Source organism: Rousettus aegyptiacus, unplaced genomic scaffold (assembly GCF_014176215.1).
Source record: "Rousettus aegyptiacus isolate mRouAeg1 unplaced genomic scaffold, mRouAeg1.p scaffold_m13_p_11, whole genome shotgun sequence".
Taxonomy (NCBI): Eukaryota; Metazoa; Chordata; class Mammalia; order Chiroptera; family Pteropodidae; genus Rousettus; species Rousettus aegyptiacus.
In genome coordinates this window covers 23,949,600-24,237,957 of record NW_023416286.1, presented here as the reverse complement: position 1 = coordinate 24,237,957, position 288,358 = coordinate 23,949,600, and the positions used below count along the sequence as shown (strand labels likewise).

Sequence of the window (288,358 nt, the reverse complement as noted above, 5' to 3'; positions counted from 1 at the left end):
CACTTCCTGTTTACAACACTTCTTGCTATAAAAATGTTGTTCTCCTGATGGTAGGAGACATGAGACCATTTTTACATCGAAAGGAACTTTCTCCCGATCTTTCAACATTAGCCTGTTAGAATAACCATCTCTAGCTTCAAACTGAAGTTCCCCGTATTCTGCAGAGGTCTCTTCATTCCTTGTTAAGAGCTGTCATTTATTACCCACTTGTTTATAACTAAAAATGAAAATAGCAAAGTAGTAACAGTCTGCTTGGAACGTGCTAAATAAGTTCCACATCATTTCAAACATCTTCTGGTTTTATTGTGTAATTTTAGGGATAATGTTTTCTTCTCTTTTACAGAAAAAGCAGTTATCTCTGTGAATCTCTGTTGACCAGTAACTTTTCATGTCTATCCATCATTTTAGGTTAGAGGGAAAAAAATGGCTAATTTAGAAGGCTTTGTATTGTTAAATTCTATTGCTTTACGGTTTTGATGATAGTTTGTGCATCACAGGCAGATTAATTTCCTGTGATACTACCTTTACAACACATTCCTGCTTAAATGGTTCCCTGTTGCTACCATTCCTCATTGAAATTCCTCCTTGATTACCTTAAGAATAATATCTATCAACTGCCTCAAATTTGTTTCTACTGCTCTCATTACAAACTCCTCCAACCAGCACAATTTCCTTACTGAGTCTCACCTTCTCTTCACCCTACACTTACCTACAAACACACAACATACTGATTTTTACCTCTCAGTCTCCACTCCTTTATTCAATCAATATTTATTAGCTTTCTACAGATATTTAAGGGAGGGTCCCTGCCCATCAGTAGCTTACACCTCTAAGAAGGGAGATGGGACAGCTAGGTGATTCATTACCAGAGTATGACAGGCACTCTACCAAGGGCATAGGTAAATCCCATTTCAAGGTCCAAGGAGAGTCAGAGTCCTGAATGCCCTTCACCATCTCTGCCCCGCAGCATTACATTTTCAATGTCTGTTTCAAGTCCTGCCTCATCCATGAAGTTTCCATAAACAGCACCTGCCTCCAGTGATCTTTCTCTTCTCCTAATTTGTATTATACTCCTAATCAGCAATAAGGAAATCTAACTTTGTATGATAGGCTGTATTATACTACTTTTAGTGCTTTAATGTGGGTTGGCCTCATTTCCTCAATTATTTTACACACTTAAAGGCAAGGATCACGTCTTCTTTGTTTACCTCACTATTCCTATCATAGCAGATAATTATTAAAGACATTTGTATTTTATCTAAGATTATAGTATAATGTACCCATGTCCAAAGATTAGGTTTCAATCACTTCTAAAAAAGTAAGACAAAAACTTAATAAATGGACTAAAAATTTTTAATGGGAAAAATTTTCAGTTTATAATGGAAAAATATAGATCATATGTGTTTAATTATTTTTATTAAAATAATTTGTGTACTGAGGACCTACCATGGTCTAAATGCTGGTAAGGTCCAAATGTTCCATGAGGCAAGCAAATTGGCCTGCTTTGAAGAGCTTCTGTTCTGGGAACTCTCCAAAAGGGACAAAATCCTGATCCTGAGCCTGAGGTCACAGAACCACCTGATCCCTGAGTTGGAGCCACAATCCACAATAAACCAATTTAAGAATGTCTAAGCTAAGAATGTATATTTTGTCCTTTGTAATTTTTTCTCCTTTTTTAAAAACTAAGTCTGATCTAATATGTAATGTGTCAGCTCCGGCCTGGATCACGGCCAGTGGCTGCACAGAGCACACGTGAAAGTGTGGTCTACATCCCGCCATTATTACCCAACACTCCTCAGGATTTTCCCCAGCGAAACATAGAAATGAGTGGTTCTGAACAACTTACGCCCATAGCGTTTTGTTCCAATTTGACCATATTAATAGCTCATTGTGGCCCCTGCATTAGGCAGCAACCTCTTTGATGAGTTACTCATAGCATTTCCACCAGCCCAGATCAAGGGGTGACACCCAAAACACCGAGAGAATTCACCAAAGACTCCAACTGTGGTTCTCTGTTTTCCCTTCTGCTCTCTGAGGATCCATTTCTCTTAGAAGAAAGAAAATGATCTGTGTTTTCCACTTAAGCCAAACTGCCAGACAACGCCCAGGAAAAATTTGGAAGCAGGAAGGGGGACTGAAGGACTGGGGAGAAAGAATATATACTCCCTTCTGTCAGAAAAATCCAAACACTGTTGCTCAAGAGAGCTGGGAAGCTCAAAAGCAATGGGACAAAATATGAAATTCATTCATGGGCAGCCAGGTAATATCGTACCCTAATACAGTCACAACAAATGCTCTTGTTACTTAAATAAAAATAAAGTAACACAAAAATGTTTGGCCAAGGAAGTTCAGTATACGCATGATACTGCCAGTCAGTGAGTGCTAGGCATATCTTTTAGTTCTGCACTGTCATGTTAAGAGGTCAGTTATGCAGAGAGGTCTTGACAAAGAATTTCATTGACCTCGCAATACATTTTATGTTTCTGCTCAGAAATGTGTAATGTCTGCGATTATGTGTCAGCCACCAGAGAGCTTCAGAATACTCACAAAACAGCTGCAGTTATCCGAGAGGAAATCAGTCCGAAAAGAAAACTGGGGCTTTACTGCCCTCTGCTGGACATCCAGGCTAAGGACTATTTCTGCGTTCTTTTAGAAGGAATTTTTTAGTACTGTGAATAGCTGTGTGTGGCTAAGAGAACCGTACTTGAAATGAGCGGTCTCGAGCAAACAATGCTTAATCCATGCCATGTATACATGGCCCTTGTGACATATTGAATAATTCAGTGCACATCAGCTACACATGACTAAACTATTATTAAAATCAAGGAGCGATTTTTAAAATATTTATTCCTTTCAAGTAGTTCTTATACATTTAACAGAAAAATTTCATCAATGTGAAAGATGCCTACTGATATTTATTTATAATATTAAATAGCACACCATATGTCAAAAGAGATGGTGACACCGGCATTCACACTTGAAAAGCTAACGCTTCTATTTCATAGGTCACAACAGTATATAATATTATGTATGTTCGTTATATATAGATATTGTTTTTGTTTTTGAAGCTAATACTTTCTTTAAATGTTCTCTTTATGCATAAATTTTAATTTGTTAGAATTATTTTTGAATTATTTTGAAAATCTTTTTGTGTCTGTGATCATGCCCATATAATAGCAGTGGCCCGGACACACGAAATGCAGCCTGTGAAGGCCTTCTATTTTCAAAAAAACTGAAAGTGTATCCAATATTCAGTCATAATAACATTACTATAAATACAAGCCATTGATCTCTGCTTTTATCCAAACCCCATATATTTGAGAGACAAGCGAAATGTTCACTGAGTCCCTTCTCTGCCCGAGCATTATCCCAGATAAACTCACAACGCTGCAAGGTGCACAGTGTTAAGTATGTCTAAGCTGAGATAACAGTCTCAAAAGACACACGCAGAAGGGGCTGCTGGCATTAACCCCATGGCCCAGGCTCTAGAGACAGGATCTCACCTCTACCTTAGACCTTTCTCAGGTGGAGAAAAGAAAATGGAGAAGAAAACATCTAGAACGTTACCCTTGATGCTTCTACTGACATACGCATGACCTGGGACAAATTGTCAACTTTCCAAGCCTCAGCACTTACCTCTGCACGATGGGAACAGTATGAGTCCCATACCTTCCTCACTTTATAGTTATTTAAATGAATTGGTTCTACTAGCAGATTCTTGGTACTGAGAACTTACTTTAGTTAGTGTCTTTTGATGGGGTTGTTTAGGAAAACGAGCCTTTGACTCTAGAATTAGACGGAGCTGGGTACAAACCGAAGCTCTGCCTCTTGCCAGCAAATAACCCTGCGCAACGCCCAGCCCAAAATCCCTGGCTGCCAAATAGAACGGTAACAACCATCCTCCAGTGTTTTTCTGAGGATTGAATTAGTCTGAACCATGGTAAATGCTCAACAAATGTTTGTTCATTTCTATCTCCCCAATTACCCTCGAATGTGATCAGTTCTTCATCTAGCTGAAGAGTTTAAACCCAGCTGGAAAAAGGACTGGATTCCACTCACAGGTCCTTCCAGTCCTTTATCTTTAAGACCATCCACCACTATGCAAATTTTTTATAAATGCTAGGAAGTAGAGGAAAATATGTAAGAGGCCATTTCTATGATCCCCCTTGTGATTACAGGAATGGGAAGAAGCTTAAAGAGCATCTAGTTCAATTCCATTTCTTTAGGTAAAACAAATGCTGGCCCAATGGACTCACCTCAAGAGAGAGCCAAGATCCTGGCCCACTGGATTCCAAAGGAAATAATGATGCAGTTTTGGCCCAACAATAGCCAAAGCTTCTTGAGGCAACCACCACTGGACAGGCTAAGTTATAATATGGAGTTGGTAGGTTGAGCCACCCCTCAAACCCCAAAAGGCAGGATTAAAATCAAAAGAATCAGGTGGTGAGGGAATTCCTACAAATGGGCATCATAAGAGGGATTTTTTTTTTTATTGAGGTAGAAATAAGCCTATATTCTTAAATGCATTTAAAAAAAAAAATCTGCAGGATTTATGTTTTGTGTTGGGAATGTGAATATATTACCAAAAGCTGCTGGTGAGCACATTAATGTAAAACTAACTAAATAAATTAAACCATGAGGTCTGAAGGAGAGAGAAGAATTGCCTTTGGCACAACTGTGAAATAGATGATATTTAACCACAGAAATGCCCCATCTCTTGGCATATCCTTGGCTCCGCATCCCCTGTCTTTGGAATGGTGAAGTATTGTTCATCTTGTCACATCATAAATTGCCTTCTACTGCATTTTATTCTTTCTTGAATTCATTATAGTATTAAAGAGCCCTGCCTACGATCTGTAATGTAATATTACCACGATTTAGTTCTCTCCAGCATTCAGCATCCTCAGCATCCTGTCTCCCAGAATGTATTACAAAGATATTTCACTGTGAACTTAGTTGTCATTCAGAAATAAATGCAAGTAGCATTTTGTTTGACCTAATTAGGCTGGAATGGAACTTTGATCTGTCTTCCAGGTTTTATAATGGGTGACCTATCATGTGCTGATTCTCTTTCCTTCCCTGATTCCCAGCAAGTACCACCTCCCAAACCGCACCCCCACCCCCGCCCCAAGATTTCACAGGTTTTCTCATTACTCTTTGTAGTGAGTTTATTTGCTCTGGTGATTTGTGTAGTAGAATCCCTGCCCTGAGAATGATTTTGGATTTGCTAGTGCTGATTTATTTATTTGCCAATGTCATGGCAGCAGCTCTAGGCATTTGCATTAGAAAACAGAAATTATTACCATCACATCTTTGGTGTTGTGCATGCACATACATACGATTATGAATGAAGATGAATTGCCTTTCAAAAACCGACAATATTTTTTGGTAGCATCTTGTGTCCATGTGCTTTTTGAGTAAATGGTAATATAATGTATGACTTCTTTTAGGAGTATTGACTTGTCAGTATAACCTGTACAAACCCAGCATTTTCAAGTACTACTCAAACATGTGTTAAGAGGAAATATTCCACCACAGAGAATAATACATAGACACAAATATAAACTGAGTTAGCATATGTGTTAGGCATATCTCTCCTTAAATTATAAAACCAGAAGTCAGTCCTGCTGGAGAAGTTCATAAACAGATAGACAACATTCCTGCATAACTTATAACTTAATGGCACATTTGACAAAGCTTCTGTTAATACCTAGGAGTAGGAAAATATGAGTGTGCCAATCCAGGACTTTTATAAAAAGAGACTTATTATGCACTGCTATTCTCAAGATCCATTCAAAAGACCACCTTAGAGAGGAGTCTGTTGCAATAAAATAGTCACTTGACCCTTTGAATGGGATCCCAGGAAAGATCTTTCAAACATCAAATGTCACTATACAGCCAATTTGCAAAATAGGAATTTCTTATATTTTGTATCCTCTCGTGGTAAAATAAAAAGCCAGGAAAGGCAGTAGGAAGGAAAGTCATCCTTTTTTCTCCATTTGCTTTTAAACACGCTAAACTTTTTTTGTAGTAGAAATATGGAAGTAGTCTGGGAAATAAATCCTAAGAAGCAGAACTACCTGAATCATTTCCAAACATTTTTCTGAAATTGTGAATTTTCTCTACCTAAAAATTAGGTCGAATCAAGAAGATACGCTCTTTGGGGCTGGTTAGACTCTCCTCTTTGTGTTTTCGCAGTTCTGGGGGCTAGCATCAGGTGAGTCATTATGCTTGGGTTATACAGCAAGAGCCCCAAAGATCTTCACCTCATGAGAGAGAAAGCGAAAATCTGAGCTGAAGCATGAGAACCAGACATTTCTCTGAGGTTTGTCTATAAAAACCAAATTCTTTGTTTGAAATAGCAATATGTAGAATATTAATTAAGCTGCTAGCTGCTTACAATTTTAAATTATCTTATAATAAATTAAATTTAAAAGATTTTTTTTTTATTTAGTTAGAGATGGATACATATAGTCAGTCATTAGTTTCCACTTATTCTCAACCTTTGTTTTGCTTCTCAAATCTTTCATGGAATTTTTTGGTACATTTAGTCATGATAAACTATATATTCCTGTGATAGAAAACTCCCCTCCAAAATCTCAGAGGCCTGACACAATAAAGATGTGTTTCTCTCTCAAGTCCAATGTAGGTCAATGAGGGCTCAGCTCCACCTAGTTACTCAAGGACCCAAGCGATGGGCACTCTCACATCTCAACACGTGGCCCCATCGCCAAGCCACAGGAAGAGAGAACATGGAGAACCCAGCCAAGCAACAGCCCAGAACTCACACAAATGACTTGTTCTTTCAGCCTTAACTAGTAAAAATGACATGGCTCCAACCTAACTAGAACAGAAGCTGTGACATGTGAGTGAACACGTGGATATTCAAAAAGCATTGTCTCTGGCACATCTCAAATCCTTTTTCTGAAGGCCAGAAACTCTCACACTATAAACACTCAAAATCAGGCTTAGTACACTCCAGCTTTAAAGAGACAGACTGACATGAAAATTCCTCCTCCTTCTACCTGCTTCCTGGCTTCAGAATCAAAAGGCAATAATTAAATTGATTTTTGTTTTTCAAACAAAAACAGAAAGTAACATTGCACTTCTCATTAAAGAGTCACTGATGCGAAGAGAAAGAGCTCTTGCTTAGAATAAACAGAATGATCTGAACCTAGCTTTAGCCTTTATTAGGCAAGATACTTAACCTTTCTGTGCTTTGGTTATTTGAGCTTATTATAGGGATTGTCCTAACTAAATTATAACTTCATTGAAAGGAGGGTCCATATCCTAACGTATCTCAATACCTCCCGTAACACCTCGTAAAACACCCTGCCCAAGAGCTGGGCTAATTTACAACTACATCAGAAGTCCTTTTTCATCCTAGGCATATCTTCTCATCAGGGAGAAGAGACAGCATCTGTCTGGCACTGACTTTCATATAAAACTGCAAGTTGTAACCATATTTTTGATGTTTGAATTTCAGTATTCCTGATCCTGTCAAGTCAGCTTCTGGCTGCGGCAAACTCTTATTTAGATTATGGCATAAGGCTTTGATTAACAAGTTAATCTGAAAGTTCTTCCGCATTAACGAAGCTCTTCCATATTAACCAAGAGGATAACTTTGACTGGTATATTTGATCTTCTTTAAAAGGAGATAAAATGTTCCACTCATTGTACTTCATATATCATTCTAAAAACCTAAACAATTTTGCTTGTTTACCTAATCATATCTAACTTTCCCTACTTGGCTTTTAAACCTTATTTAATCTGACCTTACCCTATAACCTCATGGGAACCAAGGCTTGCAAAGGTTTCTATGAAGAGGTAGCATGTTTTGAACTAAACATGCCTGCCTTCTCAAAGAAATAATTTGGGGAAGTAGTAGAAGTTTTAAAACATTTCTGACATTCTTACCCTGCCCAATCTTGAATCTGGACAAGCTTGTGACTACTTAGACTGATGGAATATGGTAGAATTTATCGCAGGTGACTCGATGAGTCATAAAAGGTGTTGCAACTTCTGCTTGCACATTACAACATTCATGCATGGAGGCCTGAGCCAACATATAAGGACGACTATCCTAAAGCCATCGAGCTGTGAGAAAATCAAAGCACATGGATAGGACACGCGTAGGTGCTCCGGTCAGCAGCTCCAGTCTTTGCATCGTTCCAGCCCAGGCACCAGATGTGTGAATGAATGAGTCTGCAGATGATGATTCCACCCACCTGACTCTTTAGTCTTTCCAGCTGAAACCCCAGATGTCATGAACATAAAAAAATGGTTATTTTAAGCCTCAAAGTTTGGGTTGTTTAAACAATAGAAATTTATTATCTCACAGTTACGGAGACTTGGAAGTCCAAGATCAATATGTTGGCAGGGTTGGTTCCTTCTGAGTGTTGTGAAGGAAGGATCTGTTTTAGGACTTACTCCTTGCTTATAGATGACTGTCTTCTCTCTGTGTCTTCAGATTATTTTTCCACTGTACCTGTCTGGGCCCAAATTTTCCCTTTACACAAGAATCTAGCCATATTGGATTCGCACTCACCCTAATGACCTTATTTTAATTTGATTAATACTTTAAAGACCCTGTCTGCAAATATGGTCACATTCTCAGTTACCAAAGGTTAAGACTTTAATGTATGACTTGTTGGGGGTGACACAGTTTAATTCACAACAGGCTCAGAGACAATTTACATATGGAATTGTATATAAAAGCATTTACATATAGTACTTCTGGGATAGTAAAATCGCTTAAAAGATTGTGGGTAGGGGAAGGGGGTAGAAGAGCGGTAGATAGGGGAAAGGGAGTCAAATATGTGGTGACGGAAAGAAATGTAACTGTGGGAGGTGAACACACAATGTACATATATATATATGCCTTACTGTTAAAACGCACAGCTGAAACTTACCGGATTTTGTTAACCAATATCACCATAAAATAATTAATTAATTGATTGATTTAATTTTTTAAAAATATTGTGGGACCAAGTTCCATCTCTTTCATGTATAGAAACATGTACACATATATATAACATGTGTGTGTTGTATTGTGAAACATGAATGGACCATGAGGGCCTTATGCTAAATCTAAAAAAAACAAACTTAGAGAACTGTGAAATAATATCAAATGACCTAAAAAAAAATGCATCGAAAAAAATAAAATACTTGGGAGAAAATTTAACCAAGAGATAAAAGATCTGTACTCAGAAAATTGTCATTAAAAAAAGAAATTGAAGAAGAAACAAATAAATGAAAGCATATATTGTGCTCAGGGATAGGAGGAATTAACACTGTTAAAATGTCCATAGTACCCAAAATAAGCTATAGATTCAATGCAATCCCTATCAAAATGCCAAGAAATAATCCAAAAATTTATATGGAACCATAAAAAATCCTACATAGCCATAGCAATCTTGAGAAAGAACAAAGTTGAAGGTATCACACTACCTGATATCAAACTACAAGGCTATAGTAACCAAAACAGTATGGTACTGGCATAAAAACAGACACATAGATTAATGGAATAGAACAGAGAGCTCAGAAATAAATCCACATTTATACACTCATTTAATATGTGACAAAAAGGCAAGAATATATAATGAAGTAAAGACAGTGTCTTCAATAAGGGTTGTTGGGAAAACTGGATAGATATCCCCCCCCCAAAAAAAAGAAGAAAGAAAGAAACTGGACCACCTACCTATACTATATACAAGAAGAAACTCAAAATGGATTAAAGACAAATATAATACCCAAAACCATAAAACTAAAAGAAAGCATAAGCAGTAAACTCTCTGACATCGCTCTTAGTAAAATTTTTCTGCTATAATCCCTTGGGCAAGGAAAGCAAAAAATAAACAAATAAACAAATGGGACTATATCGGATTAAAAAAGGTTTTGCACGGCAAAGGAAATCATCAACAAAATGAAAAGACAACCTTCTGAATTGAAGAAGATATTTGTCTATAATACTTCTGATAAGAAGTTAATATCTAAAATTTATAAAGAACTCATACAACTCAACACCAAAAAAAAAACAAGCAATCCAATTAGAAAATGGGCAGAAGATGTGAACAGCTATTTCTCCAAAGAGGATGCACAATGGGCAACAGACATGTGAAAAGATGCTCAAGGTCACTAACCATAAGAGAAATGCAAATTAAAGCCACAATGAGATATCACCTCACACTTGTTAGAATGGCTATCATTAATAAATCAGAAAACAACAAGTGTTTGTGAGGATATGGAGAAAAGAGAACCCTTGTACACTGTTGATGGGATTGCAAATTGGTACAGACACCATAGAAAACAGTTTGGAGGTTCCTCAAAGAAATAAAAATAGAACTACCTTATTACCTAGCAATTACACTTCTGGGTATTTATCCAAAGAAAACCAAAACACTACTTTGATGAGATTTATGTACCCCTATGCTCACACCAGTGATATGGAAGCAACTTAAGTGCCCATCAATAGACAATTGGATAAAGAATACGGAATATTAGTCAGACATAAAATCATGAACTCTTACCATTTGCAATGACATAGATGAACCTAGAGTATATTATGCCAAATGGAATAAGTCAAACAGGGAAAACCAAATACCATATGATTTCACTTATACATGGAATCTAAGGAACAAAATAAATAAACAAACAAAACAAAAACAGATACAGAAAACAAACTTGTGATTGCCAGAGGGGAGGTGGGTTGGGGGCTGAGTGAAGGGATTAAGAAGTACAAATTGGTAATTACAAAACAGTCATGGGGGTGTGGAGTACAGCATAGAGAATATAGTCAATAATATTGTAATAACTATGTATAGTGCCAGGTGAGTACTAGACTAATCAGGGAATCACTTCATAAATTATATAAATATCTAACCATTGTGCTATACACCTTAAACTAATATTAAATTAAATCAAATTTTTAAAAAAGTGTTACAAAATCAACGACGGACCCAAAACCTCAGATTTGAGAAGCTCATGGAACACTAGGCAGGAATAAATAACAAAACATACACATGCATGCACGAACACGTGAAAACCTAGGCACCTCGTATTCAAATTACTGAAAACACATCACAAACAGGAAATCCTGAAAGTACCCAGGAAAAAAAGAGTTACGTTTCCACTGGAGACAACTCTACATGGGTTTCTCATACTTCTGAACATCTCACATAGTGAGACATTGATTGAATTATTTCCAGATTATTTATACAAGAATGTTTGTATACAAAACAGCCTTATAATATAGAAATGATGTTCTTTTCAGAGCAAATAGAAGGTTTACTTACAGTCTTATAAGATACTGTGTCTCTCTCCAGAACAAAAGGCAGATATTTTTACTGCCCATTATAAAAGATTTGGATTCCCTAAGCTCAGGGTTCCTCTCCTATAATGCAGTCTACCTGGAACCATTTCCATCACCCTTATAGGACTTGGGGGCGAGGGGAACACATACAAATATACTGGTGTTCGTGCTGCTTTCTGTGCCATGACTAATAAAGTTCTTTGGTTCTCACTCAGGAGCCTCATGTCTCCTACTAGCTTCTATGAACCTGTAGCCAGCTAAATTTTCGGCTTGCAAGTAGTGAAATCCTAGACCCTTTGTAGTTCTTTACAGTAAAGGAATATTGCAGTAGACTTCTCATCAGAAAATACACAGCACAGAATACAATGGAGTGACATCTTGAAAATGATGGGGGGGGGGGTGGAAACTGTCAATCCAGTGCTCTAGTCCCTGTAAAGATATTTTTTAAAAAATGAAGGAGAAATAAAGACTCCTACAGTTTCACAGGGCCACATGAAAACTTGTATCCAATGAAATGGCAGAAGCGATATGTGTCACCTTCGGGCTGAAGCTGTGGAAAGCCTCTGCACAACCCTTTAGATGCTCTCGCTCTTCATCCAAGAACATGAAGGCCTTGTATGGAGTTGGTAGACAAAAGAATTAAAGCAGCATGAATTTTTGGGTCATCACATAAACCGCTGCTCTGGAAAGTTACCTGGTCCTACAGAGGATTCATATAAATTGTTTATGTGTCAAGCCACTGGGAGAAATAAATTAACACAGGAAATTAAAAACTTTGTAAAGTTTTCTTTTACCTAAAGCTCTCCCCATATCTTCAGAGTAAGTTCTTATATACCAAAGGGAAGAAAATTAGAAGGCAATGATAAAAAAAAAAAAAAAAACAAACTGAGAGAAAATATTTTTAAATTCTAGTTCGTTTTTTTTTTTTCAAATATGTCAGCAAACGTGAGGCCACCTTTGACTCCAATATAACTGGCGTTGATCAACTGATCATGTTCGTGAGTGTGGCCATGATACCAGGGCAACCTGTGTATCCTCATTCGTTTTCCTGTGTCAGAACACAATACTAAAAAAGTAAAGTCCCTAACATGATGAAAAGCTCTCTAATTCACAATCAGTTGAAAACGTTTGGGGCCCACTGCCAGATAGCATTCTTATGCTGGATCTTTTTCTCAGCACCCTAAATTAATCAGCTAGAATTCCCTTTTAACTGCCAACCTATTCAGGCTTTCGAAATGAGGAGGTTTTCTTTTAGTAGGAGATCTGCCTCTCATCTTAGAGATGGAACCATGCATTTTTTTACTTCTGAAAAGCAGAGTTTTTTGATACAATAAGCTCAGAGGAAGGTAAAAACGAATCCCAGACAACTTGTTTCAGGCAGGATATATGAACGCTGAACATAGATCAAGGCAGACTCCCATAGCATTGACTGTCACCTGATGAAACCCTCAGTAGTCGTACCCAGGCCTGTCCCATAAGTAATTCAGGGCAAAATAAATTGAGAGGAAGAGCTGTTATAAATAAATGATTGAAGTAATTAAACCTGTTGATAAAGAAAAGTTTCATGGTCCAGGAGCAAAAGATTTGGCACAACGTTTCAAAACTGAAGAAACATATATTCTTCTGGTATATCTCAAATTCTGGTTTGGAAAAACATAGTACACTATTCGAAGGTCATCATAATTCTGAAATACCCAAAATGTAAAAGCAAGACAGAAATACAACACTTTAAAACACTCGTTTCAAAAAAATTAAGTGACATGAGAGAGGTTTTCATTTATTTATTCAAAAAACATTATTGCACATTTATTGTACACCAGGTTTTAAACTGACCCAATTTGTGCAATGGATAATATTTTGAGATACTACTATTTTGTCATCCCTGCATTTTTCCTTTTCCCAGTGTAGCAAAGCAGGTATTCCGCAGAACGTGGGCTCCAGAGTCAGACTGCCACGGTTCACTCCACAGCGTATCCTTACCAGCTATGTGACCTTAACAAGTTGCTTAATTTCTTTGTGCCTGAATTCACTCATCTGTAAAATGAGTGATGATGCAAGAGCTAATACATGTAAAGTTTTAGAACAGCGTCTGTAAGATAATAGGGGCTCAGTTTTAACCATTATGATTTGCTGTCTTTCTTCCCTTACCTGGGCCTAAGGGCATCAATATCTCAGTATATACCAGTGGGGGGCTCTGAGTGCTTAGCTTGCCCATGGATCTGAACCCCTTCGAGGACTAGCCTCCTCCCAGGGCTCCACCCTTGATCAGAACAGCAGCTGTAACACGGCCAGGGCAACGGTGCCACCTCCTGATTACGGTCAACCCTGCCTTCGGGGAACCCTCCCCGAGGGCACAGCTTGTCAGTCATGCCGTCTCTTCTTTAGGCAGCCAGAACCAGAACTCTGTCCTACTTCTCCCTGGATCAGGTCCCCCTGTGCTGCCAGGTGCTTAGTGGCCTCAGCTACTTCTGGTACAGAGTATGTCCTTGACTTGCTCCATAAAAATCATAGTTTGACCCATTTCCTATAATATCACTGCAATAAACTAAATATTTGCATCTCCCCAAAATTCCTAACCCCAATGTGATGATATTAGGATATGAGGTCTTTGGGAGGTGATGGGTCATGAGGGTGGGGCCTTCAGATGGGATGAGTGCCTTTATCACCCCTCCTTCCATGTGAAGACACAGCAAGAAGATGGTTATCTATGGACCAGGAAGCGGGTCCTCGCCAGACATTGGGTCTGCTGGCACCTCGATCTTAGACTTCCCAGCCTCCCAAAGTGTGAAAAATAAATGTTATTTAAGCCATTCAGTCTCTAGTATTTTGTTACAGCATCCAGAACAGACTAGGCTCCTATACTAGCTTCCTTTCCCCTTATAAAAAGCCTCTTCACTTTCTAGTAGTGTGTTAGAGCTGACATGCTGGCTAAGGAGAGAGAGCCAAGTATGCTAATCTCTTCAGGAATGAGATGTTGGTAGCTTGAACGTGGCCATGGTGAGCATATTTATTTATACCTCAGAAATTCAGCAAATGCTACAAATCAGAACTTTTTATTTTTCCAAGAGCTAGTTTACCAACATTCCACTGTCTTTGCTTCAGATCTAGAGACATAGAATTCTCCCAACTCCCCTTTTCTGAAGGCCTTAGTGTAGGCCACACCTGGGCCTCTTGCTTAGTTTGGAAGAAAGGTTAGACAGTTTCCTCCTGGATTGGCCTTTCATGTAATTTCAGTTTCTTCTCCACACTGCTTCCAATCTTTCTAAAACACAAATCTCATCTTATACTCAAAGTTGAAACTTTAACATGACATTCAAAGTCCTTCTAATCTGCTGCTTTTTTTTTTTTTACCTGATTTTATCTTAATTTATATCCATAACCTCATATCCTTCCATTTTATTCCGGATCACAAATATCCTAAACTGCTTATTATTTGATTTCGTATACTTTCAGGCTTCTGTTCCTTGATTTATACTGTTTCTCAACATAAAATGTCCTCTGCTAGCTTGAATGTGAGCTCTTTTCTGAAACTTCCTCAAACTGAGGGCAAAATGACCCTTTCATGTGACTCTTCTCTCATTCTTCTATTAGAACACTAGCATCATTAATTTCAGATGGTCGTACTTATGTTTTAGCTTCCCTATTAGATTTCGCACTCCCAAAGGGGACAACTATGTGATGCATCTTTCCATCTACTAGACCAAGATAGTACTCAGCAAAGTATTGGAGCCCAAAAAGATTTTGAATGAATTAACGAAGATCTAGAAGAGGCATTAAAGAACGATATTGAGAAGAAAAGTTCATCTTCCTCTTCCCTTCCTGAACGATTCCATTCAAAAGCCATTATGCAGGGCTGAGCAAGAAAGAAGTCCGTGCCATCGACAAGGGGGGTAGATATGCAGCTTAAATGGCCCAGAGGAGGGTGTCAGAGCCTAAGCAAGGGAAAGAGGGTATCTGAGAAATGGGGCACGAGGGAAACCTGATGCAGGTGTCAGATCTCAAGTGAGGGAAGAGGGACAGCCACACAGAGATGTGCTCAAAGACAAAAGGCCAACTCAAAGGGGCTCACACTAGCAAAGGCTAGGAAAAAAATGAAACATCGAATAAATGATAGTAACATATTATAATGCAGTGAATGAAATAGAAAACCATAAATCCATACTGATACAAATAAATATATGAATTAATTAAAGTTCGATTAGGAATGTAATATTTTCACAGACTCAAATGACCTCCCCACAAAGTACTTGTTAATTCTGAAGGAAAAAAGACTAACTTTAGAGGAGAAGACTAGTAGATACTGTATTAATCAAATGATCAAACATTACCAGCATTGGAACAAATTGAAATTGTGCTTCACCTGATATTATGAAATAAGAAAAACAGTGTAACTTGTGTGATATTTCTTCCAAAGATATATATCTTGAATGTAATCATGAGGAAACGTTGGACAAATCCAAATTGATAGACATTTTACAAAATAACTGGCCTATAATATTCAAAATGTTGAGATGACGAAGGCCACAGAAAGAATGAAGAACATTTTTACATTGAAGAAAACAAAAAAGAATGACAACTAAATATAACATGAGATTCTAAACTGGATACTTTTGCTATAAAGAATATTACTGAGACAACTAGTAAACTTGAATGGTGTCTACAAATTATATGATAGTTACTATATATCGATGTTACTTTTCTGATTTTTAATGACTATATTGAGGACATGTAGAAAATGTTTTTATTTAGAAAAACTGTACCATAGAATATTCAAAAGTGATAGGGTATTATATCGGTAATTTTCTCTCAAAAGAATCAGGAAAAAGGTTCTTTGCATTGTGCTTATAACTTTTTCATAAGTTTTAGAATAAAAACACTAAGAATTGCACTTATACATAAATTCTTCCTTGACACTGATAATTAATCATTGCTAGAGAACCAACCAGCCACATTTGTTCTATGTGCATACTATGCATACTAAGGATCAGAAATAAAACCTTTTGATTTTCTTTTTCTTTTGGTACATTTGAAGTATATCATTAGCTGTAATATATATATAATGTTTATAAATTTATATATATTATATATAAATATATAATGTTTATTAAGTAAAAAGTATATATATGTATGTGTTGTCTATAGGAAAAAGTATATACATGTTAAATTTTTCTAGTTAAGAGAAAGAATTGTGTTTTGGTTTGGTTTCAGTGCTATTACTTTACAAAATATTAATGATAACAGAAAATGTTAATTTCTTTTCAGATCTGATGCCCTCATTAGATCTACATTTGGCTTCTGTGTTTTTGTGAACAACTGGTAAAATTAGTTGAGTTACTCTTGACTCGTGTAGTTTTGAAATCGAAATGGAATGTGTAAAAGCAGTCAACCAGAAACATACATACACACACCCTCATAGGGGTCAGACATAGCTGAATGGTAATCAGACACAATGCAAGGACAGGCCAATCATCTTCCCAGAAAGTAATATGGCCACCTCTGTTTTAATGTTCTATTTCCTTGATTGAAATATGCTTTTTGTAGTTTAATACTTCTGAAATAAAGATTAATTTTGCAATCTATGTCAAAAGAAATTTACCATCTGCAAGATATTATTATTAACCAGTGTTGTAACCAGTTTTTATTACCTATACACATATGAACATAGCCAAATCTCTTAGAATAGATGACAGAATTTTCAGAGCTAGAAAAGCTTATTGTGAATTCTTGAAGGATTGTTTCTTAGGCTCCAAACATCTACCCACCAGAGGCATCAAGTTGTTTGTTTTTCAGAAATTCATCAATCAAAGAAGGAAATGGTGAAACAGAAAATTTAGACATAATATTCTTCAATGTGTCTCAAAGGAACAGCAGCCATTAACTCTCCCGGTGCTAAGGAGGTCCAGAGCAAGAGTGTGAGTTAGAGAGAGATGCGTGTCATCATGACATTATGCATCACTGCAGGTCCTAAAAAATGATTCAGAAGAAAACTTAGCCTCTGAATATGACATAGGTTTAGAATCAAATTTCAGGATACAAAACAAATTTGCATAAAGAAATGTATGCTATTGTAAATTTTAAAAATTTTTCTACATTTAATACATTTTAATCTATAAAAGCTGTGTATCTTTAAAATGTTGGTGTCGCCAAATTTTCAAAAAATAAAAACACCGGTTTCATAGATAATTTTCACTGAAACAGTGACAACTGCTAATAGTATTTTGCCTTCGAACGCTAACAAGTAATATGAGCAAAGATAAGGAAGTACAGGATCTAAATCTCTCATTTCTTTTTAATTCTTGAATTAGGGACTTAAAACTCCACCACTAAAACCTAGCTGAAAATTTTTTTGGGAGGAAATGGGCTTGAGAAAATTGTGCAAATGGCTTAATGTAGTTACCTGTTGCTTTTCTGTTTCAGTTCACAATTACTCTTCCACTTTCTAACTCTTCTTTTTTACTTGTGGCAGTAAAAGACTAGGTAAGGTACAAGATCTAATAATGTTCTTTACATGTAATTAACACTCAATAAATATTTACTGATTATGTGACTAAACATAGCAATTGAGTTGACTCGGTTCATCTACACAGGAAAGAATGTATATTGGTGCCTAAGAAAGTTAATATTAGCTCTCCCCTACACTACTTCTAGCTTGAAAGATTTTCCAAACTCCATTTTCATTCTATTTATGTAACCTTTAAGAGCCTTACTATAGGACTGCTCAAAGCTCTGTGAAAAAAACGGATCTTACAGATCCTATTCAACTATAAAAGAAGCTTGTCAGTTAGAGAATTTTATTCTTAAAATAACAAAACACCTGTCTTTTTTGAAAGCTAACCTATAAACCTATTCCTTTTTAGATTATATTTCATTATGCCGTTTTGATAAGAATTCTGTTTTACTACACTCTAGGGTGCCAGCATAAAGAGTTGGGTTGAAATAAAATTGTGATTCATGGACTAATGAAAGTTTTGAAACGTCACTTCCAACATGACCTTTATCTTCATTCTGGCACTCTCACTGAAGGAGCTAAAGGTCATACCTGGCTCAGGCAGTCTATATTTTCTCTCCCTTCCACCTTCTACATGACAATATTTATGAATGTACAGCAGATGTATATAAATAAATACAAATTTGACACAAAAAGGGTCATCTTTGACCTCTCCAACTGACCCACCTGCAAAGGTGCCCGGTGTCAACATACACTAGCCACTTGCCAGTCACAGACTTCTCTAGTTTTAGACTTCCTCTCTGATAAATGTGACAGGCAATCAAATTCAACAAGGAATATTTTTGACCTTTATTCTTTCTTGCTGATAAAATTTGTACAAACCTGAAATAAAAAAAGGCTTTGGCCATGTAGATGCGGTACACAAATGCTGACTTCTTTTTTTAAAAAAAAAAAAAAAAAAAAAAAGATTCTATCTTGCCCAAGTCCATAGAGCAGTTTGAACACAACCCTTGAGTTAAAGAAATCCTGAGACCCATGTAGGACTCTTAGGTGTCTACTGTGCAATAAAATTCTGTGAAATCAATAAGCATTAAGAAATAATGGACCATCTGGGTACTATATTAAATTAAGAGGTGGATAGAGTATAAGACATAGAATCAAAAGTCCTGTTCTTGAATTTCAGTACTGATTTCAATTAAGTTAATTAGTTATGTGACTTTTGGCAAGATATTTAACTTCTTAATCCATAAAATGAAGAAAATGTAAGTATACCTAATAAAAAAAATAATAGTAACAACAATAACATACTTATACTTACCTCGCAGGATTATTTGGGAAATCAAGTTAATAATAATAAAGTAATAATGTTTGTGCAATAATTTGTAAATAAAAAGTACTGTATGGATGTTACTATTATCATGGTAATGTTAAATAATAAGCAAGAAGTCATCATGTTTTCCAACCCCACAAACATACTGTTTCCTCCACAAATTCTGCATACCAGGAAACTTTCCACAATACAACCCCTAATGGCCACATTGCAGGATTTTATTACAGGGAATACACATGGTCCAAGAAGACATTCTCCACAATAGCAAATTCATCATTCTAGGAGGTAGAGGAACAGAGTCTTATATAGCCATGTATAATACCATAATTAGGTTACTTGAAAATCACCTATCTTTAGTGCCATTATTTTACTGGGTTCTTTTAGGACTGTCTCTAGTTCACTGTAAACTTTAAAACTGGGGGATAAAGATAATATGCACCATACACAACTTATGGGAAATGTAAACAACCAATTTTCTATATCAGCTATGAAGTCCATTTGGATCACCTCCAAGGACCCAAAGGTGGAATAGCACACATAAGCTTGAGCTACATAAATGAAGACTAAGTTCGAGGGTGAAATTGTGAATTCCTAATTGCCGGAAGTGTTCAAGCAGAAACTAAATAACACTCTGTAAGAAATATTACAGGAGAGAGTTCCATTTTGGTAAAAGATTAACTTACATAATCTTAAAGGCTTACAGAGTCAGTCTCTATGACTCAAAGATTTAGCTGGTTTAATCAGTTTGTATAACAGTACACTGCAACTAATGGAGTGAATAATAATTATGTAAATTAAACTAAAAATATTTCAAGATGCATTCTCTCAGACCACATCTCTTGACATTTTCATAATCTGAATACAGTTTCTGCTTATTTCCACAAAGACAATAATTTTAAAATTTCATATCAATCATTAAAAAATATGTAGTATGTAATTATTGTCATCTCTTGCTAATTGAAATATAGTGGAGGGAAATAAGGAGCCTTAAAAAATAATTATGTCTTTTGGCTCAGTAACTCCAGAAATTTTTCTTCTAGGAATTATTCTAGAAATTATTAAAGATATTCACAAAGATTTACATGTAAACATAATGAATTAGAAGTTATTTATATTAGTTAAAATTTTAAATAACTTCAATGTCAGACTTATACATATTTGTATAATATGATAGTCTTCAGTCCATTAAAAAATATTTTACAAAACTTTATTAAACAAAGGCAATGCTTGTGATATATTAAATTTTAAAAACAAGTTTAAATCATTATAGACAGTGTGACCTCAAATTTGTTTTATGTAAATATATAACAATATTTCTTTTTTTCCTTTGTATATGCACACACACACACACGCACATACACAAAGGCCAGAAGAAATGCATCAAAGTATTAATGATGTTAGCCATCTCTGGGTAATAAAATTATGCATGAGTTTCGTTTTCTTCCTCATTTTTTCTAGAATTTTCCAATCTTTCTACAATAAACAAGTAACATTCTCTAATCAGGAAAATTATAAATGTTATTATTTTCTTTTTTAAAGTTATTCAAATAAGTCCTTCCGAATCTCATAGCCATCATTCAATTCAATAAATATGTTTCGAGTATTAAGTTGGTCTGGTATGCAAAGATGTTGTTTTTATCATCTTAATCATTACCATCAAAATAAGGTATGAACGATGGAGATTTTAAAAATGTTTATTATATACTTCGATGAACTACTTAATTAAACATAATTATTGCTAATGACTGGGTTGCTTAGTTTAATTTACATATACTCATTAGAGAATTAAACTATGTAACATAAAATAAGATACTTGATGTCTTATTTCCCACTGATTCTATGTCTTGCACATAATAGATACTCAATATTTCTGTCTACAACCATGCCACCCTGAACATGCCCAATCTCGTTTGATCTCAGAAGCTAAGCAGGGTCAGGCCTGGTTAGTACTTAAATGGAAGACCATCTAGGAAGACCAAGTGCTGTAGGCATAAAAACAGAAGCTGTTTGTGGCATCCTGACTTTTCTCAGAAGTACCTTGAGAAAAGGCAAGTACATCACAAGAGTGTAGTTGAGCTGCCCCTTCTGAGGGCTGGTGTCAGGGTGGCCCGTTCCACCCTGCCGCCTGGCATGTGGCACTCTTCCTCGCTCCTGTGTGTTGGTCGGCCTTTGGCTGCCCATTACTGGCTACACAAGATTGGCAGTGTCTTCTAGAGAGAAGAAATACCAAATTAAACAGATCTAGAAAATATATGTGGATAATAATCCACATCATTAAATTCAGTTGTATTTGTTTCAGATAATTATGTACAGAGTTGGAAGGTATGGGGAAGTAAATCTGCTTATTTAAAAAAGCCTCAGTAAACTTTGTTGAAAAATTAACAAATTAGGCGGGTCTTTTTAAAATAATAGTAGAATGTCCATAACAGCTCCATGACACTTCTGAAGAGATACCTTATATTGAGTCTCACTGTTGAGGCCCAAGTGAAAAGCTATCAGCCAACCTCAGCAGAGATAAAACACTGAGTTAAGTAATGGTTTAGGGGAAAATACTCACCAGCAGTCAACATATCCTGTCTCACTAGATTCACCTAAGTGATCTGAATACTTTCTTAAGGAGTCAAAAAACAACTTAATACGCAGTTTGTTTGTTTTCTCTCTCTCTAAGAAGGGATACTTTCTATCAGAGCTGATGGGATAAAGATAACATAGAAAATAGGAAAAACTGGCCTTCCAAAGACACCACTAAAAGTGAAAAGCCTTACTGCTATATGCAATTGGTTTTGAAACCCTCATAACTGGAAGTTAGAAATGTTAGAAGTTAATATACCATTCCAGGATAAGATACACCCCTGATGTTCAGAGATGTTTTCAAGGTGAAACCAAAGCCTATAAACAAACAAAAAAGTCATATCAGCTGTGTTAGAAATCTTATTCATATAAATCCTTCATTGCTTAAAATGACAGACCGAAAGCAAAGCCACATGTTGCTTGCTTCACTGCCCGTTGTGGCAGCTTTTAAATCCCTGCCTTCCTAGGAAGTGACCTCATAAGAAAATCTTATAACACTGTCATGTGGGGAAATCCTTATAACATTTGGGTTAATGTGCTTACACCATAGGAGAGGCTTCCAAGAACATTCAATAATCGGAAAGTCCTAAGGGGACTTGATGTTAGCTGGGCCGCGGAGGGATTGCTGTCAATGCACATCTGGGATGTTTTGTGGCATATCGTGTAGCAGGCCACGTGGCTTAATAGTTAAAATATAGGGCTGAAGGTTACGAGAGTTTGGGGATCATATAGCAACTGAGCTGTTGACCGACGAGCTGACCCTAGACAAGTCTTGACCTTGTAGTACTTCAGGCAGCTTAGCTGTAAAATTGGGCACAAAAGCCAGACTTTATCAAAACCAGGTGTTCTTCAGCTCTGCCCTTCAACTAATATCCCTTTTTAATGTGGCTATCAAGTCTCAATTTTTCCATATAGAAAGGCAGTGGCATACTATAGTAAGACTCAGGAAAGACAAATAAGGCCCGAGAATGGTAGCCTGACTCAGTCTACACCCCAGCACTCTCCTACCTGGTCAAGTATGTCTGTCAGAGAAGCTGCAGCAGCTTGCACACTCTCAGGGTCGACAGTTCTGAGTAAGTTAATTTCAGAAGCATTTCTATGTGTCCCTGTGAGAGGCCTTTAAAGAGAGATAAGTCATAGAAAAGCCACAAATCACAGCATATAGATTCACACTGCCCCTCCTTAGCTTACCGCTTTTCTAAGTTATAGGTTCATCAAAGAGATAGCTAATAGATGCCAGCTTCCTCCACTTGAATACAACAGAATCTCTTTTAACCAACTTTCTCTTACTCCAACTCCCTCAGTTAACCACTGCTCTCCACTTCCTGTGCAAAACATGCCACACAATGCATTTCTTGCTATGGAACACTCTAGTGTGTCTGTTCCCTTCCCCTCCATCCCAGGTGCTATTTGGTTACGTGAGTCAGTTGAGTTTGTGCTTATTTCCATAAATATGTATATGTAGGTAGATGATGATAGATGGATAGATAGATGATAGATAGATAGATGATAGATACAACCACATGCATTTTTTCATGTCAAATGACTTTGACTATTGCTTAGTCAACAAATGATCAATCCTAATCTTGTCAGAAAGAATAACTTCTGAAATATTTTATTATTCTCCTAATTAGTGTTCTCCAAACTAGTGGAGATGCAGGTCTGTGTTTTCTGACTTCCCTCCCATTCAAGTGTCACAGCAAATGGCCCTTGCAGATCTCGCCTGGGCTATGGACCGAGGGTTTCAGGAAGCAGAAGCACACCCCTCTTTAGATCTCACTGGAGCCAGATAGTAGAGAGACTTTCTGTGGGGCCGTCAGCCAGGCAGAAGGCAACCCTGCCATGGGGCAAAGCTTCCTTTAATATAACGGCTCCCCTCTGCTCAACACTCGCATTGCCCTGGCAAGTGAAAACCAAGGCCCATTCATGCCAGATCCCTGCTGCAGGGAAGGAAGCCACAGCCTATTCCACTGGGCCAAACACCCATAATCTCCCCCTTTACTGACTCAAAGTAATCAAGGGCAGACTGTAACATTCAAAAGTGGATGGTTGACTCTCCTATCCCGGGCAGTTGGAACCACATATTTCATTAGAAAATGCAGTTGACTCCAAAACCCAAGAGTTATCCATCTGCGCTCTCAGTCAGAAATATAAATAAACAAAAGGATCATGCATTTTACTAATCTCTTTGAAAATTGTTGACTCTTGGCTGCTGGTGGGTAAATGCTCTCTTTTTTTCTTTCTTTTTATTTTTGTGTCAATAATGGCAAAATATGACAATATTTTGAGCTACAAATCTCAGCCTGAACCATTGTTAGAAAGGAAAGAATTGCCTCTCAATGCTGGTGATTCTTTTGGAATTTCTAAGGCAGTTAGACATGAAAAGCTAACTGTCACTCTTCATAGATGACCCAAGAGGAAGGAATATTCTGGAAAGTAAAAAAAAAAAAGGAGGGTTATTGGGCAAAACTACACTGTTCATAGGTTTTTGCCACTGCTTCGTGAAGAAGCCCTACAGAAATATAGAACAAGTAACTGCAGGAGGGCTTCCATCAGACACCATTATGCCAGTCCTGGGAGATGCAAATGTACAGCACAAAATTTGGAACTAAAAGAAAAAACATTTATTCGAGAAACATTGACATTTACAGGTAGTTACATTTTTAGCAGTTCTTTGAGCATCTGATCACGTGCCAGCTGCCTCAAGTAGTTTGCTGCTCCATGAGAAATCTAGACCCAGAGAGTCAAAGATATTGTAACAGAACCCATGATGACATTTCCACTGAAGACAGCAGAACATTGGGGTGGTAGAAATAATAGTGCTTGAGAAACTCAAAATTCTCCTTGAAAATGCCTCATTTGTTTCTCTTTAGATGTAGTCATTGACTTTTTCCAGCTTGTCTCAGGCACGACTTTAACCCAGGTATTTTTCATGATGCCAGATCATTTAACCAGAACCTGGAGCATTCACCCAGCAGACGCTGTCTCGCAGTATGAAGGAATGAAATGGACTCTGTCGGTTCTTTACAGGGAAGAATTGGGTTTGATGATTTTCGCTGTGCCCTGCACAAAACCAAGTACATCTTTAAAACTGTCTGGGAGTTTGATCAACTACAAGTATGCATCGGTTAAAGTCTTTTGACCCATAGTTAAAAAAAAAAAAAAAAAACTGTCTACGACTGGAATCTAACTGTAGGAAATTTAAGGACACTGCATAAACTTTGTGGAGAGTTTGAGACATCTGGGTATCAAGTTCTCAGCAAAATAGTCCCCCTCTTCATTGTCCACCAGGCTGACATTCAAGGATGAATGCATTGAGGTGGCTCATTCTAACACGGACTGCTATTATGGTAGGTTAGTCAATCCACCTTAACAATTCACCTTATACTAGGGAACCAATTCTTTCTGGGTCACATTTGTACATTTGAAAACCCCAGGACTGCTAGATAATAATGCATCATAATGTGTTGCGTATATTAGCTGTATATAGTTGGGACATTTGATAAACTTGTCAGCCTTTATTTTTGTCTATGACCAAAGGGCTTTGGACTTTCGGAGTCTCAAACTTTAGAATGAATAAGAATCACCCAGAGAGTCTGGTATGCATGCAAATACAGTAGGTCTAGAAAGAAGCCCAGACCTCCTGTGCTCAACAAATCCTCCAGGTGATTCTGACACCCATGGGCTGTAAAACACATCTGTGGAAACAGAGAGACAGTGTTCCAGGAACACCTGGATTCTAAGCATATAACACACTAGTCTGTCCCAAGTAAACGGATCAACTAGCTCTTAAACTCAGAAAATATCTTCTCGCACCAGAGTAAATTGAGTTAAGGTGACAAATTTCCTAAAGAACCAGTGATATCGATATGACTGTGACATTTATTCAGCAGCCTAGGCACATTCGCAGACACAGACTGCGACGGTCGCACGGCACTACTATTTAAATTTAGGGAAATGGAAGATATTTGAAGTCATTTAAAGAGTCAAATTTTGTCAAAACAATTTATGGCACATACTTTCCCCTACATGGTTTATAAAATCCTTTCTATCGAAAAGAAGTTTATGATGGACCCACCCACCACATCACTGCCTACCACCAGTTAGTGCACTCTCCGCTGCTCTGAGGTGCCCTGGTTGGAGTTCACTGTTGACTGCCTAGTGCTATGTCCAGTAACAGATGATGTGTATATTACAGGACAGCCAGACTGGTGTGGGCTCAGAAGGCACCTGTATGAAGTTTTCAAAAGAACAGAAATAAGTTTTACTAGATGTGACAAACCTTGTAAAAGTTAAATAATGTCACACTTTATATGCATTTCATTTAATACAACTGAACACATGGAGAGCATTGAGGATGATATTTAATTTTTTCCATATGTAGATTTAACACCACACGAAAGTTGCAGTCCCGGATCGCTAATTTTCCACCATGTGGTAGCCATTTAGTTGAATTTTTAAAAACACTTACCGAATTACAGGTTAGGGTTTCAGAGGCAGCAACTACGAGTAGGTATGGGGTGTGTGGTGTCCCTCTGGCTTAGTCCTGGGTCTCACAAAGAAGCAGTAAATCTTGGAAGTATTTTTATGACAGCACTTGCTGGTTTTTATAAGAATGAAATTTGAGTTTGCCAAACCATATGCTAATGTACTTCTAAAAATAGATTTGATTACTGTGACTTCTTCCAATTCTGACCATTTTTAGCCACCTATGGAAATACAAGGCAGTGTCTAACATTCAGCCCTTTTAGAACATGTGTGGATTACACGGCTTTAAAAGAAATTCCTACCAGCCATTCAAAAGTGAGCTTAGCCCAGTTTTAATTGCTCACTCTTGAAAAGTGACCTCAGATATCTCATTTAACTTCTTCGATGCTTGTGTATATTTATACCTTTAATCAAGACAATAATATTGGCCTTCATTTTTATATCACAGAAAAGAACAGAGTTAGACAGTCAAATTTGAGGAAAAACACCTCCCAATACCAACTAAAGTTTATCTTCTACAAACACAGACAAAGAAGTTGGATCTTTCAGAGCAGGAAAAGCTAAGGATCTCTCTATTCATTTTTGTCTGAGTCGAAAACGGCTTTGAGTAACTAAATCAACTTTATGAAGAAATTCTTGGAAAGTGACAAAACCCCATGGCAGGGTACGTGGGTCAGTAAGTAAAGACATAAATCATTCACTACCAGCAGCAGCATTAATGTGATAAATGCACATGAAGGTACTATGAAAACTTTAAAGCTCCAGCCAAATGTTAGTAATTATTATTAATCCATTGAGACTGACCAGAAACCTGGAACTACTAGCCAGAGCCTACATCTGGATTCTATGGTCAGAAACAAAGATAACGCACTGTACACCTATTTGATGATTCATGTCTATCTCGTCCAGAAGAAAAACTACCCTTTCAAAATCATTAACTCCTGGGGAAACATATTTTATGTCCCAGAACCAATTATAGTTAATTCTCTTGAGTTCAAATGGTTTGGGACCAAATCTATTTCACACATAACTGAATACTCTAGACAACTTACCCAGGAAAACTCGAAATATATACATGAAACTCTCTATGGGGCCTCATAACACAGTGTGGGCAACAAGCATAGCAGTCCAATTTTCTAGCTTGAAAAATTAGTGGGAGCAGCCGTGAGAGCAGGGGGCAGAGGCATCGTCCAGACAGAACAACTGCATGCCAGAGTTTTGAAATGATCTCCGCTATCCCTCTGCAAAAGTCATATACACTTCTACTCAAGTGAAGAAAATGTAGCATCCTCATTTTCTATGACTAATCGAATCTTTCTCTCAAACCTTCATCATACCAGGTTACCGAAGAAGCGTTGAAGAGAAACAGTTTCAACTTTCTATTTAATGGTGTCTCAGTCATTTATAGTTCAAATAGCAACTAGCAGCACTTAGCAACCGACTCTGTCCTTGGGGTGTAAATATTCAGTCTCTCCAGTATCCACAGTGCTGGCCTGTGGAGAGGGCCATATGCAATATAAGGAGAGGGCTTTGGATCAGCACGGGTCTTCTGGATCTTTGCTGATTTCTGCTGCAGAGCCACCAGGCTGACATGTTCCCTGGTCCCTTGACATTATTTCTGCTAAGATATGCCTGAAGAGGTTGTGATTTATTCTCTTGTCTCGGTCAGCACGTGGTGGGGCTGCTGACCCTTCCTCCATCCCCATAGTCTCATCCATGGCCACCATTTATCTCCTGAAGGATTATTTTCTCTATGGCTTTTGCAGTAGGGTCATCCCCACTTACCATAAAGAGCCCTGAAAGCAAGGCTCTGGCTATAAACAGAGCTAGTGATCATCTATTTTTCCAACATGACAAATAGGAACCCAGAGTGCTGACTCTAGCTCCCTCTGCCCACCCATGCTGCTTTTGTTCTGTGATAGCAGCCCCATGTTATTAAGGGCTTGCCTTACACATGGTCTCCCTACCAAACTTCAAACAGAAATCAAGAAAAAAGTCCCTCTGCCTTTGGATTTCCCCTCAACCTAGCTAATGGCTCTTTGGTGAGATTTCAGCCCAGAGAGAAAGAGCCATGAGTCTTGCATCTTGCCTCCTGTTTACCCACCTCCTCTCTTCCTTCACCTGCTGTGATTCCCAGGGTGTGCTATAAAGGCTCTCCACTTTTCCTACAACAGGAACTACTCTGATGTCATATTCTGATTCTCTCTACCCCATGAACTACAATAAAACTCTGTGATCAAGTGAGATCACAAATATCTTAGTAGAAGCTAAAGATATTTAGAAAATTCATTTCTACTTCTCCAAACCCTGGCTTTTTAGCCTGCGGTAGAATCAGAAATCTTATTACAGGTATCAAAAGCAGAACACCGCTTCTATAACAATCTTAATGCTTGCTGAAGCAAATTAATTCCTCTGAATGGAAAAGAAAACCATAGTGACAGATTTCCAAATATTATCCTCATTACAGGTAGAAAGTCAAAGATTACAAAAGAAAAGGTGGCAATTGATTTCGACCCCACACGCAAACACAGAAAATCTTGTTTTCCTCTATCAAAACAGTCCCCTCACACACACACACACACACACACACACACACACACACTCACTCACCTAGTTACTCTCAGCTGCTTTGTGCAACCGCTGTTCATAAGTGGGAGATTGTATTATGCCTTCCATCCAATATGATGTTATCACTGACAACAAGGCTATGGCATGGTGTCTCTAATAACCAATTTCATGACACATCCTCCAGCCATACACTCAATCAGATTTGATTCTAAATCTAATTTCTTATGGTCCTAAACTTTTCACATTCTAATTCTAAACTGTTACATTCCCATTAGTGTCAGACTTTAAGGTTGCTTTCTCTTTCTTTTTTCATAATATGCCAACTGCTCTCAGAATTTTCTGAGCAAAGAAGCATAAACACAAGCAAATAACTTTTGACATAAAGTAAAATTACAGGAGTTTATAGCTAAACCCCTTAGTATTTCTAAAATATCTATACCTCTACTCAGCAATATAGTTTGCGTTCTTAGATTATAGCAAGTTTATTAATTACATTACATTTTCCACCACAAGTACTAATAATAAGAAACTGTAAAGAGAAAAAAAATGAAATTTATCATCAAGAGCAGATTTCAGAGTTAAATTATCTAGATGATATCCTCAAATATGTATCTCATTCTGATAGTCACCTGAATTTACAGATAAACTTGGTGTAAAGCAGAAAATTAATCATTTGTCTTTTACGAAAGTAGATATACATAATTTTGGCCAACTTAAATAAAACTTGGAGTGAAAGGCTTTCTAAATCCTGTTTAACCCCGCCAAAAATTGCCCTCCTAGTATACCTAGTGCTAAGATCTTTATCGCTAATACTGCTCCCCACGAAAATAAACCAGGGCTCTTTAAAGAAATGACTAATTTCAAGGCTAGGGTAGAGTGCTTTAAAATAATAATGGGAGCATCACAAGGGCACCCGAGGAAGCTGAAGGATCATCCTGTGGGCCAAATCTGGGGTAATTTAAACATTAAAACAATCAATGGCAGTAATGAATTATAGGCCAGTGAAACGTAGAGTTAACTAGTCCAAAAAAATAATAAATAGATAAACAAATCAATGGGAAAGAAAGAGGGCTCTTGCTTATAGAATGCTGAATGTTGATTGGTAAATGTGGAGGGAATGGTGAAAATAGAAAACTATCATTTTGTAGCCATCACAGTAAACTTTAGTTCAGATGCAAGTTACCAGTAAATATCAAATCTCAGAGGAATTTTCATGAGCAGTAGAATATTTGCTTGGTCTCCCCCAATAGCTTTTTAGTTGCAAAGGGGGAAAAACAGTGTAGGGATAAACTGGAAAATATCTTAACCAGGTGATCAAAATTTCCATCGACATATAAGGGCAGGTGGACATTGTGAACCTCCAGGGAAGGATACACTTCACTTCTGGCCTGAAATGCATCACCTGAATAAACCATGCAGAAGCCATTAGACAAACCCAAAATGAGAAACATTTTCTTTAAAAAAAAAAAAAAAGAAAAAAAGACTATTCTTCAAAATGTCAATGTCGTAAAAGTCAAAAATAAGACATGTAGACAGGGTTCTGGTTAAAGGAGACTAAGGAGACATGACTATCTCTTCCTAAATGCGATCATGTACTGCAGGGGGAAAAGGGTTATGAAGGACATTATTGGGTCGATTGACAATATAATAATATGGATAGTGGATTAGATAAAATTATTGTGGCAATATTAAATATAGTAAAGTTGATAACTGTGTCATATTTAAAAGAATATCCTTATTCTTTGGAAATACAAACTGAAGATTTTAATGCCACGATGAATGCAATTTACTCCCAAATGGTATAGGACAAAAACATAATTTAAAGTATACACACAAATACACATGCGCACGAAGAGAGAAATCAAATGATAAAGTGAATGGAACAAAATGTTAGCAAGTGGTTAATCTGGGTAAAGGGCATACGAGTGTCCTATATACTATTCTTATTTTCATAACATTGGTATAAATTTAAAACTATTTTTAAATAAAAGTTTTTAAAATTTATCTTTCTCTTGTTTGTATTTTAAACTTCAGTAGCTTTATCATGACCTACATTTTCTGAAAAAAATCGAACTGGACCGTAAGTAAACAAGATAAACTTCCTAATGCTTTTATATAAACTTTAACAAGAAACCAAAAAAGCATTAAAATTAAAAGATAAATTAAACATTTGAAAAACAAACCACAGATTTACATATAAAATCATGAGTCCTGATTTGATCAGAAAAGAAAAACTAAAACATAATGTCAGAAGAAGCTAAAATATAACATAAAAACATAAACTGTAAAACTAACAGAAAGCATAAATGTGTAAATAGCTCTTGGACAAAGCTCACATTTCTTCGCCACATGGATTAAACATGAAAGCGCCATATTCTTGCTTAAATGATCAAGGTTCCTTTAGAAGTCTGTGACAAACTCTCAAAAGACTTTCTCAGATAAAAGTCAGCATTCACTCCATCACTTTCACAAACAAGATCATCCTCCACAGACTGGGGAAGTGCCTCTCTCCAAGCAACAGTTTTCTAACTTTTAATGTCACTCTCAAGAGCCTTGCTGGCACCATATCTCCCATGAATTATCATCAGCCCAGCACACTTCAATTATCCATTTAAAATACAAAAATCTGCTCTACTACAGTGTGAAGACTATGAAGGCATAAGCACACTACAGGCTGGTAAGTTTCAGATACACAGCATCCTTATCTAGTGACATAGCTTCTAACTTGATTTATGCTAACACTCAGGGCCATGCCCAGCCTACAAGGGCCCTTCTAGGACTAGACAAAGCACCTCGAGGGGAAGGAGCAATCCTGCAGCACTTCAAGATTCTGTCATTTGTTGGGTTCAGCTAGGTGGTTTTGCTGTTCCATGTGATAGCAGCTGAGACTGCAGTCATCTGGGATTCAGGGCTTGAATATCCAAAATGGCTCACTCATACAAGTGGCACTGGTGCCGGCTGTTGGCTGGGGGGTCTCTAACAGAATATTTTGGTTCTCTTCCACATGACCACTCCACACAGCTTGGGCTTCTCACAATATTTCCAAGAGTGAAGGTCTCAAGAGCAAGCATTCCAAGAGGAGAAAAATGGAAGCCTCTTAAGGCCTGGGCTTAAAAGTTCCAGAATGTCATTTTACTGCTTTCTAGGGGTCAAATCCATCACAAGGGCAACTTGGATGCAAGTGGAGGAGAGATCTATATTCTGCCTCCTATGTGAAGAGCAGCAAACACATGCAGAGAAATGAGGGGTGTTGGGGACCATCTCAGCAGATTACATTCATACGGCATAACTGATACCTGGCAGTCCTGCTAATATCAGCTTCCTGGGATACTGTTGTGGGTTCACAGTGGAATCAGGTTCAGTCCAAATTCTCTCAAATCACCTGATCCTTGACCTTATTTTTCTGGCAGTCCTGGGATTCCACATCCATAAACCGTAAAGAAGAGCTGAGGTCTACTTACTCAGTTTCCTGAAAACCGAGCTTCGAATTGATCTCCCTATACATTTTAGTTATCCAGGGTACCTGTCTTATCTTCTCCCTAAGGTCTTCTCATCTACCAGTCCTTATAAATTAGTATGTCAAAAACTCACATTCATATGGCATAACATCACATCCATAAATTTCTGCCTTCAATGAAAGAGTTATACTTCAAAGGCAGACATCATTAGTAAATGGTGGAATTTCATTACATGGCTAAAACTACTATTTTGCCAGTAAAAATAAAACACTCACTAGTAATCCTTCAGAGCTCATCTTAACTTCTTATAAAATACAAAAGATAAGGCAGAAAAGGAGAAAAAGATGTTTCCAATCTGTGTTAAATCTATTCCCATTATGAGTAAATCACTTCTTCATATTTGTCAGAGTTTTCCTGTAATTGCATGGCACTGCCTTTGAGTAATCATTGCCTAATAAATAGCTATAAATTACTCCATTTTTTAGTAGTGAAGGAACAAATGCTCAGCAAATAGATTCATTGTAGATGATAGCCATTCTCAGCATGGCTCTATGAGGACATGGCTAGGTCCAAGTCAGTGTGACAGAAACCCTGCAGACCTGGCCTGGTCTAGCTCTAAGGAGAATGAACCCCTCTGATACAGCAACCTTCTCTCCCAGTGGAGGAAAATTATCCTGCAATATGGTCGTGCTGGCCACCAAGAGTGCTTGGACGCTCAGAGAAAAATTTGATGTCATCTGCAACTTTAAACAACATCTACTTGTGAGCACCTGACACAAGCTGTAACAGATGATTTCAAAATTCTGGAGTTGAGAGGGTGACAGCAACTACAAAAGGGATTTCCTTATATAGAGACCAAATGTAAAAGAGATATGCAGAAAAAAAATAAAGAAAAAAATATATGCCTGAAGTTAGAAGACATGAGTAAAGTATGATTAATATATTCTTATAATAATTTTCAACAACAAACTGAACATTACATATGTTGCTATGTTCTGTGTCTTGCTTAATCCTCATATGTCCCACTCTTTAAAATAAGTCTGACTTTGTGTACTGCTTTTATTTTTAATGCATTTTCACATTTTCCTCATGAAGCCCTGAGAGGACATTGGGACAGGGATTTTTACTCCTGTTTTACAAAAGAAAAGCTGAAACCACAAGTCTTCTTAAAATCAGGCCGAATGGGAAAATATATTTGCAAGCAATATCTCCAATAAGGGCCTAATATCCAAAATATACAAAGAACACATATGACTCAATAACAACAGCAACAAAAAAAAAGATCCAATCAAAAAATGGGCAGAAGACTGGATCAAACACTTCTCCCTAGAAGACATACAAATGGCCTATGAACATATGAAAAGATGCTCAACATCGCTAGCTATTAGGAAAATGCAAATCAAAACCACAATGAGATATCAATTCACACCTGTTAGAATGGCTATAATCAACAGGACAAGCAATAACAAATGTTGGAGAGGATGTGGAGAAATAGGAACATTCATATACTGCTGGCAGGACTGTAAATTGGTACAGCCACTGTGGAAAACAGTATGGAAGTTCCTCAAGAAACTAAGAATTGATCTACAGTGTGACCCAGCAATCCTTCTACTGGGTGTTTACCCCAAAGACTTGAAAACTCATATCCGAAAAGGTATTTTCACACCGATGTTCATAGCAGCATTATTCACAGTGGCCAGGACACGGAAGCAACCAAAGTGCCCTAAGATAGGTGATTGGCTAAAGAAGCCGTGGTACATATATGCAATGGAATATTACTCAGCCATAAGAAGAGATGAAATACTGCCATTTGGGACAAGATGGATGGAACATAGATGATCATGCTAAGTGAAATAAGCCGGACAGAAAAAGTTGAAAATTACATGATATCACTTATATGTGGGATATAAACCTAAAAGCAACAAATGAGCAGGACAAACAGAGACTCATGGACATGGACTATAGGCTAGTGGTTACCAGAGGACTATAGACTAGTGGTTACTAGTGGAGTCGGGGAAGAGGGGGTAGGTAGACAGGGTAAAGGGGGTCAAACATAGCAGAGTAGGTAAGAGTGAAGTGGGTAAAGGTAATCAAATATATGGTAGCCGAAGGAAACTAGATTTTGGGTGGTGAACACACAATAGAATATGTAGATGTCAAATGATAATGTACCCCTGAAAATTATATGATTGCTTTAACCAATGTTGACCCAATAAACTCAATTAAAAAAAATCAGGCCTCTAAAATGAGTTACTGTTGAAACCTCTCCTTAAGGACCATCCTAAGCAATTCTAGCAAGAAAGTAAATTTACACACATTCGGAGTTTGCTTTTTCACTATGTTTTATTATACACTTAAAACAAAATACAAAAGCCATCTTGGAACAAATTAAAATATATTTGCCTAATGTAAACACTGGGAATTAGGCCGACCATATTGAGAGAAAATTATTGTGTTTAAAAAGAAAATATTATCTTTAACATAAATTAATAATCATTAAAAAGTGCAAGATGTCATCACTACCATTAAAATCATTTTGTGAGATAAAAACATCTTAACAGGCAACAAGAAAGAATTCACTGGTCACTTCTCAGTGATAGCAAATAATTACATTTGGTGATGAGATTAAGTAAAATAGTAATCATTTATTTTATTAAAAATGCTGCTGCCACAATCTGGACAATGTAATTTTAGAGGCAGATAATGCACTTTTAGTTTCTAAATTAATCTTTACAAAGACTCAGAGCCCCCCATGGTGTGCAACATGGATTTATATTAATGATCTAGAGGATACCTGCCACCTAGCCAAATGAAGACAGGCATAGAAAAGGAAAGGGGTCTGAGATTATCAGCATGGTGTCAAATTGATTAATTTTGCCTAAATCCTGGCAATTGGAATATACTAGCAGGATCCAAACCTGCTTTAAAATATATTCTAAAAATAAAATAAAATAAAATAAAATAAAATAAAATAAAATAAAATAAAATAAAATAAAATAAAATAAATAAAATAAAATAAAATAAAAATATTCTCACTGAAACAACCCACTTTGGCCAACAAGGTAGAAATGAATTCATCAAGTTTGTGTTGCTGCAGCCACACTGTGTAAAAACAGAGCTAACACTTCCTGTGTTCACCTACAACATTTTCATGGACTTAACTTTTTTGTGTTTTCAAATCCAACTTCTATATCTTCTATGAAAGCATTTTACATTTTACTTGTCACTCTCTTTTCTCTAAAAGCAGGGAAACAACTTTGTGAGAAGTAGTAAAATTATAATAAACTGGAAGAAATGTTTTGTATAAAATGCTGGTAACATTTAAATTGCTCCGGTGTAAATTCAGGCCTGTGCTGGCACCATCTCATAGATCACAGAGGAATGGTCGGTGAAGTTGATGGGATATTGATTCCAGCAGGAAAACAAGGGCTATAAAACAAAAGATGATTAACATGAAATCATTGAGTGAAGCAAAGTCTTAATAGACAGAGAGTTGTTAAATAAAACAGAGTGGGTAAAGGAAATCAGCTCTCAGATCACTTATACCAGAACTCCTTTTCATTTTATATTAAAATTCTCCTATGTGTTCTTACTTATCTGTATATTATCAATCCATATTTACCCCGTAAGAAACATCCGAAATTAACATATGAGGAAAAGTAACCAAATGTGGGACATATCTTCAATCAGAGAAGCAGCAACTCAGAAAGTAATGGCAATCAGGGCCTTAAAAGTCTATAAATACTGTCAGAAAAGAAAGTTTTTCTTTATTTCTTTCATTTCACAAAGTCCCGCTAATGTTTTGCTACTATACACCTTGTGCAACTTTTTAAAATAAATGTTGCTGCACTGCAGTTTTACAGGTTGATTTGTTGCTTAAAATATGCAGTACTCAGTGAACAGATATATTTCTAAAATATTCTTCAAGTAAATTTCCAGAGCCAAGTAGTTTTTTTGGTCCAAGTCACTCTGCAAAGGAAACAATACTTCCCATTTCCTCCACCCCTCCAGATACAAACACCATCACTACCGCCACTACCACAATTTCTGCTAAGATATTCTGAAGGAGCTGCCTTTGCCTAGAAAACCAGGCATCGCTGAAGCATTACTGGTTTTATTCTATTAAAAAAAAAAAGAGGCAGCTTTTTTGAATTCGTGTCAAATTTATTAGGGGAGTAACTACAGAGTTTTCTGTGTCCAGTCAACCACCGGATATTAGGGGATTAAGGGACAGCCTTAGCGCTCCATATGCCAGCTTCCATAAGCGGAAATGCTGATCTCAATTGAACAAGTTTATGTTCTTGCTAAAGGAAGAACTTTTTTTTCCCAGAACACCTCAAAGGGCCTCCAGTACATTCAGATAAAAAGTAAAAACAAGAAAATATTAAAATAAGGTTTGCCCACCTCAATAAATATTTGACAGAACTATTGATAAAGGTAAAATAACCCTTGGAAAGCTTCTAACCATTTTCATACTCTGTAAAATATCAATGACTAAAGGCATTTTTTGAGATTAGCAAGAGTAGATGAAAGCTAACTAGATAAAGGCAAGTATAAGCCAGGATGTAATATAATTTGCCCCAAGATTTCTCTTTGACTCATTTCACTTGAGTTTCCCCTTGGCTGCCGAGGAACTGGCATAAAACAACAAACTCAAGATTCATTCTTTGTACACAAGCCTCTCTGATTTAATTTAGGGTGCCACATATGGCAAACAAAAATATAAGATGCCTAGATAAATTCAAATTTCAAAAAACAAGGAATAATAATGAACATATCCTGTGCAATATTTGGTACATACTTATAATTTAAAAAATTATTCAAATGTCCAACAAACATATGAAAAGATGTTCAACATCCCTAGCTATTAGGGAAATGCAAATCGAAACTATAATGAGATTCCATCTCGCACCTGTTAGAATGGCTATAATCAACAGGACAAGCAATAGCAAATGTTGGAGAGGATGCAGAGAAAAAGGAACCCTCATACACTGCTGGTGGGACTGCAAATTGGTACAGCCACTATGGAAAACAGCACGGAGTTTCCTCAAAAAAACTAAGAATTGATCTACCGTGTGATCCAGCAACCTTCTAGTGGGTGTTTACCCCAAAGACTTGAAAACTCATATCTATAAAGCGATGTTCATAGCAGCATTATTCACAGCGGCCAGGACATGGAAGCAACCGAAAAGCAACCAAAGGGTAGGGGATGGGGGAGGAGTGGGGAGGTAGATGCGGTAAAAGTGTCACATATAGAGGGGTAGAGGGAGGGTGAAGTGGGTAAAGGGGATCAAATGTATGGCAGCTAAAGGAAACAGGACTTTGGGTGATAAACACATAATAGAATATACAGATGTTAAATAATAATGTACACCTGAAATTATATAATTGTATTAACCAATGTTACCCCAATAAACTTAATTTTAAAATTATTCGTTGTTGACCCTAAATTTTATCTGGCAACCTTACCCTAATTTTACACTCATAGAGTTTACACTGTATTTTAGAACTTACTCCATCATCAAAGGAAATATGACAACTATCAGAAATAGAAAAGCTGGAAAAGTCCCAATCTGTAAATAAGAAAAATGTACATTTACGAAATGAAAGCCCTTTATAATTTTATAAAGTAGAATACCAATATTTCTCAAGTGATCGTGGCGGGAAAGAAAGAAGGAAGAATTAAAATCACTGAGGAATATTTTCCCTCAGATTAAAACCACTCTACTGTACAAATATTATGCAGTACTTTCCCATTTTTATTTTAATCTTAGAGGCCATGGTTTGAAGCACAAAATCTGGAGCGAGACTGACCCAAGTTTAAACCATGGCTCTGCCACTTAGTAGCTATTTTCATCCTTGCCCAAATATTTAACCTTCCTACACCTCCCATTTTTCATATATAAAATGAAAACGATGATACCCACCTCATATAGCAAAGGTAAGCACTAAAAGAGGTAGCACCTTTTACAATGCTTAGACATTATCTGACACACAATGAGCCCTTGCTAATTGAATGCTATTATTCTTGTAGTATGCAAATTGCTTTTACCATATCCATTAACCAAAGATAAAGCTCCCTGGCAATAATAGTCACAAAAGATCTTTTTTTCTATGAACAGAGTTTGCTGGAATACAAGAGAGAAGAGCCAGCTGTCATTTGTAGTCTGCAGAACGTCTGGCTCTGCAGAAGCATTGAATCTGAAAAAAGTCCAGAGTCCAGGGAAAGTCAAGTTCCTCCCAGAGCCATTCCTCCTTTCTGGGCTGAATTCCTCCTCCACTCCAATGGACAGAAGTAATTAGTTCATCCGATTTCCATGTATTAGAGCTCCTTTTATAATTTTATTCTAAAATTTGCTCCGGGTAGTCAGAAATAAGTATTTCAACATGACACATTCCTCCAGATTCTAAAAGGATTCCCTGCAAGCTGGCTCTGCTCTTAGAAGTCAACGTTGCTCACACCTGATCTCCCTGTTTCTTTTCTTCCACATAAATATAACAACAGAGTTGGCCAAGTCCCGCTCTCTTCCACAGCTAGGGAGCTATGTGATGGCAAGGGGGGGGGGGGGTCATCGCATTGCCCGGAGGTATTCAATCTGCACAGGCAAGCCTCTCTAACCATATACCCTGAAAGCTTACATTGCATTTTCAAGGTTATTGCCTTATTAGAGGAAATAGGACAGCTGTTTTCCTGAAAGAAATGATGGGGAAGCCCAATTTGTGAAACGTGTTTCATTTCAAAGTTTGAGGCTTACAGGCAACAAGGAGTTAGCAGAAACAATTTTTAACACAATTTAAACTCGCTGTAAATACGGAGTTTCTCTTAAGGATTTCTACCTTTCTAGCATGCTTGAGGAAGTGGAGGACTCCTTGTAAAAGCCTTTGCTGCCTACAGAGATGGCAGATGCCAGCACTGTTAGAATTGATATAAGCTGTGGGTACTTTGCTCCCCTGGGACCCTGGCGCCACACGGATATTTTGCACCTGATCACTTTTAAACCTTTAATAAATTTTTAGAATGATACCACTAAATAACAGATAGATAAGTATATAGCCTCTTGAGTTTTCTTACAAAAAGAGAAAAATAATTTCCTAGGATTCGGGGTTCTATTTTTTTAAAAGGACTCCCATCTGCCAAACTAATTAGCAGAAAACACCCCATGTGGACCAGATGCATGTCCTTTGTTCTCCTTACATTCCTAAGATGTCCTTTCAGACAGCATGCTTTCCCCTGACGCTTCTCTTAGAGAAGAAGATAAATAACTGAATGGTAAACTATTCACATGCACACCTAAGTGGTGCATGGCTTGTCATCCTACACATTCCTCACGGAAATGCCCTCTCCCCACACCTTCTACTAGCCCCATCTTCAATAGGGAAATGGAAAGAACTAATGGCGATAGCAATTCTTATCCTCTCAGTTCTATCCTCTTGCCTTTCCTCATTGTATCCAGCTACCCTGCTCACGTCTAGGGGACTAATCCATCACTCCTTCAAGTACATACAGTAGGAAGTGAACAACAATAAACACACCCATTTCTTAATCATTGATATTTAATTTTTACTACCTTCAAAAATCAAGATCAAAGCTTTTTAATACAAAAATGATATCAGAATGCTAAGAAGTCAGCCGTCAAATGCTAAGTTCCTAGTATTTGCCAGGCACAGTGCTAGACAATAGGCGTGAGCAAGAATCAAGATAATCAGAGTCCCTGTTCACATGCAGTGGCTTATCTAAATGTCTGAATTCTAGGATTGTCCAGATACATAAACAAATTAAATCACATGAAGTTTCTTTGACTTTCATGTAACTGAGATGCAAAAATACTTACTATTTGAAAATATTTTTTTGTTACCTCCTTATATTTAATGAATCGTGCCTTTCAGATCAATACCCAAAATTTAAAGAAAGACTTTTTTAACAGAGTCGAGTAGGGAACCATCCTAAGTGATAGACTATTTAGAATAGCTCCCTAGATACTCTATCACCAAGTATCTTCGTGATAGAATATCCCTGAAATAGGCTGTGAAAACAGTACAGGTGACATGAGCAACAGTCCTTAGCCTCTCTAATCAGAAATACAAGTTTGGTAAAAAGAAGTGAAAGCTGGGAAAATCTCCAGAAAGAAGGCACATGTCTAATCTTATATGTTAAAAAGATAGACTTCGGAGTGCTGTAATGTACTTTATAAGGCCAACCCAAAAACAGAAATTTTAGGCATGACCCAGACATCTAACATAGCTAACTATAATCCCATGGCTGCCAGTTCTTTGGGTTCCACATTTAATTGCATTAAAGAGAATATATATATATATATATATATATATATATATATATATATTCTTCCAAGGATGACGTTGTCTAGAAGGTAGACACTTCAGAGCCTCCTCATAGCTGCCTTGCCTTCAAAGCAAATTGGTCCATCTAGTTTACCAGCCGTTAGCTCTGTAGCTGACTCAAAGCGAGAAGCCTTCATCTGAGACTAGCAGTAATGATCATGCTGCACAGGATATCAAAATGCAGTGAGCTGAGTCACCATATTTAGGTTAGGAGGGAGAATATGAAACCTGAGAGCTAAAACACTGACTTTGATTTTTATCCCATCTTAACAATATGCAATCACTTGTTTGGAAAATATTTAGCAGAGCATGTTCTAAGCACTGTGCTGGGCACTGGGAATGCAACCCCCAATGAGACACAAGTCCTCAAATGAGACACAAGTCCCTGCCCTACTCTGAGCACCAACAAGTACAGTAAGGGTTGGGATGGAGAAGTATAACAAATTGTAACTTGATAGAACCAATCGGTCAGTCAGAAAAATAGTTGCTCAACTTTGAGCCCGCCTTAAACACCAGCACAGCGGGGGAGTTGCTGGATTCATCCATTTGTTGCTCGCATATTACCGAGTGCCTACTAGTAACCACATCCTAGATGGTATGATCTGGGAGTGCAGCAAGAAGGCCTCCCTGGGTAGCCTGAAACTAGTTAGCTTACAAATCCCATGCCCAGACCCAGCCGCACAAAGGTGTCTCACCGCATTTCCCAACATTTGGCCTCCATTAGCCACCTCCAGCCACACACTCACCAGGACTCATATTCCCAGCCACCTGCAAATCAGAAAAATGTTGTTCTCACTCAGTCCCCCTAAACCAATTTAAAACCATATGCATTTGTCTCCAGCATCAGCCACAATCAAATGGTAAGTAGGCAACATGGATTGTACTTCCTTATGTTTTTCTCTATCTGCTAAAACATCAGAATCCTGCCCCATTTCACTCCTCCTAAACTGGCTGCCCAGGGCTCCGTGTGTCTGCAGCCTACGCTCTCACTTTCTTTTCTTTTTCCAGACCTCTTTCCCCTACTCATTTCCCTTCTTCCTTTAGTTTCCTTAGAAAACTGCCCAAGGTAACAGCAAGTAATGGAGATGAAATTAAGGAATTATGCTCGACTTCTTCAGGTCACACATTTGCATTTACCACATGCACTCCCAGCAAGCAAACTTCATACTGTGTTCCATAAGTGTTGCCCATTTTAGCGCACCACGGGCAATAAGAATTTCGGAGGAGGACTAGAAGAAAAAGTAAGTGTGGCAGAGGCAGTAGTGTTAGGAGCTAGGGGTGCCCACTCTAGAAGCAGGCAATTTGGGCTGAAATCTCTGCTCCACTGCTTACTCGGTTTGCCTGTTTAACCTCTCTGTGCTCAGTTTCTCCTCTGTGAAGCCGGAACCAGGACATCTAACCCAGAGGGTTGTTGTAAATGTGCTAAGCTGATATACATACATAAACACACACACACCAATAAATGTCGGTCATTATACTTCTATCAGCAAGATTGCCTATAGAATTTGTGGGACCTGGTACAAAATGATAATTCAGGACCCCTTGTTCAAAAATTATTAAGAATTTTAAGACCTTGACAGTAGAACTTAAATCCAGTTCAGGGCAAATGTACAGGTCATATTACCACTAAGTCAGCCCTGACTATCACGTCTAGGGCAAAACTACATTCCTGACCCTTAGATCTATAGACTTTTTTTTGGTGATTATTGAGAAAAAGCTCTGGGAACTCATCTTTTGCTTGTCTCTAGGAGAGGGGGCACTGGCAAGAAAAATAGCTAGCACTTATCAAAATACACATAAAATATATTAATACCAAAAAAAAAAAAAAAAAAACCTAGAGTAGGTTTTGCAAGTGGCAATCACTTGGACAACTTCGTGATGGGACAAAAACAGCATCTTCCAATATTCATTAAAACTGTTCCTCCATGGCAAATCTTACAATAAATCCATGTCAGTCATTCACTATGAACTCCTGCAGACAAAAGCTTTTGCTAAATAAAAGGAATATTGAAATAACAAAGTATGTTATAAGAAATTTGACTTTCTTCTGAGATTAAAAACAATGAAGCTCTTTAAAATCATTTATTTGTAAAGCTATATCCTTTACTATTTAATTTTGTGGTTTAAATTACCTGTCAAGTCATAAGAAAATAGAGCCCAGATCCAGAGCTGAATAAAACAGTTTTACCTTCACATGCAATTATAGTTTTTAAATCTTTTTCAACTGTTCATTTTCAATATCTTTTCATTTTATCACTTATAATCAATTCTCAGCAATTCACTATACAAAATTATCAAATGGCTTCCATTTATGTTAAAGATCTAAATTATGATGAAATAAGACTATGTGATCAATGCAAATGGCATCCTTTAGCCACTCCAAATCGCCAGCTGTAAATCATGATATGACAGTATCTATCTGGAGGCTGAATCACGGTTACCAGTCCACCTTGTTTAGTACCAGATCACAAAATCCTCATAAATCATAGTCCCTTTTTCTTTTCCTTCCACTTCACAGCTCAGTAAAAACACATTCATTTTCCAAACTCCTCATTTCCAGCAGTGTTCATTTTCAACCTTAATTTCCTGGCCGATCTATTCATTCAGATGCCTTTTTTGGAGGTGATATTTGTCTGAATACACTGCAATAGAGCCAGAAATCTTTTTAGAGCTCTTCTCATCTACCATATAACCTCTGAGAAAAGGTTAATATATCTTTATATATTCTTAAGTTCTGAATCTCTTCCTATTCCATGAGGTTAATATCATATCTAGGTAATTTCAAATCACTTGAACTATGGCTCTGTGCCATGCCCCTTAGCTCTCTCCTATTCTGATTGACAATAATAGTGTTATATTAATTTTCAGGCCCCATAAATAAAAATAGCTTACCTGGAAATTTTTTAATATATCTTTTACAATTTTTAAAACTACACTTTAAAAAAATCCACTTCTGAGAGAAATGATTTTAAAATTTAATTCTGAAATAAACTTTTAGTACAATTAGTTCAGAAATTTAATGTCCCATGATCTCAGAAAATTCTCTTAGAAGCTACTTTTAGTAATAGACTATTTTGACTAATAATAGGAAGAAAATACACATTTAACTTCTCGGGCATTATTCTCTTGGATGGTAGAAGTAATAATTGAGCTAGTTTTTAAATCTTCCCAAGTACACTGCAATTTCTTTGAGTTTTTCCACATTACCTTGAATGGTAGTGACAGAGACAAGACTCGAGTTCATTAGGAGAATTGAGACCTGTCCCGTATTCATTCGTAACTCCCTCTGCCCCCTTTCATGTAGTGGTATTACAATGACTGTGAGAGTGTTTATATTCCTGAATTCCAGGCCACTACTAACAACAAAATGAACAGTGGCCCACAGCCATGCAGTGAGGAACACACAACTTGGAGGAACAGTGGCCAAGTGAGGGACCCTGGCCTGTTCAGGTCACATATAAACTCACAACAATGAACTCCACATTCCTCAATCTCACTTGACCCTTGCTTCAAGTAGGACACCTCCAGAGAAAAAGACACAATACAATCACACTTACCCATAAGGAAGGGGTTCTTCCTGCTATCACATAACAGCTACCGCACCCATTAGCAAACTTTTGATGTAAACATGTTAAAGGTAGATCTACACCTTTACCGTCTTTCAATAGCACATTTTCATGGTACAACCCAAACTATTGTCATCATTTCTACATTAAAAGCAATTATCGATTTTGCTCAATGCATGTTTAGGCCTTAATAACATTGCTAAAATTTGGAAAACAGGTAACACAGTTCAATTTACATGTCCCCAGGTTTAAGGCCATCCGCAATATCCCTTAAGGAATCAATGGAGGGGTTATTTTTAGCAAAGTGGCTTTTCCAAATGTGGGGCTCCAGTGTGTTTGCTTACTCTCTCCAACACTGTTATAAGTTTACTTACTAGCTGAGGCTAGCTAGAGTGAGTTGTTCTTTAACAGAATAGTGGAACATAGTAGTTGTTTTTTCAATTCTCTCAGAATTCCTTGGGTCCTAGGGCCACCCTTATTTTCTATATACTTTAACTTACGGAACTCTGTCCTTCGTAATGTAACTGTCTCAGGGAACAGCACAAAGAAAACACACGGGATGTATACATCATTTAGAAGGTGAATTCACAGCCTGCTCTAAGGATCAGGCTGGCCTTCTGCCAAACCAAGTCAGGTGGAGAACTCCATGACACAGGCCTCACGAGCCGCATGCTAGAAAGAATTTTGAGAATCGTTCTCCAGAAATTCCTGGACAAACTTAAATATTACCTGTAATTAGGCACAAGATAACAAGTTTATATTAATAATTTTTTAAAGGAAGTACAAGTTTTATAATACCTTCAACGTTTCTGCTATCTTAGAGAACCGAGAAACTGAGTTTACATACTGAACTAACAGTTTAAATAACTAAACAGTACCTAATATAAGCAACTGGTAAAAAACACTAATTGTACTAAAATATGGCATTTCAAATATATTTCAAAATGTGACTCTGAGTGAATAAAGAGTGGTTGCTCTTTTGCTATGATGACATTTACAATTAACCTATTAGCTACATAAATTAAAATGATCAAAACAATTCACCTAATACTCTAGCCCTAATAAAAATAACTTTAAAAATGGGTATTTCTCTCTTTATGTCCATCTATCTAATTACAAGTATAAAAATGTACTTTCATTCACTCAAAAATATTTACTGCATACCCATCACTGTACTGGTAGCTAGAAAAATAGAGATGAGTAAAACAGACATGGTTGCTGCCTAATGGAGCATACAGTCTAGTGGGGAAGACAGACATTCAAAAAATAATCATACAAATAACATACAATGCTAGTCATAATCCATGATAAATGCTAGTAAGGAGAAATATGCATGAGAAGATATAACTAAGGGACCTAATTCAGATGGCTGATAGGAGTGGGGAGAATATTATGGAAGAGGTCCTCAAGGAGTGACATTTTCTAGACATGAAGGATGAGTAGTGGTTATCTGAGCAAAATGTAAACAAAAGACTTTCCTACACAGAGAGATCAGCACATAGAAAATCCTGAGTCAGACGAGAGCTTGGCTTGTTCAAGGAACCACAACAAGGCCAGTGAAAGCAACAGAAGCAACATAAAGCCAGAAAAGTAAAGTGGGAAAGATCAAAAAGGGATAACAGTCACACTAAAAAGAATCTTTTATTTTATAGTAATTATAATATAATTATAATGGCATTGTTCTACAATGTCAGTCAGCTTGTTTCTAGGCCTCGGGTGACTCTGAAAACACTTGTTTTCACTCTTCTCTGGTCTGCTGTACTAGTTTTCACTAGTTCATCTGTTGACCAGTATATTCACTTCCATAACAAACCACCATACACTGAACAGCCTAAGACAATAGAAATTTATTATTTCACAGTTCTGGAGGCCAAAAGTCTGAAATCAAGTTAACAGCATGGTTGGTCCCCATGTGGGGACTCAGAATGAAACCATTCTGTGTCCTTCTTCTAACCTCTGGTGGATGCTGGCAATCCTGGACATTCCTCAGCTTGTGGCAACATAACTCCAATCACCACATGGCTTCTCCTTGTGTGTCTGTCTCTATCTTCTAAGTTCCCTCTTATGAAGACACCAGTCTATGAATTAGAGCCCACCCTAATCCAGTATGGTCTCATTTTACCTTGATCATATCTGCAAAGAACCTATTTCCAAATTAGGGCACAGTGACAGATACCAGAAAGAATACAATTCAATCTACAGTGGAAAACTATTGAAGGATTTTTACCAGAGAAGTGACAGGATCATATTTGCATTTGAACATCACATTGCCTATTGGGTAAAGAATGGATGGGAAAGAGGCTAAAATGGAAGGAAGATGCTAATGAAGAGAATATTGTGTGTTCCCTTTTTGATAATACAATAGAATAAATGTTCTGAAAAACGTCTCATCATATAAAACATATAGAAAAACCAAAGAAATATAAAAAATTATTTTAAATATATAACTGAGGCAGAAATAATAATATAATTAACTTTCGAATCACTGCAGGCATTTCTGATCAGGCATTTACACCAATCTCTGGGCTGTAGGCTTATATGCTGTTTAAGGAACCATGGGCAAGGCATGATGTCAACCCAAAGAAGGAGTTAAAATTAAGATCTACAAATAAAGCCAGGGTCCCCAAGGTTAATTTTAAAAGCATGTCTATCTACTGACAAAAAAGAGAATGAAGAAAAATGTCATTCTAGGCCTGGACTCAGGGTGAAAAAAAAATAAAAAGAAGTTTTTCATGATAATTACCACAGGACTGACATACTCAAAATCTGGCTTTAAAATGATACTACATTGTAGGTCCAAGAAAGTTCAATCAAGAAACTATTAAGTAGTCTTGAGTTAGTTATACCTTGGAATGCCCAAGAGACACAAACACAAATTATCTCCAGAAGGATGCACCCTTAAAGTAAACTTTGCAAGATTCATGCACATAGAGCCCCAGCATTAAAACATGAGCTCAATCCAAAATATAAAAAACTATATTTCAGAGTTAACAGAAACAACCAACAGAATTAAACCACCAAGGACTTCAGATATTAGAAATATGGAATGTAAAATAAGTATTTTCAGTTATTGAAAAAAATAAAATCATGAATTAGTAACAAAGTACTATTTTTAAAAATCAGGATAATTTAGGGGGAAAAACAAATAAAACCTCTCAAATAACAAATGTAATCACTAAAGTTAAAAATTCATTGGATCAAATAAACAATCATACAGGGTTGAGGAAATAATGACTTATAAAGAAATTATCAAGAATGAAGCTCAGTGACATAATGCGATGCAAAATATGAGAGAAAGGTTAAGTTACACAAAGAGCAACATGCTAAATTTAACAATTGTCTGATTTATGATCCAGAAGGGGGAAATAAATAAAATAAGGGAAGCCAAACACTCTCAAGCAGAATAGAATCTTAAAAAGTAAAAGAAACCCACATCTAGGCATGAAGGGAAACTGCAAAACACTAAGTAAAAGGAAATATCTTAAAAATAGCAGGAGGTAAAATAGTTGACTTACATGGAATAATAGTTGTATGAAAAACATAGTTTTCAAGAGTAACAACAAACCCAGAACACAGCGAAACACTATCCTCAAACTGCTGAAAGAAAATAGTGTCCATTTCAAATTGTTGACCCAGCCAAATCATTATCTAATAATCAGGGCAAAATTAATGCATTTGGAGCAAACAGAAATCTGTGTGTAATATAATTAGACCCTCACTAGAGGAATTACTTTTAAAAATATGTCAGTGAGTGGTAAAATGATTCCAAAAAATAGGTCTGGAATGAAAGAAAGGATAGTAAATAAAAGGACAAATATAAACATTTATATGTAAAATAATGATGTGAACATGTGAGAAAAAATATGGAATTCAAATAATGTACAAAAATACTATGTAAGACAGAAGGATATTGATCAGAATTAGGATACTGTATTTGCTAGGGAGAAGAACATAAACTAATTATGGATTTTGTTAAGATTTAGGGCATGTAAGCAATGAATAGAAAAGCGTTTATAATTTCCAAACCAATTGGAGAGAAAGAGGAATTTTTTAAAAACACATTTTAGCCAAAAGAAAAAAAGAAAGCAGGAAAAAGTGAAAATATAAGAAAAGTGGGAAAATGTAAAGTACAAAATCAGATGATAAAATAAATTCAACTACAAAAGAAAGCATATAAACTATAAAAGAGAGCATAAAAATATAAAACATAAATGGATTAAAATCACCAATTTAAGAATAAAACTTCAAATCTTATTTTGAATTCAGCTGTAAATTATTTGTGAGAGATATATTTGAAACAAAGTCCCCTCCTCCCAAAAAAATCACTAAATTTGATAAAAGGTAGAAAAAGGGGATGAGCCTTTGTCTAGTACCTACTGTAATACAGGTTAAGTGATGTACTCAGAGTCACATGAGATACTAGCTTGCAGAAAAAAATCTTTCGAACCCAGCTCTGTCTATTAGCAAAGACTTGGCTCTCTCTAGCTAACATCAGCCCTATGAGATAAAAGTGTCTTTTAGGTGGGGAAGGTGGTACTAAGAAAGTCCCATGAAAATCAAGTAACAAGTGAAAAGAAAAGAAAGTGAATCTCTACTGATTATCCCATTTATTGGTTCTCAGTATATTCAGTGTTTGTGGGGCTATAAACTCACAGGCCGCTGAATCTAGAAATGTTTAAACTATAAATTCCTTTGTTTACTCACCACTTGTTTTGTCTGGTCTTATAATTTGAAGAACCTCAGATTATATTCTTTTTTTATCTTTTTATTTTTCAGAAAGGTTTACATAAGGAGTTCAAGCTATTTGGTAAGAAATGGTCTAGCCCACTGGCTGGTGACTAAATATAAAAATCATTCAGGAAAATTGAGAAGAAAGAAGCTGACATGTTTCTACAGAGAACTCATCACTAAGGTGGAAACAATACTTTGCATCTCTTCCTCCTCTATAAGCCATATTGGCTTTAAAGCATTAATATGCTTTAAAGTCACATAAGAGTTAAATAAATATACATAATGGGGAGGTAGGGACAGAGGGGGAAAAAGAAGGACTGGAACGTAGCTTGACAAAGCATGTATCTAAATCCATAATGTAAAAAAGCTACGGTCATGTGATTTTCTCTTTTGGTAGCTGACACCTTGCCTTTTTAACAAGGCTTAATTTGGGGGAAACAAATTTATTAAAGTAAATATAAATTTTAATCCTTTATTAAAACGCATGTATAGTTTGATTCTGAATTTATAAAATTTTATTTTTTGCCTGTCTCTCTTACTAGCTAGTTGTCCTTTGTCCTCTGTGTGTGTATGCGTGTGTCTGTGAGTATGTACATGGTGAAAGAGAGATTTGGCCTGATGTTCACCTGATTTGATGATTTATTATTTTAAAGTAGTAGGATTTGGGGTGATAAAATTTGTTCTCATCTTAACCTTTCTGTGTTGTGTGAAATTTTTAAAATGAGAATGCACCTTTAAAGAAAATCCTTTAAAAGTAATTCATGCTTACTGTAGAACATTTGGAAAAGAAGTAGCACTCCCAATTCTATCACCGCTACCATTCTGTTGTGTTTCCCTCAAGACTGATTCCCTCAAGACTGAATATTCAATCTGGACTTCTGTTTTTTACATAACATGTTTTCCTGTGTCAACGACTATATCAGGGCATTGAAGTGGAGACTCTATTCCAGTAGCTCAGATAATAAAGAGGTGATGGTGATCTGGACTGAGGTGACAGGAGTTGAAATGAAAACAAACAAACAAATATAAGAATCATTTATAGATAAAACTGATGGAACGAAGTGATGGAATTGATGTGTATTTTGAAATAACTTTTAAGTTTTAAGTATGTTTTATCTTCAAAAATCTGAAGATCCACATAATTTTATGATAAATTGAGCAAAGAACACGAGTATGCTAGTTTCTTCATTGGAAGAACATGAAAGTTTCTTATGAAGTCATAATTTGAAATTTTGAGTTCATGTGCCAGCATATTTATCTAAAGAGTTAAAAGAGTAGGTTTATGGGAATTGTATTTTCTAACAACTTTGCCCAACAATAAGAATGTTTATGTTCCCTTCTAAGCATCATATAGAAACAATAGGACCTAAAATAATACAAGAGAAAAAGCTTTGGCTCTTAATCAGAAACTTCTATGGCATATTTCTGTCTTCACTACATAACAGTGAAGTCTATTAAAAACCCAAACCTGAAGCAAACTCAACTCCTCATGTTGCTTTAATAATTGTGTTGTGAGGGTTTTTGCTACATACTTGAAATGCACTATATTTTCATAGCTAACTGGCTGATTTATGAAGCAACACACATGTGTTCTTTTGCTTCACAAAAGCAACCAAAAGCACATTTGGATATTATTAAACTGAAAAGATAAAATATTGCACAAGTCTGAAGAATTAATTTTAAAATGTTTCTTTAAGATAAACAGTGTATCAACTATATCTTAAATGTCATCACTTTGGATGACCAACTAAGCAGATTTACAGACAACTGCATGGCTAAAAAGGAATTATTTCAGTCTATGTGTCAGAAGCTATTACGTCCAAAGGCATGGGCATCATCTTCGTCCACCTGTAAGCAGTGGAACCCCCACCGATCACAAGAGAGATAGACATCACGTGATGCATAATTCTCAAAGTATTTTCTCATCTTAAGATTGGCTCAAAAATGACCTGTTTCAGGGGGAAATAAAACCCTAGCGATCACAAGTAAGAAAGAAGGAACTGTCAGCATTCCATCCTTCAGACTATAATTCAGAGTTGTTATGCAGTCACATGCTGGTCTTATCAGAACTCTGCTTTCTAGCTTTTCTTTACACATTCCAACCTATCCTCACATACTTTGAGTTTTTTTTTTATATATATATATAAAATAAGAACTCTAAAATATAAGCATTGGTTGCTGTTTTATACTTTATAAACAGGTCCATGACATTCAAAAATTAAATTACGCTGGCATGCATTTGATTAATCTGAGGAAGTCTCCACACCTGGCCAGCCCCCAGCCCTGGCCAGGCAGCCATGTGGCCCTGGGAATGGCCCCTTTGCCAATTGGCATTTCCCTGCAGGGCTGATGCAGCCACTTCAAAGCCTTCCGAATTCTCAACTATGGCCTCTTGAAGAATTGCAGAGTTTGGCAACTTAGGCCACAGAGGTCTGCTCCCCTGGGTACCTGGAAGGGGAGGCAGGCAAGCTCTCCTTAGGATGAAGGAATAGAAAGGAATCAGCACAATTCACTGATAACCTTTCTCCTCACGTGGAGGTCGTTAAAAATCAGCTCTAATCAACACATCCTACAGTTTCTCTTGAGGATTCATTCATTCATTCTACAACTACTTTCTCTTGAGGATTCATTCATTCACTCCACAAATATTGAAGCTCTACTGTGTACCAAGCACTACCTAGATTTTAAGATAGACAGTGAATTAAAAAAAAAAAACTTTTCTCATGGAGCCTACATTCCACATTTTGAACAGCCTCTACTGCCAAAAGGAATTCATTTCTTCTGCAGCATCCAAAGAGACACTGTTGCACCCTTTAAAAGAAGTAGACCCAGGAGAGGAAATTAGAGCTCCTGGTTATGAATAATGACAAGGACTATAGCTGCTGCAATGTGCACTCCTTCACCAAAGCTGGATGTCTCTAGTCTTGGTAAACATATAGCTTTACTTTTCTTCAAAAAAAAAAAAAAAGTAATTAGAAGATGAATAATTTTCACTGCTTAGAGCTAAGCATAAACAATCGGGCATTTATCTTATGCTTAGCCATTCTGTTTCTTAAGAGGAGTTACCTGTGTTCATTACTTTGGAAGAAAAAAAATTGTATCACAGATGTTGGGAAAATAAGCATTGTATTAGTAATAGAAAACCACAGTAATGTGAAGAATCATTCTCAGAAAGACTTTAAATCCTCTCTCACCTTCCAGCACATGGGAGGCCCAGAGATCTTTTAAAATATCTGGGAGAAGGATGGGTAATATCTCTTAGCACCTTCACTCTCCCAGGAACTCAAGATAAAAGCTAGATGCTAGGGCCCCATCTTTCAGCAGTTTCTACTCATTTGCAAGAAAACAATGCTTTCTTTCTTAGGTAAAGAATATGCCTTATATCCACTATGACTGAATTAATCTTGACATCTGGTGGGGGATGGAGACTATAGAGACAAATTTGAAAGAAAAAAATATTTTATTTTATAAGCTTGATTTGAATATAAGCCTTATATTCCAGTTGACTAAATCCAAGAATAAGTTTATTTTACCAAAAGTGGCAAAAAGGGATCAGTTTTTAGGGGTTTTTTTCCTAATTACATGGCTCACCAAGAAAATAACAATGAGGAAAATTTTATCATAGAGCTGGATCCTACAAAACCTAGAAGTAAGGAAACATGAAAATTAAGAATTACAATCTATTCCAACTCTCCTTTTCTTTTATTCCCTTCTCTTTTTTAAAACTATCTACATTATATATTCTCTAAGAATGAGCTTTCCTTTTGTGAGAACTTAGCCCAAATATTTCTATTAGGAAACTTTTTTCTACACATGAATGTTGTATATTAATATAATGTTTATTTCTGTAGTCTGCAGACTTCCATAGGTCATTAAATTAAAATTTTAAATGACTCATTTGAGATAGCAAAACGTCATTCTTCAACACATAAGCAAGAAGATTAAAATCACTTTGCAACCTTGGTCAGAAATATCAACATTCAAAAACGAGGCTGACTGGAGAAGCAACATGAGTATTAGTTAACTTGATCACAACCCACAATCTGTGAGTCCAGAGTGGAGCCTTTGTGTAATTCACAGGGCCCTATGTAAATTTGATTTAATTCCTGATAACCCAGAATCTCCAGGTTCATTCTCAAGCATAACACATAACACCCTGATTTCTTGACCTTTGCATAGAACTGTACCTGAGCAATGGGGAAGCACAGCATTTGCTTGGGCACCCTCAGAGGACATACAGGAGAGCATAGCCTTCCTATGGTAAAGGACTCAAGAAGCACTTCTCGACTCTAACTGTGAACAAAGAAATCTCCCCAGAATGTCCAGAGCAAGAGTCCTCCCAAATTCTTTACCAACTCATCCTAGGGGTTTGATGGATGCCTTCTGTTCAGTGTCATCGAGGCTTCCTCCACTCAGCAGCTCTGGCCCACCGCCTGCTTCCAATTTCACACACACCTGCTAGGCACTCCATTCTGGATGCACGGTCCAGGATGTAGTAACCACTTATCTCTCATTAAAATGGGTCAAGAGTAGCAGGTCTGTCCATCAATAATAAGTGTTAGAAGTAAGTAAAACATATGGAATGAAATTATCTCATTGGGCTGAAAATATATCTAACACTCCATTTTTTATTCCCTCATCATTTGTAAGATAGTAGGTATTGAACATGTCTTTATGAATTGGTTGCTATCCAATTATACCCAGTGAGTCAAATCATATTATGCATGAGATTTGTTCACAGAGTCATAAAACTGGCTCTGTGACCAATATAACCAAGTAAATGAGTGTCACATATGCTTACCTCTTTAAGCTCTAAATATTTTTTTGCTTTTTTCAGAAGCAGAAATTAAACCACACAAGAAAAGCAAATGCATTGCTTTACAGTAACACCTTGTTAGAAGTCCAATAGAATATGATTCAATCTCATCTACCATGTTGTTTACCAAATGTAACATGATAGATTGTGACTATTTCACCATCCTCAAAAAAACAAACACTTCCCTCCATTGGTGATATTCAAATTAATGTATCATAGAATCTAAAGGTATTTTTGAAAAGTCAGAGAACATTTTGAACTAAGTAAAGATAGTTGGAATAAGTATGTGGCTTCCCAAGAGCACGCTCTCTCTCTCTCTCTCTCTCTCTCTCTCTCTCTCTCTCTCTCTCTCTCTCTCTCTCACACACACACACACACACACACACACTCAAATGGCAAACGATGACCTAGAATGGTAAGCTTAGTGTTTTTATTACTTGATTTTTTACTTGAGTTTGTGTATTTAGGTTGCATTATAGATGTGAATAGAAAGAATTCATCTTTTATAGATTTTAAAATATAATGAATACAGATTCTGCTCTCTAAATAATCATGTAAGTATATCATAGTGTCTATTATTTAACAGTTTCATTTAAAGTCTCATGCATGAAAATGCATATCACATCATTTAAAAATTTACTGAAAGTACATTTTTATGCATTATTTCTAAATTGCTTATATTACTCTGAGAGTTTTAAACTAAACCTCCTTCCAAGAAATAGATTAAGATAGCATTCTCCTCATAAGCAAATTAGCTAAAATTTCCAGAGATGTTTTTTCTTTGCAATTATATTCTTATATCCTAATTTTTTAAGTAATTTGTTCTAATTTATTTTTTTCAGAAGCAAAGGTCATCGTGACACAATACTGAGACAAGAGATTTCATGGCGAGTCCTTTTTAACTGAAATTTTTCTTGAGATAATTATAGATTCTAGTGCAATTATAATAATAGAATGAGATCCCTTATATACTTTTCCCAGTCTGTTCCAATGATAACATTTTGCAAAACTGCAATACAATATCACAACCAGGAAACTGATATTATTCAATCCCACAATCTTATTCTAACTTCCCCAGTTATACTTTTGTATGTGTATGTTTATTAAGTCTGATACAATTTTATCATCACAGTAGATTTATATATCTACCACCACAGTCAAGATACTATATAGTTCCATCACCATAAGACTCCTTTGTAATTTTTTATCTTTCACTTGACAGGCAGCTATGTTGTAGTAAATGCAAGACACCAAAATGTTACCTGGTTTTCACATATTCGGTTATCACCCAAATGTGATTTTTCACAATAAGGGTCTATTTTTCAAATCCATTTTTCATAATCTGCCATCTCAGGAGGATCAAGAACACAACTGCAATTTTTTAAATCAAATCTTATTTTTAGCTGCCCATACTTGCTGCACTTCATTGTCAGAACAGAGAGAACGGGAACATATTTAAGATGGCAAAACTCATCAAAGTCCCCAGCCTGATAAACGCTAGAGTCCCCAGCAAAATGGATAACCACAGTGCATATATTCTTTTGCTTTTGGTCCTGCTGCTTTTCTCCCTATCTTTGATTCTATAATCTGTGTTATTCTATCCTCATTCTTACCTATTTTTAGGAAGATACTGACAAGTAAAAAAAAAATTCAAAATTTTCTATTTTGAACTCCTGATATCAGAAGAATTTGAAGCCAACACCAGCAACTGACACAGGATAGAGGATATAGGTAATCAAAAAAAGCAGAGAAAAAGAGAATGATGAAAGGGGAATGTTATCAATAGCCATCCAAGTAATCACACCTTCATGAAGCAAGGAAGATTCTGGTACAGATGCAATTTTTCAAATAGAAAACACAGAGGAAACCAATCAGAACTGAACATGTATGCAAAATACAGCTTAAGAACAGAAACAAAGATGTTTGCGTGCTGAAGCTAAACAATGAGCTAACACATCACCGACTCCTCTGCTGTCACAGGCAAAGCTAAGTTCAGGGTATGGGGTGTGCCATCTCTGCATCGAGGGCATTTCTACACTTTGCAAGGCCAGGACAGCCAAGTCAGGGTTATGGCACCGCCTTTCATCCTGGGAGGCAAGGCCATCTCTGAGTGTTTCAGGCATGCATAATAGACTCCATTCCTGGGATTTGCCAAAAACGCTAACCTAAAGGGCTATTCTTGAAGTTCACTGGCGAGAAATACCTATTTCCCTGTAAGGAAAAGGGCTGGATAGTCCCACCACAGGTTCTCTGATTTGGACCTCACACAGGATGCAATCCTAGGAGAGCTATTCTCTCAGTCAGTAGAAATAACCCAAAGGAAGTTTAGCCTCTGATATATTCATTGCTTAACTTCAATTTCAACTAATTATACCCCTCTGCATCTCCTTAATTCTATTCACCAACTAGATCAGCGGTCTCCAACCTTTTTGGCACCAGAGACCGATGCTCCTATGAGAATCTAATGCCTGATGATCTGAAGTGAAGCCGAGGCAGTGATGCTAGCTAGCACTGGGAAGTGGCTGCAAATACAGATAAGTCTCACTAGCTTGCCCACTGCTCACCTCCTGCTGTGCGGCCCAGTTCCTAACAGGCCATGGGCCGGTACCAGTCGGGGCCCAGGAGTTGGGGACCCCTGAAGTAGACGAATGTGTATTAACTACTTAGGGTTGTGCTGTGAAGAGTAAATAGTGAATAATATTCAGTAGTATTATTTCTACTGCTTCATGTTGCATTGCATTTATACACATCGCATTTTTACGAGAACTATATAGTGTGCCATATGTTTTAACAACGATGCTAAAACTTCCCATGTCTCTTCCTCCTTTGCCTTACAAATTATTTTTATGCAGACTAATACAACTAAATTATTAGTCTATACTAACCTAAGTAAATTAGTATTCTAAGCTGATTCGCCCTGATTTTTTACTCCACTCCAGTTCCGCGGGAACTACTAAAACTTCCAAACATGAGCTGTGTCCATCATCAAGGACACGTCTAAAGAGGGATGGTGCCCCACTGGGCTCCAATAGCACCTTGAACTTCCAGGGTAACAGCATGGATCATCTCGTACTGAAATTGTCTTTCCACTTGTCAGTTAAGCCCAGTCTAACCTAACTGCGAAGTAGGGAACGTGTCCATCTCATTCATCGTTGCCATCCCACTGCCTGCAGTAAATACACAATTGTTAAATGAATGACCATTGTCCCTGTTTGCCCTTTCTGCTTGTCATCTGGTTTAGGCTGCTGACACCAATACAACTTGAACACGAAATTGTCCTCCACCCATCTGTCGTGAAGGAGCTCAGTCATGCCTTAACACACTTCGACCCTTTTCAACGTCCTTTTCCAGCTGCTGTTTTCTACTCCCTGAAAGCATAACAAGTCAAAGCACTTCTCCTTTTTAGTAAATTCTAAAAAAATGATTACCTTATAAATCATGCCAGGTGAATTTCATTAAGCTCTTTTGATGCAGTTAATATTAATTTGTTTTTTAAAAATGTCCTCAATCCTAACTTTAACGATGACAAAAGATCAGAGACTCTCCTAATTCAACTCACAAAATTGGACTACGTTACTCTTGCCATGAACACAGTGAAAGGGATTTAAGTGACGGAATGAAAGAAAACAAAAGGGAAGGTTAAGTAATGGCATATTAAATTTGTTTTGGGGTGGGGAGAGGGAGTTTCTAATGCTGTAACACAGAGATTACTTTTGAACCAGCTATCCCGATCTTTATTAATGACTTTGGGGAGGAGAAGCAAAAAATATCTTAATAACCTCTACAGGCAAATCACGGCGCCCATCTGTGCCGTGCTGTTAACATTCAGAACTGAGAAATGAAACCAAGTAATACAGTAAGATTAGAAATGGAGGCAGGCAATAAAAATAAGATCTAGCCTAGTAAGCTAATATCTCTGTAGGGAATGCTATAAAACACCTTTCTGTAATGGAAGTAAGGTCCTTGTTAAGGTATAAAAGTAGAAGAGACATAGAACTGTTATAAGAAACTAAAACAGGATTTACTATGAGTGATGACAGCTAAAAAAAAGTGACTGAGGTCTGGGTGGCACATACACAAGCACCTAGTCTCACTTAGAAGTAATGTGGTCATCTCAAAAAGGACCTAGTGAATTGGCGTTGCAGTTTTGTGCTTGGTTCTCAGGATCCTTGGTGAGAAAAATATGGAAAATTATAGTAAATTTAGGAGGCAGAAATTAATAATAATTTAAAAACTCAAGAAATAATTTATATGGAAAGATTTGAAAGATCAGATCTGTGCAATTTGTCTACATAATGACTTTGCAGAGGTATTGCTATTTACAGATGTCTACAGAGTGTAAATATTTAAGAAAACAAAAATTACTTAGAATGCTACAGAAAGTATATAAAATAGATAGAATGAAATTGAGAGAAAAATATGTCTTTATTTGGATGTGGTAATAGTCTTTCAACAGACATCGTGCAAATTCTACTACATGCTAAATCTAAAGTCTTACATTACATGAGATTTGGGGGTATTTAATGGTACAAAAGAAAATTATATATTCTTCCTTTTTCATAAATAACTAAGCGTACATTTCCCTCTGCTTTCTTTTTTGTACTAAACACCTATCTTACCTAACTTGTGTTGAAGATGTGTAGAAAATATTTATACCTCCACTTACACTCTTGCCCAAATATTTGTCAATCAAGACCTATTCAAGTGTTGATACCAAGGTTGGTGTTGATGTTATTAATTCAACTTCCAACAGAGTTGAATTAATAACTCAGTCATATATAGAACTTATGGTACAGAACAAAGAAAACTCAGACTAGAGGAGCAATGAGTACAGATGCTATTTTCCAGGTTTCTTTTTTAAATCCTTTTTACCGTAACTTTTGACTTAAAGCCACACAATGTGCAATATAGCTCTAATCTTTAATCACTTGTATGCACTAAAGATATAACTGAAACAGATTCTAATGAATGTAGGCCTAATTCGTAATATAAAATCTCATTTTTGTACCTACCGCCAGTATAGGACCCACTCTCTAACCTCAACATATTTGTAATCTTCTTAGAAAGAGTGAACATGTACATAAAAAATAATTCATCAATATAAGGTGGAACACAATCATCACATAAACGGGACAGAGATATAGTAAGTCACTCATTAAAAGTCAAGAAACCAAGAGATTCGGGAGTTACCAAGCTAGCCCAAAGACTGAGGGAAAACTTTCAAGACTCCCTATTGTTTATTTTTCTCTTTTCACAAATGAGTATTCAGCACTTAGCCCACTGAAACAACCTTTAAAATAACTGTACCTCTCGAGTACACCATTCATGTACGTAATACTTACCTGCATGTTCACTATATGCCATGTATTACTTTAACAACTGAAGATATAGCAATGAACAAAATTTATGCCCTTGTTCTCATGGAGCTTACAAAGGGGAGAGGTGGGACAACCAGTAAAGAAATTTTAAAATGTGTATATAAAACATGTCAGGTAGTAAGGGGTGCTATGAAGAAGCATAAAGTAAAATAGAGCATAGAGAATAATGGGGGTGCCATTGTAAATGAAACAGTCAACAAAGACTCCTCCAATGGCAGGGTAATATTAAGCAGAGGCTTGGATAAAGAGAGAAACTGAGCCATGGTATCTGGTAGAAGAGAATTCCAGGCAAAGAGCACCACAAGTGCAAAGGCCCTGAGGCAGAAGCACATCTGCCTGGCATCCCTGAGGACTGCAATGGGAGAAGGGAGCATGACTGGACTTGAAATCAGAGAAGCAACAGGGAATAAGATGATTTAAAGCCTTGCTCCTTGCAGCAAGATATTGGCTTTTACTTTGATCTGGAAAACTATTGGAAGGTTTTAAGCAGATGAAAATAATATTTATCTTATGTTTTAAAATGCTTACCCTGGCTCCTCAGTGAGGAATAAAATTCAAGGACCCTGGTCTGGGGAGGCTGAAAAATAATTGAGAGAACAAGTAGATATGAAACTTGCAAGTAACACGATCAACCAGAATTAGGCGATAAGCCAGAGACAGTCCAAGTGGTAGATTAAGCCAAGTAGAAAGGCAAAAAACTAGAGAAACAAGCTAAGGGGGTGTATCGATAATCCAGAAAAACAATGATCTAGAGTGAACACAATGAATATGGAAAGAAAAGGTAAGATCTAAGTATAGTTCAATAGTGTTTGCTGATTGGGGTGTAAGAAATAAACCGTTTGCTGATTGGGACTTTCTGGGCTAGCAACTGGTATACTGGAGTTGCCATATACTGACATGAGATAGACTGTGATCAAGAGCAAGTGCATAGGGCCTTGGGCTTGAAAATTGGGCATTGGGAATCTGGAATTCTCTTGTTGACTTGTGATGGTTGAATTGCGCACGTATCTTCCAAGTGGCAATAACTATCAGGCAGTTAGAGATGTGAGTTTGGAGTTCAGGGAGTAGTTGAGCTAGAGATATACATTTGTGAGCCTTCACATTATAGATGACATTTAACACCGTCGAACTTAATAAAATTACATAGGGATGAGTGTAGATAGCAAGAGGGCTGAGAACTGAGACTTGGGATACTCACATTAAAAGATGAATATTTTTGTTATATATCGAGTCTGTAGGATGATACAATAGTGAAATGCTGAGTTCATAGTAAAACAGTATCCCTATTTTATCAAGTCATTGAATGACATTTAAAGTTCAGAACTTTATTTAGAAGGGATCACAAATATCCGAAGAAAAGTTAAAGCCTAAATTCATATTGGCGGCCAAGACTTCCTTCTTTGACCCATCACATTAGAAAATAACAATAACAACAACAACAACAACAATAATAATAATAATAATGAAAATATTTATGGATCTCAAGGTAATGTCGAAATACACTCAAAAGTAGATCCATTTTGTGCACTGTGCCATCATCAAGGACCTTTAGCAACAAAATAGTTTGCTTAGAAATTTACTGTCACCCTCAAACCGAAAGCAGTTTGTAGATACAGGGCAAGGAGCCTGGTCTGGGGAGGTTGAAAAATAATTGAGAGAACAAGTAGTTATGAAACTTGCAAGTAACACGATCAACCAGAATTAGGCGATAAGCCAGAGACAGTACAAGTGGTAGATTAAGCCAGGTAGAAAGGCAAAAAACTAGGAGTATGCAAATACCAGAAAACACAACAGGCGGGAGTTCCAAAGTTCAATAAAACAGTCAAATACCAATTAATGAAAATTTAAACAAGGGGAGGTAGCCAAGGTCTGGGGGAAAAGGCGTGGAGGTATGTAACAGGAGATAGTAAAGTACAAGTTATTTGATTAGTTCAGAGAGCAAGGTGCTTTTCTGAGGCTGAGAAAACAATTCTTTTTTGTTTTTTTTTGAGGTTTTTATTTTATTTTTATTAATTAATTAATTATTTTTTTATGGTGACATTGGTTAACAAAATCCAATAAGCTTCAGCTATACATTTTAACAGTAAGACATATATATATATTTACACTGTGTGTTCACCTTCCATAGTTAGATTTCTTTAAGCCAGAACATAGAAGACTATTTAGATGATATCAAAAAGTTAGCACATGATTCTGTATGTTTTGGGGACCCGTTCAATATTTCCTAGCAAAGGAGTGGCCTCATTATTTTACATCACATTTTAGAAAGAAAATAAATTGGAGAAGGGCAGAGGCAGGGAGACCAGGAAGAATCTCTTAGAATAAATGATAAGGACCTAAAGTACACAGTGGCCATGAAAATGGAAAGAAAGTAGACTTAGACTTTTAGAGGGTAGAATAACCAGAAAGTAGAAAGGAAAGGGAGTACTGGAGTTGGGGAGGGGGCCGGTAAGAGACTCAGAGCTTTCTGACTGGAACGTCAGGTGGAAATAATAAGGACTACAAGAATAAAATGGGTCCCATTTTGAAGAAGAGGAAGAAAAAAAATCAGTAACGAGAATGTTTTCTGATATCGAGGTATAGAAAGCAGGCCCCAAAAGGCAAAACATTTCATGTTTCTCTTCAGATTAAAAAAATTTTTTTCCCATTAATGTTTGTGATAGTCATTTTTTTTTTAATTACTCAAAGGTAGGCATAATGAATTTGGATTTAAAATTACAAGAAAAGTATTTGCCTCTTTGGAAAAGGTGAGTCAGTATTTTCTATGGTCTCAAATCATCTTTCGAAATGATGGGATACAAAACTAATGCGATCTTATTTATTTACCGAGCTTTTCTCTTGAAAGATTAAAAATTTATACAAAATCTTACTGTATCACAAGGACATCAATTGCTAACTCACGGTATACTAAAAGTATAAATCAAGGGAATTTAAAAACCAAACATTGTGTTCTAAAGGGAAAGATTATTCCAAAATTCTTCACGCTTTAGAATAATTTCACAATTAAAACCTCTACACTTCCTAAAACCATCATCCAATAATTATTAAAATGTAATTCATAATAATAGCATTAGAACTTAACAGTTTATAAAGCACTTTTACCTCACTACATTTAAGAGAAGTCTGCAACTGGTTCAGTACATTCATGCACGTTAGAAAGAATAGTTTTAGAAGATCGCATTCATTAGTGTGAATTACTAAATTTAAATTATTTCTGATCCCTGTTATAGATTTAAGCCTAAAAATTGTTATTTGTTATCATCTGGCCTATAAATAAATCACAGAAGACAGATCATCCCCCCTAGAAGCACTGGGGTAGCGGAAGGCTCCTATGCCAGAGGCAAAGGGTTGTAATTTAGTCCAATCATGCATTTGTTATGAGAATTGTGACAAGCTTCAGCTCCACAAGTAAGCTTGGCAATACATAAAAATTCTGTGAAAAATACTGCACCAAAAGAATTGTTCCTCTCGTTTTATTCTGAGCCAGAAAATGTGAGTTACCCAAGAATTGATCCCCAAGGAGCAAATGAAAGAGGAATTCCAAACAAGTGCCTGTGTGCGGCATGTAACTAACAAAATGTCTCTTGTGTCTGCCTCATAAAATCCTAGTCACCCTTCAGGACTAACTCAGACAGTGTCTCCTCCATGAAACCTTTCCTGTTCTCCTCTCCAGATATACTTGCTGACCACATTCTCTTTCCCAGAACACTGAGTGCTTTCCACAAGGTATCTCACTTGGATAATAACTGAGTGCCTATGGTCAGAGACTTTCCAATTTCTTTTGTGACTCGTACCACAGTTGGTCTGCATCAGGCACACAGGAGACACTAATAAATAAATGTTGATTGAATACTTCGAAGCTTTGGAATGGTACATAGCCATTCCAACATGGCTATTCATCTTTAAAACATTTAGGAAGTTCTTTCCAAACTAATTTTTTTAGATTTTTCATATTTCCAGTGATAGCAGTTGTTGCCTTTCTGTTTAGATCATATTTTATTTTAGAAATTGTCAAAAGTCACACAAAATCAAATCTGTATCTGTACCTTCTCTCTTCCTTCTCTCTTGATGCTACAGAATGATCCCTTCTCCTTCCTGAGCCAACCACTCCTCAAATAAATGTGTCGAATGAATGAATAAGTGAATAAGTGAAGTAAGTGGGAAATCAAACTGTATGTATAAGGGGATATTTATTCAAAAATGAGAGATACAGTTGCCAAACTGCTACCACCAAGCTCTGTCCTGACCTTGGCAACCCACAGCTTTGACAATGAATAGAAAAGGCAACCAAATCCCACCTGCCCTGGGCGCACTAAGCCGTTCCCTTTTGCCCAAATAAGATGCCCTCGAAGATGAGAAATAATGGTAGAAAGATTGGATCAAACATGTAGAAAAATCACTAATTGACCAGGAATTTGACTGGAACAGAAGAGATTAAACTGGGCGTGACATAAAACAGAAGTTACTGAACTTCTAAGAAGGCAATAATTGCCATCCGTGTCTTATATCTGCAACTATGTCAGAATCCAAATAACTCAGTACTAATAATACCTTAACCAGCGACCCCAGTGACTGCATAAGTGGCTTTCAAGAACATCATTCCCCACTCTCCTGACCTGCCTCACTTTCTTCCTAGGCCTTATAGTGGCCTACAGCATCATGGATACCATTCTCTGCTTCCCTAATACCTAATTCTAGCTCCTTATTTTCTAACAAGTATCAAGCTTGATTGTGTGTTTAACTTCTCATAAGTCAAATCTCAGGGTAACCCCTGGTGGGAAATCAGGAGCAGGGAAGAGAAAATGAGGGAAGAAGATACTATACTGGATTTATACACATGACCTCATTTAATTCATGCAACAACCCTATATATTGTTATACCCAGAAAATTAAGGCTTAAAGAGCTTAAATAATTTGGCTAAAACCTCACACCTCTATTGAGAGCAGAGCCCACATTCTGAATAATTATGATACTTGGAAGTCCACGTTAGTTCCACTGTATGTGACCCTAAAATGCAGCTTAAACCAGTAAAACCGACTTCATCCTGGGACTTATTGCTTGCTCTAAAGACTAATCCAATAGGAGAATCTTCAAAATGCTTTATGAGCAATGGTAGTATCATGGGAATAAGTTAATAAATTTCTGGGATTACTACTTGAAACTTATTTGAGTTTCTTCTCTGCGCATGGAGTTCAGAGTAAAGAGAAAGGATCTAAATAGGATGGGAATGGGGTGGGAGGAGTTGGGGCAGGACAGGGCTGGGCCTTACACGTGTTGACCAGAACAAATAATGTTGTAATTTTCTTTCCTTTTTTTCTAGACAAATCCAATAAAGATGTCTGTATCTGTTATCTAAATCAATTTGAAAGGTTCACCCCCCTCCCACCTTAAGTGACTTGGTATAGAGCACATAATTCGACTTCCGTTCCTACAGCAAAGTTATTTCTTTCGATGTTTTATAATATCATTCAAAGCAAGTTTTTTATTTTATCCTTGGCAATCATAAGCAGAATGTCAACACTGTTCAACATATTAGCTATATTAGAGAGAAAAATGGAACTCTAAAGACCTTGATTGCAATGAAAAGTTCACACCCTGCTCTGACGCAGCGAAGCTCTGGCGGGGTTAGTGAGATGCCTTTGAAGTGTAGTGGCGAAGTTTCCAATCTGCTGTTTCAGATAAATGGTTTTCATTTTACCATTTGCTTGTGTTTGATAAGGGTACTGGATTGATTCAAATTGTTCGCAATGCCTTGAAGGCAAAGGATGTTATAGTATCTTGTGTCCTCACAACTCAATATTGCATTTTTCAAGAAAGATTTTTGTCATAATACCTGAGATAGCAACCGAAAATATTCCACATCTAATCATATATTAACTAAATATAACTGTCAGAAATTCCCAATGAGGATTTCATATTAATGCTTATGTGTGTTCTCTAATCTGCAAGTGGACTATAGAAAGATCTCTTTTAATCCATGATTTCAAGTCTCTGGACACAGCAGGACTAATGTCAAAATATCTCTCCTCAACTTGAATCCAAGAACCCTAATAAGAATCATAAAACAGGACTGTAATCATCCAAATGTTTGTGTTCCCCACAACCTGAGAATTCAGATGCTGAAAACCTAATTCCTAACATGATGATACTTTGAGGTGCGACCTTTGGGAGTGATTGGTTCATGCAGGTGGAGCTCTCAAGAGTGGAATTAGTGCCCTTATAAAAGACAGCCTACAGAGACCTCTCACCTCTTCCACCATGCGAGGTTAGAGAGAAGACAGACATCTGTGAGGAAGTTGGCTTTCACCAGACACTGCATCTTCTGGCGCCATGATCCTGGAATTCTCAGCCTCCGGAACTGTGAAAAATAAACCATGATTCCTGAATTAATGTATCTTAGTGTAGCTCAGCCCTCTCACTTACGCCATGCTCCTTCATTCAAGGGAGTGGGAGGTAGATGATCGCCACTGAGGACGTCTCAGCACCCAGGACCCCAGGGGAAGCTGCAAGGCACAAAAGGGAGAAACAGGGAACTAGAGATGGAAGAATAAGGAGCCATCAGTTTCCCTCAGTGCTCCTGGCCCTGATTTAGGGGCCCACAAGTCTTCTAAGGGCCTCAAAGCAGCTCTGGTTCTGTTCTTTTCTCTTACTCCATCCCTAGAATTAGCACAAATAAAGAAATTGTTGACATAGAGATGCTGACTGGGTGTCAGGATTTTAGGGATCCTTTACCCAGTCTGAATTCCACTCTCTTGGGAGTCATATGGATTAATGACCTGTTATCTTTGAGATTTTTTTGGTAGCCTACAGCCAATTTTTAGTCATCCTAAGTTTCTTCTAATGCCTAGCTGAGGCTGAGGGTAGAGGGTCAATATGAGAAAAGGAAGAAGCAGAGTGGGTGTGGATGCGTGGAGCACTTTAGAAGTAATCAGGTCTATGTTGAGAACCATTAGGGACACTGGAAGACCTCTGGGAAGAGTACCTGAAAACAAAGGGTGCCTGGGGGACACTGAGGCTCAGGCCCCAGTCCAAACCAATCACGACATTATGGCTGATAGAGAAACTCAAGCAACGTGTTTAACTTTGTTGTGGTAAATATGCAGAGCATAAAATTTAGCATTATAACAATTTTTAAGTGAATAATTTAGTGGCATTAAGTGCATTCGCATTGCTGTGCAAGCATCACCACCATCCTACTCCAGAAATGTTCGTCATCCCAAACAGAAACTCTGTACATATTAAACGATAACTCCCCATTCCCACATCCCTCCTGATAATCTTTATTCTACTTTCTGTCTCCATGAATTTACCTATTCTAAGTACCCCATGTAAGTGGAATCCTATAATATTTGTCTTCTTGTTTCTGGCTCATTTTGCCTAGTATATGTTTTCAAAGGTGACTCACATTGTAGAGTATCATAATTTCATTTCTTCTTATGGCTGAATAATATTCCATTGTGTGTATAGACCACTTTTTGTTTGTTCATTTAACCATCAATGAACTTTTAGGTTATTTCCATCTTTTGGTTATTGTGAATAATATTGCTACGAACATGGGTGAACATATATCCTTTTGAGTTTTTGCTTTCAATTCTCCTGGATATATACCTACCTATGAGTGGGATCACTGAATCATACGGTAATTCTATGTTTACCTTTTTGAGGAACCAGCATACTGTTTTCCACCGCAGCTGCAGCATTTTGCATTCCCACCAGCCATGGGCAAAAGTTCTAATGTTTCCACATCTTTCCCAATACTTATTGTTTTCATTTTTTTTTTAATAACAGCCATCCTAAAAAGTGTACAAAGTATGTTTTTAATGCCATTCCTCTGATTCTAATGTGTAACCAGGGGCAAAAAGCATGGGTGTGAGGCTCAATTTTTTTTATCTAGATAAAAAGGAACAAATTAAATTTATCTTGAAGGGCTGATATAATGATTAAATGAGTGCCCATAGAAGGCAATCGGCAAACGTTGGTTCTTCTCTCATTTCCTTAGATTTCTATTAAACTTTTTCCCTCGATGTCCAGAAAAATTGTAAAGTTTTACACTACGTAGATTTTACATAAGGCTGATTTTAATTTCTGTTTTGCTTTACCTATAGATCATGCCACAGATGTCAAACGTGTCCTCCATTATGTCTAAATAACACTACCTTTGCATGCAGATTTCCTCTCAAATTAAGTACTCATCAGCTCTATTATTAAACAAACAAGGGGCAGCTGTCATACTCAAGAAACGAGTATGATTATACTTTAAAAATTATAGCTCTACCAACACTTTCAGTTTGTTGAATAACTCCGAGTTGTCCAGTTAAATTAATAGAATATTCTGGTACTCATCTCTCAGTCACAAAACATGGCTTAGTTCATTAGTGGAACATTCATTGCGTGTTCTTTGTAAAATGCTAGAGATCTGTAATAACGTTATTATTGGACTCTGACAGAATCCACAGAAGGCCCCAGGAACCACAAACTAATCAAGTCAACTATGCAATGTCTAAAGTGTTTGCAACAAGACACTGAACGATTGACTTGCAACGAAGCTGGAATCAAACTGCATTAAAGATCAGGTACTCCAGCTGGACCTTCCACAATGTGTCCACAACCATGGATCAATGAAATATTGAAAAACCCAAATTGATTGTGGCTCACTGCTGTGCATTTAACCTATGGTGTCATAATGTGACAAATCAAAACAAAACAACTATATAAAGTGGTTTTCAGCTTGAACTCAAAAATTTCTTAAAGCAAACAAAACTTGAAATTTTCAGTTTGTTTGAATTAAACTATTCACCAATTTCACATGCTCCTCTAGGTAATCTAAAACTTTTGAAAAATCGACCATGGGTGAAATTCTAAAGGCAACTGCTTCTGATTAGCAGGCTTCTCCTCCCCTGCCATCCTTCCTTGCATTTCCTTTGGTTTCTGGTTTCACAGATGCTGTGAGTGAATCCATTAGGTGACCTAATGTGTGTTGGCCAGTTGGGGAGTGTCTCTCTAAAGAACTAACACTTAGGCTGAGGTCTAAAGCAGAGCTTCTTAAACTTTAATCACCTGCGGACTTTGTTAAAGTGCAGATTCTGATTCATCAGATCTAGCTAGGATGGGGCCTGAATCCTAACAAGCTCCTAGGAATGCACATGCCGCTGGCCTTGGACACCACTTAGAGTAAGTAGTAAGGGTACAAGCGAATGCTAGCCAACAGAGGAAGGGTGAGTGCATCATGGCCCAGGCGCCCCAGTCTAGGTCAGCTCATAGATGTGAGAAAAGAGCGATGTGACTGAGACAGATGAGTACTGGCATAGAGGTGAGGCTGAAAAGATAGCCAAGAGTTAGGTCAATGTGTTAAGCACCCCCTAGGTAGAAGGTTCTGGGCTAGGCTCTGGATAAACAGAAAGAAAGAAGATGGACCTAATCCCTGCATCCTTAAAGCTTGCAGTCTAGCAGAATTACCTTGTGGGTGGGAAACCAGTAAAGGCTTTTAAACAGAGAAGAGACATGATCGAATTAAAATCTTTTAAGGATATCTCTAGAAAAATCAGCCAAAGAAGTCCCCCAAAGGAAAGAGTTTCAAGCTACAGGAAAAGTCTACTGAATGTTCCTAAAATCCCACTGGATTTAAAAATAGGAATACTATTGGTGACTGCTATGGGAGCAATTGTGTTCTCTCAAGATTCATATGTTGAAGTCCTAATCCCAGTACCTCAGAATGTGACTATTTGGAGACAGGGCTTTTAAAGAGGTAATTAAAGTTAAATGAGGTCATGTAGGTAGACCCTAATCAATATGACTGTGTCCTTATAAGAAGAGGAGATTAGAATACGACAAGGGGACAACCATGGGAGGGCACGGTGAGAAGGTAGCCATCTGCGCCAAGGACAGAGGCCTCAGAAGAAACCAAAGCTACAGAGACCTTGATCTTGGACTTCTAGGCCCCCAGAATTGTAAGAAAATAAATTTCTGGTGTTTAAGCCACCCAGTCTATGGTATTTTGTTATGATAGCCCTAGCAAGCCAGTACAGTGACCTTAGCAAAAGTAGTTTAGCAGATTTGGTAAAAGTGAAAGCCAGGTTGGCCTGGATGAAGAGTGAAAGGAAAACGAGAAGTAGGAGATAGTAAATATGGAATGTTCTTGAGGAATATTTGGTCATGATGGAAGAGGATAGATGGATCAATAGTGAGAAAGGCATGCAGAGTAAAGGAAGGGTATCTTCAAGACTAAAAATAATATTTTTAAATGACAGACTTATAATTAAACGCGGACAGAAAATATCAAGAGGGAGAGAGGCTGACGATGCAGGTGAGAGATGGAAAAGTGACGATCAGAATTCCTGAAAAGCCAGGAAAGAAGGGATCCAGAGATCTTATTTTTAAAATCCTGTAGAGGAATCTTTAACGAGAAGAGGGACATTTTCTCCATGGCCTCAGGATTGAAGAAGCTTATAAATGGCAGGTAATATTAATATTGTACCTAATCACAGAGCTTTATGCTTTTCAATAGACTTGGTTGTACATGATCTAATACAATCACCCTGTGAATTACGTGGAGCAAAGTTATCTACATTTTACACATGAAGAAAGAAGGGGGAGAAAGACGAAGTGGTTTGCCTGAGGTCATATAGAGGGCTAGTCTCAGTCTCAACTTCAAATCACAAGACTACTGACATTATGTCACATCAGAAATGAAGACTCAACTAGATACAATGTCAGTTATTACATTTAAATCTTGAAAATTAGAAATTCCTTAGGAAGATTTGTATTCATTAACAAAGTTCAAATTGGGGGTCAACACCTCAAAAGGTTTTGTCACACATATCACCAGACACAAACAGAGGTTCCCTTTTCTGCTTGTTCGCGAGAGTTAAACAAACGGTGAGAGAAAACTCAAATTCTCAAAAGATATTTTGAAGTGAGGAAATTAAAGCTAGCACAATAGGTGAATGAAGTTCTAATGAAGTAAAGATGATGAAGTTTAAAATAAAAAGATTTCACTTGCAGGACTATGAGATTTGATGAGGGGGAGGGAAGAAACACAAATGACACAAAATCACAGGCCTCGGGGGGCAGGGACATAGAAATATCGATTAGAAAAGCTCTTCAAATTCAAATGGACTATTAACATTATCCGATCCCTAGGACTAAACTCCAACTGGGAAAAACTCTGAAAGAAATGATCTCCCAGTCCCATGAGATAGCAAACGTGATTTAGGTAAAAAAGCTTTTAGTTTTATGGCTCGGGAGGTAGCAATAAAGAAAATGAACTTCCTGTCAGTGATTCTTTTTCAAGCCCTGCCAATTCCTGTGTCTAGGGAAACTATAAAGAATGTCCAGCCTCAGGTTAAAGGAATTACTACAGATCTTCAGCTTACCTGCGTTCAAGCATCGGGACATCCATAAGCCTGTTCCCAGCCCAACCTGGAATTGAGAAGCCAGGAGGCCCTTAGCCGTCCTTCAGCTACACTGTCTCTGTGTCAGCATAACCAGGGCTATTGGCAGTAGGTGCTGGAGAGATACAGATTGCTGAAGTAAACAGCTGATGAAAAGCAGGATCTTTCTCATTGGCAGCAATACCAATACCATGAAGCACATCTCTTCTGGAGCTTGCCAAACCACTTCAAAAGCAAGTTTTCTGGTATGCATCAAGAAAGCGAGGCAAACTTCCCCGGAGTGCACAGCCACCAGACAAGATACTGATGAGAGAGGCAGCTCAGGATCCATGTTCAGTCCATGATGTGTTCCTTCTCAGAGTTCTGTTTAACTCTAGCAGGTGTGGGCAGTATTTGAAGAAAGCGAGTTGATTTTTATGATCTTCGGCCAACCCAAAGGTAGCCAGTTGCTTTGTCTCTCTGTACCACCCTTACCCAGCCTCAACCTGCTTTATGGTGACCTGACCGGGCTCACCGTTCCCAGACTTGTCTTTTGTCCCTGGCAAAACTGAGCAGTCTGTGTCTGTTTCCCTTAAGACTATACAAGCTAACTAACTAATTCGGTAGATCTATTAATGAACTTCCGCTCGTGGTTTAAGGAATATTGCACACTGATGGGCTTGCCAAAAATTGCCCAAACTTAATTCTGCTTCTTTAAATTGAGCCAAAGCCTTTTTAGGTTGAACAAAACTCTGGGACCTAAGAAAGAAATCTGAGTTGGCTTTTTATATCTCTTAGTCTTTTGTTTAACTTTTCGAAAAAATTCTTTCTACCTTAACCTCATATGACATTTGGACTACTATGGAAAAGCCAATAGTACAGAGAATTTGGAGACAACCTTTCAGAACCCCACAAATTACACAAAAGTTTATCAACAAAACCTTCCCCATGTCTCTCTCCAAGGTCCAAATCTCCACCTTCAGTCACAAAGCTTAAGGTGATAGCTCCTCTCTGTGAAATCTACAGCTGAAGATTAATTCCTGAAGACTAACAACTTTGAACAATCAATGAAAGAACTCTCTAGTGAAGAAACAGCATAAATGTGGTGGTCCAGAGTTAGAACTGCTGCAAATCACAGCACCGTTTCTTCCTAGCTATGTGATTCTTAGCCTCTCCGATACTCGGTTTTATCATTTCTAAAATGGGACTAATAACATGTACATCAGATTATTGTAGTAAGGGCTGAATGTGAAATTATTCAAAATTATAATATGTCCAGTACTTAATATAGTGTTGGGCACAAAGCAGGTACACAATAAATATTAATAGTGTTCCCAAATCATATCTCCAAATTGTGAGATTTCTGACTGAGACAAGAGGTAGTTCCATGAGTTCCAATAGGAGGTAGGATAATTTACTGCTTCCCCATCAGAAAACTTGCCTCAGACCAAACACCACCTTTATGCAAGCCTAGAACTTGGTGAAGAATAAGGCAGAAAACAATCGATGTCCCCAAGAAGACACTAAAGGATCTTCCTTATAACGTGATTCTCTCACCATATTTATTTTTTGAATTTCCCTTTGGATTTCAGTTCCAGAAGGGAAATAAAATTTGTTATAATAAAAGTGATTAAGATGGTGTTTGGCTGGGGAATGAATCTCATCATGATGTCCCTTAAAAAGATATATATGTACAGAAAACAAAGCGCAGTAAAATAACATTTTATTACTACGAGGAGATTTCCCCCAAACACAGAGTGAGAGGTATACTGAGCTGAGCTTTTAGCTAGAGGGACTCTGTTATTAATTTGGTTCAATGCCAAAGCAGACCAGAGACCCCTTCTGCCTACTTCTCCCCAAGCCTTAGATTTGGCCACTGCAGTATGAGAAAGGGCCAGAGCTCCTGTCAGAGAGGAAAACAAGGAAAGCAGCCAGACATGTGGTCTCCATGATGCCAAAGGAGCTTGCCTAAGCTTAGTTTTGTTTTTCCTTACTTGTTTTTGCTTCTACATTTGGTAGAAGAGAGTGGATAGTCTCTGCTGCCAAAAGATTAGAATGCAGACATATCTCATACAGCACTTGAAGGAGCAAAGGGGGTTCTAAGAAAAAAGAAATGACTAGACTTTCTCTCAAAAGGAGTAGACCCAGACTATCTTAACTCTCCAGGTTGCCTGTAAATCTCTACCTAGAGTTAGGAAAGTTCTATCTCTAGCTGTGGTTCATAAAAGATCCCTAAACTTGACCAAACAAAGCAGTCCATCTCTTTGGAGATGAAGTGAATGGGAAGGTATGGATAGAAGCTGTGGTCTTTCTGTCCTGTACATGCCAACAGATGTGTCTCCCACTTCTTAAAGAGCTGGTGCATAGACAGCCTTCAAATGATGTTTACCCTCTGATGATACCACAGAACTGTGCCTTATCTCACCACAAATCTTAAAGATTTCAAAGAATTGCTCGTCTGCATTATGGTGCCCTATTCGCATATTAATAAAGCTATTACCCAGATGGAAGTGATATTTCAAAAGAAAGGATGTTAGCATTCTCAGGGACTTAAAGAATATTTAGGAGAATGGTAACTAGGTCCTGGAATCACATAGACTTAGATTCTTACCCCTGCTATACCACTTATCAACTATGGGACCTTAGGCAAGTCTCTCAAATTTAGTTCCTTGAAAAATTAGAATAGTAAAAGTAGCTGACAACAGGGTTTCATGTGGATTAAATTAAATAATACAAATAAAGCTCTTAACATTAGCATTTGTTCATAAATTCTACTGTACAATTTCAAATCACATGCTTTTTCCTACAATGTTATAAAGCTTCATATATAAGCTATTAGATGTCTCATTATGTAATTCTTGAAAATTCTGTAAATATAGTAAAGTGAAAATTAGAGGAAATAGTCAAGTATGCTTTGTTTTTAACAAATCCAGACAGAAAGCTTGGGCAAGAATCAAGTCATATTTTAAATCTTTTCATATGAGCTAGTTTTTTATCCAACAGACAAATGATCACTATCAGACAAGGTGCTATGGACTGTACGTTTGTGCCCTCCCAAAATTATATGTTGAAGCCCTAACCTACAATAGAATGGTATTAGGAAGTGGGGCTTTGGGAGGTAATTAGATTTAGATGAAGTCATAAGGGCAGGCAGTTTATAATGGAATTAGGATTCTTATAAGAGAAAGAGACTAGAGTCCTCTCAGCCATGTCAGGGCACAACGAGAAGACAATTAATTACCTGCAGTCCAGGAAGTGGGTCCTCACCAGACACCAGATCCGCTTTGGTCTTGGACTTCCCAGCCTCCAGAACTGTGAGAAATAAACATTTATTGTTTAAGCCATCCGGTCTATCATAATGTGTTATAGCAGCCCAAGAAGGCTAAGATATAAGGATTCTCTTTTTTAAAAAATCCAGTTTAGTCGCAGTCACCTACCATCCTGAGATGCTGTTTTCTCTCTCCTTTCTTGAAATATCAAATCGGGGACTATCGGTCCATGGAGACAAATCTCTAGCCACAACTGAAGGGTTTAAGGGCCTGTGGGCTGTTTCTGTGTAACTCATCAATCAAAGAACGTTTGGTGAATGGAATTAAACACCTCCATGCTGCTGACCATGGCCAGCGTCTGCAGACCACAGCATCGTGGCTTCTGTTGGACCTCCAAGACTGCTGATCCTGCCCATGAAACTCAGGTCTCGAACTGGCCAGAAAGCCTGGATTCTTGTGGCAGCCGTGCCCTCAGAATACACGAAAACACCCTGCGTAGTACTGACCACAGAACATTTGGCCATTACCTCTGACCAGTGGCCTCTCTCCCTGTTCTAATGCCAGCCAGCCTGACCCCAAGTCTACTTCAACCTTCACTGAGTTCCAGGCCTACAGTTACCACCAATGACTCAGTCAAAGTCAGAACACCTGCTGGCTCCCAATCAAAGATTTCCCCTCAACTCCATTGGTATGGATGTTAAACAACAAGGCTTGCCTTATTTTCATTTTCCTTTTGCCATTTCTTAGAATTCTCCATTTCACGAATCTTGACCTTCTAACATTCCATAATCCTCTTGAAAGTGACACAGCATATATGCTGCATGCACAGTGCAAACAGAAACTGATTTCATTTTTCCATCATCTAAAAAGCACTTCTAGCAGTAAAATCTATTTATAAAGAATGCCGATTTGTTTTCTGCACTTTCCAGCACAGAGGTTCAATTTATTTCTGTACCATAAAAAGAATCATTACTTTTTAAAAACAATCATAGTACATTTTAGAAATGTTTTAATTTCAAAAAAAAAAAAAAAAAAACCTCTTGCAAATTAGAGTGTAAATAGCTTTCTTAAAATGGCCCCATTTTAGACCCAGTTTGCTGATTGATGATTTTGCTGTGCTTCAAGGCAGATGATTTCACACTCATTGGGTATATAATATAATGATGTTTTTATAAAGCCGTATCACTAACACCATAATTATTATAAATAAAATTACAAGGGAAAAAGGGAAATCACTCTAACAGTGCCAAATTTTGAGCTAAGTCATTTCTTAAAATTATGTTTCTACAGGAAAAACTCTGAACATTCATTCCTTCTATGGGACAAACCTAATAACACCGTGGAATTGTAATAATTATGGAACAGAAACTAAGGCAATTGTTCAGAGTACCTTGTGTTCTTGGAATCAACTGCCTTGTGTTATTAGAAGGGAAAGAGCAGCACCTTGTGGACAAATAAGGAAGAAAGTGAATCTATTTTGCTCATGTAGTATCGGGTTATATTAAAAATACTATTTTGTTAGGTTTGTGTAGCCGTGCCTGCACAAGAGAAGTAGGGTCGTATTTGTATTTAAATGACAGTATCGCATTGCTTATAGAGGTTTATAAATGATTCCAAAATGTATTCAAGGAGACACATCATCTAAATATACTTACAGGGATTCTTTGTAAAGTCCAAATTTGAGTGGGTAGGAGGGGAAATGAGATAGAAGACTTCTTTGAATGTACCAGAACTTAAAAGACAGACAAAAAAAACATCTTTACCCAGGCTGTGTCCAGAATGTCCATTCACGCAAATTCCTTCACGTGCAGTAATATCACCACCTAAAAAGTATGTAGACTCCAGCAATAAGAGCATGAAGGTTAAGGAAAGTGATGAGAATCCAGCCCTTATCTTCACACCCCTAAGACTTGCCGTCCCGCGCCAGTCAGCGAAGCCCCCACAACCACTGCTTTCCCGCCTGAGCATACATCCCGCTCTGTGCACATGTGGTCCAGAGAACCCTGGGGAGTCCGGAGTCCTTTTCACAGAGTAAGCAAGGTCAAAACTCTTTTCTAAATGGCACGTAGAGTTATTTGCCTTTTCGACTCCCATTCTCTCACAAGTGTACACCAGAGTTTCCCAGATGCCACCTGGCACAGATACCATAAGAAACTGAATAGTTAAGCAGATAGGAGAACCCAGCTCTCTGCTGCTAAGCCAGACATGAAAGATACATGCAAAAATATAAAACAATGCCACTTTCTCATTAATTTGTGTTTTCTTGAAAAACGATTATTTTAATAAAATATTTATAACTTATAATAGGTCCATTTTCTAATATTTTTTTAATTTGTCAGTTTTAACTTTTAATATGGTGAATATTGATAAATATAACCCGTATACGCAAAAGTTCTTTGGCCTCCTCAATAATTTTTAAGAGTATAAAGGAGTGCCGAAACCAAAATTTTGAGAACTGATTGTCTAAAGCAGGAGTCCGCAAACCTTTTTGGCGCCAGGCACTGGTGCTCCTATGAGAATCTAATGCCTGATGATCTGAGGTGGAGCCAAGGTGGTGATGCTAGTGCTGGGGAGTGGCGGCGAATATAAATAAAGCCTCACTAGCTCGCGCACCGCTCACCTCCTGCTGTGCGGCCCCATTTACAGGCCAGTACCCGTCAGCAGCCCGGAGTCGGGGACCCCTGGCTAAAGCACATACTCTCTAATGTAGTTTCCAACCATTTCCTTTTTTTAAGAACGATACTTGATCAATTATCTCCCATTCCCCTCATACCCATGTTGCAAAATCCAGACACTAATTCCCTACTCCAGGGTTCCTTCTTATGGGGAAGTTCTCAGTATCGTGGGCATTCAACATCCTCTGTGTAAAGAGCTTCCTTAATGTCATTAATCTGTTTGGAACTATTTCCTTCTCTCTCTCTCTAAGACATACTTTGTAAATGCTCTCTTTCTCGGGGCACAAGTAAATTGGTCTTTGCTTAGAAATGTGTCAACAGAAAAAAAAAGGAAAAAAAAAAGGTTCTTTGAACATTCTGAGAAATGAGAAAATGATAGAATGTGGTCGATTATCACATATCTCAAGTCCTATCATCTTGTTACTCTGTGCGATATACCCTCTGTGTATGTTAGTCGATGTTATATGTTGAAGTGGTAAATCCATAAATAGTACAGTCCAGAATGTCCCAGCTTGAGTCCTCAGAAGATAAGCTCATTATAGCCTATTTAACGCTCCTGAAATTTTAAATATTTCTATCGAAAATAATTGTAAATTGTTTCTGAGATAAAGTCTAGACAAGTTAGGCTTATTCTTTGTTTTTTAACTTTGCTCTTGCATGGTGTCCACTGTCTCCTCCTCCTTGTATGAGACATTATCTGAGTTCCTAAATGAAAGTACTCTCTGTCCATGAGGATTGGGGGATGAGGCTGAGCCCACACTCAGCTTTGGGAGTAGGCACAGGGCATTAACAAAGGAACCCAGCTGAGGGGGCAAATGGGGGCTGCAATTCAGCTTGCAACTCTGCTCTCCAAGCCGTGTGCTGTATTTCTTGGAACTGCTAAAAAAGATAGAAAAGGAATTATCACTTACCCCTGGGGACCCTAACGGGGGAGCAGGCTACATGAAAATGTGTCCAGTTAGTTTGAGGTAAATAAGTCAGTTTTCAAACCTATAAGTAATTCTGGAAACAAGAAAAAGAATAATTACTTTACTTTGATGATACAATGCCTGGTTGTATAAAAAGTAAAGAGACCTTCGATAAATAGATTTTATGCCAATGAAAACAGATGATTTAGGAGAGAAGGGTCTACAGATACTTTATTTTCAAAAGCTTTATATTAAGGGGAAAAACATTACCTTGAACATACAAAACTTGTCTATCAAGTGCCATAGTAAATTTACATAATACCCTGGGTTACTTAATAAACTTATGGAGACAATTGATTGGAAACAGTTTCCATGAGAGGATTTGTTCCACTCTTAAGAAAAAGTTTGTCACTCTTCTCCACTGTTAATTTCTTATTTTAATTCTGAGCCAGAATTAAAAATAAAATTCATACTTTTCTCCAGTAGGGTGTCACACTGGACTTCAGTGGAGATGCCTGAATGGAGTAGCATTTTAATGTAGAGTACACCATATTCTCCACTGCAGATAACAGAAATAAATTCTAGCCAACTTAAGCAGAATAGGAAATTAATGGAAAGTGTCTTAGTCTGTTTGGCTGCTATAACAAAAATACCATACACTGAATGCCTTAAAAATAACAGAAATTGATTTCTCAAAGTTCTGGAGGCTGGGAAGTCTAAAATAAAGCTCTGTCAGATTTGGTGTTTGATGAAAACCTGCTTCTTGGTTGATAGATGGCTATCTTTTTACTATGTCTTCACTTGGCAGAAAGGGTGGTGTAGCTCTCTTGGGCCCCTTTTATAAGGGCACTAATCACCTCCCAAATACTCTACTTACAAATACCATCTCATTCCCCAATGAGATTAGGTTTCAATATATGAATCTTGGGGGGAACACAAACATCCAGTGTATAGAAAAAAATGCTGGATAGTTCACAGCATCATTGAAGATGCTGAAGAACCAAGGTAGGAACCAAGCAAAACTTGGCACAGCCAAGTTCATCCAACAGAAACAACTTGCTTGGGATGCCACCTCCAGGTCGTTGACATTTGACCCTCGTCACCATACATCTGGGGTCTACTGTGCCTGGACACTTGCTGCCACCAGCTTGAATCTGCATTTCTGCTATAGCTGCTCAGAATCGCCTCTGACAGTCCCACGTCCTTTGCCACACTCCATCGGATTCAAAATTCCAGGAAAAATAGCCATTGGTTTGATGCAGCTATGTGCCCACACTAGAGCAGCCAGCAAACTGGAAAAAGAAGCATGCTCTCACCTTCAGCTTTCACAGTGGAAGGCAGGGTCCTTCCCCCATACTGAGCTTAGGATTCAAAAAAAACTGGAAGAATGTTCGGTTGGTGAGCTTTCCACTATAGCACCCTATTAGTAAAGAAAAAACTGTGCAAGAGAATGTGTAAAATCACAAGATAGGCTAAACGCATTGTTGGGGAAATTTCCAGGAAAGAGATTATAACCTAAATGCAAAATGGAGATGGTAATATAACATCTTCCCATTAAATTCCTGTTCTTCTTATGTTGGCCATAATGTATTTCTGTTATTTGCAGTGAAGAATATGGACTGAGTATACTCTCACATTAAAATACCATTCCAGGGGGGAGGTAGATGAGGTAAAAGGGGTCAAATATCGGCGGACGGAGGGAGGGTAAAGTGGGTAAAGGAGATCAAATATATGGTAGCTGAAGGAAACTGAACTTTGGGTGGTAAACACACAGTAGAATATACAGATGTCAAATGATAATGTACCTCTGAAAACTATATAATTGTATTAACCAATGTTACCCCAATAAACTTAATTTTTAAAAAATTAACATACACACACACACACACACACACACACACACACACACACACAATACCATTCCATCCAGATCCCACTGGAGAAAGCATGGATTTTGTTTTTAATTCTGGTTATTTAATTCTCACATAGATACTCCACCCAGAAATGAGAGTTACAATGTGGTGGCAATCTGTAAATTGAAATATTTATTCACTGACTCATCATTTATTTAGAGTCTAACATGTTCCAGGTTCTGAAATCAAGTGCACAAAATACAGATATGAATAATTTCAAGACTCTGCTTTTGTGGTGGTCAGAATAATACCCCTTCCCCCACTAAGATGTCCTAATCTGTGGAACTTGTGAAGTTGTTACCTTACTTGGTAAAAAGAACTTTACACATATGATTAAATTATGGACCTTGAGATTGGTAGATAATCCTCGATTATCTAGGGGCAGGGGTCAATCTAATTACATAGAAGAAAAAAATATGAATAGATGTAGAAAAAGGAAGCAGAAAGAGGAAATTTATGGCCCTAATGTAGAAGTGGTATGAGTTACCTAATCAGTGAATATAAAATCGTTGCCACAGAGAATTGAGAAGAAAGATAACTAGAAATACAAATAAGAATAAAGCTAACTAGAAATAAAACAACAAACAGTAATATTTATATTTATAGGTGCTTTCCCATGTGACATGTAAAAATGTTGACATTTCACATCAACTGCACATGTGTGCAAAAAAGTTTTTTAAATGTCTTTTTTTATTTCTGTAACTGATCTTATTTTGTTTGTCAGTAGAATGTGGGAAAATGCTTTAACTTGCCAAATGAATGCACTAGACCTCTTTCCCATTAATTAATTCTGTCAAGTACTCAGTAAATTCAAAGTTCAAACTCTTTGAACTTTTAGCCAAAGGGTCTACCCTCTGCCATTCATCCTGCAGAAGACACCTGTGTGAAGAGGAAATCTCACCTATCCCGGCTGGTGGGCGGGGGCGGGGACTGTCCTCTAAGTCTCACTGGTCTCTGCTGTGTATGGTCAGCCAAGTCTTTTCTCTGAGCACTCTGCACTGATGTCTGCTGACATGTGGCCAATCCTGTTTTTATTTGGGTACATACTGGGACCCACTGCTGAAGTTTCTGGTCACCCACTGCCATTTGCCTCTAATCACCAAGGCTTCACACTCTGAGGCCTCCATGTCCCTCTACAGGCCTTTGCTGATTCACTTATCCTATCAGGACAGTTTTAAGTTTCTTCTTAATCAGCACATGAATGGCTGCTGGCTCTTCAGCCCAGCACTCAAAAGCTAAGGGTAAACGGTAATATGTCTCAGGCACCTTTCTGTGTCCTTCTTGCTTTTTCATTCCTGGATCAGCTGCATGCAGAAGAGAAGCAAAGCACCAGTGAGGATATTCTCTGACCTTCTTTATCAGTCCATCCTTTATTGTGTATTTGACCAAGTCCCAGGAGGGGGCTGGGGCTGGGTCCCTTTTCAGACATTCAGGCAGTTCCTTGCCATAGTCACATTTCTTTGGACTTTTTCACTTCCTCCATAGTGGAAAGCTTTCTCCTCCAGCCCAGTGGGAATTCCCTCTTACATCACACCTTTAACCAAGACATTCCCCTCGGCTTGACTAAACTTCAGATAAACTTCTTCCTGACTCTAGGCCTCAGATCTCCCTTTTCTGAGAACATTTACTTTAGAAAACTTATACAGATAGTCCTAGACTTACAATGGTCCCACTTATGATCTTTTTCAACTTTACAGTGGGGCAAAAGCAATACACATTCAGTAGAGATAGCCTAGGCTAAGTTATGATGTTCAGTAGGCTAGGTATATTAAAAGCATTTTTGATTTACAATATTTTCAACTTATGAAGGGTTTATCGGGCCATAGCCCATCATAAATCAAGGAGCATCTATAATAGTAAATTCTTTCTCCATCTTTTTGAGATGTAAATCTTTTCAAAAACCTCTTGCCAGTTTTACAACCCAGGTGTGTCTTTCTCAGGGACCTGAGAGCCATCATCCCTTTGAAACTTAATATTCAAGGAGATCTTTCCCAATCTCTGAGAGGCTAGGAACCTAACTTTGGTGCGGTCCTTGCTCTAAGTTGTAAAACTACCTCCTGTCATGAAGACATAAGAAAATTTACTTTTCCTTTGGGTAGCAGCAATTAACAAACACATTGTCAAAGCCTTATATGGATTCACTGATTAGAATTTCTTGCAGAACTTGGTCAATGATAAATCATCTCTGATTTCTACTTTTTTTCTATATAGTGAAAACTGGGCAGAGCAATCTGAGAACCGAGTCGCAGATTTTACCACTTTCCCCCATTTGTTTCCAGTTTTCTTGCCTACAATTTAATCTAGCAGCAACTATTTTAGTAGTGTCTCATCTCTCCAACGCGTTTAGCCTATTTTTCAGAGAAACAACATTCTCGTTATATTCATTCTCTCAGTTTACATAATATTTAACTAAATTATATATTTATGATAGTAGGAAGAAAGACATAAACATATTTGGGGACAAACACAACAGAATCTTAGAAAATATACAAAGTATGTGATGGGAGCAGAAATATATGAGTATCGAGAGTAGCTTGGGCGCTTTCAGTTTACAGTGGACATCAGTCAGTAGGTTTTACAGGAGTACCAGGAGGTGTTGTTTGTCAGGCAAATCAGTTACTGGAGATCAGTTAAAGGAGCACCCACTGTATCTTGATTTGTGAAGGAGATATGCTAGAATAGGGTAAACTTTTTCTATAAAGGGCCAGATGGTGAATATTTTAGGCTCTGCAAGCCATACAGTCTCTAGAGCAACTATTGAACTCTAACATTGTATCAGGAAAGCAGACACAGAGCATGGCTGTATTTCAATAAAACTATATTTAAACAAACAGACAACTTGCCTGGTAGCCATGCTTAGATCGTGCTTTTTTGTGCTTTTTTAATGATTTCCAAAATCAGTAGTTCCTAACCTTTTACCACCAAGGATCATTTTTAATTCACCCTGCCCTATTCTATGTTTGAAAATGTTTTTTAAAATATATGTACCATGTAATTTTTTTGTTTCTTACTTTATTTTGAATTAATCAAGATATATCAAGCTATACATTAAAGCTTCAGATCAATATGAGATAACCAACATTACTATGTTGACTTAATTCTGGATAGAAGTAAAGGCACTCATACATATTTATTAAATCTGTGTAGCTTTATCTAGTATAAATATATAATTTGTTGAGATATTTGAAATATTAAATATGACTTTAGACACACACCTCCCTCCCATTCTCATATTTATTCAAGGATTCCTTAGGCACTCAGGAGACTATCCAGACAGAAAATCGAAACAGAAACATTGGACTTTAACTATACCTGAGGCCAACATATATGCCATTCATACTTTGAAACTAACAGACATGTAAAGAACATTCCATTCAACAGCAGCAGAATACACATTTTCTCAAGCACACAGAACATTTTCCAGGACAGAAAAAATGATAAGTCACCAAAACAAGTCTTAGCAAATTTAAGAATATTGAAATCAACTATATTTTCTGACCACAGTGGTATGAAACCAGAAATTAATACAGGAGAATTTACAAAATTTACAAAATTATGGAAATTAAACACATTCCTAAAATAGGAATGAGAGTCAAAGAAGAAACAAAAAGGGACATTTAAAAATATCTTGAAACAAACAAAAATGGAAACACAATATGCTAAAACCTATGGGAGTTAGCAATAGCATTTCTAAGTTTATAGCAATAAATGCCTATGTTAAGAAAAAAAGAGGTCTCAAATAAAGATCTTAACTTTACATCTCAAGAAACTATAAAAGAAGAACAAATTAAGCCCAGAATTAGCAAAAAGAAAGAAAGGACAAAGATCAGAGTAGGAATAAATGAAATAAGGACCAGAAAAACATTAGAAAAGATCAACAAAACTAAGAGCTGTTTTTCTGAGAAGATACATACAATTGATAAACTTTTAGCTAGACTAAAAAAGAAAGAGAGAAGATTCAAATAAAATTATAAATGAAAGATGAAACATTGCATTTGATACCACAAAAATACAAAGAATCATAAACATTACTATGAATAATTATACACCAACAAATTGGATAACCTGTAAGAAATGAATAAATTTGTAGAAACATGACCGACCTACCAAGACTGAATCATGAAGGAATAGAAAATTTGAACAGATCAATAACAAATAAAGAGATCGAATCAGTAATCAAAAGTCTCTTAACCAAAAAAAAAGCAAAGACCAGATGGTTTTCCTGGTGAATTCTACCAAACATTTAAATAATTACCACCAATCCTTCTCAAATTCTTCTAAAAAATTCAAGAGGAGAATTTCATGAGACCAGCATTACGGTGATACCAAAACCAGAAAAGGACTCTACAAGAAAAGAAAACTAATATCCCAGATGAATATATAGTAAGTTCTCACTTAACGTTGTTAACAGGTTCTGTAACTTTAAATAAAATGACATATAATGAAACCAACTTTCTCACAGACCTATTGATATAAACAAGAGTTAAGTTTCTACAGCATCTCATCAACATTATAATAAAATGATGTTGAACAGAATGACATTATTCAAGGACCTACCATGGATGCAAAAATTCTCAACAAAATATTAACAAACCGAATTCAATAACATTTTAAAAAGATCACGCACCATGATAAAGAGAGATTTATCTCTGGGATGTAAGGATGCTTCAACATATGTGAATCAATAAATATGATAACCCATTAATAGAATGAAAGATAAAAATCACATATCAATAGATGCAGAAAAAGCATTTGACAAAATACGACATCCTTTCACAATAAAAACTTTTAACAAACTGACAATCCTGGGTATAGAGGGAACATACCTAAACATGAAAAAGGCCTTATATATAACAAGCCCACAGCTAACATCCTATGCAATAGTGAAAGTCTAAAAGCTTTTTCTCCAAAATCAGGTAAAATACAATCATTTCCACTCTTACCTCTCCTATTAAACATAGTAGTTGAAGTCCTAGCCAGAGCAATTAGGCAGGACAAATAAATAAAAGGCATCCAAATGAGAAAGAAAGAAGCAAAATTGTTTTATTTCCAGATGACATGATATTATATATAGAAAATTCTAAAGACTCCACCAAAAAAATATTAGAACTATAAACAGTAAAAACTGTAAAATTCAGTAACGTTGCAGAATACGAAATCAACATACAAATATCAGTTGCATCTCTACATACTAACAACAAAATACCTGAAAAAGAGATAAAGACAACAATCCTATTCACAAGCAGCAAAAAAAAAAAAAAAAAATTAATCAAGGAGGTAAAAGATCTGTAAACTGAAAACTCTAATTTTGATGAAAAAAACTGAAGACATAAACAAATGGAAAGATATCCTGTGTTGTTCATAGATTAGAAGAATTAATATTGTTAAAATGTCCATACTACTCCAATGCTGTCTATAGATACAAGGCAATCCCTATCAAAATTCCAATGGCATTTTCCAGAAAAATAGAAAAACCAACCTTAAAATTTGTGTAAAACCACAAAATATTTTGAATACCTAAAGTGATCTTGATAAAGAAGAGCAAAGCTGTAGAGATCTTACTTCCTGACTTCAAATTATACTACAAAGCTATAGTAATCAAAACAGTATAGTATTGTCATAAAAATAAAAACACAAACCAGTGGTACAAAATTGAGAGCCCAGAAATAAACTCTCACATATATATCAACTAATATTTGACAAGGGAGTCAAGAATAGTCAATGATGAAATGATAGTCTCTTCAATAAATGATGCTGGGAAGACTGGATAATCACATGTAGAAGAATGAAAACGAAGCCCTATATTACACCACTCACAATAAAATTAACTCAAAATGGATTAAAGAGTTAAGCATAAGACCCGAAACCATGAAACTCCTAGGAAAAAGAAAAAAAAAAAAGAAACAATCAGCAAAAAGGCAATCTACAGAGTAGGAGAAGATATTTACAAAGCACATATCTGATAAAGGTTTAATATCCAAAATATATAAAGGACTCATACAAGTCAATAGCGAAAATAAATAAATAAATAAATAAATAAAAATTTAATGGGCAGAAGAAACAAATAATAGACAGTATTTCCAAAAAAGTCATACAAATGGCCAACAGATACATGAAAAGATGCCCAATATCACCAATCATCAGGAAAATGCAAATCAAAATCACAATGAGATATCTCCTCATGCCTATTAGAATAGCCATTATTAAGAAGATAATAGATAAATGTTGGCAACGGTGTAGAGAAAAGGCAACCTTGTATACTGTTGGTTGGATTGTAAATTGGTGCAGTCTCTATAGAAAACAGTATGGAGTTTCCTCAATAATTAAGAATAAAACTACCATATGATCCAGCAATTCCACTTCTGGGTATACATTTAAAGGGAAAAAAACAAGCAGTACCCAAAGAGATATCTGCACTCCTACGTTCATTGCAGCATTCTTCACAATAGGCAAACAACCTAAGTGTCTGACTATGGATGAGTAGATAAAGAAAATATTACATATGCATGTATATATTCAGCCATGAAAAAGAGGAAATCTTACATTTGCAACAACATGGATAGAACTTGAGAGAATTAGGCTAAGTGAAATAAGTCAAATACCGTATGATTTCACTTCTATGTGAAATTTTAAAAATCCAAACTTATAGAAACAGAGAGCACAATAGTGGTTACGAGGGGCTAGAAAGGCGAGGGGTCTGGGGAGATGTTGGTCAAATGGTATAAACTTTGTTATAAATAAATAAATTCTGGGGATCTAATGTACAGTATGGTGATTATAGTTAACAATACTGTATTACATACTTAACAGTTGCTAAGAGAGTAGATCTTAAACGACCTTACCACAAAAAAGAAATCTTAATTATATGAATAGATGGAGATGTTAACCAATACTACAGTGGTAATAATCTCTCAATATAGAAGTATATCAAACCAACTCATTGTATATCTAAAACTTACACAATGTTATAATCCAATTATATCATAATAAAGCTGAAAAAATAAAATGATAAAAATAAAAATATCAATGCTGCTGTGATGCTTTAATGATAAACAAAAATAATGAAGACTCTGAAAGTGGATTAACAACAAGTCTTTAGGAGTCTGAGGATCTTAGACTGGAAGCCACTGCTCCATGTGAACAAATGAATGAACAAACAAGTGAAAGAGGGAGGGAGGGAAGAAGAATGAGGACAGCTAATAATTGTAAATTAATCAATGAAAGTTTATTTAATTAATCTGTTTGTCAACTTTAGAGTGTCAGATCCAACAAGATACCAACATGGATTCATTGTGATCTCACCTCCAATCAGATTTTATTTTAGCTCACTGACCATATTATCAACATCATCCTGAAATACTCTGAACTTGTGACTTAATTTTGTAAATAATTCAGTTATTGGTCACCGTACACGCTCCTTAGTAAAAGAAATGGTGTTAGGAAAGAAAATAACTACAGAGATAAAAGTTTTATGTTTGGCTCAGATGAGACAAAAGTAAACAATAAATAATATTTTTAAAGAATTATGAAAATAACGATGTCAGAGTAAACTTAATGTAACTGCTGATGCAAACTGAATAGACATTGTACACTAGTAAGTAGGTTGATATATAACAACTGTAGCTTTAATTTCATAAAACAGACTTGCAATTCACTAGAATTTTGTAGCCGTTGTGGGTTCCCTTTATGCATCGTTTTTCATTTTCTTTTTTTCTCCTTAATAATAAATTTAGCTAATCCAATTTACAATAATAATAAATTTTTTAGCAGATCAATGGCTTTTGACATAGTTGTCTATTCATGTCTATCAATTCTTACAATCTCAGCTCTGTTTCTTCCATTCTTTTGTGAAAATGCAGGAAGTCATTCAAAGCTGATTTTTGAGGGGAGGGAATGATGCCTGAGTTTGTCTTAAACGTTGAAAGAAGGGGCCACATGAAGAGGATGGGTAAGAGGAAAGGGTAATATTCTAGGCAGCAGAAGCAAACAGAGTATTCAGACATTTCCAATGATTTAGTATGACTGGAGCTAAGGTGACAGGGCTAAGGGGTGGGAAAAGAGGCCAGATCATTAATACCTTATTAAATGATGCTAAGATTTTCCCCCAGAAAGCAACAGGCTGCCTTTAATAGATTTTAAGTACAGTAATAATGATCAGCTATATTTTTTTAGAAAGTTCACTGAGGTAGCACTGAGACAGTCTGAAGGAGGAGAAAATGGAATCAAGGAGGTGAATCATAAAACTATTGAAGAGTTTAGAACAGGCAGGAGAAATTGACTGAAGCGGTAAAAGCCCCACTCGAAACCCCTCCTACACAGAAAGACTTTTCTGATTACATTAATTTTCAATGCCAACCTCCCACCCCACATCCACTGAAATTCTTAGAGCACTTGTGAAATCTGAGGCCCAAATTTTGGCACTTATCTTTTATTTTATTCCTCAATTGTTTCCGGTAGCACATCACTCTAGTTAAAACACTGCAATCAATGTTTATGGAATTGAAATGGCTTGTAAAGCCGTCCAAGGCCAGATAATGTACACGGCCGCGCCAGGCGGTCAGGCCCAGTTCACTGCTTGCAGCACGGGGAGGACTGATTGTAATTTCACCCTCTGACTGATCAAATTGTCGCCTCCTTCCAGGACCTAGCAGGTTATCTCAACTGTGGCTTGAAATATGAACCACTGCTCTGTTAGACCCACTAGAACCACCAGGGGGCGCGCCTTCTCGAGTTTCCTTAACATTCGGTTCTCAACAGGGCAAATGAACGGTGACACATTTGGGTCCTCTGCGGCTGCCGTAGCCTCAGACGGTACACAGGAAGTAGAACTCTATGTGGGACTCAAATTTCGGGTGAAAAAGACCCGGGATTCAGTAGAGACGTCCACTGCTGCTTTTGCGTACGCTTTCGGGGGGTACAGCCCTCCATCTCCACTGTTTGCCTCTCTCGCCTATTCCTGTTCCAGTCGAGGTATTTTGTCTTGAGCCACCTCCCACCTCTTTATCCAGAAGTGTCACCGGAACCATGGCTGAATACTCCTATGTGAAGTCCACCAAACTCGTGCTCAAAGGAACCAAAGCTAAGAGGTAAGGCCGGAAGTTTGTGCGGAAAACTCTTACGCTCTTTTCTGACCAGCCTCAGCTCTCTGGCCCTCCTGGCGAGTCTCACAGAAGCCTTAAGAAGCTGTCATGTAGGCTCATCCTTGGGCCCGGCCGCTTGCGGGTTGACGAGCAGATGCGGGCTCAGTTCCCGCGGCTGTACAGAGCTGGGGAGAAAGTCCGCAAAGACATGTCCTGGCTGTCGCGTCCTGAAAAGGGAAGAGGCTGGAAAGGGAGTCCAGTATCCCAGGAGCCACAAGTTTGGCTCTTCTGATGAGTCCCCGCCCCACCTTGTTGTGGGTCTGCTAGTCTTGATGACTTAGGGCATAACAATAACTTTATTAGGCATAATTATTTTCATTATTGTCTCCTTCCCCCCGAAAAGTTTTCTGTTAATTTTAATGCATTATTTTGAAGGGGCTATAGGCTCGAATCTGGACCCCGCCAATTACTAATTTTGTAATTTGCGGCAAGTTCTTTAATATCTTTGAGTTTCTATTTACTCGTTTATTTAGAGGGATTAATGATGCTCTAAAAGGATTATTATGAAGGTGAAAGAAGATAACATGTGCAATGTATGGAGTAATTCTTAGGGTTTTTTTTTTCTTTTTTCTTAAGGAAAAGATACGTGCCCATTTATATTTCCACCTCTTTTTAATTGGTAGGTTTGTTCGGGGTTGATTGATCTTACAAAGGTTGAGCATTTCCTCCTGGTCTCAATGATAAACAGTTTTGGGTACTTTTAGGTAAGACGGAAAGTGAGGAGCAAGCTGAAGCCATGCTCTTGAGAACTCTGCCAAAGACTGGAGTCATGAGGAGTTTATCCTGACTACATCTGAAACTTTTACTCTCTGAATTTTACTGGTGGGACGGGAGAGTTAGCTTCTGAAAATATGGTTTATGATGAAAATGCAAACAAGTATGTTTTATAATGATCATAACTTGATCATAGTGAAGACATATATAGCATTTTTATGTGCCAACAACTTTCTAAGCGCTTTGTATATTAACTTTTTCTAGATCTCCCCTGGGATTTATTTTGTTATTGAGATATAATTCATATACTATAAAATTCAACCTTTTAAAGTACAATCAGTGTTTTTTGATATGTTCACAAGGTTACTATCACTACCTAGTGGCTGAACATTTTCATCATCTCCAAAGGAAACCCCTTACCTCCTCCCACCAGTCCCTGGCAACGACTGATTTACCTTCTACCTCTGTGGATTTGCCTATTCTGAATATTTCATATTAATGGAATCATATAATATGTGGCCTTCTGTATCTGGCTTCTTAGCATAACATTCTCAAGGTTGATCCATGTTGTAGTATGTATCAGTACTCATTCCTTGTATGCTGGATAATATTCTATTCTGTTTTATTGGATATAACTTATTTTGGTTATCCATTCATCAGTTGATAGACATTTGAATAATGCTGCTATAGGTATACAAGTTTTTGTGTGGACATATGTTTTCATTTCTCTTAGTTATATACTGAGAGTAAAACTGTTAGGTCATATGGCAACTCTGCATTTACCTTTCTGAGGAACCCCAAAGCAGCTGCAGCATTTTACATTCTCACCAGCAACATATGAAGGTACATATTAACTCTTAATCCTCAAAATAACATTGAGTTAAGTTAAATTATTATTCTCATTTTACAGGTAGGGAAATTGACTCAGAGAGAAATTAAATAACTTTTCCGGAAATCAGAGAGCTAAGAAGTGACAGATTAAGGATTTAAAATCAGGCAGGCTGGCTCCAGAGTCTGTTCTCTTAACTATAATACAATATGTACAGGATCAGAAGGGACTTCTCCATATTAAAGTAAGAGGTATATCAATGCAAATCATTATAAATTAATAATTTATAAATTAATGTACAACTTAAAAGATTCTTCTAAGATTCCATCTCGTGATATTTAATATGCAAATCAACGTATCTAAACTCATCTATATAAATTATCTCCTGTAGTAAGAAGAAAAAGAACAAAGAGAAGAAGAGAAAAAGAGAAGACGATGAAGAAACCCAACTTGATATTGTTGGTGAGTCAGTTTTCTATACTTTATTCTGAGAAAAGTTAACATCGGTTGAGATCCCTTTAAAAATATTTTCCTAGAGATGAGTGATACGAAAAAAATAGAATTTATGGCCTATTCATATTTGTAGTATAGTGCTCAAGTATTATTTATGGTTATAGATTTATTTTCTAGCATGGTAGATGCCATTGATGCCTTTTCTTCGTTATGAGAATAAAGCACAGGAGAAAGGAAACATAGCTCTCTGATTTAATAGATACCACTAGACTAATTTAACCCAGAGATTCTGAGAGATAATTTTAAAGGCCTAATATAGGTAAACATTATTTAACCAAATATATTTTATAAATTACAGTAAATCCTTATCTTGTCAATAGGTTCTTGGGAACTGCAACTTTAAGAAAAATGACAGTATAACAAAATCTATTTTACCCTAGGCTAATTGATAAAAACAAAAGTTAAGTCCCTACGGCATATTTCTGGTCACAAGAACATCACCGTACTTCTAAATAAAGACCCAAACTTCTAATAATAAACATCGAAATAAATATGAACTATATATACATTTAAGAAAGATTAATGAAAACAAGATAATATTTTCCAACCCTGACAGGATGCCCTTCTATTGCAGAGCGCACTCACACCCACACCTACACTCACACTCACTCAGACTGGGACAGCATACATGCCAGTTCACCTCATATGCACATCTTTGGGATGTGGGAGAAAACCCTCGCATACATGCCAACTCCACACAGACAGTGGCTCTGACCCCGAATTAATTTTTTTTTCTCTCACCAGTGTTAGAAAGAAATGTTATTCAAAGACCTACCATTTTTGTTTTTGTTTTTGTTTTTGTTTTTTTTGAGCATGTATATATTTTAACTGTAGATGCCAATTTGTATATCTTTAAAAGAAATATAGTCACAGTAAAAATAATTACTTTGTGTACTATGAAATGAATGAAAATTTTAATTAAACAGAACAGAATCAGGATGGCCTGTAAATGGTGCCAGAAATAAACTGACCCAAATACACTTAACTGACCTGTTTTCCATTTAGTCCTTCTATCTTTTCCAACCTTTACTTTAAAGCAATTATTTCTCTTTCAAACTTGGCAGGTTACATTTTTGAAATTTCATAAATTATGGGTCCTTCACATTTTATCTGAAACTGTATAAAGCTAATATTCTAGAAAATTTTACATATTTTTGAAATAACAAATCAACAATTCTAAAATTAGGATAAATATCTTGAATAGGTAGATATCTAAGTATAAAATTTCTGTCTCAAAGGATAGGTGAGTATTTACCTATAAAAGAAATTGCCAGTGATTTTCAAAAGTGGTTATACTGTTTTACACTCCAACCAAGAAAGTTTTAAAATTCTGTTATCAGCCTTTTCTCTTAGTCTGTGGTTTGACTTTTCAACTTTTTTAATGGTTTTGTTTTTGATAAGCAGAACTTTTTAATTTTTATAAAGCCACCCCCCCCTCTTTTTTTTGTTATTGCTACCACCTTATTTCTCCGTTCTAAAAAAATCTTTGCTTTCCCCAAGGTCACATAGATATTCTTCCACATTTTCTTTTAGAGGCTTCATAGTTTGGGTTTGGGGTTCTTTCTTTATTTCCCCCATGTTTGTATTCAGTTGTTCCAGCATCACTGTTGAATAGACTTTCCTTTCCCCATTAAACTGCTTTGGTATCTCTAGTCAACTTTATATGTGTTGGTCTTTTTCTGGACTCTGTTCTATTGGTTTGTCTATTCTATTGATATATTTGTCTTAATTACTGTCACTTAATAAAGTCTGGAAATTAGATGGTGTGAGTCCTCAAATTTATACTTTTCAAAATTGTTTAGACTGTTCTGGGTCCTTTGTATTTCCATATAAATTTATAATCAATTTTCCACCTTCTGCAATAAAGCCTGTTGGATTTTCTGAGGGAATTGTATTGAATCTAGCTCATTTGGTTAAAATTGTTATAACAACATTGACTCAATAATTTGCAGTTTTTAGCATAGCAGTCTTGCATGTCTTTTCTAAATTCTTATGTTTTTATAATTTTACACTACTGTAAGTAGAATTTTTAAATTTTATTTTCCAATTGTTCGCTGGTAGTATATAGATGTACAATTGATTTCTGTATGTGGACCTTGTAGCCCGAGATTAATTTAATGGATTGCGTCAGTGTCAGTGTCCTGGTTTCGATATTGTACGATCATATCAAACTTATGTAAGACGTTACCATTGAGAAAAAGTGAGTTAGGGATATAGAAGACCTCTGTATTATTTTCTTAAAACTGCAAAATAAAGTTTTTAGAAAGTAAGTTATAACATCAACACCAACAAGAGCCTTGTGCCAGATCTAAAATATGAATTTTAAGTATTAATTTTATTTTTTAGGAATCTGGTGGACAGTAACAAACTTTGGTGAAATTTCAGGAACCATAGCAATTGAAATGGATAAAGGAACCTACATACATGCCCTTGACAATGGACTTTTCACACTGGGAGCTCCACATAAAGAAGGTTTGTGTGAGAGCATTTGAGATCTTGCTCCCCTGTGTCTGTTATCCATCTGGCTCAAATAAACTCTTGCAAAAAAATTGAAAAAAAAAAGGTTTGTGTCCAGTAGAAGCAATGGCCATTTAAAGTATACATTTTATTAAAATTGTTCACTTAGGCCGTATTCTAACTAATGTGAAGTATATTTCGAAGGGATGAATGCATTGCATTTGATTCTTCCACTTTTTGCCTTCATTTGTATTTATCAATTATTGGCAACTCCCTCTTTCCAGTATAAGCATTTGAAAACATTCTTTATAGTTTCAGATGTGAATCTATGGAAATCAAAAACAACATGATGATTCTAATAATATATGGAAAGAAAAAACCTGGCTGAGTCAAAGTTTTGAATTCCTTATTATTCAGACTTTTTGCTACGACTAACCTGGAACATTGTTAACAAGTTAAAGTTTTCTCATTCCCCTTTTAGCCCATCAGAGGGAGCATTAATGAGATAGGAAATAATTAGAAGTAATTAGAAAATAAAAAGCTGAATATTTTGTTCCGAATGGCCATCCCATGAATAAAGCATTTCATATTTTAAATATTAAGTGCTTATCTTTCTATGTACTGACTGCATTTTAAAACACAAAGAAGGTATCTTGGAAGTGAATAAATATTATGCCGACCTATCTTATTAAGTTTGTAAAACTAACACTAGTTAAGAAGGTAAAGTAGATCTTGATAATATTAACACTATATTATAATTACATCATAATCATTTAACTTTAAAAGAAAAAAGCTATTTTTAAAAGCTAAAGAATATCTTTACATATTTATTTACAACAAATGTCATATTTATTTCAAAATGTTTTTTCTCCTGTAGTTGATGAGGGCCCTAGTCCTCCAGAGCAGTTTACAGCTGTCAAATTGTCTGATTCTAGGTAAGCTTGAGTTGAACTATAACAAATAACCTTTATTTCTTAAATTTAATTTCATTCATTAAAAATTTCAATATCTAGCTAACAAGCCCACAGAGTAATTTTGATTTAAAAAGCAAAACAATTTTTTTTGAAAAGTGTATTTTATGACATTTTAAAAAATAACATTATTTACATATCTAGTAGATATTTAAGTATTATTAAATTACATTTGCAATAAAAGAATTAAAGCCCCAAATAAAGGCCTACATATGATTCCTAGCAACATATATTACTATGCTGGAAGAAATGAAGATTAATGTCATAGAGCAAATAAGATATAGATTAGAAAGCACATGTGAAGAAAACAAACATAAAACAAAACCTATCAGCTGTTGCTGCAGTATAGAAATTCACTGGTCAGAAGTCAAGAGATAAACAGGATGATAGAAGAAAGGAATACTGTTGAAACCCCCAGAAAATGTTACATAGTCATAACGACCAAAATAATTGATTCATTATATTTACAATCATTTTATAAGTTAACCTTTTTTATTCTCACAACGCAAAAGTATAGAATAAGATTTTGGGAGTAGATATAGAAATTGAATTTCAGTATTTAATAATTGGCTACATTAACATGATAATGATTTACATTATATTATCATTAGCCTATAAATGAGTCTAAAGTCAATTCCCTGGCATCACAGGGGGTTGGTAAGCTAAAAAATTAGACATCGTATTTTTCTTTAAAAAACCACATTAAGATAATTATTCTGTATTTTCTTTGAATGGCCAGTAAGTATGTTGAATGACTTTTAAAGAAAAAAAGCAGCAGCAGAAGAAAAACCAATAAACACAAACTTCTTTACAGGTGAAAACAAAAAACATTTTAAACAAAATAAATATTCAAATGAGGAAAATATATGCAATGACAATAAGAGGCAATGAATTTTTACTCTCCATATCTATGTACAAGATTCATAACACTAAGAAAAACAGTAAGACCCCAGTAGAAAAATGGACAAACAGATGCCGGAGCCCGCCGGCTAAAGTCGAACAGTACCTGAAAGAGGGGGGTGAAGCCTAAGAAAAAAGAAGATGATAGGAAAGTGCTTCTGGAGGGCATACAGTCACTGCTGCAGCCCCGTCTTTATTTAGCACAGCCTTTATATAAGTTTTTGGATACAATAGCAAAGCACAGGGTACAATATAGTAAAGCACAGGGAACAATAGTAAGGTACAGAGTACAATAGCAAAGCACAATGTACATTACCATAGGAATGCTGACATTTACATAAGTTCCTATATATCCTTCCCTCAGAGTATGAGCATCCTTTTTTCTGGGCTGTAAAACATTCCACTATCTTAAGAGGATTTCTTTAGGAGGCAAACCTCCCCTCCAGGGTCAGTAATGTTTAACTCCACATCCTGCTTCTTAGAACCATTGTTTAAGCAGTCTCAGCAGCAGCAGCTGCTTCATGGCTGTCAGCTACGTGACTTCTTCAGTGTCTCTTAATGGCTCCCAACAAAAAGATCATTTAAAAACTAAAAAGGAAAAGTACAAATATCACTCAAAATAATAATTAAAATACAAATTAAATAGGATACCCTTTTTCCCCTATCAGATGTTCTAATTTTTTAAAAGGCATAATGTAAACAGATATACGGTAAAAAGATACTCTCCTAATCTGGGGTGAGAATAAAGTTGATACAAATTTTTTCTGCAAAGTAGTTTAGCAGTACATATAGAGAGTTTAAAGTTGATGTCCTTTGATCCAATAATTTCCCTAATAGGAATCTTTTCTAACAATAAAATAGCAATTTTATGCACAGAAAGGGTACCAGCGTCACTATTTAAAACAGCAGAAAAAGTACATTTTAGTACATCTGAAACAGAACATTGCATATCCATTAAAAGTAATATATTTGAAAAATAACAAATTTAGAAAACATTTACTAATATATAATACTTATAATAAAAAACCATATAAAATTTGCATATTGAACTACACTGTCCAATATGATAGCCACTAGCCACATGTGGCTTTTGAACATTTGGACTGTGGCTAGTCTGAATTTTTACACACACACACATATTTTTATGCTCCATATTTAATTTTGTTTCTCTCAGTTTTTAACATTTCTTTTATTTATCTGAAGAATTGCCCTGAAATCTGGCTATGGAAAATACCTTGGTATAAATTCAGATGGACTTGTTGTTGGGCGTTCAGATGCAATTGGACCAAGAGAACAATGGGAACCGGTCTTTCAAGATGTAAGTGCTAGTAATTATAAATGTTGCTTGTCAATTTAATTAAGCGAAAGTCAAATACTATAGACTAGTGGTTACTAGTGGGGTGGGGAAGAGGGGGGAGATAAATGGGGTAAAGGGGTCAAATATAGGGTTTAGGGGCAGGGTAAAGTGAGTAAAGGGGACCAAATATATGATAGCTGAAGGAACCTGAACTTTGGGTGGTAAACACACAATAGAATATGCAGATGTCAAATGATAATGTACACCTGAAAATTATATGATTGTATTAACCAGTGTTATGCCAATAAACTTAAACATTTTTAAAAAGAGAAGGAAAGTCAAATATTATTCAGCCATAAGAAAAGTTGAAATACTACCATTTACAACAACATGGCTGGATCCTGAGATGATCATGCTAAGCGAAATATGTCAGATTGAAAAAGTTGAGAACCATATGATTTCACGCATATGTGGAACATAAAACTGAAAGCAACAAACAAACAAGACAAAAATTCATAAACACAGACAACAATTTATTATTGTTATCAGAGGGAAAGGTGGGGGAGGCAGATAAGAGTAAAGAGGTCAAATATATGGGAACAGAAGGATATTTGATTGGGCGGTGAACACAAAATTCAGTATGCATGTGATATATTATTGAACTATACACTTGAAACCTATATAATTTTATTAACCAATATCACCCACCCAATAAATTTAATTTAAATAAATAAATAAATAAAAACAACGTGAACTCATAATCTTAAAAAGATCTCCAAAAAATAGTGCAACAAAAATAGCAGTAGTACTTTTGCTCATCGTCATTTCTGTCCACCCTTGATATCTAGATTTTGGTCTCTTATTTTCTATTAAACAACCAGGACTGCTTAGAGGGTGGCCACTTTTACATCTTAGGGAAGGAAAACAGGATAGTTCAGGAATATCTTAGTAGAAATTAAGTATACTTTTATAAACATTAGAGACCGTGTTAAGAGGACAATGGGGCAAGCTTAAGGAGATGGCTACTGGCCAGGTTGTGATAGTTTGTGCATAAAATAATAAGTAGTGATAATAATTCATTGAAATTAATTTATTCTAAACATTTTTGAGTTACAATGAAGCTCAAAGAGAAAAGCACATGGTACAGAAAAAAATAGTTTTAATACAAAAGAAGGAATAAGGTTAATTTTTGTTAATTTTAGTCAGCAGGCAATTTGTAATATATTGGTATTTTGTTTTAAGTCTATGTATGTTTATTCAGAATACATAAGTACTTTTTTCTATTTGTATAAGCAGTAAAGATTGAACAAAAATATATGAGAGCTAAACAATCCCTAAAAGGTAGATACTGTATCAAGAACAGGAAGGACCAGTAGTAGTGGGGTAGCAGCAGTGGTAATATACAATTACAAATGCAAAATAGGATCCAACAGTGTTTTCCAAGATGATTAAGTAGCCAAGCAAACCACCGTCCCCTCCACCCCCGCCAAAAAAAAAGACTTAATTACTTAAGTTTATTCCCTCATCCCCTAGGATAAAATCTCTGGTCACTAACTTTTAAACTCTTTTGACTCCATTCCACAGAGAAAAACAATTTTACATGAAGCCCAGTACACATCTATGTATAAATGAAGCAAGGGTTGTACTTAACGATACTTATTTAACTACATATTGTGCACTCTGCTGTTTTCTATTCTATTTTACCTCTTTTTCTGACTTGTTTTCCCCCCCAGTTCTGGTCAGGATCTACTAAATTGATTTCATGAACCATAGATTGCAACCCTTTGTAGACAATTCTTCTAAATTACTGAGATACTTATGATAAAAATTATATCAACAGAAAAGGCCGTTATAAGTTAGGATGATGAGTCACATATTACTACTCATTCAGAACTTCAGTGAAGTTCATGTCACTTTATGTTTGGGAAAGACACTAAGTTTTAAAAATTTAAATTTAAATAAACGAAAGCAGCTTAAAAGTCCGTGATGTGACAAGTAGAATTTTATTGCAAAAAGTGACTAAGCCGAAAGGTCATTAGCCCAGGTTTAAATCACCTTGGACTACATATCCCATATCTAAGCTCACTAAGAGTCATCTAGATGACAGAAAACCCAGCCCTTGCCACCTTGAATAAGAAATAAGTCAGATCCATGTTATTAGCACTTTTGTTAATGGATATAAGGTTATTAATACATTTTGTAATTATTGCATTTTAATATTTTGTCTGAAGTTTAAAGTTATTCAAAGTTTTCCAAAAGAATCAACCCTATACAAGTTAATAATTAAACCTTATTTTGTAAGGGAGTTTAATTAATTAAATTTATAATCTCAGGTTAGATACACAAGAAACTTAGTTTTCAAAGTTTTATGTATCAGAATCAGTATAGTACATTGAACATTAAACAAGTAAAACAGATATATTTCCATACACAAAAGTCCCTCAGACATTGATTCTTAAAGTTCTGAGCAGTAAACTCAAAGGCACCAAAGACTAGCTTTTATATGATATATATTCTTATATCGTCTAATTATGAAGAAAAATTCTACTCAAAACACAACTATTTGTAAAAAGTATTGTGCATTATATTATTATTTTACATTGTATTTAAAGCTCATTTTTTTCAAACTCAACTAAATTAGTTATGTCCTCAATAGATCTTTTAGACCAAAGGAAACAATTCTATATTATCTAGTTAGAATTTAGTCCTACTCATAGAATATACTAAAAACATTTATTGTGGTTATCTTTGAGCAATAAGATTATAGGTGATTTTAGTTTTCTACGTTTATTTTCCAGGTTTTCTCCAAATTCTTTTTCCTGATTACTTTTAGACTCATGGGGAAAAAAGATTAATTTAGTCTCAAGACATAAGAATTCTTTTGCGGGTATTCTCATAACTTTTTTCTGTTTTTATTTTATTTAGGGGAAAATGGCTTTATTGGCCTCAAATAGCTGCTTTATTAGATGCAATGAAGCAGGTGATATAGAAGCAAAAAGTAAAACAGCAGGAGAAGAAGAAATGATAAAGGTAATCATGACATTTTTCTATAGACTAATACATATCTCCCATATGGTGTGACTATATCTCTTTAAAATCTCAAATAGTCATTTAATATCACTTTAAAGGTTTATTTCATAACTTCTTATAGTATACTCCAAATAAACCCTTTTTTAAATATAAATCCTAAAACTAATAGCTTATTTGCACCATGTGATAGAGAAATTATCACATCTGTGAGTAACCTTGCTATTATCTCCATGTATTAGTATTTTTTTTTCTGAATAGTTCTACATGCTTTATAGGCCTGTATTTTTTTCTTGCCTGCATTTTAAATTTTAGTTTTTTAGGTAAATGATATGGTCATATAGTTCAAAAATTTTTAAATATATGCATATATAAACATATTTCTCATCTTCTACAGGCTTCTAGAGTTTCTGTATAAAAATATGAATATGTTTGTAATTTTCTACTTTTTTACACTAAAGTTAACTTCCTTTACACATACTTTTAGACGTTGATTTTTTTCCTTAACATTGTATCTTGGAGATTTTCCTTTATCATTATGTAGAAAGTTTTCTCTCTTCCTTTTTATTAGCTACATAATAGTCCATTTTAGGGATGTACCACAATTAATTTAATCGGTTCTTTTTAATTGGACATTTAAGTTATTTCCGGTGTTTTGCTGTTACAAACAATGCTGCAACACATAACTTTGAATATGCATCATTTTGTAGATGTGCAAGTATATCTGAGGATAAATTCCCAGAAGCAGAATTGCAGGGTCAAGGAGTATAGCATTTTTAATTTTGTTAAATACTGCCAAAGTGCCCTCCATATGGGGTTGTACTAACTTCCACTCCCAACATGTATGAGAAGGTGACTAGGTTGTTTTGAGTTTAATACTTGAGCATCTGTGTTGCTAGTTACTGTATAAAATATAAAAGTCATAGAACTTTCAGAACTTCAGCCTTCAAATTCTGGATCTTCTGATGAATAAATCAGTCTTTTTTTTACATGAGGAGAAACATGAAGCACAGAAAACAAATCCTTTTAATAAATCAGTCACTGAGCTGGAAATAGAAGTTCCTTATTCCAGGCTAAATTCCCTAATCCTATTCTTTATTTTACTTCATTATAAAAGTTGTATAGACATCTTCATATCAAGGTAAAATTATAAATAAAACTGCAAAGTGGATAAATCAGGTAGTTCTGCCGCCTCTTTAATACACTGTTTTTCTTTTTCTTAGCATTCCAGTACTGAGCATTATGAACCATCCTAATTTGACTCTGCTGGAGAGTCACAGGTTGCAGCTTGTCTGATCCAAATTTACTGTGTGTGCATTAGGGAGGACCAGAGGAAGACTCAAATAAATTGTAGGGCGTGGGTGCCTTTTCTTAAGTGGCCTTAATCCTTATAAGTAAAATGTAAAAATCCATGTTGTATGTTTCTCTACTACCAGCATAATTTGAAATCATCTGTCATGTGTCTGTATATGCTTTGTATTAAATTCCATGTCATATATTGATTTTACTTTTTAAATGTCCCTGATTTTCATAATAGTTTTAGTCTTTTAGTATTCTTTTTACTTTGCAAAATATTACTTGCCTTTTTAAACAAGAGTGATGATACCAGCAATTCTTCATAATTTAACATTGATTGATGGAGAAAGAAATACCATTCTATAGACAGCACGAAAATTAGAAATTTCAATGTTATATCTTCCCTAGTTTTCTCAAAAGACATTTTGCCACCAGTCTCAAGTAAAATTTTCATCTAAAGCTTAGATAATCCTGTTATATTTTGAAAAGTGTAAGTCATAATATTTTTCAGGTACAGAAACAAAACTAAAGTAGCTGCAGGCACTCTGCTGAATGGAACACATGCACTACCTTCTTTAACCTTCATAATGTTCTGAGGGATGGCCATTGCTTTCGAACTCCACAGAGGAGGAAACCGCCCTTGCCCTTCCTTACATCCACACCTGTTTCAACCAGTCAGTTCATGAAAGTCACACAGTAATTATGGAAGAGACAGGATGTGTTCCCAGGCCCAAATAACCCTAGAAACTACTGTGACATTTCATACTGCTCTACTTCTCAGGTAACAACAGGTCATTAGAAAAGTGCTGGTGGATTTCTAACTTAACCTATTTTTAATTGTATTTATTTATATTTAATTTTATTGTATCTTGTTTAAATTATTTTTCATCTGGATTACATTATAAAAGTATGTTTACCAAAGACACACGATGCAAATATATGTGCTGTACTTTGCACTTACATGGGGAGAAAAAAACACCGTGCTGTATTTATCATGAATTATAACCATTGTTTATGTGAAGTACCTATCTCATTTCCCTGGGTCTGTTTGGTTAGTTAAGTACTTGAAAGCCTATCTCATTTCCCTGGGTCTGTTTGGTTAGTTAGGTACTTGAAAGCTCTGAGCCATGATAATCCAGGACTCCGCATTCCAGGCTCTGCTGGTGTTTCAGCCGTCAACCTTTATGGTGTGGCCTTATCTACAAGAACACATTTCTTCTTGCTGAAAGTGGTGTGTCACAGGCCTTGGCCTGGAATTTCTCCAGGTCTCCTAGGACTGCTCTAACCAAAACTGTCTTACACATATCACTGGCACATGCATTATTGGTCACCACTTTCTAAGCACTCTTGGAATTGAACTCTGAACTACAAAGATCACTTTGGATATGTGGGTCCTTTGGATTGCAAATTGCCAGTTTTACAGACCTAAAATACTGTCCCCTTCCTTGCCCTACTCAGTTAATCCTAATTACTCTGTCTGTCTCCATTTACAGCATCTGATAGTAAATATCAGCCAAAACTTATGAGAATATAAGGAGGATTTAAAACAAATTGTGTTATGTTAAATGTTTTAAAGTATTTGGTAATATCTTATGCAAAGTAAAATAGCTACCATCTTAAACTATCAGTGTTATAAAATAAACACTATAGGGATAATTTGGTCCTAAATTTACTTTGAGGCCAAAATTAATTAGTTCAGTTATTGCCAAATTACTCAGCAGGATCTGATCTGTAAAATTTTTTTCAAATAATTTTGCTGTAGTGTTTCTGATGCAAGGGCTCTAGAGAAACATATCGTAGCAATTATTTATACAAATTCTATATATATATAAATACCTAAAACCTGTCTTTTTCTGAATCTGATTGCTCAATAAGTTAATTCTCTTTTGCATAAGAAATCACCTAGAATGTTTTTAAGTGAAGTGAGGAAGGAGTAAGATAAATGTGTCACTTGTTGGATTCTCATCTCGAATATCCAGATTAGATCCTGTGCTGAAAGAGAAACTAAGAAAAAAGATGATATTCCTGAAGAAGACAAAGGAAATGTTAAACAGTGTGAAATCAATTATGTGTATGTATTCTTTTCCTTTTAAACCTACAGATTTGACAGTGAAGTGCTTCTTAGGGTGCCTAAAGTACAATACCTAAAGGACAGGAAGAGACAACATAATGTAGACTCTAGAACAAAGCACCAAGCTAAATGCTTTTCTTTTCTCAAGCCTTCAGTTTCCCTAATTATCCTGCTAGCTTTCAAAGCTAAATTCAGTTGGGTTAGTCTATTCTTCTTATTAATTAATAGAACAGTTATAACTTATTGTCAGTACATAATGCCAACCACATACTATTCCATAGCTAGGACACAGGGGACTCCAGCCAACATTCCCTGGTAGAAATGAGGCTTTGTTTCTTTGGGGAGGAAGACACAGTGATGAATCTTGAACATAAGCAGAATATTGCCTTTGGAACAAAGAGAAAATTAAGAAAACTAACAAATACTACATTTAAATGTCCTGTTAATGACTCAACTTCTGTGACAGACATTTTATATATCTCATTGACATCTGATATTTAAAGACAAGATGTCCAAACAGTTTAATCAATTGACTATTTTCTACTTTACTTCTTGTATAATTTAATCAGTTGTTTATGCTATATGGATTATGCTGCCCACTATTAAATATTTTATTTCTTAAAAAAAAAAAAAAAGAAATTGAGGCTTTGTACAGCTACCCAAACAACTGCCCTTTCGATGCACACTAAGGTCATCTTTGTAGTTGAAAAGCTCTATATTTTTAAAGAAATACAATTAGATTTTTTTAAATAAATGAAAAACATTTTTAAATGTTAAGTGCATTAGTAAATGTGTAATCAAAGTTTGAAATATTTTTCATGAAAGACATTTTCTTAACAGGAAGAAATTTCAAAGCTTCCAAGACCACAAACTTAAAATAAGTAAAGAAGACAGTAAAATTCTTAAAAAGGCCCGGAAAGATGGATTTTTGCATGAAACACTTCTGGATAGGTAGGTATAATTTTACTTATTTCCAGATACTTTTAGTAGCCAGGAGAAGTGGTATATATAAAAACAATATTCTTTTTGGATTATTATAGTTTTCAAATTTTTGTCTATTTCTAATTTGTGAATATAGTAATATTACCTAAAAATGACGTAAGTTTGGGAAAAGACAACCAAAAAAGAATATATAAAAAAGCCAGATTCCAAGTACTTATATATTTTGCCATAAGAAATTAAGATTTAACTGAACTTCTTAACTTTATTTTGATACTGCCATCATCTTTTTATAACTATTAGAACAAGGGCTAGGAAGTAGTTTGACAAATTTCAAAATTCATCGGGTTCTATTGGAATAGTAGGGTTCTTAAAAATTAAATAAAAATAGTTTTAATATTAGTAAGTATAAAATTAAATAAATGAAAGTGAAGCACTTTTATTAAGTTGAATTCAGATGTGTAAAGGATAGTTATCATAGTACATTATTAATATTTATTTATTACTATTCCTATTTAGTTAAGTAATGTCCTAGATTAAACATAAAAAAAATGGAAAGGTTTAGCTGTGAGCTTACAACTATAAATCAAATAAGTGCCAAATTGAAAGAGAATTTGGTAATCTGCTGCCACTTATTCAAGTCCTGTGTTGCCAAATTAGCCCTTTAAAACATTTCTTTACATTACTTGATAAAGAAAATGCTTTAGCATATATTCCTGTTAACTAGTTCATCAAGTTTTTACCTTAAGTCAATAAATGATGTAAGAATTTTTTCTACTTCAGCAAATTAGCATGTAGTATCTAGTTCTAAGAAATCATGAAAAGGATAAAAAATAGTCAGGTTATAGACTCAAAAGAAATAGAAGATCTGTGTCCTATAACTTTTACCACTTATGAAAATATAACATTGCCACCCTTTTAAATAGAAGTTGAGGGCATGCTTAAATTCAGAGGTAATTAAAATTGCTGTCGTGATTGAAAAAACTCTTTAGGCTGCATTTGTTGGAGATTAGGAAAAGAATTTCATAAGAATAGAATCCATTTAGTATAAAACATAAAATTGAAAGGTAAAATTTTAATTAAAATATTTTAATATAAATGTTATAGTAATATAATAACCAAAGTTGAGAACAGTTTCTGAACATGAATTTATATTTAGCAGCAATTGACTATATATAGCATGTTTTACATCAATTAATTTTTGTTATTTGTCTTTGTTTAAACAGGAGAGCCAAATTGAAAGCTGATAGATACTGCAAATGACCGGGATTTTTATGTCTTTTTTTTTTTTTCTTTTTTTCCTCAATAAAATAATCAGTGGAAATGTTTTTGCAGAGTTCTTGGGTTGTTATGGAATTATTGCTGAACTAATAGCTAGTTTAACCAAGATTAATCAACTTTAATTGAGATTCTCTATGGGTGTACTTTTCAGCTAACTGCACTATTTTACATGGAAATGAAACGTAGAATACACACTAAAATCCCACAGTTTTTTTTCTTTTCTGAATTTCCTGTCATAAAGTATGAAGTGCTACTCTATGAAACATGTTTCTTATGCAGCTTACTTCCAGAATCTATCTTAACTGCTTTACAGTCTTCCTTTACATTATTTGATACAATAGATGCTTAATCGGTACTTTTAAAAGGAAGTGAGAAACTCCCAATCCAATTAGTCAGGCAGGCTTTGATTCTACCTATTAAATATTGCCCTAATAAATAAGAGAGAACAAATGGGCTGAGCAGAGAGAAAGAAATCATACATTAGGCAGTGAAATGGGAACAGAAAACATTACAAAAGAGCGAGTAGGCTCAGAATGGAGGACAAGAGTGAAATTAAGGAAATCCCCTACTTAGGACAGTTGAGCCACAATGGACATTTATGTACTCAATGCTCTCATTCTCACGTGGTATGGGACAGGAGCTATTAAAGAGGTTCAGACACGAACCATTGTTGACATCTGCTATGCCGAGCCTATTTTATTCCTAGCCTGTCTTGAGTATTCCAGATGTCATCTAAACCTGTGAGTGTTTCAGATTCCAGTCTGTGTATCAGATGATGCCTGGACTTCTGATACACAACCTGGATTCTGCTTCAGAAGGAGTTAGGTTAGCCGAAGCACCTGTACGTTTTCACAATTTCACGTTAATACCAGTGCACAGCTGGGATTGAGAGCTGGCCTAAGCTGCCAGACCCTGTCTAGTTCTCAGCATTTTTATTTTATCTGTCACCAGCTCCAGTTACCTGGCCTCTCTCCAGCAAGACAGCTAAGCTACCAATATCAGTCAACCTTATGAAGAAGCTGTTGCCCGAATTGGCCATCTAGCCTGAATTGGCACTCCAGTTCCAGTAGCTGGGTATTCCCCCATTTGTGTTCTCCTTTTTCTGATTCTTGGATTGGGAACATGCTTACTGCTCTGACCCTCCAACCCGGTGGTTCTCAACCAGGGTGATTTTGTCTCCCAGGGGACATTTCACAATGTCTGGAGACTTTCAGTTGTCACAGCTGGGAGAAGAGATTCTATTAGCATCTAGAGAGAGACTAGGGATGCTGCTAAACATCCTACAATGTACAGGACAGTATCCCCACAACAAAGAATTATCCAGCCCACAATGCCAATATTGCCAAGGTTGTAAAACCTGCCCTAGGACTTAGTCTACTCTTTGCTTCTGCCAGATCCCCAGCCCCTAAAAATAAATAGTAGTTCAAATTTATACACCTAAGAATCACCCAGGGTACCCGTAGATTTCCAAGACCCATTCCTAGAAATGGAGGCTTGGCCAGTCCAGGATTGGGCCCCAAAACTGACATTTTAACAAGGTAATTCTGAAGCAAGTGATCTGAACCACACTTTGAGAAACACTACCCTCAAGAGATTGAAGTCACTAGCTTGGTACGTAAGGCCATCTGCTAACTGATGGATTTCCCTGGAACAAACATTCTGTCTGGATTTCTTGTCACCATGCTTGCCTTCATATTCCCCCAGTTCCTGTACCCATTCCAGAGAGCAGAATTATTTCCAGAACTGATTCCTGACAACTAGGAAGATTACATTTAAAATATGCCTGCCTTCGTGGAGGTTATACACTAGTGAAGGAGGACAATGAGTGAATAAAAAAAATTGCAGGTGACAGATAAGTGTTCCTTTCCTTCTATCATTGCACTTTACACAAACCGCAGTTATAGCACTGAAGTCATTCTGCGAGAGTGGCAGAGGCCAGGAATGAATGCATATAAATATTACTATCTGGTCCACATTTTTCCATCTTATATGTGAGTATATCACAAGAAATTTTGTTTAAAGCACTATCAAAATTTGGCTAACCATTTTCTTGATTTACCAGTCTGCTAACCTTATCTAAAAGGATGTTATGCAGAGAAAGACAAATACCACATGATTTCACTTAAATGTGGTATCTAAGAAACAAAGTGAAGCAAGACTCAGAACAAACACTGTTGGTAGGGGAAAGGGAGCAGGAAGTAAAGGTGAAATAGGTGAAGGTTATTAAGAGGTACAAACTTCCTATTATAAATAACTCATGGGGATGTGATGCACAATGTAGGGAATACAGTCAATAATATACTAACATGGTGACAGTTGCTAAAGAAATTAAATATGGTAACTAGACTTATGGCAATCATTTTGTAATATATGAAAGTATTGAATCACTATGTTGTACACTTGAAACTAATGATATTGTATGTCAATTATAATTTCAATTTTTTAAGAATATATAATAAAAGCACTAACCAACGAAAAAGCTCCTCACACCCAATTTTGCTCACACTTTTCAGATTAGATGATTTCAGTTTTTCTATCTTCAGTTTACTGACCTACTCTCTTACCATCTTCAAACTGCTGTAAAACTCATCTGGTGATTTTTTTCATTTCAGACACTTTTTCACTTCTAGAATCCTTTTTATTCTGTTATTATTGTCATAGTTTCCTTTTCTCTGCTGAAACTTATTCATTCATTGAGAGGGTTTGGGGAGGGTTGTTTTTATTTGGGGGCAGAGTTATAGTAGCTACCTTAAAAATCTTTGTCCACTAATTCCCACATCTGAGTCACCTGGGGGTCGGTCTCCACTAATTGCCTTTTGAATGTGTTTCTTCATATGTCTGATATAACTAGATTATATTCTGGACATTGTGAATAATATGTTGTAGAAACTGGATTCTGCTTTGTTCTGAAGAATTTTTTATTTTTTGTTTGTATAATAGGCAATTAATTTGGTTGCTCTCAAGCTCCAAATTCTTATTTCCCCAATGATGGGCAACAGCTGAAATCTCTATTCAGTTCTTGTTTTGTTTTAGCAGGGCTGGTTGAAGTCTTCCCCAAGGAAAACATTAGTGAGAGATTTGAGCAATGTGGCTACACTGTGGCTCTCTCCTTTTCAAGATTTCCTCGTCCCTTTCGAGATTCTTTGGTCACTCCAAACGAACTCTTCCCTCTGATTCCTCAACTAATAAGACTTAAGGTTTCTATATGAGTTTTAATTACTCTTAGTGGCAGTGTTTGGAGCCTGTTCTAAGTCGAAAAGAGTTTAAAAAAAAAAATACAATTCCCTTCTTACTGGAGTTAACGCCACTCAAGTTTTGCAAGCTTTTGGTCACGCTTCATTACCTTTAGAGAATTTGAAATATTTTGTCCGAAGTTTAAGTTTTTGTATGAGAGGGCGAGTGTAGTACAAGCTATTCCACCATGACTCGCTCAAACTCTTCACCAGTTCCTTGCCCTCTCCTCTCCAAATTAAGCACCCGCCTGTACTTTCCTAGATACAGATACAAGACTCTAACATGATCCACAAAGTTATTTTTTAAATTATTAAAATAAATGAATGCATTCATACATCATAAAATAGGCCTGAATTTCTCAAATGCATTCATCAAAAGAGATAACCCAGCACCCACTGAAATACTATGGAGTTCTTGGGCCAGCCCTAGTACAGATGCTAAACGGTTCATGGCTTCGACTCACTATTAAGGGAATTGTATTTATGCAGTTATTCTAAAGACTATGAGAGAGAAGAAGATATTAAAATGTGCTAGCTTAATATTTTATTAACCATATTATTATGACATGATAGTTTTCATAACAAATGAGAAATCAAAAATAACTTTCTTTTTGTGACATTGTTCTTTCATTGTATTGTCATAATAATATTAGCCATCAATAATATTAGCCTGTGAGGCTTAATGCAAGTAAGCGCCATTAAAATTTTTTCTGGCTCACACATATTGAAATCCACTTCATTTAATGAAAAATTAGAAACAAATGAAAAAAAAGAAAAATTTCATATTTCCCCTTTCTTCATGCACCTATTAGTTACAATTTTTTTGAAAGTGCGTATTTCATTAAGGGAATTTGGTGGTGTTAAGGCAGGTTTTGCTTTTTGACATTTGTTCTGTACTATACCCCAAGAAAATCTCTAGCACTATTTGTTGCACTTCTGTTTAATTTTATGCCACTGGATACTTGTCTTAAATATTATTGAGGCTTATTTTCTATGATGGAGAAACAATATGCATTCTTGTGTTTCAATACTGCCTTCGTATTTCATAAAAAAATATATGAAATATATTTTCAATATTTCTTTTCAGAGTATATACCAAGAACTTATAAATTACAATCTGCAGGTGTTTTTCTTACAGTACTTTACAAATCTAATAAGGTTTTGCAACCCTGTTCCGAGTGCTGCTACTAGAAAACCAGGGTGTAGCACTACTTGTTCGTGTTTATTCTTCCATCATGTAGTTTCCTTAGGTACTAAGTGGAATTTTAAAGAGAGAACAAAGAAAACAGAGCACATTTCTTTATTCCTCTAGAAAAGTAGAAACTTAAATATAAGTAAGACTCCAGAGTAAAGGAATCGAGTCATAACCTCTAACCTTAATTCCCTGCCACCTCACAAATACATAGAAAATATATATCGCTGCAGTCAATTACTTAGAAAAGAAAATGAATAGCAATGCTTCAAGCGTCTAATGTCTTATTTTTTTCTTTATTATCCCTTATGTTTGTATCACTAAGTATTAGTTCCTATTTTCTTGTCCTGCTGCTAAATATATTCCCCCAAAGCACTATCTTTTTCTTTCTTTCTTTCTTTCTTTCTTTCTTTCTTTCTTTCTTTCTTTCTTTCTTTCTTTCTTTCTTTCTTTCTTTCTTTCTTTCTTTCTTTCTTTCCTTTCTTTCTTTCCTTCCTTCCTTCCTTCCTTCCTTCCTTCCTTCCTTCCTTCCTTCCTTCTTTTTCTTTTTTTTTAATTTCTTTTTTCTTTTCTTTCTTTTTTTTCCAGAAGAAAACTTAGGGCTATACCTAGGTTCAGGAGAACTCTAAAGTAAGATACTAGTTTAGCCCACCATAAGCGCTCATTCAGTCTGATGTTCCCTGTGTATGTAAATGGCTTTCTAACATGTGGTGACTTTTTTGGAAATGATCTAGGTTGTTCTATAATTCCTCAGCCCATAAATTCTAGTTTAGATCAGCTTTAAAGCAGAGAAGCAGGAATTATTTAAGCAGGAATTATGTATTACCTCTTATTGTTTAGGAAAAGAATTTCCCCTACAGAAACAGAACTTTCTTGCATATCTCCTTGTTCTTCATTTTTAGCCCAAAAATCCTCTCTAGAAGGTGTTCTATATATACTATCCACCTGGGATACTTGTCTTAAATACCTCTTCTACCTCTGCACCTATGATTACCAACTTTTCTTCATCCACGTTCCTTTACTGCCACAACCTCATTGCACCCCTGTGTGCTCTTACACAATGTAGAAAAATAGGCAAAGACTTAAGCATTTAGCAGAAGGGTAAACAAAACTTTCCAATAAACGAATTTCCTCTTGATTCTGCCATGAAAATGCACCTTCTGTTTTTTTCCAAGCTGAATTCAGCACTCATTCCAGTGCACCCAGAGTTGAACAATCATCTACCATGTTCCTAAGCACCAGTTTTGAAATTCCTCATTATCCCCACACATGAACTCAGGCCTTGAAGCACATAACCATCTACACCCATTACCACTGCAATTCTGCACTGCTCTTCATCAGAGTCCTCAACCCACCTGAGACCTGGTTCATAGCCTTTCTCTTAACTGAGTGTCCCATCCTCAGGTTCACTGACTTCTGCATTCACACTGTTTTGACCTTACACTCAGCTCCCTTAAAAATTCTGTCACCTCAGCTTATCTTTTTACTCCACCTTAAATTAACTACAGACCAGCTAGGTTATACATTGTGCTTTTGCTACACCTTCTTCCTAGATTGGAAATCCTCACGTCTAACTCTGAATGACTCACTTAGAGCATGTTGTTCATCCCTTTCCCCAGTGCACTTTTCATTTGAAAAAGTTTTGAAATGTGCTTTCTCAGTTTTAAGCCCTCCCTGTTTTTATTAGATTTAATCTTCTTGCAGTTAGTATTTTATTTCTAAACTGAATATATTATTTTCTTTTTAATACATTATTTAATTTAAATTATTGAGTTCACAGAATATAAAGTATCATTTTAGATCCAATGGTAATGTTTTCCTGTGTAACAAACAAATCATCTCTAAGAAATTCTACATCTTGCCCTGTTCCAATTGTAATCGGGATCCTCGGTTTTCTCTTAAACATTAGAAAATTGCCGATTGATTTGCCATATAGTTTAAATAAGAAATGAAAGATGAAAAGTCATCTTACATGTCTGGGGACACGTTTACTATTCCTTCTTCTTATCTCCACCCTCATTACTGCAAGTCATTGGAGGGGTCGAGGTGAGGGATGTTGCTGCTAGACTCACCACTTAACTACATAGTTACAAACTAACAAGTACTAAATGAGCCCAACTTCTCTTTTTTCTTTCCTGGGATTTCTCCTCACGCATATCAAACCCAGAAGAAGTGGGGGAGTTTCGCCTTGATTTCACAAAACCAGGGTTTCCTGGTTTTGTAAGATACCATGAGTGGCACTCCTTATTAAAACAACTAATACACTGGATAAAATATTTCAAAATATCTTTTTAAATACCACTCATCTACATCAAGGAAAGGAATCTACAGATACTAAACAAAGGGAAAAGCAGGAATCCTCAGAGACAGATGAGTACCAAAGCTAGCTCTCACCTGAAAGTTTCTGCCAAATCCTAGAGACTTTTAACTTTTGCTTTGACAAGCACCCAATATATGGAAGGTAGGAACCTGGACTCACCCAGAAAGAAATGAATGATTACTTTCAGAGTAACAGTGAAAGAAATCTTTTGCACAAAGTGGGGTAATAAAGACATATTTTGTCTTGTGCTTGGCACCGAGTGGAAGGGAAGGGGAAAAAAAATCTTCCCTAGATGTAACCACAAGTGGATTTATGATCCCAAATTATATTACATCTGATTTAAAAAGGAAAAAAAAAAATCTCAAAAGAATTCAATTTGAAGTTGTCTCAGTTGGTTTTGCCTTTCTGACCTTAAATCCTACCCAAAAAATTTTCAAAGAAAATAAGCTCACAACAAAATTAAAAATACACATAGAAACAAGGCATTATTTGTGAGAACCAGGAGAAACACCAAAAATAAAAAATAAAAAAACATTAAATGCAGAATATTAAATAATTACACTGAATATGTTTCAAAAAATAAAACTTAGGCCAGAACATAGTCGGGAAATATGAGATTATAAAAAGGCTGGTAGATTTGAATGAAAAAAATAAGAACTTCAAAAAATAGAGATGCCAAAAGAAATGTTGAGCAAAGATGTTGAAGATTTGAAGATAATAATTAGTAAAGCTAAGCAAAACTGACTATATCTAAAAGAATAATAATAATGCTTAATTTGTAGAAGGGATGTTAAAACTAAAATATTACGCAATAGCATATAATTGGGGGGTTGGACTTAAATCATTAGGAGGTCATTGATTTGTTCAAGAGGAAAAAAAAACTGTTGTCTGACTGTGTTAAATAAACAAATTAAAATACTTAGGGTAACCACTAAAAGAAGACAAAGAATATATATCATCCAACAAGCAGATGAAAAAAAAAAAAAACCCCAAAGGAAAGCAAAGAAGATATAGAGAAAAGCACATAATGACAGAAATAAATGTAAAAATGTTAGTCATTGCAATGAAGGTAAATGATCTAAGTGTTCCAAAATTTTTTAATTGGATTTTTAAATATCGAGCAAAAATTATTTTTTAAAAAATATAAGAGTTCAGAAAATCAATGAATGGCAAAAATGATATTCTAACAAAAAAAGTATTACAGCTATGTTAGTTACAATTTCAAAACAAAGGGAATTATTAGAAGCAAACCAGGTTACTATAAAATGATAAAAGAGTGATTTCACTATGAAGATAAAACAGTTCTAAACTTGTATGCATCTAATAACAACCTCAAAATATACATATACAAGAAATTGATAACTATAAGGAAAAGCTGGCAAATCTATCGGCATAGTAAATATGTAGCAAACTTCTCAGTAATTAATAAATCAAGCAGATAAAACTCAGAGAATTGAATAGCATAATCATAAAGGGTGACCTAATGGATTTGCAAAGAACGTTGCCCATAAGACAATTTATATTACTTTCAGGCACATGGAACATATACAAAAATTGACTCCATGCTTAGCCATAAAGTTAGCCTTCAAAAATAAAATAACATATACTCTGCAAAATGCAATGAATTATTGAAAAACCATAGCAAAAGATAACTTACAAAGTTAATTGGTATTTTGTGAGTGATAACTCTTATCCACATAAAGTTGCCTCTGTTGGAATTTATGAAAGAGTACTAATTTCTTTACCATTCTCCAACCTACTAACCATAAAAGAAATAAATCTCACATAGGTAAAATCATCAAAAATATAAAAACTACTCCCCCTTGGAATTTATATTACATAAATTAAAACAGAACTAAGGAAGACAGAAAGTTCAAGCACACATGGAGTGTTTTTAAAAGATAAATTTAAAAGTATACATATTTGGAAAACTTTTAAATATGCATTTTTAAAAACATAGGTTAAAGAAGAAATCAAATGAAAATTATAAAGTAATCCAAATTATTATCATGAAAACATTATATATCAAAACATTAAGGAGGTAGCAAAAGCAGAAATTACAACTTTAATTTAGTTAAATTCATTAAATGTATAGCCTTTCCACTTATAGTAGAAAAGAAAAATATTCCAAATTAATAAGCTAAGCATCAAACTTACAAAGTTGGAGGAAATTTGAAATAAAACCAAAAGAAGTAGAAGGGAATAAATAGAAATATTGAAGTAAGAAACAAAAAAATTTTTACAGGATAAACAAAGCTAAAATTGGGTTCTTTGAGATTTATAAAGTAGACAAATCTCTGCTTCCTATATCTTTACTAGAAAAAAAAAAAATCCCTAAAACTTTACTTTAGAGCCTGAACAAGAGAGAGAAAGCTTAAGCCTGATCCCCAAGGTGTCTCTCCCTAGCCTGATCCCTTAGGTGTCCTTGACCCTATCTTTCCAGAACTCACTTCTTCAATACCCATCACAAATTGGAGACTTTCTTCAGAAAGGCTAGAGACCATGAATACCATTTCTGTTTGTAGGAAAAGAGCAAGAGAGAGAGAGAAAATGAAATAAGAATGGTTGAGGAAAGAAGAGAGAAGAGGACAGCCTTGTAGAACCCCAGTTAGAACCTGAATACATTTTTCCACAAAGCACTGTTATTTAGGGGTTAGGATCCTGAGCTCTATACATAATCAATCAATTAATCATCATACATTCATTATATACCAATGCATGTCAGGCATTGTGCTAAATAGTGCATATAACAGTGATAAACAACATAGACGTGGTCCCTGTCTTGAGAGAGTTTACAGATTAAGGAAGACAAACTTTAAACAAGTAATAAATAATCAAATGATTATAAATGTGCTAAGTATTGACAAGAAAAAGTATAGGGTATCTGAGAATTGATAAATATGGTGACTAAACTTTGGAAAGATGTTGGTCAGGGAAGGCTTCTCTAAGGAGGACATAAATTAAGCTGAATAGTAAGGGATGAGTAGGAGTTCTATGTGAGAAAGTATGTGTGGGAAAGAATATTCCATGCACAGGAAACCAATTAGCAGGAATACTGAGGCAGGAGAGACCATGGTGTTTTGGAAGAATTGCTTTGGCTGAAAGAGAATGACTGTAGAATTGTGATGATCAATAAAAGCCGAAGAGGAAGTCAGAAGCAATTCAGCTTCTGAGGAGAGCCTTCTGAGCCATATTGAGAATTCTGGAATCGGCTCTAAAGGTAATGGAAAATCAGTGAAAGGTGTTAAGCAAGTAAGTGAGAGTATTAAATTTGCATTTCTAAAAGACCATGCCGATTACAGTTTAGAGGCTGTTTTAGAGAAGAGCAAGAGAGAAAACTATGAGTCCAGGTAGGAAGAAATTGCACTGGTGGAAGCAAGAAGTTATGTTATTCTGAACCTGGGTATTGGCAGCTAGCGTGGAGAGAGGATGACGGATTTCAGAATTGTTTAAAACATAATTAACTGTCTTCATAATTAAGATTAAATATAAGAGATAAGGAATGAGAAGAGTCAAGAGCAACTCCTAAATTTCTGGCTTGAGTATTAATTAGAGTGGGTGGTGAAGCCACTTACTGAGATGGAGGAAGAGCTGATTTGGAGAGAGGAGAAAAACCTGAAGAGCTCAGTTTCTGGCTTGTCATGAGATGCCTATGCCATACTATGTGGTGCCATCAGATACAGAATCCAGACATAGGAACCATAGGAGGGAATGAGATCACCTTGGAGATAGCATAGAATAAGACAAGTCCATAGGACAGAGACCTAGGATTTCTAAAAGTTATGCAGCTTACAGAAGGCGCTGACAAAAGATTGAGAAAAGGAAGTCCAGGAAGGATTCATAAAACTAGTAGAATATAGTATAACAGAAGCCATAAAAGGAGGGCTTTTTAAGGAACAGGGAGTGGTCAGTTTTACCTAACATACTGGAAAACCTAGTGAAATAAAATTGTCTTTTGCAGGATAGAGCTCATTGGGTACCTCACTAAAAGCATTTTTGGTTTGATATCCAGGTTAGGTTGAGTGAGAGGTTAGGAGATAGATATAACAAAGTGGGTTCTACACTTTTTCATTTAAAGGGACAGTAATAAATACAAAAGAATTTTGTATTATTTAGATGGATTAGCAAGTTTTTGTTTTGCCAAGCAGAAATATTTTTAAAATTTTACTGACTAGCACCATAATTTTATAAAAGAGCATTAAATTTCAAATAAAAAAAAGTTGGAAGGCTGTAACATCAAAATATAATACAGTCCTCAGAAGAAGACAATCAGCGACCTTAATCTCCATATATATCTAAATGGAGAGACATAAATAGTATTAACTTATTATTTTTTATTTTACCACAGATGCATAAACATCTCCTGATGATCCGATCCTAGTCCATGGATTAGCGTTTGGAAATTTCCAATGTATTACTCTTTTGAGGCCTTTGGTCACAGAGGACAGTGAGGTTAGCAACAGGATCCAAGGGAGAATTTTTTTTCCTTAACATAGAAGAGACTTGGGTATGCTTAACTGCTAATGTGAAGAAACCAATAGAGAAGATGAGGTTGAAAATGCAAGAGAGAGAAATCATAATTTTTAGCATGGTATTCCTGAAAAGGAAGTAGAGGCAAGAACCTAGAAGACAAGTGGAAAGACTGGACTTTAATAGGAAGGATAGCCTCTCCAATGTAGCAAGAAAGAAAAAGAATGGGGATAGGTATATAGGTAGATTTGGTGGCAGAGAAGTGATGTAGTTCCTTTCTGAGGTTTATATTTTCTTCATGAAGAAGATAAGGCAATCTAAGAGTAATGGAAGAAATAGTACGTAATCAAAGTTTTGAGAAGAGGGTTTGAAAGAGTTGTTAAGTGAGAGAGAAAATGAATGAGAATCACAGATTTGCTACATAGTATTAAGGGCCAGTAGATTTTAATTGTTTGTTTTTTAATGACAATCTGCTGAGCAGAACTCAGCACCTCAGGTGCAGGTACATAGAAGATACATTTGTATTCATCCAGGGTTGGAGTTTTAAGAATGGGCAATGAAAGGACAAAAAAATGAGAAAGTTTAACACATTGGCAAGTGAGTGGCTGAAATGATGGACCATGGAATCTAAGCAGGAGAAGAGAGGATAGCAACCAAACATGGAGGCTGATGAATAGGAAGAAAGCAGATAGGATGAAGAAAGCAGAAATACCTATCAAGGACAAGGTGTAGGTGAGCGAACAATCTAGAAAGGCAGGAGGTCAACCTAAACTCTAAATATAGCTATTCTAAAAGATAAGAGTCTTCCATTGTAGTCCTTCCTTTTTATAGGATACTTTAAATCAGAACTATGTGACCTACAGAAGGTGTTGTGATCTGGCCTGGGAATTTAGGCTAGTGGTTAGGTAGGTATACATGCCTTGGGATCAGAAACCTAAGCATAGTCACTTAACCTAAGCCTCAGATTTCTCAACCAAAAGATAGGAATAATAATAGCACCTACATCATATTCTTATGGAAACATGCATGTTGATTTCCAAACACCTGACTTAGAAACTTTTTGAAACAGTCCATTTGTAATTTGGTGATACCTTATATTATTTTAAACACCATTTGGTACCTGATATTAATGCAGTTCTTTTAGTTATTTTATTTCTTCAATAAATATTTATTTCTTATTGAGTACTATTATGTGCAAACATTGTTGTAAGTGCAGAGAATAAGGAGTAAACAAAACAAAATCCCTGCCCTCATGGAGCTTACATTCTAGTCAGAAGGAGACAGATGCTAAACGAATAAAAAAGTAAGTATGTATAATGGCAGAATGTGATGACGTTTGGACTCAGGTCAAGTGCGGAAAAGATAGGGAGTACCCATAGAGACTTATATTGTATATGATGCTGTAGGAAGACCTCTTTATTAAGGAGCCACTTGAGCATTTGCATAAGCCACACAGGTATCTGGGGGAAAACATTCCAGAGAGAAGGGGCAGTAAGTAAGAAGTTTCTCAGGTGGAGCATACTTGACATGTTTGATGTGGAAGACCAATGTAGCTGGAGAATCATGAGGAAAGGTGAAGCTGGTAGGATATGAGATCAGAACAGTAACAGGAGGTTAGTCAGATCATAAGTGGCCTTGTAGGCCATGGTTAAGAACATTGGCTTTCATTCCGAATTAGGTAGGAAGTCATTAGAGGATTCTGAGGAGAGGATTGACATAATCTGATTTATGTGATTAGATGAGTGATGAGAAAAAGCAGGGATATCAATTATAAGGTTATTGCAATAATCCAGATGAGAGTAATTTGGACCAAGGTAGAATAGAAGTGGTGAGAAGTGGTTGGATTCTTCATATAATATATTTTGAGGGTAGAGCCAATAGGATTTACTGGTGTGCTGGGTATGTGTTAAGAAAAAGTCAAAAGAAACTAAAATCTTTGGTCTAAGCAAACTAGAAAATAGAAGTGCCATTTATTAAGGTAGGGAAGACTGAGAAAAGGACAGTGAGGGTTGGGACAGAGAGAAGAGTTCATTTTTAGACACTACAAGTTTAGGATCCTATTAGATATCCAAAGTAGATGATGTTGATAAGATAGCTAGGTATAAGAGTCTGAGTTCAGAAGATAGGTCTGAGCTAGTAACATATGCTTGAGAGTCATAGAGAAGGCATTAAAGTCATGAGATCGGATGAGATCAAAAGGGGTGAGCATAGTTAAACAAAAAAAGACATCTGAAGGCAGAGCCCTATGGTACCCCTCCATGTGAAGGTCAGCCAATGAGGAGAAACCAACAGAGGATATACAAGAGGTGGTCAGCGAGGAAGAGAGAATCAAAAGAGAATAGTATTACAAAGCAAAATGAAGTAAGTGTTCCAATGTCTAAGATAAGATCATGGAATTAGATATTTCAGGTAAAAAGGACCAAAAACATTACAACAGAAGAGATCAAGAAGCCAAGAAAACAGAATTTTGGGAAGACTATATTTGTGGATATTTTAACCACCAAGAATGCTGACTGGAATCATATTAGAGACAGTGACAATCAGCCAGGTGTGAAAAATCTATGAGGTACAAGGGGAAGCAGGAGCCATTAGAGGTCTACAGATATCTTCGGTGTGATGGTACCAGCTTCAAGTCAAGTCATATAATTGTGAATGTTTTGGGTGTTGGTAACATTAGGTTGGCCATCTGCAAGTGTTCATATTCAACTACTTTTTAACCAAGAACTGATAATTTCATATGGTCCAAACTAATATAACTAAACATAGATAAAATGTTTGATTTGAGGTTGGCTTCAAAAGTTGATATATATTTATGTTAGTGCTATTGTCTCTTTCTGTTGTAAACTTGAGATCAAGAATTCATATATATATATATATATATATATATATATAAAGAATTCATATTTTAACACTTGTCTTTCATATCACCTAGTTCTCTGCTTGGTACTTTTAGTTGGCCATTTAATAATTTTCATACATATATTATTACAATTGCTATCACTGGCTTCTGCTGCCATTTCAGAATTGCTGACTTCTGTTGTCAATTCATAATTCTCCTCATCACTCCAAGTTGGGAAATAATTAAGAAATATACACAGACATCAGACGGGGATTGATATCAGTTATTGCCAATCGAGCAAGAATAGAGAAAACAGCTTAAACATAGGCTGAGATGGGTTACCAACTCTTTCACCTCTGGAATGAATTTACACACTCGGTCACTTGACAAATGCAAACTGTTTCCCAAGGGTACAGCCAATTTCTAACATGAAGAGGAATAAACAGAGGTCAGGGGAATGCTGGGCTGAGGGGCAGCAGATGCAAGTACTTACACAGAAGGCTCCAGTCCTTCATTACCTTCTCTCCACGTCTCCCAAAGCCAGCCTTTCATGATGCTTTCTTCAGAATCTTTGCAGCCATCATATAAACATAGTGGTTTAAAAATTTGTTGGAGAGGTTCCAATTTTGGAAGATGTGGCAAAGGCAGCAAGTACCTCACCTACCACTCTTGTCATTCAGGGCTGCTTCAGTGAGCTTACCACTGTAGGCAGGCAAGTCTGAATGACAGAGTGAGAGAGTTCAGTCCACACCTGTGCAATAACCCTTTCAGCTATTTACCAATTAGGTAAGTCACTCTTTCCTTAGGGAGCCATGAATTTAGAAGACTGGAGAAAAAGGTAGATGTTTTCTCCCCCAAACATCTGATGGTAGTTCCAGGTTTGTGAGGCCTGAAGCTTATATAATTTGGATGGTGCTCTTTAATGAAAATAATTACAAGTGTAAAATTAAGTAGAAGGATTGGAAAAGGCATGGCAAGGAAAACCCTGAAACTTAAGTGTTATAGCTCTATATTCTGGTTGAGAAAGTAGAAATACCTATTTTAGTGTGTACATCTGTTAAGATGCCCTCAGGTACAATAAATCAACTTGCAAGCAAACCAACTTGACCTAGCTTAAATAATAAAGATTAGTCACTCACATAAATGAAGAGTCCAGCTGTTGGACAGGCTCTGTGATTGGTAGATTAAGTGCTTAATAATGTCATAATGACCTAGTTTCTTTCCATCTCTCCTTGTGCTGTCCACAGCATCTATTCATCCTTAGGTGGCTCTCTTCAAGTTCACAGCATGAATTCCAGCAGCAATGAGGACTACTAACTTACTCTCTCCTATTAGAAGAGAAAGGACCTCAATCATGGAGCCAAAGCACATAGCTTCAAACCATGGCCTGTTGGATTTAAAAGTCCAAATGACTAAAGCTGAAGTCAAGCACTGGGGCAAGAGGGATAGGGTAACTTTAAATGCCAGGCTAACCAGGCAGAGCCTACCTCCAGACATAAGACTAAGTATGAGGATATGGCTCATCCAAAGCAGCCACATGGAGGCATGGAACTGAGGTTGGCGAAACATCCACAATATTAAAACAGGTTAGAATATAGAGTAAGGAGCTAAATGTGTTGAAACTTTTCAAGATACATTTGGTTTACACTTTCCCCACCATCTCCATTATTCTCCACCATAAGACTGAAAGCTTCAGGAAGGCAGAGATCATTTGTTGATTGGTTACCAAGCACCTAGAGTAAGTGCTCAAAATTTACTGAGGGAATACATGAATTACCATAAACTTATGAGAAATGAATGGTTGCAGCTGCAGCATTAAATAGGTAACTATAACCGTTTATGTAAAATGTAACTAGGGAGGAATATAAAGTCAAAAGAACAAGAAGATTTAGGAATTATTGGATTTGAGCTGAATTGACAAATAATTTTCAGGTCAGAACCATGTCTTATCAAAGACAGTGGAAATAAGATAGATACATGACTCTTCAAACTCTCGCATGTCAGAGATGCAATTAAGGCATCAAAAATGTTTCACAAAGAAACAGAAAGATAAGTTAAAAGTGAAGGTTAATTAAGATAACTATTTTATTTTGCCACTATATGGGGGTGGTGGTAATTAGATTAAATGTGAGCACTAAATTTGTAGGCGTGTAATGGAACACCTTGAGCTGAAGGTAATGATTTAACACAGTTTTCTGTAGAAAAGTAAAACATGAAGAAACACTTTGTCTTACTCTGGTAAAGTTATTGGAGAAAAAGAATCATGTAACAATTTTGCATGACATGATATTCCATTTTTTACAACTTTTATTCTCCTGAAAAGATAGACAAAAATCTAAGTTCTGAAACTTAGATTACATTTTAAAAATACTAAGCCTTTTTAAAAATTACACAACTCATTGGTAAATATGCTGGTAAATGTTTATTTTTAGAACTGAAATATTATCTCCATATTTCTTGATCTTCTGTCACAAATTTTTGAATACTTGATTTTATAAATCAAGTCATACCTGTTCTGGGCAATGTGGTGTTATATGTGGAAGACTTCATTTAGGGTGGGGTGGTTAGATTACAATGATTTTAAATCAAGGCTCCACCTCAGGAACCCAGGAATGTTAGGTAGGAGCTTAGAAAAGGTCCACAGCTTGCCAAGAACTTCAGCTATTCTGATAAACAATTTGATTACTGATGCTGACTCTTGCATACTAAACAGGTTATCCAACTCTTATACTTGATTCTTGCTATGAAGGTAGTATTTGAACCACCCTTTCCACTGACACGGTCACCTATTTATACATTTAAATACCATTTTCTATGAATACGTTGGTATGCTACAAACCATGGCAAAGCTTCCTGTGACCGCCTGCCTTGCCTTGGCTTTCTGTACATTTCTAGTATTGAAGAATGGGGTAGTTAAAAAAAAAAAAAAGATGTGCAAGAAAAAACACACATATAATGGTATAATTTTAGGGAAATACATTAAAATTTTTTAATTTGCCTGAAAATAGAATCAACAGTGCATAAAAGGCTTTTGAAAGTTAAATGCAAAATTTTATGAAAATTGTGCCTCAAAATATTATGCCAGCTCTTTTCCTCCCTGGCTGCTTAAGGGTTGGCAGCCATCATGAATGATACAGTAACTATCTGGACAAGGAAGTTCATGACCAATCGACTACTTCAATAGAAACAAATGGTCACTGACATCCTTCATCCTGGAAAGGCAACAGTACCTAAGACAGAAATTTGGGAAAAACTAGCCAAAACATACGAGACCACACCAGAAGTTATCCTTGTATTTGGATTCTGAATCCATTTTGGTGGTGGCAAGACAACTAACTGGCTTTGGCATGATTTGTGATTCCTTGGATTACGCAACGAAAAAGGAATCCAAACACAGACTTGCAAGACATGACCTGTATGAGAAGAAAAGACCTCAGGAAAACAGTGAAAGGGACACAAAAACAGAATGAAGAAAGGAGGACTGCAAAGGCCAATGTTGATGCTGACAAAAAGTGAGGTTGAGATTGGACAACAGAAGTAAAGATTCGTCCATGACTTTATGTGGTGACTGAGAAGATTTTTCATGAGAAGACTAATAAACTAAGAACTTTTATGTTAAAAAGAAAAGGAATATTATGCCAATTGACATAAGTTTTCTGCATAAAGAATCTGAGTTTTCCACACAACCTAACTACCAATTAATATACTTTTGTAGGAAAAAAAATATGTTTGGTGGCATGTTTAAAGTACCTTTAGTAGTATTGAAGGCAAATAATCTTCAAACCAAATAACTATTTATGTAGATGGGAATCCTCTACTCTGACAGTTATGTTAAGGCCCAAGGTAATTCAACCTATCTACGCATTACACTTTTGTCCAGAATGAAGCCCATGTATTTACAATGGCTCCTAATGGGCAATGTAATCTGCTCTACACTCTTTACCTCTCAGACTTCATCTATTTCTTTTCTCCTCTTCCTTCTGCTTCAGCCACCTTGACTTCCTTGCTTTAGCTGAACATGTTAGGTACACTCTCACATTTAAGCCTTTGTACCAGCTGCTCCTCTGTCTGGAATACTCTTCCCTAGGCATCCATACGACTACCTTCCTCACCTCCTTCAGATCTCTGCTCAAAGGTCAATGTCTCCATTAATGCCTATCCTGTCCATCTTCTTTAACATTGTGACTCTCCCCACTCTTAATTTCTCTTACTCTGCTTTTTCTCTATAACATTTATCACCTTCTAATATCTTATATAAATTTTCTTACATATGATGCTTTTGTACATTTCTCATCTAGATTATAAACCTCATGAGGGAAGAGCTCTATCAATTTTGTTCCCTGCTTATCCTCAGTTGTCTGGAGAAATGCTTGTCACATGGTATAGGTCAACAGTAAATATATTTTGAATTAATGAACATTTATGTGATCTGCTTGCTTACTGTTGAATCAGGAACCACTTTATGTTTCAAAAGTCTAACTTCCTCTTCAAAGAGGAATGCTATCACCTACCAAAAAAAGTCTAAAATCAAAAATACAAAAAACCCCAAAACATCAAATTCTCATTTCCCAATCTACAATAGAAGATTGTTTCACTAAGGAAGTATTACAAATGGGTGAAATTGCAATTTCACACACACACACACACACACACAAGAAAAAAAAATATATAAAGACGTTAGTGACAGTATTCTGGATTTTACAGAAACATTAAAAAAAAAAATGCTAGTCAAAGAGGCTCTCTCAATCAGAAAGTGGAACCCAAAGAGTATGATTTCCTGTTGGGCTATTAAGTAACTCATCTTCCTAGGTCGACACCGTCAATAGACGACAGAAATATGAAACAAATACATCTGTAAGTCTACTTGTTTTTCAGATGCAGGCTACCCTCCTCCCAGGTTTAGCTCCGCTCTGTCAACCAAAAGCCCTTCAGAGTTAGGTGAAAGCACACAGCTGCTGAATGGCTGAATACATCAGTGAAGGAAGGCTCGCAGTTCTATCTGGTCATTCCACCTGTGTGAAAGCGCGAGCAATTGAAGCCTAAATTCTGTGACTTGTCAGCTCTGCTGTGAAAGCCTAAATGGGATTAGGGAGGATGAACCCCGCTCCCGGCCCCTGACACCTGAGCCTGTAAGGATGGATAACCTCACTCACTTCGGACCTGCTTTCCTCCGGCTCAGGGCAAAGCTGGGTCAGGGTCGCAGGTTAGGCCGCGTTTTAAGAATCCTTGAGAGCTGGGTCCGTTTCATGAGCATTTGGCACAGAGTGGCCTGACCGCAGATCTTGCCCTGGGCCGTTTAGGGACATTGCACAGGCGGCTCCAGCCCCAGAGAGGTACGCGATCTCCCGTCTCCGTGTCACTCTCGGCCAAGACCCGAGGGAGCCCCCACCCCCAGGTTTCGAGGTCGGGAGCGGGGGTCAGCCGGGCACGACCCCTAGGGAGAAGTTCCTCAAACACACCCGCGGGGCTGGGCTCTGGCTCGGCCCAACCACTGCCCGCGGGAAGGGGGGTGTCTGGCTAACAGCACGGGCCTAAGGCGAGCGCCGACTGCCATCCTGCGGGGCCCTCCTATATCCCGCGGGTCCCTCCTCCATCCCGAAAGCTCTCCTGCTCTGCTGCCCTGTCCGCTACACTGAAAAGCCCCGTCCTCTTTTTCCTTTCCTGTATCCTCGGAGCCCGGCCCACCTCCCCGCCTCGCGTGGTGCGGTCCTGGTCCCAGGTCACACGGCGGCGGGGGCGTGGCCTGTTCCGGGCCCGGAGGTTCCTCTGGCAGCCGGTGCAAACGTCTTGGAGCGGCGTTGGCGGCTGCGACGATGCGGGCCTGCAGGCGCCTAACCTGCCTAACCTTCGTCTTTCTGACCGTGGCCGTCCCCTGCGCCCTGGCGCAGCACGCGCCGCCGGTGAGTGAGCTCCTGACCAAGGCGCGGAGAGTGGTGTGCAGGGGTGGAGGGCGCAGGTGCGCGCGTGGCGGGGAGAGGGTTGGCACTGGGAACACCTGCTCTGGGCAGCATCCTTACTGGGGTCTGTGGTTTCCTGCGCCGGGTGTGGGCGAACCCCACCCGGGATTGATTCGATACAGCTGAAGGAAGAAAACCTTTTAGGGAAATCCTAATCTCTGCAGAATGTTGGTTGTGATTTACACACCCCCAAATTTCGGGAATTATACTTGTTCTACCAGTTCCAGGCTCAAGCATCCCGAACTGCTGAGAGAAAAAGTTCCAATCGACTTGTGTACACAACTCAATTAAGCGACGGACTACTTGATGACATTGGCATTCTCTGCCTGTTGACGAGGTGCAGCTAAGGATCCCGAGGGGCCTGGGAAAGGCTGAGGCCTCACCAGGCAGGGCAGTGGAATCAGCCCACACAGGCTGCTGTGGTCTTCACCCCAAGTCATGTGAACGCCTGTCCCGTGGCTATGTCCCCACAAGGAAGTCTCAGGAACACAGACTTGCTAACTGCAAAAGCAGTGAAGTACTAGGCTGACTTACTTTACAGAGGAAGTAAACTGAGAAAATGTCTAGCCAGAGGTCACACTTCTGATTACTGCAGCATGCCTAAACTCAAGCCACTTGAGGTCCAGTCTGATGCCCTTTCATAATTCTCTTCTTTAAATCCAACAAGACTACGTTTTTCTTTGTCAGATGATTAGATATAAGAACTTGGTTGCATCCGACCTGAGGCTAGATGAGAATGATTTTGAATATCTTAAGTAGGATATTGACAGTGGGAGCATGCTTTCTCTTTTTTCTTTAAGGAGAAATGTTTGACTAATAAAAAGGTGGAATATTATTAAGCCATTAAAAGTTAATATAATGTTAAGTAAAAGAAAAATACAAATATTATGTACAGTGATTTCAGTAACAAGAATGCACAGTATGTACATGTGTACAAGGATTGGAAGAGTATGAGGAAAAATAAAATTAGTTTGCTTTAGTGCGCGTAGGGAGTACCTTGATACCATCAATGTCCTTCAGCCAAGCCCACCAGGAACTAAAACTAGTAGCTGAACAAATTATAACTGCACTGAGGGAGAATGTACACCATGGGCCATTGTGGGGCCTCTCAGTAAAGAGAATTAGGAAATACTAATTTCATAATTTGTACTTTGGTTGTGTTAAATCTAACACAGTTTGTACTTTGGTTGAGGTAAATCTAAAGAACGAGATTTGTTCTAGGTTTTAGATAGCAGGGCAGTTCTATGACTGGGTAAGAAAGAAACAGTCATTTATCAAGATAAGGGATGTTTGATGTTTTGTGGGTTGCATATTACCCTTATTTTGTCCGTGCTTAGAATCATGAGTGGCCTTGCTCTGTCTCCTTTTATCTTGTCTCAGAATAGCTTAACTGAGGTAAATATTCTGTGAGATTGGTTATATCCAATAGGAGAACAGAAATGGCCTGGCTGTGAGTGTCAGACCAACTTGTGATAATGCTGAGGTCTAGTTGTAAACCTAAGAGACGTTTCAGATGTCGGGATGCCTTCCCCCCCCCCCCAATACTTTACTTTTTCAAGCAAAACTATTTTAAAAGCTGTTTTTAGAACAAGTAGAATCAACAGTCTCCATAAATTTAATAATTCTTATCTAGAACAGTGGTTGTCAGAATCTAGTCCAGCCACTGGTATCAGTTTGGGGAAGCTGCTTTCACAAGTCTTTAATGAAATGAGGAAAATGAGGGCATAAAATTAAAATTCAGGTAAAACGTTAGCTTTTATTCTGATTTTACGGCTGTCCATAATGTTCTTTCTTTTATGTGTATAGGTTTTTGTTTTGTTTATTTTGCTTTGTTTTAACATCTCCACTTAGAATAAAAATTTGGATTCCCCTGTGCTGGGCCCCTCTTAATTTTTTTTTTATTTATATGGAAAAATCTGGGAGCCACTGGCTGAAAGGATCTTTGGAACCTCACAGAAGTTTAGTGACCTCATTTTCCAACAAGAGTAAGCAGTTTTTCACTTTGAATCATTTTATATAATCAACTGTTTGTAACCTACAAGGCAACAAAAGATATGTGAAAACCACTTGTGATAAATATGAATAATGAGGACCAGCTTTAAATAACAAACAAAAGTCCTCTGATTTGGAATCTGGGCTTTGTTTTGTTTTGTTTTTGATGCTTTCCAGAATATCGCATATTTTAAGGTCTTCCTGAGTCATTCTTACTATTGATTCTATTAAAAGACCTATTAAGAGGTGGTGGTGACAAGAGTGATACAAAAAAGTCTGGAGAGAGATGGCGACTGCTTCGTCCAGGGCTCTGTAGACCTTGTTAAAGATTTTGGAGTGTACCCTAAAAACAACGGGAAGCCGTTGGATGGTTTTAAACAAGATATGACGAAATAATTTTTTCACTTTAAAGAGATCATTTTGGATTTGAAGGGAGCAAGGGTGGTTGTGACTAGTCCAGGGGAGAAAACAGGGTAACTTACAGGTGGGTGGTGCCAGTGGAGAGGGAGAGAAGTAGATGGTTCTGGAGAAAATTAGGAGATAGAATGAGCAGAATGAAGGGTCGGATGAGGATGAGGGACAGGCACCTTTCTGAGCTGCTCTGCTGGTGAATGGTGGTGTCACTACTAGGGAGTACACAAAGGGAAAAGTTTGGAGAAGGAAGAGTAAAGATCATTTTCATTCAGGTTAAGCAAATTGCAGGGGGCACTGAGATATCCATCAGGCTTTTGAGATTGGAGCACAGAATATAAATATTGGGAGTGTTAGGCATATTATTTGAAGCCATTGAAGCAAGTGAACATTGAGCAGATAGAAGATATAGAAAGAGAAGAAGAGAAGAGGCTTAGGCAAGGGCCAGGTGTCAGATAGAGAAGAAGTGACAAAGCAGCAGCCCAAATGGGAGAGTGTTGTGGAAGCTGAGGGAGAGTGGGACAGGTTACCTTTGTTGAATGCCACTGTGATGTCAAGTGTCTGTTGTTCTTGGGAACTGGAGGGCTTTGGTGACCTTGACCAGAGCAGTGTTCAGAGCAGATAGGCTGAGGAGCAATCATAAAGAAAGAAATTGGAGTGGGAGAAATGACTGTTCTCAGTAAAAAATCTGAGCAGATTTCTAAAGTGTGTAAAACTGAAACATAATGGGGCAATAATTAACTGCTGAATTGAACTTATTTTTATGAATATAATGACATTGTTGACATGAGCTACTGAATCAGCTTTTAGCAACAATTTCCACAAAGTTTCCAAAAATCACATCTGCTTTGAATGTGTTGATGAACAATGTAGAAAGGTTCTTGCTCTTGTGGAGGGTTTATTAACATTTTTTTTTTTTTACTTAAATACCTTTAATTTAATAGGGTGCCATCCCATCAAACGTCAGAAAACAAAGTGAAAAACTTTGCCTGCTCATTTGAATTTGTTATATATGCAAGAAACATGCCCTTTCTTATTTGATAGGTATATATCTGCTCTGTTGTACATAAATAACATTTTAAGATAAATCATATTTAGAAAATAGTTGTTGAGTTAAACTGTCTCGCTAGAATTGTTCAGCTCCTTTTCTGATGAAACAAACACTGGTGTGTTTGATATAATTTCTCGAATTACCTTTCATTGCCTTTTTCTAGGTATGTGAATAAGAAGCACATGAGGGCTTTCTGAACTTTTTTTTTGTACAGTCTTTTCATTGAAGTTCTCACTAATTCTGCAGGACTCAAATATTGAAAGGGGCTGTACTAGTTATTTCATTTCTTTTAGATGTGGAGCCTTCAGATCGCTAATGGAAGAATTTTCACTTTATTATTTCCCCAAACATAGTATATCTAGCAGCTCTATAATTAATTTTTCTTCATGAGTGGGGAGGATATAAAGACTGATTAGTTTCAAAGAGGTTCAAGTTTCTGTCAAATAATCAGAATGATCAGAGAATTCACTGACTCAGAAAGTGTTTACAGAATGTTTTACAGAGATTTACACCTCTTTCTCTGGCCTCTGGAAGCAAAAATGAGAAAGCATGTGAGGAAGATTGATTGAGATTCTAAGTCGATTGTGTCTTTTCTCCTGTGACATAGCAGCACAGTAATAACAAGCAGACAACATGATATCCCTGGCCTATCTGTTTATGATCTGTACCTCTCATCCATTTAAATTTGTTCTTGCCTTGATAAGGTTGTCTATTATTTAAAACCATAGGTAGTTAAATTTGCAGACAGTAAGAAATTTTTAATAAGAAATTAGTTCGTCGTCGTTCTATTTTAAGCCTGTACATAGATTTTGAAGCCATCTTTCCTTGTAGACAAGTCTCCTTTTTAGGTGATGATGTAGCTATCTCCAGTTTATTCCCAAATCTAATCTGTTTAAAATGACTTTTTACCTTTTGTTCTTACAGCCAGATTCTCTGCACATTTCATGTCTATATATTTCATGTTTATCTATTGCTGGGATTATCATAGTAAAATGTCTCATCGACTTCAGACTCCTACATGTGTGATGACTGGGTTGCTCACTTACATCTGGGGCAGGTTGAATACTCTTTTAAGATTTGACAGAGCACTTTTTACTTCCCTCACCATTGTCTTGTAAGAAATAAGACTTGTTTGATTTTTATATTGGCTTTGGAACCCCGGTCATGCAAATATAATTATTAAGGAGGGATGAACATCATTATATTTCATTTACTTCCAACGATTATCCAAAGCCATGAAGGAAGTGCAGATTGTACCCTATTAGGAATTGAATTGAGGCATTGTCTTTAGTGTTATCTCTGTAGGGAGCTATGAAAGAGCAGGGAAAGCTGGGAGTGGGGATATAGAGACTGGTTCTGTACCCGCTGTGAAACCTAATCACTAATGGCTCTGCATCCAGAACATGACCCTGAAGTTCCTGATAACTTGTGTCAAATGAAGTCAAAAAGTCAGGAGGCGTTAGCTAGAAATAAATGGTAAAGATTTATTTAAAGGTCTTAGGGTCTGCAAACCATAAACACTAGGCAGTACCCAGAGAAGACAGAAAAGTTAAGAGTTCTTATTAAAAAAAAAAAAAAAAAAAAAGTACATTCTTCAGAAGAGTCAGTCCTGCACTCTCAGCCTCTGGATTGGGCTGAGATGGTGACGCTCTAGACCACCAGTGGCCTGGATACGTGGACGTTCTTTCGCTAGGGAGGGGTAATCAGAGGGTTATATGGAGGCCTGCTGTATATCCACACACTGACACAACCAGGAAGTTCAAAAGTTTAAGTTCCCAGGCTGGGCAAAACAAGAGCAGAGTTGTTTCCACATTCCTCAACCTACTGGATTTTAGCGATTTAGCAGCTTAACGATAGTGGCTTCATTTTATTTCTTCACCCTGTGCCTCACTGAAATTCGGTAAAAGGGCATAAATTGGATTTTTGCAAATCAAATCAGTAAACTAACCAAAAGGTCTGATATGTAGAAGAATCTTACGGTGAATAAGGCAGAATGAAGTATGAGTTTCATTTCTAAAGTTAATTGCCCTTATTAAATTATGTGTTTGGAAAATTCATGGTTATAAATTGAGACTTTCTTAGGCAGAGTGCTTCTTTTTGGTGTCCATTTCCAACTTTATTAAACAAGGACTAGAGTACTGGGCCCTCTATTGCAGTTATATGTTGTTACTTATAAATAATTTTAGAGAATGACAGTTAAAAACACATTGAAAAATGGCCAAAAGTCCACTGTCTGAAAATTCTCCACATAATGTAAATGAAAATGTGCAACTTTAAAATTTAATATTTTAAAATTTCGATTGAGGTGTACATCGTTAAAGAAAATCAAGTAATATAGACCGGCTTCTGATGAAAAGCAGCTTTCTCTTGCTTTGTTCCTTCTCTCTCATCTGTCTCCTCTAGAAACAAACACTTTTAATTGTAATCAGGCGATACTCAGCCAGAATCTCTGCTGTTACTAGTTTGCAGCTCAGTGTGATTTGATTAATTGGTGCCCATTCCATATTGGTGTAAAAAGTTTTTAGTGTCACTCCTGGTTATCTTTATGAATATCGCTGTTGATAATATATTTATGCTGAATTTTTCTGAATCACCTTTAGGCATTGTCTGTTCTCATACTGCAATGATGAATAAAAATTTAGCTTACTTTTAACCATCTTCCTTATGCCTTTTTTCTTTTTTAACATTTTTATTGAGATATAATTCACATCCAGTTCACCCACTGAAAGTACAAATTTAATGGCTTCAGTACATTCACAGAGTTGCACTACCATCACTGCAGTCGGTATTAGAACATTTTCATCACCCGCCCCCCCCTAAAGCCCTTACCCTGAAATGTACCTTTCATCCCTAGGTAACCACTAATATTCTTTCTGTCTCTATAGATTTTCCTATACTGGACATTTTCCATAAAGGGGATCATACAGTACGTGGTCCTTTGTGACCGGCTTCTTTCACTTTGCATAATGTTTTCAGGGTTCATCCATATTGTACTTCATTTCCTTTTTTGACTAGATCACATTTCATTGTGTGGATGCACCACATTTTCTTTATCCATTGATCAGTTAATGGAAATTTGGGATGTTTCCACTTTTGGCTATTGTGTGTAATGCTGCTGTGAACATTTGTGTATAATTTTTTGTGTGTACCCATGTTTTCGCATCTTTAGATTTATACCTAGGAGTGGAATTGCCAGGTCACAAGATAACTATTTTAACTGTTTGATGAACTCCTAGACTTTTCCAGAGCAGCTGCATTATTTTGCATTTCCATCAGCAGTGTATGACATTCCAGTTTCTCTACATCCATGCCAGCACTTGTTTTATTATTTTTATTAATTATTGCCAACCTAATGGGTGTGAAATGGTATCTCATTGTGGTTTTGATTTGCGTTTCCCTATTAGAAAATGTTTTTATTTGTATCTTCTCATGTGTTTATTGATTTACATCTGTTTTGGAGAAATGTCTATTCAGATCTTTTGCCTATTTTTTAATTGAGTTGTAAGATTTTTATATATTATAGATACAAATCTCTTATCAAATATATACAGTTGGCGTAAATATGAGGGTTCATTTCCAGACACTCAATTCCTTTTCATTGCTTTTTGTCTAACTTTATGCTTGTACTGTTCTGTCTTAATTATTGTAACTTTGATAGTAAGTTTTAAAATCAGGACGTGTCAGAATGTTATTCTTTCTCAGGATTGTTTTGGCTTTTCTGGATCCCTTGAATTTTAGAGTCACTTGTCTTTTTCTGCAAAGAAGCCAGCTAGTATTTGATAATTATTGCATCAGATCTGTAGATCAGTTTAGGGAGTATCGGCATCTTAATATTAAGTTATCCAGTCTATGAACATGTATGTCTTTCCATTTATTTAGATCTTTAATTTCTTTCTACAAAGTTTTATCGTTTTCAGTGTACAAGTCTTGCACCGCTTTGGTTACATTTATTCTTAGGTGTTTTATTCTTTGGATGCTATTGTAAGTGAAATTGTTTTCTTAATTTCATTTTCAGTGTGCTCATTGCCTCTGTCTAGAAATACAATTGATTTTTGTACCTCGATCTTGTATCCTGCTATCTTGCCGAACTCATTATTTTTTAATAATTTTTAATGGATTCCTTAGGATTTTCTATATAAGAGTATGTCATTTGAAAGTGAGAGAGTTTTACTTCTTTTCCAATTTGGATGCCTTTTAAATTTAATTTTCTTGCCTAGTTGCCCTGGATGGATACTTTAGCACAATATCGAAGTGACACAAGTAGACATCCTTGACCCCTCTGCTTGTTCTTCCCTTTTCTTCTGTTCTTTACACTTTTACTCTTGCCCAGTAAACATTGATAACATTATTGTAATGCTAATTGAGTCATCCATGTATTGTCTATATGCCTCCTTTGAAAAAATAAAAACAGTAAACAACATTTAAAGTAGAGTTACAAATACCCGTCATTGCTCAGTCTACTATGATTATGTTTCCTTTTCTATATAAAGCCAAAACTCTAATGACACTGAAATAATATTCAAAAATGTTCTCTACCAAATACCACATTATACTTTGCTCCATATTTATATCATACCTTTCCTAAACAGATTTTTTTCCCCCTTGGAGTTTCTAATTGCTTTCTTTTTATTTTGGTATAAGAAGAAACCAAATCTATGTCATCATCACTATAGCCCATATATTTTTCAGCTTCTGACATAGTCTCTCAATATTTCTTCTATTCATTCTTCTTGAAACCTACTCAATTTCTGTTCCAGTTGGGACCGTTTTCTTTTTATTTGTACCATACTTTTCTAATATTCAGTTTCCCCCGATAGTTTCTGTTTGTTTTTCTTTTGTTCTTACACTTTGTGCTCTGGCTCAGGGTAGTGGTTATTTTGGAGAGTAACAATAGTAAGTGTGGATGAAAGGAAAATTAAATGAGGGCCCAGATCTCTGATCTCTGCATGCAGAACCGCATGTGATGTTATTGCTAAGCAAACAACTAAACACACGCAATCTCTCTCTCTCTCCTCTCTGTCTCTTTCTCTTTTCCCCCACACATGCGCAGCACAGTGAAAGGTATTCCTCTGAAGAAGCTGAATAAATAGTCCAGTGAAACCAAGGGCAACCTGTATGGGTGTTGGTGCTCTCGAGCAGCAGTTGGCAAACTGTAGCCAGCAGGCCAGAGTCAGCTCCACCTGCTTTTGTAAGGCCTTGTGAGCTAAGGATGGTTTTTACATTTTTCAAAATTTGAGGGAGATCAAAAGAAGATTAATATTCTGTTCCATGTAAAAGTTAAATGAAAGTCACATGTGGGTGTCCATAAACAGACTTGTACGGGAGCACAGCCACACTTGTTTGATGAATGTTTAGGATCATGGCCCTTGGGTTGTTCCAACAGAGCCGATCTGTGGTGTGCTCATGGCTGTTCACTGCTGCTTGGGGCACTTCACGTGACAGACAGTATGTAATTATAACTCAGTAGCATTTTAATTGCCACACGTATCAATGTACCATATTATTGTTATTTTAATCTTTACAAAAATTACCATTGCAAATCTATCATGTCCAAACTGGGAAAGAGTGAAAATGTTCTCGAGGCAAAGTGGAGTATAGATTATCTTGTAATTGATTTAGATGATAAAGTATTGTGTTTATTACATAATGACACTATAGTTGTGATAAAGAATACATTATATATGACATTACAAGATTAAGCAGTCATCACAATATTCCCAACTCATAGAAGAAAATGTGATCAGGAAAATAAGAAAATTTAAACCAGAGTATCTCATCATAGCCGAATTTATTTACAAATTTTAAAAAGTAAAATGAAGTTGCAACCAAAGTCAGTCTCCAAGTAGCTCATTGGTTAGCAAAGCAAGGAAAGCCGTTTACCAGTGGTGACTTAAATTTCATTTGATTGCAACACAGAAGAAATGTGTCCTGACAAAATTTGTTTCACTCGTAGCTTTTAGATGAGAGCAGTTGCCCAGGATTTTGGCAACAACATCAATATCAATTCAATGGCAAGGCAAATGATTCCCAGCTCTTTTCTTTAGCTCTCGAAGTTACTGATCAGTTATTGATACTTATTAGAGCGTCAATGCCAAGTTTGAGACTGAAGACTTAATCTCTATGAATAGTCTGTATGACGCTACTACAGGCAAGGATGTTTTCAAAAAAGTTGAGAACATAGTGGAATCTCTTAAGATGTGTAACAGCTGACAGTGGAGCAGAAAAAACAAAATGTATAAATGTACAAAACTTGTGAAAATGCAAGGTGTTAAAGCCTGTGGTTATTCATTATATTATTGGTTGGCAGGTACTTTAAAGAAAATACTTGGTTCTTTCATGTGTTATTGAATGAATAATGTCAACCATGAATTTCTTTTGTTCTGATAGACTTAACCATCATTGTTTCTGTGAAATTTTTTAAGAAATAGATGCCGACTTTCCTTACTACACAGCAGTTAATAGATTAGCAGCAATAAAGTTTTCTTGTGATTTTTGAACTCAGAGCTGAAACTGAAATTTTTTAAACAAGAAGACCCTCAACCATTATTATTGTATGGCTTTGTAAATTAGCTTTGCTAAGTTGATACTCCATTATCAAATTAATATTTAATATCAAATATTTTATAGTGTAATGGTTTACAAATAGAATTTAAATTCTAATGATTGAATTAGCTTTTGATAATTTGATAGTTGATACTGTTTTTTAATAAAATTAGCCTAAAATTACAAGGTAAAACAACACTTACACAAGAAACTTACTGTAGTAAAGTTATTTTTACAATTAATGTTTGAATGACAAGTAATGCCAAGCTACCTTTTACACTTCCTATACTATTAAAAGTTAAGAAAAGATGTAAGAACTCTATTTTCACACAAATTTGCTGCAGATATATTTTCTGAGCTCAGATGACACTTCTAGGAGTTTCCTTCCCTACTCTACCTTCCACTTATTGTGAAGTATTATTATTTTTAAAAATTATTTTACTCTTATAATAGTGGGTCTTCGGAGAAAAGAAGGTAAACATGCTTGCTATCTTGAACTAGCAATAAAGGAATCATAAACCCATGTGGACTGAGCTTGGACAACTCTTCCCTAAGCCTCATCCATTCACTGCCTCAGCAGTGGCCTCAGCGTCGGAGGCCATCCTCATCCAAGGAGCACAGAGTTTGGTAGTGAAGAGAGATACAAACAAATAATTACAAAGCAATGTCATAAATATGGTGATAGAGGTGTGTACAAATGTGGGTGTATAGAGGAGGTGTCTAGACTATTTGCATAAGGGAAGTAGATGAAGATGCCACAGAAAAGACAGCATTTGAACTGGACCTTAGAAATTAAAGCCAAAAGTTCACTAGGTAGAGAACGGACATTCTAGGCGGAGGGAGCAGCACATGCACAGGCATAGAAGGATGAGAGATCATAGGATCTCTCATGTGGCTATATGTAATAGGGGGAGTGGCAGGAGAGAAGGCCGAGGTGGTAAATTATGGCCAGGTTATGAAGGGCCTTGGATGGTATGCCCTGAAAATCTGGTTTGGGATGCAAATCTCTATTGGCTCATAAATTCAAGTAACACACATCATGTAATTTTGTGATAAATTAACCTAGTGAAATAAACATTTTCCATCTCTTTTCTTCATTTACTTTTTACTCAATATATTTGCAATAGAGAAGGCAAATTACAGCAACCAGGCACTAGTGCATATTATATCGAGACTGAAAATGCACTTATGTTTGAGATTTTAGTTCTTGAGGGAGGAGAAGACTTTTAAGAGGTACTGAAATTGTCTAAAAGGGAAACTCATTACCTGATTTTGTCTTCATAACCTTTAACTGTTTTTTGCAAATTGCTTATTCAATTTGTTAGTTCCTGAAACTTTGAATTTTCTTTGTTTTTTAGTGGACAGAAGACTGCAGAAAATCAACCTACCCTCCTTCCGGACCAACGTGAGTAAACTTCAGATGATCAAAACTCAGTTTAACCTTTGTAGAGAATTTTCCCTATGTAATGATCTCGTAAAAATGATGATAATGAATGAAAACTTAAGTCATATCCTGTATCCTTAGAATGACAAATTTTTTTCCTTCAAGTTTGTGTATTATGCATTTCACTAAGACTCTGAACAAGTATGAAAATACCCCATGATTAAAAATGTCTATTTCTAGCCTATCAAAATCACAGGAAAAAAAAAAATATTTCCATCTAAATTTTATCTACCACTAAGCATTTTACTCACCTTGACAAATCCAGAGTTGACATGTGATTTCTGGGATGCCTGAGTATAAACTACCAGATTATATTAGAACAGAAAAGTGTAGGGTCTTATGTGTGAAACAGTCAAGAAATAAACCCTGGCATGATAATCAAAGGTATCAAGGGAAAAGCAGGACTGGAAAATATAAGGGAAGGGCCAATAGTATGTTTTAGTGTATTTAACATTAATATTTTTAGGCTAGGCATATGTATATGGCTACATGAGTCTGTGAGAAAGAATGAGAATAGCCCACCAGCACAGAGGGTACCAGGATGTGGAAAAGAAGGAGAAGGTATAAGGAAGGGTAATCTTTTTTGCCCTGTTCTTCCCTCTCACTGAAAGTAGCCTGCTGGGGGTAGGAGAAAGCAGAGTACAACTTTAATCAGTTATATCAAGATGATAATCTGTTGTTACAGCACTCCAGTTATATATTTTGTATTGTACTTGCCTAAATTATGTATCCTAAATAGTCTCTATTCTGGATACAATCAAACTGTAATAAACTATGTTCTTTTGAAGTACTGGCCTTTCTGTAGAAGGAGGCTAATATTGGGCAGGAAGTGATTTAGAAGTAATCAGTTAGTATGCTGTTCTGAAGGTAGTGCACATTCTAGCCCTCTCTCTAATGTCTTGCTCTCTTGAGGTTTTCCTTTTGGCCACCACGGGCACCATATTAGTCTTCAGTGCTTTATTGATTGTGCGTGTTTCTTGGCTGGTCTCACTGCCCAAATTCATCATTTAATGAATACCTTCCATGCTTAAGGCTTTTTTAAAACTCCCTTCTATGTGTACCTTATATATGTCTGTGAATTGACTGCCCAGCAAACCTTCCCTGCTTTTAACTGGTTCCAAATTGCTGTGTGTGTGTGTTTGTGTGATGTTTGTGTGTTGTGTACATGTGTATATACATACATATACAAATAAACACATTTTTCTTGTATTTATACATCTAGCATAATGTAAATATTTTTGCCCTGGTATTTCTGCTGGATTCCTTCCTACCTCCCTAGCTGGTTCTGGACACAGAAATCCTCATCTCCGCTTTGATCCTTCTCTTCCCTGAACTATAAATGGATCTTGAGATACAGAAGAGTAGTGTCGTGATGTATACCTTTGAATGATAACCAGTCTTCTTCCTGTACCTTTCAGGTCATCCTTTTTGATCAAGTGTGTAGATTCTGGAGGTATAAGTGGGCAGATGTGAGGGAGGAAAGAAACACCTGGTTTATCCAGCCATACCAGTCATTTGAATGCTAGATGTCAAGGCACTGACAGCCAGAGCACCCCTGGATCCATCTAAATCCAATTAGCCTTTCTTCGCTACTGCTTACTGGTGCTCAGCATCTGCTCTGTTATTTGTATGGGTGTGTGTCGTGCCCATTGGACTAGTTTCCAAACTACCCGGTGAGCCAGGTGGATTCAGTCAGTGCTTAATATTGATGAAGATGGTCTGGGCACAGTAGCTACTAAATCTCAAAAATAATTTACTGTCTATTGTTTGTAGTAAAGTAGGAAAATATTCTGTAGTAATTGAATACCAATGCTCCTAAGTATTTTTTGCATATTTCATGTAATCCTCATTGCTCTCATAGGGTACCCCTCATTGCTCTCCAGGAAATTGAGGTACAGATGTTCAGTACTGAGATGTTTTAGAAAAATGTTTAATGAGAAGTAAAATATGAGATTATGGCTCAGCTTTAGTTATTAAAATAATTTTGTTAAGCAGATTAACAGTTCTTTCACAGAATTATGATTAGTGGAGGTTTTACTGTAGAAAGTTTTCAGAGTGCCCCCATCATCACTTAATTTTATCCTCTGCTGTAACAAATTTCATTTCCTCTCCATTTCTTCTTTGGAATCCTTGAGGATCTAGACTGAAAAAGGAATCAGGAGTTTTAGTTTTATTGGATGTTATCAGGGGAGGAGCAACTGGTTCAAGTTCACCGCTAGAACACGTGTCTTATGACAGTACCACTTTCATTTGTCTTTATATAAAGATTTTTTGGAATTAAATATAGTATTTAATATAGATATCAGCTACTAAGGAAATGGGATTTTGAAAATGCTTTGAGAAGAAAAAAATTCATTCATTGTGCTTTTTGTATCGTGTATTTCCAAAATCTAGTGTGCTTCCTTTTCTAGCCGAGTGACAGCACAAGCAGCTGCTGGTTAACAGTTTCGTAAAACCTTGTACATACACCCAGGTCCCAAGTAAGCAGCATTATTTAGAGACTCCAATAATTATTCATGACAAAAGAAGTATAAATAGGACCACAACTCTGACTTTCAGGAACTAACCCATCTCTGCTGTAGACATAAGTGTGGATAACATTTTAATTTAACAGCACGGTAAGGTGGTTGCATGCACCAGTGTACACCTTATGCTTCTCTGGAGCAGAGCAATAATGGAGCAAATGCTGACTATTTTTAGGCATAGTCTTAAGCTGATAAATTACTGAATTGCACATCCTTAGAGGCTATTTCAGTTTACTAACAAGTGTCAGAAAATAATGTTTCCAAAGTGACAGAGAATAGTTGTAGAGTTCGCCTCCAGAAATATAGCCCAGGTCCATTGATAAGGTGAGGATGTGGTTGTTGCTGTCTCCTCATAGCAAACATTGCTGCATATAAATTGAGTAATAGGAAGTTGGGAAATGGGTATAATCAAACAGTGCTTGAGCTTGGACTTACTGCAGAAGAATGAAAAGAGAGAAAATATAGTAGGAACAGTAAGATGGCTGAGTGAATAGTGAAGATTCTTGAAGCCAGTCATGAGAAGCTAATGCATGTTGCTTCTCTTGAGTCTTAAAAGGTGACCTTTCTGAAGCCAACACTAGAGACAATGATTTATCAATAGTGTTATATTATCTAAGAGGGAATTCTCGCTGGGGAACCAATTAGAGAAGTGCCCAAGCTTAGACTAAAACTTTGCAGAAATTAGAAGGAAAAAAAAAGGCAGGTTTTTCCAAGCAGTGGTATTCAGGTTATATATAACTCGAGTCAAAATTGATTATCATGTCACCAATTTACATTAACTTTCAAGAATGTATAATTCAGTTCTAAGATTTATGAAACTACTTATGATTATCTATACAATATTGGGCAGAAATGCTAGAAAATGAGCTTTTGCAAATTTTGGGTTGAGTACCAACTTCCATATTGTTATGAAGCGTATGCCTCTAACATATCCATATGGATGTAACTGTCTAACCCCCATCAGAAAACTGCTTTTAACATTTTAAGATCATACACCTCTCATTACAGCTATAGGGGTCCAGTGCCATGGTACACCATAAATCTTGATTTACCACCCTATAAGAGATGGCAAGAATTGATCACTGACAAGGCTCCAGCGGTATGCTATGATTATGAAGTTTTCTATTTCTGACTTTACTAAATATAATTGCATTTATAAATGAACACTTCATGAAATTACATACAAAATATTTTAAGAATGCACTTTTGATCCCTCTCTGCTCCTTACAATAAATGATAGTAGAGGAAAAGATGTTTTTGTAGCTTCTTCCTTTTTTTTACTAGCCTTTTCCTCTCTTTCTCGCTGTATCATATATCTTAATCTAACTAGTTAATCATGTTAAAGATGAATTGTGTTTATACATTTATTGAAAATATTTTCAAATAGTACTCTATTTTATTTAGCTACATATGAGTAAATCAAAAGGTCTGTAAGTGCTTTCATTATACCAATATTAATCTTCAATGTCAATACTTTATATCTCAATTAATTTTTCAGCTAAAGGTTATCGTGAAGTCCCTGAAGGATGTAGTAAATGCATTTGTTCCAAGTGGAAAAATTATGCAGATCGTGGATCAAAAGTTGGTAAGAAATGTTATTTTCTACAATAAAATTTAAACACACACATATACACAGTTCAGAAAAGGCTTAAAATTTTGGAGCTTGGTAATACTAGAGTAATAGGACATAAAATTGTATGACACATATTGGCAGTTAACTGATCTTTAATGTTTTTTAAAAGTATAGACAACTTTATAGAGCAAAATATACATATTTTATCTGAGAGTATGGCATTTCCTTCCCTTTATATATACTCGGGTTTGCAAGTGCACTATTGAAAATTCAGTTTTTTTCTTAAATGCTTTGCATGAGTACCTCAGGGCAGCAGAGGTTTTTCCTAGCCAGCCCTGTATTTCATGGATTCCCTCAGTAGCTGTGACCGTTGAAACTCACATGGGTTGAATGTGTCTTATAGTTACACCTTATCAAACCATTTCATTTCCCTCCTGCTCATGCAGGAAGACTCCGTTTCTCAGCCCCTTTTTTTTCTTTTGGTGGAACCCATGGAAAATCTAGGGCCTGGGCCATAGGGCCTCCAGAGAGGTCCTCATCACCCTCTTTCAGTCTTTGCTCTGGGGCCCTCACTGGCCTGCAGAGTGCAAAGGATTAGGGAGGACACCGAGGCCCCATGGCAGATGCGTTAACCTCAGCACTAATGACATTTGGGGTGAGATGATACTTTGCTGTGGAGGGCTGTCTGTGCATCAAAGGATGTTTGGCAGCATCCCTGACATCTACCCACTAGATGCCAGTAGCACCACTTCACTTGTGACAACCAAAAATGTCTCTAGGTATCACCACGTCTACTGTGGTTGTGGGGATTGCAAAGCTACGCCTGGTTGAGAATCATTCTAGAGACTGGATTCTCAGCAAATCATTGCTATGACACTTGCATCTGCCAACCACCAGGCCCGCTATCCCTTACATTTATGCCCTTCGAGCCTTTCGTTAAGGCTCTCCTTTGTGGTCATACTAACCAGACTTCCCCGAAATACATTTGTTTGCAGGAGCAGCAGCAGAAGGGACCGGGGAGGGCAGCATGCAAAGGGTGCCCAAGTTTTATAATCAGACAACATTGGGGGTTGGGTTTTGTTTGTTCTTTAAACACTAGATTTTAAAGTTGGATCAGTCGCATACTAGCTATGAGTCCTTTGACAAGTTTCTTAACTTACAAAACTTCTCTCTCACCAAGGAGAATTTACTAAGACGTATTTTATATGGTGGTTGTGAGGGTTAAATGACACTATATGTAAAGCACAGTGCCTGGATATAATAAATAGTTAATAAATGTTTAGTAAGTCATTTTTGTTTGTTAACTTGTGGTGCTTTGAATTCCTAGGCAAACGCAATATGCTTAGTTAGGTCACATTACATATAAATAGCAACCTGGTGAAAAATGAGACTTGGAAATTTTAAACACATCTGAGCAAGAGGCGGTTAGTTTAAATCTTGATCTCATTGTTAGTGAATGGTTGCAGTTGATGATAAAAGTATGATGTCCACCATCGAATTTGCATATGTGCCCATTATTTGCTAATGGGATGCAGTAATCTTAGTTAACTCTTAGCCCAAGATAATCTGTTAACCAAGATTTTTGCTATGTGTGGGAAGGAAATAGTAAAGAGAGTGGAATGCCAGTGGCCTAAGGGTGAATTTGAGTTGAGAAGGAAGGAGTGCTTGTGGTAATGTTCCTTTGTTGTGGTCTTATTAGGTTATCCACATGGAATTATTCCAGTTTCCTGCCTCTCTGGAGAATAGGGTGCGATATGAACAATTTGAGAATCATATTAGAACAAATGAGCTGAAGGGTACAAAACAAGAGTTCTAGTATTAATCAATTTTTTAGAAATACATGATATAAAAGTATTTTTAAAAATAACACATCACCTATTGTGGCAGTATATAGAACAAATTATATGTAAAAGAACCAAATCTCAAAACAGGGCTTCAGGGCTTTAGGTCAAATGATTGTTAATTTATTTGGTGAATGATCATTAACTTATTTGGCTTTCAGCCTGGTCTACTTGGCAACTTTCCTGGCCCTTATGAGGAGGAAATGAAGGGGATTGCAGATATTACTGGCATACCTTTAGGTAAAGTTCATTTTTCAGCTTTTAAAAAATTTAATAAAGCACTTAAAATTTTTCTGTTGCGGTACGGTATACATACAGTAAAGTGCACAGATCTTAAGTACAGCTCAGTAGAGTTTTAAAAATGTATACATGCATATAATAGAACTCAAATCAAGATACAGAAAATTCCAGCCATCCAGAATGTTCCATCATACCCCTTCACTGATAATACCAAGTCCTCAGGTGACAGCTGTTCTGACTTCACCAGATTAGTTTTGCCTCTTGAACTGTTTATAAATAGAGCTGAACAATATGAACTGTTGTGTCTGGTTTCTTGTACTTTTCATTATAGGTAGTATACTATTGTATGAATAGGATATTTGAGTTGTTGCCACATTTTGGATATTAAGAATAAAGCGGTTATGAAAATTCTCGTACATGTCTTTTGATGGGCATATGTACTTGTTACTCTTGGGTATTATATACCTGGGGTATAGGGTAGCTGTATGTTTGTTTAGCCTTATAAATTCTTCCATCTAAAGCGATTGTATCCATTGATAGTCAGAAAAGTATAAGAGTTTTAGTTTTCTTCACTTGATACTTCAACACTTGATAGGCAGCCTTTTTATTTGAGCCATTTTGTTGAGTGTGTTAGAGTATCCCATTATTGTTTCATTTATATTTCCCTAATGACTAATAAGATTGAACAGTTTATTGATCTTTTCCTTCCTTCCTTGTGCTTGTGAAAATCGTATGACCATTTTTTATTTGTTTGGAAGAATTCTTTATATATTCTGAATTAAACCCCTTTGTCAGATATATGTATTCCAAATATCTTCTCCCGGTCTGTAGCTCGCTTTTTTATTATCTTATTGGTGCCTTCTGATGAATAGAAATTCTTAATTTTAATGAAGTCCAATTTCTCATGTTTTTAACAGGGAATGTTTTTTGTGTCCATTTAAGAAAGCTTTGCATACTTCAAGGTCATGAAATGTTCTTCTGTCTCCTAGATGTTTTATGTTTACTTTTTATGTATAGGCCTATGATCTACCTTAAATTAATTTTTGTATATGGTATGAGTTAGGGGTCAAGTTGCAGTTTTTTTTCCATGTGGAATATCCAACTGACTAAACACTATTTATTACAAAGACTGTCCTTCCTTTAACAAATTGCAGTGGTGCCCTTGATTTACATCAGATGATTCTATATATCTGATTCTTTTGGGGGACTTTCTATTAAGTCTCATTTATCTATTTGTCTTTCCTTATACCAATACCATGCTACTGCAATCACTAAAGCTTTATAGTAAGTCTTAAAGTTATGTAGTGTAAGTTTTCTAACTTTTTCTTCAAAATTCTCTTAGCTATTTGTATTTCCATATAAATTTTAGAATCAGCCTATCAACTTTTACAAAAGAGCCTACTGATATTTTGAATGGTTTTGAAATACTGAGTTTTCCAATCCGTGAAATTTCAACATTTATTTCGATTATTGATCTCTGAGTTGTATTTTTTTATTTTTAGGGAGGAGGTCTTGCGTATCATTTATTCATCATATCCTTCATCATATCATTCTTAGGTATTGATGTTTTTGGAAACTATTTTTTAAACTCCATTTCCAATTTGTAGCATTTAATGAAACAGGCTTTTCCTGCTATCCCAAAAGGTTTGTTTTTATTCTACCAAATAATAGAATTATTTTAAATAGCCTGTAGACCTTGGTTTTACAAGAGAGGTGGACTGAGAATTTCAGAAAATTAATAGTATTTATCAACCAAAGTGGCTAGATTTTTGTTTTTGCTTCTTTAAAAAAAAATGACTTAAAAGATAACCAGAACATACAGAAAATATATACTTGTAGCCTATATGAGAAATGTCTCTAATTCCTTTATTATGTAAATAACTCTAGCAAATAAATACCACATGTAAATATCTCAAGAGAAAAATGGATTAAGAAGATTAACAGATGATTCATAATAAAAAAAAAAAATGAGTGGAATTTCACCAAAATAGAAATCAAATGGAGATAAAACATTAGAGTAAAAAAAAAAAAAAACAACCATGTTAAGCCTGACACATTAACATAAAATGAGACAGAGAAAAAAAATGTGTATCATTAAATTAAATGCTAAGTGGTATTATTATTATATAGTTTTAGAAGAACACTCAATAACTAAAATATTTACAATGGATTTTCTTAGTAAACTCTGCTCTAATTTTATTAATAGTTCCTATATTTCTTTTCTTAACTTCAAATATTAGTCAAACTCTAAAAATATGGGAAAAATACATTTTCAGGATACAACCAAGAGCCAGATATATTAAATTGTCATATTTTAGCCCCTAAAGAAAACTGAAATGAAGTATATTGATGAAAAAATGTGGGCATTCTATTGTAGTAGAATTCCAACGTGCCCAGATGTTCACCTTGCCCAGTGGCTCCCCCTCCTGGTTCTTGTTTTATCTTCAGTCTGCAGAGTGTGTACAGGTTGGTATGACACCATCACCTGGCCAGCTAGCTAGCTATTCAGGCGCATTCAGACTGGTCTGCAGACATTTACGTATGCCAAAGTGAAAACTCACACAGTGATGATGGTTCAAATTTTTCTTAAAAAAGAATTTTCTAACAATGACTTGGTTCCGTATATTAACCAAAAATGTTCCTGTCTTTTCTCATAGGAGAGATTATTTCATTTAATATTTTCTATGAATTTTTTACCATCTGTACTTCAATAATAGCAGAAGACAAAAAAGGTAAATGGGTACTGAGGGAGGGTGGGCACTGCGGATTACAGAGTAAAAGAAAAATCTTCTAAATGAATGCAGTTAGAACCTGTAAAATGTAGGCTTACTAGCAAATTCTGTGGTATATCGCATATAGTTTTATGGATCTTAGTACATTTTTAAAAGTGAATTGGAAACTATCCTTATTTTAAGACTACCATAATGCCTATTAACGTTTAATTCAAGGATATCAAAGAACTTGGAAGAAATGTTTCAGGACTATAAACATTCATACCCTTTCTCATAGTCTGTTTATACTCATCTCCACGATTTGATATAAGTACTTCCAGCAGTGCTTCGTTATCTTCATATACATGATCCCAGACTCTCCTGGAAGCTCAGGACAGATCTTCTCCCATGGTTTCCCAGCCGAGAAACCCTTTGTAGACCAGCCTCACTTTCCCATCTTTTTCCTGGAGGATCCGCAGATAACAAGGCACAGGATGATTTACCTTCTCTCTTATTTTTGACCTATACCATGGGTATAAAGTCTGCCTATACCTAACCCTTGAGGTGCCCATCTGTAGGTGGCAGTGCCTGAAGGGAAGCTTGTTGGCGCGTCACTTTAGGTGAGGCTAAAATAGCTATGCCTGGATAGGACTATGTCATAGTGGACCAAAGAATGATTACTGATCCTTTTCCCATATTCTAATCTTACCTAGAACTTTGTGCTCTCAGGGTTTATGTGGGGATCTGGCTGATGTGATGGGGATGGCAGTTTGCTCTTAAGACCTTCTGGTATCAGGATGCCGCTTAATTCTTATTGTTGGATTTAACAGTTGTTAATGTCAGTTAACCAAAATTAAGTGCCCAACTTTGATTTAAGATTAATGGTGCTATCATAACTGCTACTACAGGTCTCTTTTGCTTACTTTCAATTAGGTCATCTAATACATGGGCGAAACATGGATTTTGGAATATTTCTTGGGTAAGTAAAGAAAATGATGTGTTTCAAGTCCTTAAGAAAAATAGTTGTATTACATTGATGAAAAGTAAGTCACAAGTATTGTTCAAAGTGTGACCAGAAGCGAAGAGACTGGATTCCTTAGTTTTGAGACAAGATGGGCACACTTTTAGTTATTTGAGAGTTTGTAGAGTTACACCTAGTGAACAGGAATCTGGAGCATGCTTGAAGGCCCCAGATGCACATTTAGTTTGTTTAAAAGAAAGGATAGCATCCTATTTTATATCTTCTTGACTCTTCTGAAAAAAAATTGTAATGGTGTTTAAAATTAGAGACTTAAATTTGAATCTGGAGTTTGCTATTTATAGGCTGTTATATTGGGAGAAATACTTATCTTCTCTGAGCCTCAGTTCTGTCATATGAAAAATTGAAGATAAAACCACCAATTTTGCGAAGTTCTTGTTAGGGAGGATTAGGGTACTAATTAGGGAGTAGGGTACTCATTAGGGATTAGGTAGATAAAGGACCTAGCATAATGCCTGGCCATGATCATCATATTCATCATTCTCATCTTCGTTCTTAAATGTCACTGAAATTTGTCTTTCGTAGGTGGAATGTAAATAATCATTCCTGGGTCGTAACTGAGGAACTAAAACCTTTAACAGTGAATTTGGACTTCCAGAGAAACAATAAAACTGTCTTCAAGGCCTCAAGCTTTGCTGGCTATGTGGGCGTGTTAACAGGATTCAAACCAGTAAGGAATCTACTGTTACATAATTTTACAGGTAGCTCTGTCCTGTTTTTACTGTGAAGGATGGAATCTAAAGATTGAGGACCAAAGAATATGAAGCCCCAGTTCATCCCTTTGTACTTCTCGTCGCCTTCATAGCTATGAGGTCTCATAGCAGAGAGGAGGAGAAAGGAAATAAAAGTTTTTCAGCTCATTTTGGGGAAAAAGCATGTGACTGGATGTTGAGGGCTGGGAATATACATCTGAATCTGGTCCTGGGTCTCCCACTCAGGCAAGTTAGGCCCTAATTCTCTGCACTTCAGTTTCCTTGTCAGAAAGTGTGGCCAGTAACATCCCACCTGTTTATCTCATACACTAGATGTAAAAATACTTTGAACTTCTAAAAAAGCCCTGTTAGTAGGTGATAGTGTCATGGTTTTGATTTATCATTGTATGCCCCATTCCCAAATCTGGGCTTTGATATTCCGTGTAAAAGTACAGTGAGAGGGCCTTGAACAGGGTAGTCTACATTTCTGACTTCACACTGCTTTGTCTTTTTCTCAGGAACTGTTTAGTCTTACACTAAATGAACGTTTCAGTACCAATGGTGGTTATATGGGTGAGTAGAGGATTCTTAAATAAAATAGGAACTTTATAGATATTTTAAGAGGAGAGCTAGACTTTGCCTTCTGGTTAATACTCTCACCTCTATCAGGTCTTGTGACACTGTGCTTGATCTCTTCCAGGTGTCCTAGAATGGATTTTGGGAAAGAAAGATGCCATGTGGATAGGGTTTATCACTAGATCAGTTTTGGAAAATAGCACAAGGTAACTGGGTTCCTTTATCAAAATGTTTTAAATTATTGTTATAATTGATTAATATTAGTTTAAGGTGTACAAAAATGTTTTGATATTTGTATATATTGTGATATAATACAGTATTATTTACCGTAGTCACTATGCTATACATTACATCCCTAGGACTTATTTATTTTATAACTGAACATTTGTACCTTTTGACCTCCTTTACCCATTTTCACTTTCCTACATCCCCCTGCCTCTGGCAACCACCAATCTGTTCTCTAAGAATTTTTTCTTTGTGGTATTTGTCTTTCTCTGTCTGATTTATTTTACTTTGCATAATGCCCTCAAGGTCGATCTACATTGTTGGAAATAGCAAAATTTCCTTTGTTATGACTGAATACTATTCCATTGTGTACACACACACCACATTTTCTTTATCCATTCATCCACCGATGGACACTGACGTTGTTTCCATGTTTTGGCCGTTGTAAATAATGGAACAGTGAACATGGAGGTGCATATATCATTGTGAGGTAGTGTTTTCATTTCCATAATCTAAAGGCCCAGAAGTGGAATTGCTGGATCATATGGTAGATCTATTTTTAGTTTTTCAAGAAACTGCCATACTGTTTTCCATAGTGGCAGCACCAAAATATATTCCTGCTCACAGTGCACAAGGGTTTTCTTTTCTCCACAGTCTTACCATCACTTGTTATTTCTTGTCTTTTTGATAACAGCCATTCTAACAAGTGTAAAGTGATATCTCGTAATTTTGATGTGCGTTTCCCTGATTAGTGAAGTTAAGCACCTTTTCATGTACTTGTTAACCATTCTTTTGAAAAATGTTAGTGAGAAGTACTGCCCATATTTTTAAATGGATTTTTTTGCTGTTGAATTGTATGAGTTCTTTATTTATAGTATAGTATCCCCTTGTCAGATATACAATTTGCAAATATTTTCTCCCATTTAGTAGGTTTCCTTTTCATTTTGTTGATAGTTTTCTTTGCCATGCAGAAACTTTTTATTTTGATGCCGTTTACTGTTGTTTTGTTGCCTTTTGGTGTCAGATCCAAAAAATTATAGCCAAGACCAAGGGCTAGGGGCTTACCACCAATTTTCTTCTAGGCATTTTATGGTTTCAGATCTTATGTTCAGGTCTTTAATCCATTTTGAGTTGATTTTTGTGTCTGGTGTAAGATACTGGTCCACTTTTATTCTTTTGCATGTGGCTCTCCAGTTTCCTGACGTTTATTGAAGAGATTGTCCTTTCCTTGTGTATTGTTGACTCCTTTGTTATAAATTAATTGACCATATATGCATGGGTTTATTTCTGGGCTCTCTATTCTGTTCCATTGATTTATTTGTCTTTTTATGCCAGTACTATACTATTTTGATTACTGTGGCTTTGTAGTATAGTTTGAAATTAGGAGGCGTGATGCCTCGGGGTTTGTTCTTCTTTCTCAGGATTGCATTTGCTATTCAGGGTTTTGTTTTCTGTTTGTTTTTTTTGTTTGTTTTCATTCCATATAAATTTTAGGATTGTTTTATTTTACGTCTGTGAAAAATGCCGTTGGAATTTTGACAGTTATTGTATCAAATCTGTAGATTGCTTTGGGTAGTATGAACATTTTAACAATATTAATTTCCCAATCCATGAGCATGTCTCTCCATTTATTTGAGTATTCCATTTCTTTTGTCATTGTCTTACAGTTTTCAGTGTACAGATCTTTCTCTTCCCGGGTTAAATTTATTCCTTGGTGTTTTATTCTCTATGTTGCAATTGTAGAGGGGATTGTTTTCTTAATTTCTCTTTCTGATAGTTCATTATTAGTGCATAGCAACTGATTTTTGTATATTGGTTTTGCATCCTGCAACTTTACTGAATTCTTTTATTCTAACAGTTTTGTGGTAAAGTCTTTAGGGTTTTCTATATGTAATATCATGTCATCTGCAAATAGCAACAGTTTTACTTCTTATTTTCTGATTTAGATACCTTTAATTTCTTTTTCTTGCCTAATTGCTCTAGCTGGTACTGCCAATACTATATTAAATAAAAATGGTGAGAGTGGGCATCTTTGTCTTGTTCCTAATCTTAGAGAAAAAGCATTCAGCTTTTCGCCTTTGAGTATATTAGTTGTGAGCTTGTCATATATGGCCTTTATTATGTTGAGGTACATTACCTCTATACCCACTTTGTGGAGAGTTTTTATAATAAATGGATATTGAATTTTGTCAATGCTTTTTCTGCATCTATCGAGATTATCATACAATTTTTATCCTTCATTTTGTTAATGTGGTGTATCACATTGATTGATTTGTGGTTGTTGAACCATCCCTGCATCCCTGGAATAAATCCCACTTGAACATGGCATATGTTCTTTTCAGTGTATTAGTTTATTTTAAATTACTCATATTAAAACATAAAAATATTTTCTAGCATGTCTTCCATTGAAGAACTATTTCAGAATTTCTTAGGTGAATCTAATGGGATTCTAACATTTGTGTGTGTGTTTGTGTCTGTGTTTAAAGCAAGGAAATAAATTGATCTGTTTAAAAAGTGCTAGAGATACTGCCACTATGAAGGGGACCTGTGAGTTTTCTTGATGTCAAAAAAAATCACCCATACACAAAATAAAAATTATACAATAAAATTTACCTGCACAGGTAAATATATGTATGCTTTACTATTAAAGTGTACAGATCAAACTCTTGGAAATCATTAACCAATGTCACCATAAAAAATTAATTAAAGAGGGGAAAAAAAGGAAACAATAGAAAATTTAAAAATCAATCAATCAATTGAACAATCCTAATACCTTTTAACCTAGAAGTTATATTTTGTGCTGAAACAGGAATCTTATAATAGCAAAACTGCCTTTAGCAGCACTCTATCAAAATGACCTAGAATAAATGGGCATCAACCCTATTTTTCAGTACTTTCCAGGTTTAGTTTCCAGGTTTACTGTCTGTTCCTTAATACTGTCTCCCCTTGTTCTCCTTTTGGGTGAAAGACATAGACAGTAAGGGAGGAAGTTGATCTCTTGAGGCTGTTCTATTTGTCCTTCAGATCAGAGGGAGCATCTCACATCTCGGTGTTTCACTGCATACGAGTCAGGAATTGCTCCTTCCTGATCCATTGTTTATCACCTCCTTTTAAAAAACATGTCCCTCAGTTATTTGTTTTCGCTCGGTTTCCACAAGCAAAATATTTGTATTCCAAGTCAACTAAAAATGTTTCCTTTTTAAAAAATGTTTCTGTGTAGTTATGAAGAAGCCAAGAATATATTGACCAAAACGAAGATATTGGCCCCAGCATACTTCATCCTGGGAGGCAACAAGTCTGGGGAGGGCTGTGTGATTACACGAGACAGAAAAAAATCTTTGGATGTATATGAGTAAGTACATTTGTTAAAGAAAATAAGCAGAAACTAAAGCATAGACTGACACATGTACAAGTTAAAAGGAATGAAGCCTGAGGAGTCTCTCTTTTTGTATCTAGACTCAACTCCAAGCAGGGTAGATGGTATGTGGTGGAAACTAATTATGACCGTTGGAAAAGTCCCCTCTTCCTTGATGATCGCAGAGCAGCTGCAAAGATGTGTTTAAACCAGACAACCCAAGAGGTAAAATTCACCATACCATATACAGAAAGAAATGGTGACCAATAAAAATTAGTTCTGGCATCTTCCTTTGGCCTTTATAAACCCCCTATTATTCGATATCTCTGGACAGTCCCCACTGAGTGTTTTGTTCTTTTTAAAGAACAGAATTTTGCTGTACTTCCCTTTCTGATCTAATGCTGGATAACACTCAGTGAAGTTGAATGAGAAACAGGCAAGATTTAAAGAGGGGAGGAAGAGAGAAAAAGTGATTCATTTGAAACATTACTTCTGTTTCTAACAGTGACCCCAAGGGAAATTCATTTAGGGGGTTGGAGGGAGGTTGGTTGAAGAACTTACTGGTTTCTAATGACCCATTTGTGTGGATAAGGCTACCAACATCTATCTTTAACCTACTGAACAAAACTATTTTTGTGTTCTAGAATATCTCATTACCAACTATATATGATATCCTGTCAACCAAACCTGTCCTCAACAAGGTATTTTAAAAATATATACGTGTGTGTGTGTGTGTGTGTGTGTGCGCGCGCGCGCGCGCGCGCCGCGCATATTGGCTTTCAGGGAAAGAATTTGGTCCAGTGTTTTATCTTTCCCTATTCTTTTGGATAAATCTCAGCTAGAATCCCAAGTCACATCTGGCTTAAGAATGATTTTTTAAATGTGTTCGTGTGGCTAAAATATTAACTGTTGGGATGTGACAAACTGATCACTGTGGCTTGATGTCAAGTTTTGTCAGGTTAGTGTTTCTAGTTTTACTTACAAGGCCTTGAATGAAGGGTAGTATTTTAGTCTTGACTTCTCCCTATCAGAAATCTTATTGTGTACACTACAACTAACATCTAAAACTTGACAAAACAAAGTCTGAAGTCTATTTTAAGTCAGAGCTTTGTGTCTTGGTGGATTAGGGTTTCTCTTAAACATCATTACATCCTTTCATCTTTTTCCCCACACTATAGCTAAAGAATTCAACAGGTTTCCTAATCATTCACTTTGCTAATAGTCCTTCATTGTGTATTCTGGGTATGTTCACCCTGATTTTCCCATTTGTTCCTTCTATTCTTTGGTTCTTTTTCCTAACCTTCCCTAAAATCAGCATGCCTCCATTACTTCTGCCAGAATAAACTCCTTCTGCACATTACTGTTTGGATCAGAACCTGGCTCCTGCAAGAGGCCCTCCTTAAGTCCACTGACCCTGCCACACTTCTCATTTTGTCCATGCCATTTTCGTGGGAGCTCACAGTGGTTATTTAAGTTCTGTTGGTCTCCCTGAGTGGGGGAGCCTCGCAACCTGTGTGCCTGCCTCGTGTCCCTCACTGTACATGCTTTATAGATAAGGACAGCCAAAGCTAAACTGTTCATACTCCACAGTATACTGTTAGGCTTTGCATGATTGCAGATTATACACTGAGGAGGGCTAAGTCTTAAAGCACTGGAGAAGCAGTGTACTGCTCAGGAATAAAACCTTGTAAAGAACTGAAGATTCTCTCCCAAGCCTACTTATATTCATGACCTGGAATAAGTCAGTTGTTTTTATTATCACTGACTTATTATTAATTATTATTTGGATCTTTATGTTATATATTTATTTTTACATCTTCTACATAATATAATACTATATAATAATATTAAGTAACTTCACAAGTAAAGAAATGCTAATATTGAAAACATTCTTAAAGTAAAAATAACTTTTCTTTCAGCTGACTGTATTCACAACCTTGATAGACGTTACCAAAGGTCAATTTGAAACTTACCTGCGGGATTGCCCAGACCCTTGTATAGGTTGGTGAACACACACCTGGTCTACAAAATGCGCTCTCCGACATGAAGCCAGCCGCTCACGTGTGGCCAAGCAGAGCAGCCATCTGATCTCTGTCCAAAGACTAAGACCCAGGGCAGGTTCTCTTTAAGGCATGAACCTGTTCTTCTTGGTATGTTTACAATTCATAGGCTATTTTTGCCATAACAGTTGATTTTATTTACAGTTAATTTAAGTGAAGTACAGCGATCATTTAGAATTTGCTGCTTTTCATTTCACTTTGACATTTGGGGGTGGGGATGGGCAATTAAACTATTGTGGAACCCACTTCTATGGAATGAATGAAGTAAGATTCTCTGTGGGCACCGAATCCAGGACATCCATGTAATAGTTACAGTTAATAGTCCACATTATTTTCACTTTTATCTACATATTTTTTTCTGTATAACAGTCTTTTTCTCTTGGTCTGCTACTAAAATCAATATACTACTATCTTTGCTGTTTCTGACAGCAATGTAATTTCACTGATTGGAGGGAGAAGAGACAGACATTCAACTGTACATTTCCCTTAATGCTCAGTGCCCGCACCTTTGATTCTGACTAGTACTTTTGGGGGTTTGTGAAGTAATCAGTATGCAAAGCAGTCTTTTATGCACAGAATTGAAGTGTTTCCTTTTTCGTAATTGCCCTACCTCCCAGCAACCCCAGGAAGTTAACTTCAAAAACTGGGTCCCAGGTTCTGTGAATGAATAGTAAACAGGTCAAAGAATTGTGGAAAATTGGAAGTGTACCCATTAGTTTAAACTTTCCTAAGTATCATTCATTTAATAAATAAGTTTTGAGTTTTCCTTCTGATCAAAATGTATTTTTTAAAAACGTTACTAAAAATGTTTTTCAGAAGTCAGTGTATTTATGAAAAGTGCTAATCAAACTTGTTAACTTTACACATGTTCACAGTCAATTGTGAAATGTATGTCAATTGTGTACAACTTTATCCACTTCATTTTCATATGTCATTTGTATTCATGACAATCAATAAAGTCATTGGAAGCAGTGTCGGCAGTCTTGTATCCTGAGTGTTAGTTTGAAGGTGGGGGTTATTATGGAGAAATCAAAGCTATGTAATATCTAAATTAAATTACAAGAGTTATATGTAAGAGGGTTATTCAACTTATGACTGAATGGTCACAATTTTACATGACTAATCCTTACCACCTCTTAACCCACTGTTATCAGTGCAGTGTGCAGGTGTTCAAAGGCAGCTTTTCCTCCTTTTTTTTGCTTCTTCAAAACTATAGTGAATTACAAGAGGGTTTGTGTTAAAATAGGATTTGATTAATTAAAAAAAAACTCTACTGTGGATTTTGTCCCTTTTATAAAAAAAAAGTGAGGTAAACTTGTATTATTTTTCTAAAGTAGCCTTTGCTATGCATAATAAAGAGGTGAGATGCTAATTTGTTTCAGACTGATTCCTCAGGACATCAAAGCATTGGGAGGAAAACTGGAATTAAAATGTGAGGTAGGATTGTTTAGTGATAAAAAGCAGGTTCTAATATAGGATATACTGTAAGCCTAATTATATAATATTTTATACATGTACTTATGCATAGATATACATCTAGGATATAGAAAGATATTTAGGAGGATGTTTACAAGCAATTCCCCTTGGATAGTGATGTTAATTGCTATTTTAATTTGGAGTGGACATTAATGAGACTGTATTTTTAGAAATACTGGATAAAATTACAGGACAGGTTGGATCCAAACCATGGGCTATATAATTTTCCTCACCTAGTTTTAAGGACTCTGATTTAAAATGAACCACTGAGTCAACCTACATTCCTTCACACGTCTCTCTAATAATAGCTAACTACCATAAAGGACTTATGATGCACGCTTCACATATATCATCTTATTTCATCTTCTCATACTTGTAATCCTACTTTCTCAAAGTTGAACTGACAGATGGCGTTTGAGCCAGGTCTGCTTTTTAGGGTGGGTGGGGATTAGTATTCCCTAGTGTATCTTTTTCCATCCTTTTAGTTTTTAACTTACAGTATTTGTACATGGTAGATGTCTTAAAAGTGCACGTAGCAGTATTTTAAAAATATAAAATCGAACAACTTATGCTTTTCTCCTAGAGCACTTATTTTACATTTACCATAATTATTGATTTGTTGGCATCTATTTCTACAATCTTAGATCTGTTTCTACTACCTTCTAATTTGCCTGCCCTTTTGGAATTACCATTTTTTTTAGACATTTAAAATTATTTTCCTCTGTAAGTTTAGAAAACACACTTTTTATTTCTGTATAGTGGTTATCCTATAAACTGCACCAAGACTATTTACCTTATCAAAGCTTAAAGTTAATACCTGGATATTATTCCATTCGAATACAAAAGGGCTTAGAATATTTTAACTCGATTTACTTATCTCCTAACTTATATTCTATTTGTATTTTGTTTTATCTGAACCCAGAAAGACATGAATATTGTTTCACATGGTTAAAACCATTTAGACATAAACACATATTTACTATATTCCTTCTCACCACTCTCCTTTCCACCTAGGATAATTTTCCTTCCGATAAATGAACATTTTATTTAGCTATAGTGCCTACTGACAAAAACAACTTTCAGTATGAAAATGTCTTTACTCTGAAAGAAATTTTTGCTGAGCACATGGTTCTAGATTAAACTGTTATTCTTGCTGATATCGTTACTGATAAGCTGTCAGTCTAATTATTATTCATTTGAATCCATTGTCTTTTCATTCTGGTTGCTTTTAGGGTCTTTGTTTTTTCTTTGTAGTCCTGAAGTTTCTGGATATTTTAAAAATATTTTTCTTATTTAGAATTTGTTGGATTTGTTGATCTGTGGATGGTTTATTTTTCATTATTCTGGATATTCTCAGCCATTCTCTCTTCAAATGTTTCTCATTTCCTTCTGAAACTCCAATTAAAGACGCATGTCAAACCTCCTTGTTCCATTTTCTAAGTCATAACCTATCTTCGGACTTGCCATATCTGTATCTTTAATTCTCTGTAATTTCTTTAAGTCTGTCTTCCAGTTAAGTAACTCTGATTTTGCTGTGGCAAATCTGCTGTTTAAGCCTTCCACAGTTTCTAATTTCAATTATTATGTTTTTTTATATGGTGAATATTTGGCTCTTTTACAAATCTAGGTTTTTAAAAATAGATTATTGGTCTTTATTCATATTTTAAGTCTTTTACTTTATTAAAAATATATTCTGGGCTTGAAAATTGAGATGTCTGAAACCTTTGCCGGTCTGATTCTGTTTCTGCTAGTTCACATTTGTGATGCCTGTTTCCTTGTATGTTTTGTTTTTTATTTGTGACAGCAAACATATTCCTATGTAACCTTATCTGTGGAAATCCTTTGAGGACTGGGTTGAAAGTAGGTTTCTCCAGAGAGGGTTTCATTTACTTCTGCCAGGGCCTGAGAGCACTACCAATGTAAATTCTTGCTGAGGGTTTTATAGATCCTAGATAGTGTGTGTATTCAGGACTAGGTTGTGGTTCTGACTTCTTAGGGAAGATCCTCACACCAGCAAAAGATCGAGATAGGCAGCTTTTCTTGCAGTATTCCAGTTGCAGGTTACTTTTCCCTGTTACTCTTATATTGAGAATATAACTCTTGGTGCGATTGATTTTATTCAGGAAATGGCGCTGGAAGTGTTTTTTTACACTTTGATTACTGGGCTGTATGTCCTGACTGCTAAACCCCTTGTGGCCATGAAAACTGAAAAAAAATTTCACTGGGTTTGGTGAGTGACATTAAGTTAAAAGCCAATTTCAGGGCTTCCCTTATTTTTCTTATCCTTTAGTTTTTGCCTCTGAGTGTTCTTTAATTTCTGATCAGATCTCTGCATTAAAAGAACTGTTTCTGTGTAGTTGAATGTAAGTGTAATTATAAATCCAGAAGACAGGAAAATATTTAAAGAAATATGGCCACAAATTTTCCCACTAGAAACTACAGCTCAATGAACTCTAAGTATAACAAACCTGCATGAACATGTGTGTGCAAATATGCTCACACACACCACAGAGGCATATCATAATCAAATTGCTGAAAATCAGAGATAAACAGCAAACCTTAAAAGCAGCCAGAAAAACATTATATAGAGAAAAAAATGACAGCACACTTCTCACCAAAAAACCATGTAGGACAGAAGACAAGAAATGACATTTTTAGTGTGCTGAAAGGAGGAAAAAACCTGTCAAACTAAATTTCTATATCAAGCCAAAAGATGACCTGAATGGAAAACCATACAGTATTCATGGAGTAGAAAACAGTATTGTTTATATTTCCATTTCCTCCAAATTGATCTGTTTGTTCAATGTAATTCCAATAAAAACCCATTTTTGTTTGTGAAAACTAAGATGGTTTTAAAATTAGAAATGCAAAATTATGGACAGAGTAACCAAAAATTTGAGAAAAACAGAGAACTTAACACTACCTAATTTCAAGACTTCTTATAAAGCTAAGTGGGATACTGACGTAAGACAAGACATAAAAATCTTTGGAACAAAATAGAGCTTTCATACATAGATATACACAAAGGTGACATGGTAATTTAATAGAGAAGGATAGTCTTTTCAACAAGTGATTCTGGCTAGATTTCTATAAGGGAAGAAAATAAATTTTGATCCTTAGACTTCACATCATACCAAAAAAAAAAAACCCAACCCTCAAAATTAATGATAGACCTAAATGTAAATGCTATAAAGCTATAAAACCTCTGAAAGAAAACAAACAAAAAACTCAATGACGACCTTGGCATAGGCAGATTCTTAGGATATAAAATGCTAAGCATAAAAAAAAAAAGACATAATTAACATTTTTGAAAGAAATGAAAATGCAAAGCACAGATCGGGAAAAAATATTTGCAATAACTATGTATGATAAAGATCCAGAATATAAAAAGAAGTCTGACAACCTATTAAATTGTTTATCTTTAGGATATATTTCTAGAAATTGAATTACTTAAAGAGTATGAACAATCATGAAAAACCTTAGTACATATTGCCGAACTACAGCTGGTACCAATTTTCCTGCATCTTTTTTAGTAGAAAATGGAAGTGCTGGTGAGCAGTGGAATGGGAGGGGGCTCTTTTCAGAAACCCTTATTCTTAAATTTGAGCAAAAACCTAGTCTTTTTGAAAAGCTTTTCAATTAGTTTAAAATTTATTGTAGCTCGTATCATTGAATTCAGTGCACTTTAAATTCTGTTGATTTTTATCACATTATTAAATGAATATGACTTACCTATTAGCTAACTTGAAAAGGAATAGCTGGGTATTTATTTGCATTATATATATACTTAGTTGGAACTTTTCTGAAATACACTACTACAGGAATATTCCATTGTTCTTGTCAAAACTGAAGTGGGGAAGGATCTGCTATAATTGATAGTCAGTCTTAGTAAAATATGAACTCGAACATGTCTTTGGAATACTCAGTTCAATCATTTTCAGTGGTCAGTGAACACCTACATGCCAGGAACTGCTCTAAAGGTTAGAGATATTGCAGTGGACAAAGCAGAGAAAAATTCCTGTCCTTATGGGGCTTACCCTTCAATTAGGGGTGAAGAGGAAACATAATAGGACAAGTACAGTGTTAGCTGATAAGCAGAGAAATAAAGCAGTGGGGAAAATTACAAAAAGAGTACATGGCCAGGACATGTTCGAAAAGAATGTCTGTTAAGCAAAGAATACATAGAACCAAGTATGGGTTTTGGTAGACAGTGTTTAAAATTCTGCCTTAGAAAGAGATTTTTAAAACATTGGTTAGAACATTGAAAAATAAGCAAGACACCTCATCACTGAGTTGTATAAGTTTGAGAAGAATCTTATTCCTTTTTTTCCTGTGCCTTTCCTTTCTCCAACATGGATACATACATGGTGCCTTACGTTTACGTAGCACTTCATTTGATAGATTAACCCATATTCCCCTTATAGGAAAATACTGAGTATCTACTGTGAGGCAACAGGTGAAAGAGCAATAAATATGGAAGAACTCTAAATGTGCATGTCCAGTCTCACGAAAAGTGAGGTTTAACACAAATGTTGACTACTACTACTGTGAATTGATATAGCACTTTGTATTTTTCAAAGCCTTTCCTGATGTCATTTGATCAACAAATGGCCTTAAACGCACTACTATACTCTGGGTAATATATAGTTCATTACAGGTAAGGATTTCCAGCAAAATAACAATACTGATATTATTTATTTTAAATTAGTCACATGTGATTTTCTAGACCTATTTATTAGGGACAACTATAAGAAAAGTCTTAATGCAAGAATATTATGTGAACTCTTGTACTGAAACTTTATGTTGTGATTAGTTTTCAAAATAACCAAATCAATAGCTTTCTGTAAATTGTCGGCTCAAATGTTCTGTTATGCATATTTGAGTCTAGGCAGGTCGAACGAAGTGATAATTAAAAATCTTCTAATATATGAATCAAAGTCATTTGTAGGCATAGGATTCCTCTGTTCCTTAATAGGAAATGAGCCAGCCAGAGACACCAGTAATGAAAAGATAGCAAATGTTAAAGTAACAAAAGTTGTACAGCAAGAACAAGAAATGCTGGCTCTTCCAGGCAAGGCGACTGGGGCAACTATGTTGTACAGTGAAATAATGAAATCTAGACCCAATTATTTCTTTAACAGATGAAGAATGAGCTGTTTATATTAAAGTTGAGCAATAAGCCAGAAACGTGACAGTCTAATTTTGAATATGAAGATGTTCTCTATATATTATATTAGGTAGATATAAGAAATAGTAGAACACAGCTGCACTGTATGAAAAATGGTCTCAAGTTTAATAATCTGTCTAGTTATGTCATTATTTTTCTTTTTTCTTTTTATTACATCTAAAATTGTCAAATAAGGCACAATTCTGGAATTCTAAAGCATAAATGAGTATGTCAATTTAATGAAAATGCAATTCAGGATCATATGCAGGATATACATTTATTAACAGTGAAAGACCATTTATCCAAAGTGTATGTTACAAAATACAAAGAATACCTGCACAATCTGGTGAGCTCACTATTTTAGGCATTATCTCAACCTGTGTAGGGTTCTCACTTACTTTGACCTTTCCTCCCTCTTTTATCTCTAATAAAAATTTTTACTTACAAATGAAGACAAATGGAAATATTTAATGCCTAACCCTTTAGCAAAAGCTTCTAGGGGAAAACATATGAAAAAGTGATCTGCTCTCAAGCCCTAGGTAATTTTAAAACAATTTAGCTTTAAAATATAAAACAGACATTATAGTAGCTATTAACATAAGTCAAATAAGCAAGTTTGATAAGGTTCATAAGTACTATAGTAATAACTAAAAAGTACAACTCTTCCACAGTATCAATCTTTAATATGCATGCAGAGAGAGAGAGTTGTAATACGTAAGGCTTGAGTACCAAAATGAGGTTTTCCCCTCTTCCTGTACAATCTAGAAAACAAATATAGAACTGGAATAGACATAAAATGTAACATTTCAGTTCCCCTGAAGTCGGACTAGCTGGATAAGAATTCCTCATTCTGGAATGAGTGTTCCAAATAGGTTTTATTAAAAGTTGGAGATATATGTGTCACATAATTTACATTTGTAGCAATACACCCGTCCCTTGACTTAATGTGGTATGTTTTTAATGCAAGTTTTTTATATACGGTAAACATCCCCCCATTTACGCGGGCTTTTTATACGTGGTTTCCATTTACATAGTCTCATTTTACGTGGTTCTTTTTCATTTCCTTTATTGGTGATTACTCTTATTTAAAAAAAAAAGCTTACCTCAGCAACATACAAAAAACTAATACTAACACAATTATTAATGATCTTCTCGTTTATTGTATGGCAAATGAAAAAGCATGGGTGACTACTGATGTTTTTCAAGATTGGTTTTACAAATGTTTTTGCTGTAGGCTGAAAATTATATGAAGGAATAATGTCTTCCTTTTAAAATACTTTCACTTTTAGATACCACACCTGGTCATCCATACAATTTAGAACATCCAAATATAAAAGTTGCATATTTGCCACCAAATACAACTTCCTTGATCCAACCATTAGATCAAGGCACTATTTCCACCTTTAAGATTAACCTACATTAAACAGTTTAATTAATATTTTTAATAAATTTGATGATAATGACTCACTTTACAGTTACAGAAGCCTGGAATAAATGCACAATTTTAAGTTGTATCAAGAATATTGCATTAGTTTTGAGTGATATAAAGCCATCAACTTTAAGTGCTTGCTGGAAAGCAATATGACCAGAAGTGGTTATACCAGGTAATATGGTTCCAACAACTGAATTGGGATTAACTACCAATATTAACTTATTAAATAAGTTTCAAGAAGGCTCTGACAATTAGAATACAAATGATATTAATAAATCACTGGTTGATCACGAATTAACTGATAATGAATTAATTCACTTACTACCTGAGTCCCAACCTGCAACTGAATGTAGTAGTGACTTTGAACCAGTTTTGTTCACTGCAGAATACATTTAAAAAGATCTTCAATTGGCCACAAAACTGGAAACTGCAATTCTGGATATTGATCCAAACATCCAACAAACAAAAAGATTTTTTTAAATGTTGCAGTGAATATCGAAGAATTTATGAAAACTTAGCAAGATGGGGTTAGAAAAGAACATCCAAAAACATTAACGTAAATAACAAAACCAAAGTAGTACTTCCAAATATTCTGAGGAATGAAGATAGTGACTTTGTGCCAATTAAAAAGAGGCTGACTGCTTTAGATGACAGTACAGATACCAACAGCAAATAAAATTTATTTTGGTTTTTCTGAATTTTCATTAGCATTTTTTTGTGAAAATGTGAACTATTTTTATGACTTATATTGGCCTATTTATTTTTTTTTTTTGCACTGGAGGACTCTTTTTTACTTGGTTCTCTTTCATGTAAAAAAAAAAGATGATGCGTGGAATGGATGATCCACATAAATCGAGGGATGGGTGTAAAGATGTCATCATAGAGAAATGTCCATATAATACTCCCTAATTGGACATTAGTTTTACACTGAGGTATCAGACAGGTAAGAAATTTTAAAAGCATCCCGACCAAATTCTTTTCTTATAGGTATTTTGGTCAACTATTAACAAATTTAAAAGATACTTAGGATAATTCTTCATATTTTATTCAAGGAAGATTCTGTAAGGTTGACTTAACTGTTAACTGGCTCTGTGAAGCCTTACTGGGTATATGTCAAGTTTGGGATCTAAAGGTAAAAGACCTTTTAAAAGCTGACTTAGTGATGAAGAAGTCACATAGATCTCCATTACTCAATACTTTATCTGCAAACTGCTTTCTCTCACTACACGCAGAAGCAACTACTATGCTCTGGTCTTAAGCTTCCATCTTTAAAGGTACATCTGTCCAAAGGTATACAGAACCTTAACGTTCTGGTACATAAATTCAGCACTAGTAACCCCTACTTGAAAAAGCTCAGTTTTTCACTTAAAATTAATCGCAATCTTACTTGCCTGTGCAGAAATACTCTCTAATTATATAAAACTTTTCAAATTTTTAGATGTAGGCAACATAGATAGGAACTGAAATTCTGGAAAATATTTATCTAATAGATAATTATGTAGAGGTTCTAGGTACTAAGGAAATGTGTTCTAAACTTACTCAATTTGAATAGAGTATTAATATATATTCTATAATTACTTCACAGAGATCCTGAAAACCTTTAAAATCTGCCCTATTTTTGCACAGGAATAAGACTAAAAGAACCTTAGACCCAACAGCAGTAACACTGGCATTATCTGGAAACCTGACCTAATACTGGGCTTTATAATAAATAGTGTATTATTTCTCTAACTCTAGATCACTGCTCTTCTTTGAACTGCCTAATTATATAGAATTGTGACTTTACTGTACAGGATTCAACATAATTCCCAAAAAAGATATTTTACAGAGAAGTCCAAACTTTATTTAAAACTACATTTTAAATTCAACGTTACCAAACATCACAATGGGGGAAAAATTCGAGACCAAAAAAAGAAAAGAAAAATAACTCGACAGTGTAACAAGGCTTGAATCTGTTCAGAATTTAGTTTCTGATGTTTTAAACTGCCATGGGCAGGAATTAGCACACCTATCAAAAATGCCGTGTCAAACTAATTTACATTTTTATACAGATCAAAACGGATGTTTATTTAGAACCATTTTCAGATATGCACTGACTATGTGAAGAGAGTTAGATGAGCCTCTGAAGACATCTCATGTGCTTTGGGCTCCCACTGTTTCTGAAAAACAAAATCATAATTAATGCCTTATAAATTATTTACCAGAATTTAATATTGTTGACTTCCATTAGCACTTTCACTTGTAATATAAAGTTATTACAAAAGAAATACTAATTTAGTTTCCTGCAATAAGTCCCAGATAACACACAAGAGTTTAAAAAGAACAGGTGTGGGTTTCTGTTTTTAAGACAGCAGTCTGAGCAGATACTACCTCTCAAAAATACCCCGCTAGGGGAAAAAAAAAAAAAAAAAAAAAAGAACTATAAAAATGAAGAAATCCAGACCAACCAAAGTGTGGTTCTGAGAGAACAGAGAAGCGATATTAACAAATTCTCAGAACTGCTGAAAGCAGAGGGAGGCACAGTGAGAATGGAGGAAGGTGTAGCCTAGATACACTTTGAGATGCGTCCGTTGAGATTCTAACAAGCAGAACTAAGCTGAAGACTGGAAAATTAATTGGTTTGATATTTGGTGTATTCGTCTCTTCACTCCACTTCCAGGAAAAACAAAAATAATTTTAAACAATTAATGAATTGATAGACAATAACAAAAAAGAAAATCTTTTGACTTGGATGCAAGAAATGCTCTCCTCTGAGTGGCGCAGGGGTTGTGCTATTAGACTCACAAAAAAGAAATCTGGGACTATCCCCTGGCTCTGCAATCAATCATTTATATAGGATCTTCAGAAAAATATAGATTTAATGATTATAATTACAAAAATAAAATGTGTTTAGTTTAATAATCTTATTAATGTTAAGACTATGACTAAAACTGAACAGAGGCAAGAGGAAGAGGGAAGGAATAGTTGGGAAAGACCAAAGTTCATGAAACTAGAAAACTCATATATTAAAAATAACAAAGGTAACAAATGTAAACAAAAAACATGACCCCTTAAGGAGAGGTAGGTCTAAATACCCACTTTTCATTTTGGAGAGAAGAAATATTATCTGAATTTTTTAAATTAAGAAGAAATTTTAATTTTGAGCTACAGAGGATCTCCTCCAAAAGGAAAACCAGTAATTAAAAGCAATGGGTTTTTACCAATTATTATTAACTATTCTGTACCTTCCTTTCTTAAACCACGTGTCTATTACTTTGCTAGAACGGAAGATCTGAAAAATAGAAAAAATCTACAAATATCATCTTATAAATTAGGAAGCTGTACTACAGTTTTTAGGAAATTATGTTTCATTTCTGATATCTGGCTTAAATTTCCAGGTACTACTAATGCATTTAAAAAACAAAACAAAATAATGGTATTACGATTAATTTTTCAATACAATATGGTTAAACTTGATAACTCATACCAGGTTCTTTTAGTGTTTGAGAATTCCCAGCTAATTCTTCAGTCTGCATTTCACATAATATTTCACCAGATAAATGGTTTTTCTGTTCTTCTTCTACCATTTTCTTCCTTAGATCTGCCTTTGGAATGACAAAAAATACAAAATCATTTTCATCTTAACAGTATTTATAATATAAAGGTAAGTTTAACTAAAGAGAGCCAAGTACCTCTGAATATATTGTGAGTTTAAGCGGTAAATCTTCAACTTTCACAAAGTCTTCCTCATCAGATTTTTGACTTATGTTACCAGATTCTGCTTCCTGTAAGATAAACAAATTATATTTAATGAGGACAAGCTAGTCTATCTCTGGATCTAAACCAGGTATGGGGCAGATTGTTGTGCTTTTTTGTTTCATTTTATATAATAAAGAGCCAGTTTATAAAGTTTAAAGGAAAGAATAATAGTAGTTATGCTGAGGGCTAAAATAATTAGAACAACAACTCGTTTCTTGATGTGTTTACAGAATACAATAGAGCTGTATCCAGCAGACTATAAGCAGACTTTCAATATTAACTCTGTAGAGGTTCAAACAGAAAGATGAGGTATGAAATTAAAACTCACTTTTATAATCACCTCGCACTGTGTTTTTCTGAAACGTGATTTCCTTTATTTTCCTTGTTTTCCTTTCTGATTTTTAATCCTATCATCATTCTACCAATTGTCCAAGTGGAAACTTTAGGTTTTCCTTTTTCTTGCAACATTTTCCACCCATCTCTCTCTCATTTGAATCGTATTTTGTATTTATATAATAATGGAGCCTCCTAACGTTGCTTCCTTGACACCTATCTTACACACTCATCAGATTCATATTAAAAAGCCAAGACTTTGAACAATTCACTTTCTTTCTGGTGCAAAGACCTTCAGTAGCATCCCCTGTTTAAAACTCAAATCCAAGATTCTCTATAATCTAACTTTCAAGTTAATTTGAATTCAGTGCTTCATATTTCAACTCTATACACTCATCAAATGATAAGAATAAATCTTAGCAGGTAACTTGCAGAGTTTTAAATGCTTATTTTACTGGTAGTGAAGCAAAAAAAAAACAGAGTTAAGAGTTACTCTTTCTACTAATGTTTTTAAAACATTATAAGTCCCTTTTCTGAGAAATTATGAAGTCATAATATACCTTTAAGAAGAAAATGTGTATTAAAGAAATATGAAACACATTCCCTTAGACCTAAAAGTACACTGTTATAAATCCCTTCGTTTTTTTTCTGATAAGACAAAATACATTAAACATATACAACCCAAGGATCCAAAAAATAACCTACTTGCTATAAAATTAAATTGATACAAAGGCCCAGAGTAAAACTAAACTTACCTACTTACATCATAAGTACAATTTGCTAGCATATTTCTTTGTTATTCACTATAGAGATCTCTACTGCTGTCGAATTGTTTTACTTCCCATTCCAAGTGTAAACTTACATTTATATAGAGATTTATCAAAGATTTACACAGTATTCTAAATAGTTGAGAAGTCATGTATGGGTAATTTAAGAGACTAATGATGATTTGAGAATCATTATCTCTTCAGAGCTGAACTTTAAATGAACTCTCTCAAGGTTGCCACCTAAAAGTCATCTGTTTGGTTCTCCAAATTATAAAAAGGATAGCTTTTAGGTTTTGAGATGGTCGTCTTAATTTATTATCACCTTTCAAGTTTAAAATAAATTTGAATAAGAAATAAAAACATTCCAACAATTTCTAAATCTAAACACAAAGTGAGGTTGTGTTTACATGCTAAAAATATTAACCTGAAAATAAAGAAATACAAACAGAAATCAATGCAGAAATGTTTAGAAATAAAAATGATACATACATAGTCATTTACTAACACTGGAGATTCAGTATCAGGACTTCCAGCCAGAGAGCTTTCAGGAGTTTCCTGAGCAGATTTAACTTCTTTGACTTTAGGCACCAAGGTTTCAATTTCAGTTAAAGGTAAAGGCAAAGCGTTAGGCTGTTCAGATGAATCAATGGTAGTAAGCAAGTCCTTTTGGACAGTACTGTTTAGAGGTTGCTCATTTTCCAAGATATTGAGGTAACACGGTTTCACAGGAGTACTATCTTGGTTATCTGTCATCAAAAGAAAGTCTTAACATTAGTGTAATGCAGTAATTGTTAAATTTTACTATTGTTCCAAATAAGGACAATGTGTATGAATCCAGAGTAACTAAGACATCTAGAATAACTAGAGTAAGACCTAAAAGAAGAGGCATATTCATCTAGAGATTTTTAAAAAATTAAATTCCTGAAATCTCAATTTCTAATGAAGCAAGATTTTTCAGGAGTAAGGCCCATGAATGGATATTTAGAACAAAACAAAATAAAAAATACACATTTGTATCTAAAGATGTCTTCTTTGCGGAATTTTTCTGTGCATTTAAATGTCAACTTTTAATGACGTTTGCAGAAACAAAGCCTTCTTCTTTTCTACAGTGTTTTTAGGGGGAGACAAAGGACATACGTTAGGCCCAAAATGCCTTCAAACTTTCATTAGCTAATGATTTAAATTTTTTTAGTTTTTAAGCACATAAAAGGTACTTTATATACTCTTTAAATTAAATGTTTATTTAGATTTCTTACCTTTATTAGTAGGGGATTCTTGTTCTGATGGGACAGTTTTGCTTTCTGCTGCTTTTTCAAAGTCCTGTTGTAGAGCCTAGAAGAAAAAAGAAATGTCTTGATAACAGGACCTAAAATATACCATGCCACTATACAGGAGATGCCTACTAGTATGTGGCTTTTGTCTAATATGAGACCACCGCACAAAAGAATTTAAAAATACCTTCTAAAAGTGTTTCAAAGAGGCTACGGTTGCAATTTCAAGATGATTAAATAGAAAGGTTTCTTCTTCTTAACCTCAAAATAATACAGAGAATTGGAATATTATAGATTCCACTATTTTTTATTATTCAGCAGGTCTAATAGCCAACCCTAGAATGGGGCAGGAAAGGGGAGTGCTCTAGAAAAGGACAAAACCAACAAATTGGTTCATGGAGAAAATTCCATTGTGAGGCTTACACAGCTTTTGACAGGCATAGCAAAGACTTGGGTATAAGTCAAAGAAAATAAAGTGCATAAAAAATTGAGACAATTATTAAACTCAGATGAAAAAATGTACAACACTAACAATAAACAGTAATGCTTAGTTCATTGGTCAGTAATATTTACATATCAGGTTAAATTCTGTTATATAACAGAAGTTGTAATTAAATGAGGAGTCATAAATTACCTAAAAATCTTTACCTACTATAATAGGAAATTGATAGATAACATCTAATATACAAATAAATATATACACAGATATATATTATTCAGAAATACAGAGGTAAATCAGAAAAAAAATCACACAAAGCATTGGCTCTGAGGCAGGATGAAGCAGAGGTAGGAAAGAGAATGATTTTATTCTGTTACATATTATTTCCATGTAAGGCTAGGAAAAATATAATTTAAAAATCCAGATAGTCTGAAGGTCTTGCAACAAAAAAAGATTACAGTGCTTTCAATTTAAACATTGCTAAATACAAAATTAAACTAGTGTTTCATATATTTCAATAACAATATGCAAAATGTTTGTATTCATAAAAATGAGAATGGGGAGCAGTAAATTTTTACATCTTTAAAAAGGATCTGCTTTTAGTAGTTAAAAGAAAATTGGTGGAAGGTTTGTTAGTCTACACTGGAATACCTGATCATCGTGTTCGTTTTCTTCTGTAGTTTCGGTGTTAGCCTGAAGTGAAGTCTGGACATCTACTGGTCCCTCTTCAAATTCTTCTATTTCTTCATCTTCATTCTCATCTTCTCCACTTCCATAATTATTCAAAGCCTGAGTTTCCGCTTTGGACAAATCTAAGTTGATTAACACAATTTTTAGCAAATTTTCAGCAGTTAATAATAGCTACAATTTACTGAATTCCTGTATTCTTTAAGTGCTTTATACGCAGCATCTGAAATCTTCAAAACAGTAAGTACTAGAAAAAACTGTGGTGCAGAAAGGACAAGTAATTTAGTCAAGGTCACACTGGAATTCAGATTCACAATTGTCTGACATCCAATTTTACATTCATTATACCACATCAAACTTTCAACAAAAGACCTATTAAGGACCTATGTATAAACCTAGAATGGAGCCTTAAACTTACTAATGGACACTGGACATTCTTCACTTTCTTCATCTTCCTCTTGATCAGAAACATCAGATTTCACATATTTGGGACCATCACCATCATATTCCTCAGATGTTTGAATCTGCTTAACTGTTTCAGTCTCGTCCTTGTCCTAGCCACAAATAAATGAGTAATTAAAGTACACTTAAAAAAAGTATACAGTAATTCTACCATAAAAATTAATAACCATCATTACCCAATAAAAAAAGCATTATTTTTGATAATTTAGTTTTTTTTAAAAAGAAAGGTTTGTCAGAAGAAAAGTCATTTGATGATATACTTTATTCTCAAACATTAAAGTAAGAGCTGTTAAAATCATTTACTCTTCCATTTCAAAAGCATTATTTTTAGGCACAAATTAACTAGCACGTACTTTGTCTTTGTAATCAATTTCTCTATCAGGTGAGCTATGATCTCCTTCGAGAATCCTTTTGGCCTATAAGCAAATCAATTAAGCAGAATTTAAGGGTAAACTTTCAGCATTACACTTAGGTATTCAGTAAGCTTTAACAAATAAAGCATTATTTAACCATCATCCAAATAGCTGAGTGCTTTCTTAGAGATGTCAATTAAACTTTTATTTAAATCTTTTAAATTCACAAAACCAAAGCCACTGACATCCCTTAGATATATAAGTGGTATCTCAAATTTACTAAGTCCAAAACAAAATTCTTTATTTCCTTCCTTCCAAAATGCCATCCTCCTTCAGTCTTCCCAATCTCAATTAAAGGCCCCTTCATTCACCCAAATGCACAAATCAGAAAACTAGGAACCATCTTGTGCTTTACTTTTATTATCCACATCTAAATCATTAGAATGCTTTATTGACTCAATCATCAAAGTGTATCAGTTGAGGCTCACTCATACGTGGACTACAGCAACAGCCTTAAAACTGATTTCTCTGCTTCTATCTCTACTCTCCTACAATTCCTGTTCAATACAATATCCGGAGGTTACATCACTCCTCTATTTCAAACTTTCCCATGGGTTTCCAAGGCCTGTAATTTGGCTTTCCCTACCTCTGTGACTTCATCTCTTATACTTGCACCTCATTTAATGTGTTCCTGCTTCTCTAGACTTCTCTCTTCTCCAAACTGTTCAATCCTGCCTTAGTGTCTTCACACTTATACTCCTCTCCTCCTGAAATGCACTTTCCCTTCATCTTCATTATAAACTCCTAGTATTTCATGCATTAGCTCATATTTCACCCCTTCAAAGAGCCTAGTGAGAGTGCCTATATAAAGTAGCCCTTCTATTATCCTGTTTTATTTTCTTCAAGCTCTAAGCAATGACTGACATAACTTGAAACTTAAATTTATGTCTTGAATAAACACATTATAAAAGGTGTAAAATAGATGGCTTGACTTTACTCCAGATTTAAGGAAGAGAAGAAGGGTTATCTCCTTCTGTGCTGGGTCTTGATTCACTTTCCTTTTCATCATTAGAATCAAGAAAAAGGTTCAGGTCTAGGGAAAAAGCCTTCTGATATGGCTCAAGTTGAGGGGGGGGGGAACATTCAATTTTACATGTGACTGAGACTAATTTAACAGGATATATAAGAGGCTAGAGGAATGTGCAACCTAAATCCCACTGGTAAAAAAGCATGTGTGTGTTGGCTGAGGCGATATATATATTAGGGGTTGGCTGGCAATAGCTGTGGCAGTCAGCTAGTCAAGAACCAGATCCCTGTCATCCTCTCTTCTCTGGAACTCTGAATAAAGACAATAATGTGAATTGGATATCTGACAATGTACATTTAGCATCAAGTCCGCTCTGTATTCCTTTTCTGCAGCCACTGCTGTTGCCATTGAGATTCAGTATAATCTGATTAACAGGTACTATATTAAAACCACTTTTCTGAGGCCAAGTATAATTTTAGTTATAATAATAATCAAGAAATGTGCTTATGTGCTAATTATAATTACTTCTAAAATCAAAATGAATGTCATTTACCTCTTTGGCATAAGACTGTATCACTCCAGCTGCTTCCATTTTCCTTTTGCATCTCTGTTTAGCAGTCATACTATTATTATCCAAATCTTGCATGAGCTTAAAGAAAGCCAACTCATTAAACAATACTTCAGATATCTCTACAAGAAGATCTTCTCCACAGTCTTTCAATTTTCTGCCAGCAAATTTTGCCAGTGAATCCTATTCAAAGATAACCAAATCACTTTAAGATTATAGTAGACTTCAACTGTGGATAGAGCCATTCATATAATTAATAAGTTTGAATTATAATACTAGTGAAAAACAATTTTATTACTTTTTCGTTATTGAGGAACTTTAGTTCTATTCAAGTTGAAATACAGCATCATCAAGTGAGCATGTGTCTGCTATATTTGAGCTTTTTAATAAAGCTGATTTTTTTCCTTTCTTCCTAAAAACGTGGACTATGCTATTTAGAAAATAGGCAAATAACTATGATGTCTGGTGTTCCCTCCTGTCCAAAAAACTACCTTATAGAGCATAATCATGAGAAGTGCAAATGCTGGATGCCTTGTGAAAAAAAGTCATTAAACAGGTTTCATAAGAAAAAGAGTAGAATTTAAGCTCTAGCTCACGAAAAAATTTTAATACTCCAGTCAAGATTTAACATACACAACTTTTATTCTTCACGTAGGTCCCCTTCTGGAAAAAAAAAATCAGGAACGGGTGAAAGAAAATCAGTCTAATTTTCTGAGACTTAGAAAGAATCTGACTTCCAAATTAACACTTTTTTGAGATCTGTCCACAATTATAACAGTAGGCAAAACTAAGGAAGAACTGCATGGATCTTGATAAACAAAAAGTATTTAAATTATACACAACTTCTCTTTCATCTTGATTCTAAAATGGACTTATTTCTTTCTGTAGAAATAAGCTAAATTTATAAAATACACTTATCTAAAAATTATTGTAAATATTTTTTAAACAATGCACAATATCACTGATGCCTTATAGTCCTTATAAATTATGTTAGCTCTGTGAGATTAAAAAAAATCCGGACGATTTAATAACTATATATAATTTATACATCAGTTTTAAAATAAAATGGAAAATTATAATAAAGGAAATCTGCATCAAGCATAGGGTTTTAAAAAATTAACAAAGTGATAATACTGTCTCTAAAACCAATTTAAACATAGTAATAGAAAGGAAAAGTTTTGTAGGATTTTGTAATAATATCTAAAAGGACAAGTATTTTCTAGTTTAGAGTAACAATACACATTACTGAACTACCTCAATGAGAAAATATATGGGTGAATTTAACTGTAAAGATGTTTATGACATGGTTAGTAAGTAAGGTATGCTTATTTAACATAGGGTTTCTCAACTCTGGCACTATTAACATCTCACTAGATGCCAGATGCATCCCTGTGGGTTGGCAAACAAAATGTCTACAGACATTGCAAAATATCTCCCGGGAATTCCCAATTCCCAGCTGAGAATCACTACTTCGAGGTTAGTATTACAGTCTAAGAAGTCCCTACGATCAAAAGCTGCTTTCTTGCTTCTAAAACTTCTAGATTGGTAAAAAATCATTTTATAAAATATGATAGAATATTTTCTTAAACATTTCAACCCTGAAATGTTCTTATTGGATAGGAGAAAAATCAAAACAAAATTAGAATTGGGAAAGGCCTCAGAGATGATCAAATTAAATGAAGACATAGGCCCTAGTAATTTTTTTAACCAGTTAAAGAAATAACTTAAAAAGTATTAAAATGTCACCCTAAATAGATGCTAGAATGGATAGCTGCTTGAATAAGTGGTGTAATGCCAGAAAATGGCAAAAAAAAACCATCCTAAGCAGATGGTACACATTGATGTCACACAAGTATAAACTCTTACCTGCAATATGCTTCCAAGTTGTTTATGAAAGAACTTTACAAACTCTTTACTCTCATCATTTTGTTGGGTCAGGGTCAACACCATGCGTCTTACTGAAGTTAGAAGCTGAGAAGAACATACTTCATCCATGTGTTCCTGAGAGAAATCCTAGCTAGTTAGGATATAAACTTACCTGCTGTTCAAAAATTATTGATCTACATAATATGAGGTTTTATTTTTCTTGCATAGGTACTTCTCAACTTTCAGATATACATTTAAAATTATTCATTCATTCCTAAGAATAGCCAAACTCCTGCTCTACACACAGTAAGAAGTTTGCAAACTTTGACTTACCACAGCAAATAACAGCCAGTAAAAGAAACTGATTCAATACTTTTCATCACTTTCTTTCTGTACTTTAAGGAGAATTACTTATTCCACAGTTCCCAAATTATCTGTCTTCCTATTTGCAGTTCAGTTCATTTCAACTGCTTTTAGGATAGTACTCAAGCTTTCTCAACATTGGCACTATGGACACCTTGTGCATTGTAGGATGTTTAGCAGCACTCTGGTTTACACGCTAGATGCCAGTAGTATACTCCACCCTCCCAAGTCTTGATAACTAAAAATGCATCTAGATGCTACAAAATTTTTTTGAGGTTAAAACCACCCTCAGTTGAGAACCACTGGTCTAACCTTAACAAGCCACTTTGGAGAAGTCTCTTCTTAATCTTCCTAGAGAAGCATGTTCAAACTACATAGCTTTCTGAGGTTAAGTCCATAAAACACCCATATCAAGTAATCTCAAGGTTCTAATCTCTTTTCTGCCACTGAACTCATTTGAACAGGTCCACTAACCTTTAGTTGGGTAAATTTGTGGGGGCTTTTCTGTACAAACATATAAAATCAGGTGGCCAAACCAGATGATGTCTAAGGACCTTAAATCTAAGGATTTAAGTTCATTTAAAAAAAATTCACATATTGTCTACGGCCATACCACCTGAATGAGCCTGATCCCATCTGATCTTGGAAGCTAAGCAGGGCCAGGCCTGGTTAGTACTTGGGTGGGAGACCACCTAGGAAGACCAGGTGCTGTATGCATAAAAAATTAAAAATAAGGGATTGTAAGCTGACAAGGTCCTTGCAATCTCTGAGGTCAACCAAGGTTTGCCTCACCTAATTAAAAAAAAAAAATTCACAGGTCAAGGCAGGCAATTAAAAAAAATGTTGACAACAGATACATGAATCACTAAAAACTATGCACTACCCAGTAAACAATACTTTTTAACTGCAGGAACTATTTCTTATTTATCACCTAGCACAGCTGCTAGCTCACAGGGTACACTAATTACTTGTTGAATAAACAAACATCATAAAAGCACAACGTGCTATAAAGAGCTATGGTAGCACAAGAAAAGCAACAACAAATACTTATGATATAGGGTAAGAGAGTGTCAAGAAATCTAGCTTAGGTGACTGTGTGTAATGCTGACAGAACTGACATAAACAAAAAGTTTCTATAATCTTACCAAAAAAGATTTGAAATGAAATAAGACATAATAAAATAGTTAAAGTCAAATCATTAGTCTTCTCATTTTGTTGTTCTCAGAAATTTTTTGAAATGTTAAATTCAGTAAGGGAATCCTTATGAAAGAATATCACTTAAATCAAAAACAAAATGTTAAATGCAGTAAAATTTCCTGAGGTTGAGTGTATTCCCTAAGCATAAAGCTATATTATTAATATTTTTTAACCTTAGAAAATAACTAATTTCAAATAAATATTACTACTAATCAACCTAATTTACCCAAAAGACATGTTTTAAGTATTTATTGAATTATTCGCAAAAAAACAAAATTAAAGAAAGACAACACAGTTCTCCACGCCTAAGATGGAAGCAAGCAATATCTTAAATAGTTCAAGTCAATTCACTTGAGGGAATGGTTTCAAACTCTTAAATACTTATCTATATTTAAGAATATATGTATATTCTTGTAATTTATAGGAATATAAGTATTCTTTTTCGGGAGGAATACATGTTTTACAAATAACAAGAGATAAATTCACAGAATAACTTGTGAAACATGCAAATAATTGATATTTTGTTGTAAGTGCTATGATAAAAGCATGTACCAAATATTCTGGCAGAGAAGAGAAGGAATTCTGCATGTCAGAACATGCAAAAATATTAGGGCTGTGTCTTGAAGCAGAAGATAAACAGAAGCAGGCTGGAAGAACATTCTAGGCAAAGGAATAACATAGGCAATGTGCCTTTCTGAATGTCAAGTAGGATACAAGGTAGGTGGAAAGGAAGAGTTAAGTGGCTGGAACCAAGCTGTAAAGGTTTTATAAGTGATGCTCTATGGGCCAGTTGTTTTCAAACTATACTTCTTAGAGCCCAAAGAGCTTAAGAAGTTTGAAAACCACAGCTAAGGTTTGAAAGTTCCATCCATTTATTAATTCATTCAATAAATATTTACTGAGTGCCTATTACATGCAGCTACAGATCTTGGCACTGGTGATAAGACAGCGACCATAACAGATTTACATCTCTGACTTTATGGAGCTTAGGTTTTAACTGGGGGAGAGAGACAAAATAAGAAAAGATTAAATTGGTTAGAAGGTGACAAGCACTACAGACATAAAGAAAAGTAGGTAAGGAGTAGGGAGAAATCTGCTCATCAAAAAGATAATGACTAAAGATTCAAAAACTAAGACTACTTGACTAAAGACCTGAAGGGTTCAAGGGAAAAATCAATGCAGGTATGTGAAGGCAGAGGCACTTTAGGCAGAAGCACCAGCAAGGGCCAAGGCCTGATGCAGCATGAGAGTGAAAAATTAGAAGTGGAAGCAAACAGACCTCAAGACAACCCTTGAGGAGCTGTTGTAATTACACAGGAAATGGCTAACTGATTCAATTTTTATATGGAATAATTTGGGCCTAGACAGATGATTCTCTCTCCTTTATGGAGCTTAGGTTTTCTAGAACTGCCTTCTCAAAGATTTCTGTTCTCTCAAATCATTATTCCAATGAAAACAATACTTCCACCAACGGAAGAAGTATGTGTACGGAAACAGCTCTCTGTTCTCAACATCTTACACATCAACAAGTAAAAGTTGGTTGTAAGAAAGGAGCCTAATGACAACATATTTTGTAGTTTCCCATATTTTAATGAAAAGACTGTCTTTTCATTTTTAATTTTTAAAATTTACATTTTAAATTAGAATGTAAGTATGCCACCTCAGGTAAAAGTCTTTTCATGTTCCATTGCTTGCACATTTCTCTGCCCTGTTCATTATTATTAAACAGTACCGCTTACCAGTCTCATATACTCACTGTTGGTAGGAAAAGAAATTGTTAAACCTTTCTGAGACAATTTAACATAATGTCTCAAAAGCCTTAAAAACATTCATACTCTTAGAGCTAGAAATTCTATGTCTAAGAATTATGTCCAAGGAAACAAAAATAGGATATATATTAAAATTTAGCTAAACCATTTAAGATTTATTTATAATAATGAAATAGAAACCAGAATACACAGATATTTAATACGAACTGATAAAATAATTAATAGACAATTCTATTCTATGAATACTCAACCCTCACAGTTGCAATCACATAGCTCATTACTGGCAGTCCTACTTAGTCAACTCTGGCTCATCCTCTTTTACACTTCTAAACATTGGGTCCCCTGGGCCCCAGTTCTAGTGCCCTTTCTCTGATCGAGTGTCATGCTTTAGGTGCATTAATAGGACGTGTTGATTTCCAAAATATATCCCAGTTGTCTACTTCTCCCCACCTCTAGTACCACACCCTTGTTTAAGCCACTACCATTTCTCATCTGATGTCATTGAATTCCTGACTCTCTATAATCAATTACCTACAAAGACGACTTTGTTTCTCTCTTGCTTAAAACCTTCTTGGAAATGTCCCCTTGAAACTTCGAACAAAGTCCAAACTCCTAAAAATGACCTATAATGTTCTATATTACTGACCCCTGCCCTCTCCAATTTCATTTCACACAAGTTTCCTACAACCTTATGGGTCTTCCTCTAGTTCCTTCAACATGCCAATCTAGTTCCTAATCTTAAGGCATTTCACTGTCTGGAATGATCTTGGTTTAAGCTGACTCCTCATTCACACAATCTGCTTCAATTTTCCCTTTTCGGAAGCCTTCCCTGACCTTCCAGTTTAAAACAGACACCATTGTATTACCATATTTTAATTCTCTGCATGGCACATATCACTACCTGATATACATTTCCTTATGTTATATATTTACTTTTCTTTTTTTGGATCCGTAGTCTCATCCTAACATGTAAGCTCCACAACAGCAAAGGCCTTGACTTCTTTCACTTCTATGTCTACAAAACTTGGCCTAAAGTAGGAATTCTATGAGTATTTTTGAATATATAATGAATGAATATTGTGTAACCATTAAAAAATACACAACAGAGTGATCCAGAAAGATGTTTATAGTATATGCACATAGACATGCATAAAATATTACAGAAAGGTTCACAGGATGTTGATAGGGGCTATCTCTGAGTCATCAAATCAAGTATTATTTTTAGTTTTCTTCTTATGTTTATGTGTTTTCTGAATTTATTACAATAGAGTCCTTTGTATGAATTAAAAAACAAAATAACATTTATTTTTTAAATTTATTACTTACCTTCAAAAAAGGAATGACTTCTTTCATAATTGCTTTAATTTGTCGGTCCAGCTGCTGAGTATCAATTCTAGGACACGGGACAGTAGAAATTTCACTTATAGGTTGCTGTGAACTATGATTTTCAATAATAGGAGTTTCTATTAAAAAAAAAAAGACATTAGTAAAAAAGTCTACGACATTATATATATGCACTCATGCAAAATTTTAAGTACTAAATTATGACTTATGCTAAAATAATGCAAAGGAACATCTATGCAGTTTTAGCACCCTTAATAATTTAAAGTGGCTGAAAATTCAGTTATATATCACGTGGGGCTTTTTAATTTTTTACATGTGAAACTATGGTTTTTACTATTAATGAATTCAGGGACACACGCACCTTCTAAATTATTAACAGCAGTTGTGGCAGCAGCAGCCTCTTCATCAAGAATCCTGCAGGTACATCTTATATTTGTGTTATTTTCAGCCTCAGTCTTTACACGCTCATATTCCCTCATTCTGGCTAATGCTTGATCTAAGTGAATCACAGTGTTACCTGCACAAGGAACAGAAATATTTCTAAAATCTATAAAACCAAACTTTTTCAGGTAGTCCTCAAAATTAATTTTAAAAAATTCTGAACATAGGGAAGTAAAACTAGCTTTATCAAGTTCCAGATGCTAGTTGGGTACTTGGCAAACATTATCACATTTATTTAATCCTTAAAATAATCCTATAAAATTATCTAACACACTCACTTTCAGAGAGCTTAAGTAACCTGCCCAAGGGTTTCATAGCCAAGTTAAATGTTAGAGCAGGGATTTGAACTCAGGTCTTAGATTCTGAAGTTCGTATTTATTTCAATATAGTATGTTGCTTCACTTAGGGTATAACAAAAATAAATCCCGAAATGTCATGCAAATTCTACTACATACAATCCAACCTAATACAATCAGTTAAGGTAAAGAAAAAACCTAAGAATGAGATTTCCCAGTCTTCCTTTGTCCACTTCGAACAAAACTAGGTGAATGATTGTGAAGAAAAAAAATCGGTAAATGAAACAAGACTCAAAGTCACTTGGCAACTCAGAAAGTAGGGACAACTAAAGGAGTAACATTGGTCACAAAGTGACTTTTCTGTTATGGAATGAGCTCAGTACAGACTTAAAGGGAGCCGGCTTAGGGTCAACAATAACCAAAGACAAAAGATTTTTTTCTTTGCTAAAAGGTAAATACCTAAAGATAGGATGAGGTGTGGCCCTTTTCTTAATTTCCTTTGAAATCATCTAAATCTTGTTCTCATCTTATTAACAAACACTAGAATAATGAGACATCAGATTACCATATGAACTAAGTGCCCTTGAGGTCTGAATGATTAAATACTTGGGTATCTTTTGATAGGCCACAGCCTGGAAAATTAATCAGGTTCCTACGTATTTTCTTTTCCCTAACCTCCTTTCCAAATTTTTATTCAGGGTATTTTTCTCTTCCTTTGAGTTATGCAACCCTCTAAGCTCTTTTGGTTTTACTGATGAAAACGTGCAATGTGCCATGCCTTAGAATTACCTGGTTTCTAACTAAAGATTATTCATGCTAACAAATTTTAGTTCTTACCTCAAATTATAAAGTTAATATTATTGAAAATGTCACTTAATGGGGCATTGCTACCTCTGAATTTTCCTCATTGATTAACTGGAATATCTGAAAGAATGACCTTTTCCCTTAAGGAAACTAATATCGTCTGAACTTCTATTATGTGTATTAGAAAGTTCTATGTATTTTTCACAAGAACACAGCAAGGTAATTAAGACCTCCATTTCCTTACTATATTCAGAGTCAGACAGGTTAGATGCTTTTGCCCAAGGATAGAGTTAAGAGTAAGGAGATTCTTGAATTTAGAAGGATGGATAGACTTGCCTTTCCAGACTTTTGTTTCCTTGTCAATATAATTCAAAGGTTGTATTAAAGTCGTGTTCTAAGATGATAAAAAATTCTGCTTACCTAGATCATCTGTAGCAAAAGGCTCAAAATTTGAAGATACAGACAGGACGCTGGCATTATCAGCATCATTTTGCTCACTTATTTTATGTGTTTCTCTCTCAAAGTTCTTCTCAAAAGTTTCCTAAGTTATAGTTTTAAAAACAAATAAAAATCACTAATATTTCTTTTAAAAAGTTTATGACTGTATTAAAATTTTAACAAGGTAAATAAATATCTGCATAAAACTATACATTTAAAACTGTGATATAACCAGTTATAAAATGTTGAATACAGAGTCGCAGAGAACATTAAGATATTTAGTAATCTTGCAGAACACTTGTTATTCAATAAAAATACACAGAACCAGCTACTGATTAAATTCTAACTTGGGAAAGTTAATATTTTAAATTATTTCTACACCTAAAGGGAAATTCTATCTCTAAACCCTAATAACCTAGTAATCTTACTCTAATATCCAGTTGTTTCATATCATAAGAAAAACATGACAGCATAATTCATATTTTTTAAAGCCAACTTTATTGAAATAATTTACATACAACAATACACCCATTAAGTGTACAATTTGATGAGTTTTGAAAAATATATGCACCATGTAACCACTTGGGAAGAACACATGGTGCATCCATCATGTAAAGACCATTTCCATCAACTCAGAATTGCCACTCCACTCATATGATTTCTATCACCACAGATTATTATTTTTGTTTTGGCTCTAGAATTTCATATAAATGGAACTATTCAGTATATGCTCTTCAGTGTCTGGCTTCTTTTGCTTAGTAATGGTTCTGAAATTAAGCCATGTTGTGTTTTTTAATGGCTGAATAGTATTCCATCGTACAGATATACCAATTTGTTTATCCATTTATATACTGATGTTCCAATTTGAGGTTAATATGACTAAAGATGCTATGAACATTAGTGTAAAGTATTTTGTGGAGATGTTTTCATTTCTCTTGGATGGATCCCTAAAAGAGAAATTGCTGGGTCACAAGCCACTTTATGTTTAACTTCGTATAGTCTGGATTTGTCATTTATATAGTTATTTGTCAGATATATGTACTGAGATTATTTTCTTCTAATGGTTATCTTTTGAAAAGTAGAATGTATCAATTTTTTGTTTTACAGCGAGGAATTTCTGTGTCTTGAGAAATCTTTGCTATGTCAAATCATGAAGATTTTGTTTTCTTCTATTAGTTCTATAGTTTTAGCTTTTTCAGGACTTTAATTAATTTCATATTAATTTTTGTGTGTAGCGTGACTGGGGGGCAGAGGGGGAGTCTCACTTGTATTTTGACTGAAATTCATTTCCAATTGTATTCTTTCTCCTACCTATTGATCTTTTAACGTTTTCTGTTAAATTACGAAATGAAAGGCTTGTCACTGATTCAAGTAAATTCAGACATTAGGGAACATGTTTTAGGAAATAAAACAATTTTGTTGCTCCTTAAAGTAACACTTGCCAGTAGATGTCCTTTTACCATTTTTATAGGACTCAGAGTAGAAAATGCAACGTTTTCTTCCTCTTCTTAAATCTTAACTACTCATCCTTCTTCACTTATAACTCCCAGATGCCTACTTTTACTTCTTTTTCCTAGGCACAATGACTCCTTTACGTGCTCTGAAATGTCTATGTAAAAGCTCCAAAACTTAAGCTCAAAGGACCTTGATGTAGAAACACAGGAATGAGACTTTCTGTCCAATACAGTAACGACTAGCTGTGTAGCTATTTAAATTAAATAAAATTTAAAATTCAGTTCCTCAATCCCACTAGCCACATCTCAAGAGTCCTCAACAGCCACATGAAGCTAATGGCTGCTATATTAGACGATGCTGTTATAAAATATTTCCGTCACTGTAGAAAGTTCTACTGGATAGCACTGATCTAGACTTATGGGTAGGAACACTGGACGTTATGCTGCTACTGATAATTAGACGGCATTAAAAAAGGGCAGAATTTGACATGAATATTATTGATGACATGAAGATGTCGACAATAAATTTTGTATAAAAAATTAAAGAACTGACTAGTCATTTAAAAGTATAGTTATTTACACCAAGTCCCCACAATTATGGACTGAATCTTTGTGAACAGCCCTCCATCCCAAATTTATACGTTGAAACTTTAACTCCCAATGTGATAAGTATTAGGAGGTGGGACATTTGGGAGGTAGGTAATCAGGTTTAGATGAGGTCCTGACAGCACTAGTGCCCTTAAAAAAGAGGAAGAGATGTTAAAGCTTCCTCTTACTTCCATGTAGGGACACAGAGAGAAGGTGACCATCTGTATGTAGGCCAAGAAAAGAGACCTCACCAAGAAGCAAATCTGCTGACACCAAGACCTTGCTTGGACTTCCTAGACTCTAGAACCATGAGAAGTAAATGTCTGTTTTTTAAACTACCTGCAGTATTTTGTTTAGTGTCCTTATTAAGAAGTATAGTATCTTTAAACTCTGAAACCTTGTCAGGTTAACTTTATCAAATTATATCTCAATTTCCAAAATATGCTTTTGATAGTATAAACCCACTGACCAGATCTTTTAAAATAACTGGAAGTAATGTTACCTATATAAAATATGGATAAAAAGGGAGGCACTGGAATTAAGAATATAAAATTACTAAAAAAGGCTTCTAAGAACACAAATTCTTTATGCTCTGTTATTTCGATGCCTAATGGACTTTAATATAACCCAATGTCTCTTATTTTTTTATGTGTATGCCTGACCACTTTTCATTTCCCTTGAAAAGGAGTACACAATTTACAATCAGTCATAACAACAACTAGTCCCAAGTAGCAATTACTTAATTTATATTTTATATTTATAAAGTCAATTAAAACCATGTTGCTTTTAGACACAGGTTTATGTTCATAGTAGTACAGGAGTTGGAGCCTGGTGAAGGTTTTAAGCAAAAGAGATGACTTGGAGAAATATGGTTTTCAAAATGAGTATAAGTTAAAAAGCAAAAATCCAGAAAAAGTCTTCAATAGTTGTAAAAAAATTACTATAGATGAAGAGACAACACGATCTTTTGAGAAAATACTATCTTTTCAGGAAAAATTACAATTTAACATATCAACAATGGGCAGAAACACAGTACTATGCTTTCAACCCTATAGCAGGTGTTTACTAATCAATTATGGTATTCTTATTCATGGATATCCAGGTGCTACAGCAGGCATAAAAAAGAACATATTTGCTATCCCAAGACCACATATAATCTTTTATAACAGAATTAGAGTCTGAACCTTTAAATAAGTGATTTCTAAATACCTAGCACATTATCTCCTCAGTATCCTGGCAGTTTGCCATTTAGTCATTTAATAGCACCTAACCTAGTAGATAGGTCCTGTACGCTATATTCGAGCTATCTGGAGGACACACTTTATCGAAAACATATCATTTTCTTCACAACTCTTTTCCATTTCTAGGTCCTTTTTACTTTATTCAAAATTTTCTTCATCGATTTTACTACATAAAATTACTTTTTTTTCCCTGGATGATTTTTTTGTCTAGGTTTTTCTTCTACCCCAAAGACCCAACTTATCTGGTATTTATTTATTCAAGGGTTCATACTGTGATCTGACTGCTGTCTGGTTTAGTGAATGCCTTGATTGAACACAACAAATTTTACTCAATGTCTGTTATGAAATCAACTCCTATACTGGCAACAAGATATAAATATGGTTATTTTAGACCTTATAATCTATTATTTATACATAACATTTGTTGTTTGCTGCTATATTTGGATCAAGTTTTATACCTCACCTCAAAATAAAGTCATGGAGTACACCCAGCTTCTTTAAAAAGCTGAAAACCAAATATATTAGGTATTCTCACAATTTATAACAACCTATTTTAACTTTTGTTTACTGCAGAGTGAAATTATGTCTAGGTTTCATTAACATTATCAGCTTACATCATCAGTAGTAACAAGGCTTTCGCTGGGAGTAAGTTCTGAGTTTGACGCTATCCAAGTACCAGAATTCACTGACTTTACATTTTCCCCTTCTTTTTCATGGTTCTCAGAAATATGTCTGGATACTATGTCCTAAATAAGGAAATAGATATTTATGTAAAGCATATATGTTTAATCACAATTTAAAAGCAGAAGCAGACAGAAGAATAAATGTTTCAAAGGTTAACTGTGACAAAGAAAGAAAACGAAAGATAAAACACTGAAAAACTGTTCAGAAAAAGACTATCTAAAAGCTATTTGAACTACAGAAGTTTTAAAATGGTAAGATAGCACATAGTAAACAGATCAAAATACATATGAAACAGGGGGCATACGCTTCAGTCTAAGAAAGCAACCAGATAAAATTGTGAAGAACAGTGATACCAGAGAGGATAAGCAAAAGAGGTTAGGTACCAGATACCTGCAATGCATATAAAGCCCTCTGTCTTAAGTAGTCTGTATTAAGTAGCTGAAGCTCATGGAAAAGTTCAATAAGAAAATGTGGACGAGATTCATTTTGAGAAATTAACATAGCTACTTCAGAATAAATAGTATCCCGCAAAGCTTCAAACATGGAAAAATCACTCCCAGTTTCTGGAAGATATAAAAAAGCAGAAAATTAAATCTGATAAAATACATTCCTCATAATTTCTATTAACTTGTATATTATACTCAGCTTTAAATTAATTAAAAATCAGAGCATACTTAATTCTATTTCAGGGCTTTTAAAGTAGATTATTTTTACTAAGATAAAAATAATCTTAAAATATCAAGATATATACTGTATATTAGAGAAATATTTAAATTTGTGAATAACATTACGGACATTACTTATACCATACTTCTCAGTAATAAATATCTGGAAGATGTTAAACATTTACAAGAAGAATCAGTGGAAATCTTTCAGCACTTGAATGATAGTAGCTAAGTGCAAATAATTTTCTTTTTCTGCTCATATGAACTTGTTACAAAAAAGGAAATTTGTTAACACTGACAATAAACTGAATGCTGCCCATGAGCACTACCTTTTTAAAGGCTTTCTAGGTATGTCTACTAATTCTCGAATCTCAGTGATCATAACTGTAGTGATGAAAATTTGAATTTTTAACTATAACATAAACATAAAAGGTTACTCTTACTACATAATTACTGAGATACTCAGTTGGAGAAGGCAGTGCAAGTTATCAGTTTCATAGAAACTAGGCATCACTCATTATTTAGCAATAATTCTGCTATATGTATTTGTTAATACAGAATTATCACCTTGACAGGGTGGTAATACTTTTTTTTAAGAGTACAAATGAGGAACTATTCCCATTTTGAGTTCTCTATGGAAAAAAAAAAAAACAAACCAAGTGGCACTTCTAGCTAAGAAATTCTGTAAACTTTCTAGAGCACTAGGAGATCCACAAGTAGATAGTATTCAAATTCTACAAAAATCAGTAATAAGTTTGTAAGAAAGAAAATTTGAAATGTTGAGTATTTTAATACAGTTTTCAAATAAATATGCAAAGATCATAATGATTTAATTCACTTTTTGCAAGAGAAGGATAAGAAAATGCAAAACAAATAGAGTTTAATGAAAAAACTTTTCACTAATTTCCTAAATTAACATATTCCGGTCTTGATTTTCACAAATATAATATAATAATGATAAATTGCAACTTCCCTATCTTGCCTCAGACATTTAAGAGTATAAAATGAAAAAGATCTCTTAGTTTTAAAATGTCCAAATGTGATATATTACTACAAAAATAATATTTATTGTAAGAAGGAACCAAAACTATCTCTAAGAAATATCTACTTATAGGAAAAATAATCCAGAAAAGACACAATTTAATATGCAAATTTTCGATTTACATATTATAGTTTGACACAACTGTTTAACTGAAAAAATGTTTACTATTTCAAAGATATAACGAGCATATTTAATATTTTATGCCTGTGATAAAATTATCACTCTAAATTATATATCATTAAAGATTAAATTATTCTTTAATAACAAATATGTCAAACACATGCTTCATCCCTCCTGCCTGCAACAGAGAGGTGAAAAGTTTTTGTGTTCCTCCTCTTGGATTAAAATGCATTAGTTTAGGCTAGAAAAATCCTTAATCTCAGCCAGGTGTTTCTGATTCTATCTTGTTTTATCCTATTTTTAAAAAGATTCTTTCTTTACAAAGTGACACATATTTAACTCTGTGCTAAATCCTTGTTTTTCTTCCTTAGATCCCCCTAAAGGTTCATAACAGGCTTTTATTTTTTAGCCATGTGTAGTACAGCAGGCATTATAGAATATTTAGAATTCTAAATCACACATAACTATACTTAATGAAAATACATAGTTTAAAGACAAAACCAACACTTTGGAATCCAAAATTTTCCATGATCTTTATCACAGTCTTTGCATTTCACAGTTGTTTTTATTTAATGGTTTACTCTTTGTAGGTGTTGATGGGTAATGAAAAATAAGCAACTACAACAGAAGTCATATATAATACTTAACACTGTAAATCAGAGCTAGGAATGAAAATAACTACATTTATGTTTTCAAAAAATAATAATGCACTTAAGCATTTAAGAAATACAACATAAATAACTTCACTAAAACACTTAATTATAAAAAGATTTCCTATTACCCATATGAATGTGTTGGTTATGTTACACACACTAAGAGAAAATAAAAACAAGAAAAAAAGCCAATTTTACCAAGTAAAGAATTATTTAAAAAAAAGCTTTGGAATTTTATGATTATGAATTTTCACTTTTATAAGCTAAATAACATATACATTAAGTTAAATCTTAAAAAAAAATTGGAGCAATAAAACTAAAGAAATTTAGGACCAATGGAAAAAAAATTAACGAAAAGAACAAAAAGTGGACACCAAAACTAAACATATTGTTACCTGGCGCTTCATTGCATGCATTTCTGTTAGACTGCTGTAGTATTCTCCTAGCATGTGCTGTAGGAAAGGGCAGACATAAGGATGAACATAAAATGTGTATGAATAGTAATGACAGGGTCTATAATATGTGAATGAAATAAAGAAAGAAGTAAATTTCTTTAAAATTGTTTGCCTGAACTGAAATGTTATCGCAAGGTATGGTTTACTTTCTGTCTAAAAATAATCTCATTAGAGAATATACCAAAAAACTTGCTATAAACGTATATTGTGACTGATAATGACTGTCATAATAAAACGTCAACCATTCACTCTTAGAAGCATATGCATCAAGGTGAACCTCTCACAACTCTTGAAGCAGAAATGGACTGTATAATTCAATAATAGCAGTCGCATGTTACATTCTAATAATCATATAACAAAAACTACTATTACATGCTCTAAAAAATGTTTAGGTTAATGGTTAAAACTAAGTCTTTTTAGAAAGTATGTAAATACAAGGTATATTTTCCAGTTCACCAAAATTCAATCATTTTATTATTCTAAGTGACAGTAATAAGGTCTAAAATATCACAACCAACTATCAATTAGGTCATTATTTACTGCCTTTCCCCAACCTCCAGCCAAATGTTTACTCGTTGAAGACATCACTATTTGATAAAGGTAGTGAAACGAGATGAAAATTAGAGTAAAATGTCAGGGTCAAGACAATAAAACTGATATATTTGCCAAAAGGATCCTAGACTTAACAAGAGACCATGATTTAAACTTAAGCTCTATACTTCCCAACAATGTGACCTTCAGGAAGTCACTTGAAAATACAGATTAAAAAAAAAAAAAAAAGATTATTTTTCTGATTATGAAATACTCACTAAAGAATTTTAGAAAACATAAGAGTTTAAAGATAATAAAAGCACTAACATTTGGATGCATTTTCTTCCAGTCTTTTTTCATTCAGACTTTTGTTTAAACACAGCTGGAATCAAATGGTTCAGAAAACACTAAATCTCAATTTTTTTTTCACTTTTGTTTTCCTAGGATGAAATGCCTACAGCAGAAGTTATTAAGTTAAAGGCATGACTTCTGAAAAAGCTTTCCAAAAAAGTTGTACCAGTTTATAATATTACTGGCCTATTATGAGTGCCGTGAAAAATCAGGTAACCTCTCTGGCCACGTATCCTCATGTGTAAATGGAAATAAAATCAGTTCATAGGATTATGAAGCTCAAATGAGATGAGTAAGTTGTTTAATTTGTAAACAATGAAGTATAATACAAATGGTCATTGCTATTATCACCAAGGGTCTTACTGACTACTGAGAACTGAGTCTATGTATTTCTTTGATATGTGCCTATTCTTTAAAAATTAAGAAAGTACTAGTACTTATTAAAACAAACAATGGCAAATACCTATGACTCCAGTTTTTAACAATGAGTGACTACTGCATGTCAGGTATCATGTTAACATTTAAGATACAAATGTAAAAAGGTATTATCTGCTGTCAAGGGACTCAAAAAGGTGATACACTTAGTAAGTAAATACTATATAAGGCGATACAGGAAACAAAAGAGGCTACAGCAGAACAAAACATGGGAAAGAGAAACCTATCCCAACTTGGATATGGATGTAATTTCAGAGTTGCAGAGTTAAGACTTTATTTTAGTCTAGCAGAGAAAAGGACTTAAAAGAGCACAAAGGACTTAAGGCAAAAAAAGACAATTGCTGAGGTGAGAAACAGTATGAAAGCTATGGGAAAATTTCAGTTCAATGCCACTAAAAAGTGAAGTTCAAGGCAGAAGGCAATGAGAAATGAGTCTGAAGAGGCAGGAAGGAACCAAATCTCTGCTGGTCAGATAAATTATTACATTAAATCATTTGGACTTTCTCCTGTAGGCACAGTGAAAGCCAAAGGTTTTAAGCAAGAGAATGATATGACTGTTTACTGAATTCTTATGCAGAAAAGATTTTCATAATTTTAAATGATTATAAGTTCCAAATTAATGTTAATTATACTTTTTGTTTAGAATTTTATCAAAATGTGTCAAAAGCTTTATCACAATAAAAATATTTCCAGTTTCCATTTCTTGATATAAATGTGTACTGTTATCTCTACTACAAAATCTTGCATGTTAACAGAAAAGTATGATAGACCAATTTTAAAACTTCTTTTAATACAGATTTAGCTTTTCAAATCTAAGATGAAGTTCTTAAATTAAAGCAAACCAAAAGAGGAACATACCTGAAGATATTTCTGTAGACCTACTACATTTTATTACTTTTTCCAGCTGCTCATGATTCTTTCTGCTGAATACTTTTGCTTGAACAGGCTCTTCAGTCTGGGCTGAATGTCTGTTCCTACTTTTGCAAGGTTCACATGTGCTAGACAAACTGGCACTTTCATACCCTTGAGTAAAAAAAGTGACAACTGTTATCAGTTGTAACTAACTCAAAATGAAAGGGAAATTGATTCTCATATTGAAATAGTAGAGGTAACTCAATTTAGAATGAAGGCCTGGTATAAACAGACTACACAACAGTAAACGGTATGTCTTGGAGATATCTTTGCAACAGCCTTTGGAAGAATGGGGTAACAGTAATAAATTCTATCACTTCATTGTCTTTTGATATCTGTCTTAATGAGCATATCCCAATTCAAATTATATGGCAGACTTTACATGATCCAAATTCTCTACTAGACTCCAAGCTAACAATTTTTTCAATATTAGGAAACATGAGAAAAAAAATCACATCCAATCTATATAAAATGTCCATAAAGAGAGAAGAGTAATGGGCATTAATCAAATGATTCTTATTATACCTTGTATGTAATATGATTTAGTTAAAAAGGTCTTTACCCACCCACAGGTGATATAAATATATATTTAGTAAAATACATGTATGTATATATTCTACTAAATTTTCCTTCTAAATTTCACTTTTCTTAATGTTTATTTTGGTATGAAGCACAGTAAGAATTCAATTTTGTTTTATTCCAAAATGGGTAGCTGGTTATACCCACCCTTTTCCCCATTAATTTAAAATGCAAACTTGATCACTATATTAACTCTCCATTTTTACTGAATTTTATTTCTGGACATTCCGTTATCTATCCCAATGCCATTTTCATTATTTTAGCCACATAAGTTGTACAGTATGTTTTAACACCTGGTAAGCCAAGTCCTACCACCTAGCTTTTCTTGGCTATTCTTGACTATTTGACTATTACTTCCAGGTAAACTGTAAGGTATTTTTCCCGATTTCAATAACCATCAATGGGGATTTGATATTTAATGATTTTATGCATTCTAAGAACATGGTTATGTTTTTACATCTGTTCATTTTTGTTTCATGTTCTTCAAAAATATTTAATAGTGTTTTTACAGAACTAGGACTTTGTTAAATTTATTCCTAAGAGCTTTTTTCCCCCCACAAAAGGTTTAGATACTACTATGAGAATATTTCCTCCCACTTTCATTTCTACTGGGAATGACTATAATTACATTTCGGAAATAAACCCTATTGACGTAGCTAATATTTTTTTGATATATTACAGATTAAATTTCCTAATATTTTACTTTAAATTTTGAATGTGTATTGACTGATTGAGCTATTATTCACTTTACTGAACTGTTAACCTCTTCTTTTCACCTTTCCCTATATAAAGGTCTAAATTCTGTTTCAAATATTGTTTCTGTAGTTTTCATCAAATAGGACACATCAATATCTTTTCATCTTGACAAGTGAAGGGTCTCTAATTTGAATACAGGATTCTTGAGATGCAGTCCTTTTTCGTCTGCGTATGGATGTCATTCCATTTTCTTCTACTTCTAAGATTTTCTGATGTTAATTTGGTTCTTTTTCATTGTATATAACTTGTTCTTTCATTGTGTAACCTTAGCTTTTTTACTATTTTCTTAGAATTCTAGAATTTTACCAGAATATCATATGGTTTGTGTGTGCACAAGCTTTCCTCCCTTGCCTCCTGGCTGGACAGCCGTTAGTGTTTTGATCCTCAGCCCTCAGTCTCTCTTCATTAAAGAGTCCTCTTCATTATTTAATTATTGTCTCTCCACCTATTTTTTCTCTCCTTTAGAACTCCTCGCCTATCAGTCCTCCAAGATTTGTCCTTAAGCCTCTAAATCATTTTTCTCTTTATCCTATCTGTGAGTACCTTTTGCTCTGTGTAATAATATAAGTCTTCCTCTCAACTTTCTAGGCTACTAATTGGGACTTAATAATATTCATCCCCTTTTCCAAAAAATCTAAACATTGTATGTGAAAATCATTTTTTTCCAGTTCTAAATTTGTTATTTCCTTCAATAATTCTGTGTTCACTAGATTTTGCCTGTTCTGGTGGTCTGCTTAAATGTCTTCTCTCTGGCTGCTGGTCTCTTTTACATGCATTGTTATATTCACTAGGCTAATCACAGCTCTTACCTACCATTAAGGCTGGACTCCACTGCTTGGTAGCTTTAATGGCAGCAGCTGACAGTGTTTAGAAGTCTCACTTCTATGGTGAAGCAATATTTTGGCTAGCAAGTTGTTGGTCTCCCATGAGACAATAAAAAGAAGTCAGTCTCCTCAGCTGCAAAGGTAAATGCTAGCTGAGGTTCAGGGTAGGGAGGATGCCACCTACTTGTATAACAACGCCCTTGCCCATTAGTACCTTGAAGTGGCAAAAGACTGCTACTCTTGGAAGGGGGGAGGGGATGCCAAGAATAGAAGGGGTTATGTGGCTCTCCTCAAGCAAGTTAAGTTTTCTCCTAGAACCACAGAGCTCTGATCCTTCTCCCGGTCACTCTCTGAAAAAGCCAGTGGATCTGAAGGCTTGCTGCTTACATACTTCATATCATAGCAACTGCTCTGCTAATAACATATTCTCAATATACTATCAGTTTATTCTTTGTGATAGAATATCTGGAGTTAACTTTCCCTTTCTATTTCTAAAGCCATCATTCGAGTCAAGATTTCATTAACTCGCTTTAATTTCCTGGTTTCTTCATTGATCTCTGACTAAACTCTAGCCGCTCTCATTTATTCTGCACAAACTTTACTGAAAAAAAAAGGACTTCTTTTGGTTATCTTTGACCTTCGTATAAAACAGGTCCAGCAATAAAGAGTATGACTGCCAAAAGTAATATGAAGCATGAAACAACTGGTAGTATTATTTTGTTCATTTACTAGCAAATAAAGCTCTGATGAAAGGTATGTTATTCTTACAAAAAATTAAGCTTGTTATTGAATGTGAAAAATACTGAATGAATTCTAATCAGAATTAAAACACAGACTTTGTGGCATACACAAAATTCTCTTTGAAAAGCATCAGTAGGCACTTCAGAGATAAAACTTACCCTCCAAAACAGCTGAAATTGTGAAAAGAAACATGCTACAATGATTTAATGATATAAAAAAGTCTTAAAAACTATGGTTTTATGAATTCCAAATTAAAAACATCAAGGGCTAGATTTCCAAAGGTAAGGTGCTAGTGTGTGACTGAATTATTTCTCTTTGGGGCACTTTAACAGTAATCCTCCAGGGAGAGTAGAAGACCTAATGGAGATTAATGGTAACTCAGAGTAACACTTGCTGGGCCAGCCAGAACAATAACACATGACATTCATTATTGTCAGGGTGTTATCCTCTATCCCATTTCATCACTTCTTGCCTTATCCTCATCGTTTTCCTCAGAATGAGTGGCTGACATAGCTAGAAGAAACGGGTCTTCTAATCGTGTCTCCATTATAGGGAAACGGCTCAATCACGGCACCCTGCATGTATCTAAATATGGCACATAGGCAGGTACTAAACTGTAGCTTAATCTAAGCCTTTGCAGAAGGCCTTATGATGAACCTCCTAGAACACAGAACACAAGAACATGGGAGGTTTGTGAAGAGTTGCTAAGTGGTCATGTTCACTTGCCTCCCCCTTTCCCCTAGAGAAATCTGTCATGAAAGTTTTTCATTTCCCTTGTTCTGATGACATGAAACCTTTGTCTCACCCCGAGGCCACACCTCCATTCTATAAAGTGGTTTAGCTATAGCACAGCATTGGTTCCTCAGCAACAGATATTTTACCACTCATGTTACAATTGCCATCTGGCCCCTTTTGTTTCAGTGTTGCCCTTATGGTGTATAGAATAAGAGACAGGAAGCTGGCACCTTTAAGTACTCTTCCTTTCTCTACCTATGTAAGTAATAAACTCTGGATCTAAAAAAGGGTTGTTTCTTTACTATCCACATCCTTCAGAACTTCCTTGCCTAATGCTTAGCATCTATTTAATCTCAATCTTCATTAGTGAGCAACAGGAAGTAGAAAAGAAATGAAAAGATTTAGGGATGGGCAGAACCCTCGAAGTCAGTACATTTACAATTCTAGGCAAATTTCCAAGAAAAAAATGAGGAAGATCTAGACTATATGCTCCTACTCCTCTCTAATAATATCAAGAGGGAATGGACCTGGTAGCTTGTGGCTAAATTATGCATCTAGTAACCAAATTATAGGCAAGAAATCATGTTCAAATCAGAATGAAATGAAGTTTAAAAGATGACTATCACATAATTTGTAAAATCTTACTTCACATGCAATAACATGTATCTTTACATGAGACTTTCTAAAGATTAAAATACATTACTATCATGTGAAAAAAAGCTAAAAGAAGATTTAGCATGCCACTTCTGAAACACTGTCAACATGTGTAACACACACACAGTTCAGTCTAGTAAATTTTGGACCGTATACCTGGCTGTGCACTATGTCTCTCAAGACAGCAAGCTAAGTCGCTCTATGATGGTGTATTTGTCATAACCTATTTCCTTTCCCAGTTCCTCCCATTTTTCCTTCCTGCCTTGTCCTGACTCCATATTTTTTTTGTTACTACAATTTGGAATGCTCCACCTCCCTTACCACTTCCCTTATGACAAAGTTTATGTCCTTTCTTCTAAGAAATTGGAGCTATTTCTATGCCATAAAGAGAACAAAAGCAACATAAATTAGTGATTTGGCTTAGTGTTACTCAGACTTTAATGTGCACCTATTCATATTAAAACATCTGGAATCTTGTTAAAATGTACATTTAAAAACAATGGAAAGACATTCAATTAGATTGGGCTCAAAAATGTACATTTCTAATACGCTCCCAGATGATGTCAATGCTGCTTGTTCACAGCTCACATTTTGAAAAGCAAGGATTTAGTTGGCTAATTTGACTTTGCCACATATTAGTTTGTGCTATCAAGTCTTTTTTGTGTGTATATGTGTGCCCTACAGATGGTCTTAAATGAGTGCCTACTGATCAAATGTGAAATATATGTTTTGGGCAGGTACTTTTATAATCAAAGAGAACACATAGATCAGAATGTCGGTCTTTGCCTGGCATATAGCTGCTCTGTACATATATAAAAGAATAACTCCTCAGAATAAAGGGGTTTCAAAAATACAAATATACCAGTATTTCTAGGTTTAGGTAGACATGAATATAAGTTGACTAAGAGCCCTCTAAGACCCTGCTCCTCAAAGTATATAGCCCACAGACCAATACTGGCAATACATGGGAGCTTGTTAGAAACACAGACTCTAAGGTCCCTCCCCAGACTGCCTGAATCAGAATCTGCCATTAAACAAAATTCCCAAGGAGATTTGTATGAAACATTAAAATTTAATAAGCATGGCCCTAGCACACTCAAATTAACTAAGTGAAAAAAAGAATGCTGGGATAACAAATGTTAGTTTTTCTTCATTTACTCATGACAGACAGCATTTGGGCAGGGCAGCGGGGGGTGGGGGTGGGGTGGGGGAGTATTAGGGAATAAAAAGTTCAATGAGTTACTCAAAAGGCCTCTCTCAAAATGGCCGTTATCTACTTAAATGTTCTCTGGTGGCACCAAGAGTAATCTTGGAGAAAGCAAAGTAGTTGTATTTTCATTTGAATGATTTCAGATCACTGACTAATTTACTAATAAATAAGCTCCTCCCAAACCTATTAACTGAAAAATTATTTAGAAGATGACAATGTGTAGAAATGTTAGAAAATGTTACCTCTGTTCAAATTTGTTTAACTATCTTCACGTGGGGTAGGAATAGGAGCCAAGGACTTCAATGGTACATCAAACATCAAAATGAAAAAAAAAATGCACATATCCTTTTGTACACCCATAGTTTGTCAGATTTTTCAAGGATTCCATTACTGAAAAATGGTTAAGATGAATGCTGCCAGAGTTTACAAATGGATTTTTTACTACAGGATTTCTCAGGACCTTTACTATACTTACATATATTGTGAGCTTCCAAGAGAGGGAGCTTGCAATGTGCAGTGATTTTTCAAACTTTTCTGATTATGAGCCTAGAATACTTTGTCCTTAAGCATAAAATACTATCTCCTTGAATTCAGAACAAGCAAAGACACAGCCAAAAAGTAACCTCTGCAAACTTGAAGAAGCATCCTTTAGCTAATATTCCAGATTTTAGTTAGTAAAACTATTTTTAACATATGGTTAACACTGCGGTGAAATTTGATATGATATTCAACAGCAAGATTCAATAAAATATGGGTTAATATCATACCTTATTAACTAAGATTCAGTTCCTGCAGGGCTAAGAGCAAACTTGTTTTAAAAGTGGTTTCATCTACATGATATTCAAAGACTGCAGTATAGTTAGAGGCCCACATTTCTTTAAATTAATCAGTCAAGGATCTAACCAGAAGTTACGACTAAAGTGCTGTATGTAGGACAGGATGTAATACTAAAAGAGAGAGAATAGTAAAACTTGGGCATTCTCAGCAATTTTTTAAGTAACTTACAAGATTTGAAAAAAACTTCTGACTTTACAAGTAGCCACATATACAGGAAATTCAAGAAGCTCTAAGACTCATGAAAAAGAATAAATGCCATGTTTAAAAATATCTACACTATCAAACCCTATTTGATAACTTTCATTAAAAAAATAAAATTTATAATGGTAACTAAAAATGACTGTTCAAGTAGGTGTAGAACAGTGTCCGCCCATCTAGCCATACTGAAATTAAATATGTCAATATGCCAGAGTAAGGTTAATCAACATTTATACCAATAGATATTCAACATCTTCAATACTTACCAATATTTTTAACTCTGCTTTTCAGCTGAGTAGAATGCCTCTTCTTACTCTTTGATTTGGGAGTTTTATCTTTAGATGCCAGGCTGGCCTGTGCAGATGCTTTTCTTGTCTTGAATGTTTTAGTTACTGTTGTTGGATCTACCGGATCAGGCATACTGCTAAAGCTTTCTAATGACTCATCATCAAAATGGCGTCTTCTGTTGGTATCTAACTGATTTTTGCGATGACCATTTGTAGTTTTCTCTACAGACACTGTAAATCCAGGCTTGATAAATGGTTTTTCTACTTCACCTTCTTGGGCATATAACCATGGTGTCCTACTGTTTTCCACTTCCTCTTCAGACTGTTTCTGATTCCTTACCAATGAAAATAAGTTTTTATATAGATTACAATGATAGATTTGTTTACTGAAAACTCTAGATATAGTGCTTAATTTATATTTACTAGCAGATTTAGGTAAATAAAATTGTCAACAGGCTAAATATTTTCACAAAAATATGCATTAAATATGTAAATACTATATAGGCTAATGTACTTAATTATCTTAAATTTTAATACTGAAACTCTTCTCACTAGATCGTTTCATTGGCAAAAGTCCCAAACCAAAGATCTAGCATTCTTAATAGATGAGTAGGAAAGAAAAATCAAGGATGAATGGGACATACAAGGAAAACACAACAACAAAACAACTTGAAGAAACAGCTAATTTCTGTAGCAGAGGGTCTGCAACACACATGGATTTCTATCACCTGAAGCAGTTCAACTAGAACCAAAATTTAGTGAAAACAATGGCCATGCAACTAGTAATTTATTTCTCTTGGCATTGTCTAGTTTACTTGTGTTGGTAGTGTCATTTTCCAAATTTTATCTGCTAAACATTGGCATATATTTACTGGTTATCTAAATTTGGGAAAAACAGTCAAAACAAAGTTAAACAGGTCTGTATAATTTCAGAACTTTTAATATGCCAATGTTCTTTATAAAATGTCTTAGAAGGAAACATAGTAAGATGTCCAAAACCTTTTATCACAGAACCTGACACAGACAACAGTGTACTTAAGAACATAATTTGGAAGACAATGAGCTACAGGGTTTAACTTAAGACAAAGATTAGCAAACTGACACTTTGCAGGCCATACTCAGTCTGCTGCCTGTTTTTGTATGGCCTGACAGCAAAAAATAACGTTTATATTCTTACATGGTTGGGGGGCCGGGGGGAGAGGGGGGATCGAAGGAAAAAAATGTGACACAATAATATGAAATTCAAATTTCAATGCCAATAAATAAGGCATTACTGAAACACAAACACTCATTTGTTTACATATTGTTTATGGTTGCTTTTGTGCAAAAATGACAGACATAAAAGGGAATGACGGGCACTGTAGGGCCAGCAATATTTACTATCTAAGCCCTTCATAGGAAAAGTTTTCTGATCCTGGCTCAAGACAACACTGTTCATCTGACCTCTTACCTCCAGCCTAATTCAGGGAACCTATACTAGTTGGGATTTTCTGGAGGAGCTGAGGTCTAATTTAAAGTAGGTCAAATATCCGAAACAATATTAGATACCTATAGCTATCCTTTCTTACTATTAATTACGTATAAAATATAGATAATAATGAAATAGAGACCTTCCAGTAGGAAGGCTATTCATTAAAACTTTGAAAAATGTTTATTGCTTATGATAGAGATTCATTCAACCATCAATTCTGAATGGCAACTATACACTATAAACACTGTTGGTTCTGACACTATAATACTTGTATAAAGTAATATGAGATTTAGTAGGGGAAAATGGTTAGCACAGCTTAGAAAAACTCAGGGAGGTCAATCACAGGACTCCTAGAGGCAAATACAAAGTTGAAGTCTATAAGTTTTTGGTTAATCACATAAAAAAAATTCATGATTTAACAATTAATGTGTCAAACTGCTAATTTAGAGCCCAAAACATACACAATCCCATAATTAAAGATAAAAATATGAATTATATATTTGTAAAAGGCTAGAAAAGATAAATCACAAGAGATACTTCTGTCAAAACAAATATTAAGCTCAACTGACCTCTAATTTTCATCCTCCTAAAAAGATTTTTCTGAAGCAAGTAAGAATATAAAGACTAATATTTTCACCAGCTTGCTAACAAAATCATTTTCTGGATTAAGACAATCATTAAAAACATTATTTTCTAGCTATAAAAATACTTACAGAATGATCAACCTAACCCAATATAACTAGTGTTTACCACTATTTGAGTCAAAATTATATTTAGAAGATTATTATATTAAAAAAATAATAAATGATGAGAAACGGAGAAAAAGAAATTTATGATTGGTACCATATATCACTAAACCTTCCTTGGCAAAGTTGTTTTTATAATCTAACAGTGCTCAACATTACATATGGATAAGTGTTACAAACTCATTCTGATCAGGAGCTCTGAATCAAATAAAGTTGTTGCTTTGTAACAACTGACCTCTGGTAGTTAATATTAGTTCTTAGTCCTAAATCGGTGAGCTTAAAGACGGCTATCACATTAAAGCCAAAACACAGTCTGTGGGTCAGATCTTACCCTTCTAAAATAAATCTCACAGGATACCCTGATCAAAATTCTGAACTGCTATACAGGGTTGATAGTAGGTTTGGCAGCAGCTGTCGCTCAACGGCCTGAGCGACATCTAGTGTGAGGTCCAAGTTTCATATTCCCAACACCACCAGGCCAAACAATAATAACAAGCACTCTCCTCGTGTTTTCAAATTTCATACAATTAGATGTAATCACGAAAGTGATGTTTAAGCAAATATTGGATTATGTTTGCAATCATGTACCTTTGTTTTTCTGGTCCAATAGAAGAACTGCTTTCAAAAGGTTTTGGAAAAGCCATATATTCTGTTTTTCCTGACGAATTCTGGGCTAATGGTTGCTGCTGTTCAGTGGGTGTAGAAATATTCTGAGAGAAATCTCCAAAGTTAGAAGGAAATAAAGGGCTGAAATTCATACCTAATAAAGTAATAGATAAGACAATAGAGCTTCTTTAGCCTTACTATGAAATTAAAAGACAGTTCTAATTAAATGTGGCATTCACATGCACCAAAACAAAAAACTGTTAATTAAATGAACACTCATTTATTAAATCACTGTTTACAGCTCAGTCCACTATGTTTTCAGCATTTGTGACCCAAAGATAAATAATGATCTTATCCGCTCAAAAGCTAAGTTAGAAATAACATCAAATTATTATGGAGTGCCAGACTGTACTGTAGGCACTATACATGTTATTTCATTTAATGCTCAAAATGACACTATGAAATAGGTGTTCTATTCGTTTTACCAGAAATGAATAGGCTTAGTGATCAAATGTCTGGTAAATGGAAGAGTAGATGAGATGCTGGGTTGCATGGCTCGAAAACTTAATATGCTTTAAGTTCTATTGTAATTGAAAAAGTTAAAAAAAAAAAAACTAAATACTTGCCATACAGTGCCATAGTGCCATTTTCAGAAGTATTTGCAAGGGGCTACTAACAAACATCCTGGGGGATAAAGGGATCTGGGATGGCGTCACAAAATTTGAAATGGTTTGTGAAGAATGAACAGTCTTTGTACAAGGTTGGCACTGGTATGAAGCACACTGCAGTGAAAAGGAACTGCATGTGCAATTTATTATATTATTTGTTACTTAAAAGCCTACTCAGAAAAAGGTTTGCTGCCAATGCTAACTGACACCCAAGAGCTAAAAAAGCTTGTTAAATTTTTCTAAAACCACTGTTTCTATAATCCTATTAAGAAAATACACTGTGGTATTTTTATTCATTTATATTTATATTCACAAAGCCCTTCCAAATCTCTTTCTCCCTGAAAAAAACACCTTCACGTCCTCCTTCTTGAGTCACTTCATCTAACTGGTCACTTAACTAATTCCACCTCCAGAATGTCTTTTGAATTACTCCTTTTCCTTTATGCCTACCACCACTGCCTTAGGTGAGCTTTATTTTTTACCCCTGGTATTACTACAACAGTTTTCTATTTTCTTTATACCAGCTACATTCTTAGCTCCTTCTCTCCTATCTATCCTCAACACTATCACCAGTGTAAACTTTCTAAAATATAAATCTTATGCCATCTCCCTGCTCAAAATCCTTCAATGGCCCCTTTCATTTGCAAGAGAAAGATTCAGCTGCTCTGCAAAGCACAAAAGGCCTCTGCTGCTCTCCAGTCACATCAATTATTCTTACCCTGCCGTGTCCCTAAAAACTAGCCACATTATGAACTTTAAATTCCCTATGTGATATACTGTTTCATTGCTTTGTAACTCTGAGTGGTTCCAGTGATTAGAAAGCCCCTTTCCTTATAATCTCCCTGGAAATAAATTCTATTGACTTTTTGCTTAAATAACACTTTTTCTGGAGAAAAACACATTTGGAGATGATCTCTTGCCCCAAAGAAGAACAGGGCACTACCTCATTTGCACTCATGGCACTGCACTCATCTATTAACATCCTTAGCTTTCTTACTACTCTAAATTCCTTAAAGCATTGGTCTTACCTTTGAATCCTAGTCATTTATATAGTGCCTGGCACATAATGGGTGCAGGAATAAAGTCTGAATAAAAGCCTAAGTACACACCTTTAGTCTAGTAACAAATCTCCCTACCAAGACGTGAAGCTCCCCTCTCTAGAAGAACATTATCTTATTTACCCTTATTATCCTAATGTCTTACATAGTGCATGATGTACAGGAGGCTTTGGATAGGTTACTTCCCTTTCTCCTTAATAAAGCTGCTGAATAATTCAAAGGTATAAGACTTAGCAATCATTCATAAATAGTTTAATTAATTCCATTACCAACCATATTAAGCTTAAGTTTTTACTATAATCAACACAGAAAATTTTGTAACTTTCCTTACAAACATTTCCTACCACCCCAAAGAGACTGATAAAAATCCATGCAACAGACATATAATATTCTCACATACTCTGTACTTGTTTATTTTCCCTTTCAGTTTTCGGTCACTTACCTGGTGCAAATGATGAAAAATTAGTAAACCCAGGGATGTTAAACAAATTTACGGGCTGTGTTGGAAAGGTGAAAGGACAAAATAAACTGGGAGAAGAAGGATGTGATGCGTTATTGCCTCTTTCCTTGCTTCCAGGTTTTTCTGGATGCTGATTTTGTTGGCGCGTAAGTTCACTTAGCATTTGTTTCAACCTATAAAAATTTAAGAAGTCAGTATTCTAAGAATCAGTTATATTACCCTCTATTTAAAGTTCATTTACCTCAAAGGCAAGGGAAGTAAAAGCAAAAATAAATGAATGGGACTATATCAAACTAAAAAGCTTCTGCTCAGCAAAAGAAATCGTCCACAAGGTAAATAAAGAGAAAACCATCCAAATGGGAAAATATATTTGCAAGTAACACCTCCCAATAAGGGCCTAATATCCAAAATATACAAAGAACTCATACAACCCAACAATAAAAAAAACAAATGATCCAATAAAAAAAATGGGCAGAGGACCTGAACAGACACGTCTCCCTAGAGGACATACAAATGGCCTACAAACATATGAAAAGATGCTCAACATCGCTAGCTATTAGAGAAATGCAAATCAAAACCACAACGAGATACCATCTCACACCTGTTAGAATGGTTATAATCAACAGGACAAGCAATAACAAATGTTGGAGAGGATGTGGAGAAATAGGAACATTCACACACTGCTGGTGGGACTGTAAATTGGTACAGCCACTGTAGATAACAGTATGGAGGTTCCTCAAAAAACTAAGAATTGATCTACCATATGATCCAGCAATCCCTCTACTGGGTATTTACCCCAAAGACTTGAAAACTCATATCCGAAAAGGTATTTTCACACCGATGTTCATAACAGCATTATTCACAGTGCCAGGACATGGGAGCAATCGAAGTGCCCTACGATAGATGACTGGCTAAAGAAACTGGTAGATACATACAATGGAATATTACTCAGCCATAAGAAGAGATGAATGAAATACTGCCATTTGCGACAACATGGATGGAGCTTGAGATAATCACGCTAAGTGAAATAAGGCAGACAGAAAAAGTTGAAAATCACATAATATCACTTATATATGGGATATAACCCTAAAAGCAACAAATGAGCAGAACAAACAAAGACTCACCGACATGGACTATAGGCTAGTGGTTACCAGAGGACTACAAACTAGTGGTTACTAGTGGGGTGGGGGAATAAGGGGGAGGTAGACAGGATAAAGGGGGTCAAATACAGGGGAGTAGGGGACAGTGAAATGGGTAAAGGTGATCAAATATATGGTAGCTGAAAGAAACTGGACTTTGGGTGGTAAACACACAATAGAATATACAGATGTCGAATGATAATGTACACCTGAAAATTATGATTATATTAACCAGTTACCCCCAATAAACTTCATTTAATAAATAAAGTACATTTACAAAGAATATATGCAAGAAGTGATTCAAAAGCATGCAAAACAGGCTGACAGCTCTAATATTTACTACAATAAATATGTGCTTGTCCTGTAGGCTTAATTCAGTAACTTAGCTTTTTAAACAAGAACTGCTCTTTGCACTTCTATCAGATAGTTAAGCATAACTATATGAAGTTCATTTTTTTTGTGTGGAGCTTTACTGAAATAAGTTACACACCATATAATCCACCTAATGTAAGTGTATAGTTAAATACTATAAATTTTTATAAACAAAAGTCAAGTCCACAATATTAAAGAACAATGGGCAAATCACTGCTTACGAAATTCTCAGGTGACAGAATACTTAAACATGCAATTTGGTTCATGTCCTTTTGCCCCAGAATATAACTTTAAAACCCCCTGCTCAGTTTTTGCACTTATTGTATAGTCTCACTACTTCTAAGAAACAGATTACCTCTGTACATTATTCTGTTGCCATGTTAGCTGTGCATAGCACTGATTCAACTGGTGCATTATAAGGTGTACTTGAGGAGAGCCAACATTGCTGGGCATAACACTGTAAGGACCCGTGAGAAGAGTTTGGAGCAGACAAGATAGAGTCTATGGAAAGAAAAAATTTCATAATAGTTACTGATAACTTGAGAAAAACGTGGGACACTTCAACAACATTTAAAAAATTTACTTTGATAATAAACTTTACCTGCTGGTCTTGCATCAAAGTCTGACAAATACTGACACTAAAATCAAGTTGTTTCTTTAGCTGATTGATTTGTTCTTGCCATTGCTCTTTCTCTTCTACATAAGAGAGTTCTGATACCCAGCGAAGGTTTTCCTGACGTTGCATGCTGATATTCTGTTGTCTTGTCTTGGCTAAAGGACGATAATTTCCATCTGCTGAAAAAGGGCGATTGTTCTTCCACCTAATGAAAGATTTAAGGCATTAAGTCATCATATATAATTATTTGTTTTTTAAAATCTAGCAGTAAACCCTGACATCCTGGTGCATAGACCAGTATTCTCTTTTTAAGTTCAAAAGACCCCAAAAATATAGAAAACAAAGGGGAACGAACATTCCAGGGCTTTTAGCTTTATACAATTATCATATTTTACTCTTTTCCAGTGTTTTTAATTTATGTTTTAAAAACAAGTATACACACAATTTTGTATTCTGCAAAGTAAAAATATTATATCACAAACATTTTTTTTCATTCTTCATGCTTTAAGCTTTGCCATATTACATCATTGACTGGAATTACTTAACAATTTTTTATTCGTGAAACATTTTTCTCTGTTACAATAATGTAATGAATATCTTTAAGAGAGCTTTTTCACTATTTACGATTTTTAAATTTTTGCTAAACTCCCCCAAAAAGAAGCAAATATCAAAGCTTATAAATCCTGATCCAGTCGAGCTAGATGTATCTCAGCAACTCTTGTGGTATAATAAAAAATATACTTGGTCTTTGTACCAGATTTCAAACAGTGCTCCTAAAACTCTTGGCATCCCTGAGTATCTTTTGTTATTCATAAAATGAGCCCCTTTAAACCACACAAGTGTTTATGTTAATAACTCTTGGCAGGCACTAGACAGCTTCATGATAGGGGCTGGTCACCAAAAAAAATCAACCAGGTGATGATAAAGGAGTTCGCATGTTTAGCTCCATTCCTCAAACTCCAGGGAGCGTAGGGTAGGGACTGGAGACTATTCAATCACCTACAGGCAGTGATTTAATCAACTGTGTATATGTAATGAAACTGCCACAAAACCCCTAAACAAGGCAGTGGTTAGGAAAGCTTCTGGGTTGATGAACACACTTGGGAGGGTAGTATGCCCAGAGAGAGCATCAAAGTTCTGTTCCCCTTCACCCGCCCAAACCTATACATCCCTTCCATTTGGCTGTTCCTTTATAATAAACCACTAAACACAAGCGCTTTCCTGCATTCTGTGAATTGTTTTAGCAAATTATGGAAACTGAAGAGGTGTTGTGGGAACCCTCAAATTTATAGCCATGTCAGACAGAAGTGTAGGTACCCTGGGGACTTAGGACTTATGACTGGCATCTGAAGTGAGGGCAGCTTTGTGGGACTGAGCCCTTAACTTGTGGGGTCTGCCCTAACTCCAAGTAGTTAATGTCAGAATTGATCTAAATTGTAGGACGCCCAGTTGGTTGGGAGAATCAAAGAAATGCTTGGTGTTAGAAAGACCAGAGACTCTTTAAATCAAGCAAAAATTTAAACCGGTAAAACTAACCTATTTTTCGTTTCCTTTAAACTGCAAGAGTTATGATTCATGCTGTTAGGAGGGTACATAGAAAAGTTATCATTTGAACTGGCATCTTGCTCCTCTTCTTCCTCCTCTTCATCTGTCCGAACGACTCCTTCAGAAAGGTAACCATCTTCATCTCCTTCTTCATCTAGTGCACACTGGGTAGAACCTCCCCAAGTTGCCACTGTTCTAAAGGGTAAAAGACAAAAACCAAGCGATCATTCTGGAGATGAACTAACTACTTTACCACCTATTATGTGCCAGACATTGTTATCAAATATATACATATATGTGCATGTATGTGTATATAAAATTTCACTAAATCATAGTAACTACAAGATGAGTAGTTCTTTCCCCCACTGTTGTTATAGAGAATATGTTTCCTCTGTCTTCCACAAAACAATTCTTCAAATAAGCTAAAAATTTTTTTCCTCAACTCCCTTCAACTTTCAACTTTTCCTTGAGTAACAGTTTTATAGATCACAGCTGTCCATAGAACTTTCCACAATAGCAGTGATGATCTATATCTGTATTGTGCAATACAGTAGCTGCTAGGTATGTATGACTAATGAGCACTTAAAATGTGGCTAGTGTGACTGAGAAAATGAATTTCTAACTTTGACTTAGTCACCTGTATCTAGCGGCTGCCATATTGGAAAGCACAATTCTATACCAATGGCTCTCAAACCTAGATGCTTATTAAAATTATCCAAAAAACTTTTAAGTACAACTGTGTGATACTCAGAAAAGAACAAAATACTGTAGATGTAGTTTAATAAATGCATATGGGGATGCCAAGAATGGGAAAAGTTCTTCTAAGAGGAAGAAAAAGAGTGAAACTTGGTGCAGTGTTCTAGAAATGCCATCTGAGAACATCAAAATATAAGGTCATGAGAAATATGGATTCATATTTTTAGACCTGAATACTACTATATTGATAATAAATAATCTCAGAGATGACTAACTCTTACAGAAATATTCTTGATATTAAAACTTCAAACTTAATCTTAAAAACTAAATGTCTTATATAATAAAATGTTTTAAGGTTATTGGAAACCTTACGAACAGCAGATGTTCAATTTAAGTGAAAAAAGTGCTTATTTCTGGCCTGATGGAAAAGCACCACAAAATATCAAGCATTTCTCCTTTTTACAAGCCTAAACATTAAGAAGATAAAGGTTATCTATTCAAAAAATCTATACTACCATTTGATAAAGTGTCTTAGTAATTAAAAAAGAGAAAGCTGATACTAGGGGAATTGTGAACAGAAAGTAGCTCGATTTAGTGAAACTGAGTCACAAAGGTGATGCTTAAACATGACCCTCACTGAAAGAGATTTGTGCTGTGATGCATAGGCAACAAGGCTGTCTATCCTACAGGCCTCAGGTAGATAATGTTAACAAAAATGATTGAAACAACTCTTACTTTTCTGTTCTACTTTGTTGAGGAGTACACAGGTTTTCAGATCCATCACTTCTCAGTGAAACAGCCACCGGAGATGCAGTTTCAGCTAGACCTTGCCTCCTCTGATGTTCAGCCATCAGAGCTTCAAGCTGCTTTCTTCTCTGGCGCAGCTCTTCCCTTAATATTTCATGTCTTTGCATTTCTGACCACAGCTATTAATTTAAAAATCAGTGTCAGGTTAGTGTAAACACCTGGATTTGTTTTCATCTTAAAGAATAACAGCCTAATACTACTGTCAATACCAACAAAGATTTCTATTCTCATCCTTTTTATACTGAGATATCCAAGTAGGTTAAAATATTTTAGTGATAAATAATAAAAAGTTAGGCAACCATTACTTCTTGATAAAAACAATACATTTCATCAACTATTGAGAAAGTTAATAATGTTTGATATAAATCACATACAAATAAAATGCCAAAAAATAGGTTTTTCTAACTGAAATGATTACTATTTGTTGCAACTATCCTTTACATATAATTCTGCCAAATATTTGCTAATAAAAATCAAGACTATTTTGAAATGACTCTAATTACTTTTCGGAAAAAAAATTATTTCTTCTGCCAACTAAAAGACACAGAATAGGCTACATTCAAAAACATGTTTTACAGATATTTCTTAGACATGACAAATATAGCATAAGGAATATGGTTAATAATATTGTAATAACTATCTATGGCATCAGATTTATCAGATAATCACTTTGAAAGGAGTATAAATGTCTAATCACTATGTTGTACACCTTCAACTATTAAAATATTGTATGTCAACTGTAATTAAAAAACAAATTTTTAAAACAGTTGTAACTTTAGACTCAAGAACTTAAGACTTAAGACTCATGGATACAATATACAATACCTCATTATCTACTATTGAAGGATCTTCTGGCTCAAAAACAGATTTGCTTGCATTGGTTACATTTTCATTAACGGTCGGGGTTGAAGTAACAGCTGGCATATATATTTTTGTGGGACAATTACTCGCACTAGTGGCTGACAGCTAAAAAAGGATTTGTAAAAATTATTATGGGGAATTAAAGCCAATTTTGTTAATTCCATAAAAGCAGTTATTTTACTACTTTTCCAGGGTTCTAGTAACATATTTAATTTGTTATTACAAGACCTCAATTGCCATCATAATCCAAAGAAAATCTGACATAATAAAGATAAGAACACAGGCTAAAGTTGATAAGTAGTAACCAACCTTCAGGAAGGACAGAGACAACAGGAATAAAATGTTATTGTAAAAAACTTCATATATTCAACTCAACTCTAGCATATATTCCTCTGGACATTGTTTAGACTGGGAATAAGAAAAAAGGATTAGATAAAGTAGAAAAGGTAAGAGTCTAGAAAATAAAGTTATATTAGAAATATCGATGTATTTTCCATTCCTTGAAAACAAAACCTGACTGAAGAATAAAGCTAACCTGTGAAGTTCGGGGGGAAAAAATCTCAAAAAGAATTCCCTTTCCATATTAACCTCACTCCTGATTACCTGACATGGTCAAAGACTGTTCATTTTCTGTTCAAAGACTATGCATAGGGTACTTTTAATAAACAAAGATATATATAGTTAATATTCGAATTACAAATAAAATATTTCGACTGATCTCCCTAGATAACCTATGATGGTTTAAGCTTTATTATATAATCTTAGTCCCTTAATTGCTATGTTCAGAGTATTTTAATAGTTATAAATACTCATGTTCTGAATCTACAGCTAGCTACAGATTTCTAATAAGTAAAAGAATGGAAATAATCAGTCACTTCCTATGTGCTAGCTTTCACAGTGCAAATGTATATCCCTAACCCATTTCATTAGTTCATCCGTTTCATTAATCATAAAATTAGCAGATATGTCTGTTATATCAGTACTAGAAAAAGAGTACTTTCAGTTGACATTGAGTATTAAACCTCTTTTCAAATGGAAAGAAAGAAATTTCCTAATTACCTGTAGATCAGGACATGCCTTTTGTAATGCTTGAATTTTCTCTTGAATCTTAATCAGTTTCTTTCTTTCTTCCTGCAATTGTTTGAGCTGTCTCTGCTGCTGCTGTAGTTTAGCCTCATAAAATTTCTCTCTATAATCAAATTAACATATTTGTGGACTCTAGTAAATCAGAGCATTAACCATGACATAACACAGTACACCTAACCAAGTAGTTTCTCTATTACAGGCACTAAATTTTAATTAAATGAAGGCTATGAGCTTAACATACCTTGCCTTTTCATTTACTCCAACATCTTTCTGTATTTTATTGGCATTTCCTCTAGTGTTATTTGCATTTTGTTTAGTGTCTTCTTCTGCTGGGTAGAAATCATCCACATTTGAAGTACTGGCAGAGATAACTCCTTGATCTGCTACATCATCATCCTAAAACCACATCATTATATTAAAATAATCTTGATATATCCATTTTACATCTTAGTAAATACCATTAATCTGTCAAATTTACATAGGATAAAAATTAAAGAAGCAGAGAAAGTACATTTTTTTGACAACACCGAAGTTGCTCCTTTACTAATGGCAGAAAATGAGTATTAAAACAGTACATTTAAAACTTGAGCTACCTATTACACAGTAATGACAAATATTAAGTTGCTTTTTTTTTTATCTTGACCAGATACTGAGCTATTAAAGAAAGCTTTCTAGAAAATAGAAGATAAAAAATATACACTATTGGAGATGGGAACTCTTAAGATTTAACTATGACATTAATGATTTCATAGAATCAATGTCCATTGTCGCTTACTCAAAATCTTCCTTTTCCTCACTTTCTCTTTAGTTTGCCAAACAAGTGCCAATGGCTCACAACAGAAAAACTAATGAGACTATACCACATCAAATCTGTAATAAGTACTGGAAAAACAACTAAAGTTCATATCTTCCTAATGGTAGATCCACATCTTCTCTTGAAACTAATATACCTATTAAAATGGGAGTTTGGGGCGAACTACTGCACTTTCTTAAAAACACTTACCTCTATATATTTTATACTTATTTACTTATGCTTTCTCTGAGGTCCTCAACTGAAATGTTAACTTCTGGAAATATTCTAACAAAATCTTAAAAGAGTTAGAGCTGACTGTTAATTATAAAACTATCTAATCGATTTTAAGTTTGTAGACAGTGTTATTTTGGTCTGCAATCTAAAAACCAACCTATTTCCTTATTAGTATGGAAAAGATTACAAAGTAACTGGGTTGGGACTCAAGTAAAAAGCTAGATCATGAGGTATTTTCATGTAATAAAAAGTAGAAAAAGTATGATACAAGATATATAAAACAACAGTGCATGACATTTCAGAGGGCAATGCGAATAAACAACTGAAATGGCATAATCTCCAACACTAAATACTAAGTAATTGGCTAAAGAATTATTGTACTGACACGTTGCATAACAGACTAAGGAACTAAGAAATGGCCATCTGGAGACTTCTAAGACACATAGAGTTTCATAAGGACAATGTAAGTTGTCCAAACTAATCAAATCATGAAGAGTAATAATAGCTTTATATAATCATGATAACTATTTGTTTAGACATTCTCCTGAGTCTCTTAGCAAAGAGGATATAAGCAAAGATACAATAAAAAAGAAGACTATCCTTAGTAAAATGAGTAAAACTCATTGATCATTTTTTCAAAATAGCTCTCTTTCAGGAGGCGATCCCTTAATTAATTCCTTCTAAGTTGCAGTTTCTTCATTTCTCACATATATTTCAGGTCTTAGAACACTCTCTAAAGCAAAAGATCTCCACTCAATATGGCCTAATATTAAGCTGATTCATCTGTAAGCTACCAAGTTAGTCATCATTTCTGATCTATTATTCCTACTTTGGGTAATAAATGTGAAGAAAGGAATCTTTAAAAAAAAATGGGGAAGTAACAAGATAGCACGAGCTATTATTATTTGTTTTAGAAGCTGTCTTAATATTCTCAAAAGGTTATACTATTATGATCAATGTTCAAAAAGCAAAAAAGACATTTAAAAAGTAAGTCGTCTTTCCATCCCTGTCCCCCAGATCATTTCATTCTCCATAGGTAACCAATGTTATTGGTTTAGATATCCTACAGATATACTTTGACTATATAAGCAAAAACATATATGTATAATATACACAACTATGTGTGTTTATATTCATGTGTTTATACAAAAGCCCTTGCTATAACAAAGAAAACCTGGAAAAAGCCAAAAGCCAATTCTAGTAGTGGTTAAATAAGCTATAGTAAATCAATATAATAAAATACAATCAAGGGTATAGGAAAATGGACTCATATACCACTAAGATACCAATTAATAGTCATTCTGGAGAGCAATTAAGCAGTGTCCATTAGAATTAAAATGCACATAAACTCTGACATAGTAATTCTACTTCTTTTCTGCTCTTGAAAAACACAAATGCAGAGGCTTGTACAAGAATGTTCATTGCAGCATGCAGATTAACTAAAGTCCAGTGACACTACAGAAAACTATGCTGCAGCTAAAAAGACTTGTATTTAATACTAACACATGTGCGTATGCATTTATATCCTATAGTTACTTTTTATATAATATTTCATAATTACTCATCTATAAAATTTACAGAGCTACATATACTGATATATAAACTTCTCTAAGACATTATGGAATGGGAGAAAATAGCAAGCTGTGTAATATACAATTTGAAAAAATAAAACTTCTATGTATTTTTTTAATAAGTGCCTACTGATATACATAAAAGCAGGGAAAAAGGGTTTGAGAAAACAGAATTTGTAACTTCTGTAACAAATAATGGGATTATAAATGGAGGGAGTTTACTAGCCACGTTTCCCTTTTCTAACAATGGGAGCATTCATCTGTTACTTGAGTTATTCAAAATTAAGTAGCATTTTAAAAGAAGTTTTGAATAAAACTTGAAATTTTTCCCATGCATGATAAAAACTGTTTTTCTATAATTTATTAATGTGGTTAATTTTAATGTTTTATACTTCATTTTTTCCAACTTAACACAAGCTAAACCTCAAAAACAAAAAAACATTAATTTTACCAAAGGTATAACATCTACTGATATTATCTATATTATAATCCTCTAACTGAAGTTTTTTGGCTTCCGAAAATCATACAAATTTCAATACTTTAGGGTCCCAACCTTTTTTGGCACCAGGGACTTGTGTGCTTCTATGAAATCTAATGCCTGACGATCTGAGGTGGAGCTGAGGCGGTGACGCTAGCACTGGGGAGCGGCTACAAATAAAAATGAAGCCTCACTAGCTTGCCCACCGCTCACCTCCTGCTGTGCAGCCCAATTCCTGACAGGCCAAAGACTGGTATCAGTCTGTAGCCCGGGGGTTGGGGACCCCGGCTTTAGAAAGTCACTCTAAAAGATATTTCTAGTGATTACGTTACTGAGAAGTAGAAATACCTAACAGAAGAAAAAGAATGAATAAAAGTTCAATTATTTTTGTTGCTTTAGAAAGATTACAACTAATCTAACAAACTGCAAAAAGCTAAATAAGTTAGTCGATAGAGAAATGTTAATAGTTATGTAATTTCATACTTACGTACAATGGCTTTTTAAAATTTGACTAATAGTTCCAATTTTATTTATTTGGTCTTACTGAACAAGACAATATGTATATGGTTTTTCTTTTACACCGAGTTAATAGTCTCATTTCTGACTCTGATTACAATATAACCTTGGTCAATTAATCTGTTTAATACCTACTTCACTGAGATGTTACAACTAACTGATACAAAACTGGTGATTTTGCTTATATGTAGAATCCAAAACACAAAATAAATGGGCAAAAACAGAACAGAAACAAACTTATAGATACAGAGAACAAATCGGTCACCAGATGGAAGAAAGGTTGCAGGGATAGGTCAAAAAAGGTAAAAGAGATTAAAAAGTACAAACTTTCAGTTACAAAAATAGTCATGAAGATATAAAGTACAGCATAGGAAATAAAATTAATGATAACAATGAATGGTGTTAGATGGGTACTAGACTTACCAAGGGGGTCACACTGAAAGGTAAATATTTAATCACTATGTCATATACCTGAGAGAAATATAATACTGTATGTCAACTGTAATTAAAAAACAAATTTTAAATAAAAATAAAGACTAGGGTCTCCTGCAAAAAAACAAACACACCTGTTTTTGTAATAAAAGTTATTATGTTGGAACCCAGCCATACTCATTTGTTTACATATGAAATATGGCTGCTTCTGCACTGAGTAGTGACTGTACAATCCACAAAGCCTGCAATATTTACTATCTCATGCTTAATAAAAAAGGATGCTCATCTCTGATATATGGCATGTAAAGTGCTAATAAGCACTTAAACCTCACATATAGTAAGAACTCAACAAGTATTAGTATAATTATACCAACAAAATTATTGAACACATTTTATCATAAGAGTATATACTATTTGAGTTTTTGAAAAAATCAAGCAGTATCTACCTGTACCATAGCAACAAGATCTTGTAACTGTCTAAGTTTCTGTTTTGCAGCCATAAGTCTATTGATCTTCTGTTCAAATTCAGCATCTTCTGGAGCCTCGTCAACCACACTGCTCCTATGACTAGATAACGAAGCTCCACTGACTCCCTCATCTTCTGCTTCTTCCTCCTCTTCCTCCTCATCTTCACCTTGCGCAACATGAATCCCCTGTTCTCCTTCTCTATTATATCGACAATCTGCTGAAAACATGTATTATTAAAACAGTAATTTAATAAACTTGAGTATTAAAGAAAATCCAATTCCCAAGACTATAACAAAACTTTCTGTGAATAGTCATATTCATATTATCATACCTAAAGAAGGAGGTACGTTTAAAGCCCTTATGTTGGCAGCAGATCTGTTGTTAATTTCACAATTAGAATTAACTGATCTGCCATCTCTATTATTAGAAACACATTGTGCATTAGAATTACTATTGACTTCATTCCAGGTGGCAGCTACTTGTGGATTTCTAAAAGAAAGAAAACAGCCTGAGTTAAGGTAAAAAAATAAAAACAACATTAAAAATCAAAATTTCAGAGTCATAACATCATTGGCTACTTCCCATTTATATTCGTACTATGAATAAATAGCTCGGGCTTTTCATTAACTTTTGCTATTTGAAAATTTAAGAAGAAAAAAATCTGAAAAATCATAATTATATCTAAAAATAGAGACGTAGGAAAATGCTAAGTTAGATACTTCTTGGGATTTACTTGCACTTGATCTAACAAACAACAAATTTACTAAACTACATTTATCAATACTTCCCTATTTTTTTTTCTTTACAGAGCAAGTAAGATGACATAGAACAAAATAGCAGACTTAACAGAAGAAAAGTTTAACTGAAAGGCAAATAGCACTCAATTGAAGTTTCTTTGGTTCAATATTAAAAGTATTAAGTTAGAATAAATGTTAGAAAAACAAACTTAAAGTTCTTACCGGATGTTAGTAACAGGTTCAGAATTTTCATGTTCAGAGTCATATTCTGACTCTTCAGTTTCTTCATCTTTTGTATTTTCATTTACAGCATCTGTCATCATATCTGATGTTTGCTCATAATAATGAACTAATTCTCTTAGTTCATTCAATCTTTTTCGAACTTCATTTAACTTCCTGAAAAACAATATATATATATATTAATACCTATTTCAGCAAAGTAAAGCACACTGTTTTCATATGAATATGAATAGCAGCCAGCACAAAATTTAAACCTAGTTAAATATCTAGGTAGTGTGACTACAGAGATTTAATTTCAAGTCCAGCTTACTCAAAATCTCATCGCTTTATTTTCTTAGATTGTTAGGGACAAAAGCCTAAGAAAACCAGTTTCAAGTGCTCATTTTAAGCAAATATAAATGTTAATAGCTTAGAATTCAATGTCAAAAATATTTCTAGGTTTCTTAATACATATCAAAATGAGAAGTACAAAATACTCAATTTGAGTACTAGCTCTCAGACAAATCAGGTATGCGGGCATTATTGAGCATTTACAGGTTCCTGATTTCTCTGTAACATACAGAGATATCTATAACACACAGAATGTCTACCAAAAATAACAAGAAAGTATGTTGAGTTTTTAAGTGCCAAGAGTTATGTCAATGTTTTTAAATCCTTAAAATACCTTTATGAACGGGTATATTATTATCCCTATTTTACAGAGGCTAAGTGAGAGTAAGTTATAAGCCCACGGTCACACAGCCTTGAGAGCTATAATTTCAGAGCTGACTCTCTAAAACCTGGCTGGGATCTAAACTATTTGAATATAGAAAGAAATCTTGTAAATTTATTCTAGCTATTTCTAATCCTTTATTTGGAAATGGAAATACATTACCTAACAGAAATTACCTGTATTACAAAGTCGCATACCTCTTGGACAACTCAAAGATTGTCCATATAACACACACATACATTTCTACCACCATACCACATAAGTATGTTTATATTATACAGTTTTTCCAGTATTATCAATAATCAAAAAAAAAAAAAAAATCCCAGAATTTATTCCCACTATTCAATTCTGATCTTTGTAACAATATTTGTAAAAGTGTTTTACTGGAGTTTTTCAGTTGGATTTAGATGGCCTTCATTTTCACTCTCATTCTGAGAAACTAGAGAAGCAGCAGGATAAGGAGCCAATGATGTGAGGCCACTGGATTCTCCATTGGCAACTGGTGCTAAGCCTACAGAAGCCGAGGGAGCTGAAGTAATACTTCTTTGATCCATACTCCTTTGTGGAGAGGCTGAAGAAGGCGCAACTACCAAAAAACAAACAAACAAAACAAAACAAAAGTTACCATAAACAAATATGGCATTAAACAATGACTATTCATAGTCTGCTAAGACGTAGGGGGGGAAAAAAGCAATCATTAACATCTTAAATTCTGCAGATTTCAACTTCAGAAACTTAAGGATGTAACATTCAGGTCACTTATTAACATGTCCCTCGACCAAACGAAGAGTTAAAACAGAAAGAACAAGGACAAGACGGAAATTAATAACAAGAATAATATTTTACCTTTAAAAAGTAACTAGAGTATTCTTTGATAAACTTGGTTCTAGGTTCAGTTAAACAAGGCCACTGTGTATGATGTGCAGTAAACCAATCTACAAATCCTTACAGGGCAGCCTTAGCATGTTATATATCCCTAAGTGCTCATAGGAAATTATATTTGGGCTCCAAGATAAAACTTTTCTTTGCTCCAAAAAAAAAAAAAAAAAAAAGAAAAAGAAAAAATCCATACCATGAAATACTGCTCAGCAATAAAATGTACTAATTAGATGATGGCTAATCCTCTTTAGCCCTTGAACTACATTTTAATTACTTTTCTGTCCACACAGATCGTACGAAGAATATCTTATGCCTTCAAGAGTAACAGATTAAGAATCTTTGCACTTCTCTTACCACTTTACAACTACTGTCATTTATCTCTTTCTCATAGCAACAACCATCATTTTTTGTTGCCAACAATACCAATTACTACAAATGGTTTCCAGTAGTCTCTTTACTCTATTCCCACCTGAGATGACTATTTATATATTTTTAAAAAGGACGTAAGTTACAGAATTTCTGTGCTAGACCTTATACTATATAAGTATCTCATAACTGTTTTATAAGTACTTTCTAAATTTAATAGTTTTTAAATCAAAGTACTAATTTGAGTTATATTTAAGGGAAAATTCTGAAACTTCTAAAAAATGTAGTATTATATCCAAGTAACAAAAAGCTACCACCTTCTCTTCTACTTTTCCCTTATTGAAATCCTACCAATTTTAAAGGCTCAACTTTATTCTTTCCTTTTTCTGAATTATATAGAACAGATCCACCATCTATTTGGCTTTTATCATATACTGCATTGTTATTTAAAAACTTCACAAGCAGGTCCTATCTCTCCACAAAACTTATAATTTTCTTGAAAAACTGTTCATTCATTCACCGAGTATTCACTAAGTAATTATCATGTGCTGCCATAATACTATGTGTCCTACATCTTACACGGCTAAGCCAGATTTACTTACATGATGAATTGTTCAGATGCTGATCTCGAAGTGTATGAAGTTCCCCAAGCAGTTTGTCCATTTTTTGTTTCTTTTCCTGTAACACTCTCATTTTGCTAAAAAGTTGGACTTTCTCATCAGGTAAATGGTCTGAAACTGATGAATTCCTGCTCTGAGAAACCTCCCTAGTTAATGAAAGACTTTCTGCTTGTCTTCTATTATCTGGAACAGCTGGAGGCTATTATGAAAAAAAGGAAAAGAAAAATAATGACTAAGGAATTAAAGGTTGCATTCTCACTTTGAAAGTGCATAAAAATGCTTAATAAAAAGCGATAAATATTTGCTGAAGTTGTACTGGTGGGTAAACGTGTGCCTTTCCTATTCCTAAATTGCATAGTGCTTCCTGGTATGCCACTGTAACACACATATACATGCTTTTACAGACAGACATTAACTACATGGTGGTCTTGGATTCACTGGATATTATTATCTGGATATAAATCAAGTAAATCTAAATTAATCCAGAAATGCCACACTTCATACAGAATAAACCTTCAATGATATTCTCTTTTATAGATAAAAGATATTCTCTATCTTAGAACGACCACCATAATCTCTAACTTCTTAGCCTATCAGTTTTTCCTACCACTCCTTTTCTACGTTCTTCTATTTAAAATATGTATATAAGTGAAACATTTAGAAAATTCACTAAGGCTTAGAGAATCATATAATGAATAAATAGCTCAGTCCAATTTTAATATTTTGCTACATTTCTATCAAAATTTTTTAAGAGAAATGTAATATTAAAGATATAGCTAAAACTCTAAATGTACCAGTCCCCAATCCTATTACTCTGTCCAGAGGTAATCATAGTATAATAAAATTAGATATCTACCATTCTTATATATGCTTTTATTTTGTAATGGCTATTATGTATGTTCTTTATATATTTTAAACATAAACTAAGTGGTATCCATCCTTCTTAAACTTGCATTTTTCGTTCATTAGCTCTGGTTCAGTTACTGCAACTGGTTACGGGATTTCACCCAACAAGTATATCATAACTTATTAGTCCATTTTCCTGTTCATAGACATTTGTTTCTGACTTTTTGCTATTATCACAATGCTCTCATGAACATTCTTGTACATATCTCTGTGAACATGAGTGTTTCTCTAAGGTGGGCCGCTGCATGGTTACTAGGAAAAATTTACTATACATTGCTGAATAACTCCCCAAAGTGGTTGGGCTATATTCTTATTTTTATTTGGTTGGCAGATAGGAGACAGTGAGTCTTCAATCATACTTATTTCCAGTGGAGAGGTATCAATTCACCCTTTATTACTCCAGGCCCACAACAGATTAAAAATTTTGCATTTGTATCATTATTTTAAAGGGTTAACAAATTATAAACTTATTAACTCCAAAATGAAACTTAAGGGCTTTCTTAAAATTATTAGTAAAATAATGCAAGAAGATGATAGATTCGAACACAACTTAAAAGTTATAACCATTAATCTTTGAGAGGAAAAAAGAACGCATCATTTAGTAGCATACAAAGGGAAAATTTCACTATTCAATTTAAAGTAGATATTCCTCTAATTTAGTGTTTCTCAACATATAGTCCCCAGACTACCAGCACTGGAATCAAATAGGAGAAGCCCACTCCAAGTGTGTGAATCATAATTTTCAAAGTAGGGAGATTCTACTAACCAGAAATCTACATTTTTTTTTTTTAACAATCATGCCAGGTGATACTTATGCTCAGTAAAGTTTGAGCACCACTGTTACAATTATTGTGATTTTAAACTCAACTATATTAAATTATTACCTGAGAATCACGAAGCTGATTATGAAAACGTTGAATTAAATCATTCAATTCTTCATTTAATTCAGACGTGATACTGACTCCAGATAGGCTACCTGTAGTTTCTGCTACAGCTGAAAAAAAATTAACCACCATTCATTAAAGCAATTAAATAAGTAAAATACCCTTTCGATTTCTAAGAAGCTAAAATTAAATTTCTTGGGGGAAAAAAGGAACTAAAAAATAAACCTCATTTAATTTGAAACTAGTTAACCCTCAGATTTATCTGCCAATCATTTAAGTTTCTACCTAACCTGAAAATAAAGGGAATCTCACAAATCATCTTTCTCTGTTCCACCATTCAAGGAGGGACACATATGTCTCAATTAAGAAGTGAATGAATGGAGTGGAGGTGGGGGTGGGCCTTTCACGTTGGGTTAAGGGAATGGCAGGAAAAGTAGTTAGCCTGAAAAACAGGAGCTGATTCTGACAGGTCTCAAACCCCACCTCCCCCAACAGAATCAATGCTCTCGTTGATAAGGAGGTGGCAAACTTCACTTAAACATTCAGATAATAAATATGCTGGGTTTTGTGGAAATATAATTTTTGTCTCAACTACCCAACCCTGTCACTATAAGGCAAAAGCAACAGACAATACATAAACAAATGAGCATGGCTGTGTTCCCTAAAACTTTATTAGAATCAGTCAGTGGGCCAAATCCAGTTGGCCGTAGTTTGCTGACCCTTGCAACAGAACAGATAATTTATTGAACTGCTTGTGATATGAGTCATAATAAAAGACTGTAGTTTTTATCCTAAGGCAGTATTCTGATGGAAATTTTGATGTTACCGGTCTCCTACCCAACCACCCTGTGCTTATCCTCTCCAGCTCTAAAAGAGGCACTGGCTATAAACTGCTTGTTTTTAAAGAAAAATACTAGATTTTCCCACTGAGAAATGAGAATTTCAGGGCTGGACAGAATCCCTCATATCTAGTTCAAATCTGTTTTGAAAAGAAAGAAACTAGTCTCGATAACTAATACAACCTTCTAGTTAAATGATGAAAGGAGTACTTGCTCCCATGACAATCATATTGCCTCTCATACACCAGAAGATTATTCGGCTTTTCATCAGTATTCCTGTTAAATCTCATAAATACAAAAATAAATCTATTTTAAAATCGCTAACCTAATATTCTTTGAAATATATAAATTTAAACTGACTCATTCTACTGTTGGCAATACTACACATAAAAAAAAAGGATACTATGCTTACTTAAAAATAAAAGTTCATATTCATAAACAAAGACAATTGACCTAGACTCAAGAAATCTGATTCTACTAAAATTCTGCAGAAGCCTAGGCAAGCCACAAACTCTATATTAGAGTTCGTTCTCTATAAAATAATAAGAAAAAAAGCTCCAGCGACCAACAGTTTTGTTATGATCCAAGGAGATCGTATAAATGTAATTACATGAAATAACATAATTATCACAGCAAAGTCTTACATCTGATATTCCAAACATTAAAAATATTAAAAATATTTTAAAATATTTAGTATTGGTCACTGGTAAAATGTTTTTTTCCCCCAGATATACTTGTAAGAGCTAATGATACTTTTGGATTTTACAAGGAAAAAGTGGAGATAAAAATATGTATAATCATTACTATATATCATGCCATATACATAACTATATAATTATTACTAGAGTAAGGTATATGCACTTCATAAAGTTCCTCATGAAAATGCAAAATTAAGTTATCCATAATGGTGATCAGAGGGCTGAGCCAGTGGGACTAGGTGCGGACTGCAAGATATACTGAGTAAAAACAGGCTAACCTCAGTGGGGACTGAAAATGGAGAGCCTACAAGAGATAAATTATTATTAGAATGGGATGATGGACGAGAAAATATACCTTCATTTTATTGAGTTTTAGTAAGTAATAATTTGTTTTCAACTTAATGAGAAATTAAACACTTACACTGAAGGTGGTGAGTCAAACTATAAAATTGTACTCAATATTAAAGAATTCAAAAAATTTTCCACCTAAATGATACACGGCTATACAAGAAGGAAAAAGAAAGAATGTTTCTGAGTTTCAGGAAGATTGTACAGGATATACATACAGCTCAAAAAAACTAGTGTACATAACTGGATACCTAATTAGAACTACTATTCCCCTTAGAAGCTAAAGAAGCTCTATAAATTTAATCACTGTCTCACTTAAGGTTTTAACCCTTACGTGGCAAGCAAACTATGGCAATCCTAATTGAATAAAGTACTAAAGGTGGAAATAAAAGCATCAAGAGCTCTATTAGTCTGAGGTACAAAAATAGAACTACAGCCTATCCCTTTTACCTCTTAAGGGTACTCTCTGATGAAAAGGAGAGCGAGCTGGCTGTCTGCACGGTACAGTATGATGGCCAGGAGTTGTCCCTGCAATCTTTTCTGCACAACCAGAGAAAAGCACATGACAGGGTAAGCCTCACATGTAAGTTTCTAAGCTAGTCAACAATCAAGATCTGACTATATAATAACCAGAATCCACCTTGCAATTCCATTATTTATTGAGCCTTGCTTATAATTATAAAAGCAACATTGTTAAGTCCGTGGCATACCTGAATCATCCATCACAGCAATAGCTTGCTCCGCTTTATGTTGCAGGGCTAGAAGAGCAGCCTGTCGTCCCTGCAGAGCTCGCAGTTGCTCCTGCTGCTCTAACATCCTTTTTAATAAATCGTGTTGTTTCTTCAAATTTTCTATCTCTTCCATAGGCTCCTGCTGAGGATCTCTGGCCTAGAAAATAAGACCAACAACACTTATATCTATTAAAATTCATATTCCTATTTAACTAGCAATAGCAAAGTACATGCGCAGATAATAAATTAGTATTAAATATACCACCCTAGATATAGTTTTAGTAGACTTGAAGAAAAAAAAAATGATAATACAGAGATAGCTTGTCATATTAAGGGTTAGGTAGTTAGACAATTTCATAGTGAAGACCATAAACAATGGCATAGCTTAGCACAGCAAGGAATTAATAAAAGGAAAGTAAAGACAAGACAGACAAAAAAAGAAAATAGGGAGGCCAAGAGGGCTAAAGGAGCCCCCTACCCTGCCCTTCCCTTACACACCAGGGATCCAGGCCTTACAGAAAAGGAGGACTAGATCATACCAGGCTAATGCCTAAAATTATCCTTGAAAAAGACCAGACTAAAAAACGTTCGGTATCACTCCTATAAGTGATGTTTAAAAAAATCGACGAAACAAAAACAAACCCACTATTTTCTAATCAAGGACAGAAATTTAAAAAAAAAAACATTTTTGACAGTCTGATGTGAAAGGCTTTAATTTACTTGCATTATCTTATACAAGCAAATGATAAAACAAAAATTTTATATTTTATATTTTTTCTTTTAAAATATGTTCATTTAGCTGATTCTGAGGACCTTAAGTGCTTTGCAATTCCCTCTAAAACCTAGCATTTTGCTTAAAAGTAGATCAGATTATTTTTAAAACTAAGTTTTAAAAAATTACTCAAATGTAACCAACTAGAAAAAAATAAGTCGATTAAACAAAAAAAAATTTAGATATAACTGGGAAAAAGTAAATTATAAGCCAAATTATGCACAAAACGTTTACCATAATGTTATTTTCATCATTGATTTGCCTTATTAAAAATCTTATTTTAACAGTTTAATGATTTTACCTACTATTTACAAAAAATAATTCTATTAACTTAGACATGAATATTACATTCTTTCTTGTCCTAATTCATCTTCTTAGTTCTGGCTTATTTCAAGACTGTTTAACACATCTGGGGGTGGGGGGGCGGACAATTACAAGGGGAGAGGGATAACTATCAATAGCTCACTTCTCAGATTTGATTCAAAATAATTCCATCAAAGTCATCTGTAAAATGTTAAACCAGATCCAAATAAGTACAGATCTCGATAGAGTAAGAGAAATCTCTCCAGGTTGATATCGAATACTTCAGCAAAATATCAATGGTAATTAATTAGGAGAAGAAACATTACACAAATAAGGTAAAACATCATCTAGGAAAAAAGACAACCTTCAAGAATGTTTATCGCCACCTAATTTATAATCTTCCCATTTCTCAAAAATAATTTAGACCTCAAAGTAACCTAAAAGCTATCTAATTTTAAAAAACTGACTCAACAATATTATGGATTTTTACACTTCGAACACGTTAACTTTTAAAAAGAACTTTAATCCTCATTAGTCGAAGAATTCTGAACTATTTATTATAGTAAATACAATTACCTTCAGATTTTTCACTAATCCAAAAATGAATTCTCAACAATTTCTGAAATTAGTGAGATTTTATTACTGCAATAACTTTTGCAACCATAAAAATATTTCAGAATAATATTTAGAGAAACTGAGCTGAAGGAGATGGATGGGGATTATTATTAAACATAAAAAAAGTGAAGATGAGAAAATGAAAATAAAAATAAAAATACTTAAGAACAAGTATGGAATAGAAATCCAAAAAGGAAGCTAGAACTGTATACACAATTCTAACACTTATTTTTTCTTAAACTTTCTGAGTAACTTTCAACAAGCACCTCTTTAGTTTATAGATTAAAAAATGGTAACTTGGGCATGAAGTCCTGAGTTACATATAGATAACAGGTCCAATTTCAGAAAACCCTTATATCTCCTTTTGCTCTACTCAACTGAGGTTCTTCCAGTAATTCTTCATGGATCAAATATATTTTCATAGCTAAAAGGTACTGCAGATAATATGTACTCCTATTTTTTTTTTTAACGTAAAAGGTGAGGAATTATAAGACCAGAGAAGATAAAGCTGTGATTTATCTAATATCACAAATAGGGGAAACCAGAATCCTAGGTTCTGATTTAGTGTTTTTTACACCATGCTGTCTGCCCCAAAATTATGCACTTAGATAACTCTAAATACAGAAGTCTAAGACATAATCACTGAAGCAGCATAGCGTGGTTTGGAAGACAAAGCTAGCTCACATGAAATTAAGTGGAAATGATGAAAAAAGATCATAGACAGTATTTAAAAAAGAAGCTAATAAATTCTGTAAGAGCTAAGATTAAGTGAAGGGGGTAAGATGAGTATGGAAAAACAAAAAAACCATGGCTATTTGTGAAAGGTTTCTTAAAAATTATGTGAAATATTGTTTATAAAATATCTCATAAAATAGGCTCTACCCTTGTAGGAAGCTTGAGAAAACTGATCATTGCCTATTCAGCTGAAACTCACAAGACTGATTTAAGCTCTGAATCTCAGTTAAGACCTCAACCTTTTTTCCTACTCCTCTAACAGAATACATTTTATAAGGATGTTAAGGGAGGAATGGAAGTGAGGTGGGGAGAATGACAGATTCTGTATAGCAGAGAAAGAATGAAGTCAGTCACTGGGAATTAGGAATTTTTTCTAAGAAATTAAAATCTTTTTATGAACAGAGTACTGATAGAATTACCCTAGGATGGCCCTAAGAATCAAAAAATTAAAGAGATTCAAATTAGAATAAACTCCAAGAAGTTCAAGAAAGAATAATATTCACTTTTAAGAATGTTATTTAAAGAAACTTAAAAAGCAGAAAAGTAGTTTTTAAAAGTAAACATAATGCCTTAGGGAAAAAAAGTAAAGTTGGCAGATACTATGAGATTGTGCTATAGTAATTGTCAACTCTTAGGTTCTGTCTGTCACTATTCAGAAGACTTAAAGAGAATAGTAAGTTCCAAAGGAAATCTACTGTGCTTCACATTCACTTTTTCTTCTCCAAAGGAATTAGTTTTAAAAATAATCAGCAACTTTATTTCCTCTTCCATTGAAGAGGGGCACCTTTTGCTTAATACTTCACAGTAACATCACCAGAGGTGATTTCAAACTGTATCCTCAAACTCTTAGCCAGGAAAAACAAAAAAGTCAAAATACCTAGAAGTTTTGTCATTTTTAAACACACAAAAAAGTACAAAATATGTACGTCACAGAAAAGAAAGACTAATCCTAGGTATTAAGCTAGTAATAAAACACGAAATTAGTCTTATCTATACTCAATTATTAAGATAGTACTTTATTCCTGCCAAATGGAAATGATAACTTTATAAATGCTTTTTAAACTATTTAACTAGAACTACACAAATAGCTAGCTGTCTTTAAACCTTTCCAGAATGCCTTCATGTGAATCATAAAAAATTAAAAGAAAAAATATCCAGAGTAAACAATGGAAGAAAAATTTGCAAAAACACCAGCAAAGAAGTCACTGGATAATTAACAATTTTCAACAGGAACAAAAATCATCATCCAAAAAATACTAAAAAAATTTCATTCTTACAAACACAAGAAAGCTACTAGCTTGCTCTATTTTCTTTTTCTTTAATGAATGACTACAGGAAATATGAAAAAACTTAAAAGTACCTTCACCTTAAAAAAAGCACATTTGGAACTTAATCCACAAACACAACTCTCAAAAACAAAAGGCAACTAATAGTCAAGGCAAATATTTTGTTTTATTTGATGTTATATTTTGAGTTCTCAATAGCACCAAAAAAAAAAATGGATTAAGTTTCAAGTCCTTTGTTAATGCAAATTAAAAACCGCTGCCAAAGGTAATCTATCGAGAGGAGTAAAAGCAGAAAAGAAAAAAACACTAAAGGAAAGCATTTTACTAATGCAGATTACAGTACAATTAACCATGTTAATAACTTAAGTATTTAAGAGTAATAACAGAAAAACAAATAAGGAAGAGGAAATATGAACAAAAGAGTCGCTCATTTAGAGACTTCCCAAGTTAATATCATGAAGTATATATAATATACCTTTGAGGGAAATCCACGTTTTCGGCTATATTTCCTATTAGGCCTCAGTTCCCTGCCATTCTGAGGAGGTCTGTCAACTTTCCCTTTTGGACTTGTAGTAACGTCAATGTCTGAAACCTGTTCTTGTGAAGCTGAATTCCCTAGTTTGTCCTCAATGCACGGCCGAATTCTCAGACTAAAAGATGCCTCCTTTATTAAATAGTGTAGCATATTAATTTCTTAACACAAACTCCTGTTTAACATACAAGCCAGCCTTGTAAATAAATACAAAAAATATACCAGAGTCCATCTTTTTTTAAAAATCAATCCACCCTTTCCCAAGTGGCAATAAACTTCAATAAGACTTTTAAATTTCTATACGCCAGACTACTGCTTATTGTAATTAAGTATCTTATCCTAGGCAATTTCTAAGCTGTATAACTGCTAAATCATATTAAGTTATGTTGCTATTATTTATCAACTTTCATATAATTTTGTTATAAAAAAATTCTCTTCATGAACACTATATATGCTAGTACGTAAATTTTAATAATCAACTATATCATTTCCCACCCTTCCCCAACAAAATTCCTTTACCCAAACACCCCCAACCCTTCCATTTCTGCTGAAATTAAATGAGGAAGAAATTATTCCCAACACCACTATAAATAGAAAACCAATTTCCCCACAGTAGAATCCATTCTCCAACAACTGTTTGGGTCAAGCCCTCTTTGAGTCTCTCCTGGTGAAAATAATGTAGAGAAAAAAATTTCAAATTTCCTCTTCAAATTAAGAAGGGCAGAGAAGAGAAAACGGGCAGGTAAGAAACTATACAGGTCATTATTAAAAGGAAACAAATCCTCAAATTCCTAATGCTGAATGGCATTTGGAAAATATCTTAGTAACAAAAGAAACACGCATCATTATCCTTTCATAAGAAAAGCTTTACTGTTAACAGGTTTTCATGTATACGAGCTTACGATAATGCATAGTTATAGGTGCATCTGTTAAAATAAAAATATTGAAAAGCAAACTTGTTTCAAAGCGACTAATTTCTATGAAGTATAAAACTTCTTCAAAATTCTGGTAAATTCCTAATTATATTTCAAAAGATGTATTTTTTAATAAATTTCATTTTGCAATCAGAAATTATAGTGTTCTTCTCTGTGAATAAATCACAATGAAAATGCTACCTTGTCTCATTTTCATCTCAATTTTTCAGTCACCTGATCTGTTAGTTGGAGGCTAGCCTGGGAAATAAAAAATCCTAATAGCCTTAACATGAGTCCTCAATGGCAAATGAACTTTTCCAACAGACAGTATGCTAAGCAATGATACTCTACACTTATAGCTTTCATATCCACAATGAACCTGAATTTTCTCAGTACTCCTTAAAATGGGTAAAGCTGTGCTTAATGAAACAAACTAGAAAAAACTATGTTTCTGTAAGCTGAAGATCACAAATTACACGACTTTAAAATCACTTATTAAAACAATTTTTAATGTTAATAAACTTTTAAACTTCCAAGTTTAAAAAGAATATTTCAGCATTAACAATTTGAGGGTTTCTTCCCTGAAATACAATTTGCATGAAGGAATGCCTATAAAAATATCATCTTGAAAAATGGGGAGAAAGTTTAAATCTTCATTCTAGCACTTTAATTACCAAAAAGCCGCTTACCGTGGTATCTGAAGCTTCAGACTGCACATCTATGTTTAGCGATGTGCTCTCAGCTACAGAACCAGATCCCACAGCTGAATCTATAGTCCGAACATCCTCCTCCTCATTTTCTCTAGCCTGAAATATTTTAGTGGTATAAATCATACAACTATTAAAAAGGGCAATAAAATGTTATAATGGATGGCACGATTTTCTGACAATATATCAACTCCTCTGATGTGGTATCAGAATGTCATCAGCACATGTACACTGATATACTACAAAAAATAATAATACATTATTCAAAAGTTCTATAACTTACAAGAATTTTTTGGAGAAATTTCATATACGACTTTTCTTGTTCTTTAAGGTGATCTATTAGATGAGTAAGGCGCTCAACATTAGCAGATCTTTCATTTTTCTCTACAAGATCTTCCCTCATGGAACTAGCTTTAGTAATATAGTCACGAATCTGAACAAGCCTGCTTACAATCTGTAAAGAAAATATTTTTTACAAAAAGGCATGAGTAAACAATATGTAAAAGTGACCGTAATTCATGCAACAGCAACAATTATGAAGATTTTTGATTTTAGATATAACAAAAGATACTTCTCATTTTTGTGTAAATTCATATATGCAAAAGATCTGAACCATATTAAGAATTTAATCAAAACATAACTGATAATGCTAACTCCAATTACTGTTAATTTTAAAATTTCAAAATCAGTTTTAATCTATATTACCTGAAAAACTATATTTACAGAACTGCATACCAAGATATTTACATAAATTCTAATGCTTATATTTACTTATAAATCAATTTCAAGTAGTATTTTTCAAAAGCACTTTTCAAAATAATTTTATCACCATTTAAAAAAACTCTTACAACAATCTATTAATCACTTTGCTCCCAACCAACCCCTCTTTACTAAAAGTGGACAATTTAGCACTCGTCAGAGAAACAGAAACCTTGATTTACTTTTATATTCCATTTCTACAATCGTCTCGGATTAAAAAAAAAATTACATTATTTTGAATAAATCTGATGGAACAAGGAGTGTCAGGGAAGTACTTTAATTCTACCTAACTAAAATTCCTATGTGCATTACCTAATTTTTTTTTAATGTTAATGTTTATACTTTGAAGTTTGTAAAAGCGAAGAGCAAAAGAAACAAATTTTATCACCTGGCTGCTTTCCATTGCAGGCTCTCCTCTCCCATCTTCTTCAGAGACTTGACAGTTTTGCAAAAGGTCATTACTTAAAGCAGAAGCAAACAATTCTTTACATTGTGCTGATCCATCTCTCTTTTGAGGACTTGTAGCAGTGTCTTTGCTCTTGTTAGTATTAATCTGCATAGGCAAAAAGTTGAAGGACTTTCGGTTTTCACTAAGCTGACGTTTGTTGTTAGCGGCTGTTGCTCTACCTTGAGAATCACTGCCAATGCTTCTCTGTATATGAAAAAGAAACCAAATCCACAAACATTAATCATTCAACAACTTTGTAGGAAATTCCAATGTTCTTAGACTCACCACCAGATATTGATTCAGGTGTGCATTAAAAGCTTGCAGTCAGATTTAAAACAGCTTCAGATCTATGAAGTTCTACTAAAATATCAAAATTTGATTGGCACTTTCTAGTCCTAATTTTATCAGACAATTCGACTGATGAATATGAGCAAGATTAGTCGAAATGAAGTAAGTACTAGGACTATGGACCATATTTTAACCCATAGTGCTAGTCTTACTTGTTCATAGAATTTTTTATAGGCTTTGGACCTGAGGAATCAATGTTAATTAATATGAACATCAGCATATAAAGATGTGTCTTTGTGAAGTACTGTCTGAAAAAGTACTCAATTCAGTGCCTGGCATACAGTCAGTATTCAATAATTAGTAAATAGATGACTAAATGATGTATGATCATCACCACAATACAAGACTTGATCTACCTTTACACATATTTGGAAAACTGTTTATCTCTGTGAAATCCAGATGTGACAATAAATTATGTTAAGAGTTCATTATCATTTCTACTTCCTCTTAGTTCCAAACTTTCTTTCAGTGATTATAAATACAACCCATAGTTTTATTCTGAATTTGAGGTTATCCAGCACATTCTACACTGAGCCAATAAATATTCTCAACTGGATCGTCCCTTTTCCTTAATAACAATCTTATTCAGTACTAACATGCAAAAACTAGATTCATAATGGAATCATTTAAGTTATTAGTCATAGTATGGCAACAAAGCATAGAAAGACTGTCCTTAGCAAGTGTAGAAATAAGACTCTGTTGACCTTCAAAGAACATAGTACCGTTCATCACTGATTAAAATTCTTTCCATATGCACAGAAACTAAGAAAAAGGAAATAAACAGCTCAATTTTTAAAGATAAATTATTTAAACATTTCAAATATTTCCCATTGTCATAACTTGATTTTTAAAATAATTCACAAACCTGGTCTAAATCACTGAAGTTTATACGCTGTTTAAGTTTCTCTAATTCTGCTTGCTCCGGAACAGACATCTGAGTCATATATCTACTATGTGGAAACGTATGTGGAGTCTTTGTCCTTCGCCTTCCAACTCCTGGTGATGACTCCGGAGAAATGTCATTAGTTACTCTCTTATCACTTTCTACACCAAACTTTTTCTTATTCTTTTCTGATGATCTGTTTGCCTTCTTCTGTTGGCCACCCCAATCCTTTAAAAAAAAGTAAAGGTAAGAGTTAATATGGCCTCTATTAAAACAGGAAAATATTTTGGCATGCTGAAAAAATGTTCATTAATCTTAAAAATGATAAAACACTTTTCACATATAGTCTTAGAGACAATTCTTTACTTCTACTAACCTATTTCCCCCCACATTATGTCTAGTCTAAATTTCATAGATTTTCCTTTAAAAAATAGATTACTTTCCTTTTCATAGATCATTAACAAATATAAATCCCAAAACTCCAACCTTAGAGTCAGTCTAAATATTTTCAAAAGCATTTTTAAAAATGGTTCTTTACTACCTGTAAATTCAATAATGAAGTAAATTATAGATAACTTTACTGGCCTTCTATAAAACCAGTATGTGGGATAAAACGACAGATCTGGAATCAACCTGGGTTCTAAAGTAATACCTGTTTTCTGAAAAAAATGCTCCACTAAATGACCCTAGGCAATTTAACTTCCTATAGTCTGTTTCATAATCTCTAAAATAGCGTTACATTTTAAAACAGGGTTAAAAACAACATACATAAAATATTTAGCATAGTGCCTAGTATATAGTAAACATTTTATTATTTTTTATAGGTAACAATGTACTACATAAGATCTGATGACAAAAATGCTTTATGTTTTAACCGGAATACATTTTTACTTACTTAGTTATATCCACATAACCTAACTTATTCAACAAAAAAGTCTATAAATTCCCACCATATCCCGATTAGCAGAATCTTTTAGTTTTTGATAGTAAAACCTTTGGGATAGTTTCCTCATTTATAACAAAACTCCTTTCTCTACAAACTGTTCCTCCACCCCAGTCCATGTATGGGTGTTTCTGTCAACCACTTGTTCTATTACCCACCCGATCCTGGCCACCGATGACTGAAAAAGAGATGCATATCTAATCCAAACTGAGATAATCATATTTTAAAATTTCAAATTGTAAGTAAAAGATAACTAGTTTGTATATAATTGCAGCATAACTGAACATTTTAAAATAAAATGGCAGCTAAAGTATAACCATATGGACCAGAGAACAGAGAACGCTGGTCTGTGAAGAAAAAGTGTTAAGCAGAGACACTCAGAAGCAGAGTTAGGGTAGTAAAAAAGTAATTTTTGACAACTTTCTAGTTCCTTGTCCTAGTCCTTTCCAAAATCTAGCTTTATTTCTTTAAGTTGTTTTCCACAAAATATCTCTCTATCCTTACAAAAATACCTCATTTTTGGCTTAAGATAATTCAAGTGATATTCACTACCTGCAAACAAAAATGTCTTCAACTAATACAGCAAATAGCCCAGTGTCATTTACTATCTTGGCCAGCCAAAAAAGTTTACTTCACAAAGAGTTTTAGTGAATTGACTGGCTAAGTCAAAGGAAAGTTACATTTTAATACTAACAGTCAACAACACACCATCAATAAGATATCATACCATATTGTTGAGTCGGTCATCAACACTCTCATTGCTCCAGTTTGGTAAATCCTGATCATTCATGCCTTCTTCAAAAGGACCTCCTCCTGTGGCCATACTGGCTTTAACAACTAACTTTCTGTAAAATAAGTGAAAACTAACCTTTTAAAAATGTATAGAAACAAACTCTAATTTTTAAATCATTCCATGAAGCTTAGCAATATAAAGGAACCTTGAAAAATTTATTTTATAAGTTAAAAAGAGGTACTGTTAACTGCTCAATACAAATTGATTTATCTATTGTAGGCATATTATGACTAACATGAGTTAAGCAGCTGGAATGATGGGGAGGGGAAGAAAAAAAGTCTCAGAATATCCACTACATGTACTGGGCTGCAAGCTTTAAGGTTATTTAATTTATTCGACACAGTCCTAAAAGGTAATTAGGTAGGAAAAAGTTATTAATAGCTAGAGCCAAAGTATTCTCAGAAAAGAAACTAAATACCCTCCAAAGACCTGGGCATTAGTTTTATGTCAAAGATTCAGAGGGTAGAACTGCTCTGCATGAAACATGGAGAAAGGTTTGGTTTTAGTAGAAAATAAGGTAATGGTAAAGGAGATGAGAAGGCAAGAAGAAAGAAGCAGGACTAGGTGGGTGAATGGCCAGTAAAAGCCAAAAAACACAATGGCTAAAAGCACTTTAAAAATATTGGTGCCTACAGCCCTATTTTAAATTGTATTGCTGGGGATTTTGTGACAATCAAGAGAGGGACTGAATTTCATACCTGGGTCAAAGAGGTGAGACTCAGAAGCAGCAGTGGTAGAAGCAGAGTTTCAGAAGCAGAGATGATCATGAGAAAATAAGATTTCTACATATTTCATGGAAGACGGGATTTCCACTGGGGTGGAACTGCACAGGTTGGAGGACTGAGTGAAAGAGGAAATGGTGAGATAACTTTATCTATAATTCAAAGGGGAAGGGAAGGCCATTAGACATCAGGGTTACAGTAGGTTTCTCATTTTACAAACAATAACAATAACATTATTTAAAGGAGTCAGATCATTTTGCCAAGGTCATTCAGCTAAAAATGTCAAAGAATACAAACTCCAGGTGCTTTGATTCTAAGATCCTAATTTATCTCATAATATTAAAGGGATTGTCATCCATGAAAAAGTAGTATTTATCCCATGGCTAGGATATTAGATTATATAAGAAGCTAAATTTTATCATCTCAAAATAAAAACTAATGTGATAAAATTCAACACTTCAAATATGAAAAAAATCTTAAAAAGTACAAATTCATTGACACTCTCACAGTTTACATGTATCTTTATACTATTTGTTTTTTCAAGGAGTATATATTACCTCAATAAATTTCTACAGTTGAAAGAAGTATGTTTTAAACCAAGAACCAATAATTTTAAAATAAAATATGAAGAACATTTGTATTAAAATAAAGACCAAAATAAGAATGCCATTTATCAGTATTTAGCTTTTGAAAGTTTTAGTTTTAGTTTTGAAAGTTCTAAAAAACATAAAAATATAAAACAAATATTTATAAAGAGAAAAGGTAGTTTTCTTAAAGCTGCATTTAAAAAGCTAAAGAAGTTCAAAATGTCATCAATAGTCTTTAGAAAATTACTGGGGAAAAATGACACTTATAATAGTAACAAAAAATTAAAATATCTGGGAATAATATAATTTTGCCCTATGCGAAGCACTATTAAACTCCATAAAACAATATGAGAGAAAATTTTAATAAGCAAAAAAAAAACCCTTTCCTGATGGAAAGACAAATATAAACATAGCATTTTTTCTAAATGTATTTGCTAAATGAAATTCCAAGAAGAATCCCTGCAAGATTCTTCTCAAAATTTGACAAAACAAGTCAAAATAAACTTTTTAATATCTGAAAAATAAAACAAAAAGTAGCAATAGAGGTTGGGGAAGTAGAAGATTAGTCCAAGATGTTCAACCACACTGAATGCTTATATGGTTCAACTAGTATCAGCAACCCCACCCCCCAAAATTCTCAAATATACCCAATTAGAAAAAAGTAATGAGAAAAATCAATTATAGCTACCACCTATATCGTGGTATTTACTATATATATGCCAAGCACCGTGCTAAATATTTTATGTGCATTTTATCATTTAATCTTTACAATAACTCAATGATGTAAGATCATTCAATTGATGGGACAATTTGCTAACAATTTTGAAAAAGATTTATTTAGAGCTTTAACAGCCTTTCTTTAACTAGGGTTCTTTTTCTGAAACACAGAAAAGTGATTTAAGTGACTATTTTCTCAGTTCCTCCAAAAGTGGTATGTACCCAGGACCACTCCAGAAACAGAAGAGGAATTAACTGACAGTAAACAATGGATGTCTGAGAGCATTAGAGTTTAATTCTCTCCAGTTTTAAAAGCCTGCCTTATAACATCAAGATAATTAGATTAAAAGTAGATAAACAAGATTTAAAAAATCAGACAGACAAATAAGAAAATAGAATGTACTTTAAAGAGATCTTACTTATTTGGAATACAGAACAAGAAAAATTTCAAAACATTTTATTCACCTTGAAAGTGAATCCTAAGTATGCTGACAACAAACAGTAAATGACAAATTGAGAAAAAACTGAAAAATTTTGAGGTATACAGTTAATACCTTTACTACATGAAGAATTTGCCAAAAAAAAAAACAACAAAACACAAACAAAAACCACTAAAAAACAAAAAAAATCAGTATGTCAGGCAATTTACAAATTGGTAAATATAAAATGATAAAAAAGTAATAATAAATTCCAGCTGAAAATTAAAAGGGACTATTAAATTTGCTTAATTATATAAATTACCTAATCCTAATGACAGCAAAGCAAAACCAGAACACTCAGTCACTATGGTGAGAATATAAACTTGTTTAACCTCCCCAGAAGGCATTTTGGCAATGCTGTATCAAGAACTAAAGTCGAGTTTTGACCCATAATTCTTCTACCTCACCATAGCTCATCTAAGAAAACAACCTTCACTATGGTGGGGGACATAATAATGAAAGAAAGTATTATACCATAATTGTGATAAATTAAACTAAACATCAAATGATAGGCTCAATGCTATTAGACAAGAGTACCCTTCAAAACATATAATTATGGAGTCTGAGCAAACTGCCTGTGTTTATAATATCATATACTATAAGAGAGGCAACAAGTAATATGCAAATTGTATACAGATTTCAGGAAAATATACTAAAATGCTTGTATGAAAGCAACTATTGATTACATGGGTAAGACTGTGATGGCTTTTCCTCTTTGTCTTAATTTTCAGCAATATTTTACATTATTTTTTATACTAGAAATATACTTAAGACCTTTACAAAATTGATATCCATAGAGAAGTTTGTCTAGCGAACTGAAATGGTCCACTTAAACTAAACATTTTGCAACTACTATTTTCTAGATATATTGATATGATTTGTAAGTATTAAAGAGTAGGAGCTCAAAAAAATACATATAGAGGAGAGGCAATACCATATTTAAAAGTACTAAAATTGTCTAAAAATACAAATTAGAATAGAAAATGAATCCCAGACTTGTAGTGTGAACAATACAATAATACATTCAAAGTGATTCAAAATGGGATTTTTGTTGTAAAGACAAGAAATGTTGAGTTTGAGATGCCTATGGTACACTCAATTAAATGTGTTTAGCGGACAAATATCAATCTCTCAGAAGTGAGATTGATTAACTTTAGACAGAGAAACATCTCTTCATTGAAACAAAAGTGTGGAATTGGACAAGGCTATTTAGCTGATTTTGTGGTAGGGAGTTCAGGAAGTTTGTAAGTGATGTGAAGTAGAAAGAACTTTTCATTAAATGTAAGAAGGTGAGATGGTAGTGTCTGAAAGATGAGATGAGCAGGAAACAGAAGAATGACTGGGCAGCACTAATAACCCAGGTAAGAGCAGAGATCATTCACTGATATCACTAATCTTCAGTGTGAATTTTTTTTCCCCAGCTATGCTCTTCGGCCTTGATATAAACACTCCATTGAATCCATTAAAAACATTGGCAGGCAGTTTCAATAGAGAAACAATGAGATAGAAAAGCTGAAGCCATTGGAAAAGCTGAAGCCATTGGAAAACAATTGGTGCAAGTGATGGATGATGGTATGCGAAGCTTAATGGAGATTAAAGAAAAAATTCTATTTTAAACAAGCACTTTTAAGCATCCTGTAACCTACTGAACTATGTTGAAAATATTATTTATAAGTATCATTTAGGTATTTTTGCAGCTTTATTTAGCTCTCTTGCAAAGAAATGAAAGGTAAAAATACTAAGTCAATTTATAAGCTACTTTCACGGACTGGACTTATTGAAGAAAATCCTGTTGCACAACTCACTATAGAGAAGTAGACTACCACGGCATTAATTACCACAAAATATCTATAACTAAAGTTTACTTTTAAAATAAAATACAAAAAAAAAAAATACAGAAAATTCAAAGAAATTAAGTAATCAAGGAGAGAAAGAGATTATTTTCCTAAAATCTTTAAAGTTCAGATATTATTTCTCAAATGGCACTAAATTACTCATAACCAACTCTGGAAATACCTTGTTAACCGATCACAGTAAATCAATGTTTTGGAAATATTCTTCCAAATAAAATAATGTATAAAGTAGTTTTTCTTTCCTAAATATTTACTTCCATTCACAAACAAAGCTGGCATTTTATACGTCAGTAACGAATTTTTTAAAGGTTGCATTTTTGAGGGTATTTCTTGTACTAACCATAAAAAAGGAAATATTGCATACACTGTTTTGAGAGTTTTAATACAGTGTATAACCAAGTGCTTTTAATGGAAACTGAGAAGAAAATGCATTATTTGATATTATATACATTCTCCACTTGTTCCCAAACATTCCTCCTCCTCTTTGGCTTCAATAAAATTCCGAACCCCTCTGAAAGCACTACTTCCTCAGAAATCCTTTCTAAAAGATGTTACTCTTTTAGTCTTTCAGATTCATGGGGAAAGGATACCATTTGCAAACCCTTCTTAACTAGTGCTTAACCGTCCTCTTTTGAACAAATTAGTCATTAAAAACGACTGAATGGTACCCTATCTTGGGGACCATTTCCCACTCTCTCCAAGAGATTTTGCACTTTTTATGATAACAACTGGCTCATGGTTTCACTCTCCACTTCATTCCTGCTTGCATGACCAGAATATCTGCAAAAAACTCGGCCTCAATTCCAACATCTTCATCATCTCTAGTTCAATACTGTTTTCACTCTGAGCTGGTAATTTGTTCAAGATTCTGAACTTCTGAAATCTCTCTTTCTGATAAGTTCTTACATTCTGCCTCTCACTTTTTCATTTCTACTGATCCTGCTGAATACTTCTAGTCCAGGTCATTTCTCTCTCCAGGAATCCATTAATTCCTTATTTCCTTATTCAACCCTAAACACAAACCCAAGAAAGCCATTCCAAAAATGTTGTTACTATCCCCTGACTCCCTACCTATTTGCCTATTCTGTCAACTCAATCCTGGATAAACCCCACTACCAGCTTTCTCTACTTCTACTCTCGAACTGTCAAGCAGTGGGGAAAGTTATAAAATGGCGCTGACTGCGTCCACTTAAGGTATACTATCTATACTGTATGCACACATGAACATTTTCAAAATATAAGTTTACTCCATGAGGTTAAGCACTCACTCTGTTTTGCTCACTGCCCATATCTACAGGATTTTACAGTCATTAAGTACCACACGCAGACGCTCAATTAAATTTGAAAGATGAATGTACTGCTATCTATCCCTTCTCGGCTTCTTACTTAATTTCCTAGCATTAAAATTCCAAACCCTTTATATTTTTTTCCAAGTCTCAAATACACTTGTCTCCTTCACAAATGGCCAACTCTCCTATTGAGAAAACCAAGATCTTCTAATATGAGTTAGTTAACTCAATAGCATGTTTTTATGTCATCTTAACCATCTTCCCTCATATGTTAAAAGGAAAATTATTTTGACTCATTTTATAATTCATCTTATTTTACCAAATGCCTACTTAATACTCTAGTGTTAAGAACTCTAATGTACACACTCACATTTGACCTTTCCCGAGATCCATTTTTCTTATCCTATTGTATTATAGTCTTCCAATTAAAAGAAAACACTACTGATAATTATAATTAAGATATAAATCAACTGTCAATCTCTACTTTCTCATGAGGGTGAGTCTATTTCATAAAGGAGCTAAAGACCTGCTTTCCTAGAAAGCAAAAACATTTAAAAATTTTTGAAAATGGACTGTCTTAAAATTTTAACAATTAAATTCAAATTTATTCTGAGATTTTCTTTAAAGATCAATTATTTCTAAAATACTTTTAACAAAAATTTCTTCTAATCTGCACCCTTTAGTCATTTAATTTCTAAAATGTCCTTAGCAAATTAAAGTGTTCCTCTATGAATTTACATTGACTTTTCTGTTGCTCAGAGAATCTTTACATAACCAGCATTTGATAATGCACTATACACAGAAATTTCTTTTAGCTGTCTATAGACAGCTAAAAAACTTCAGTCAACAGTATACCTAACAAGCTCAAAAAATAAAGTTTGTGTATAAAAAATAAGAACAGCTAAGTCATAGAAAAGTTGTAGAAGATGACTTAAGATCAAACTGATTTAGCTATCCAAACAGCTGTTATAGGACAAATCCAAACCCAAATAGTCTAAAGAAGTTCTATGAAGACAAAGACATTTCGGAAGGTAATACATAAACTATTCATGACCCTTTTCTACTAGAAGTATGAAGGCAGACCAAAAACCAGGGCAAACAGGGCAGCAAACCAGGTTTGTTTACTAAGTGGAGAGGACCCTCAACCATGCACTGATATTTTGACAGTCTCCATCATAAAGTCTTCTTCAATATGAAGGACAATACATATATAAAGACGTCAAATTACCTGCTTAGAAACTAGTTTTTGCAGCTCAGAATCAGCTCTTTTCCTGCTTCACACGTCAAAGCTGTTGCCTGCTTTTGATTAAAAAAAAAAAAACTTCAGGAAATTACACTATGAAGTATAGAATAACAAATACTATATTTATAACCTAAAAAGCTTAGAAAAAATCAACAGAAAAGAAAAAAAAACAATTTATCAATATTTTAAACGTTTCTTTAATTCTTTTGGAAAACAATGTGATACACGTAAATGTTTAAATCCTTCAAAACTTGTAAGATCCTACCAAACAACGTGACACCTACTTTGAAATATAAGGCCAATGGTTAACCCCAATTATCATAAAGATCCGTGCCGAAGTTTACTCTTCAGGTTGATCAAGTCATTAACTTCCCATTACTCAAACAAGAACTTTGTCTATCCAATGGGGGTGGGTGGGTTGGGGGATAAGGTTTATGTATTTAAAAACTAAGCACTTCAAAAGAAAATAACCTGGTCACTACACAAACCTAAGGTTTACCTTCAATTCAAAAACTCGATTTTAACGGTTTCCAGTGGCTCTCGCTAGGAAGGTGATAGGGAAAGGAGCAGGTGCACCCAGAGCTCTACAACACCCACTCCGGTAACTAGAGAATACCAGTAGGCGGAGTCTGGAAAGCAGTTATGGGGCGGGGGGTAGATGGGGCGCCCAGAAAGCCCGCTTCTTTCAGCGCGAAAACGTGATCCGTCATCCGTACGAAATACGATACAGACCTTAAACCAGTCAAAAAAAAAAAAAAAAAAAAAAATTCCCAGACTAGGATAGGTCCCGGGGAGCGGAGCCGGATGAAAAAGTTTGGAGGACCCGCCTCCCTAGCGGGGCCTATACCTAATCCCCAAACACCAGTTTCTGCAAAGCAAGCAACGTTTCCCAAACTCCATTTGGCGTTTTGTTTTCCCTATGTAGGCCCATTCTAACTGGACGTGCAGTAAGGGATGAAGAAGGGGAGCGACGGGAGCGGGGAGCTGAGAGGTATTAAATTAACATTCCACTCGCAAATATAAAGCACCTCATAGCCAAAGTCAGGAACGCCTTCCGCGGCCCTTCTGCTCTAAGAATACCCGAGACAGTACAAATCCCGGTGCTTACAGCCCAGCCCGAAAAGTCGCGTCGCTCCTCACCCGCCCTTCTCCACCCGAAATTCTGGACGGGAGCCTCACAGAATGGAATTTGGGGTGGGGAGAAGGGGCGCCATGACGGAGACTATGGCCATTTAAGGCCCCTTGCTATGGAAAACTAAACCCCCTGCCTCCAGCAACCAAACCACAGCCCCCGCTCCGCTTCCTCCACTCGCGAGGGACATTCCTGGAGCCCTCGGGATGCAGGGCGGCCTCCTCCTCAGGGCCGGAAAAAAAGGAGGGGAGGCAAGAAGGGGGATCTGCAGTCGCTAACGGGTCCCTAGATGCTCACCCAGAAACCACGTCGGTCAGTCCGGGGGAGGGGGCGGACTGTCTGCCTAGGAGACGTGAAGCAGACAGCAAGAAGACCCAAGGGCCCACAGAGAGGCGCGGGCCGGAGGCCAGGCCCTACACGGTCAAGGGTCCCAGAGCCGTTGCTCTCCCGCCCCTGCGCGCCGCGCTGCCCTCGGTTGCCAAGGGCTGAGGACGCGCAGGCATTACCTGTAAACGAAGCAGCCGCTCCTCCAAGGGCGGAGTAGCGGTCAGCCCCTACAACCAGACGCCGACAGCGGTCCTTCCTTAGAGACCGCAGCAGGGAGCGTCCACAAGTTCCCTGGCTGCCTAGGGCCCAATGGCCGCCTTCTCTACCTTGGCTAGTCAGCCCCAACCGCCGCAGCCACCGCCATCTTAGGATCTCATTGTGGTGGGAGAGGAGGGGCGGGGGGACTGCAGAGGGGGCAACGCGCGGGGAGACATGCGCCGTCTCCTCAGCAACGGCGGCGCGCAGGCGAGAACTCTCCCGGGCGGGAGCCGCAGTGCGATCGAGGCTCTAGACTGGAATCATGTGACTCGTCGAAGTCTGTGGTAGCACCTCTGGCTCTTCAGCCGGAGGCCGATTACGCCAACGAACAACCAGAGACTACAAATCCCAGAATTCCAACTCGCCCCCCCCCCCGGGTTATAAGTGTCCGCGCCTCCTCCCCCCCCCCCCCCCCCGCGACAAGGGGGATGAATACAACTCCCAGCATGCTATGCACTGTCCGGCGCTGCTCGTGGGAGGCTCGAGGCCTGTGCGGAAGTGGATTGACACTCCCCCCGCCCCAACTTTGGCGGCTAGGAAAACCGCGGAGGCGCCTTCTTTTTTTTTCCTGTGGGGGTGTCAGCTCCGGACGGTGCCTGAAGCAGGAGAAATAACCTAAGACAGGGATCGCTCTTCTATTCACTCCCCACCCACATCCTGGTCACGAAGGGATGGAAACAAAGGGCCTTTAAACTCTAGCTATAGGTTTGCACGTGGGGAGATAAATCCACGGGATTTAATTGGCCGAAAGTCATATAGTGAGTGGGAGAATGATAAATGTTAATAATAAATGCCACCTGGGATTCATGTTCTACTTTTTCCTTAGAAGAACCAAGTGACTTACCTCAGAATCTAGAGAAATTTTCTCTAAAACTATACTGAGTTCTTTACGCTCTTCTCAGCAGCAGCTTTTCAAATTTAGTAAATTGACAGGGTAGTATAACAAACCAAAAAAATGCGACAAAAAGGTAATGCTTTCAGTATGCCTACTTGAAAAGTGAAAACACCGGTCAATTTTACTTGCGTGCAAGGGCGTTCTATTTTTAGACAGTTTGTTGTTGTGGATACAAAATTTGTTTTAAGTATAATAAGGTAGAGGAAATGATACCTGGGTTCCAACAACAAATTGTTCTCAATAACCAACAAATTGTTCACAAAACCAATTAAGGGAACTCGTGTCAATACTTAATTCAGATAAATAAAGCTCTTCCAGTCTACTATAATTTGCAACTATATCCAGATTTAGTCAATGCAATGATCTTTTGACACGTTTTTTTGTCATACACTTTTTAGTACTTTGTGTGTTTAGTATTGCTAATTATTTAGGTAACAAAATTATACTCCCTGCTATTGAGATTATATTTGGTGAATGGAGAAATAAATAGTGTGTTCTGTAAGAAAGTGCTATGGGAATTCAGAGCACTAAAGATTAGGTGTTTATTGTAGTCCAGAGTGCCTTAGACCCCATCTTAATCCTACCATTCAGTAACTCTTAATATCTTGGGCGAGTTATTAACCTTTTTGAGCCTCAATTGCACCATTTACAAAATAGGGGAGGGATAATAATATTGCCTACCTTGAAGGGATTTTTTTTTTTTTAGCAGTATATATTTTGTACAAGGCACCAGGTTAAGCATTTCATCTGTTGTGGTTTTCTCAATTCTCTATCCTGAAGAACTTGATTCTGCATTGCAAATGGTTAAATAAATCACCGAAGCTCTGACTCCAAGTAGTAGAGCCTAGGTTTAAACTGAGGTCTACTAACCCTGTAGAGGATTTTTTAAAAATAATTAAATAAGTACCAGCATATGATAAGACCCCCAAATATTATCATTATCACCATTTTGTTTTATATGTGGGGGTGGAAAAAATAATTTCTCCTACCTTCTAAGTTCTTCTAGCTGGGACGATAATCATGTTAACATGTGATGAATTAGCAGGAGATAATGTCCAAAATTTATTACAGATGTATATGCTGGGGGTATCATAATGAGAATATCATAATATGAAACCCAAGGAAGCATTGGGCAGTTGAGACTTACAAGCCATTCAGGACAAAGGAGAAGGAGACAGGGGTCTGGGATTTCAAAAGGAAAGCAAGAAGTTTATGGGTAGATAAAGCAAATACGTGATAAATTATTTGGGGGCCACACAGAAAGAATGGTACACAGAAGGAAGTTCAGTACACAGGCTTTGCTAGTTTTCTTCCAGTCTGCCACATTTAGTTTATATTATGATGCTAAGTTGAGCCTCCCTTCCTTTAAGCAGCTTTTTTGACCTGAATTCCTTTAGGCAGCTAAGGGGGAGGGTCAAAGGTTCTTTCTGAGTCTTTTGTTTCTTAATAACTAACCTAAAATCAATATGACAAAAGGCACTTTGAGTGTGGTAAAACTTTGGTTCCTTTCATATACATATATAAAATTATTTTAAAGTATGTAAAACAGTTGAATTAATTCGAAAGCATTACTGAAATCAATATGGTCATTATGTTTTTTGAATTTATGGACCCTGAAAAATGTTAATACTATTGTCTCTTCGGTGGAGGGAGGAATCAGAAATTTTTACATAAAAAAGCAGTCCTCAAACTCAAATATGGGCATTACTAATCTTAGCAAGAGACAGAGGAAAGGGGAAAAAAAACAAAATTACAAAATTATCTTGGACTTAAAAACAACATCTAGTTTAGAAAACAAATTTTGTACAAATGAACCAGTTTAGTATCAGTAGTGTATGAAAATGGCAAATAAATGATACAGACCATAAGTGCTTTAGGAATTCAGGGAAAGAGAATTGCTAAATTGTCTCAAAACATAATGAGAGTTCCAAGATTCTATGTGGGATGAAATTGGGGGCAATTGATGGAAATGCAGATGGGGAACATTAGTGACCCCTAAGAGATACACATTGAAACTACATCTGTTTTCCACATTTAAGAACAACACATGTATTAAAGATGGAGGAGGAAGCCTAAATGAAAAAAATAATGTTCAAGGAAAATGTGCACACTTTGAACACAGATACTTCAGAATAAGCAACGGATAATGAAGAAACCAGACAGGGTGAAATAGAGGATCCATATAGGGTGGGGAATGGGAAGGAAAGAGAAGAAAGCAAGATCGATGAACAGGTTGGGGCCAAACTGTAGAAAATCTTAAAGATCGATCTGAAGAGTTTGGGTTTTGTTTTGTAGATAGTGTGAAACCAATTGAGATTTGGGAGGCGGCAATGATATAGTGAAGGAGCTATTTTAAGACTCTAATCTAAAACAAAAACAAAAACAAAAACAAAAAAACCGAATCCAGCAGTAATGTTTAGAACAAACTAGGGATAACAGAAGAGAGGGAAAAAACAAGGAAAACAAGTGGTAACGGGTGTGAAGTAACTAAGGCCTGGCCTACAGTAGTGGCTGAATGAATGAAGGAGTTGGATTCTGATGGTAAACTAAATCAGTTTGTCATGTTGTGCAAAAATATCATTCGTGTCTGTTATTTAATATTAAGTATGACACTAATATGGGGCACTTATGATATAAAATTTTCTGCTATATTGTTTATCTCTTTTATGTGTTCCATGTGTACTCTATCCACAGATAGACTTTAGTTTAAGCATGGCCAGAGCAGAAACCCTGCCTTTTGTACTTCTTTATATCCGGAACGCTTTGCAGACTTCATTTATCTTGATGTTCATTAATTTGGTCTTTAAGAAAACAGTTTTTGCACTACCTAATTTTAACCTGCAGGTGGTGATAGGACTTAAAAGAAAAATCTTCAGTAACCACTATTCTATTTTAGTTGAATTTTATGATTCTTTTATTATGTGATTTTTGATACACCAAGAGAATATGTGACATTTATGTAAATTATAAAGTACAGTAATTTTACTACCTAACTGAAAACAAAAAATAATCAATAAATTTAAGAGCCCCTGTGCTTTTCTTCAAATCCATTCTTCCTCTTTGCAAACATAAATATAATCCTGAATATCAATTTTACTATTCTTTAATTTTCCTCATGTAACTATATGTATAGATCTCTAAATAATATATTGTTTATTTTTGCTTGTTTTCCAATGTTATATAAACTAAATATATTCTTGCTTGACTTACTGTTTCATCCAACATTATGTTTCTGAGATTCATCCATGTCAATGGTTAGAAACACAAACTCTATTAAGAGCAGAATGTAAAATTAATTTTGGATTATTACTATAATTGAACACAACTGATTATATCTTTACTCTTCATATTAGCTTTGTGGGTAATTTGATGAAAGAAGAGATTGATCATGTCAAACAAGGGACTAGTTAGAGACCTCTGACTTAGTTCTTAGACCTTTTGCTTAAATTTAAGCACTTCTCTGCTCTAAGCTAGCTCAGAATTTCTTAGTCTTGGCACAATTAACATTTGGGGCTGGATGGTTCTTCATTGTGGAGGGCTGTCCTGTGCAATGCAGGATGTTTACCAGCATCTGTGGCCCACTACATATTTGTAGCACAATGTCTCCCCAGTTGTGACAACCGAAAATGTCTCCTAATATTGTCGACTATCCCCCAGATTGGGGGCAAGGGCAAAATCACTCCCAATTTGAGAAACACTGATCTAGTCTTTTCATTGAAAAAACCATATTATGATTTTTCTTATGTACCTCTTTTGCTCAAAAACCTAAACTTATAAATAATTAAATCAATTAATTACTATGTATAATTATATCAGCTAATTATATCAAATCCACATGCATAAGTAATGTTCCAAGGCTCTTCTTACCTTCCTGTTTTCCTCATATCTAATACCATGACATCTCTCAATACTACCTACTTCAGACTTTTTATTACTAGATTCCAAAATTGCTGCTCTTAACATACAACACTAATGTTTATAACAGTCTAAACTGACTTTTCCTTCATAACCAAATATATCCTTTATTTTTTTCAAAAATCACTCTTTCAATAAATGTAACTCTGAAATTCTGACAATTCTATTCACATTTGCATTTCATCAGTTTTTATATGGTTTTACATCTATAGAGTGGTAATTACTATATACTTCTTCCTATGTTTTCTTGTATATATTCTTGGGGAGTCTATGTTTTTACCCCACCTTCCCTATTCATTAAAAACCTAATGAGAGCTGCAATAGTGTAGTCCTGTGTGGAATGCTTGCTTCCCAGGACAGAGTGATTGGGAGGGTTTAAACAAAAGGATGGGATAACAATAAAAAACGACAAAGAAAAAAATCTATATCTTTTTCCTAGCCTTCCACCACCAATACAGCAGAAAAGTTTAAATATAAGTAGATGTAGGTTGTTAATTAAGCAGCAAAATCAGATAATTAGGTGGGAGGGTTCCAGAAATATGGAAATCCTCCATATATAGATTTTGTTTCCTCATTAATATGAAAAACAATAGAAATGTATGAAAATTAATCTTCAGCTTTTATTTTAAAAACCCTGTCATCAAAAATAAATTTATATGCAACAAGTACTCAATGATTGCCATGGCTATAGGGGAATAATCTGGGGTAACTTTATAAAAGACAAACTCTGAGCCAGAAAAGTGTCTTTTCTCAGATAAGGAGATCTTCTGGTGACACTTAGATTTGGTATATGCATTAGCTAGTGAAGGAATATTCATCATGAGTGGGATTACATTGGTCCATATTAAATCCACGACATTATGTAGGGAAGCTACAGCTGCATCTGCTGTATTTTTTACTCTTTTACCATAAAAAGACTTCTTACACTGCAACTCTCCTTCCATAGGAAAGATTCTCAGGTTAGGAGAGAATTGACAAAACATGTATAAACTCAGATTATCCAGGTTAGAGAAGTTAGAACATTCTTTCTCTACCGGACGGGTACTAAATTGTTTTCAAGGTTGAAAACTGGGGGATATTGAATGGCAGGATGGACAATCCAATCTACATAAGGAAAAAAGTAAATCCCTGAGAATAGGTGCAACAGAATGGTGTAGGACAAGGGTTCACAAACTTCTTCCATAAAAAGTCATTTATTGGATATTTTAGGTATTATGGGCCATACAGTCTCTGTCCCAGCTATTCAACTGTACAATTGTAGAGTGAAAGTAGACAATGTATAATGAATGAACATGGCCATATCCCAGTAAAATACTATTATTGGAACAAATTTAAATTTTATATAATTTTTGTATGTCTAAAAGTCACTTTGTACCATTTTCTTATATACTTGTTTTCACCCATTTAAACTAGTTGTAGACATACATTGCCTCCATGAAGGATTGTCACAGCCAGTAATACTAGAAATAAAAGTTTAAAAAATTCAAGACATAAAAGATTAAAATCAGTCAGAGCAGTTCCCATCCTTCACTATTTGCCTGGGCGGAAAGGGGAAGAATTGATGAAAAGTCAACAGAACCTGATGCTTTTCTCTGTATCTCTGAAAAAGAAGAAGAGGGAGGTGCCATATGTGTAGATTGATGACTGAGGAGAACTTAGAGAGCTCAGTAATTGCAGCAGGAATAGATGAGTATAGTGGCACTATGCAAACCTCGCCCACCGCAGGCCCTGAAAGTCAAGTGCAATCGCAGGATGGAGAGAGACTACAAATTTTCTGATATAATACTAAACTGAGTAAGATTAGGTTTCTCCAAGCCCATAAAATACAGTCTTGAAATCCAGTTAGTAAAACAAGAGTACATTCCCTTTCACGTGTAAGTTTGCGGCATAAGAAACTTTATATACATAGTTCAAATGTCAGCTACCTGAATGTTCCCAAGCCCTCGAAGCTGTTGGTAACCAGATCTCCATCATGTGTACAGCAGGAAACCCAATCTCACTTGCAGATGTCTTTCAGGATTCTTGGATTTCATGTTTTCCTATAATTTTTTGTTTCTGCTAAATTTTTGATTTCTTCCAAATCTGGCCTTTTTTTGCTGTTCTTTTCCTCTATCCTACATTATTCCCAAGGCAGAACACAGCTTCTTCTCCGTTTTTGGACACAAGGTACCTCTGTGTAGTAGTCTTAGGGTTAGCAGTGGAAGATAAGAGGAGGAGGAATTTACACTGCAAAAACATCTTAAAACAATATTTGACACCCTGTTTTAAAAAGATCTTTGGCCATAGCCTGGAACTTCTCACTGACTGCCTCTTCTCCACTCCCTGTCTTCATGTCTTCACATTCTTCTCATTCCTTTCTCATTCACCCCTACCTATCCACCCTCTTCCTCTTGGTTTACCCATAGAAACTCCAAATTCTTCCTTAATAGAACAATTTTTTCCCCCTTGTTCTCCCTTTCAGGCTATCCCAGCTAAAGCCACTATTTAAATGAACAAGGTTCTTTCTCTGCTCCACTAATTAGTATGACCCATTTACTCAGCATGGAGGTCTAAGAAAGTTATGTCTTCTTTGATCACTAAAATTAATTGCATAAGACTCTTTACAATCCTGAATAGCAGATATTGTAAGAAAAAAACATTTCCTTTTTGCTGATGTCTCTGCCCTGGTTATTTAGGAATGGGGGTGCGTGACGGGATGGCTAACTCAGTTCTTAGGGGCCAGTCTTTAGTCCAAACTCATAGAAGAGAGAGGAATAGAGACTATATCTAGTTTTCTAGATAGGTTTCTCTTTTTGTTCTCTGTTATACTCCCACACACTGTCATTTTCGAAAACATTTTTTGTGCTCTGGGATGATCAGTATCCTCTGTAGCAATGATTCCACTTCTAGCCTCTCAGAAGATACTCGTGCAGTGTGTGTGTGTGTGTGATGGTGGGGGCGGGGGACAGGGAGGGAAGTTGTAGGGCACTGGGAAGATATAAAAGCAAGGATTCTCCTTATAATGTTATGCTCCAGCTTTAGGTTGCCCTTAGCCACCACTGGCTCAGGCTTCTATTCTTTGCCTCTGATTAGTGTACATCCTGCACAGGCTATATTCATGTTCTAACCCTGAGCGACCCCACTGCTTCTGTTTACAGCTAGCGAAGCGCTACATACAGCAAGTGAATAAGAACATGCTTCTGGAGCAGACTACTTCAAGTCAAATCCTGGCACATGTGACCTTGAGCAAGTTGCTTGCCCTCTTTATGTCTCAGTTATGTCACTGCAAAATAGGGATAAAAATAACTATATATATCTCAAAGGGCTTCTATGAGGATAAATACACAGAAAGTGTTTCAATAGTACGTGATGTATAAATTTTTACACTTATCAAGCATACAAAGAAAGCTCTGTGATGATATCAACTCGGGTCTCCAAGTTTTCAGTATCTATTCCCACACACATTTGAACACAGATTTCAAAGCATTCACACCATGCCAGGATGGCAGAGTAATGATGGCTTTAACTATAGGGACTACGGGACTAACTCTGGATACTAACACTTAAGCTAGATCACCACATCAAAGAAATTGGATTTTATCTTGTTGATTATAGAGGACTGATGTTGTCACATTTGTTTTTATAAAGATAACTTTTTTTTTTCCTGCTTAGGAGATGGTCTGCATGGGAAAGAAACTCAAAGTAGATTGACTAAGAGGTACCAATAGATTATGCTAAGGTGATGAGGACATAAATTAAGGTGGTAGTAGCACTGAGGTTGTGGCAATGGGTCTGATGAAGAGAGTGACATTTAAGAGGTAGAATCCATAGGACTTACTCACTAAAAAAATGAAAGATGAGGGAGAGAAATGATGTGTGATAATGCTAAGATTTTGAACTGAATAAGTGAATAAATAGTGGTCTTACCCACTTATATGTTCTCTCTTTTCTCAGATAACTAACAACTCTGGGGATTCTGTTTTTAGATGTGGTTATAAAAGTATAAATCATCATTTTTTTCCAACTAGTTGAATAACATTTAAAAACAAGATAATATTTTTAGAATCTAACAACTGGCAGAAAAAAAGCACACATATAGATTAAGTTTAGGTATCTGAATGAAAAAGATTAATAACAAATTTATCGAAGAAAGCAGAGAAGTAATACTGAGGTCTAGAATGAAAGCAGATATCTTACGTTATCGCTCATCTTCCTTATGTCTAAAGGCATATTTTAAAATGTGGTTTTACTTAAAATGAGCTCTCGTTTTCTTTTTCTCCATACATTTTTACACAATATAGCCAAATTTCTTCTTCATGTGTTTAATGTAAAAATCTGTTTTCCATTAGTATTTAATATTTATTTGCTTGAAATTATTTTTTTAATGACATGATCTTATGGGGACATTATTTCTTAACAAGAAAGATGTTATTGTTTGGAAGCATAAAATATATGCAATTCTGCAGTCCTTGCATAGACATAGAAAGAAACACAAACATTATTTGGCCAGAGTTCTTTTTTATTTTTTGCAGAAAAAAATTTGAATGAGAAAATATCTTTTGCACTTTGCTCTGCTAGAGAACAAATTTAGACTTGGTTAGATTCCAAAGGGAAAAAATTCAGATAGGTGTGTTGACCAAGTACAAAAAAGTGAGGAGACTTTGTCTAGAAAAAAATGACAAAGATTTATTCATGAGTCTCAGGATTTGCAAATCGGAAACACTACCAGGTAACAAACACCTAGATTATTCCAAAGAAAAAAGCCGAGAGCTCTTACAGTAAAAAGAACATTCTTGGTGAAGAATAGGTCCTGCATTCTTAGTCTTTGAATTAGCTTGAGATGGGAGTCTTCAAGATATCTGGTGGTCTGGAAAATATATGTCAGGTGGCCTGGATAATGGATGTCAGGTAGTCTGAACATGTGAACATTCTTTCCTATTCTTCATTCTTCAGAGGGTTATCTATAGGGTATGTATATATACATACCTTCAAGCCCTGATGCACAACAGAAAAGTTCAAAAGTTTAAATCAGGCTAGTTCAAGTAAAATAAAATCTATTTTTCATGCTTTTGCCCATTTGGTCTGAACCAGTTTTGTCAGCTTGACTACACAGACTCCATTTTAAGTTTTATCCTTATCTTATTTTCTTCACTCATTCCTCAGTGAGAAATCTCTAAAAAGAAGAGTAGTGAATAAGAATTTCGTTTTATCTAACTGGGATGCAAGGGAAGGTATCGGTATGTAAGGGAAGAAGGCTTTGTGGAACTTGAAGCTCTACATTTTGGGGGATCTGTCAAATGTCTGTCAATATTACATTTTACATGCTTCATGTAGCAGGCCAAGTTGGGAAGTGGTCCAGATTTGAGCAAAAGAACGGAGGACTCTGGTAGGGAGGCCTCCAAGAAATAATAGTGCATTTGAAAAATTCTTTCTCAGGGATTCAACTTTCCTGTTTGGGCTCCTGTTTGTAAGAGTTCAGTCAGAGAAGTAGAGCCTTCAGAATAGATAAGGGATGATTTTATGAAATTGTGGGAGCTGATTAAGCAGTCTCTGAAAGGCTTTTCTTCACATGTGATGCTGGAGTTTCAAGTATACAGGACAGATAAGTGAAAATGGTAGATGACTGCAATGGAAGCAGGAGCTGGAGACCAGGAGGATAGACTGAAACCCGTGGCAGTTCTTACTGCTACTGACCTTGGTGATGTAGATGTCCTAGTAGGAGTCAAACCCTTTGTCATGTGGTGAAGGAAAATCCAGGTGAGACTGGGCAGCGGCAGGCCTGGTCGCTATCTTAGGCCAAGATTAGTCAACAGAAAGGCCCTTTGTGAGAGCTACAAAGGCTGCCTCTTCATTTCTGCCCTCCAAATCCTATAAGGATGCAACCTGTGGTAGAACATAACAGAAACAAAGGAAAAAGAATTCTGGGCAATGTAGTTTAGTGTAGCCAAATTGGCACATGACAGAGCCCCCACTTTTTCCTATTTCTTTTTCCTTGTGTTCCTCTTTATTGATCTTCATCCTTAATTTTTTAGATTGCATTGTCAGACTTGTTCTTAGAAAAAGAAATTGAACATAGATTTGCTGTTGTTCTTGCATATCTAAAATGTCTTTATTCTATCTTCACACTTAATTGCTAGTTTGGCTATGTAGAGTCCTGATGTGTAAAATATAATTTCCTTCAGAATTTAAGGCATTCTTTCTGAGGAGAAGCATAATGCCATTCTGAGTCTTAATCCTTTTTATGTGATTTCATTCATTCTGCAAGCTTTTTGCAACTTTTCACTATCACTGTTCAAAATTTCATCAGGATATGTTCGAGGGGTGGGTGTTTTTTGCCTTGTTTTGAAATTTCATTGTGCTGGACACCAAATAACTCCTTTCAACTTCATTTCTTTCAGTATTGGGAATTATTTTTCTACTATTTTTTTTGATAATTTGCTCTCCATTGTTTCCTGTGTTCTTTTTGAAAGTTCTATTAGGTGCATTCTTGACTTCCTATATTAAAACGCAAATTTTTCTTATATTTTCTCTCTTAGTTTTCACACCAGGTATTTTTATTCTGTTTTCTGGGAGGTTTTCTTGAATGTATATTCTGATCCAGTCAGTGAAGATTTAAAAAAGAAAAATGACTTCAACTATTTTATTTAATGTCTTTGAATTCTTTCTGCTTTGGGCTAATATTCCTTTATAAAAAATAATAACAGAATTCTATTATTGTTTCTTGTTTCTCTGATGATATTAAATAGTTTTCTTCTGCAAAGGTATTCCATCTTACTAAAACAAAACAAAGTCTTTTCTTTACTCCATTTTCCCTTATAGCAATAGTATCCCTATTGTTCAGTATCTCTTTTTAGTTATTTCTAATTTTTCCCTTCCTATTTTCTCTTAAATCCACTCGAACCAGATTTTCACCCCACTATGCCACTGAAACTGACCTCGTCATTCTTCAATGAACTTAATGTTGCATAATTCAAGAATCAGTTATCCTATTACTTTACCTCCTAGATACAAAAATTGCTTTCTTCTTCTTGAAACATCTTCTTATCTAGTTTCTAGGATATCACTCATTCCTGGTTTTCCTCCTACCTCAATAACCACTCCTTTCTACTTTCCTTTGCTCTTTGTTCCTCATGTCCCCAACTTCTTAACATTGGATTATCCCAAGACTCAGTTTTTGTACCCCTCCCCTTCTAAATCTATACTCATTTCCTTGGTATTCTCGTCCATCTTTATGGTATTGATGTCAAAATATATATTTTTTCTTGTATGTTTAACAGCCATCTCAAACTTGCCATTTCCAAATACAGTTCTTGATCTCTCCTTCCTTCATTTTTCCCCATCTCAGTTTAATAGCATATCCATTCTTCTAGTTGCTAAGACCAAATTTTGAAGTTATTTTTCTCTCATAACTCACATTCAATTTGCCAGGAAATCATCCTCCAGTTTCAAATTATATCCAGAATCTAACATTCCTCTTCATTTCTATTTTTGTACCCCGTTCTGAGCTTCCAGTATTTCTTGCCTGGAGTACTCTTCTACTGCCTTAACTGGCTGCTCTACTTTCACTTTTGTGCCCCCCAAATATGTCTTTTCTTTTAAATGTACGTTACATCATGTTCTTGCCTGGTTCAAAAATACCTCAGTGGCTTACCCCATCACTCTTCTCTCCTAATTTATTTTTTTCTTCATGTTATATAGCTCACATCACTTTCGAACATATTGGATAATTTATTTATTTATTTATTTTGTTAATGTTTACTTCCCCATCTGTGCTAGAATGTAAGGTTATGAGGCCAGAGACTTTTGTCTGTTTTCTTAATTGCAATTTCCTCAGTATCTAGAACACTGTATGGCACTCAGTACTCTGTTCCCTGGGTTCCTTGCTTTTTCTTTCCCTTTTTTGATCTTTGTTTTTCGACCTGGAGACATTCTTCAAATGTCCGGTGATCCTTGATTATCCCTACATGAGGCCAAAACAGTTTACTGAAAGCTAGCTTTTTGTGTGTGGGTGGAGTTTGTGGATTGGTGAGCTTCAGTGAGATTAAGTGATGAGCTGGTATGCCTATGGAGGAACCACTATACTTTAGTATTATTAATTTTTCTTCTACGGGGCCATTCTACTTCTTCCAAGAAGAATCCTTATCTCCTGCCAGGAAATATAAGCCTACCTAGCAGCAATCTGGTTGAAAGAGGTATCTGTTGCACTCTTTCTATGCATATTTTCACTTAATTTCTCTGTTTATGACTCTTATCTTCCAATATTCTTGATATCCCCAAATGAAAATACTTTCTAGGTCAAATTCTCTCAGTAATGAAAGATAGGCAAGAGGTAAGTGGTATATGAATAAGGAGGGTAGGAGTTACATAGGGAGGTGGAGGGGCTATAGGATCCAGCTATACTCTATGTGCTGTTTCACCAATCCCTCTATTTTCAACCTTGAAAGTCACTCTTGAATTTTGTGGTGTCTCCAGAAACTTTTCCAATAAGTTTTTTTCTTGTTATCTCCTTATGTGTCATTCCTGTTTGCTTTGACATTAGAGGTTTATGCCTTTGTATTTACTTGCTGTCATTTTAAAAGGGTTTGAGGAGGGAGCACAGATAAAACTATGTGCTCATTTCACCATATTTAACAAGAAGATTTGGATAACAATTTTCTGTTTAGGTAGGGGCAGAACCATATTTATCTTTGGGAAAAACTTTTCTTTTTCTTGGTGGGTGACAATTTAACGAGCTTTTATAATACCAAAGTACAGACCAGATTATATTCTGAAATGGAAACTTCGTGGCAATAAAAGCAAAGCTTTTCTGCATAATAGTTCATTGTATTGAAGGCATAGCTATATTTCTAGTGCTTATTACTTTGTTGGCTGGGGAGATAAAAATTTATTTTTCCTTTATGAAGAGAGGAGTTAGGGATAGGACATGATTAAGGACTTTTTTTTTTTCAGGACTTTGCCTAAGATGATATCCAAACCAACACTTTAGGAAGTTTAATTACCTCTACCCAAAGAGACTCTGTTAGTTGTCTGGAATGAAGATTATTCTTAATGACCTGTTTCCTTGATATTTACAATATACTTCATTCAAAATATTTTAATAAAAGGCACATTTTAAGTTGAAAATATTATCATCATATTCAGAGCACCAAATTTTATAAGTCCTATAACTGGGAGTCAAGGCTGGTAGAATACACTGTAAGATGTAAAATCAATTGTCTGAGTCTAGTTCTTGATGGGGCTCAGAACAGACATGTTCACTGCTGCAGGCATGAGTGGACTGGTGATGGAAACCTGGAATTGAACCTTCTCACTGAGACTGGGTCAGGTATCAGATAATGGGCAGGTGTTCAATCCAGCAGACACAATACAGAGTCCAGAGGGTTTGGATGACAGTTGTGCTGTAACTGACGTATTAATTGAGAGAGTCCTTTGAATAAGGTCTTCCAAAAGAAGAAGAAAAGGACTTGTCAGTTCTCATCTGATCCTGTCAGATGACAGGAGCCAGAGAGAACTGATCCTGCTGCAACTGAACCTGTTGTCCAATGGAAATATTCTCGGGCTAGAGAAAAATATATTCAATTATATTATTTTGAGGGGAAAAAAAGCCTCTAAGACTATCTAATACCCTTTATTCACATTCTTTGTTCATCAAAACTCCTTTTACTTGATTTGCTCTCTGGGCTGATTGTGCCTACCATGAGGAAGCCTTCTGATAAATAACAAAATGGGTTATTTTACCAAGAAATTTTCTAAATTAATGTATTAGCTTTTCTGTTTTATATATCCTTTGAGAAACTATTATATGTAAGTTACTTCCCCAGAAACTAATCACTCTTAGAGTAATTGCATAAAATCTAACTTCTAGACAAGCTATTTTAAGATGTAATCTAAGCCTTAATGAGCTCATTATTCTGTTCTATGGAGCCTCTTTAAGAAGCCGTACCTTAAAAGTATATATTCCACCCCTCCTGTTTCTGGTCTTCCTCCTCAAATACCGGATCCAACTTGCTCCTTATATCATTCTTTTTTCGTGCTTCTTTCAGCCAGTGATCTCAGGTCTCATTCTCATTTTATAGCTCTGGTACAATCATACAAGGTAACAAATTTGATCTTTCCTGACAACAGTTCTTCCACTGTGTTCTAACAGTGCATCTATGGGCTAAAGAGGTATACTCTTCCCAGCAAGTTCGGTCTCAGGAATGCCTTCCTAGAACACCAACCTTGATTCTGTCCTTTGATTACCTTTTCCCAGGTTTCTCCTGAGGCAATGATGTTGGCCAAGTCCTTAAGAGCATCATTTATCTTTAATTTTGAAGAACACAGATTCTGGCCACCTTTTGCTAGCTGTGTGACCTTGGGCAAGCTACTTAAACCTCTGTGCCTCAATTTCTTCATTTGTGAAATGGAAGTAGTAGTAACACCTGTTCATAGGGCTATCGTGGCTGAATCATTTAATATACTTACCATAACTGGCACATATGTTAGCTACTGTTATGTTATTGTCCCTCCTTTGAAGAAGTGAGCATAGTACTTATTAAATGCTTGAATAGGGAGAAGACAAAAGCAACACAAGGAGGAAAAATAGTTTGTATTTCAAAATATTTCCTTTTACCACAGAGGTAATTATCAAATCAACCAAATAATTCCATACCTTTGCTTCTGAAACGTAAGGTCAGCAGCATCTTGAATTCACTATAATTATGAATGTATAATTTCTAACATCTCCTGTGGGTATAAATCACTACAACCTAACTGACTTTTTTATTTCCAGTAAATTATCAGAATCACCTTCACCTTAATAAACTTCAAAATTTCTGCATGAATGACAGGAAAATCTTTAATGGAAGGCCAAACACCAGTGGTACTTGAGTCCAGAGAACAACAGAGAACAGGAAAAAAACACAATTTCAGTGTTTTACTGGAATCCAAGTTAAGAAATAGGAATCATGGGACAAATAGTAAACAAAAACTTGAGTTACATCAGGATGAAAAAAGAAATGATGAACCTGGATTCACAGCCTGAACTATTATGCAATATGATTAATGGAGCTAACAAGTCATCTCTCACATATTAGAAACTCCTCTAGAGTTTAAAATAAAAGGAATAACTCATTCAGAGGCTAATTGATGCTTACAGATAAATTTCACAATTTTACACCTCGGGGAATCTTTTTGCTTTTTTTAAAGATCAAATAAACTGTTTCATCTTGGAAATTAATGACTAGCCCCATTATTTTATAACTAAGAAAAGTTTAGTTTTCCTCCACATTGTAGTTTGAAACGACACTTCCATTCACATCTTACAGGTAAAATTTTATTATTAGTACTATATAGCAAAGCTTCAACTGATCTTTGTTTAATCTTTAAGTGACTATGACTGAAGTTAATCAAAGTACAAAAATTCTCTGAATGAGCATGATAATAATAAGTTAAAAATCAGAGACATATTTTTGTAAAGCTGTATTATTAGATCCTTCATAAAGATTCATACAAATGGAGGAAAAAACAAAAATATCAGGGTATTGGGAATTCTCCTTGAATCTCCTCTTTTAATTTTCCTTCCAGTTAAACTGATTTCCTCACATATTTGTTTTTGGATTAAAGCCAGAATCAACATTGTTTCTATTTCTAATCAAATAATGGAGAAACCGTTGTAAATTCTGAGTACAATTTAAAGGATCCTGGCAGGCCGAGTGGCTGGACCAAGCCTGAGCTGTGTCTCTGACTTGTTTCTGACTTTAGGCAAGGTATTTAACATCTTTGCACTTTTGACATAATTTTATAATGCTAATTTATTTCATAGGGCTGATAGCAAAATTCAAGAAATAACCATTGGCTATCAAGAAAGGTCAGGTTAATAAGAGAGAAGACTTCTTTTGTAGCTTGTAAAAGAGATTTAGAATTACTATTCTTTTCCATTCTTGGTACAGTTTGAAAACATTGGATGGGAATTTGATGTTAATAATAAGATCTGTAGTTTCATTATACAAAGTGGAAAATAAAATGGGCCATGTTATAATTTCCACTTCTGAAGTAAAACTTCAGAAATATTTTTCTGTATTTTTGTCTTTGGGGATCAAATTCATTTAGCTTCTTAAGGCTTTCTTTAAGTACACATTCTTGAGATAAATAACAAAGATACTGTTATTTTCCATTTTCAGAAACAGGAAAAATGTCAGTAGAAAATAGCATAAAAAGAGTTTCTAAGTTTGTGTTCATGGGTAAATTTTTAACTAACTGTCCTACATTAAGGGTATAGTCCATTTGTGAATGCTAACTTACTAACATGCTTTCTTCGATAACTTTTTCTTCCTTTTTTACTTCTTTTATCTTGTATTGTTTCATAATGGCTCACTTAAAACTTTGAAATTTTACATGCTACTAATGTATTTTTGTTTTGTAATTGTATTTTTAAAAATTATATCAGCTGTAGAACTTTTTAAGTTTCAAACTTCATATTGTTGTCTTTAAATTTAATTCACTATAATCGACTAAAAAGTTTTTAGTGGGGAAGAAATTAAATTTTATAGTCTTAGAATAATTTATATTAAATAATACAGTACGAGCAAAACTATTTTAATTTTACAATAGCTAAAAGTTTTGATATCTCCCAAAGCAAAAACATTGTAAAAGAAATACAACTACTTGTATAGTGAGGAACTAAATAACCTGATATAACTTTACCACAAGCAACATTTGCAGAATAACAATTTACTCTGATGAATGATGAAGACCAGATTTCCAAAGCAAGTTTCTTAATACCTAAACATTTCTTTGACATTGTAAAGATGGTTAGAATTACAAATGAGGGCACTGGGGAATTTTAGAGGACTTGAGATAGTGCTGTAGTTGCCAGTCCCCGATAGACACATGGACCACCAGAAACCAGTGAGTTATAGGAAACACACTCTTTATTCAGCCAGTTGGGTCTGCCAGGGATATGCAGACCCCAAATTAAGCAGCCCTGAAATGTAGAGGTACAGAATTTTTAAGCCCTAAACCCCATTCTTCATCCTGTCTGCACACACAAGTCTATTTTTCTTCTTTTTACTAACTGTCCACCCACAGGTTGGTTGTGCAAGCAGGGCGTACAGAAGCAGAAAGCTTATTGTTAGAGTGTTATGTTCCCATGGGCAAAAGCCAAACAGTAATTTTCCAGCCAGCACAATAGTCTCAAGAATTATTCTAAAGATGATCAAATTAATATAATGACTTTCAAAATATATATAATGACATTTTGAAATGCTTTATTGTTTAAGGATCTGCCAGACTAGAGGCTGTCTCCTTTCTCTGGGAAAGATCAGATTTGATTATTTTAATGGAAATGAGATAGACACTAAGAGATAGAGACCTATCAAAGCATTTTTTTTTTAGGCCCTTTATTTTATACCAAATCTAATGTACAGTAATATGTATATATGTTATATAATTTCCCAGCATCTCCCAGAGCACTTTCAACATACACTGTCACTTATGCAAGAACCAGAATCGGACATAGATATAAGCACACAATTTTTTAAAAGAGCGTAATTCTTTAAGTTAATTCATTCATTTTTAAAATAAAGTATTTGACCTCACAAGTAGATAAGGGAACTTGATTAACCAAACAAAAATATACTAATTTCAACAGACAACATTAAAGCAAAGTCTGGAACACACAAAAATTTTACGAGTTTAAATTCTTGACTCCTGAATATTTTATCTGATAGTTAGAAGTGGATTAAAATAATAAAGATCTGTTTATTATCATATAAGAAAAATGAGATTATTTTTACCACTTGAAAGAAAAGAGAAATCTCAATCAATAACCATTAAAATAAATTGCTTTTTTAAAGTTAGAACAATTTGAATTAGAGTCACAAATAAATAGTATTGTATCAAATTTTATACTAATCTCCCAGATTAATGTGTCTATACATAGTAAAAGTGGTCTATTTTACTTCATAGCAAATTATTATTTTCCCTCTCTGAGCTTTCTTTCAAGTGTTGACAATGTTTGGATGATCTCACTTTCTCTAATTATATTTTGACCCTGTGTTCTAGCCTTATGAGATAACACTTTCTACTTCTAAAATCTCTTCTTATGTTTTTAAAAAGTATTTTGTATTTTTCACATTCGTTTTCTTTTGCTTGTTTATAATAAAACAATTATTCTTGCTTCTTATTTTCTGTAACATTAAAACAGTTTATTATTTATCTTTATGACTAATTGATTACATTTTAGGAAATCTCCATTGTGCGAAGGGCTTTTTTTCCTTTACTTTTTACTACTTGAACTCCATGATAAATTTCAAAATTAAATAATAAATGACCATTATGGTACAAATGAGATTTAAAAAAAAATAGCAGCATAGCAGTTGTAATTTTGCTCAAGAAATGTTTATTTCTTGAATATATTCAATGAAAACATGAGTCAAACTAATAATTTATTATGAGATAGTCATGATAATGGCTTTAGCCCATTAAGATCGCCAAATTTTAAATATTTTAGGAATTACGTTTTCAGTTATTTATTTTATTTTGAGGTTTTATGAATCCAAATATCTTTTTTTAAAAAAAAAAACAATATAAGCTATTACACACCACAATGTCAGATTTGCAAATCAATAAAAACTTTACAAAAGGTATGGTTTATCAAGTATTCTTAGTCATTGCCGGGAGAAGGGAGATAATAAAAGGAATCTGATAGGGACATCTAATAAATTCAGCAGATGCAAAAGAATTTGGTCTCTAGTAAGCAACTATAAAATTGCAACAACAGATGCTGGGAAGTTCTAAAATTCTAACTTAAGTTTAAGGGTTTTTTCCCTCATCAATTCAGCAAATATTTTGTTGAGTACCTGTACTGGGTTGAACTGTGCCCCCCAAAACAATACGTTTAATCCTAACTCCTGTTACCTGTGCACATAACTTTATTTAGAAGTGGGGTCTTTGTAGATATAATTGAGTTAAAATAAAGCAAAGAAAGATTCTTCCTTAGAGCCTTTTGGAGGGCATATGGCCCTATTGACTCCTTGATTTCAGATTCCTATCCCCCAGAAATGTGAGACAATAAACTTCTGTTGTTTAAGCCACTCAGTTTATGGTAATCTGTTACAACAGCACTATGAAACTAATATAGTGCCTAACTATCTACCAAGTACTGGGATACAGCAGTAACTAAAATAGGTTAAGTCCCTCACCTCATGATACTTACATTGTAGATAGTAGTGAAGATGGGTAGACAGTAAATGCATATATAATATTTTGTTATATTTTAATATATTATATGAGTAAATAACATATTCATAATTAATCCATTGCAATAGAGGTATGAGTATGGGGGAGATGGTTGCTTTTTATATACGGTAGCCAGGAAAAGTATCTGTCTCTGGGAAGGTAATATTTAAACAGACCTGAAGGATATAAGGGAGCAAACCATGGAGATTTTCAAAAGAAGAGAATTCCAGGTAGGGGGATCAGAAAGTGTAATTGTCCTTGGAAATAAATGTGTTTTGTTGTGTTCAAAGAATACCGAAGAGGCCAATGTGGCCAGAGCAAAGGAGATGGGGATAGTGGAGGGAGAGGAGTTGTGGGGCAGTGGGATTTTGCAGATTATGTAAAGCCTTATAGGTAGGTGACCACATACCCTGGTTCACCCAGGTAAGGCTCAGTTTGTCCCAGTGTCATTCTTAAAAATGTTCTGGTTTGGAACATTGGAATTCCCAGTGGTGGCTTAGAGCAGACAGTAGCAACAGAGGTGATAAGAGGTGGTTAGATGTATAAATTTTGAATGTAGAACCTTTCCTTGGAAAAGTTATTTTGCTTTCCTACTCTAACTTCTTTTAGTCAAAAGTGACTATTGTAACTTCTCATATTGGCTTATGACAGAACCACAAGATTAGTAAATTTTTTTTACGTATTTTGATTAATGTTAATGTGTATTAACGTAGTAACATTGGAGGCAGCATTTACATAAAAATGGGTCATTGCTAAATTGTCTTTTTTCTTATTAAATAAGCTACAAATATTTTATTTTTAACCTTTGTCTTTTGGCCCTCCATTTAGTATAAAAGGTTACAATAATTTCAAGTATGTTCTTTCTATCTAACCAGTATTTATTATTTCGAATCCCATGAAATTGCCTATTTTGTAGGTTGAAAATGTTCAAACATATGCCATTTCTTATATTTCAACCTAATGTATTGAGAAATAAACATTTAGACACTAAGGAAAAAGGCTCAGGAGACATATGGAGGCCCTGAATAGGCGGGGTTTGTGAAAAAGAAAAAATAAATTCATGTGTTCAATCCAACCAAAAGTTTCTAACTCCTTCTTAACGCTTATTTTCATAAATGCACTTAGCCCATTGTTCTCCCCTTGACCAGAATAAGCATAGAAAAGGAAGTATGTCACTGTAAACAGACTAGTTTTATGGCAAGGAAATCATATTGTCCCTTCTGAGGAAGATTTTCCCTCCTGGGGAATATTTCTGTAGAGGCAACAACTCAACTTTTACCAGGGTCGCCATAGTAAGTTAGATGCTGGAGATACAACAATAAGCAAAGTGTGGCTTTTGCCTTCACAAATCTTATTCTAAGCAAATTAGGATTGGTAAAGAGAAAGAAAGACACTTTAAAAAACTGACTAAATGATAATTCCAGCACCTGGCGCAGTGCCCAGAACATGGCAGGAAGTGCATACAATGTTTATTGAGTGAATAATTGCTATATTGGTCTATAAGCATAATGTGGAATCACACTGAAGAAAGTCATTAATTTTGTCTTGAGGGGTGGTCTGGGAGAGTTTTGTTTTTATATTTAATTACACATGGTTTCATGTATACCTAATTTATATTGTCTTTAATTTCCAATTTAATATTTATTTTCATTTCTTTCTCTTAACATTGCCTTGCTGAGGCAGCTATGTTTTATTCTCTCCCAATGTTTAGCATAGCATTGCACAGATAACTGATGATCGATAAATGCCTGCCTATGCTACCATTCCCTAGGACTGCTTTTGCATTGGTGCAGCTGTCTCCTCTCCTGCCAAGTTAACCTAATGTTCTTTTGGAGAAGCATGTGACTCAAGAAGAAATAAGTCACAGGCACCTTCAGGAGTGAGAGTGATATTCAGTGGAGAAGGCCAAGGAGGAGAGTCTTTAGACTTGTCTACAACCAGTTTTCCTGTAGATAGCAGGGATATGTATATAGAGAGAGGAAGGCCATGTAAGCACAGGTTGCGGGGCATGAGCTATCAAGGTGAAAAGCTCAGTTGTTTGGTCTTCCATACACCCGTTGTGTGATCTTAGGGAGGTGACTTAACCTCTCTGATCTATTATTCATTTGTATTATGAGGATAATAGTACTTGCCTTGTACAGTTATCTGAGGATTAAATGAGATACTTATAAAATGCATAGCATAGTTCTGGGTATGTAGTTATAAAAATGTCAGCCAGAAGCCAAAATGTGTGAAGTAAAAATTATACAGTTATATCTAGCAGACTCTTTACTACTCTCTGTAATGCACAAATTTCACATATTCTACAAATTCACATCATATGTTACAAGCTTCCCAAGGTAGCCAGGCATGCTCTTTGTCACTGAATTTAAGGAATGTGTCTCTTATTCTGTCACTGTTTTTCTTGACCCCGGGACTGAGAACCATCTACTTTATTAACATAAACTAAAAACATTTTGTCTGTTAAGTCCTTAAATCAATCATTGTTTTCCAATCTTTGCTGAACATTGGAATCAGCTGGGAGCCTAACAAATCACTAGGCCTGGCTGCCACCTTTAGACATTTGATTCAATCCCTGGGTCTGAAGATTTTTTAAAAGCTTCCAAGAGATACTATTAGACAGCAAAATTTGGGAACCATTTTTCTAATTACATAAAAAATTGAAAACGAGACAATCGAAAAGGACCTAGCAATCATAAGTTCTAAAAGAATAAAAAGAGGCTAACAAATTAATAATTCAATTGATTCTAGTCTTTTTTTCTTTTTAGCAGAAACCATAGCTATAAAATTTGTTTGAAGATTATGCAGATATTTTTGTCTTTCTAGGCTCTGTAGCTTCTAAAATTTATGAAAATTTACTACTAGCAGTGCACAGATTTTTGAGGATAAGCAAAACTTTTCATCAAGACTAGTGACTTAAAGATTGATTTAAAAAGTAAAGTCAATTTTTCTTCACAACTTTAAATAGGACTTAAAATTTTTATCTTATCTTGGTAGCTTGCCTATACATTAAGACATTAAGAAAAACAATGTATATCACCTCATTCGTTGTAACGTTTTTTCTTCTTTTAAAAATAAAAGCCGTCTTTCATATACAAAAGGAGTTGCTATTCATTTAGCACTTATCATATTACATCAAAATTGCTACAGTCCTATAAGGTAGGAATTAGGATTTCCATTTCACCAACTGGGAGCATTTTAGTAAGTTGCCTATGCCCACACAACTAGGAAGTGGCTCAGCTAGAATACAACCCCAGGTCTTGGTGTGTACAGAATCTATGCCTTTACCACATCTAAGGACAAGCAGCACATTCGGGCCATCTGAAGATCCGGAGTCCCTCCTTTATTTCTGCATCCGAACAGGTTCAACTCTGCCGAAGGTAACTGTGGACATTCTGTGTAAGGGAAGCCTGGGAAAGTCCCAGAGAATCTCCCGGCAGCTCTTGGCCCGGAACTGCACCTGACCTCCTGGATTGCCTTGAGTAGAAACCTAAGTGGCCTCATGAAAAATTTACTGTAAATAAGTGTGTAAAATTGTTTTTTTGTCCTTGCAGTTCTTTCAATGGAAAAAATGGTGAAGATGTTCAGTTTCATTCTTATCACCACTGCTCTGCTAACGGGGAGGGAAAGCTGGGTAAGCTCATTACAAAAACTGTTGTATTCGTAATACCTGCTTTGACTTAAACTTTAGTAAGTTGTCACTGAAAAAATCTCAACTAAGGGGGGAAAAATGAAAAAGTTTTGTGGAACACCTGACACATAATAGGAACTTACCAAGTGCTTTAAAATTTTTTAAAAGTAAAAGCCAGTATTCACAAAAAATAATAAAAAAATAATAATAATAAAAAATTTTTTTTTAATTTGCTGGGGTTATTTTTTAAATTTGCTGGGGTATATTAGGAGTTCAAAACTGTTCATTAAAATTGTTAGTGTCAACTTAACAGATTATTTGAAAGTAATTACTATGAATTTGTGCCTTTCTCCACTCATGAGTACAAAGGTAAAAATACTCATTTATTCAAAGTTCTGAGAGAAAGAAAACTCCTAGGTTTTAAATAAGCTTACTAACACAGTATATCATGTCTCATAAATATTGAACATACTTGCCTTGTAATCCCTTCAGTTATCTTTGAATTGCATAGTCCACTGTATTTAAGGATATCGCAACCAATTTCTCACTATTGGAAAGCAACACAGAATTCTAGACACAGTAAAACATATTTGCTGTTCATTTTTTAGATAGTTGTGACTCGGGGGGCTAAGCAAAGAATTCATGCAGGGAGGTTAAATCAAAGAGTAATGAGGAGAGAATGCCAAGAGCAAATAAAAAATAATCCTACTTATAAATAGTTGGGAGAGATTCAGTGACTTGGATGAGAAGATGGGAGGAAGGAAGCCTCTATCACTATTTCTTCATTCTCTTGCTATATGACTTTCAGTTTTGTGGATATTTACACTGTAGTCCTTTGTAAGAAAGGAGTGTGCCTCTTTCCTTTGCCCCAAATTGGATATCTAACTGTGCTGTTCTAACTGCATAGCAGAGTGCCTAGAAGGCAGTAGATCCCTGTATCTATGGAATGAGTACAAGGTAATACATTAAGATAGGAACAGGAAGTTATACGAATATAAATTGAGAAACATATCTGACTATAATCAAATGCCTTTTTAGAAAATAATGTATATAAAAGTAGTGTGAGGCCCTTACACATTAAAATTCATAATTTCTCTGAAGTGAACATTTATATTTATAGATAACAGGAGATCATGACATGGGCTGCAAATAGAGATGACAAGGCAGAATAGATAAGTGGCAAAAATGTGTCCTCTGTCCTTGTTCTTCACCGCCCCTAGTAATTCTCCCAACACTGATCGTTCAAGAGCTTTTATTTAAGGTTCTTGGCCTCAGTACCTCTTCCCAGAAGACCCACCTCTGCAACTCTCCTTCCCAATACACCAGCCACATTTGCTTTTTCTTTGGAGGGCCCCGCTCAGTCAGATACCACTTTAGAGAGGAGCTGATAAACTCTCTCATGTGTGATATTCTTGGGTTATATACCCCTTTTAGAGAAGATAAATGACTTAACTGGAAGACTCAGTTTCCTCCCATCTGTTTTTAAAGTGATTGAGGAAAAAACAATAAATAAGCAAAAAGTTAAAATGACTCAAGTAGAATTTTCAGCAACATGAAAATGGGTGAGGTATTCAGGGATACAAGGGCCTAAGCTAGCATCCCTTATAAAGGTGACCATATGTCATCAGATTGTAAGCATTCAATTATATTTTTTAAAACATGTTAATACCAAAAAGTCATTCAAAAGCTTCATTTATTTTACTGTTAAGAAAGCACTTAGGCAGTGTCATGTAGAGATTGAGATCAGAAATCTTGAAGTGGATGTGAATCCTGACTCCTCTTGCCCACTGGCAATTCTTGAGCAAATTTCCTCTTCAGGACTGAGCCCTTTCCTACCTCATGGAATCATTATGAAGATCCATTGAGACAACAACTCTAAAGTTCTTAGTGTAGCCATTCAGATTATTTAATATTACATCTTTTTTTTTTTTTATTTTTAGCTCAAGCACTTTAGCATAAGCCATAATTTCTTATCCTTCAAATAACAAATAGTATTAGAACTTTCAAACTACTTTCCAGTTGGAAAAACATTCTGAAATGGGAGTCAGGGACAAATCTGTATCATTAATTTATCCAACTTACTAGGAGCATTTACTTTCCATGAAAATAAGATGCATGTTACTCTGTAGGCTCTCGAGAACTGTCTCCAGGAACAGGCGCGTCTCAGAGCCCAGGTGCACCTGCTTGAGATCCGGGTCAAAAGGCAACAGGTCAAGATCGCACAGCTTTTGCAAGAGAAGGAAATCCAGTTTCTGGATAAAGGAGAGGAGGATAGTGTCATTGACCTTGGAAGCAAGAGGCAATATGCAGGTCAGGATCTATTTTCTAAGTGTTTCAATAATATATATCCATGTGCAATGATGGTGGTAGTTATTTGATGAGTTCATATTTTGTTAAAAAGCTTTTTTCTGTTCTATTAACAAGCAACATGAAGCATTATAACAAATTTAAATTTCTTCAATCATATTTTATCTTTTTCTATTATCATGTGCAGGGGACATTTTATGTCAGTGTTCAATATCTGATAATTTCTATAATTTAATAAGCAATCAAGAAAATAGATTGTTTAAATATCGGTGTGCAATGGCAGATTACATTTGTGAAATTTTAAAGTTAAGCTTTGTTTTATTTATATTTTATTTCTTGTTACATTTATATGGTTTTTCCTTCTGAAAATGTAATGTGCCTTAGGGTAATAAATAAGGTAATAGAAATAAAGTTTAGAGAAGAAAAAAATGAGAATTATTTAGGAAAATACAAGTTATTTTTAAGTGTATATTTCCTGATTTGGTAATTTTCCTTTTCATTAGGTCAGTACTTTTCCGCAGAAATGCAATGATCTTCAACTATCAGCACATGTACATAGCATTATTCCCTATAGAAAACTGCATATATCATTATTCCCTATTCATCTGACTTCCCCTAGACATCTTTTAAAGCAGACAAACGATAGTTGTCAGAAACAATGAGAATGCCACCTAGAGCATTCCATTGATATGTCTACTCCATCCACTGCCATGAGATGTTATTTCTCTGTTTGTGAGTTTATCTTGGTCAATTAGCTGGGCACTTTGTAAGGTCCGAGATGATGTTTAATGCAGTCTTCCCTCCTTATTGCCTATCAGAGTGTCTACAACATATTTGATCCTCATATTTATGAATTAAAGGAAGGTAATGTATAGAGATAGGAACAGTAAGATAGGCAAATATAAATTGGGAAATATATTTGACTATAAATGAAGACCTGTAGAGGCTAAAGAGTTACCAAGCTAATGAGAATAAACACATTTTTATTTTGTGTTTCCAAATATACTCACCAGTATCAGACATAAGAGTTGTTAGGATCTTAGAATTTATGCTTCAATAAAATTCTCCCTTTTTCTCTCTTTATCAAGATCCTAATCTCTTTTTGCTCAGACCTGCTGTTGTCCAACAGCTTGATCCTTTATCCTCCACCTTGGAGTTAAACTGCCCTTCCCCACATTAGGGATCAGAAAGAAGCCAGAGCCACTGGGAATGGATATGAGGTGAGGATGGCCTGTGGCTCTGAAGCATAGATCAAAGAGGAACCAAAGACAGTTCCAGTAACAGGCTTGGAGAACAAAGACCATCTGAATCAGTCACAGGGTAAAGAATCAGGAATTGACACCTAAGAAGGGAACTAGTACAATGAAGATTAGGCAAGACTATGAAAAGAGACTCAGGAAAGGAATCAAACCAAAGCAGAATCAGTAGGGATTCCTTTAAAACAATGATTCTCAGCCATTTTAGTATCACCTGGTAACATTTTAAAACGCTGATGCCAACAAAGAACTGTGAAGGGTCTGAGATTTTGCTCTATTTGAAAACCGACAAGTTAGCCCACCATGGTTTCAGGGACCCTGGCAGAAGACAAGAGATTCCTGGGTCACAGATGTGACCTTCATGTTTATACCAATATTCCTTGCTGCAAATACTAAGGAAGCAGTGTGGGATAATTCAGATGGAAAATGTGCAGGCAGTGGGCTATGTCACACTGCTTAGGAAACTTCAGTCTTTTATAAGGGGTGATAACTCTGCCCAATCTTTGCCCCAGCGGGAGATGTTATCTTTATGATAGTGGACAGCAAACAAACCTGCCATCTCCACTAGGGGGAGATACCATCTCTATCATTCAAGGCTGTTCACTATACAAATATCCCTGAAAAAATATTCTAGAACACAAGCCCTGCTTGAAAAATGTGCAGAAATGCAAGTGACCCATGGGAAATTGTTTATAAATGGTGCCCACTTTCCACTCCAGACCAATTAAATGAGAATCCCTACAGGGTTGAAAAGGATTCGTGCTTTCACTGTTGGCTGTGGATGAGGTTGTTCAAGACCAGAACCAGGTCAGGCTTCTCATCAAATTTCTTCCCACAGTCTGAGAAGTGCCCAAGTTTCCTGGAGTCACCTAGTAGAAGGCTTTACTTCTTTTTAGTAAGGAGATAGTGTCCTGTGGCAGTTCGGTACCCTTTTCATTGGATGAAGTTTGGGGCCTAATTGTAATATAGTCAGGTATCCACCCAGCAGGCTTTAGCTACCTATCCAGAGACTGTGGGAAATGTCAAAAGCACACACGTTGGAGGGCAAGATCTCACTGAGTTAATTGGGTCAATCATTGTGGATGATAGAAATGATTCACGGAGGAGAGGGTCATCAGAATCATCAGAAGGCCATTTGATTGATGACCCTACCTGATGGGCTGAATTCTGTCCTCCACTCCTTCCCCCATTACATATGTTGAAGACCTACGAAACTCACTGACACCTTAATCTTGGAGTTCTGTGCTCTAGAACGAGAAAATAAATTTCTGTTGTTTGAGCTATCCTACCTAGGGTATTTAATTATGGCAGTCAAAGGAAGCTAATACACCTTGCATTGCCTTAGGTATCAGCTTCTGGCCAGGAAGGTAGTACTTTTATAAAGAAAGGTAACTAAAAGTGCCCTTCAGTCAGGGCTCTCAGGGGCTCAGGGAGTGTGACACACAACAGGCAACCCGTAAAACTAAAACTTTTTTACACCATCGACTCTAATGAAGAAAGTTTAGAAGGATCTTTGTGGCCAGTGAATTTTTCTGGAGGAACAGCAGAGGCCGTGATAGTGACAGTGAGGAGAATACACACTGACTCTGGGCTCACAATGGCCTGGATCTGCCCCTCTCTGGATGTCTCTTCTCTTAGTCACGTATTAACAATATTTTTAAACTAAGGTTGTCTTGCCTAGTTTGAGAATGGATCGTAGCACTACTAACAGTAGTGCTATTTATTTTTTGTATGCTTTAATTTTCTCAATTGTAAAATGTGGATTATAATGGTATCTAGTTAATCAGATTATTGTGAAGATTAAATGAATGAATACATGTAAAGCATTTCAAACTGTGCCTGGAGCACAGTTAAGTAATTGTTAGTATAGCTATCATTTTTTTTTTAAAGATGTTTCTAAGATAAATGGTGTTACAGAAGAAACTGGACATAAAACTGGAAGTTAAACAGACAAAAACGAACAGATTTATCTACCATATCTATTTTGCGCCCACTCCAATTTCCTTGGGGAAGGTGGTTATAAAGTCATTGCCATTTAAAAAATTTGGCACAATGTCCTGCATGACCTTGAATTTGCTTCTGTCACCCTGAGCCCTTGTTGCTCTGTCTTTAGCCCCATAGAGTCAGAAAGGGGGTCAGGGCTGGGAGAGGGAAGTTCAGAGGAAGCAAAAATGAAAACCCCTAAGTGCATGATTAATGCTAGAGAAAAGAGAAAAGTTGGGGTCATACAAGAAAAGGCGAGAGAAGAGAATGTGAGAAAAGCATGAAGGAGAGCCTGATCCCAAGGATGGGGCCCTCTTCTAGGCCAAAGGGGCTCAAAGTGGAACCATAAGGAGGTGAAAGTGTGTTTGGTGATGGAGGCAACTGCTCTGGCAGAGAGATCGCTAATATTCTGTATGCATTGGCTTTGCGGAGGCAGCACAGATATGGTGTCAGTAGTATACGGCAGAACCAGAGTTTGGACATTGTCTGTTGTCATGTGTCTCCTTTGCATGTTACATTCTGAGTAAAATAAATTAGTTTCATTTTCTCAACAGCACCCTTCTCTCTTGAGCCCTCAGAACTTTGCATTGGCCCCTTTCTCTCTCTAGAATGTCTTCTCTACTCAACCCTGTCCTCTTGGACTGACTCCTGCTATTCGCCATCAGATCCCAGTTTGGCTCTTCAAGAAACTTTTCCTGACCCTGAAGTCTGAATTAGGCACCACTTCTCTGCACTCCAAAAGCACCTTCTACTCTTCTCTCTTAATATTTATCCTAGAGTATCGTCACTGTATGCTTAATCATCTATCTCCCCTGCTAAACCATCCAATTGCTTATATTTTCAGTACCTAACATGGTGACTCGCATATAATAAATGTTCAACACATATTTTTAAAATTTAATTGGTGGACAGATCAGGTAAAAGAAGGTGAGGGCAAACACTTCAAAGAGACCCCTGGGGTAAAACAAGATAGTTATTTGAATAACAACTTGAGAGATAGGCAACAAGTTGGTTTTCCAAAGGATGAGCATACAGATAAGTGAATCCAAAGTTGGGTGCAAAACTGACTTCAAGGGTAAGGAACTGATGGATGCAGTAGAAGTACCATTATTCTAAATTCCAAACCAAGCTCATGATCCGGGGTATCTATTCATACACAAAGTGAGAAGGTTGTCAATACAGATTCTAGTACCCGATAATGGCAGGAGGAAGGCAATTGGATTTTTGTTACTACATTTGTGCCACCAGTCACAAGAAAACTGAAGTTTAAGAGCTAAAGATCCGATGCCTGTGTTGAGAGTGCTGGGAGCAGAACTTAGGAAATAAGAGGTCACCAAGGAGTAAAGCAAGAAATCAGTTATTAAGAAATGAAACTATCAAGGCCAGAGTAAGACTGACCGTATAAGCAGGAATTGGTTAGAGAGTCCTATGAACAAGATCTAAATAAACTACTATATTGTGTGTGTGTTTTTTATAACATAGCACATGCAATGGTAGAAGATAGACATTCTAGATGACTATTCCTGGATATAACAGCTAAAAAAAAATTCCAGAAGTCAGAAGATCTGTGTTTAATATTCTTTGTATACAGTGCAAATATAAATACAGTTTAATTGAACTTTATTTTTCAACATATAGGCAATAGTACTAGAGAGCCTACCAAGGGCAATCACTCATTAAATAAAATATATAATAACACATAAATTCTAATAAAATATATAATATGTTATAGCATGTTATATGTAATTATATATAATATGTATTATATATAATATGTAAGAACTTGCTCACACCAAAATTTATAGTTTTGATGTCCTTAAATTTAAAAAATTAAATATGCATGTATGTGGTCTATAAAAATGTAAATTTCTTTGCTCTTATTTACAAGTTACTATATTATTATGAAATTACATACAACCTAGCAATTTATGCAAATAACGTACAAATTGCATGATTTTTATATAACATATAATTAAATGCATTTTTTAAGCTTTTGGGTGCTATTGACTTATGTACCTAAAGTAAAAGGTTATAGTACCAAATTCACATTATTGGTGACATTCATAATAGCCTATGGCATTACAATATCTATTCAGTGAATAAGAACGTTGGCTTAACTATGTCCCATTCTGCAGGAGCCCCAATCTTTATGAGACAGCCGCCTGATGCGGTCTGTATCGTGGTGAAGGGGTGGACTCTGAAGCCTGGTTTCAAAGTCCATCTTGCCAGCTTTTGGAAAGTTATTTACCTCTAAGTACCTCATTCCTCATCTGTATAAAAGGAATGATAAGAATATCTGTTTCTTTGTTATAAAGATTAAATGAGTTAGTGTACGTATACATGATTACAAAAGCATTTAGCATTTAGCTCAATGAAGGTCAGCTATCTATCTATGTTATCACAGTAGCCCCCCCTTATCCACAGCAAATATGTTCCAAGACCCCCCAGGGGATGCCAAATCATATATATAATGTTTTATTTTTCCCCCTATACATACATACCTTTTCACTTTTTAAGGAAACAGTTTATGGCTTCTCTTTGGCATATCTGAATGGCTAGCAACACTATTTAAGCTTTGGGGCCATTATTAAGTAAAACAAGGGTGACGTGAACACAAGTACTACACTACTAAGACAGTCCATCTGATCACTGAGAAGGCTCCTAAGTGACTAACGGGCGAGCATCCACAGTGTGGAGATGCTGGACAGAGGGATGATTCATGTCGGGTGGGAAGGAGAGGGACTTGCGAGATTTCATCACACCACTCAGAACAGAGCACAACTTAAAACTCACAAATTCTTTATTTCTGGAATTTTCCACTTAACATTTTCAGACTGCAGTTAACCACATGGTAACTCAGTGTAATGCAAACCGTGGATTAGCGGGGCTACTGTATGTCCTCTCTCCCTGGTTTTCAAAGGAGAGAGCCACTCACCCCACCTTACAAGAATACTGCTTTCTCCAAAAAAACAACTTTCTTTCTCCTCTTATGTATGTTTCCTTCTTATGTCTTCTAGAGGTTGAGAATGTTGGCAGGGCCAGTTCTGGCATTTCCCAACACGCCCTCTGGAGGGGTAGCTGACTTCTTGCTGGTCTTTCTCTGAGTTTAGAGTGTGGGGTGATTAGAGTCTTTAGTTCTCAGCTTTGAGCTCAGCCACCATTCTGGGACAAGAAAGGAAAAAACCCATTTGGCAGGTTGTCATGTTACTTTATGAAGCTTAAACATTCAGCCTTCCAACATGGCTTGTTTTCTGCATGATCAGAGAAAGTATTCAACTCACACAATTTAACACGATGTTTGTCAAACCGGGCATGAAGCCCTGACCTCACTCTAGCATTATGTAAGTATCTAAAAATCTTTTTCTTCTTCTTTTGTTTTAAGTCTCATGAGCACAGAGCTCTTTAACCTTTTCCCTCTCTTGTCTATTTTCCAGGGGGTTGCGGGTGTCAAAACATTTTGAAAATTATTGTTTTAAATATCTAGTTAATATTTAAAACCCTACATTGTTTCAACTTCCTGCTCTTACAGTTTAAGTTATATTTTCCCAAGGCAGGCTTCTTAACTATTTGCTATAAGCAGTTTTGCTACAGGCGCTTATTTGATTTTTATTTATTTGTTGGTTTTTTTCCAGTCGAAAGCTTTCTTCTGGATTTTAAGTTGTGTTTGACACAACTTTCCTCTGGGAAGAAAGAAAATGTTTAAAAAACACAAACTCATATTTGGCATAAAATAAAAACAAATAGAAAATGTTGGCTGAAAACTCCATGTTGAAGAAGTTTTCCAGAAGCAAAGATTATAGCTAATTATTTCCATATTTGCCTGGGAAATAGTCTGAACCTTATGAGCCTTTACTATTCAGCATTTTGGTAGGAGTTTAAATATAAATAAAGAGAACTCCTTTCATAACAAGGAAAGTTAAAATCTGCCTACTTTAATGAAAAGTGGCATACAACATACTTGACTACAAGAGTAGGCTTTTGAACAACACTGAACTAATTTTAGGTAAATCATTTTCCTATTTTTTTCTTCATGTTTAATTGCCACAACAGAATCTTTTTTTTTTTTTTAAATTCAGGGTATATGAAGAATACTTTGGCTTCTGCATTGCAAAAATAACATAGGAATAAAACTTAAATCATTACAAAGATGAACCTCTGAACCTGGGGAGGACTTTAGAAAGTGACTAAGATTCTTTCTTTGCTTTTCTCTCCTGATTCTTATTGCCTACTCAATCTATTTAAGGTAGAGTGTACTTTACTTGTAACAAAACAGAATGGTAGACAATTCGGCATCAAAACAATGAAAATGAGGAAAGATCTTAAAAATGTGCTGAAAGAATGGAATTATTCAATCAGGAAGAGAAAACGTTTATAAAAGAGAAAATTAACAAAATGAAAAAGGTAAAATTTGAAAGTTGGGGATGTATATTATAGTATTTTTATTCAATACTGTGACTGAGTAGCCTTGAAAATATCTCTGTATAGCGGCCACTATTTCAACCACCCGAAAACACCGCTTCCTGGGCATCTAAATAATAGCAAAGTTCCTGCTTGCCATGTTCTCTAAGTCTGTACAGATCAGTCTAGATGAGACCCAATGATATTAATTTATCTCACCCTCAAGTGGTTTAAGAAATAGATTTTACATTTTTGTAACGAATTGGTAGCTATATTTGCTTCAATGTCAAAGAAATACTATGGCAAAGAAGAATGCTAGGTTAAAAGGAGTAGTAGAAACTTGCAGTTTTAGCAGAAATATCTAATATTGTTACATGGACTGTTAGAAATTTCATTTGGTTAGTGAAAAATCTGGTGAGAGTGAGAGGTTGTAAGAATCTAACAAGATGATTACTATTTTGAGTTCATTTCCAGATATTTTAAATGATTTAAATGCTCTAAGTCAAGATAACCCATATTAAGTTATTTGTTGTTATATTTCTACTTTCGTTTTAGCTTTATAAAAGAGATAAGTTCCACTATTCTGTCTGATGAAGCTGTAAGTTCCATCTATATATACTGTAATTAACTGAAAGCATATAATTTAAAAAATTGTTTTCCACAAAAGTTATAAATGAGAAAACACACCCCTCTTTCACTTTTTCCATGATCATAGCAAGGAGCCAGATGATAATTAAATACCAGGAAAAGAAATAAGACTTTCTTACCATGCACTGAAAGATGTACAAGATGTAATTCTAAAACGCTGATTATCTACATCATGTGTTTATCTGTCTCCATTAGTACTAAGTAATCTAATTCAGAGGCTCCCTTTATTTAAAAAAAAAGACACATAACAAATGTTACATTACTTTGTTTTGCAAACAGATTGCTCAGAGATTTTTAATGATGGGTATAAGCAGAGTGGATTTTACAAAATCAAACCTCTCCAGAGCCCAGCAGAATTCTCTGTCTATTGTGACATGTCTGATGGAGGAGGATGGACTGTAATTCAGAGACGAACTGATGGCAGTGAGAACTTTAGCAGGTGTGCTAATTACGACATAAGGCTTTCTTTGGAGTAGCAAATGTGAGATTTATAATAAGTAAACCTTTTTGTTCTATCCTGAAATCTATTAGACAGAATTTCACTCTCTCTAAATAAGAATACTGAAAGTACATTAACTAATCAGGAAAATGTTGGGGGTGGGAGCCAGGCACAGCAGCAGGGGATTGTGGACATCTTGGGTACTCTAAAGGTCTGTTTGAATTTTGTTAAAATCAGCTTTCACTTTAATTTTTTAGAGGCTGGAATGACTATGAAAATGGCTTTGGAAATTTTGTCCATAAGAATGGTGAATATTGGCTGGGTAATAAAAATCTTCACTTATTAACCACACAAGGTAAGATTTGCCTAATATTAAATTCATTTGAAATGCAATGAAAATAACTAAAATGTTTTTCACTAAATCATAGGCAATAGAATTAATTAGTAACTACAGTGATTTACAGATTACAATGATCCCTTTTGGGCAATAATCACTCTTCTGAATGCAACTGCTTAAAACTAAGAATAGAGGAAAAGAAATGACCTGGATTTGGGGTGGGGAATTTCTCATATATTTTCTGTTTCTGGGAAAGAAATGTAATGTCATCATCATTTTTTAAAAATATCTTTAGTCTCTCAAAATATATTAATGTGCAGTTACCTATTGCCACAATAATAGTGCGAAGCGAGCCACTTCAAAATTTAGTGGCTTAAAACCACAACTATTTCTTATTTCTCACAGTTCTACAAGGTGGCGAGGTGGTTTTGTTGATGAGGGCTGTACTCTGCTGAACTTGGCTAAGTTTATTCAAGGTTCTGTGATCGACTTTCTGGTCAACTGGAGGCTGGCTCTTCTAGGTTGGCCTCAGATGAGGAAATTCAGCTCTGCTCCACATAGTCTTTTGTCTTCCAGGTAGCTAGCCTACAAAGCACAGGCAGAGTTCCAAGGGAGAGTGGAAGTCTCATAAGTCTCTTGAGTCCTAAACTCAGACTGGCACACTGCTTCTATTGGTGAAAGCAAGTCACAGGACCAGCTCAGATGTAAAGAGAAAGGAAATAGACTTAATAGGAGGCGTTACAGATTAGCATTGCTAAGGGAGAGGCAAGAAATTGGGGGAATTGAGGTTGTTTTTGCAATGAAATACCATAATATACTGAACGTTCTTGTTTCCATCCCCTTCCAAATTTTATTTTGAAAATTTCAAAGATATAACAAAGCTGACAGATGTTTTAATCTATCACTTAGGTTCTACATTGACATTTTATGATGCTTGTTTTTATCCCATATCTATCCATCTATCTCTCCATCAATTCATTTTATTTTTTGACACATTTGAAAATAAATTGCAGACATCTATAAAATTTCCTGTATATACTTTTACATGGATACCTTTAACTAAGAGTTCAATATCTGTCTAAAATACCATTAGTTGGATAACAAATTGTCCACACTTCTCTTTCCCGTGTTCTATTGCTTCAATCTATTGCCTTCCTTACCTCATTTTTAGTCTGAGATTGCCGTCAGTTCCAATTAGGTCTGATTCTGAATGTCTCATGAAAGGGAATACAATTGCTCAAGAACACATGTTAAGTTACACTGGCAATACATGAAATAGAAAAGCAAGCGTTTAATTGTTACATCTAAGTTAAGGAAAGTGGCTGGTGTTTCTATAGTCATAACAGTAGGAATATAATCATAGGGATTTTCGAGACACCAGAATAATAGTTTAGAGAAGATGGATAATACTAGAAGTCTAATACTTTCTTTGTTTGTCCTTCTTGTGTCCATTGCTGTCTAAATTTTGATGTACTTATTATCCTACTTTTAGATGTTTTATGATAGATATATAATGTTTATCACACCAACTTCTGTTTCTTTCACACATTAATATGTATCTGGTTTCTTACTGAAACTATGAAAACCCAAAAAAGTAATCCTTGGCTCCTTCTAAGTACACAAATTTGTACTTGTCATTTTTTAAATAATTATTCGGTGCTTATTTGCCCAGATGTACATTGCCAACATATTTGCTTGCCCTTCATGATTTGATTAGTGTTCAGTCTGGCTACTCTCATGGCAGCAAAAATGTGTTTATCAGTTCCAGACTTCATAACTACATATCACAAATTCCCAAGGAAAAATAGTTCCTCCGTTCCTGTGTTCTTCAATTACAAGAGCACTTATGGCTAAGCAATTGCCTCTGAAAATTGCTTTATCCCCATTGCACAAATTTTGATTGATTGGAAGTGTTTGCGATAAAGTTCATCTAGAAATGGTCTGTTTAATTGCATTTATATTTACTTAATGGCCAAAGAGATATTTACTTAATGGCCAAAGCGATATTTAGATGGCTACCTAAAAAATTAAAACTGACTTTGTATCTCTTCTACAACACAAAATATTTTCTAGGAGAGTTAACAGCCTGCTTTACTGCTCCCATCCACATCGCAGTCCTGGTTCACATTACCTTTACTGCCTTCTGATCAGGTTAGAAAGGCTTTTCCTTAAAACCTCATTTTAGAGAGCTCTATGGGACAAGCAACCTGTGGGATCAAAGTGCCAAGGCCAAGAGAAGCGCACACCCCTCCTAGATTCACTCCACTCATGGAGAATCCAGCATTCCGAACATCCAGGACCCATTCAGGCCTCTTCATCTGTCCTCCTGTAGGAAGGCTGTGCCGCTGGTGTGTGCACCCCTGAGCCTGAGGAGACGTGAAAGAGCAGCTTTTATTGTGGATATAAACAGAGCTTGAATATTTAGTCTGGAAAGTGCCCAAGTGTGAATAAGGCCCTTTCTTGTGTGTGATGGAGATAGTGATGGGAAGAGAAGGGAGGAAGACCAAAGATCAGGCCCGAGTAATGGGACCTGGGGGCTCTCTCTCCTGGGTCTCAATGTTCTGGCTTGGAACTCTGAGGAATCTAAGACTCTAAATTCAAACCTGGTCTTACAGGTCATTGTGAAGTTTTATTTGTCAAAGTAGGAGGATAGAACATACACTATTTAACATTTAGTTTGATTTATAACTTTCAATGTTCCTGACAATAGTTCTATTTCTGAAAAAGTAAGTCTTTGTTATTGCAAATGATAGGACAATGAGGAAAAGATAATTACTTGAACATATAAACTATTCAGTCATTATTTATATTTAATATCAACATTCTTATAAAAATTAATAAAAAGAGGGTAAATATTTAAACTTTTAAAAATTTTCCTTCTATTGTTAGATATCTTAACCTATTAACTGAATCATGACTTATTTTCTGTTGTTCTTTGCCAAGCAAATTACACTAGCTTTTACCTATGATAGATCTAATAGAAATTTTCTACCTCTAATAATGTGTCTTTTTTTTCAAGTCAAATACACAATAAAACTTTCATGCTATAAATATAATGGAGTCACTATTTATTCTTTGAAAAACTGACTCATAACAGAAGGAAATAGTCTAAGAAAAATAGAGCCATGAATTATTTTTAAACCCCAGTAAGCCAATGTCATCTTGCACATTAAAAAATTTTGTTGTTGTTGTTGTTGTTGTTGTTATTTTCTTTTCCAGGAGACTATGCTTTAAAAATTGACCTTGCAGATTTTGGAAAAAACAGTCGTTATGCCCACTATAAACATTTCAAAGTTGGCGAAGAAAAGGTACTGAAATTTTCAAATAAGTACCACAAATTATGCGTAAAACATACAATATAAGCCCTGAAGTCAGTGGAAACAAAAATATACAATAGAACTTATTCTTTTGTTTATTAAATAAGCCTACATTTTAAAGAGTGACAACTGAGTGAAAGTTGCCTCTGTTCTTTTAGAATTTCTATGAGTTGGATATTGGAGAATATTCTGGAACAGCTGGAGACGCCCTTGCAGTAAATTTTCATCCTGAGGTGCAATGGTGGGGTAGTCACCAAAGAATGAAATTCAGCACATGGGACAGAGATAATGACAACTATGAAGGGAATTGTGCGGAAGAAGAGCAGTCTGGCTGGTGGTTTAACAGGTTTGATGTTTTATAAACATAGCTGTAATGGCGTCGATGATATATCACTGATGGGGATTAATTATAATACTCATAGGAAGAAACATTGGTCTTCTTTGTAATGCTGGTATTATAAGCAATCATCTTTATTAGAATTCTTCAGTGATGAAGTCTATTTCATCACTGAAGCATTTGTGAAGATTTGTTCATTGCATACATTAGTAAAGCTTGAAAGGTATGTCACAGAAATAAATCATATTACTACTTTTACAGAGATTGTTTACAAATTTATATGAAAAAATACAGAGCATTTACATATAGAAAAAATGGTTTCAGCAGTATAATAATCAAGTAGTTCTTTACTTTCTCGTATCATACAAAATGGCTGTGTTTTTGTTGTAAATTTTTCTATGTAATACTTTTCAATTACTATGATTTTCATTAAATCATTGAATCTGAGTTCCCTCCAATGCAGAAATTTCCTCTACAATATTCCTGAAACCTTATTCCACCTTCTGTCTGAATATTCCTTTTTTTTTTTATTGAATATTTCAATGCGACTTTATCAGCAAGCCCATTCTATTGTTGATTGTACTAAAATTTTTCTTTCATTAACCTGAAATCCGCCACAAATTTTTTCCTCAGTAGCGATGGAGGAATTGTAATTCCTTTTTAACCTAAGCCTTTGGGTTCTGGATGAGAAGATATTGATTGTATTTCTCAATATTTTCTCTTCTCTAGGCCAGATATTTCTAATTTCTTTAACTTTCCTTCACTCAATGGTTTTCAGATGGCTCCCTTTGTTGTAATTACAAATTTAAGGCAGGACTGAAAGCTTCATACAATCTTTCTTAAAAATAACCTGACAGGCCCACCGTGTCTGCAAAGCAGATGCGTTCAAGTTGTTAAACAGTATATGAGCTTTGAACAACTTTTCTCTTTAGAAGACAGGGGCCACTTCAAAATATCTAGACATATAAACTTTCCTTTCCGGAATTTTTAGTAAGTGAATATTTCTGAAATGTTGGGTTTTCCATATAATTGAAGACTATCTGTTCCACAATCCGAATTTTAACATTTTGTTATGTAAGTGCTTTTAAAGCATTTAAATATTCTCTATCTTATTAAGTGGTGTTCCAGACATATGTTAATTTTCCCTAAAATAATGAGAGTCCTCATTATGAACATCAGTAATTATAAGGTGTTGATTTTAGAGTCGTAGCTTCCATGGAGATCCAACTAGTTGTAGGTAGCGTCAAATTGAATCTACTAGTTGTAAAAACAGTACTTTCTCTGGATTTTGCTTTTCTCAAAGTTTGAGTCCATTTAATGTTTGGTCATTTGCAAGGCAATTGGAGCACATACAGCAGTGAGAGGGGACAGAGAAACAAAGTTATCTTTCCTACTTAGCAAATCAAGGGTAATGACAATGTCTTTCCCTCTGGTGGCCTTGTTCTTTTAGAAACCATCTTTGTCACCTTCTCTTTCTCTTCCTTCTACTTCCCCTGTTCTTCTAAGTTAGCATTATGAAAAAATTATCAGTATTATGTAAGACTTACCTATAATTCACAAAGTTGCAAGTATCTCTTAATGTTTGATTTTGAACAGAGTTCCATATACAGAAATAACAATCACATCGGTTAATATTGCCGTAAGATCAAAATCATGTACCTGCTTAGTTGATCATCTTGTATAATGCCTGGATGACAACTGGACACATATTAACTTCGGAAAATAAATGATTTACTTGACTTTAAAGATAGAGGTTCAGAGAGAACAAAGGCAATTCAATAGCTGGAGCCACCCAAGGAGACTCCATTTTCCTTGGAGTCAGAGGAGATGATAAGGCTGTGCAGGCGGAAAAATCAAAAGAGCTGGAGAAAAAGTCTGTTGTTCCCGAAGTGTGGTGTTACTTCTATCATGCCTGCTACTACTTTAGTTTAACTTTATCATCCTCTTCCTCCTTAATCGTTTTCCTGTCTTATCGTTTTCCTAATTTACATGAAATATTGGCACTTAATTATTACCCACTTACAAGGCAATCTTTCTCCAGATAGCAAACCAGTCATTGAGGTTTGATGTCTTGTCTGCTTTGCAAAGCATCTCATGTGGGTGCTCACAGCTACTTCTTTGCCAAGAGAGCCCCAACCATCTCCCAATCTAGTTTCAGGTCCAGGCTGTTTTAGAAACAGATGATAGAAATAGGTCTCAGAATAGCTAAGGTTTCCTATGTTCGAATAAAATCAATTGCTAATGATATTCCAATCGCAAAACAAATTTAAAAAGTATGTGTAGTAGATGTCTCTAGGAAGACAGAGATACCAAAATATATATTCTAGAGGCTCAATTTAGAGTATTTTCTTTTTCGACATTACTTTCCATGCAGTTTAAAAATACAGTATGCTCTTGACACTTGCAGATTTAGCATACCTGGTTTCAATTAGTTACATTTAAATTAGAAGGACTGTCAGGATGGACAGCAGTCCATCACTTAGCTGGTGAATGATCCAAGCCAACCGCTCCTTAGTTATGGATAAATTATATGTTTTTATGATTTAATAATTTGGTGCTTTCCATAGATTTTCAGAACTATTCTTTGTGAAGGTTCTCTGTATATTCTAATATCTGATATCTTTTTATTGGTTATATCAATAAAGAAATATGTAGCAATTCATTTTATAGCAATACATAGAAAATGATCATATACTGTTAGTTTATCTATATCTGGGGCAAAATTTACAGATTTTAAAGGAGGAAGAGAGACATTTTAAAATTTATGATAACCTAACTAACTTATCTTGATTGGAGCAATATATTAAAGTAAAAAATTAACTCAGCAACTCAGGCAAATAATTACTGGTTCATGGCTGAGAAAACTTTAAATGGTGGGTTTAGGCTTTGTTTCTTACCTTTGAAGTTAAAATAATTGATATGCTAACCATCTTACGAAGGGAAAGAAGAAAGTTTGAATTACAAAAGCCAAGTTTTGGCAACAGATAGAGGAACGTATAAATGCGTATTGTCCAGAGAGCACCATGCCGCACCTTGCTTTGTTAACCCATATCGCTCTTTTTAAGGCTAAGCTTTGCAAGATAATGTTTTTATGTGCGTGTGTGTTTTTCATCTGTTTGTTTAAAAGCTATTAAAAACGGAGTTGCTTCTTTATCAATAAGCTGCAAATGGCCTGGCTCCTATCCTCAGATTTGTTATGGCACTAAAATTCGCCCGTTAAAAACAAAACAAAACAAACAGAAAAAACCTATCTGTCATAGAAATGTCTTAGTTCCTGAAAACTAATAAATATTTCCTTGTCTGAAAAATGGCAAAATTCATAGTTAGAATGTTTGTGATCATTTGCTAGCAAAATAAGAGTATAGAAGGTTATTTTTCTGGTCTGATCGTTCTGTGTTTATTTTTTCTCCCACTAGATGTCACTCTGCAAACCTGAACGGTTTATACTACCCTGGTTCCTACCGTGCTAAAACCGACAATGGGATTGTCTGGCACACCTGGCATGGATGGTGGTATTCTTTGAAATCCGTGGTTATGAAAATTAGGCCAAATGATTTTATTCCAAATATTGTTTAATTGTCTCCCTTGGGCTTTTATTGCTGCAGTTCATCTTGGTTTAAAGGGATTTGAAAAACGGCAATTCTGAACATATACATATATAATAATGGTAATTGTTATGTGTACTACTTTTCATTCTTGCTTGCCTTTATTATATAATGTAGTTTCAGCACAGCATATATGATACTCACCAAATAAATGTAAATCATGTTAATATTGATTGCATTCCTATGTGCAGAGTGCTATGTTAAGAGCTTATGTTGAACAAAAAATAAAAAGTATAGAATATATACCACAACTTGGGAAACAACACAAGCACAGATGCATAATAAATTAAGTATAAATGCAGTTAAAAAAAAAAAACACAGGAAAAATTCCAGCAAATAATGGATTGCCAAATCAACTGCATGGACAATTAATATTATGACTAGTGATTTGAACTCAGGTCTCTAACTATTGAGCTAAAAGTCTTATAAACACAAACCAGCATTTCAATCACTATAAAATACTATCTCATATTTTTAGGATGTTTATGTAGGTTATAGTCTTTTTTCTGAAGCCTCATTTATACCAATCTCATAAAGTATTATTGTTCCCATTTAACAGAGCTTAGAATTTATGGATCTGAGATTTTGTGACTGCTCAAAGTTACCAAGCTAATAAGTAGGGGAACAAGGACTAAAATCTAAATTTTCTGATGCTAAATGAAATGTTTTGACATTATGGTGCAGATTCTTCTAGATAGAACTTTGATAGGTGAGGTAGAGAGAGAACCTCTCAAGTGAGAGTTAAATTCTGACTCAAGGCAAGATATTCCCCCAAACATTTGCATACCAACAAGTGTCAGGCACAAAGGCCACAATTCAAGCCCACATGAAGCTTGTGGTTTTTTGTTTGTTTGTTTGTTTGTTTGTTTGTTTGTTTAAATAAAGACATACACTAATCATAGAGTCAAAAAATTGAAACAAATTTGAAATCTGATAAGTCTGAAGAAAAATACATGCCTGAGGAATGTATTGCAGAGTACCTGACCTGGGTTGGTGGTGAATAGAGGATCAGAAAATCTTCTTGGAAGAACTAATGTTTTGAGCTGACATCTTTTCATTAGATGTATGTGGGAGATTATTACAGGCAGAGAAAAACCCTTGTTAAAGTACACAAAGCAGGAAAAGTGTATGGGAACCAAAAAAGGTTATAGAGGCAATATTACTTAATGGTCCTTATATCCTTAAACCAAGGATTCTGTCACTTAATAGCTGTGTGACCGCAGGTAGGCCACTTAACTTCTCTGAACTTTAGCTATTTCATCTGTAGGATGAAGATTGAAATAGTACCTGCCTCATAGGACTGGGTGAGAATTACACAAGTAAAGTACTTAGAATAATGCTTTGCACAAAGTAAGGAGTTCATAAGAACTAGCTGTGATTATTAGCAAGGTAGACATTAGGGGACAATAATAATAGATGTCTTAAAATAATGGATCACATCAATATGTTAAGATTAGTCGTATTTTATTCTTTAACCAATGTTTCCCAAAGCAATGCTTCTCAAACGTTAATGTCATGCAAATCACCTGGGGATCTTGTTAAAATATAGATTCTAATTCTGGGCTGGGGCCTAAGAGTCTGGTTTTTTAACAAGTTTCCAGATGATGTAGAGGTCGCTGCTCTAGAGATCACACTTTGAAAAACATGGATGTAGGAAACTGTAGTTCTATAGGATCTGGATCAAATGCATTTAGGAAGTGATATGTTAAACAAAATTCCAAAGATTTCTTCTCTTGAGGATTTTTCAGTTCCTTTAATATTCTAACACGCATTCTGAAGTTCCAAGAGGGACATAGTGTGTTGCATTTTTATATCTATTTGGAAGTGTGTTCAGCTACACAGTACAAGTCACCTGATTTTGAAAGTTAAAGCAAATAGGGATTCGTTCATCTTATGTTACAGGCGGTAGGCCTAGGCTCAATGGTCTGCAGTGTGGAAGCTGCTCTCTCTCTACAATTCACTTTGCCCTTCCTTCAAAATCACAAGCTGTCTACTGCAATTTCTGCTTCTAGTCCATGTTAAAAGCAGGGAGAAGGGTGAAGGGTCAACAGACCTCAATTTCTGCCTTATTGGCCAGAGTTGTGTCATCTAGTCACTCCATTTGGAAGTAAGATTATGAAAGAGAATATTTCATTTTATAGTCTCTAGAACATGGAAGGCAATAGAAGTATTTGCCATGGTTCCTGAACATTCTTTTTTTTTTTTTTTTTTTTTTTTTTAGTGCAGTCTTGTGGGAATAATGTTTCAGAGATCACACTTTGGGAAGGTATAAATAATGTGTACCAGTGACAATTTTAAATATAGGTATTATTTGCTCAAGTAGTAGTCCGAAGAACTCATACAATTAGGAGATCAAAAAAAGAAAATTAAAGGTGAAAAAATGTGATTCCATAGAGAAGAGGGAGGGGAGCTAAGTAAGTGTAGTGTTACATAAATCTCAGTATAATAGTTTTTCAATGCAGAAAAACTGCTAAAAATATATATATAAATACCATAAAAAGATGGAAGAGAATGGGTTCTAATGAAAGACCACTGAATTTAATGATAATGTTACTTATGTCCTTAAGTCCATTTCAATGGACTAGTGGAGAGAATAGCCAGAGGCCAGGAAATAAAAGCAGTCGGAGAGAATAGATAGGTCATTTGAGAAGTCTAGGTGTAAAAGAGGGAAATTAACTACTTTACTTGTAACTAAAATATCAGGAAGACTCCAGTCTAAAATCATTTCCTCTGAAATTTCATCATTAGAGAGTTACTCATTGGGCTTTAACATTTTTAAAAATGCAAATATACTTTTAATCTATATCAGCTGATTACACATTAGGACCAACAAATTCATGAGTGGTTTTTTTGTTTTTGATTTTAGATAGAATTAAGTATAGAGAAAATGTAAGAATGCTGATTGCTTGACATGGACAGAGGGGTTTCCATGAAGAGACAAAAAAGAAAATGGGAGGTGTTCCCGAAAGTGCCAACTTTACAAATTTGCCCAAGATCTACAGTTTCAAAAAGGCTGTGAATTATAAAATCATAATTTCTTGTTTGGCCAATATAAAACTGGTAAGGGAGAAAAGCAAAGCAACATATAGGCTCACTCAGTGTAGAGTAACTACATGTTACTCTACACTGAGTGATGAACAAGATGGTTTAGTTTTTAGCTATTACCCAAGGTTACAGTCACACTGTTTGGGGGTTAAATTTTATCCTTGCGATTTTTTAGGTGGCAAATTACATCTCTGTGCTGAGTTTTCTCATCTCTAAAATATAAATAATAATATGGTTATCCCACAGTAGTGCTATAAGGATTAAATGAGAGATGTGGCGCTTGGCCCATATAAGTGCTCCATTGATGATGATGATGAAGATGATGACGATGATGCTGCTGCTGCTGATGATGATGATGAAGATAAAAAAGGAATGTGGTAACAATGAATTACAGCACTGTGTGACCTTCACCAAGAGCTAAAGGTGAAAAGAGAGATGTTCAGACAGACAGCATACAAAATGAATTGTGAGTGGGTAGACTAATCTTCCTTAAGGGCTCAGCAGTTCAGGTTCTTAATATTAGTGGAATTTTAAGTACTCAAAAATTAGAAGTTGAAATCTGCCTTAGAGATTATCTGGTCCAATGGTCTCTAAATCAGGCTCAGGGGAGCCTTAATTTTGACAACATGCTCTAGGGTCACTGCAGGAAACAGGAAGACTTTCCCTTTTTTCTTTTCATTCTACATAGCTCAGTTCTTATTTATTTTATGTATTTAGATTCCACACAACACTTTGTGATATTTTAAAATTTGTTTGTTTGGAAATTAAAAGGAAACCTTTTCTTCCCTAAAAGAAGGTTTAGGATCTATGGCCATGCCACCCCGAATAAGCCCAATCCCATCTGATGTCAGAAGCTAAGCAAGGTCAGGCCTGGTTAGTACTTGGATGAGAGACCACCTAGGAAGACCAGGTGCTGTAGGCATAAAAAATAAAAAATAAGGGATTGTAAACTGACAAGGTCCTTGCAATCTGTGAGGTCAACTAAGGGTTGCCTCGCCTAAAATTAATTAATTAATTGATTAATTAATTGAAATAAAATAAAAGAAGGCTTAGACCTCTCCCTTCATTTTACAGATAAAGGAATTTTCTGCATTTTTCAGATGACAGGTATTTCTGGTGAAGGACTTACTCCCTTGACTCAGATGAATTAACAAGCATCATAAACTCAAGACTGTACCCTGTGTACTCTGTGTTCTAATGTATGTCGGCACTTCATTTAGAACACTGCCTTAAAAGGCAGCTACACCTAGTAAAAACTATGCTTCGTGATGGGCAAGTCCAAGACAAGCTGCAACCTTTCAGAGAGGCTAAAAGAGGGAATTAGGCATTCAGTCATAACAAGCTGACTTCTTCTCAGGGAAAAAAAATGACACGGGATATTGTCTCCTTAACTTGACTCCTGGGGCGTTGGCACCATTTGTAGTTTCTAGGCCTTTCTAATTATAGATATGTGTATAACACTGCCTCCACCTGCACCTATAACAATAACAATATTCAGCACTTAATATTATCAAAGACCTTTCTAGCTTGAACTAATTAATTCATACAGTTCCAACCATCTAGGACAGATAGTATTATTAACCAGGTTTTATAGACACAGAAAACTTCAAAAAAAGTTTTCTCCACGGTCATATAGCAATTAGAATGGGGTCAAGAGTATATCTTAGAAGTACTAGATTTCTAAGTTCATCAGAAGATGACAACCTTACCCAGTTTTGATTTAGAGGTCATTTGATTTTTTTCTTCAGGATGCTATACAGATAGCCCTTTGTTAGACAGTAGCTCATTCGTTGGTTTCTGCCGTCGTCTCTCTCCCAGAAGAAATGATTGTACCCTTTGGAATTATCACTCACACCACAATTCTTTGGAATACCAGGTAGTTTGAGAGCTCTTAAAGGTGGCTAACATATGCAAGTTGTTTCATCTCTTTGACTCTCCTGCTTTGGACATCGACAGTGTCTCTTTTCAGTTGAGTGATATTAGAACACTGGGTTCTTGAAATGTAAAATGAAACCTCAGAAAAGTCAGCTGGTTATAAAAGCTTCTCTGTCCTTTTTTGGTGACCAACTAACTAATTGAGATTCTTAGGAATCACTCCTCAAAGAAGGTCCTTTAGAGATAATATCAGCTTCTTAACCACTAGTTAAAAAAAAAAAGTTTAAAAATAACTCATGTTTCCCTAGTTATGAGAAAGTTAAATTTGAAGTGATATAGGGTAGTTCATTGGTGGAAAATAACCATTTCTCCTGAAACTTGTGTCCTATTCTAATAGTTAGGGTGAAAGAATATTATACCCTTGTGTATTTACTTATGTTGAAGATGCAGTAAATGGTATACTTAAAAAAAAAAATCTTTCTAAAAGTCAAAAGCTGATATCTTTTTATATACACAATGATTGTGCAAAATAAAGCAGTGTTAAGTTAAAATGAAATCTTAACAAGAGTTCCATGTTCACTCAAAGACCCGTAGGGCCAGAGAAAGAATAATTCTGAAAACTTTCAGAATATGTAATGAATTTGGTGAATATGACTAAGAACTTTTTATAAGTAGGGATTTTCTGAAACCTAGGTTCAAAGAACATCTGCATATTATTTATATGTGAGTCAGCATGTAGTAGGATGTGTAACTCGGAGGAGCTAGGAATTTGGAAGGACAATGGGTTTTACGCTCAAAGCTGTTTTTAATATCAAGTTGTAGGCCTGAGCTGCTTCAGTTTTAACAAGTTCTGTAAATATATCTGATTCAGCCCAAAGTTTAAAGATACTTGGCGTCATTCCTCAACACTCTTCTCATTTAAAGAAGCTAAGTAGTTCGACATATTTGTTTAAGTTCAAGGACAATCTTCCAGGATGAACTTAAATGCCATAAAATTCTATGTGGAAAGTTCAGATTTACATTCTCATACACTTTTTAGAAACAGAGCAAAAGAAAAGCAATTCAATGATGATTACGGCATGCAGATGGCTGTCAGGTGTGCTCCCCAAATTCTTCAGCAATACTTGAGGATCGAATGCCCGAGCCAGAACGCTCAGACAGCTGGTGAGCTCTCTACACTCATTCCTTCAGTCAGGAAGCCTGGCTAGTACTACCTGCCGAGGCAGCATGCATGCCAGCTGTCCTGCTCCTTGTTTCATAATTTAATAAAAGACTAATTTCTGGGGTTCATTGATCACTTTAGATTTTCACAGGACAATATTCATTAAAGCTAAACTGGTAGGGTGACTAACTCTCTTTATATCATCTTCATCACCATCCAAAACTTCCTCAAAGAGTCTATTTAGAGATTAAAACTTTTCCATGCTGGAAACGGGCCCAGAGGAAAAAAGAGTTTGTTTGTTTGGTTTTTTTTTTTTTTCCTTTGGTAAAGTGTGGGGTAGTCTACTTAGCCATTTTCATTTACTCCTTTTTTCCTATATCCATAAATAAAATCTGCCAAAACAGTCTTCCACTCCAAGATGTGACTAGTCTTTAACAAAGAATATTTTCTGGGACAGAGAGTGCTTTCACATATAAATATTTAAACAGCTTAAAATAAATATTTGTATATTTTACCTGAAAAAGATTCTGTTCACATTTCCTAAATTAAAAAACGAGAGAGAGAGAGAGAGAGACATTTTCTTCTGTCTTATGAAAGGATTTTGTGGTAGATGGAAAGAAATTCCAGCAGTGGTGGGATATGAAGATACTCTTGTTAGTTTTTCCTAGTACGGGTGTTTTGGCAGGAAAGGGGGTACCAGACCTGAGGCTCTTCACTGAGTGCCTTTGACTTGGGTTCTGTCATCTCAGTAAGACACTGTGACCACTGTTTGCAGAATCAGCTGCAGTTTAGGCCTTGTCTATCTCCCTGCCTGTACAATGTGGGTTCTAACAGAGCAACAGCCTCCCTCTATCTGTTGCTTACAGGCAGCTTTGTGGGTCTGCTTCTGCTGCTTCCCAGGTGGAATCGTGCTGTGAATTCATAATGTGGCGTTGCTCACCCCACAGAGTTACAGTGGCAAAGAACAACTTTGTCACTGGTCAAATTTTAGATAAATCTGGGCTTTTCCCTTTTCTGTTTTTAGTCCCTCCTCCTTAAGAGGCTGGCCCAGTGAACTCCCTAGACATTGGCCTGAGGCTGTCATGCCTCACTACTCACTATTTGGCATTCTCTGTCTCTGGCTGCTCAGGGGCTTCTTGACCCTCAGAGACCTCATGTCTGTACCTGGGGACAAGGTCAGTCCCTGGGAAGTAACTTTTAAAGAATTAGTCCCTCAAGTAGATTCTCTCTTGTACCTTCTCAGATGTTGATTCATCGATGCCTCCTAAGGTGCTAAGAAGGGGCCGGAATGTCTCCCCTTCCTTCTTAGGTAATGGAAATGCCCTTCAGTATCAAGCACAAGCTCTATTCATTTTGGTTCTGACTTTACTGATGGGAATTTTTGGACAGAAAGGAAGGGGGACTGTGACCAGATGCACTCTATAAACCACATCGAAGACATGGACACCTATTTGTTCAGTGTTCCCAATCTCCTCGGTGCACACAGGACGTCATTGTCAAGTGAACTTGTTTCAATGTTTTCTCTTTATTATTACTTGAAAGTATTCAAAGCTAACTTGGAAATTGAATATCAAGTTTGCAAAATCCAGTAGAATTTAGAATTTCACGTTTTGAGGTAGCTATTCCTCTGCATTCAATATAACAGCTATTACCAAAGAATATTTATTAACCAAAAAGTAATTAAGAAAGGATACACAATACATGTAAAAAGACAAACAACGTAAATAG

The 288,358-nt window shown here is 35.3% G+C and overlaps 4 protein-coding genes and 2 pseudogenes across 39 annotated transcripts; 5 read left to right on the top strand and 1 right to left on the bottom strand.

Annotated features, from left to right (window-relative positions):
* The first annotated feature begins 20,961 nt into the window (after positions 1–20,961).
* LOC118609797 lies at positions 20,962–21,080 on the top strand (annotated as a pseudogene).
* Positions 21,081–87,950: 66,870 nt separating this feature from the next.
* FRG1 (FSHD region gene 1) lies at positions 87,951–104,630 on the top strand. The gene is made up of 9 exons (XM_016130079.2): positions 87,951–88,226; positions 90,215–90,285; positions 92,683–92,808; positions 93,671–93,728; positions 95,868–95,982; positions 98,887–98,991; positions 102,264–102,355; positions 103,196–103,306; positions 104,521–104,630. The coding sequence occupies exons 1-9, from the start codon at positions 88,165–88,167 to the stop codon at positions 104,555–104,557; spliced, it is 777 nt and encodes a 258-aa protein (XP_015985565.1). The 5' UTR covers positions 87,951–88,164; the 3' UTR covers positions 104,558–104,630.
* Positions 104,631–124,370: 19,740 nt separating this feature from the next.
* ASAH1 (N-acylsphingosine amidohydrolase 1) lies at positions 124,371–153,844 on the top strand. Its single transcript, XM_016130066.2, has 14 exons — positions 124,371–124,529; positions 135,942–135,988; positions 139,561–139,651; positions 140,051–140,137; positions 142,128–142,206; positions 144,864–144,938; positions 145,851–145,896; positions 146,482–146,626; positions 147,167–147,221; positions 147,349–147,430; positions 150,670–150,801; positions 150,906–151,029; positions 151,449–151,505; positions 152,724–153,844. The coding sequence occupies exons 1-14, from the start codon at positions 124,443–124,445 to the stop codon at positions 152,811–152,813; spliced, it is 1,197 nt and encodes a 398-aa protein (XP_015985552.1). The 5' UTR covers positions 124,371–124,442; the 3' UTR covers positions 152,814–153,844.
* A 5,882-nt stretch (positions 153,845–159,726) lies between these two features.
* Positions 159,727–238,570, bottom strand: PCM1 (pericentriolar material 1). Of its 36 annotated transcripts, none has more exons than XM_036228616.1 (44): positions 238,204–238,570; positions 236,551–236,621; positions 230,374–230,549; positions 229,610–229,727; positions 227,922–228,167; positions 226,649–226,912; positions 225,785–225,955; positions 225,484–225,600; positions 223,824–224,012; positions 219,617–219,794; positions 219,357–219,446; positions 217,022–217,131; positions 215,214–215,430; positions 213,751–213,952; positions 212,637–212,810; positions 212,009–212,166; positions 211,656–211,894; positions 207,427–207,581; positions 207,159–207,288; positions 206,064–206,204; positions 205,167–205,357; positions 203,727–203,930; positions 202,176–202,395; positions 201,930–202,075; positions 200,046–200,236; positions 197,860–198,031; positions 195,034–195,389; positions 188,180–188,344; positions 185,945–186,001; positions 183,460–183,632; positions 183,000–183,131; positions 179,085–179,205; positions 177,485–177,640; positions 177,106–177,242; positions 172,451–172,585; positions 170,570–170,767; positions 168,990–169,052; positions 168,593–168,728; positions 168,139–168,299; positions 167,034–167,109; positions 166,267–166,523; positions 164,611–164,703; positions 164,406–164,523; positions 159,727–163,098 (listed from the first exon to the last, which is right to left on the bottom strand). In XM_036228616.1, exons 4-44 carry the CDS (start codon positions 229,703–229,705, stop codon positions 163,073–163,075), a joined length of 6,561 nt encoding a protein of 2,186 aa, XP_036084509.1. In that variant the 5' UTR covers positions 229,706–229,727; positions 230,374–230,549; positions 236,551–236,621; positions 238,204–238,570; the 3' UTR covers positions 159,727–163,072. The 36 variants fall into 36 exon arrangements, with proteins under 36 accessions (XP_036084509.1, XP_036084508.1, XP_036084511.1 ...); XM_036228615.1 differs by having other exon boundaries at positions 230,374–230,515; XM_036228618.1 differs by having other exon boundaries at positions 230,374–230,515; positions 236,551–236,618.
* On the top strand, positions 173,413–173,530 carry LOC118609552 (annotated as a pseudogene).
* A 16,144-nt stretch (positions 238,571–254,714) lies between the features above and the next one.
* Positions 254,715–280,791, top strand: FGL1 (fibrinogen like 1). Its single transcript, XM_016130051.2, has 8 exons — positions 254,715–254,818; positions 261,845–261,924; positions 264,051–264,231; positions 272,793–272,952; positions 273,210–273,307; positions 276,509–276,597; positions 276,765–276,952; positions 280,360–280,791. Exons 2-8 carry the CDS (start codon positions 261,853–261,855, stop codon positions 280,517–280,519), a joined length of 948 nt encoding a protein of 315 aa, XP_015985537.1. The 5' UTR covers positions 254,715–254,818; positions 261,845–261,852; the 3' UTR covers positions 280,520–280,791.
* Positions 280,792–288,358: the final 7,567 nt, after the last annotated feature.

What these genes read in the sequence shown, in the direction of transcription:
- PCM1 (XM_036228616.1), bottom strand. Translation starts at nt 229,705, where the DNA reads ATGGCCACAGGAGGAGGTCCTTTTGAAGAAGGCATGAATGATCAGGAT. An exon ending in AACGTGGATTTCCCTCAAAG is followed by an intron (nt 219,795 to 223,823) that starts GTATATTATATA and finishes CTTATTTTCTAG; the next exon opens with GCCAGAGATCCTCAGCAGGA. An exon ending in AACTTGGAAGCATATTGCAG is followed by an intron (nt 170,768 to 172,450) that starts GTAAGAGTTTAT and finishes ATCTTTGAATAG; the next exon opens with GATTCACTGGCAAAATTTGC.
- FRG1 (XM_016130079.2), top strand. Translation starts at nt 88,165, where the DNA reads ATGGCTGAATACTCCTATGTGAAGTCCACCAAACTCGTGCTCAAAGGA. An exon ending in AACCCAACTTGATATTGTTG is followed by an intron (nt 90,286 to 92,682) that starts GTGAGTCAGTTT and finishes TTTATTTTTTAG; the next exon opens with GAATCTGGTGGACAGTAACA. An exon ending in GAGAAGAAGAAATGATAAAG is followed by an intron (nt 98,992 to 102,263) that starts GTAATCATGACA and finishes TCGAATATCCAG; the next exon opens with ATTAGATCCTGTGCTGAAAG.
- FGL1 (XM_016130051.2), top strand. Translation starts at nt 261,853, where the DNA reads ATGGAAAAAATGGTGAAGATGTTCAGTTTCATTCTTATCACCACTGCT. An exon ending in GGCAGTGAGAACTTTAGCAG is followed by an intron (nt 272,953 to 273,209) that starts GTGTGCTAATTA and finishes TTAATTTTTTAG; the next exon opens with AGGCTGGAATGACTATGAAA. An exon ending in TCTGGCTGGTGGTTTAACAG is followed by an intron (nt 276,953 to 280,359) that starts GTTTGATGTTTT and finishes TTCTCCCACTAG; the next exon opens with ATGTCACTCTGCAAACCTGA.
- ASAH1 (XM_016130066.2), top strand. Translation starts at nt 124,443, where the DNA reads ATGCGGGCCTGCAGGCGCCTAACCTGCCTAACCTTCGTCTTTCTGACC. An exon ending in TGGCGCAGCACGCGCCGCCG is followed by an intron (nt 124,530 to 135,941) that starts GTGAGTGAGCTC and finishes TTTGTTTTTTAG; the next exon opens with TGGACAGAAGACTGCAGAAA. An exon ending in TGTTAACAGGATTCAAACCA is followed by an intron (nt 146,627 to 147,166) that starts GTAAGGAATCTA and finishes TCTTTTTCTCAG; the next exon opens with GAACTGTTTAGTCTTACACT.